Source organism: Salvia splendens, chromosome 14, assembly GCF_004379255.2.
Source record: "Salvia splendens isolate huo1 chromosome 14, SspV2, whole genome shotgun sequence".
Lineage (NCBI taxonomy): Eukaryota > Viridiplantae > Streptophyta > Magnoliopsida > Lamiales > Lamiaceae > Salvia > Salvia splendens.
Genome location: NC_056045.1, coordinates 29592444 through 29865753, shown reverse-complemented (window position 1 = coordinate 29865753; position 273310 = coordinate 29592444). Strand labels below are relative to the sequence as shown.

Here is a 273310-nt window from a genome sequence, read left to right as displayed (position 1 = left end):
AGAGGTACATTCCAAAAATAATGAATCTGTTGTTCCATTTAAATCGAATATATATGTATATATATATATATATATATATATGACAAAAAAAAGGGAACAGTAGATTGTAGAACCTGCTAATCTTAATAGGTATTTTTCAGTTAATTCTATAAATATTTTTTAGTCATGATTGCTGAATAAACATTTCACAAAGTCAAACATGTTTTATATTAGCCTATAAATCTGTAGACAATAATTATTATAATTAGTCAACTATACAATCTTATCATTTAATTCATTGACGTTAGAATTAAATTAAAGGTTTTTTTCAAATACTATTATGGTTTATAGTAGTAGTAACTTTAATTAACAACAAACACATTATATGCGACAGTTTATAACTTAAATTCATAAGAATGATCATTTTTATTTATGAGAACTATGACTTTTATTTTTGGATCTCTACTAATCACCATGTCATCAGCTAGGTGATCACAAAAGTTCAACCAAACCTCTACTGTAGTCTATCATTTTACTTTTAAAATCTTTTTTCAATTCTCTAATTTCACATATTTTATTAAAAATTGTAATATTTTAAATTTATAATCAATAATTAAAATTTCAGAAATTATAATAAAAAATAGAAACATTACATATAGAATAGGCTGCATACAAATATATGAGCTCACAAAAAACAAAAAAACTAACCCCTTTGGTTTCTCGATTTCATGCTCCACTTTATCTAACTCAATAGTCATGTTTAACAAATCAACATAATATTTTAAAAATTAACTTATATAACTCTTTCTTGGAGAAAAAAAAGCTCTCATTTTCTTCTTTATGTATTTTTGTTAATATTTGTTAAAAAAGTGAGTTTGACATAATTAAAGATAGTAGTATAAGAAAAATGCTACTACTACATATACTCAAATACCCCTTACCCTTTATAAATATTACAATTGATTCATTGTCTAGATAAGTGACAGCTTTGCTTTGATATTTCCTAAAGGCTAAAACTATTAAAATCCATAATTTGAAGCAAGCTGGATTTGACTCCTTTAATTACCAAACGTGTCTAAAGCTATTTGGAGGCTACACAATTTGACAAATATTTAGAGGAAGATTGCATCATTGCAAAACTTTAGCATATATTAAGCCAGCAATCAACCTCACTATTTGTTTTTTTATTTATTTTATGTGAATAAAGATTACATCATTACAAACTTGAATAACTTCAATTACGTGTTTGAGTAATTACTCAAATCTAAGGTGTTGTCATTAACCTAGTAATTGATTGTGACATAGTATATAGTAATTATTAATATTCAATTGTCATACATGATTAAGAGATGTCCCATCAAGCTTGTCTTCAACCACTTTGGCAAATTTTTGACTAATTAAGCATTAGCTAGTAATATGAAAACAAATTAATTTCCCTTTTAGCGCGTTAGTTCCGATTAGAACTATTATGAAATTCTTGCTCCCATTGGACCATTTGTATCTATATGCATCAGGATCCTTATTCATGAATCTCTCGTCGGTTCGAGAAATCAACTTGGAAAATGAAAAGATTTGTACGTGTTATACGTTTCGTCACCACTTTGTGGAAAATCATTAGGTATGAATATGTTAGATACTTGTGACTCGATTGGTGAAATAGTATCTCTCCCCTCAAAAGTGTCTCTTGCCTGCCCATGGATTCAGCAGCAGTTCGAAAGGTTGCCCTATTCGGGAATCTCCGGATCTATGCTTATTTTCAACTCCCCGAAGCATTTCGTCGATCTCCCTCCGTCCCACAAAGATTGTCTCATTTTTCCATTTCCGTCAGTCCCACAAAATTTGTCCTACTTCATTTTTTGTCATTTTTTGTAGTGGACCTCATATTCCACTAACTCATTCCTACTCACATTTTATTATAAAACTAATATATAAAAGTAGGGCGCACATTCCACTAACTTTTTCAACTCATTTTTCATTACATTTCTTAAAATCTGTGGCCGGTCAAAGTGAGACAATCTTTGTGAGACGGATAGAGTATTTTTAAGGTGCATTCTTAGTTGCTTGAATAATTATTTTTTAAAATCAACAGATAATAATGTTAAAATAATATCGATGACACTAAAAAAACAAAAAAAATGATCGTGAAACCACCAAAACCACATGAAGAATAACAAGTAGGTGCATCCAGTACCATAATATCGTACCATTGTCTGACTTTAAGCAAATCCTTGCAAACTTGTTCCTATAAAAAGTACTATTATACTTCTAATTTTATCCTAATCATTGTTTCGAACATTTAATCCATTATATAAGTGAAGCCACCCTAATAAATCTCTCTACATTTTTTTCATATTTTCTTCTTATAGTTTAATACTATTACATTCAAAATATTGTTCCAAGAAATTTTCTTGGTCGACTTCTGACTCCAGCCACTTGCTGGATTGAATTTTTTTCTTGAAAATAATTTTAAAAGATAATAGTGAATGGGTTTACAATAGTAATATATTATAAAATATCGTATCCAATAACAAAGTGACATAATTATTAATGCATGGTGTTTAGTAGCAATCCACAAGATTCCAAAGTTCACTTTTACTATTATCTGATTGGAAAGTTCAAAGTTTTGCCGACTTCTTTTTTTCTTATTTTTATTTTATAGTAATTCATGACACAGCCTTTGTACCTTTGATCAAGAATTATCCATTCACCAACCAAACAAATATTATATACAGAATTAGCAAATTGATTGTCGATGGAAATAATTTACTCCTCAATAATATTTGGTGAATATGAACAATTTTTGCATAGAAAACTATATTTCCTCACTTGTACATTTTTAATAGTGCAGATATATTGGTGTTTATTTTATATTTGTATTATTCCGAAGATCAATAATTTCATATACTAAAATACACTTATCCAATTTGTGCCACGTAAGATTGTCCGTACAACACATTGAATTTAATCCGAAGAAAAACAGGAAGGATCAAGAAATCATTTTCTATTATGTAATAAATTAATTATACAATAATTGAGTTGATTTGTGTTTGTGTATGACGGCTTTTTCAATTGAAAGCTTTCCTTTCATTTTTGTAATAAATTAAATCAAATTCCTACTTTTGAGTAAAGTAAAGTATGAGTATTGTAATAAATTGATCAAGTTTTACTACATGTGCCTCTGCAAGCATGCGTGTGTTTATTTTATATTTGTTTCAACATAACTAATTTAATTTAGGTTATCTACTTATACTTATCTAGGGCCTTTGTCCTAGCGGCAAGGAGCTTAGACATTATTGTATGAGGTGCCGAGTTCGAGAATGTGGTGTCATAGGAGTTTATTAAAAAAACATCAGTTGTAATTTCCTCCTTTCTATGGTATAAGAGTTTATTAAAAAATAATAGGTTATCTACTTATACCTACACACAAATAAATTAGAAATGTGGTGAAAAGATGCACGGAATTCAGAGAATAATTCTCTGAATTCCGACCAAACTCTTATGTAGTCCAGAATTCTCTGCTAATTGTCCCCAAAAAAAAATTGGACACACAAATGTTCTATACATATTAGGTATAAGTAACATTCCCTTGCACAAAATGCAAAGCAACAAAGCCTCTAAGTTGTCTACTATTCAATGTATTCGTGGACGAATTTATACTAAACAAGTTACATATACTATATGTTTTAAGTTTGGGATGGAAAAGGAAAAAAAGTTCATTCAATTCATTTCTATATATTAAACACGCACATACTCATAACTTCTTATAAATACTACTCCATAAAACAAAACATAAGTCGATGTCATTTAGTCGTGACAATTATGGCTGCCACAAACACAAATCAAAATGATTTCATATTGACTTATATAAATTACCTTATTATCTAAAGTTTTTCACATTGTAGTAATCACTCGAGCATTTCACATGGTACTAAATTGATTGAATTGATGTTGTAACTACATGTCTTTCAAGAAATTAGAGGAAGGTTTTTTTTTATAATGGCAATAAAACTTAGTGTAAATATTCATGTTCTATCCAATAATTTTACTATTTAATTTTTTTATTTTGGCTCAAAATGTTCAGCCAAAGTATTTCCAAACCAAATTGTTCTTAAAGTGTTCCATCACCCCTTTCAAGCTCTAGGGATAATTTCATTTGGAAATTTCTTAATGAGTCATTATAAGTTTAAAATGAAAAATTAGGTACTTTATCATAACCCTTTAGCTCATTGCTATATGTTTATTCTTTACTCTTTATGCCCAAAGAGAAATGACTCAAACACTAATAAAATAGAGAGAGTATTATTTTCAATTATTATAAATAAGTGGAATTTACCCTCATTTTGAGTCCACACAGTAATTACAAGTTGAGAGGAAGTCAAATGTGAATTTCCCTTCCAGATGTGTGAGTACAGTGAATGAATCTCCAGTTCCAAAAAATCCATCTAAAAACGTGCTTCATTCCCTTTTTAAAACTAACAATTTTCACTACCTTCCAAAATCCCCTCCGGTATATAATCCCTACAATTCTCCACCTCCAATTTCCCACAAACCCAAAAAACAAACTCCACCGTAGAAAAAACAAAACTCACCAAATTCAATCTAAAACTAAAACCCCCTCGAAATTCGCCTCAGATTTGCATGAATCTCCACCAAAACATCATCATGTACGGCAGCATCGACGGGATGAGCTGCGGCGCGGCGGCGTGGAGCAGGCAGGAGGACAAGGTCTTCGAGCAGGCGCTGGTGGAGTTCCCGGAGGGATTCGGCGATCGGTGGCGCGCGATCGCCGAGCATCTGCCGGGAAAGTCGCCGGAGGAGGTGGAGGCGCATTACGAGGCGCTGCTGTACGACATCGCCGAGATTGACTCGGGGAGGGTTGAGCTGCCGAGCTACTCGGACGAGTCGATTGGGTGGGAGAGCGACCGCTCGAGGTCGGGGACGCCCGGCCAGATCTCGTTCGGCGCGCCGGGGAATCGGAGCCGGCAGTTGGATGTGGAGAGGAAGAAAGGCACGCCGTGGACTGAAGATGAACACAGGTTTTTTTTTAAACTTTATTTGAGAATATGTGTTTTTTTTTCTTCATTTTTTGGTTCAATTTGAGACGTGTGTTTGTGGAGGGAAAGGAATTCGGTTTGATTTTTGCTAATTTTGATGTGATTTTTGTCGAATTTTGTTTGTGCTGTGTTTCTGCAGTTTTGGAGTTTGGGAGATTGAATGTTGGATTATTTTAGTATTAAAAGCCAAAAAAAAATCCATTTTTGTTTGTGTTGTGTTTTTCTTCAGTTTTGAAGCTAGGGAATTGGGATAAATGTTGCAAGATTCTAGTATAAAATGTTATGGTTAGAAGTTTTATTCAGTTAATTAATTGATTGTTGTTTATAAGGGGATTTTTAAATTTAAAATTTTGAGATTTCTGATTCTATTACTCCATAATATAGCTTTTGCAAAACTGATAATGTTTAGTCTTCAAATTTTCTATTGGTTTTGTTAGTTACATTATAATCTAGGGAGATGTTAGAAATGAACCTCTGGTTTTGTTTGTGAGGGTGATAAAATGGTTCACTGAAATCAAATCTTGGGAGGTTCAAGGGTCGTGTTCGCGTGTGTGCATATTTAGAAATCGATGGAGTTTATGCTTGTGGGAAAAAACTCCTACATATTGAATGAATTAGATAGTGTTGGGTAAAATTTCAATCTTTATGGTTATTAATGTTTTAATAAGTGTTTCTTAGATACATAACTTGGGTGCTCACTATATACTAGAAACTAAGTACTATTTCACATTCATTGTCGTTGCGTTTTATGATGAATTTGCTATCACTGATTGAGTTCGGGTATTTGGCATCAACATTTCTTGAATGGGAGTGAAAATTTGCGTGTTGATGCATTTGGTATCAACATTTTGTTGATTGTAAGTGGTCTCTTATACATTTACATCTTTGTGCAGGTTGTTTTTAATTGGACTTGATCGGTATGGAAAAGGCGACTGGAGAAGCATATCAAGGAACGTAGTGGTCACGAGAACTCCAACCCAAGTAGCGAGCCATGCCCAAAAGTATTTTCTCCGTCACACCTCAGGCAAGAAGGAAAGGAAAAGGTCGAGCATTCACGATATAACTACCGCCATGGACAGTTTAACTGTTCCTCCTCCCGCGCCCACGAGTCTGCCTAGTCGAGGAGGGTACCAAGCCTTTAACTTCTCCATGCCAAGGTGAAGAACTAGAAAGGTATATAATATAGTATTTGTGTAATATATATGATAGCTTCATTTAGGACTAACAGAAAATTTGTAAAGTTAGTTTTGTATGATTGTATGTTAAAAAAAAGAGATAGTCAATAGAAATTGTGACTGGAGAGTTTAGTAGGTTTTAGAACTCACAAGTCTCATATATTTAGTTGTAAAGAGATTACATAGTTGAAAAGATTGGTGATGCTTATTTGTTTTTTTTTAATTCATGTTTTATTATCATTTCCTTGCAGTGCTCATTAACATGTTTAAAATGAGAATAGTGTTGGTAGTTTGAAATGAATGAAAGTTATTTTGACTTTTTATATAGTTGCTTTGGAAGTTTTGATACATTATTACAAAATAGTTTCAAAGTCATTAAAAAGTTTATAGTTGTATGTGTAATATTAACTACCAAGATTTTAAGTAAATATTTTTTATCTAATGAAACTGATTAAAGTATTTTAAAACTTATCAAGATATCTAGAAAAAAAAAAGTCAAGTTTTACTTGCATAAACAATCAAAAGTTTTAAATTTACTTGTGCAAAGCTCTTTACATCGACGATGAAGGAAAATATTCATAATTAGTAATTCAAATAACTAAATATTCATTTTGTTCCATAAAAATAGTTATATTTTTATTTTTAATAATTTTTTTTTTCTAATGAGACGTATCACATTTTTCACTAACGTATTCCAATAAATTTTCTCTTAATCTCTCATGTTTTACCTATTATGCATTAAAACTCATATTATACCAAATATTTCTATTTTTTATGGGACTGGGTGAATATTAACTAAACCAAAATATTAATTTCAGTTGAATCTTAAGATTTAATCGAATTTTTCTTTAGTGAAATTTCAAATTTTCAATTTCGGTTCATTTTTAAAACAAAAAAATCCATATCTATTTCAATTTCATATATAATTAATTTATTTAAGTATCTAAACAATCTATTTCTAGAATTATTGGAAGTACTCAGATATTTAGGATTTTATAGACCTACTTTACTCAGCATACTTAATATATTTAGGACAGAAGCAAGAACCAACTCATATGGTACCACATATATCCATCACAAATTCACAATTTAGCATTGCAATAAACAACTTGATCACATTTTCCAGTACACAAACAAATAATATTGAATAAGATTGAAAAAATCCACACCACTTTTCAAATCTGCAATTCCTTAAATTTTTTTCCTATGGAAGAGCAAGCCAAGAATCTCCACATAGTGATGTTTCCATTGCTAGGCAATTGGCCATCTTAAGCCATATTTCGAGCTAGCGAAATACTTAGCTCGAAAAGGCCACAAAATCTCAGTCATCTCGACCCCAATCAACGTTCAGAAAACAGCCAAAGTGCCTCGAAATCTCTCCCACCTCATCGACCCCGTCGCCATTCCCCTGCCCCCGGTCGACCACCTCCCTCCCGACGCAGAGTCCTCCATGGATGTGCTCCCTTCCTCCTCGGGCTTGGCTTACCGCCTCCATGAAATTACTAGGAACATTGGAAAAGGTGCAATTTTTCATTTTCTTTACATTGACATGGAAAATCTTAATCTTTTATGTTCAGATGTTAATCTGAAGTAAACTATCATGCTTTAATACACTCCATCTGTCCACAACCAATATTCATGTTTTTCCATTTTCAATCCTCCACAAAAAATAGTCACTTCTTTTTCACTAACCATATTTTTTCTATATATCTCTCGTACTTTACTAATTTTACATTTAGATTTCGGTGAACAAGAATATTTTTCTTCGGGACAGATCCCGATGGGAACAAATATGACTCGGGAACGAATAACACGATATGGTTCAGCCTGGTGCTGATCTTGTTCCCAGTCATGAATGATCAGGGGATTAACTTTAGGCTCCTCAAGGCAAAGAAAGTGGGTATCGACGTATTGTATTACCAAGAAACGAGGTGGATGGAGCGTTCACAAGCGACGTGGTAGCAGAGACGGTGAGGGTGGCATTGGTGGGGCAAGAGGGCAGATCAGTGAGAGAGAATGCAAGAAAGATGAAGGAATTGTTTGGGAGTGAGAGCAGAAGTAACTCTTATGTTGACACTCTACTTCATCACATGATTCAGACAAATGGGATCTGAGAAAATGGCTATTATAAATAAATGGGATATCAAAAAATTGAATCTTGGAATCGTTTCGATTCCAAGATCAATTTTGACATAAACCATTCAAAACCATATGTTTCCAACTATGCAATATTTCTCAGTTTTTCACTCTGCTATCTAACTATCTAGTTCCAGATGTGTACGAAAGAAAGATCAAGCACAACGAATCGTGTCAAGAAGGAACACGGAGCTTAAAGAAACACAAACGTGGATTCACAAGCACGTAGACTAAACAAACTCCGTAGCATACAAGTGCAACCAGCTCGAGAACGAGCACAATGGATCATGTTAAGAAGGAAAACAATCATGAAAAACAAAGCTTAAAGAAACACGGTCGTGGATTCACAAGCACGTAGACGAAAGTAGCATACAAGAGCAGCGAGCTCGAGATTTTCACAGGCTACCTTAACTACACACAAACTTCAACCACCCTAAGACAGAAAGATGCACACATACAGCAAGTTACATTTATTCTCTCAACAAGCTCAAAAACGCACAAGCTCACGAGCCATCCAACCGGCTTCACATCTTGTGAGGACCTTCCTCGGCCTTCTAGCAAACGAAAAGGTGAAAAAAACGAAGAAAACCCCCCAATTAGTTCCAGATTTGTTCAAGAACATAACCAACAAGTTCTTCATCTATACACAAATGATCAAGAAAGCAACTTGAATCAACTAACCATACAACTCTATGATCAAATTGCCCTAGCTTCCATACACACAACATAGATTTTGCAGTTAGGAAATTGCAAAAGATGAATGTAAACCATAATCTTCTACTTATACACATAATCAATGCCAATTTTTCATAAAGACGCCATTTTTGAGGTAATAAGGTGCAAATTGACAATCAAACTACAATCTCACTTGAACAGAGCAAATCATAACCCCAAAATTTCATGTTTTTTGGTCATCAAATTATCAATAAAGAAGAAAAAATAAATAAAAAATTTACCCTTTCAGACTTGTTCTTGTCAGCTCTCTCTTGCTCCCATTTCTTCTTCCTCAGCTTCTCCAGCTTTTCCCTCTCCATTTTCTTCATTTACAAAATAAAAAACATTTGAATACATTTCTTTTTTGTGAAGGTGTTTGGAAATATTAGATTATGATTAAATAAGAAGAAAGAAGAAAACCTGAATATAAACGGTCTCTACAGCTCTTTCTTCTTCACTTAACACACGCCCTTTGCTTTCGCTGAAATAACGAAGGCTAGACCGACCGCTGCTTTTCATTAAACGACACAGTTTACTACACGAAACGACTGATCTCTGCGCCATAAACCTCAATTCTTTCCTCAACTATGTGTTGTGTATGTCTAGTTGGAAAGGAACCTTCATGAAAATGAATTGTTTATTACTCCCACTTTGGATAACTATCACTTCTTATTAAGAAATTGACATATTTTGGATACTTATCACTTTTTATTTACAAAATTGACATATTTATTATAGAGGGAACCTCTTTTTTAGTCTACGAACTTTACCAAAGTATCATTTTAGGTCCGTGAACTTTGAAAATATCATTTAAAGTCCACCAACTATGAGTTAATATCATTTGAAGTACTTTTTACTATTTCCAAATTTTCTTGGACGAAAATACCCTCAATACCTTAAAAGGTGTATATTTTTAATAAATTTATCATATACTCATATTTTTTTATAAATATCTTCACAATATATTTTTGATAAATTTTCTAAATATAATTTGACCTTCAATATTATCATTTAATTTTGTGACATTCAAGAAAAGATCTTTATTCAATTTTTTATTATTAAAGAAAAGTTCTTTATTCAATTTTAAAAAAAATTAATATAAAAAATTGAAGAAGCAATTTTACTTGCATGTCACAAAATTAAGTGATAATATTTTAGGTTAAATTATATTTATAAAATTTGTCCAAAATATATTGTAAAGATATTTATAAAAAAATATATGTATATGATAAATTTATTAAAAATATATACACTTTAAGGTATTGAGGGTATTTTCGTCTAAAAAACTTGGAAATAGTAAAAAGTACTTCAAATGATATTAATTTATAGTTGGTGGACCTTAAATGATATTTTCAAAGTTTACGAATCTAAAATGATGCTTTGGTAAAGTTCGTGGACCTAAAAAGATGTTCTCTCATGTATTCTATTATGGCTAATGTATTCATATCCAAAATTTATTTTCGTTCAGGCATATTAGATAGTACTCCCTCCGTCCCCCATAATTTGGGACACTTTGACCGGGCACGGGTTTTAAGAAATATAATGAAAAGTGAGTTGAAAAAGTTAGTGATATGTGGGTCCTACTTTTATATATTAGTTTTATAATTAAATGTGAGTAGGAATGGGTTAGTGGAATGTGGGGTCCACTACCAAAAATGGTAAAAGTGAAATGGGTCAAATTATGTGGGACGACCTAAAATGGAAAACTGGGTCAAATTATGTGGGACGGTGGGAGTACTATTTTTTTTCATTTTTTTGGTTTCAAACTTCGGTTTGAACGAGAATGGTATGTCATATTAATGTGACCTGGATGGTTCATGTATCTTGACATGGCAACGTGAAACTAAAAAGATGTCTGATCAGAGTAAAACTGTCAATTCGACTTGTAATCAAATTGTCAGATTTTGGATTTTTAACGGCCTTTTACATGCTTAAAACAAGGTTAGTTTATCAATTCTTCTATTGATACGATTTCGATTTCAATATTTTCGAGTTGAAAATTGCTTTTCACCGTTGATTTTGAAATTAGGGCGATTTTGATGTCACTCCCTTGGAATCGTAAATGATATTCCCAAACCAAACTAACGATTCTTGAATGGGTTGCATTCCACAAGGGCGATCACCATTCCAACCTCAAATAGTCAAATTCTTGAAGGCAGCTCTGAATTGGCATCGAGAATCGAGCAATGGCGGAAATAACTTTCCGATCCGTGCTTCTCCTATCAGCAGTCTTTCGCGTGGTTTTGATTTTCTACGGCGAGTGGCAAGATGCTCACATGGCGGTTAGATACACTGACATTGACTACTTAGTTTTCTCCGATGCCGCGGCGTTAATGGTTTCTGGAAAATCGCCGTATGATAGATCGACGTATCGGTATTCGCCATTGCTGGCTTTTTTTCTGATGCCTAATTCGTTTCTGCATCAGTCGTGGGGAAAATTTTTGTTTTCTGCATCAGGTGTGTTTGTATTTATGCTTCAAAGAAGCTTTTTAATTAGATTGAGCCTTAATTTTGATTGTGTTGTTGATGATTTGGTATGATCTCTATTTAAATCTGGTTGTACTTGAATTAGGATTTGGTGAATTTACTTCATTTAGATGTGGTTTTTGAATAATGTTTAGTTGAACTAGATGAACTCATGCTACCAAATTTGGGAGACTAAACTAATTTCTGGATAGAAAAAGCAAACAAAGAGTTGGTTTGTTACTGAAATTATGACATCTGAAAAATTCAGCTGAATTGATATTGTTGAACATATTTTGACATCTGGAAAATGCAGCTGAATTGACTGTGTTAAGTTATGAATTGCTTGCTATGGAATCCTCGATGATGGCAATGAACAATCATAACTATATTGAATTGACAGATCTACTTGTGGGGTTGCTTATCCACAGAATTCTGAAGCTAAGAGGAGTTCCTGAGAAACTATCTACCTACTCGGCAATGGTGTGGCTTTTCAACCCGTTCACCTTCACAATTGGAACACGTGGGAACTGTGAGCCCATCGTTTGCTCCATGATTCTGTGGATTTTGATATGTCTGATGAAAGGTACAAATTCTATACTTAGCTGTGAATCTGTGATTGCTTTCTTGTTAGTGTGTAAACTTATGTTTCTTAGTCTCCATATCATTTAAGTCTACCTGCAATAACATTAAATAACATAAATGGAGGCTGTGTGCTAAATCCAAAGCTTTGCTAATTGTTCCATTCACAGGTATCTTGCCTTTCTTGGCTAAACTGAAATGACAAGGCACTTGAAAATGATTATACTTAAGTAGATTAGTTTTGTTTCAAATATAGTGACGAGGGCACTAGGACGAAATAGGTGAGCACATACCTACTTACAGTCGTAGAGGAACTTATTATATATGAGAATGTAAACATTCAAATATTCTTTTAGGTGAACTGTTCATCAATGGAAGTTCATCATCTTGAGGAGTAGTTAACTTGCTGTAAACAATATCGTGTCGTGTGACAGTGATGAAATACCATAGTTATTAGAAATCAAACGAGAACTTCCAACATATGCATGAAAACTTCATTTTGTTAGATATTTATTGTTTGTTATTGATGTAATTTGGGTTAAGATCTAGTGATGTAATTTGTGTGCTTTATATGTGGACTACAGACAATCTCATACAGGCTGCATTCTGGTATGGCCTCGTTGTTCACTTGAGAATATATCCCATAATTTACGCACTTCCGATCATCATACTTCTTGATCCACTGTACTTTCAACACGGTAAAAAGCCTGCCCTCGGGCAGTGGAGTTTTAGAAACTCAGAGTCGTCCCTTGACTCAACCAACGCAGAAATAACTGGTTTTTGGAACTTTTTCAGAAACCTAATAACATGGAGACGGGTCGTGTTTGGGATTCTGTCTGGAACTACTTTCCTAATCTTTACAGGACTGAGTTTCTATTTATATGGATGGGATTTCTTGCACGAGGCACTGCTATACCATCTCACACGCACAGACCCTCGCCACAACTTCTCGATTTATTTCTACCACATATACCTCCACTACGAACACGAGCTTTCAATCCTTGAAAAACTCATCTCCTTTCTTCCACAGTTCATAGTCCAGCTGATTCTAATCCTTCGCTTCGCCCCGGACTTGCCATTCTGTTTGTTTCTTCAGACAGTGGCTTTTGTAGCATTTAACAAGGTTAGTGGCAATGTAATATCACTTCCCCAGCAATGTACATTTATCATTGTCTAATTCTCGTCTTTCGTTACAGGTCATAACAGCGCAGTACTTCGTGTGGTTCTTCTGTCTACTACCTCTAATACTCCCGTGGACCAATATGAGGCTCAAATGGAGAGGTCTGGCTTGCGTATCTGTGTGGATTGGAGCGCAGACGCATTGGCTGATGTGGGGCTACTTGCTCGAATTTCGAGGTAAGAACGTCTTCCTTCAGCTATGGATGGCAAGTCTACTCTTCTTGGCAGCCAATACCTTTGTTATGATCAATGTTATTCGTAGCCATGTATTCTGCCCTCTGTTCAAACCATCTTCAAGCAAATCAGTGAAAGATGATTAGTAGGATTTTCTTGTATCTCTTGTGGAACTTTTGTTGCAACAATGGTTAGATCTTATATCTTATTTGTGTATTTGTTTGTTTGTTTTTCATTTTTTCTTACTTTTCCTCATCACAAATTAGATTCATGACTGTCTTGATTAAATGTTTTTGGAGCACTTTATAGTATTTCTTTTTGTATGCAAAAAAAAATTGTATTTTCTTTGGTAGGAATTGGAAGAATCCATAAATCACGGTTCGTAAAACTACCGAATTCACGGGAAATAAAAATAGCAGTGAGCAAAATATCGGAGATTCGAATAACTGGATCGAAGCAAACTGAAATTTTGGATTATTCAAATTTTCGGATATTTCAGTTTTCATTGGAATTCATTTCTGTAGAAATTCGATATCTCGGATCAGTTCAAATAAAGCAAATATCCAATTCTAAATCTGTATGCTCATGTCTAAATAAAAGCCTATACCATTATAGTTGGAGGGATTCATGTGGATCAACTAATAAAAACACTGAGATTCTACCAGCCAGTAATGCAAATCATGTTTGCCCGAGGAAATAATATCGGATGCCTGAAGAATTCAAGAACATAATCACCGGCTCAAAGGTTCGATAAAGAAGACATCTACTCTTCACCAAGTTCAGAAAATGGAGTCGAATACCAAAAGCAACCCACCGATGTTTAGTTTGCAATCTTCAAGTCAGTCGACCAAGTTCCTTGAACACTAGGATGCTTAGTAACGTGTCTCGTCTTCAGCTTCAGCACTTTCCTTCCTTGAGAATTTCTAAGCCTGCTTGCACACTGGAGCACATCCTCCTGAGTCATATTCTTCACACAGACAACGCGCTCATTCTTGTTCTCTGCATAAATACCACATTTTGTGTTTCTGGTTAAACTCGGATAATTCATTCACATAGCAGAAGAGGGAAACATGCGATGTTTATGCCTCGGTTTATGAATTTGAGGAAAGCGCTGTTCTCTTTCATTAGGCACACCACAGATCACAAGCTATAAAAATCCGCGACATAAAGTGAAAAGAGAAAATGTGGTACCCATATTACAGAGAACCTTGGTGTATGATTTTACTATTGTCATAATAAGAAATGCAAAGCAAAGAGAAGACGCTCGAGCAGATAACCATCAGACACAATTCAAGAATCAGACTAATTTCAGGTTTTCGTAGCTTTGTAGACATGATAAAGATCAACATGACGCGCAAAAACAAGGGTAAAGAGAGTGGTCTTACTATAGAATCCTTTCAAAAGTGGATGGTAGCCACGATTTAGCTCAGTGACCACCTCAAGCTGAGGATTCTTCTCTATAAAAGCTGGCAGCTCAGACTCCATAAACGCCCTAAATCAGATACAGAAACGGTCAATATGAAGCTGTTTTTCCTTCCCATTTCGACTCCAAACCCAACCACTATATATGACAATGAGAAGATAACTCTTCCATAACATCTACGCATCCTTTAACAAAACATAATGAAGTATGTATGCTCTTTAACCATCAATGTATCCATGACATTTCTCCGTTTCTAATCACAAGTTTTAAACAAAAATGTAAGATTATAACAAAGAATCCCATTGCTCTGTCGAACTCATATACATATGGAGATGGTCAGTTACTCGAGTAAATTGAAAAACCGATAGACCTCTCACTACAAATGGCCATTTCCTATCATATAATCCGACATTGTAACCTATGGTTGCCGGTTCACTCACTGTCACGTTACGATAAAGTTCGATCAGCAGCAACCTCATCAAACAACTCACAATACTAAAAAGTGATTAAGCATAAATAAGAGCTACTGTGTTTTAATTAATACTATCAATTGTAAATGAAAATTACCAAATCCCTAAACAGCTATGCCCATCTATTTCACAGATTATCATCATCATATAACCTTGTTGGATTTGGGGGTTTTTTCATCGGAATTCAATTAAATAAGAAAATCATACCAAATGCATTCAAATAAAATCCCTAATCCTAATTGTTTCTCAAGAACTGCAGAAAATCACTACAACATCTAAAATTAAACCAAAATCCCAGTAAATTGAAGTTTAAGGTCGGGAAAAATAGAAAAAAAAATATCGCGAATAGAGTCACCTGATGCCTCTGCTGCTGCCGCCCCAATCGCAGAAACTGACAACGAGCTTTTTCAGCTGCCACACACCTCTCAAAGACATTTTCGTGAAGATGAATCGATCTGTTTAGAGCTGTGGATTGAAACGCGAAAAAAATGCAAGTGTGGTTTCAAGAAAAAGCTAACTACTGAGTGAGCACAAAATAGGGTTTGAATTGAACAAACATTTGTAGCGATAAAACAAATTAAATTAGCATATGTTTCAAAAATATTAATCCTTATTTTTAAAAATTGTTTCTAACATAATAGTATATATGTAATATTTTTTAAAAACTGAGAATTTTATAAATTTGGCAATTTTCAGTTACTATTTCGAATGTTTATGTTTCATTCACATTTAATTATAAAAATTGGATTTTCACAAACAATTCAATGTACCACTTTGATTAGTATTTGATGAAAATCCGACCTCAATTCGGAATGTCCACCCCAAATGTAAAAAAAAAACTACAAAACATAAAAATTGAGTGTGGAAAAAAAGTCTCTTTATTTTTATAGGTAAATGAACATAAATTTAAAGGCCGCGTCATGAATGATCCAAATTCGAGACATTAGGCACGTTAACATCTCTACCACTTGGCCAACTTATACACATGAAAAAAATCTCGTGTGCTTTCTAGATCGTGACTCGTGCGCACAAAAAAAAAGTCACCCTGTTTAACACTTAATCACCTTAATTAAAATTTAACCATCATAATTAATTTACTAGTTCATGAATTTAGCGCTAATTTATGGCAGTGCCATAATCCATAGTAAAATTGGCTCGGCTTAACGCACCCAAATTAGAATTGGACAGAGCTCGTCTAGTTAATGTTACCGTAAGTTGAATAAGAATCAAATCAAATTTCATACATTTACACTTTATAGACTCAACTTTGATTTTAGTTCAAGCCTAAAATTTGGAAAATATTCCAATTATATTAGTAAAGCAAGTTTTTTATTTGTTTTAAATTATTTCATCTCACCACCTACATGAATATAGTGAACTGAGATGGCTTAGACAAATTCCTTAGCACAAATTCACATAATAATATTTTTGATAGCATATACCAAATACAATTAAATCACCAAAATAATTGTTAGAAATTAGTAATTATTACAAAGGGCCCTGAATTGCATGAACAGATATAACGGAGAGAGAAAGTGGGAAGTTAAGTGTCTTATCATTATATTTACACATTGCCTCTTTATTGCATCTAACAACAAAAGGTAGATACAAGCATTCAACTTGCAACCAACTATACATCACTACCTCACATGGTATTGATCTCACATTTTATTATTGGGTTACTTACCAATAAAATCTCATAAAATAAGTCAGTTCTTATTTGTAGTAGTATTTCATTTTTCAAATGACAGATATTGGGAAAATTGAGAGGAATTTATTTGGCTTTATTTTAATTTTTTTAAGACTATAAAAGGTGTTATTTAGTCGTCCACGCAGTCACATTAATACATCTATGCGCCAATTCTCATACATATCACCAAAATTTTGCATGTGTGCTTTAGTTCAACACCTCATTGGCCTGAAAAAAAAAACTATTGGCAATTGCAATTTTTTGAAGCTGCGTGATTAGTCATTCAAATTTTGAAAAGTGCATATATAACTTGATCAGAATTTAATAAACTCTATGATTTTACGGACATTATTATATAGACAAACATGCCCTATATTCACTAGTTTTCATTAGTTATATACAATAATATATTCATCAAAAATTTTGTGACGAAGAATACAACAAATAATTACATAATAAAAGTAAAAGTGACAATAAATATATAGGAGGTACTAGCATTTCAACTCGAGAAATTCGAATTATGGATAAAAGAAAAGGAAATAAATTTATTGAAGGGTGCTGAAGCTCCCCCGTCACTCATCAGTGGAATCTTCCCAACCGCACGTTGGAAGTTAGAAAAAGACAAATCAAGATTCTAGAGGAAAGGTCAAATAAAGAATATATTCACAAAGTTAGTTGAATTAATATAGTACTATATAAACGTTTCCATTAGTGAGAATAGCAAAATCCTCTAAAATAATTTATATGCTACTCCTATATATCTAAGACGTGGATGGGGTTAATTATCATCAAACGTTTTGTGGAAGGTTGCGGTTCACTTTTATTTTTCGTCTGCCATCCATTATCGGTGATGAATACTGCACATCTCCCTTCTAACCTTGACGATGACATTATTGACTTTCCAATCTCACTAAGGGTTGGAAAATTCTATTAAATTCAATCTTTTAGACGTTATTATCAAACCTTTTGGGGTTGCGGTTCATATTTATTCGTTTTCCGCCATCCACTATCAGCGACAGCCATTGCACCGCCCCTACCTTACAACGTAGAAGACAGCCTTATGGCTATACATGACAACCATGGGAAACCATAAATAGAATGGCCTACTACTTCCTAGACTATGTCCTTTTCCCCCTTGTCCCACCTATCTCTCACATTTTATCCACCCCCACCCCTATTAATACCCCAACTTCTTACAAATAAAAACCACTAAATTAATTATCCAACATATATAACTCCCACAAATAGAGACGTGACACTAAAAAACACCATGTCAAAGAAAATGAAAATCATCCCTTCCATTTTCAAGAGCAACCAACCATGGCAATGGCCCTCCCCATGCCACCACCCCAAAACCCTCTCCTTCCGCCTCCCCGACGACGCCTCCGAGCCCTCGGCCGCCAGGCTGTCGGAGCGGCTGTTCTTCGAGCCAGAGGAGACGAGCTCCATCGTCAGACGACGACAGGCTTCGTCCCCGTTCAAGGACAGCGTGGCGATGGCGCTCGAGTCGGATGACCCGTACGTCGATTTTAAGAGGTCGATGGAGGAGATGTTGGAGAGCCGGGGATTGTTCGAGGATTGGGATTGTTTGGAGGAGCTGTTGTCGTGGTATTTGAGGATGAATCGGAAGATGAACCATGGGTTTATTGTTGGTGCGTTTGTGGATTTGTTAGTGGCTTTTTCAGCAAAGACGAAGACGCAGACGTGTCCAGTACTGTCAGATTAGAAAAGTACTGTGTATTCGTCTGTGTCTGCGTCTTTCTCTTCTCTCTCTCCTCACGGCCAGTTGTAGTGGTAGGTGAGGAGAGAAAGAGGTCTTGTATTACATGCATGGTTTCGTGTGTGGTCGATTGATCAATGCCTTTTTGTATAGTGTATTTTGAATTAATTATCTCTTTTTTCTTTCTCTCTCCTATGTAAAGATAATGAAATGGCAATTAATTTTGGATGTTTTAAGGTGTGGTTAATTATATTTTTGTATTTGTTTGAGTAGTTTATTAGGTGATTGTAACGCCCGTTCTTTTTATGGAAGATGACGCACGTAAATCGAGGAATCATGGAATCGAAGAAGCAACATGGGAATCAGAAGATAAGATGAGAGAGAAGTTTCCAGAACTGTTTGAGTAATCTAACAAATTTCGAGACGAAATTTTGTTAAGGTGGAAGGAATGTAATATCCGAAAATTTTGAAAATTTATTCTTTTAATTAAGGATGAATTTTTATGTGAATTCTTGTTTATTATTATGGGTTGGAAAATCTTATTTGATTATATTATTGTTGTTGTGGGTATGTTTTTATTTACCTAAGCAACATGTAATTAAATAATTAATTAAGCTATGAATTAAAACCTAATTAGCAAATTAAACCTCTCTCTCCCTTTTTCCCTCTCCTTTTTTTCGAAACCCCTCCCCCATCACCCCCACGATTTTCTCACCCCCACTCCTCACAACCGGTCCATTTAGAAAAAAAAAGCTATCTTCTCTCTCTCAATCTCTCCCCCACCGTCGCTCTTTTCTCTCTCTCTCGAAGTTGCTCTCTCGCCGGTAAGCTTCTCTCCTTTCTCCCTCTCGGTTCTCATTTGTTTCCATTCACTCCCTCTCATCGAATCGTGGATGATTCAAGGGTTACGCACTCTCGTTGTGAATCAGAGTCGGAAGAGGAAGTAAGGCGTTTGAATTACGTTTGAACTATCCAAGAAAGGTAACCAAACCCTAACCCTTGTTTAATTTCGAAAACTCATGCATTTAGGACGTTTTGAATGTCTTAGATGCTGATTAGGCTTCGTGATTATGTGTTTGTGTTGAATATGTTTTCGGTGGTAACTGACAGTGGGTTCCGACCCCTTTTTGACTGAGTAAACGATCTCCTTTTGGTACGAATTTTTTAACTGGAAATCCTTTGATGAGTCTTCTGTATTGTGGTAAAGTTTTAGCCCCAACGGAAGTCGGATGATTTTTAAATGATTTTTATAAAATCGTTGCGCAGTGCTGCCAGTTTTCAAATGAAATTATATATGTGATGAAGTGATAGGATATGCAAAGATGTATGTTATGATGTGATTTATGTGATTGGAAAATATGTTGATATATGTGCTATGTAAATTTTAAAAGGTGAAACATCGCAAGTGAATCGTGATCGCAAGGGAAAGAAAGTGTTTTCGGATTAAGCACTTGAGGTGGGCTTTCTAACTAAGTATTTTGTGGGCTTTCGAACTAAATACTTTTAAGAGCTTTAGTTTTAATATATTGATTCGAGCATCATTTTATGTGATAAAATTCCTTTTAATTGAGATTGCAAGTATTATTAATTTTATTCGTTGATGATGTGATTTATGTGCTTAAAGTGAAAGTGATGTTATGTGATATACGTGTTGATTTAGCGAGTGCTTTGTGATTTGCTCGACTTGTTGATGTGATGTGAGATGATGCTCGACCTTGACAGAGAAAAATGATTTTATGTTTCAAATATGTTTTTGAGGAAAATAAAGTTTGCAAAGGGAATATCATGCCATGTGTTTGTTTTGAGAAATGCCTATCTGTTTGTTTAGCAAGGGAGTTGTCCCTACTAGACCTATTGAAATCGAATTCGGGTCTGACTAGGGAGTGAGTCCCTACTCAGGCTAGTGTACACCAATGGGGATCGTGAGCCGTCTTTTGGGTCGGCCGGTCTAGTGATCGAGTTTGCGGCCACAAATCTCGTTTCACAGTATGTTGTTGATGTTGACGAGGTTGATGTTGATGAGATTGATGTTGATGAGATTGATGTTGATGAGATTGATGTTGATGTTGATGTTGATGATCATTTAGTGGGGAGTGAGTCCCTACTATGAGTTTAATCGAATTCGGGTCTTAGCAAGGGTGCGTCCCTACTCGGACTAGTGTACACGATGAGGACCGTGAGTCATCGAATGGGTTGGCCGGTTTTCGTGCTCGTGGAAAGTGGCCCCTTACACGGCACCCTAAAGAACAGATATGGCAGTTTCTTAAATAATCAAGGAGAAATGGTTGGTTTGAAATGATGAGGAAAAAGGATTTGAGGATGAGTTGAAAGTTTGTGTTTGAAATATTTTTAGTGTCTCGGGCCTTTTCAAGTTAAAACCCCGAGGTCACTCAATGGTGGCATGATATACACAACTGTTATAAAAATTGTTTTGGCATTTGTTCACTGAGTGCATCAAGTACTCAGCCCTGCATGTATTTTCCCTATGTGCAGGTTGAGCGGTGACGAGCGCGGTGGGTGTGGAGCATAAAAGTGAAGAATGTCTACCAAATGTCAAGAATATGTTGTGTCTTCATACATAGCATTATTCTACTCTCGAAATGCTTCCGCTAAATATTGTTTCTTTTGAGTTGTTGATTGTTGAGATACTCTGATTTTATTCGAACTATTCCCATTTGTTTCGAGCTATGGTTGAGTTGTGTTGATTTCCCCTTTCTTCCCCGCTTCCTTAATCCTCCCCTAGTCGCGATCAACCGTGTTTTCTATCCTTAGAAAATGCGGGCGTGACAAAGTGGTATCAGAGCAATTTTTCTTTCCGCTCTGGACCCGAGAGTCTTTTTCAGTCTTAGTCTAGATTCGATTCGCTAGACTAAAATAAGGTTAAATTTGGAAGGCTCAACATCCCGCTTCGCCACGCTCAACCAAGAAAGAGGTAATATATTTTTATGTGAAAATTTCTATGAGATAGTTTTGGAGAAAGGAAACGAGAAAATTTTTGAGAAAGAAAGAGGAGAAAATTTTTATAAGAAGGAGGAAGTAGGATCTTTCTTGAGGGATTGATTTCGGGTTGGGAATAGTGTTTGCTGATGTTTGAGAAAAGAACGAGTTTTGATGAGGGACGATGGATTGTTTGTTTTTCTTTCATGAAAGATGAAAGTTGATGTTCAAGTATGTTTTGAGTTAAAACTTGTACGTCAAAGTTGAAAGTGAGATGTTGAAATTTTTTTGAGAAAAGTGTGAGTTTTGAAGAAAATGTTTTGATTTGAAAGTAGATGTGAAATGTGAAAGCGTTCTGTTTTGGGAAGTGAAATGTTGTGTATTGTACTTGTTACTTGAAGTATGAATGACTGGATATGTGATATTTGTTGATCTATGAGGTGGTGAAATGTGTTGTGAACGTAGAGTGCCTAAGACTAAGCTAGATGAAACGTGCGCGAACCATAGTTGTAAGTTGACAATTTATCCATCGTTTTCCCGAGCGATGAAAACCAACGAGAATCTGAAAGTGTGGGGTAAATCCCTAATGTGTCAAGGCACGACGAGGGAAGGAGAGCGAGAATGCGAATGTTTGCCGGTGGACCATGGAACTTTTCCTATTTCTTGGAATGGCGTGAAACGTTGGAGCAAGCTTGATGTGTGAACTATTTCCTACGTTTTCCCGGAACGACAAGAACAAAAAAAGAATACGAGGAATATTTCAAAAAGATGAGGATAGAGAAAACGAAATGAAGCTTCAAACACGAAAAAGGCGCGAGACAAGAAGAACTGATGCTAAGTGATGTAGCTATGCAATGACGAGAGATCGTAATCACAATTTAAATCAGTATAGTCTATCTTGCCTAATTTTGCTAAAAGTGGCGACACGATGAGACGGCCTTTATAGCAGGCGGAGAAGCACACAAATGATTAAAATGTTTTGAGAGTATGGTTGTTATACTATGCACGAATATTATGAAGATATGGCTTTCGACTAACTACGATTATTTTGTTGTAATGACATGATGAATATCAACTTGGAATCCGCAGTTTCGTAGAACGATGTTACCATGTTCGGCCTCAGAAAGACGAGCAAGGGAGTGTGACCTTCGTAGCTAGAAAGAATGATTTTAAATCAACAGTACTTACTTGGATTCTAAGTTCTTTTCGATACGTATTGAATAACCGTGAGCCCTTGCTTATTTAAACACCTTGGTTGACTCATGTTTTGCAAGTAGTGCCAATTATTTCTTTTCCTATATCGAGTCATAACTCCCTTTTATTTCTTGAAAATTGGTGCTTACCTTGGTATCTTTGGACATCTTGATTAGTAGTCCTCTTTGATTCATCTCTCGTGGGGAAAATGCTTTGACCTTATGAGCCTCCGTCATTGAACTTCATTCCTAAAGTTGTCTACAGTTATGACCTTCAGTATGATTACATCTCCCACACATGTTTTTCAAAGAATGAAATATTCCTCTTGGAACTTTTGTACACCTTTTTATTTCGTAACTATGTATGTGGCAAGTTCTTTCTTGTAGAAGTGAAATAGTTTTTAACTCAGTTTCACTACATATATTGTCTCATGCAATGATTTCCCTTGCTTGCAACACCAAGTTAAGACTATCGTGTTCTCTTTTTCCTTAACTTGTTTGATCTAGCTGGTTTTCCTAAAAAGTTCACTTCACGTCGGTTGCAAACCTGTGAATCCATTGATGTGATTTCATTATTCAATAGCATGATGTCGTCGAACCATGATCAGTGCTACTTCATGACATTTTTCTATGCTCCTAAATCCTCCCACGATTGATCATCTCATGTCATGACATGTTTGAACCGTCATTCATTGATGCCGGAATTTTGCTAATTTGATTGACAATTGAAATATCTTATTTGGCAGCCTACTATGGAATTTGAGACTTAATTCAGTTCATCATGTTCTCAAGACCTATGTCATATTCTTTCGAGCTCTCATCAGAAGTAAAGTCTCAAGGTTTATGAGTTTACCTGAAATCTTAATTCTCATAATGAACACCAAATTTTTTGTAAATTGGTGATGAGATCTAAAAGAGTCGAGCTAGAAAGGTTGTTCTTGTTTTCTTGATTAATTCTGCAGCCTTTCTGAATAATACACTTCCTCCAGTGTTGTTATAAATTTTTAAATCAGTTCATATCCAAGTAAGACTGCTTGATCAATTTCCAAGTTCTTGATACTAGACTTGGAGGAAAGGGTGAGGTTGAGCTTTTCGAATGCACACAGGGGAATAGGTTTCTATAATCAGACATGCGTAAAAGTGATACACCAACTAGAGGCATCGATATAACCAAGAACACGAGGTGTTAATTTTTTCAGCAATGGTTATTAATTTTAAAGAGTTACGAGGAAGCTGTTTGGAAATTGGATTACAAGTTCATGAAGAAATTTTTTTTTTTTTTTTTTTTTTTTAGAATGATGTAAGCAAATTTCGGGACGAAATTTCTGTTAAGGTGGGTAGAATGTAACGCCCGTTCTTTTTATGGAAGATGACGCACGTAAATCGAGGAATCATGGAATCGAAGAAGCAACATGAGAATCAGAAGATAAGATGAGAGAGAAGTTTCCAGAACTGTTTGAGTAATCTAACAAATTTCGAGACGAAATTTTGTTAAGGTGGAAGGAATGTAATATCCGAAAATTTTAAAAATTTATTCTTTTAATTAAGGATGAATTTTTATGTGAATTCTTGTTTATTATTATGGGTTGGAAAATCTTATTTGATTATATTATTGTTGTTGTGGGTATGTTTTTATTTACCTAAGCAACATGTAATTAAATAATTAATTAAGCTATGAATTAAAAACCTAATTAGCAAATTAAACCTCTCTCTCCTTTTTTCCCTCTCCTTTTTTTCGAAACCCCTCCCCCATCACCCCCACGATTTTCTCACCCCCACTCCTCACAACCGGTCCATTTAGAAAAAAAAAGCTATCTTCTCTCTCTCAATCTCTCCCCCACCGTCGCTCTTTTCTCTCTCTCTCGAAGTTGCTCTGTCGCCGGTAAGCTTCTCTCCTTTCTCCCTCTCGGTTCTCATTTGTTTCCATTCACTCCCTCTCATCGAATCGTGGATGATTCAAGGGTTACGCACTCTCGTTGTGAATCGGAGTCGGAAGAGGAAGTAAGGCGTTTGAATTACGTTTGAACTATCCAAGAAAGGTAACCAAACCCTAACCCTTGTTTAATTTCGAAAACTCATGCATTTAGGACGTTTTGAATGTCTTAGATGCTGATTAGGCTTCGTGATTATGTGTTTGTGTTGAATATGTTTTCGGTGGTAACTGACAGTGGGTTCCGACCCCTTTTTGACTGAGTAAACGATCTCCTTTTGGTACGAATTTTTTAACTGGAAATCCTTTGATGAGTCTTCTGTATTGTGGTAAAGTTTTAGCCCCAACGGAAGTCGGATGATTTTTAAATGATTTTTATAAAATCATTGCGCAGTGCTGCCAGTTTTCAAATGAAATTATATATGTGATGAAGTGATAGGATATGCAAAGATGTATGTTATGATGTGATTTATGTGATTGGAAAATATGTTGATATATGTGCTATGTAAATTTTTAAAGGTGAAACATCGCAAGTGAATCGTGATCGCAAGGGAAAGAAAGTGTTTTCGGATTAAGCACTTGAGGTGGGCTTTCTAACTAAGTATTTTGTGGGCTTTCGAACTAAATACTTTTAAGAGCTTTAGTTTTAATATATTGATTCGAGCATCATTTTATGTGACAAAATTCCTTTTAATTGAGATTGCAAGTATTATTAATTTTATTCGTTGATGATGTGATTTATGTGCTTAAAGTGAAAGTGATGTTATGTGATATACGTGTTGATTTAGCGAGTGCTTTGTGATTTGCTCGACTTGTTGATGTGATGTGAGATGATGCTCGACCTTGACAGAGAAAAATGATTTTATGTTTCAAATATGTTTTTGAGGAAAATAAAGTTTGCAAAGGGAATATCATGCCATGTGTTTGTTTTGAGAAATGCCTATCTGTTTGTTTAGCAAGGGAGTTGTCCCTACTAGACCTATTGAAATCGAATTCGGGTCTGACTAGGGAGTGAGTCCCTACTCAGGCTAGTGTACACCAATGGGGATCGTGAGCCGTCTTTTGGGTCGGCCGGTCTAGTGATCGAGTTTGCGGCCACAAATCTCGTTTCACAGTATGTTGTTGATGTTGACGAGGTTGATGTTGATGAGATTGATGTTGATGAGATTGATGTTGATGTTGATGTTGATGATCATTTAGTGGGGAGTGAGTCCCTACTATGAGTTTAATCGAATTCGGGTCTTAGCAAGGGTGCGTCCCTACTCGGACTAGTGTACACGATGAGGACCGTGAGTCATCGAATGGGTTGGCCGGTTTTCGTGCTCGTGGAAAGTGGCCCCTTACACGGCACCCTAAAGAACAGATATGGCAGTTTCTTAAATAATCAAGGAGAAATGGTTGGTTTGAAATGATGAGGAAAAAGGATTTGAGGATGAGTTGAAAGTTTGTGTTTGAAATATTTTTAGTGTCTCGGGCCTTTTCAAGTTAAAACCCCGAGGTCACTCAATGGTGGCATGATATACACAACTGTTATAAAAATTGTTTTGGCATTTGTTCACTGAGTGCATCAAGTACTCAGCCCTGCATGTATTTTCCCTATGTGCAGGTTGAGCGGTGACGAGCGCGGTGGGTGTTGAGCATAAAAGTGAAGAATGTCTACCAAATGTCAAGAATATGTTGTGTCTTCATACATAGCATTATTCTACTCTCGAAATGCTTCCGCTAAATATTGTTTCTTTTGAGTTGTTGATTGTTGAGATACTCTGATTTTATTCGAACTATTCCCATTTGTTTCGAGCTATGGTTGAGTTGTGTTGATTTCCCCTTTCTTCCCCGCTTCCTTAATCCTCCCCTAGTCGCGATCAACCGTGTTTTCTATCCTTAGAAAATGCGGGCGTGACAGTGATGTTATTGATTTCTTGTTGTTATAGTATATTCTTCGACGACTACTAATAGTCTTAGTAATAGACGACATAGTTTCAATGCAAAATAGGTTAACTAGGAGAGAGATAACTTGAAAAAATTACTTGTCTTAAGTATATTCTTCGTCGACTAGTAATAATCGACGATTTGCTATTGTTTTTAGGGTTGGACGCTCGTCATAAATATATGGCTCTCAGCATTTTTTTTAATTACATATAGAAAACTTACATGACTTGTTAGGAAACTGATTTATTTGAAGTGTAGTATTTCATGGGGTGTTATAGATTAGTAAAGTGTCTTTGGAAAAAACAAATGGATGGCTCATTCTATGATTTTCATATATTTTTATTCGTTATAGTATATTACTACTAACATTGATAAGATAAAGAAAAAAGCAATATTGATATCTTTGTCCTCTTTGTGTATGGACAAAATTATGCAGTGTCACAAATCAAGGGATAAAGTGATATTCAAAAGCGCTTTGGTTTTGGGGAAATTATTTTAGTGATTTTTGTAACATAATCAAGACATCCATTTTAACACAAATGCACATGCAAATAATTCAAATAACCAGAAATAATAATAAATTAAACCCAACAACCTTGCAAGAATCACGTCTTTATTAACATAATAAAAAAAAAGTTGCTTTATTTGAGTTTTTTTTTAAGTCTATGTGTACATAATTTAAAACTCTCTTTAATTAATTTGATTTTTTAGTGAACAATAATTACCCATGATAGACCTTACTAAAGAAACTTAGATTGACCAAATAAATTAAGGTAGGTATCATTTTTATGGTTTAGGGAAAAAGATAACTAAAGTGTCTAGTTTAGGTTGTATTGATGTTTTGTTTGGTTTTAATAAGAAAAAATTGCGAAAAGCGTATTAAAGAAAGAAAAGCCCATACCTTTCCCCTTTAAAGCAAAAAAATGACCTGTTTCTAAGGATGGAATTTTGTCATTTTCTTCTTAGCTTGCTTGTGGACCTATAATATATAGGAGAATGATCAAATAGTTTTTCATATACTAACATTTTTATTTATGAAAAGAGGACTCCTAGTTTTTCAAATGAATTGATTCCTAATTTTTACACTTTTGTATATGATTCATATGCCATGTATAAATATACTATAATTCATTAATCTGTTAGCTATGGACTTGTTTTTCCGATGCAAGAAACATAGTCGCTTAAGCTAGGAATTGGTGAGGTAGAATGTCCAATTCAAACACAAAAATAAAGATAACAACAACTACACAACCATCAAATAATAAATGCAAGCACGAAACAAAAGAAACATCCAACCAAAGACACTTAAAAATGAGAAATTCAACCCTAATATGAAACACTTTGAGCTGACTCCAAAAATGTGTGTGAATTTGAAAGTTTTAGTTTAATTATAAATCTCAGTGGTGAAGTTTGACATTTCTGATCACTCAATCAAACGGTTATTGGAATCAATCAGCAAAAATCATATCCACAAATACTAAAAGAAGCAAAAAAAAAGATAACTAATTAACTTTGACACATGTCTATCATCCAAGCCAAAGAAAACTCCTCAAATTGTTACAAATAAATTAATAACTACCAAATCCAAGGAGTGTGGTCGAATGGCATGTGACTCGTCCATCCGTAATCAAATGATCAGTGGATCGATCCCTGTCTTTGGGTATGAAGCAGCTTTAAATCCTTGGGCCATCTGTCCCACCCTTTGAGGTGACTACAAATCAGCGCAGGGAATAATCAATGGGCCCGCCGGTAGATACACTTGATATTTACCAAAAAAAATTAATAACTACCAAAATCACCCAACTTAAAAATTCCAAAGCAAACTCCTCAAATTGTTACAAATAAATTAATAACTACCAAAACCACCCAACCTAAAAATTCCAATTGTTAGACACAACTTGAATATTCTAATTGTTATAATAAAATTGTGCACCATACAATTTGTAATGTATTGCGTCACATTTGTTGTCTTTCCCTTCTTAGTGCTATTGTGAATTAAGGAATTAGGAATATGTCGTTGGATATGGCAGATGCTAGGTTAGGTGGTCCAAATACTTAGGTATTTCATTAATGCATATAGACATATTATTTTGGTATGTTGGGGAACTTGTTACACAAATTAGTTATTTGCTGCCCATTTTTTATGATTTTGCGACACAAATAGTAGTTTCCTATTCACCATTTGCTACTATAATTTGTATATTCAACTTATTAGTAAAATAGAAAGCATATTACCAACGAAGGTAACCTTTAATTATTAAATTTTCATAAAAGTACAAATCTATGTACAATAAGGCGATTTATTTATCTGTTTTAAATTAATACCTAACAATGTATTTAATTAAAAAATTACAAATTTATGTAAACTGAAACAGATTTATTTATTTATATTAAATTGTTACCTAAGTATTAATCAAAAGAATAACATTGAAAAGATTATTGCTTCCATATTGGGTTTTAATTTCTAAAGGCCCAATATATGGTTCGGTCCAATCCATACAATATAAAATTTACAAAACCCTAAACCTAATCTCACCTCACTCTTACTCCCCTCAGGCAGAATCTCCCTCGCTCTAGCGATCTCAATCAAAATCAATCGGTCATGGGTAATTCATCTCGGTCGTTTTCTCTTCGTGCTTGAATTACATGAATTTTGGTATGTTTTTGTATTGAATTGAGTGAATTTTGCAGGTAAGGTCCACGGTTCTCTTGCTCGCGCCGGAAAGGTGAGGGGGCAGACGCCCAAGGTGGCCAAGCAGGACAAGAAGAAGAAGCCCCGCGGCCGCGCTCACAAGCGGATGCAATACAACCGCCGTTTTGTGACAGCCGGTAACTCTATTTTCCCCTTTAGTTTTTTTTTATATTTTCTTTTATTTTTTGCGGTTTAATTTGCGTGTAATGTAAGATACTATACGATTGTTGTTCATGCCAAAAGTTCATATTTGACTGATTAATTTTATTTTACGATTTGGAATTTTTGTTTTCTGATAGAATTAGGTCTTTTGTATTTGAATTGATACGGAATTTGAATTAATAGGGTAGCTGATTTTTGTTTCATGAACTTGTGATTATGTTATCAAAATCTGCATCATTGTTAGTGTGTGGTGTGAAATTAATTTAATGTGAATTGAGCTGCTTCTGTTTAGCTTAAGATATGATGTTTAACTCTAATGTGAATTGAACACCTTCTTAACATGTTGTTTATGGTTTAATTTGATGTGAATTGAGAAGCTTCTGTTTTTGCGTTAGAGACATGTTGTTTATTGTTTAATATAATTTGAATTGAGCTGATTCTGTTTTAGCTTTAGAGATATGTTGTTTGTGGTTTAATTTAATGTCAATTGAGCTGCTTATGTTTAGCTTCAGAGATCTATTGTTTATGGTGTATGCTATTGTTCTACTTCTTGCAGTAGTTGGCTTTGGAAAGAAGAGGGGGCCAAATTCATCTGAGAAGTAAAGTTGTGCAGTCAAGTAGTTTATATTGGTGACGAAATATGGAGCCTCGTTTACTTTTTTTATAGACAATCAAGTTTGTAACCGTGTTAAATTGTTTGATTATGTTGCAATAGACTCCTTTGGCTTGTTTCTTGGTTTTGAATCATGGGCTCTAAACTTTGAGTATAATCTTTTTGTTTACTTTTGAGTTGTTAGTAGTGAAAATTTGAAGTTGTTACTGGTGAGCAAGTTTGGAACCGTGGTTGATTGGTTTGCTTGTGTTGCTGTGCTGCAATTGACTTCATTAAGCTTTATCCCACCCATTTTTTTCTTGGTTTTGAATCCTGGGATCTAAATGTTGAGTCGTATCTTTTTCATTACTTTTGAGATGTGAGCAATGAAATTTTCAAGTTTTTGTATTGTACATTCCCCTTAAGAATGTCTTGAATGTGCTGTGGTGATGCTCTTAAACTGTGTTAGTTTTAGCACTTTCCCATCACTTGGCTTATATTGCTGTGAATTTTGCCCAATTCTTTTTTTTCATCAATTGAATTTGTGACTGTATGAGTATGATTGTAGTTAGTTAGTTAATTCTGTTTTGATAGTCAGTTTTGGTTGTTTAGTAAGTTAGAAATAGGTTCACACATTTGCAGATATTTGAAAGAATTGGTTCAATCTCTGTTTCTTCTGCAAGCCAAAGTGTTTGTTATAAAATATTTTGGTCTGATATTGTCTTTTTATTTAAAAGATTTGGGCTTATACTTAATCTTGTGATAATGTTGGTATATGATAGTCTCTTTTCATCTTCTCATGATTATAACAAAATAATCTTGGGTAATCTTATTGTCAATGTAATACCTTACTCCATAAATCTTGGATAATTTAAGTGTTTGGTTTGCAAGATTGTATCCCGGGATAAAATTTGTAATGTGTTTGGTTCATGAGATTCAATCCTATAATTTAATTCCATATGGATAATTATGAGATAATTAGTTATAGCTAACTCATTATAATTAAAATAATCTCGTAACTCAAGCCAAAATGTTTCCGAAAACAAATTCGAAGAACGCATAAATACTTTGAATGTTAGGCCATCCACAACGCTGTTCCTATACCGTTCCTATATCGTTCCTTAAACCACTATTTGAGGGCCCCACTGTACTTTTTTACTCCATTCCTTAACTAAGGAACGGAACCTGCAACCTTCCGTTCCTTAACCGTTCCTTAAATTACTATTCATTCAATTTCATTTTTTTTATTTCCAACCCAATTCAATTTAAATAAACACACTTTATTAAAAAACAAACACACTTTATTAAAAAACACACAACATTAAAAAAAAATTAAACTTTTAGAAAAATAAAAAGCACACAATTAAAATCCTAAAAAATAAATTCGAATTTATAGAGAGGAATAGATGTGTGTTTGTGATTGAAATGAGTATGAAATAGAATTATTTATAGAGTAAATAAATAAAAAAAATAAAAAAAAATACAAAACGGATATAAAAAAACGGTCACATTACCGTTGCAAATTTAATTTTTTTTATTAAATTCGAATTTTTTTTAAAAAAATTGAATTATTGCGTCACCGGGACGAAGCCCACTCGCGGGGTAGCGAGTGGGCTTCACGCGTCGAATGGGAGGCCGCCACGTCGTCTCGGCGCGTGGCGGAACGTTTCGTTCCTCATTCCTCCGGAACGGAACGCGGCACGGCATAGGAACGGCATGGGCACGGAATGGCGACGGAACGAACCCCGCAACGCGTGCCGCCGCGGAACCGTTCCGCTGGAACGGCATAGGCACCGCAACGGTACAACTTTGCGGGTGCCCTTAGCCCGTCGTGCATCATCCAATCTGATGTTTTCCCCTTCTGAATGTATTAGTACGAAAGTTTTCTTTTGATTGGATATGACGTGGATAAAGATAGAGGAAGAGAAAATTTTGAAGATTTTACCAAAATCTATTATCGCATAGCACATCTGTAGATATAATCAGATTTATTAAGTGTAAATGGTTGAGCAAAAGCCCATATTATTATAATCTAATATAGAAAAATTATTGTCTCAAAATCATAAATTCAAATTGAGACTTCAGAGTTGAAACCAAGGGAGTATTAATTAGGTTTCTTATGATAGGATTAGGAGTATTTCAATAATCAGTATACTTGAATGGAGTATTAAGATTAAGAGCATCCGCAGCGGTGGCGAAAGACGCCACCGCCGTCCGCGCCGTTGGCAAGGCGCAGGACCGCCGCCGCTGCAGCCGCGCCGCTGGCACGGCGCTGCTCGATGTATCGAGCACGTCCGTGCCAGCGGACGCACACGTGGCGCGCTCCCATTCGTCAACGGCATAGCCGTTGTGTTTAAACTTTTTTTTAATTTTTTTTTTAAAATCGGTATTTAATTATAAATAATGCTAAAAAAAAAAATATTTTCCAAATCCCAAAAATATGGCCGTTTTTTTCCCGTTTTTTCTGAATTTTTTTGATTTTTTTGATTTTTTTTCCCCCAAAATCATCTATAAATACACACATTCATCATCCATTTATCACATCAAATCATCTCTCATTCATCTCTCATTCATAATTCTCATACAAACTATCAACACATTCATCACCCACAACGACTTGAATGTGCTATATTCGTCACCACTCTTCAATGATGTGATGAATGGTGTAGCACCGGCGATCGACTTCACCATCAACGGAAATATATACCGCATGGGTTACTATCTCGCCGATGGTATCTACCCAAGGTGGTCGACGTTCGTGAAGACGCTCCACAACCCGCACGACCCGAGACGGGTTCTTTTTGCGCAGCGTCAAGAGTCAGCGCGGAAAGATGTCGAAAGAGCCTTCGGGGTCCTTCAAGCTCGATTCAACATTGTGAAGGCCCCGGCTCGGCTGTGGTACGTGAATAATATCGCCGACATCATGTTCACGTGTATTATATTACACAACATGATTATAGCCGACGAAGGGCCGAGGGCGGCTAGCTTCTACGACGAGGACGAAGCCGGAAGCTCAACAGCGAGGTCTCCCCTACGCCGAGGCGAGCATACGACGGTTGGCCAGAGGATCGAGACAAGACACACAATGCGCGATACTCGAATCCACAATCAACTACAAGAAGACCTAATCAACCACATGTGGGCGAAATTCGGCAACGAGTAGTGTCATTTTTAATTTTTAGGATTTTAATTATGTAATTTTTAATTTTTAGGATTTTAATTATGTAATTTTTAATTTTTAGGATTTTAATTATGCAATGTTTAATTTTATTTGTTATTTGTAATATTTATTGTGGGTTTTAAATGAATTTTAATATTATGGAAATGTTTTTGTGTAATTGAATTTTATATTAATTGTGCTCGTCCTTGCGGAAGAGCACGGTTGTGGGTGTTGTGCTCTTGCCAGAGAGCAGGCATGAATAGTACCGCCCGGGCCCACAACCGTGCCGCTGGCAAGAGCACGGTTGTGGATGCTCTAAGATCCAAGTCTAAGTGTACTTTGACCACGTGCAACTCCTAAATAGAAAGAATAAAATAAAATAAAATAAAATGGAAAATATAATCAAAATATACTAAAGTTTACGTATTTAATAATTACCAGACCCAGATTTGGAATTTTCTCTCCTTTAAAAAAATAGATATTCTAATTAAATACACGAGCCCAGATTTTCTATTTTCTTTCTTTTTAATTTTTCCCCTTTCCCTCTTTCTCTCTCTACACCAAATTAAAACCCTAATTATTCGCCTACACCCCTCTCTTTTTTGGCGAACTTTTTTTGAAATCAAAATGGCGACGGCGCAACAAGGCGGAGCCACCACCACCGCAGCTCCTTCCTATGGCGGAGGAGGAGGAGCTGGGGGAAAGTTCCGAAAGAAGCCGTTCCGCAAACCGACGACGCCTTACGAGCGCCCTCCCATCGCCCTCCGCGGCAACGGCGGAAGCAGCAGCAGCTGGTTGACGAAGCTGGTGGTGGATCCCGCCTCCAAGCTCATTTCCTATGGCGCGCGCCGCTTCTTTGATTCTGTTTTCCGCAAACGACGCCTTCCTGCGCCGCCTCCTCCTCCTCCCCAGATATCAGGTTACTTCTTTTCGTTTGCTTTGATGTTTTGGTCTTAGCTGCGAATCTTCAAATTCGTGATTCGTTCAAATTATTCGATTTTGTGCCTGAATTATTCTTTTGGTGGTGTTGGTTTTATGCAAGTTTTTATTTTTCTACGAGTTTCTTTTGATTTTCAGTTTCTTTTCTTGGAAATTGTTAATTATGTGAGATCTTAGCTACGAGTTTAGCTGCCATTATGTGTGCCAAGATTCAGTAATTGCCTGATTTATTTGAATTATTGTATTCAATGAAAAGGTGAGTGCTTTTGGGCTGGGACAACTCCGTAAGTCTAGATGCGCCTCACCTAGTTTGAAGTCTTACTGATGTATTTGCTGATTTAAACAGAGTCAAACCATGTATTGAGTGGTGCACGTCCAGACGCAGTTCTAAGTGTAAGTCTTAAGATCTATGGGCTCCTCTGTTTTTACATCTTTGTTGTTTCATTTCCCGTTATGTATTCTTCATGTCCCATATAGGTCGAATCTGTTGATTGGAGTTTTGAATTGGTAGAGTGTCCGTATTCTTATTGGTGTAATTAGTAACCGATTGAAGATGAAAATAGGAAAAGTCACTTTCCAGGTTCTTCATTGAGTAGTAATGAACAATGTCTAATTCAATGTTCTTGATGGGTGGCACTAGTAGAGAAGTAGAACCGCCAATTGCTTATCCTTATTTTTTTTTAAAAATGATGGCCATCGTGTTTTTTTTTTCTTTTCACAGTTGTCAAATTAGGTAAGATTGATTTTTATCTTCTTTAATGGTTCGAGAATCAATATGGTTTACAGGAGCCTGTAGGTGGTGAACACCGCCAGCCAATAAGTTCTAACGGGACTGGGATCTCTGACCTTGAGCAATTGCTGAAACAAAACACTTTCTCCAGGTGAGGTTTTATCCAAATTTTTTTACCTTGTTGTCGTGATTTTTCTCTTTCCTGCCCTCTCCCATCTGTTGTTAACTAGCAAAACTGTTACAGGTCTGAAATTGACCATTTGACGGAACTGTTGCATTCAAGAGGTGGAGAAGTGTCTGTTGGGGGTGATGGAAAAAGAAATGAAGAGATGGTGTCAGATTTTGAAAGGCATCGAAAAATTGAAAATGGTATGAATGCAAAAGGAAATGAGGAGGATAGATCCCTCAGAGTTGATTCAAAGGTAACTGATATTGCGTTGCGTTTCTTTATCATGTGCTGTGGTTTGTCAGTCACTCTTTGTTACCATTTTCATAATTCATGCACAACACAGTCATTTGGCATAGCTGATAGATATAATTTCAGGTTCTTGGGGATGGTATTGCTTCTCCTTCTGAACTTGCGAAAGCTTACATGGGCAGCAAACCTTCAAACTTATCACAATCGGTGCTAGGTAACCATAGTCAAGTTACCCTTAGGGATGATACCAAGATGCTTAGTAACATGAGAACAAAACCTGTCAGCATGTCACTGACAACGAGGTCTCCAGTCAGCTTTGGTTCACCTGGTAATGGTCATTTTTCAAACCCGAGATCTCTAGGTAGATCTGCTATTTACAACATGGCTCGCACTCCGTACTTAAAGGTAACTTCTACCATTTTAACTTCGTTAGCTTTTTTATATACTTCATATTATTGGGCTTATTTTTTTGGATTTGGTCATTTTCAGAGTAATGGTATCAATCATAACGGCCATTCTGGATTCCTGGTGCCCTCAACATCTCTTATGGTTTCGGAAAATGGTGAAAAATCTGAGCCCAAGTCAATGGTATATTTGGATCTGAAAAAGTTTTCTTGTAATTTCGGTCAGCAGTTTTGATTGTTCTCATTTTGATGCAACATTTTTTTGTTTCAGACGTTAAAGCGTAGGAGTTTTGTCTTAGATGATGAAATTGGACCTGGTGGTTCAATTCGAAGAATCCGACAGAAATCTAATCAAATAGCACATGGAATTCATTCTGATAGAATCGGAAGTAAATCTGATGCTAGACTAGTATCTTCAAAGCAGAAGCTTCCGTTGATTGATGATCAAGAGCACGCCCAGAAAATTATCGAGGGAAATACTTATACTGATTTTAGCAACCCAAGCACTAGTTATGCCATAGTTCCTTCCAAGTCCAACGGTGCAGATGTAGCTCTTGGAAGATTAAAGCCCAAATCATCATATTCCAATTTGGTTGCTGTGCCTCTGAAGTCAAAATTTATGTTGACGCCAAGTATGCTTCATGGACAAGCTCTTAGGAGCATGGAGGATGCCACTTCTTCAGAGTTGCTGCTGAATGCCCAAGACAGTTACAAATTTGATAGCGGTGCTGGTTTATTGGAAACTCATGATTCTACACCTCAAGATCAAGGAAAAACTGATGAAAATGGGCCAGTAGAAACTTCTTCCCCTTCTGACACTTACAACACCGTAAATAACAGTGACTCTGCAGTATCCTTTGAAGCTTCTTTGGCTAGAGGTCAAAATTCAGATTATGTAGAAAATGGTTTGTCTCAACCTCAAAACAAGGCAGCTTTTAGAATGAGTGCTCTGGAGGTGAGGAGATTGAACTTTTATGTTGTTTTCAGGTCTCTATTTGGTATTCTTCCAGTTCTTGTTAGTATTCGTTTAAGAGGTGTATGATTAAATTTGCTTAATTTTGTTATGTCCTTCAAGGCTTGAAGTGCATATCTTTCTTGTTTAAGTTCCATGGCTGCTGGAATGCAGTTTTCTATCTTTTGCTCTTTTTTATTGAACTTTCAATTCTTATTGATGTCATTTCTAGGATGATGTGGATTTTGATGATGACGTACCCAGTATTGGAGGATCACTGGAGGCCAATCTCACAGATAGCAAGTTCTCACCTCCTGAAGAACCCAAATTGTTTGAAACAACTATCCAGCCAGAACTGAAATCGCATTCGGACCTTATATTGAGTAAAACAAACGAAGCTAGCAGTGCTGTTGCTAGTGCTGCTCCATCGGGAGAACAAAATAATGGCTTCACAAACCCTGCTTCAGAAAATATTTCTGCTGCTACCCAGTTCTCTACCCATCCATCAGTTGCTGCTCTAACTGAATCTAAGGAGATGAATAATCCACCATATCTTTTTAGTTTTAGTTCTAAAGTCGCAGATAAGTTCCCTTCCTTGGCGCCGGAATCAAGCACCAGTAAACCAGAAAGCTCTAGCAGGTTAGTTCTATTCTATACATGCAGCTTGAAAATGGTATTGTACTGTTTGAGGGATATGGTTATGTTCTTCCTCTTGTTGAAGATATTTTCCTGCTACACCTCAAATTTGATTCACATATCTGGAGAACTCAAAACTATCCTTTGCTCTTTATTAGTTTATGGAGTCAATTGTTGCAAAAAAAGCTTCTGTACCTCGTTTAATATATTTAAAGTTTTTACAAAAAAGAAATTAAGCTTATATATTTAGTGTTTATTACCAGAGTGGTTTCCCTTTTTGTCAAGTTCCTAATCTAAATTCTGTTTACTACATGTGCAGCTTGTTGAATGTTTTTGCTACAGCTAGCTCTCCGGTGACATTTTCGGAGCCAGGCAAAGGTGGATACCTGAAATCTCTTGCTGCTGAAGATGCAAACGGAAAATCTGATACTGTTTCCTCTCCTGCATCTGATGGGCCGCTTGTTGCAGGCACTCCTGCAGTGTCATTGACTGCCACATCCAACAACAATACAAATCCCATCTCCACTGCTGTTCCTGCTATTTTTACCTCTTCTGTGAGTGTTTTGGACTCTGTCCCATCTGGCACAGGCAGCATTCCCTCAGCCACCTTTGGGAAAATCACTTTTGGAGCATCTGAAACTCCTAAAGTTTCAGGGGAAACTGCAATCAAATTCGGTGTCTCTCCTGATCCATCTAGTAATGTATCAGCAGCGTCAACTACCATCGCTCCAAGTTCTGGAAGCTCATTTAGCTCTCTGACCAATTTTGGATTGTTTGGGGCACCAAGTTCTGGAAATATGGCTACGGGACTCAGTTCATCAACCAGTAATCCATCTGCAAATAATTCAGTGGGTTCCCTATTCGGTGGTGCCTGTAAATCTTTTGCACCTGCTATTGGAACGATTTCTCAGGGGACATCTACTCAGTTGAATTCATTTGCATCAAATACGAGTAGCAGTACTTCTTTTGCTCCTTCCTTGTCCAGTGCTCCAGTTTCCAGTCAGGTCGTGCCCTTTGGTTTTAATCCTTCAGCTTCCTCATCTGATACTGGTGTAGTTGCCCCTAGCAGCGGATCTGCATCTAGTTTATTTGGTGTGAATCCTACTGCTGTTTCAAATGGCAGCGCCGGTGGCTCTAGCAGTTTTACTACTTCAAGTTTATTCAGTTTTGGTGCTAGTTCTTCCTCTTCTACAATCAATGAAGTTGGATCGACTGGTGGTGCCACTGCTCCAGTTTTTGGTGCTGGTTTGAGCTCATCAGCCCCTGCTTCAGTAACCACCGGTTCCTTTAGCAACGCCCCTTCTTCGACCAGTGTAGTTGGATCAATTGGTGGTCCTGCTGCTCCAGTCTTCAGTTTTGGTGCGAGTTCTTCAGGTCCTGCGCCAGCAACCACCAACCCTTTCGGCAGTTCCTCTTCTTTTACTGGTGGTGCAACTGCTCCAGCGTCTAACACTGCTAGCAATGCGGTTGGATCAATTGGTGGTGCGGCTCCATCCCCTTTCAGTTTTGGGTTGAGCAATCCCTCATCTGCCCCAGCGTCTAACGCTGCTAGCCCATTCAGCAACGGTGCCTCTGGACTTTTTAGCTTTGGTGCAAGTTCTTCATCCTCATCCTCATCAATCACCACCTCTGTTAGCTCCAACAGCGCTCCTTCTAATCCCTTCGGTTCCAGTGTGCAAGCTCCTTCGTCTCCCCTCTTCGGTTCGTCTCCAGCTACTGGGTTTTCCTTTGGTGCACAGCCCACACCCTCCGCTCCAATCAATGCTGCATCTTCTCTCTTCGGTTCGTCAACAGCTCAACCATCGAGCTCCCCTTTCTCATTTTCCTCCGCCCCTGCTTCAGTCTTTTCTTCACCAGCACCATCTCTCAGCCAGCCGGTATTTGGCAACCCGGCCCCCAGTTTTGGAGCCTCCTCGCCAGGGAACAATTTTCAGATGAACGGAGAAGACAGTATGGCCGAAGATCCAGTGCAATCAACCGCACCGTCTCTTCATGCATTCGGCCAAGCCTCCCCTGCTCCTTCAGGCTTCATGTTCGGATCAGCAGCTCCATCTCAACCGAACAATCTCTTTGCGTTTGGCGGTCAGCAAAATCAAGCCCCTCCAAACCCTTCTATGTTTCAGGCATCAAATAGTCTGGATTTCAACGCCGGTGGCAGCTTCTCGTTGGGCAGCGGTGGAGTCGACAAGTCGGGTCGAAAGTTTGTGAAAGTCAATAGAAACAAAAACAGGAGGAAGTGAAGCTTGGGATATCCATCCATCAGCTCTTCGATATCGGTCGCCGCGGAAAGGTCTGCGGATTTACTATGTCTTCTTCATCTTCCTTATATGGAAATTTTGAGAGGAACAAACTTTGTAGAATGTATTGATATTGTTAGAAAGGAGAGGTGTGTGTAATTGAACTTGAAGTTGTGTTGAAGAATAAGTCATGTAATTCAATCTCACATTGTATAAGCATTGCCTACTGTTTTACAAATTCATTGTTTGTCATTATCTTTTTTGTACAGTGTTGTTGGGTTATCTTATGTTCCAAACTAGTTTTAAATGCTAAATGTCAAACACATTATTATAAAATAACGTAGAGTTCATTACAATTTTATTTATATTCATTATACGAAATTTAGAAATTTAAAAATTAGAGTGAATTACGCAAATGGTCTCTGAATTATGCGTTTCGTACGCAAATGGTCCATGAACTAAAGTGTAATCGTACTTTTTGACTATTCATCACAATTTTGCACAAAAAATGTTTTTTTAATAAACTTCCGGTGAATCAAGAGCGACGGATCAATGCACCTCCGGTGAAACATGTGCCCGCACTCCGGCATCAGCAGCACCTCCTCTCTCTCTTTATACTCCCCAAGGCACAAGGCACATATTATTGGACTGCTAAAATAATTATTGGACTGCTAAATAATTAGATTATGGCTAATAATCAATAAAATGTTTCCATTAAAAAATTGGAGAAGATATGTCAAAAAGAGTAAATTATACATTTAAATATCATTATTTATCAAAAACAGATTAAATAAATTACTACTTTTTTACTGAATATCTTGTACATGTTGTCGGATTTCAAGTGAAATATTACTAGTTTTCGATATTTGGGTTCCACTTTTTTTTTAATGTGATTTGATTTGAAAAAACCAAATATAACAATAAACCAAATCAGTTTTTATACACTCCATAATTATATTGAAATGTGGTTCCACGCACTTCTTTAATTATATTTTATTACAGTATCAATTTTACTTTCATTTGGTAATAGCAATTATATTTTTGTCCTAATGTTAACAAATATGCTTAGTATCTTTATTTTTTACATTTTAATTACCTTTCCAATTAAATTAATGTATTAAATTTTCTTGAAAAGACCTTAGAGTTTCTGTTAATACTTCTAGCTAATGTTGAACAAGAACCACAATCCCTAGAAGATCGTGGGATAGTTGATAATAATTCAGATATGATATCGAATTATGAAACCTATTTATAGTTTTAATGTGAATATTTTGTATCGTACTCGTAAGAGCCAACTATCGCGTTTAACATAAGATATATATATTTAATTTATAATGTATTTTTTATCAAAGAATATATATTTAAATATTATTATATATTTATTATCTGGCTCGACCCCACGATTTTTGATTCTTGGATCCGCCATTGCTCATAATACTATGTCAACACAAATTATTTAACAAGATTGATATACATCAGACTATATATTTTAAATGATGTCAAAATTTTCTCATAGCTCAAATATTGGCTCTAAATCAAAATGTTTCTTTTACTAATTCAACATCAATTCTCTTACACCAAAAAATTACTTACATACAATTGTTTCAACTAACAAACAATCAGAAAAAACCCAAAAAATTACAAACCTTTATTGATTGGCAGGCTGTTCTACCACCGCCGCCACCGCCGGCACGTCGTTTTCCGGCAAATAGGACACCTGGGATGAATCATGAGCCACGGATCAATGCTGCTCCGGTGAAACACGTGTCCGCACTCCGGCATCAGCCTCACCTCCTCGCTCTCTTTATATTCCCCGAGGCACACGGCGCAGCCGCTGGGCCCGAGCCGGGCGTAGGTGTAGAGCGGGATTGCGGAGATGGCGGCGGCGTCGAGGCCGTTGCGGTGGATGACAACGTGGACGGAATCGGCCCCGCCGCCGGGAAAGTAGCGGCTGCGGACGGAGGAGGAGAAGGGGGAGGAGTTGGGGCGTGATTTCTTGCACTTGTAGGAGAAGTAGGTGATGACGGCGATGGAGAGCCCCACGCCGTACCCGAAGCCGCCGAGGGCGGTGCCGACGATCGGGCTGTCGGAATCGTCGCGGTAATCGGTGAAAGTGGTGGTGGTGGTGGTAGTAGTGTTATTCATTTTTTTTAAAACTCGGGGATTATGGAGTTCTTGTTCTCTCTCATATGTGTGTGTGTTTTAATTTGAAGAAGAATTATGAGAAAATAAAAAAGCCCTCCTCAATTAGGTCCATTCTCCACTAGTCAACTTTATGATATACATATAGGTTTGGTTTTGGTTTCATACTAGTTAATTAGTTATTACCTTTTGGAGTCATCTCGACCTTATGGAAATAATGAGGGTTTTCCAAACCAACATTTACTTGGAAACTCAAATCGGAGGAGACGACGATAAAGCGTAACTTAGTTGTACCACGTTTTATGTGTGATCATATGTTTGAATTATCTCGAATTAAATAGAATTCTCTTTAAAATTGCACTGTAAAAAAATGTAAAGGAAAAAAATAAATGTGAAATTGATCCTCATCTTTAGATATTAAGTCGTCTTTGACTTTACTACTAATTGCGTTATTAATTTGGTATGTCTACGTTATATTGAAATTTTAGATATTAATAAGGAGTTGGGGTCAACTATCTTGGTATTCTTATACCATTGGTTGATTTTGTGTTTGATAAGTCTAGTGGCGGTTAATTAAAAAAAGTTGCTAACAATTTTATGAAAAAATCGACATCTTATTAATGACCTCATCTTATGATGATAGTTCCTACTTCCCTTTTAGTTTTCACATATATACATAAAATATTTAATATTATTCAAAAAATATATTCCCTCAATTTAGTCTATTAGTATTATTTTTAGGGACATCTTAACTTATATGACTCATTTATTCTTTTCTTAAAATTAATTATGATTCTTTTTTCTCCTTTATTATCTCTTCATGAAGAGCGAAATATATTTTTTAACAGCTGATATTTATATGTAATATTCTATTTTGCGCTTATTTATAACTTCATAGTAGTATATTAGTATATTTTTTTGTATTAAATGATGTCTAAACTTTCTTATTATTCAAATATTGGCTCTATGAACAAAATACCTTTTTTTTTACAAATTCAACTACTTTTACCAAAAAAAACTTACATACCACTGTTTCAATTCATCAAACAATTAGAAAAAAACAAAAAAAAACACTAATACTCTTCATGTCCTCTAATTTTTCTTATATCTAGAATCAGTCTAATTATAAGGGACAATCAAAAATAGTAAAACTCGCTCTCCTTATATTCCACGAGGCACACGGCGCAGCCGTGGGGCCCAAGCCGGGCGTAGGTGTAGACCGGGATGGCGGAGATGGCCGTGGCGTCGAGGACGTTGACGACGTGGAGAGATGCGGCAGCGGCATGATCGGAGAAGGAGGAGCGGCGGCGGACGGCGGAGGAGGGGGAATTGGGCTTAGATGATCTCTTGCACTTGGTGATGTCAAGTCGGTGATGACGGCGAAGATGACAAGGACGCCGATGAAGAGCGCCATGAAATACCCGAAACCGCCGAGGCCACAGTCATTACTCATTTGTAGGGTTTTTTTTTTAACTTGGAGATTGTGGAGTTCTTTTTTCTCTCCACTTTATGATCATATATAATATATAGACTTGGTTTTGGTTTTTTGTTAGTTAGTCTAGTCCTATTACCTTTAGGAGTCAATTTGAAATTAGGTAAATAATTAGTTCTATTCCAAATCAAGATTTACTTGGTAACTAACCCATCCTTACCTAATCACCACGAAACTTAATTGTAAAACGCTTTGAATCATCACGAAATTAATAGAAAATTCCATTCTAAAAATAATGCAACCAAGAAATAGATTCTCCTATAGTGCTATGTCCATCAAATAAAGAACTACTTTGTTATTTTAGGGTGTCCATAATTTATGAAATAATTTACTTTATTTCCGTTTTAGTATGTAGAATCTAGATTCCACTACTTTCTATACTTACAATATATTTTAAAATAATATTAAAAATAAGTCTCACATTCTACTCACTTTCTCTATTTACTTATTTTCTCAAAATCAAATTATTTCTTAAAATCCATGCTGAGTCAAAAAAGAGTCTTTAAATAATGGACTGATGTGGTACTATTTAATTCCTATAAATCCATCAAATCATCGACATTTTGTTTTAGTTAAAAAGTTCCATCATCAAATCATATTACAAGAGAATTTGTCTTCTTAAATTCTGACATTTTTAAATTATAGACCCCACATTTTTCTATATTGTCTCGACTCTATATAAATAAAATATGCTCATATTTGTGAACTAGTTCTCTGTTCTTATACATTACCAAATATACATCAAATTATAGCTAGATTTTATGTTTTGGCAATTATCAAGTGTATCCATAAGCAGACCTAGTGACTATTCCACACACTAAGTTGTAGGTATAGATGGGGCAACTAGTTCAATTATAGATTTTATTTGTATTAAATGGTATCCAAACTTTCTCATTGCTCAGATATCGGCTCTAATGCGTATGCACAAAATATTTCTACTACTAATTCAACATATTATTTAAAAGAAAATACTTACATACGACTGTTTTCATTCATCAAACAACTATAAAAAACAAAACTAAAAAAATATACACCATTATTGATTAGCGACTGTTGCAGGCTGTTCTACCGCCGCCAACCGGGGGCGGCCGCGGCGTATTCCGGCATATAGGGCACGTGGGATGAATCATGAGCCACAGATCAATGCAGCTCCGGTGAAACACGTGCTCTCTTTTCATATAATATATTCAATAGGAATTAATCTCATATTAATTCCTATCACGGTGTCCACGATCGGGCTGTCGAAGTCATCCCCGTAGTTGGTGGCGATGGCGGCGGTGTTGCTCATTTGTTTGAGAATAGGGTTGTTTTTCACTTGGAGATTATGGAGTTTTTATTTGCGTTTTGGTGAGAGAAAGGATTGAAAGAAAAGGCCCTCCTTAAGAAATCTCCACTAGTCAACTTTATGATATAGGTATATTAGAGACTTGGTTTTGGTTTCATATAGTAGTTAATTACTCCTACTTGCCTTTTGGAGTCAACTCGATCTTAGGGAGATAAAATGAGGGGTTTTTTTCAAAATCATGATTTAGTTGGAAACTCACCCATCCTTAACTAAAAACGTGAGAGGATGACGATGAAGTGTAACTTAATTGTAAGATATTTCTCATACATTTAAAAGATTAGGTGTTCGAGTCATCAAAGTATAAACATAAAATCATTATTGACCTCTTTAAAAGTACACTAGAAAAGAAAAATTCAAAAGGTGGTAAGCTTGATCCTCATGGAGGTGTCATTGACTTTTAACCATCCACAAATTAATTGTCAGTGAAAACTCTCTTATGAAAGGCCCATCTTATTGATAATGAAGAATGGTGTTTTTACTAAATGAAATTTAATATAATATGTCAAATATTTAAAAAGGAATAGAGATTGCGTTGTTTGGGCATGTCGACAATATATGATACACATTGAAATTGTAGATATTTCTAAGAGATCGACTATCTTGGTATTCTTATCCCATTGGCTGATCTTGTAGTTTTATAGATCTAGTGGAGGTTTATTGCCACAAGTTGACAATTACGACAGTCAACTAGCCACTACAAGTTTTGTCAGAATGTTACAATTCTAGGAAAAAATAGGCATCATATTAATGAACCTTTTTTTTATTTAATTAATTATTTTTAGTGCAACTGTTTGCAGTTTTAATCACCCAAACAACAAGGTTAGTAAAATATTAACCCAATTACTATGTCAAACAACATTCGTCCTCTTGCAAGTTTCATTTGCTTTGGTCAGGAATTTTAATAAATTTATTGTATTCAATAAATTTTAATACATTTATTGAATACAATAAGCATAATCTCATTTGCTTTCAACACACATTTTAATAATTTGTTGAGCGTTTATTCTATGTGCCAACAAAGCTAATAAATTCCTTACAAGTAGGAGGAAAAACTGAGAATCTAGTAGAGAATGACAACTACTAAAAATTGCATTATTTCTTCTCAGAAACCAAGACTTAAATTAAATTCATTACGAAATGAATGCTAGACATGTGAGGTAATATGTGGATTAGTGGCAAAACAGCAGAGACTTTTGATTATCTCACTAGAAAAAGCCAATAATATCATGATGTTATCAATGAGTCAAAGCTCACAAATAGAGTTAAGACTATATAAGAGAATTCACTAAGCAATGAAATGAAATAGACTTAAAATTGCAATACCACTTTGTCGTAAACAGATAATTCCTAATACACATCAATAAACCGAAAAATATAGTATGGTCTTTTCTAACTTGCGGAAAAAAACAAGCCATCCCCGAAAGGGAAAGTGATGGCAACACCGAGCCATCACTGCTGGGCGCACTGCACTCTCTGAGCGCCTCCCGGCATGTCATCGTCTTCATCATATGCCTCTTGGGCCTGCTGGTGCTGCTTTCTGCGCATCTCCTCTTCCATATTTATGTCATGCAGGGTAGTCTCCTCGCATTCGTCTATTTCCATATCCGTCAGCTTAGTTGTAGGCCTTGGGGGAAGTACAGCCTCCAGGGATTTGCTTTGCTCCGGGCTCAACATATCAGGGAATTCCACGGTGAACTGAATATACAGTTTTCCTTTCATGAATGACCTCTGGTACATTGGCATCCCTTCATCGTTGATCGCTTTGGATTGGTCTGAGTCACAGAAACATGAAGGTTAAATTAAGGTACGACTGAGGTCGGACTAAGTCCAAATTGCAAATTCTATACGATATCCTAGCTTACCAGGTTTGATAACTTCCCCAGGTTCGGATTTTATGAGGAGCTGGCGGCCATCCAAGTGAGTCAATATAAACTGGAAGCCACATAGTGCTTCGGTTAGTGTCAATGTATGTCCAACAAAAAGATCATCACCCTTCCTCTTGAACTTAGGATGCTCCTTTTGTTGAAGTACGAAGACTATATCTCCAGTGACAGTATCAGGCTGCAAAAATACAAGCCATCAGTTAGAAACAACACAAATTTAAGATATTACTTCAGCAAATACCAACTAAAAAGGACTCTTAGTTACCGCTTCATCGGCTTCGCCTGGAAACGTGATTTTCTGTCCGTGCTGCATACCCTTCTCAACCACAACTTCCAAAACCTTCTTTTCTTGCATAACCTTCTCACCCTTGCAGTGAGGGCAGCGATCCTTGTCGCTAATGGTTTCACCAGTACCCTTGCACTCATTGCAAGGATGCTGCATCTGTTGAATCATAGAAGGGCCAAGGTGTCTGATAGACACTTTCATCCCAGATCCTTGACAACCAGAACATTTCAATGAAGCTCCAGATTTGGACCCCTTCCTGCAGCCCCAGCAAACACATAATAGTTCAGTAACGGCAACTTGACAATTACAATAAAGACTCAGGACATCATATGACACAATAAAACACACCCCTTGCATTTGGGGCAGAGCACATTGCGGGACAAAGACAGCTTCTTTGATGTTCCATTATACAAGTCATCCAGAGAAACTTTGAGAGGATGAATAACATCCTCTCCCCTTCTTTGCCTCCTACCTCTGCTACTTCCACCGCCTGTCAATGACAAAAAAAATTAATAAAAAATATACTCCTTTTTGCATAATCAAGCCAATTCAAGCCATGGCAAAACAAATGCATAATTGCATACCTCCAAATGGATTGCCACCGCCAAAAAAGGACTCAAATATGTCAAAGGGGTTGTGGCCTCCACCACCACCGCCTCCCATTCCTTCCTTGAGAGCATCCTCACCATACTGATCATAGATCTCACGCTTCTCCGGATCACTCAGTACTTCATATGCTTGGGCAATCTCTTTAAACTATAACAACAGAAAGATAACTTCTTATATTGCATCCAAACAAATTCAATATTTCAATGCCGGTCAAAGCTAGAAAAAGCATTAGGAGGAGCAGCTCAACACAAAATCAGCAATTTTAGATACCATAATTGGCCTTAAGAAACAATTGAAATTTACTACTACTAGAGCATTGTGTATTCCAATTTGATTGACATAACATCATGTACAAAATGGTACTAGAAATAATTTTAATCGGTCCTCAATTTATCAAGATCTTTCAATATGGCGAGCTTTAATTGGAGAAAGGGAAATCGGGAGGGAAAAAAAGCAACCTATAAATAGTGCACAAAGAAGAAAGAACCAATGTTCCCTTAAAAAGAATCAGTGAATTTAGGGCTGGGAATCGGTTCGGTTCGGTTCTAACCGAACCGAAAAGTCGGTTAACCGACTCCCCAATTTTCCGAAAACGAAGAACCGGAACCGGAACCGAGAAGGAATCGGTTCGGTTAGGAACCGATTTTACACAGTTCGGTTTGGTTAGGAACCGATAGGAACCGCCGCAGGCTGCTGGGGAGGGAAGGAGTCGCCGGCCAGTGGGGAGGAGTCGCCGGCCACTGGGAAGAAGGAGCCGCCGCTGGTGCTGGGAGGGAGTCACCGCCGCTGCTGGGAAGGAGTGCTGGTGCTGGAGAAGCCGCTGCTGGGAAGGAGTCACCGGCCGGTGGTCGCCGGCCGCTGGGAAGAAGGAGAGTGAGAGTGTGGCGCGGCGGGTGTGGGAGGGGCGGTGTGGACTGTGGCGTGTGGAAGGGAAGCTCAGAGAGTGGGACTGTGGGAGAAAGGGTTTGTGTAATTGTTTTATCAAGTTTGGGCTTCATGTAACTTGGGCTCAAAATTAAAATTAGTCTTTGGGCAGTTTTAAATAATTAAATTAAATCAGCTAAGCCCAATCGGTTCTTTACGGTTATAACCGATTGGTTCTCGGTTTTTTCGGTTATCGGTTCAGTTTCGGTTCCCGTGTGAAGGTCACAATTGGTTCTCGGTTATCGGTTAACCGGGAACCGATTTTTTCGGTTCGGTTAACCGTTATCGGTTAACCGACTAACCGATGACCGAATTCCCAGCCCTAAGTGAATTAATTTTTTTGAATGATTATGTCTACCAACATCATTCCAAATATTCACTCAAATAATTTAAACAGCTCAATTGAGCTGATTAGGGTGCAAAGTATCACTATTCCTATAAAAAGAGGCAGCAAATTAAACTTCTTAAATGATTATCTCAACCAAAATTATTTCAAATAACAACTCAAATAACGCAAATAGCTCAATTGAGCTAATTATGCAATCCAACAAGACTCATCCAGGCATACATAAAATAAAACTAATATCTTCACACATTCAACATTGCAAATAAATATTCACCGATCTAGAACTCCACCAATCAAAAATTAAACACATACAAAACCAAATTAACTCCACAAGAAAGTACCTTCTCCGGATCTCCACCTTTATCGGGATGATTCTTGATCGCGGATTTGCGATACGCCTTCTTCAGATCGTCCTGTGAAGCATTCTTCGGCACTCCCAATGCCTCATAGTATTTGGTATTATCGCTTTTCTTCGGCGCTCTCCCGAACATCTCTGCTGCTCTGTAAATCCTTCAAAATCAATTGAAATCGAATCGAACAAACAAGCACAGTAAATCGGCTTGTAAATTGATAAATCGGTATCGATCTATAGATGCACGTGTGAATTAGCACATATATATAAGAGCTTACAGCTGAGTATCGGAGCGGCGGTGGTGCGTCGAAGGTGGAGCAAAGGAGAAAGAGAGAGAGATTAGGTCAGTGTAGATCTGCGGTTTTAACTGAGGAGGGGATGAGGTTTTGGACGGTTGAGATTAATAAGATTATAGAACATTCTAGATTTTTTTCTCATGACACGCGTCTAATTTCTTTCCTATTTTCGTTTAAACTTTAAATTTATCTGATTCAATTCTGTTATTTGACTTTTTAATATTATAAAATATTTTTCCAAATTTAATTGCGATTAATGCTTGATGTAATACTTTATTTAAAAATATCTAAAAGATATTGGAATTATCCTGATTTCTATAGAAAAACAAAAAAATTGTTTTATTTCACTGCAAAATAAAGTACTAATATTTAATGCTTTAACTAACACATCTCAAATTGTAAAATTTTAGGCAAATTGCCTGAAAAATATTGAAATTTGAACAAATTCTGATATTTCTCGTAACTTTAAAAAAATTTACAAAAATTATGAAATATTGGTTTGTTCTCAATCATCTCACTACAATATTTTTTTCTTGAAATTCTATAAGAGATGGAAGTCAATTAATCATGTGTCCAAATCCTCCTGCATGCTCTGGAGCAATGTTTGAAGCAAACTCTTCTCCACGGGGTCCACCGCCGCCAGCCATTCAGCCATCGTCTTGACCATCTGATTGCGCGTTTGTTGACGCTCGAAGAATTTGAGATCCGCTGTGGATTGGCCAAGGGGCGATGCCGACTGGACCTCCTGTGAACCCCCGGCCTCCCGTTAAGCCCGCTTGTGCCCAACCGGGCGAGTTCGGCGAGCGAACGAACGAGGGGTCGGGACCTCCTGGGCCGTCTCGGGGAGGTCGTGGGAACCACCGCTGCTGCCGCTGTAATCACCTGTATAGTTCAGTCGTTGCTTCTTCGGCCAGCCAGCGTCGACACCTACTCGGAACTTCTCGGAGTCGTTCAACACAAGATAGCAGTTCCAGTAGGCGAAGTCCTTATACAACCCGGGCTGGGGGAAGGCTTTCTCCGCTATCCTCCTGCAGTCTTCCTCCGTTTGGCCACTGCTCTGCATGTGGAGGGCGTTGGCGTACAAGCCAGTAACTATAGTACTAATAAAGAATGAAATTTTATACGCCACTGCTATTAGAATCAACAACCAAGATTGGTTACTACTATGGCAATATGAAGTTATGAAAATGTTTAAACGTTAAAAAGAAAGAATATAAGTAGAATAATGGTTAAAATTATTCCTAAACATAAAGCCAAAATACGAAGTTTTTCCAAAACATTTACTTTTTAAAAATCGGCACCATAACAAACAAATCATTGTTGTTAATATCTGACGGTAAACGGTGAATTAGCGATTTTTTTACTGGATTATGCTTAATATGAGATTATTAGTCACCTAAATATTTTCTAATTAATTTGCTAAATAAATTGTCTTCTAATTTTCAATTTTAATAAAATACTACTCTCTCCGTTCCATCGTAGTATAGTCATCTCTCCGTTACCACATATTACGCCCGACTCCATACAATGATGAAATAAGACAAAAGTAAAGTGGCTAGCCGTAAGGCTATCCACAATGGCGCCTAGCGCACCGCCTAGCCGAGCGCCGGCGCTAGGCGGTCGCTAGGCGAACCATTGCAGCTTCCGAAAACAGCCGAGCGGTTTTTCGAAATTAAAAATCGCCTAGCGCTAGGCGGTCGACGAGCGCTGGGCGATCCGCTCGGCACCATTGCAGCGTCGGGATCGCCCAGCGGTTTTTTTGTTTTTTTTTTTAAATTTTCGAGACACTATATATACGCGATTTGCACTTCATTTTCATTCGCACCACTTGTATTAACGAGTACTCTCTCTATCTTAATTTCTATACAAGATCAACACCGAGAAATAGATCTAAACAACGAGCCTAGTTCAGGGACGAGTGGTTCTCAAACTCCCCCAATCCCCGTTGGAGGCGGATGGAATCAGATGCCCGGGTACTACAACATGTACCCGTGGCAGCAGATGCTACCCGGGATGCCGACCGGAGGGAGTCCGCCGGGGGGGTTCCCGGCGATGCCGGGTTGGGGACCCAATATGCAGATGATGTCGGGGTGGGCACCCAATATGCAGATGATGCCCGGGGGAGGTTCGGCGACGCAGGGGACGCCGGGGGGAGTACTTGCGACGCAGGGGACGCCGGGGGGAGTACCGGCGACGCAGGTGACGCGGGGAAACGTCTATCGCCCCAGTTTTGATTTCAGCACTGCTTCGTCGCACACATCGACCCCAACGGATGCGCAGTTCACGCCGAGCGGTTTTGATGAATTTTCGTTGGCGGATTTGGGGTTTGATAGTCTCGGAGTTCCGGAAACTCCCGTTCAAACGGGGGGAGCAGTGCAGGGTAGTGGCGCCCCAAAGAAGAAGGGCAAGGGAAAGAAGGTCGGGGAGTCGTCGCAGCCGGGTGGGGATGACCCCACGGCACGGAGAAGGTGGACGGACGAGGAGAACGTTGCCCTGTCAAGGGCGTGAATGAGTGTTTGCGACGATCCTCTTGTTTCTAATAACCAGAGGATCGTCAACATGTGGGGCAAGGTAGCAGCAGCCTACCAGCGATTTTGCCCGGAGGGGAGGCCACACAACGGGGAGGATTGCCGGAAGGCGTGGAACCGAATCAGGGTTGCCGTCTCCCGATTTTCGGGTTTGTACGCCAACGCCCTCCGCATGCAGAGTAGTGGCCAAACTGAGGACGACTGCAGGAGGATAGCGGAGAAAGCCTTCCCCCAGCCCGGGTTGTATAAGGACTTCACCTACTGGAACTGCTATCTTGTGCTGAACGACTCTGAGAAATTCCGAGTAGGTGTCGATGCTGGCTGGCCGAAACGGCAACGACTGAACTATACCGGGGATTTCAGCGGCAGCAGCGGTGGTTCCCACGACCTCCCCGAGACGGACCAGGTGCTCCCCAACCCTCGTTCGTTCGACCGCCGACCTCGCCCCGTTAGGCAAAAGCGGGCGCAACGGGCGGCGAGGGGGGTCGCCGGGGGTTCCCAGGAGGTCCAGTCGGCATCCCTCTTTGACCGCCAGTCTACAGAGGATCTCAAGTACTTCGCGCGTCAACAAACGCGCTAGATGATGGTGAAGACGTTAGCCGAATGGCGAGCGGCAACGGACCCCCAGGAGAAGAGATTTCTCTTCACATTGCTCGAGAGCATGAATGACGATCTGCGTGGAGGCGGCAGCGGCGGTGGCAGCGGAGGCGGCGGTGACAGTGGCGACGGAGGCGGCGGAGGCGGTGGCGACGGAGACGGCGGTGACGGTGGCGACGGCGACGGCGGTGACGGTGGCGACGGCGACGGCGGTGACGGTGGCGACGGTGACGACGGAATCGAGGGAGCCACCGAGTGATTTTTTTTAAGTAATGTACTTTTTTTAATGTAATTTTTATTATTAATGTACTTTTTTAAAATTTTAGTACTTTTTTAAATTTATTGTACTTTTTTAATTTATTGTACTTTTTTTAAAATTAAAATAGTATTATTAATGTTTCTCGTATATGTCTCGTAAATTAAATTCCGTATATTGTGTTATTAGTGATGTGGCTATTGATGTGGCTGGGCTATTTATGATATAGCTAGACTATGGCTGAGCTATTTCTGATGTGGCAGGAGGATTTTTAGTATTGATAATGTGGCAGGAGGAGTTTGTGGCTGGGCTACGGCTGAACTATTGCTGGGCTATCGCCACTGTGGATACCCTAAGAGATCACATAGTCGTGGAAGCGATTGGGCCGACGGTTTGATGCCGTGCCGCTTTCTAGTTAAAGCCTCGAGTCGTGCTTGGTTTCAGGAAGTGCTCAGCGGGCATCACGTATGTGTATACTATCACCACAAAAATTATGCACGAAACTCTTTGTTGAGAGTTTAGACTGTATAAAACCAAATTAAACGACTATAATATGAATTTTACGGGATTCAGTATATTTTAATTCCTTATAAAATATCAACAATAAATTATTTTTTAATATGTGACCATAGTAATCCAACCCTCGACTTATTTAATCCAATGATTAAACTCTAATCTTTTGCTTAAATATTTAAAACCCAAAAAGCAGAAAATTAGAAGGGAATTGTGCTACACTCAAAAAACTCTAAAACTCTTCACGTTCAAAGTGGATCTGCGATTAATCAAAGAGTAATTGCCTTTGCCTCGATTTCATCAGTAGTGTTTCTCACTCTCAACAATCTCCAAAATCTAGGTATCAAAGTATGATCGATTCTCCAGTTATCGTCGCCGCTACGGAGAAAAGGTGCTGAATTCGATCCCACGTTGTGAGTTTCCGCATTCTTACAATCATTTAATGCACAATTCCAATCTATTTCTTTCGAGTTTGTGTAAATTGTTGTTGCATATGCGATCTGTTTTTTCACTGCTGTTGAATGTTGAGTTCAGGCGAGAGAAGAAGTGATTATTATGGCGAATTCACACTCGGATTTGAGGGTGAACCGCGTCAAGGTTTTGAGGATGGTGCTAGTGTTAGTAGGATTGTTGATGATTTGTTATATGGAGATGCATTCGAGAAAGTATTCAGCTGCATTGGCTATTTCGTGCTCGCCTTGCTCTTGTGATTGTGTTTCCGACACCACCCTCGCGTCTACGCCGATTGGTGAGTTTGTGTTCACTCTCTACTCGCAGTGAGTGTGTGTGTGTGGAATTAGTTTGTGTTGCATCTTTATTTTATGCTTGCTGGATGATTTTTGTTTTGTTTCCATCACTTTAGTTATTTTTGTTGTTGTTATAATACCTTTAGTGTAAATTTAATGTTGCTTTTTTAAAATGTTATCGAAGTTTATTTGTTGATTTTAACGGTGTAAAGTATAGTTAGATCAACATTGTTACAGAGGCATAGAGTAAATGGAAACAGAACAGTTTTTTAGCTTCCTGTTTGTTGAAAAGATTTAATAGTAACTTATTGTTGATTTAGAGAAAAATTAATTTGGAGTGTTAACACTATTGCTTGATCTGGGATACTTTTATTTGGTTATAAGGTAGTAGTACCTAGTAATTATTCTATATGACTAATTGACTATGACTGCTTGAATTGGAGTTTTGTTATGGCATAACACGAGTTGGTCACCAGTTACATCAATTTAATGGTTAGGGGTGAAACAACTAGCTACTCAATTTAGCCAGGCAAGTAGGAAAGATAAGCCCTTTTTGTGCAAACGTTTGAAGATGAATTTAATGTATTTTAGAAAACTATTTTGCAGTGAAGGCAGTGAATGCATAGGCTTCAAAGTTCTAATGCATGGATATGGTGATGTTAGGTGTTTCCTTCTTTGTTAGTATAAAACTTTACAAGAAATAAGTACTGCCTTTTTCACCAAAGTTGTGACTTCAATCCCTTTCTCTGAACTCCAGAAAAGGTCTAGTTTCTTAAAGAATAAACATTATTCTGCTGCACTCCTTTGTCTATTTTCGCCATTTTTTGTCTGTTCTCCTTGAATGGATTATCATTCACATGCTGATACCATAGACTTGTAATATGCTTGCTGAAGGTTCAGAGCACTGCATTTCTTTTACTGTAAATGTACTTGACTTTCTGTTTTGTCAGATTCTTATGCATTTATCTTATCTTTGTTTTTCACATTTTGAATCTTCCGTCATAACCTATATATCCCACTCTTCGTGAAATAAGATGTTTCTTCGGACCATATTATTGTTGGCTCATGTTGGTAATTTACCTCCTTTCTGTCATTTTGCAGATCTCTTCAATACCTCATTTGCAGGTCAGTTTAGCTTTTCATTGTACATAATAATGTTCAGTTATAGCTCTCTCTCTCTCTTCCCCATTTCTTCATCAAAGTTCTATAATATAAATAAGTAGTAAGTATACAATTTGATATGAATGTCTTATTCACTGTAACTCTATAAGAGCCATATAACATAGAAATCTCTATTCGAAATCCGGTGTGCTCCTTTCCATGCTCAATCTTTGTTTTCTTTAATCGACAACGAGATTATGTCCAGAATTCAGAAAACAATTACACATTTACTTCCTGTCTTGAAAGGACGCTGTTAATGTTCTCGTTCAATCAGTATTTCTCCACGGATGTTAAATACTGAAATCTTCCCACCATGCTTGCAGACTGTGGTAAAGATGATCCTGAAACAAGGGATGAAATGAAGAAGGATATGGTCGACCTACTAACCGAGGAAATCAGCTTACACGCAAATGTGACCGGTAATAGCTTGCAACGCACAAATGTGCTGATTATGAGCGCCAAGAGAGCGTCTTCGCACTTCCAGAAAGAAGCAGCTAAATGCATCGCAGGGGTGGAGACGTGCGAGGCTGCAAGGGAAATAGCCAGAGCAGAATTGATCGACGAGCGCAAGCTTACGGCTTTGTGGATGAGTCGAGCGCTGGGCTATGGCTGGAATGATGGTGACGTGAATAACATGAACGAAATTTTGTAAAAATAAAGGTTCAGTTATTTTACTTCATTTTTTTCTAGCATAGCCATTTTTGCAGGATAGTCTTGTATAGTTATTGTTAATATTTTTCTACTTTTATAAATTGATGCTTTGCTTTCTTTAGGTTTATACAAAAATCTATTCTTACATTAGAGTATATGTGTTGAAAATTGCAGAGTATTTACATAGTTGAGATGTTTTAAGATAAATCAAAAACTGAGAGGAGCAAAAACAAAAAATGACATTTACTCTTTTGATCGTTGTCTCTGAAATTAAAAAAGTTTTTACCATTCCATTGTCGAAACCAGAAATGTAGCACATAAACTTGCTCCATCCTAACAAAAGAGTCTCACTATGACAAAGCACATATTGTAAAGAATGTGTATTGAGTTGAATAATTATATGAATGAAAAAAGTTGTTGAAATGAAATTCTCAATTTTATATACTCTTTCCGTCCCAAGATAGCTGAGGCGTTTCTGAAAAATGCTTTAACTCTACTACGAAACACATACAAAATCAGAAAGCAAATGATAGACAAATTTCAATATTGAGAATCTGCAGAATAATAGTTCAACTTTATTCTATCTAGTAAACAACTTAAAAATATTCAACAGGAGAGACATATCCATTATCCACACTCAATGAGAAGAACTGCAACAATGGCTTTTTTCTTCAGGAAAGGCATGATGAAATTAATGCTCAATTATGAAGTAGCATAGCCACCAAAACCCAACAGTCATACCAAATATATGCTATCTAAAACAGCAAAACCTGCAGCAACCCCACCTTCGTTTGAAGACGACACCTTCGTTCGCATCAGGTAACCAGAATGGTTATTCATGATCACCTTCTCCTTGTTCCTGTGGATTGCATTCTTGGTATAAAATCACCATATTTTGTATAAAAAGGGGATAATAGTCGATTAAATAGTGAAGTCTGGTCAAATTAGTCAGTCAAATACGCTTTGAAAATGAAATGTTAAATAACAAAGCTTCAATTTTTCGTTATTGTCTCATTTGTGTGCAAAATGACGTTTTTTATGATTCTCAAAATGACCTCGCTTCATTAAAGTAACTAATTTTTCCCTTCTTTTCCCTCTTTTCTTTGTTTCTTTTCTTATTTTAATAAAACAACATTGTTTTAAGCATCGCTAAAAGACGTCATTTTGTACACGAATGAGACAACAAAGAAAAACTAAAACTTTGTGATTCAATATTCTGTTTTCAAACTTTGTGTGATTGACCAGAATTTGACCAAACTGTGTGATTTATAATAATCCTAAAAAAGAACATAAAACCATGATTTTTTTTATTACTATTAGCATTTCATATATTGATTCGTGTTTTCGAGCTATCTTAGCACCTATTTTATGCAGTTATCCCTTAGAACTTACATTATTGTACTTTGCTTCAAACTTCAGATAATGGTTAATTGCATTATGAAATGATAATGAAAAAAATCATTGCCAATGATTTACCTTAAATATGTGCCGTATACCCCGAGTTCTGATAGAACTTGCTCTTTATGAGAGATGCCTTCACGCATTAGAATCGCAGGCGAAGTAGCTGGGAAAATCCTCTGCATAAGAATGTAGGCCGCATCTTCTTCTGTGCCTTTCTTCTGCATTTCTTGCAGTGCTACCCTTACATCGTCTCCATAAATATTGTTTCCTGTGCAGAAAGGTCGCACGGGTTCAATGATGACAGAGAACTTGGCAGCATAATTGTAGCAATTTCAGATATCATACCTCCTCCTTCTCTCTGTGGCTTCATGACATATAGTCCTGGCCTCTCGATTGCATCCTTGACAATGCTCGAATCTTCCAAATTCCATAATCCGGCAAAGCACTTTCGTACTTTGGCTATGTCGTCCTTGTTATCAAGAAATCTGTTTGTGAAATCAAGAAAACGGAAAAAACTATAAGAGACAGTTTGATAAATTAAACTTTGGTATGAGTAGCAAATATTAACCTTTCGAGCTGATTGGGTTTCGCCAGCTCTTGTTGAATTTTCTTGGTGCCGGCTAAGTGATATGCGATTGAAGGGCATTTGATTGCACACGACTGCTCGATCAAAAGCCTAGCACTCCATTCCTATATGAAAATGGATAAGCATTAAGAGCGAGAGAGATAGAGAGGCGATGTTGCTCGTATAGTTCTCAGATGCGTCTAGAAAGATCACATAACGTGAACCATAGAAGAAGTGCGCTACGATGTGACAACTGAACAAGAAGTTAATGAAATAAGAATCGAGTTACCGATTCTGAAGGATAATCAGTAGGTGCATATCCAGCTCGAAAGTAAGACACTGCAACTACTTCACCATCTCTGCAATTGTAAATGTTTTAAAACGTTAAAAACGATGCTAGCAAGTAGCGTAGTAATGCAACTCAGTTCCTCGAGATGCTTACACAACAAGAGTTCCGTCTGCCAGAAGCTCCCCTTGTCCATCGATCTCTGCTAAGGTTTTCCTAATACTTCTAACTTGATATGTGCGTTCAAGTTAAGAAATATCAAAACACCCAAGAAATATAGTGATAGTAAATGTACAAACGATCTATCAACAATATCATCAAAGTTATACATGTCGAAATTTGAAAAAGTAGCCAAGAGAGGATATTTTTCCATCAAGAGCGTAAAAAGCCAATGTTGATCGTACATGTTCCGTTCTTCAGGTTGAACCACGATCATAACCACAGCCCTGTGTAGAAATTACTTCTTCAGTAACTTTTAAAAAGTCTTGAAAGCACAACATCTTTTGAAAACCAACCTGGGGTTGTTATATTCAGACCAGGCTTTCTGTAATGCTTCCGCGAACTGATTAGCAGAAGCGTTTTCGGGAATCCTCTCTGGATCCAAAGCAAGGTGTTGCTTGAATTGATGAAGCAAGCTCCTGAAAGTTCAACTATCCCTCCTTATAGATGCTTATTTTAAAGATGCGGCTTTTCACAAAGAATGCTTAGATACAAAGTGCAAATGCATCTGCTTTTCCAGCAGCCAAATGTCGAAAAACAGTTCTATTTGGTCAATCTAAGCTGACATATAATACGACACACAAAAAACTAGAAAATGTATTCCGTACATTTCTCCTTTCTGTCAGTGCATTTAACTATAACTCTCGAGCAATTCGAAACATCCATACATATAATTTATTGGCGAATCCATGGAAATAATAATGTAAACTGATGGTAAAGGACATAACAATAGTATATACTAAAATAACCTGTGAAGATCACTAACGAGACAGCTCAACCCCGCAAATGAAGAAGAAATTGTATTCAGCTCGATTTGGAGAAGTAGATTAGTGTGTTCATCCACCATATAGTCAGAACGATGTAGTCCTAAGCGTATATCCTAGTTTACAAGTACATACTATGTCAGTATCCTCACCAGAAGAGTCCGTTGGATTTAGAAAGAGAAGACTGTCAATAAAAGTAAATGCTTTCGTTTTTAAGAAAGATGTTGATTTGGAAGAGAAAAAGACAACAGTCAGAAACAACTACGGAATGAAGAAAATGCATCTCAAAGAAGTACCTCTTTCTTGTTCATATCCAACATCTTGGCATGAATATCTAGAAGCCTGGATGTAAAAGCATCCACCTTTTTTGTCCTGCAGTAAAAAAACGTGGAACAAAATTAGTATAGCATACAATTTTATACTCCGTTCTTTCCAAACTTACGACTAAAGCCTCCTTTCTGAAAACCCTTCACAAAATGAACAGTTCCAAAAACTATAGTCTGAAAGCAACACTGACTTCTAACATTATCTCGTATACATAGCGAAAATCCAACATCTTAAGTTCACCAATAGCCATATGTTGGGAAACAAGAAGTTGTAAACATGGGAGATAAATGATTAGTACTATAAGCATAAGATAATGCTCGGGGATCATATCCATCGATCTGTCAGCTAAGCAAACCACAGGTGTATAAAATTATGTACGATAAAGAAATCTTCGTGCTAGAGGCTGATTCCGACATTTAGATACGTGACAACATGAATGCACGGGCGAGAATAAACACAACCCATCTAACCTGGCAAGTGATTCCTGTAAGAAGTTCGAGTCTAAGCTGACACGGTCAACTAGTTCGTTGAATATGGGAGCTACTTCACAAGCTTGTTTATAATGACTTTCTTGAAATGGCATTGGCAACAGGGAGATAGGTGCGTGCACTAGACCCACACCCGGAACAGTTCCCGATTCCTGCAAATTCAAAGAAATCAAGAATCGGAACGCAGACAATCGAACAATACAACCTAAATCACCACTCAACACATTCAGTGTGACAGATTACTGTCGAAATGAAGTTAAATACCAAGAATCAGTTAAATTTCAACATGGAAAGGGGGAAATGGATGATCTCAATGTGCCCATTAACAAACTCTTCAATCCCTACAATGAAATGGATAAACTAATAAAAACAAAAACACACTCATCTTTCCAGCTAATCAAACAAGTAAAGAAACCATCTTATTCTACCAATTCAATCAACACCATCAAAGAAATCAAGAACAATACAACCTAATTCACCACTCCACACATTCAATTTGACAGATTACTCGAAATGAAGTTAAATATCAAGAACCAATTCAATTCAATCCGGAAAAGGGGAAATGGATGATCTCAATGTGCCCATTAACAAACTCTCCAATCCCTACAATGAAATGAATAAACTAACAACAAAATAAAGAAACCGTCTTATTCCACCAATTCAATCAACATCATCAAATCAAGTTGAAAATCGACACCCACAAAGTAAGATCAAATTTTGGGATGTTCAATCGAAACAAACCTGCGAAGCCCTGTCTCCAACAAGCAGCCCACGGAGAGAGCTCCAAACCAGAGCATCATACGCGATTTTCTTCAGCAGATTGGAGTCTAAACCGTGAGGATCAAACACGGGGTTTGGGGGTTTGGCTTCGGATTTCAATGGCGGGAGCGGCGAAGAAGCACTCTGGGCCATGGGAATTATGCTGGGATTAGAGTGGCGAGCTCGAGGATTTGTTTGGTTTTGTTGGAAGCTGCGATTTGAGAAGCAGATGTTTTCCTCCGCTCCAAAAATGTGGAGCTGCTTTAGCATATCTGTGGAAATGGAAGCGGCGGCGTTGGTGAATTTGATGTCAATTTCTCATTGAGTGGTGACGACCACTGTGGACCAATGCTGTTGTGTTGGAATCAAAATTGAGTTCTGTGAAAAAAAGTTAATGACAGCTTTCGCATACGTTTTTCGTTCCCAAAATTTTAATACTCCATTGATTAAAGGTTGATTCGATTTTGGGCTTCAAATGCAAAATCAGAATTTTCGATTATAAATAATCATGTTGATTTCGAATCGATTTTCGATTTATTGAAGATGTTGATGTTGACCAATTTTGATTTTTTTAGAGCATCCGCAATGGGCGGACGATGGCACGCCCGATGGCGCGCATCGTCCGCGCCATCCATCGTCCGCACCCATTGCGGGTGCGTGCCATAGGGCGCGGACGATAGTCGCACCCTATACTTCGGTCGCAGAGGATAGCGCGGACGATGGCCATCGTCCGCCCCATTGTGGAGGTCGCGGATGATCGACGCGGACGATGGCACGCGGTTTTGATTTTCTATTTAAATCAAAAGCAGGAGGCGGCGCGGAAGGATGTCGAGCGGGCATTTGGGGTGCTCCAATCACGGTGGGCAATTGTGAAAGGGCCGGCTCGTTTCTGGTACAAGGAAGTCATCGCCGATGTCATATATGTGTGCATAATCATGCACAACATGATAGTCGAGAGTGAAGGCGGAAGCATCACCGACTGGAATGAAGACGACCGTGCATCTAGCTCTTCCGACACATCGACCGACACACCCGATAGAGGGTTACCGTTAGGCTTCGAAGAGGTTCTATCTAGACAGACCTCAATGCGCAACCAACAGGAGTATGCGCAGCTCATGAGCGACATGATTGAAGAAGTGTGGGCTCGTAACCGCCGTCGCTGAGTTTGCGTTTTTTTTAATTCGCATTGTAATGTATTAATTTTTATTAAATGAAATGAAGTTTTTGAAATTCGTATTTTAATGTATTATTTTTTTTTAATTCGTATGAATTTTGTAAATATTAAAAAAATGATGACGTGGCGCGCCTTAGGGCGCCCCACTGCAGGTGGGGAGGTAGGAGGATAAAACTGTTGACGTGGCGCGCCATAGGGCGCGCCTTGGGGCGCCACATTGCTAAAGCCCTTAGGGCTTCATAAAAAGTTCATGTATGTAAATTACTGAAATCAAAGATGGGAATGTTGTGGCGTTGTCTACAAAGTTGAGGCGGTGTGTTGCCGTCTATATACATATATTAAAGACGAGTTTTGGCCATATTTTGAATATTCATCAATTTTGGATTAAATTTGTAATATTTAAGAGTTTTGGGTAATGGATTTTTAATATTTTGGGAATAATATTGACTTTATTACTCAATGGTAATTGTTTGAAACGTTCAATATTTTGCATCTAATTTAAATCCATGACTTATAAATCATGTAACGGATTCCATGGCCACAATTGACGTAACCGCTAATGGTGTGGGAAAATAATTAAATTTGCCTTAATTTGTAGACAAACATTAATATAAATCATCATTGATGCACAAATCGTGAATCTTGAACTTTCAGTTATAAACTGAATTAACTCTTCCAATTAACTTACAAAATTTAATTTATTTTGATAACTAACTGTAATAATGATTAACTATTATACAAAATTATTTGGTATATTTTTGTAAGGGATATTGTAATCACGATTTTATTTATATAGAATGGTGCTAAAAGAGTGAATGAATCAATATCATTTTTATTTAATTACTAATACTAATTTATTTTTAATTTCCTCATAATTGATTTGTTTGTAGCACTATTTAATATTAGCGCCGTTACAAATTGAGAAGTAATGGATACAATTCAAATCAATTGCTATAAATATATGTCATTTGCAAGCTTGCAACACATTCACTACCTTCTCCTATTGCGTTACTGAATTTTTATTTTATGCACTTTTTTTATGATTATTATTATATTACTAATATTTGTTGTTTGTGATTTTACCGAAGAAAGAAATTTGAAATCATGGAAATAGAATCCACCTCCATCAGTTATCTATAAGTCATCAATCAGTTGAAATCATGAAAGCATTCACCTGGCAGAATTTGGTTTTGAAATAGATGAGTATTTTGTGAAATTTTATAATCATGAACTCTTACGGATTGTGACTTTTACAGTGCAAACGCAAAGTTGTGTTTGCTCTTTGCATTGTTAACGAAAGCAAATATTTCTCATAATTGCAATACAAAGTCTATAGTTGATTTTTGTTTGAAGTTCATACCTACAAATGGGGACAAAAGTGTCTTGATGGAAAATGGTGTCGATACAGGACGATGAAAGTGTTGGAGACGATCATCGGAGAAGATGAAGGTTATTGGAGATAGATGGGGGCTGGTGGGCGGCGGGCAAAGCTTCATGAGTTGTATTTTTATTTGTGATATATAAACTTTATATAATTATATCTTTTATTATTTCATTTACTTAACGGGTTGATACTAGTTGTTGATAATAGACGACTATAAAAGAAAAAAGCAAAGTATGCGATGAAGGTTGAGTTGCGGCATCGTGGAGTCGGTGATAGTTCAATAGTTCACCCAGGAGGCCCGGATTCGATTCCCGGCCACGGAATCTTTTTATTTTATTTTATTTTTATTTTGAGATGTTATATGCTAACAAATTCTATTTTCCTTTAGGATATTCAGCGAGCACCTGGAGGCCATAGCAGAACTTGCACAGCTCCTAGAGTTCTCCTTGGACTTTTATCGAACAGTTTCTGTGCGTAATCTGGAATTTCTGCGGCTTAATTCTTTCAACTTCCGGTCAAACAGTTGGAATTCGCTAGAGATTCTGCAGTCTGCACCAACACAGTCTGGACTTTTATCAAACACTTGTCGGTTGAGGGAATACGACAGCTGCGTGATAATGACGGCTGGGGAGGAAGAGCTCAGTAATTGCAAAAATAATACTCCTACAAAAGTTAGTTAAATTCTAGTTCAATTAGAAAAATCATGAATTTAATATTGTTTGAAATTGTTAAAGCCAAAATTTGGCTTAATATCTATTTCAAAATCTTCATATTCACAATATCCCTTAGTTTACGTCAATGAAAATATTTTGGCGTGGGATAATTGCAACTAATGTTAGACCTGTTTGCTTACTAAAGTTTCGAACTTACAAAAATTTAACCAAAATTCATAGATTTTTTTTGGTAATTTGACATGCTATAAAATTCAACTTATAATTTTTGCTTCGAATTAGATATGAGATCATTAGACAATATAATCTTACACGAAACACTTCTTTTGACTTTATATGAAAACATAAATAAGCAATGTGTAAGTAGATTAAATGAGCGAACTCCGAAAATAGTATTGAACCTCGTAAACCCAACTCAATCCGACCCAATTCAGATCAATATACGAAGAACATAACTTTTGGCACAGTAACTGTACAAATTTTGAATAAATTATATTCAAATTTCATTTTAACTCAAGGAATTTTAGAGTTTAGACACAGAAGGATCACAACTTATATCAAAATGAATAAATTATAAATATGCGATTTAAATTTTATAAAACGCGTATACTATTTTGGAGTTATATTATTTAATATGTTTAATTTGTGTTGTACTGTCGTCTCGAATTTATGTTTTATTTGTACATTTCAAAATTAAAAAAAAAAAAACTAGAGAGGTGAAATTGCTCCATCTGTTTTAATGAAAATTAGTATTTTTTATCTTTGAAATTATGGATAAAATTTACAGAGATGGTTTTACATAAAACTCTCATGATTTTTATAATCGGTAGATAGTTGTATTGCTTGAGAAACAAAGTTTGATAAAAGTAACACTTATATAGTTTTACTCTCTTCGATCGTCTCATTAGAACATGCCTAAATTTCGAGACATGAATATTAAGAAGTGAAAAGTTTATAATAAAATAAGAAAGCGAGTTACAAAATAATTATACTATGTTTATTTTGTATAAACGTTTCTAGAAGTTGATGCATATTAATCACAATTACATAGTAATGAAACTAAAGGCTGATATTAATCTAATCTTGTGAGGTTTGCATAATTTGATTTCGTTAATTAAGTACTATGGTAGTAGAAGTGAGTGCAATAACTAGTCAATGTGATCCAATCATCTTCAATTTGTCATAATTAAATCTACTATAATTTAAATATTCCACCTAATTATTCAGCTCACACACCACTTTTACTAGACCTAGTAATGTAGTCTTGTCTATAAGTTAACCAGTACTATAATTTTTAATTATAGGATGATAATTACAAGCAATAACATAGCTTAAGGGTTTATGATTATGTATCGTGCGAATAATATAAAGCTAGCTACTAATTAATTAAATACAAATTAAAAGGAGCACAGTCACCCACGGGAATTATATATATTAAAGACCTATATATAGTAATAAATATGATAATCGTAATCTTAATTATTAAACATTACTACTCCACGATTCATATGTTTGTTTAATAAAGATGAATAAAAGTTTACTTTCCATTATTAGCCCGTGATATTATTCATAGACTTGGTGAGAAATATTGATAATTATTTTCTTATATTTTTAATCCGGTGAAGCATTTTAGCTAAACGAATAAAGCCCGATTTTGACAGCACGTAAGAAAAGCAACGAGCATAAAGCTGACGTTGTCTGGCAATCTCATATGTTTCAGATAACCACAAATAGCAAGAAACAGAAAATTCGCGATGAGTACAAGAAAACGAAAGCAAAGGAGTAACACACACCACGTCATTATATGTCTTCATCATCTATCAGATAACCACAAATAGCAAGAAAACACCCTGTCATTATATGTCTTCATCATCTATCAGATAACCACAAATAGCAAGAAAGGGAAAAATCGCAATGATGTCGAAGATGGAGGTTGAAACCATACTTCAACTAATCCAAACGTGTATGAAAGTTGGAATAGTAGATAGTTCCCACATCTCACATTATATAAAGATTTAAAAAATTTCCACCAAAATATTTTGAAAATCTTAATAAATTCCTCTCTCAAAACTTCAATTAAATCAACAATAAATTCAGAAAATAATTCAAAAATAATCAATTTTCACCTAATCAGAGATGAGTACAATTGATTCCAAAAGAATTACCACAACAGATAAATTATGAAATAAAAAAATAAATTGCAACATAATTACCAACCACCTCATGAAAACGAAGATTTTATTGCTACTTGTATTTGAACATGGTAACAATTAATTCAAGGTTGCTCCATTCTTATGAAATCATAAGTTATAACCTGCCAAGCACAACTGTCCAATTAAATGCACTAAAACTACCACTTGTTTTTTCTATTTTATTTAATATTTTATTATTTCCACTTTGATAACCAATCCTCTATTTATATACTCCCCAATCCCCCCTTTTTATCATTCAACCAATCCATTAAAAACAATTTTGAGCATTTTCTTGAGTGCTCAAAGCCAATGGCTAGTGCCCTTCTCGTCGCCCTCCTCTCGGCCGCACTCCTCGCCTCGACGGCGACGACGCGCGTTGAGGCCCGGGCCTTCTTCGTGTTCGGAGACTCGCTCGTGGACGTCGGCAACAACAACTACCTCGCCACGACAGCCCGCGCCGATGCCCCGCCCTACGGCATCGACTACCCCGGCCGCCGCGCCACCGGCCGGTTCTCCAACGGCTTCAACATCCCCGATCTCATCAGTTGAGTCTCGAACCCCTCTCGTGCTATGTTTCGTCAGTTCTTCAGACCCTGTCCGTGAACTGACGAAATAAGGGTCTGATGAACTGACGAAATAAAGTACAAGATTAGACCACGTGACATTATTAATTTTTTTTACTAAATTGTATTTTTGAAATGACGAAATAAAGTACAAGATTAGACCACGTGACATTATTAATTTTTTTTACTAAATTGTATTTTTGAAATGACGAAATAAAGTACGAGATTAGGCCACGTGACATGACTAATTAATTTTAAAATATTTAGGTCAGAGCATTGGTCAAAGTGAATCACCTCTACCCTACTTGAGTCCAGCAATGAGTGGGTCAAATTTGCTAATTGGAGCAAATTTTGCTTCTGCTGGAGTTGGAATTCTCAATGACACTGGAGTTCAGTTTGTAAGTATACATTTAATTAATTTTGTCAATTTATATTTATGCTTGTATTTTTAGATTAATTTGAATTACTAATTTTGCTATTATATGCATTCATGGGTTCGAGAAGTGCATCTCATTTTGGAATGCTATATATAGAAATGATTTAAATACAATCACATTATTGAAGCGTCACAGACGCATTAAGTGTTTAGTAGGTATGAAAACGTGTCACAAAATTTAAAACCAGACAGATGTATTTATGATGAAAATAAATGGTGTACATATTTAATAGCACTAGAATTACTATTTTGAGCATCCAAACAATTGAAAAAATTGAACATAAATGATTTAATATTCTGTTTTCAAATATGGAATTGAGATAATGATTTGAAAGTTTTGTAATTTAAATATCTATTATCTTTTTATTGATTATTAATCTATAGAAATTCGTATGCAAATTACACAGGTGAATATAATCAGAATTGGACAACAACTACAATATTTTCAGCATTATCAGTCAAGAGTGAGTCAAATAATTGGACCAGCTGAGGCTCAGAGACTCGTAAATCAAGCTTTGGTCCTAATTACTTTGGGAGGAAATGATTTTGTTAACAACTATTATTTGGTACCATTTTCCGCCCGGTCGCGTCAATATACTCTTCAGAACTACGTTCCCTTCATCATCTCGGAGTATCGCAAGGTTCTTAGGGTAAGTTCCCGACTTTATGAGTATTCGTCGTTCATGCATATTTAGGTTCTCGCTAGATCAGTCTTTATTGTTGTTGGCAAATGAACAAACAAATATCTCAAATCGGTATAATAAGATAATCTTAAATTTAGTAGTGAAAATGAAAACCCTAATTTTGCTTGCATGACCATTTTCATGTTAAGCCCCTTTTGAAATAATTGTTGTACATGTCATGTTTTGATAAAAATGGAACTGGTGTGACATGATAAAACATAATACTATTAGCTGTCGAGAAAAGTGCATTTAATTAAAATGTAGATATAAAAGTGAAATAATATTATATAGTTAATTAATAGGCTAAAGATAAGTCCTTGTCATGGTACAAAATGTTGGTGGTTGTCTTTACTAGCATTGAATAAGGGAATAAATGTAAACTATCTACTTTCTAATAATTAAGTTCATATAATAATTTGAATATTTAGATTTCTTCAGTCACCAACATAGATCACTTAATCAACAAAATTAACTTTACATAATCTTAATGGTCAATTCTAGTCAATTAATGATATTTCATCCCATCCAACGCCTTCTAAATCGAGTCTGATTTAGGGTTTCGGGACATCGCGATCCAACGCTTTCTAAATCGAGTCTGATTTAGGGTCTCGCGACATCCCAAAACAAAGCCTTCTAAATCGAGTCTAATTTAGCGTTTAGTGACTTCACATTCTAACGCCTCCTAAGTCGAGTCTAATAAATTAAATTGACTACGCAGAGACTCCACGACCTAGGCGCCAGTAAGGTCCTAGTGACCGGGACCGGCCCACTCGGGTGCGTCCCGGCTGAACTAGCCCAGCACAGCCGGAACGGCGAGTGCTCGGCCGAACTCCAACGCGCCGCCGGCCTCTTCAACCCTCAGCTCACCCAAATGCTCCTCTCCCTTAACTCAGAGCTCGGTGGCGACATCTTCATCGCCGCCAACACACAGCTCACACACTACGACTTCATCAACAACCCCCAAGCATTCGGTATTTATATATATATATATATATAGAGTAGTGATCAATATATATATATATATATATATATATATATATATATATATATATATATATATATATATATCCTACCTCTCATGCACACGAACACATGACACGAACACGTACTAATTACTCGTTTTCCCGGCTAGGGTTTGTGACATCGAAGGTCGCGTGCTGCGGACAAGGACGGTACAATGGGGTAGGTCTTTGCACACCGCTCTCCAACCTGTGCCCAAACAGAGATGTCTATGCATTTTGGGACCCATTCCATCCCTCTGAGAGAGCAAACAGAATCATTGTGCAACAAATCTTGACTGGTGACTTGAACTACATGAATCCCATGAATCTCAGCACTATCTTAGCCATGGATTCTCTGACATGATCTCATCAAATGTTTTAGTTTGCAATTGGCTTTTCTTTTCTTCTTTTTTTTTTGCCTCGTGTTTCAATTTGTTTTTGCTCTATTTGAACCTAGCTTGTCTTTTCTATGCAAAAGTAATTGTTAAGAGAACATTTGTTTTTCTATTTTTTGTTTAGGTTTTGGTGAGGAATTTAGTGAATTGTGATATTATCCTGTGGTGATATTTAGTGACATGTTTGAAGTTCATCACATGCTTCATTACTCCTCGATATTTATTTCCCTGTCTATATCAATAGCAAAGTGTTAAATGCATGATCAAAGATGTAGACAGTTACCACACATCACATTTTATAAAGATTAAAATAAATCCACTTAAATGTATCGAAAGATGTTAATAAATTTTTATCTTAAAAGGTAAATCATGAGTTGTACAATAAATTCAAATAACCATTTTCACAATAAATAAAACAAATAATAAATTGCAACTTAATTACCAACTGTCCAATTGAATGCAATAGAACTACTACTTGTTTTTTTATATTTCCACTCTGATAAACAGTCCTCAATTTATATTCACAATTTCTCCCTTTTTTTATTATATACTATAATTATACTACCGTAAGACAAACTCATAAAGAATGAACAATATTGTAGAAAGGCATTTTATTTAAAAGAAATATCCAGAGCCAAAATCGGCAAGCAGTACACAAACAGTTTATGATGGAAATAGCAACAAAAACAACGTACATAAAAACGGAAAATATTCGATCCAAAACTACCATAGAAGAAAAGCAACTGGCGAATACCAAAAAACATGAGCAAACGAGCAGCATAAATCAACGTCTCTCGATGAATTCTTACCCTTCATCCATACTCTAGTATCGCTCAAATTATTCAATAGAAGCATACTCGTATCTTAAAGTATAAAAGGAATCAAAGCCTTCACATCTTTAGGAAAATCCTCAAATTTGGATTGATACCATCTTCTAGTGGCATAGCTCCAACCCATCAAATAACAGGTTGTGCCCAAACCAACACAAACCGAAAAAACAGTTTGTGAAATGCAAGAAATCCCCCAAAATCCAATGATTTCGAATAAGTAGTGAGGGCATATCACTAGAGAGAAGAGGCCTCCTTGTGGGATTTTGTATTGTTTTTCACCTTTATTTCTCAATTTTGATAGAAGAATATGGTGGTAGAAATTACCACCAATTCCCACTAAAAATAATGTGACTCCAATGTATTTGAGATCAATAGGTGGCTCTTCGAGTTGTAGCATTAGTTGTTGAGTGTAGATCATGGTTGCCGAGGAGAGGAAGTAGCTCGTGGAGATGGCAAACATGGCTTCGATTTCCATCATCCCACTCATTTTGTGAACGAATAGAACCTATCGAAAGAATTGAAAATAGTTCTTTTTTAAATTATGTGTTAAACATGGATCTAGACTTTATTGTAGAGAGTTTAAATATGGAAAGACATTATATATTGAATGTAAATAAGAATAAAAAGTAACTGGTTATAGTAGTAGCATAATTATTTTTTGGGACTGCAAGAAAGTATTTTCATATTAATGTATATTTATGTGGTACGTTGGTATAAATTCGAGATTATTAATTTACACAACCTACATGAAATATACCTAATTATTTAACATATGCTATAGTGGAGGCATGAAATAAAAATACATGAAATGCCTAATTATTAAACATATAGTGGTGGCAGGAATTGAAAATTGAAGCCTGTCTAATTGTTAGGAACTAGAACTTCCTATCTCAAATATTATTGTATTAATTACACAACCTACATGAAATCCGTAATTATAATATACCAGATATTTATACAATAGGAACGATATAAGTCGAATTAAAATACTTTTAAAATCGTGTCTACATGGCAAATCCAAGGAAATATTTGACACTCAACCAATGGCATAAAGATGAACATGCATAAATTCTAATTGGACCGATTTTATATAAATCATTGTTTTTATTAATTATATTAATCCTGTATTAAATTGCCATAAATTAGGAGTATGGTTTAAAAGGTTCTGATTCGAAAGATTTACTATAAACAGATAAAGTGACAACATAAATTTCCAGATGTTTAATTTAAAATTATTGCAGAAGGGTAAATATACAATATGTTAATCAATTAAATTGAATTGATAATGCTATACGTTTATCATTCCAAAATAATTATAAAAATAAACCTTGTTTAAATTAATATCTATATGTTAATAAAAACATTCTACAGGACATTATTCTCAAATCAAATTGGAAATAATTTCTGAATTCATCATAAATATTTCAAATTAAATGCTTCATAATTACTAGTGTAGTATACTAGAGTGAGTGAAAAATATAATCAAATAATAAGATTAGTTAGATTTTATTCTCAATTTATTTATTACCTAATGTAACAATGCATATGAATAAGCAAAAAAAAGAGAGAGAGAGAAAAGTAATTACCTCAAGGAGTCGCTTGAAGAAATGGAGGGTGATAGCCGCGCGGAGCAGCGCAAACCGCAGATCTCCGATGGGGAAGACGAGTAGAGAGAAAATTCCGGCCAAAAACGCCGGCGTGTAGGCTCCGATCATCCCTAATTTCCCGGAAACTTTAGTCTTCTCCTTCGTCGCGTCGTCCACGCGCAGCAGCTTCGAGTACTGCATATTCTTCCCCTTCACCTCCATCCACCCCCCGTTGATCATAGCCAGCAAACAGATCGCCGATATCGCGGTTATCGCCGCGCTCGCCGGCGGCGGGTTGAGGAAATTAAGCAGCATTGAGAAGACCTGTTTAAGGTGTAAGGAAGGGAATTTGAAGAGAATGTTTAATTTTTTGGCTGAGGAGGGAAGTATTTATAGAGAAAAAGAGAGAGGGAAATATCATAATGCAACCTTTAAATTTCTATTCATTTATTAAAAAAAATAGAAACAATATTGAAATCAATAAATGACAAAAGCAAAATGATCAATCTGAAACTCTTACATAAGAAAAGTAATGGATGAACAAATCAACATATACTCGTTATCTTAAAATATAAAAGGAATCAAAGCCTTCACATCTTTAGGAAAATCCTCAAATTTGGATTGATACCATCTTCTAGTGGCATGACTCCTACCCATCAAATAAAAGGTTGTGCTCAAACCAACACAAACCGAAAAAACTGTCTGTGAAATGCAAGAAATTCCCCAAAATCCAATGATTTCGAAAAAATAGTGGGGGCATATCACTAAAGAGAAGAGGCCACCTTGTGGAATTTTGTACTGTTTTTCACCTTTGTTTCTCAATTTTGATAGAAGAAAATGGTGGTAGAAATTCCCACCAATTCCAACTAAAAATAATGCCGCTCCTATGTATTTGAGATCGACAGAAGGCTCTTGGAGTTGTAGCATAAGTTGTTGATTGTAGATCATGGTTGCCGAGGTGAGGAAGTAGCTCGTGGAGATGGCGAACATGGCTTCGGTTTCCATCATTGCACTGAATTTGTGAACGAATAGAACCTATCGAAGAATTGAAAATAGTTCTTTGAGCAAGATTGTAGATTTCAAGAGTTTCCGAAATTGAAAAGGATAATGATGTGCAGACGTATGTGCGATGGCAGAAGCCAGGCCAACTTAATTAGCATAGTAATTAATTAGTGCTAATTAGTGTTAACTAGGATATAATCTTGATTAGAGTTTATTTATGTGGTTGGTAGGTATAGCTATAAATTCAAACGTTATATACTTATATCCTCTATTATTATGAACATTTATGCACTAGAAATCAAGAATTCATCTTTGTATTATCTCCAAAACACACATTCCAAAAATTTGTCTTTTGTCATTTATTTTTGTAATACTCCAAAGTACATATACTGTATTAGCTGTTTCCAAAGTTTATTTTAGGCGGTTTTGAGCCCGTGATGTGCAATAAATTTTTACATTATGATTTTTAATTTTCATGTCGACATAAAATATTTCAATAGTCATGTCTTTATATAGGATAGAGCAAATGAATCTTGAATTTGTGATGCCACTTGCTATAATACTATAGCCTCAATTTACTAGTATTACTTTGACTTAGTAATGAGTTTAAGAGAGTATATGTAATAAGCACAATAAGGATACGAGTGGGAAAAAAAATATTACTAATGAGAGTATCATTTTTATACATTAATTCAGTGATAATAAAATTTAAGTCACAAATTTTAATCAAATTTCGATGAATCTCTTAAAGTTTAAAAACGAAACATAAAATCACAAAATTACAAAATTTCCTAATCCTTAATCCATATATAAAAAGTGGTCTTTTGGAGTATCATTTTGAACATCACAAGATCTCATTTTGTACACAATAAGACAGTTGAGAAAAATTAAATTTTGTGATCTAATATATCATTTCCAAACATTGTGGGATCAATCAAATTTTATTTAAATGATTATTATATTATGATTTTATAATATAATAAACTAGTGAAATATAGAGCATATATACAAAACAAAATGTTAAATCTAGAATCTTAAGCAATCAAATTGCAAAATTGTAGCAATTGTGACAATATATAAAAAGAGGATTTATTTTGTACCTCAACGAGTCGTTTGAAGAAATGCGTGGTGATAGCACCACGCAGCAGCGTGAACCGCAGATCTCCGAGAGGGAAGGCGACGAGAGAGAAAACTCCGGCCAAAAACGCCGGCGTGTAGACTGCGATCATCCCTACTTTTCCAGAAACTCTAGGCTTCTCCTTCGCCTTGATGTCGTCCGCGCGCAGCAGCTTCGAGTACTGCATATTCTTCCCCTTCACCTCCATCCACCCCGCGTTGCACATCGACAGCACATTGATCACCGACATCGCCATTATCACCACGCTCACCGGCGGCGGGTACAGGAACTTCAGCAGCACTGACACGAACATCGCGACGGCGAATTTGGAGAGAGTGATGGATAATGTTTGATCTATTTGGCTGAGGAGGGATGTTTATGATGAGAGAGGAAGAGGTATATGTGGGCAAAGCAAAGCCATTCGATTACTACCTACACATTCAAATACTACCTACATTTTTGTCGAATTTTTTATTTTATTTTTGGAATTATGAAAATGATGTGGTGACATTTTTAGATATGAACGTGGTGCAACTTTTCTAGTGTTTTGCTTAAAAAAAATAGTCATTTAGATTGAAAGCTATAGATAACTAGATTCCGTTTTAATAAAATCGATTAATATACTCGTCTCTGAATAACTAAAACACAAATTTAAAGAGATTAATTCAGTTGATAACAAACAACTCAAAATTGTGCCCCATGGCTTCAAAATCACTTACCATAAAGGAAAACAATGCAGAAATCAAGTAAAGCCAACAACTGTAAGACCAAGTGCAGTTTCCACCCCTGATTTCTGGCACGACCGAACCTATCAAAAAACGACGGTGTCAGATGCAAAGCCCGCAATCAAAATTCGACAAAATTATCGAGAAACTTGGTGAGAAACCATCAGGGTACATAAATATCAAATCATATGTGAGTTTGGAAAAGACTGGAGATGGATAGCAAGGGGGTACCTGCTGGGAGAGATTGCTTCAGCTTCTCAGAGTCGAATGCGCAAAGATACTTGGAGCAACGAACATCCTTGCTCCCATTTATTTACACAGATCATGCGTCCTTCCTTCTAGCAGCGACAAGGAAGTCCTTGATTTTATGGATTTGCTTATGCTGGAAATCACAAACAAGAATCTGTAACAATGTAAACGAGTAATGATCAAAACATGAATCTATTTATGTGACATTGGCATAAATTTTGGCTCTCAAATCTCTACCATCAAAAAATCACAATCAAGAGTGTGTCTAGCTAGCTCTCTTTCCCTGAACCACGAGCTCAAGCCAAACGCACTGTTGAGCAATCCGTACAGCCTACTCGTGCGATTTTCAACGTTGCTCAACAATTTCCTTTAACTCTTTAAGGCTAAAACAAGGAGCCTTCTGAATTCCCCTCTCTCTCATCATCTCCTTAACCCTAGCAACATCTTCCCACTTCCCTGCTGCTGCATAAACATTAACCAGAATATTGTAACCGGAGAAGCTATATGGATCTTGCTCAATCAAGTCTTTCGCTGTCTGCTCTCCCATCGCCACATCCCCTTCAAAACGACACGAGCCAAACAGCCCTGCCCACATTGAGGATTCTTGAGACATCCCCTCATCAATCGGAATGTTCTTCAAAACACTCACTGCCTCCTCCGTTAGACCTAGATTGGCCATCAGATTAGCCATGCACCAGTAGTGACCAAAATTAGGTTTGATGCCGAAATCATCGATCATCTGGGAAAAGTAATTTCTCCCGTTTTCCAACAACCCAAGGCGCGCACAAGCGCATAAAACTCCAATGAAGGTAAGTTCATCTGCAGCTAACCTATCGTTTCCCCTAATTTCAACGAGCATTTCTGCAAATAGACTAAGTCCCTCGACTGGATTGCCGTGAATGCAGTGCCCTAAAATTATTGCATTCCAAGAAACAGAATTCTTCCTCGGCATCCTCTCAAAAACCAGTCGAGCCGAATCGACCTTACCACATTTGCTATACATATCAATTATAGCTGTATCTATAATCAAACTCAAACTTGAAAAGGACCTAATGAGAAATCCATGAACAGATCTCCCTTCCTTCAATCTATTAGACCTCCCACAAGCAGTGATCACTTGCACCATGGTAGTGTCATTACTCCCAAACGATTGCCCCATCATTTCTCTGAACAATTTCAACGAATTCCCCGGACTCCGAAGCTTCAAATACCCGGTAATCACAACGTTCCACGAAACCACATTTCTCTCGGGCATTTCATCGAACAGCTTATGCGCTAATCCCATTTCACCAGCCTTCGCAAAACCATCAATCACAGTGTTCCACGAAACCAAATCTCTAACAACCATTTCGACAAACAGTTTGTGCGCGACATCCATAACCCCACACCAAGCATAGAAATGAATCAACGAATTCTGCACCGGTAAAACACTGTCAAAACCCAATTTTACAATGTGCCCATGGCACATTCTCCCCGAACTCAAACACCCCGATTTCGCGCAGGCACTGATCAACGGCGGAAACGTGAATCCATTGGGGTAGAATCCACCGCCTCTCAGCATCTTCACATAGAAGACCACAGCTTCTTCATAACAGCTGCTGCTGGAATACTGTTTTATAACGGTGTTGACACAGAACGCATCGGGAGATTCAGCGTGCTTGAAAATCAACAGCGTGTAGCACAAATCGTTGATCAAATTCGATGAGAGCTTCAGGAGGCGGCCGGTGAAGGAGAGGTCGCGGAAGAGGCCGGATGTTATCAAGTGGGATTGGATTTGGAAGAGATGGATTGAGGTCTTGCAGCATTGGAGCAAATGGAGAGCTCTGCTTGTGACGGAATGAGAAGCGTTGGTTTCTGAAGAATGAGGGGAGAGAGATGAAGAGGAGAATGATTTGAAGGGGTGAGAGTGGAGGAGGAGAAGGTTTCTGAAACTGAGGAGTCTTGCCATTCATTGAAATGTTTGGATTGAGATGGAGCTGCGTCTACTTCGTTATTGAAACGGCGGAAATTATCATCGAAACATGGAGAATTGACGATGCGATACGCCAATTGATGCTGAAGGAGAAGTTGGTGAAGGAGAAATAGAGAATTTTGTTGAAGATGGAGGCGCCATGGTTATGGAGGTTTCTTCCCAATTTAGTAATGGGCCGATTTTAATTGGGCTAAATATGATCAAATATTAGATAATAGATTATGGAGAGCTGCAAATGGGCCGAGAACTTTTTTTGTGATTGGATTTTAATATTATGATGAGCAAAATATCTAAACTCACTAGTTACTACTTCTATTATTGTTTTACGGAATGAACAAAATAATCAAATATTGTCGTCATTAATTCATAAAAAATAAAATATTTTTATCAATCTTAATTATCAACCAGGGTCATCTTCCAATGTTTATAACACCATAATCCAAAACTAAGACTAAATCTACACCCTTGGATTTGAAATGAGTGGATGAGATTAAAGCTCACATATTTATTAAATAGTAGACAGAATATCAACAAAAGGGTAATATCATCATTATGTTATCATATGATAATTTTTGTGGGTGTTTTTTTATATCAACATAGAGTATTACAAATATCAACAATATGACATGAGAATATCAATATAAATACATGAAAATATCAACACAGTTTTATTGATATTTTATCTACATTATATTGAGATTTTGCAAACACTATATTGAGAATTTTTTTTGCATTTGTTGATAAAATCTGCTTATCAACATGTACGAAAATTGAAATATAATTTATCAAATTTCATCATCCGAACATCGTCGGAGCATATGCAATTGAGATCTCGTTAGAATCCTTATAAAATTATCTTTAATTTGATATATATTTTACGAAAAATAATTTAAATCGAAAGAGGTACGCAAATTTAAAGTTTTGAGATGATTTTGATGAGAGAGAATTGATATTAATACTCTTTAAGTTTATTTAATAATTATTTTAATTTAAAATATAATTGCCATTATTTCAACCACTATATTTCCTAATCTAATGACTAAGATTTGATCTTAATTTGTGGTTATTAATTAGTTACCAATTGATCACTCCCCTTGTCAACCATATCTATATCTATAAAAGGGAAAAGCTAGAAGACGTAGTTTCAACGTTAAGAGGAGGGACTGAGGATGTGACGGTAAGGTAGGGCGAGATAAGTAATATTCCCTCCGTTCTCTCGTAGTTGAGACGAAACTTTTCGGTACGGAGCTTAAGAAATAGATGTTGAGTGTGTTAAATAAATAGCTAAAAAATAAGCGAGAGGAAAAAAAGAATAAAGTAAAAAGTGAATAAAGTAGAGAGAATAAAGTAAGAAAGAGAAAAATGTTAGTACTATATATAGAAATGGCTCAACTATAAGAAAACTTTCTGAAATGAAAAAATGACTCAACTATAAGTGAACGTAGGGAATACTAGAAATTATTTATAATACTATTATTTTTATTTAAATATTTAAATTTATACTAGTATTTTATAAAGCAAAATGTACTATATGTTCATGTGTAATAACTTCTTTTTATAGTAGAGGTTCAGTCATGTTCAATCAGCATTTCGTGTTGCTTTATTTCAAAAAAAATTATTTAATTTTATCAATAGAAGGGGCTATTTAGTTGCCATTTGCAACTTTAATAAGGGATGGGGGATGCAAAATGCCGTGGCAGGGATGCCGTGGTGATCCAAATTAGAAAGTCCAAACCATTCATTTATGAAATGAAAAAAACTAATACAAGTATAGAAATTAATAGAAGGTATGAATCACCACGACATCCTTAGGTGTGGTATTTTGCTTAATAGAAGGTATGGATCACCACAACATCTTTTGATGTGGTATTTTGCAAGGCAGGGGATCCCAACCTGATTAATATGATTAAGGATGGATTAATTATTTTTTAAGGTTGTGAGTCTTGTGACAACGGAGAACTCGCTGAAGTATAAAGGGTGACAAGTGGAAGATGGCATACAATAATTAATAAGATGTTTTTTATACAACGTTATTGATCGAAGTTCAAATCACTACGAGATAAACGGTAAATTAACGTACTACTATTAATTATCTTTAGATTAATGAAAATACGAGGAAGAAAAGGTGATAAGTGATGGTTGAGGGGTCAACTTCTCAATATGATACTCCAAAGTCCAAAGTATATCCTAAATAATATTCCCTCAACCGTATCACGTGGGGCATGCCTTTTCTTTTCCACAAGGTGCAATGAAAAATCAAGCCAAGCGGGCTCGATCTCGGGCTCAACACCCTATTGTCCATGTACTTGACCGTCAGGATGACTGACACTTTCCGCATGACGTCTCCCCAATATCAAGTCCATCTTGACTGAATTAAGTATATGACAAGACAAATTGGTATTCCGCCTCTAGGTAGCTTGAGTGCACCACCACCGTCTTCGAGGGATGATTCGTCGGCGGAGTAGTTCTACTCAATTTCTATAAAATTGTATTTTAAATTATGTAATTTTTATTTTTTAGGATTTTAATTATGCGTGTGTTTTTTTAAATTTTAAGTTGTAATTTTATTTTATTTAATTAAGTGTGTTTTTATTAAGTGAATTTGTTGGAAATAAAAATAAAAAATAAAATTGAATGAATAGTTAAGGAATGAGATGGTTAAGAGATTGAGGGTTGCAGGTGCGGTCTCTTAGTTAAGAGATGGGATGAAAAGTATAGTAGGGTCATGAATAGTGAAGAGATGAGACGGTTAAGATGCGGATAAAAGACAATGTTGCGGATGGCCTAAGCATCATGCTTAACGTGGTGGAGGAATCTGTTGGAAGACTGAAAATAAAATAATGTCAAAGATGTTAGCCAAATTAAAGTAGCAGGCATTAATCAATCAATAAGTAATTAAATAACTGAATTATGAAGAAGCTTCTATATGTCCTTATCTTATCAAAATAGCCAGGCTGCTTATCAAGTTAGGCACTTTATTTTGTCAACATACAGAGTAATGAATTTGTGCATTAAATGTCACGTCTTACTCACATTTTTTTTCTCCGTTTAACACCTAATTTGACCGTAAATCATATAGTATAATTTTTAAAATTACAACGGTATTAACAATTTGTGCATTAATTATTGATTAAGCTATAATTTTTGCATTGATTTTTGAGTAATCCCTTGTGTTTTCGAAGACATTATTTCTTCTATCAACTGTTAATGTCCTACATTATTATTTTGTCATATCGGTTTAAAGTAAATACTAAATAAAAATGAGAATCACATACATATTTTTTAAATTTATGATAAGTCAAAATTGGCATTTAACTCGAGATAATATCAAAGCAGGACATTTAATTCCAAATAGATCTAATATTTCTTTTCAAATGCCGAGTAATTTATCAATTCCAAATATTTCGTTCAATTTATACACAAAAACATCGGTAGTCTCAAGATTAAAATCACTAAAAAATAAGAAATTTTGGTCTCGAGGCAATAGAGTATCGAACAAAGTTTCTCCTTTATTCCATCAAACCTCAGATTACAAAAAAAAACAATACAAAGGCATGGAAAATAGAAGACACTCAACACCTAAATCAGATCAGATGCATACATTATTCATTATTTGCCATAACCATTCTCAAATATCTCACCACTAGAGGAAATAATATGATCCAAAACCACCACTCATCCAAAACAAAGAGATGAGCTGCCATTTATTTGCCTCTGATGAAAAAGGGTGAGAGATTCATCTTCTACGCCGCATAACATACCGTAGAACTTAGATTTTATCATTCCTCTGCCTCTCAGTGAACTTTCCGACCACCGCCGCCGGGCAGGCTTCCGCCGCCTCTATGTACAGCTCCGGTGATCGCGTTTATCCATTGGGTGCAGCAGCAGCTGAAGTGAATTAGGTCAATTCCGCCATAGATGACATCTCTCCTCCGTTTATGATCCACGGATGCCCTAAAATTAGCAATCAAAATGAAAATTAAACTCAAAATTGACATAAAATTGAACAGATCTATAATGTAGAGAGATAATACTCACTGAGGACTTGCTCAGCGGAGAGCCTTCTAGAAGGATCTCGACAGATCATCTTCCTCAACAGATCCTTGGCCTCCGGCGACACGGAACGGAAAATCTTCGACGGAAACCTTAAATTCCCCCTAAGCACCGCTTCAAACGTCTCCGCCGCGCCATCGCCGTAAAACGGCGGCACGCCGGCCAACATTATGTACAAAATCACGCCGGCGCTCCACACATCCACCTTCTCATCGTAATCCCTCCCCATCAGCACCTCCGGCGCGACGTAATACGGCGTTCCAACCACGCCGCTCATCTCGGAGACGTCGAACAGCTCCGCCGATCCGAAATCGGCGAGTTTCAGCCGGCCTCTAGAATCGAACAGGATGTTGTCCGGCTTGATATCCCTGTGCGCGACCCCCATCCGGTGGCAGAACGCGATCGCCGCCATCAATTGAAGCAGAATCGCGGCGGCGTCGGCCTCGGAGAGGCGATCGCCGGACGAGATGCGGTCGAATAGATCGCCGCCGTCGCAGAGATCGGTGACTAGGTGGATGTGGTCGTCGTCCTCGTAGACGTCGTGGAGGCGGAGGATGCTAGGGCACGCGGAGAGGAGGTGGAGAATCTTCGGCTCCGCGTCGAGGCAGCGGCGGTCAGCGTCGTCGGTGAGTGAGTGCTTGTAGATCGACTTGCAGGCGAAGGAATCGGAGGAGGCGGTGGAGAAACAGCGGTAAACGACGCCGAATCGGCCGCGGCCGAGCTCTTCGCAGAGTTGGTAGTGTTGTTTGAGGCTCTCGCACATGATATTTTTGGCAGTTAGATTAGTGTTTTGGGGAATAAGAGAGGTTTGGGGTGTATTATTATAGTGGGAGGAATCAGAGGAAGCAGAGAGTATCTTTGTTTAGAAAAAAGGAATATTCCAATCTGAATATTTACTGCATATACTCCACATTATATTCGCTAATAATATTTGGATAATAAGAATATAAATAGTAGTGTGTTGGAATATTATTGAAGTACATAAACATAATAGAGTAATAAAAAATAAACTTACATTTAAATACTATTTTAAATTATTTAAGTTTTCACTTAAATAGCATTTCACATAATAGACACAGTAATACTACTACTATTACATACTTTTATGTTAATATAATAATGATTAGATTGTAAATCTATATAATTAATAGTATCTTATTTATATTTATTTGCTATAATTCAAAATATCTATAATATGTTTAGAAAATACATTACTTAGTTAGTCAATATTTATACTGCTTTTTTCTTCACTAAATTTAGTCTAAAAATGTTTTTTATTAGTACTCCTACTAATTTACTACTCCCGACTCCGAGAAATTTCCTAGTGAGGAAAAGTCTATACACTTGTCAATTTTGTTTTTGTTTCTGTTTCGTTCTAAATCACACCAATATTTGATATCCCAACACATAAAAATTATAAATAAAACATGTCTTATCATCAAATTTTTTAATAAAATAATGGTTGTGGTAATATACTAATATTGGTTACTCGAACCTTGAGAAAAAAACGTCTTACAGACTATTTCGGTAAACATATATTTCAACGTGGAAATAAAATTGAACTTTAGAATTTCAAATTGGAGATATAAAATTGATATCTTAAACTGGAATGCGGTAGGGATAGGGTGACATGTCTGACATTAGTATTAAGTGACAACTTGACAAAAACGTAGCATGCAGTCTGCGATACATAGACAAGTAATTTGGTATATGGTTCCAAACAATCTGCGATATGAAATCAGAGCATTATAGTAATACCATAACTAAAATGACAATTTAGCCAAATAATCTGTTATACTCCATGGGCAAGCAACTCGGCATATAGTTCCAAGTGCGATACAAAATTAGAGATAATCAAGCAATCTGCGATACATAAGTAAGCAAGTCTGTCATGTGGCAGGCTAAGATTGGTGGTATGTTGTCATTTTAATACAATCCGTATACGCAATGTCGAATCTAGACAGGGTTGAGGGTTGTTCACAAACTCCACGCCGGTAGTGTGTGAGATCTCTTAGAGCATCTCCAATGCCGGCGTCAAAATCGCGACGCCGTTTTTTCACCGACGCCAGTTCTGACGCCGAACCATTGTAACCGGCGTCGGCGAAATCGGCGTCAAAATCGGCGTGGCCATGCCGATTTGCGCGATGACGCCGGTTCCGACGCCGATCCTCACGGCGCCATTGTAGGACCCCTATTCGGCGTCAAACCGGCGTCAGATTTAAAAAAAAAAAATCGAAAACACTATATATACGTGCTTTGAACGTCATTTTCATTCGCACCACTTGTTTTAACGAGTACTCTCTCTACCTTACTTTCTGTTCAAGATCAATAACGAGCAGTGGAGAACAACTACGAAGGTACTCCAGTGACTCCCGGGGGATGGTCTCAGACTCCCCCGCCTCCCGGGGTAGGGTCTCAGACGCCCCCGACTCCCGGGGTAGGGTCCCATACTTCCCCGGCTCCTGGGGGAGGTGGTTGGCCTCCGATGACCGGATACTACAACATGTACCCGTGGCAGCAGATGATGCCGGGGTGGGCACCCGGGATGCAGCCACCAGCGCAGGGGACGCACGGGGGGGACAACGCCTATCGGCCGACTTTTGATTATTCCACCGGTTCTTCGCACACATCGACCCTAACGGATGCACAGTATACGGAGACCTTCTCCTTAGCGGACTTGGGTTTTGATATTAACGAGGTTCCGGATACTCTCATTCAAAGCCAGGGAGTAGGGCGGGGTAAGAAGAAGGGCAAGACCAAGAAGGTCGGCGAGTCGTCGCAGCCGGAGGCCGAAATCCGGGGCCGGAGGAAGTGGACGGACGCGGAGAACGTTGCGGTTGCCAAGGCGTGGGTGAGTGTCTGCGACGATCCTCTCGTTTCGAACAACCAGAGGATCGTCAACTTGTGGGCCAAGATAGCCGCAGCCTACATGGCATTTTGCCCTGAAGAGAGACCATGCACCGGGGAGGAGGTCCGGAAGTGCTGGGACCGAATCAGGTCTGGCGTCTCTCGATTTTCGGGTTTGTACGCCAACGCCCTCCGCATGCAGACCAGTGGCCAAACAGAGGAAGACTGCAGGAGGATTGCGGAGAGAGCCTACCCCGATCCGCCGAAGAAGTACTATGAGTTCACCTACTGGAACTGCTACGTTGTGCTCAACGAGTCGGAGAAATTCCGGGCAGGCGTCGACGCTGGCTGGCCGAAGAGGCAGAAACTGAACTATACCGGAGATTATAGCGGCAGCAGCGGTTGTTCGACAGACCTCCCCGAGACGGCCCAGGAGGTCCCGACTCCTCGTTCGTTCGGTCGCCGACCTCGCCCGGTTGGCCAAAGGCGGGCGCAACAGGTTGCGAGGGGGGCCACCCCGAGTTCACAGGGGGTCCATTCGACATCCCCCCTCGGCGGGTCTACCGAGGAGCTCAAATTCTTCGCGCGCCAACAAACGCGCGCTCAAATGGTGAAGACCTTAGCCGACTTCCAAGCGGCGGTGGACCCCAAGATGAAGGATTTTCTTCGTGTATTGCTCCAGAGCCAGCGTGAAGAATTGGAGGCGATGAGGAGGGACACCGGCGGGAATAGCCGCGGCGTAGGTGGCGACGGAGGCGGCGGCAACGACGGTGAAGAAGCGTTGGGCGACGACGGAGACGAGGACGACGGCGATGAGTGATTTTGTTTTACTTTTTAAATTATGTACTTTTTAATTTTTATATTTTTTAAAATTATTGTACTTTTTTTAAAAATTAATGTACTTTTTAAGTTTTAATATTATTATTCGAATTTTCCGTATTTGTCTCGTAAATTAAATTCCGTATGTTGATACGAGTGTAAATTAAATTATATAATTGTTATTAGTGATGTGGATAGGTAGTGTGAAGGCTATGTGAGGGCTATTTGATATCCAGTTGATGTGGCAGGAGAATTGTAGTGCTGATGATGTGGCAGTGTGAAGGCTATGTGATGTGAAGGCTATGTGAGGGCTATTTGACGTCCAGTCTTACTGGAGATGCTCTTCTTCATCATCTTCGCTCTCGTTAACATTACTTAAATTCGGCAATTGGATCGATAGCCGACTATATGATAGAACAGTTTTGTCATTATCCACAAATACAGAATGAATTTGTCATCAATAATAAATTGTAAAACTCTCTTCAGAAAAGAGATGCGCACCACGGCACCAAAATATTACTTTAATTTAACATGCATGATTGATGTCGTAAACCATTAATTATTTAGGTTGGATCTAGGTTCATGTTATCTTATAGTTTTGGATTATAAAATTGTATAATTGTACTTAATTACATAAAAACGATAAAAAGTGACATGTGGTTGAGTAGTACTACTTAAATAGACAAAGAAAAAAATCGAGGGTGTGATTGGCGTGTGAATTAGCGTATGCAACTACTCATAAATGATAGTGACAAAATTGTTTTTGTATTTCTAATTTGTTTGGAATTTTTATAGCTAATTTTAATAAAATTTTAATGTTACCACATAAATTAATATAAGAGTTATTTTTCACTTAAATATAAATATGAGGGTTGAGTTGTTAAATAAATAGGCATTTTGATTATAACTTTATAATAATTGTCATTTAAATCTATCTCATAACTTTACTATAATTGGATATTTTATACAAAGTTATGGTCTATTTCCAAGGATTTGAACAACCAAAAGTAAACTAAAATCAAGGGGCAATAAACACGTTTATTTTAGGGATGCAGGATGCTATTTGTTGAATGTCAATGCATAACTAACTAACTAACTATGATCAAATTTTGATGTATTATTGATAAAAGAATTTCATTAACATGCATTATGAGTGTCGGTAATTTTATCTAGCCAATTCCAATGAAAGTACCTTTTCTAGATAAAGGCTGAGGAAGTTGGGGATTGATAATACATTATTGAAAATTATATTATTTGACCATAATCATTATACAATATGCAATTCAATTATTGGCCTTAAAATAATTAATTTTCTCAACGGTCAATGTATATTAATCCATATGTCATCGATTTAAGCTCAAATACATAAGATATTATAATTAATTTACACAATATAATATATTCCAATTTCCAAAATTCTTTCTAATAAAACAGAGTAATAATTTGATGCCATTTCAATGTTGTTGAATTATCCAACTAATCTTCTGAGAATCAAAAGCATGACATTTAATTTATTTATTAAATAATTTTAATCACCGCTTAATTTTGATTAATCAATCCATTAACAATTAGATTCGCCTCCTTAAAAATGAAGGAAAAAAGAAAAACAAAAGTATGATAACGGGCCGAAATATTTGAACATCAACATGGACCTAAAATCGGCCCATTTAAATAGTATTTGTAAATTGTAATGTTAAGTGATCCTACCCTATCTCGTTATGACTATGTATCTCAAAATTGAATTGAATTCAAAAATTTAAATATGCATTGACAAATGTTCAAGATATTGTTTGCAAATGACTATTTCAAACTTTGTATGGTAGTGTAGTGATATATATATATATATATATATATATATATATATATATATATATATATATATATGCAAAGAGAGTAGAGAGAAATGCTATGTTACATGTTTAAAGTTGCAAAGATAGTAAACATCGTTTTAATGGTCTCAGTCGTAATAAATATTATTTGTTAAATTTATACATATAATTTAATTCAAATATGTTAAAGAAATAAATTTTGATAAAATGAGCTTTGATTTTTATATAACTTGTAAATAAATAACATTAGTAATAATCTATAAGACATTAGAATAGATAAAATAAAACTAATACTACCATTAAATATGATATGCTTTACACCTCAGAATGTAACAATATTCGTGAATGAGTCGTATACTATTTATACATTGGCATAATTGTTCCATTTTTATGTCCTACAATGTAATTTAATAGTGTAATACTATATTCATACAATTTCTTTGTATAAAATGAGTAAATATATTTAAGAACATAAATTATCATGGAGCTACATTGAATTTTATTTTTTTCCCCCAATAACTTATTGTGAACTAGTAATAAGTTATAAGCACACCCACGCCTTACATAAAAAAGTGGAAAAATGAAAAATACAACCTCACAATTTGCCATTAAGAATTACTACTAATCAATAAATAAATAAAGTTACAAACTTATCTTAATTCACTTTAATTGGATTCAAGTATATCCCCTAAAAAAACTAAATATAAATTCGCGTAATAAGAAATTAGCAGAGCATCAAAACCTGCCCTCTTATTAATATTAAAAAATAATTATCTCCCTCTGCGTGTCTCTCACTCTAACAGTGCCATTTCGGAGGAGAGATGATGGCTCAAAGCTTTCCGCAGAACTCAGAAGCAGCGGATATGGCTCAGCTACAAGCTACCATGCAAGCTGTTGAACTCGCCTGCAGTTCTATTCAGGTTGTTCAATCTATTAATCGACTTAAAAAACCCTTACCTATTGTATTCATTAGCTAGCCGAGCCTTCTATTGATTATCGCGTGATTGGATAGGTAACCGGAGCAAGCAGAATCAGTAGCTATACATGTGAAATTGTATTAGGAAGATTTACATTTAGTCTGCGTTTTGTATTATGCGATTGCCTGTTTATGTTGCCAGATTACTAGTATATGATGAAAAATGCTGATGCATAGATGTTAGGAAAATCGGGAGGAGTTATGCTACCACAGGTTGAATTGAGTAGCTTGAGTCAGTTGAGTGGTACTCGTGCTAGGAGATTAAATAGATCCAGCTGCTTTTTCTCTAAGAATCAAATGGAGATGTGGTAGTGTGTGGTATAGCTAGTTTGGTTGAATTTAATGTTCTTTGTGTTTGGATTGCTACTCACTATAGCTACCGGTTCAAGTTATGGCATATGCTTAAATTTTACGCGTTTATCGTAGTTTAAGTTTCGTAATCTGTTTCTGTGAGTTGGTTCCACGGAAGACGTCCTGATGGTTATTACATTATTCCATAAACATATGATATGTCCAACTAAGCCACTATCAGGTTTGTGATAGTCTAACCATTCAGTCTGAGTACATATTCTTGGCTGGCATCAATCCAAGGGTAAGCTTATCTCGCTGCCCTGTCATATTTCTATAGTCACGAGAAGATATCTTAACCCCATCTTTGCAAGATGTCCTATTTTATAAGCTTATTCTTATAGGTGTCGTCAAGACTATGCAATCAAATTGAATGGTAGTTGCAGTTTGGTATTTGTAAGATTAAAGATTAAAGATTAAAGATTAAAGATTAAAGATTAAAGATTAAATAAACTTATAATCTCATAGAATCATTATCGGGATTTTAAATGAATAAGAGATGTGATTCGAAACACAAAAAAGTCACTATACACTAATGTGCTTACTTTACATGAACGAATACTTTAATTTTCTTTTCATTTGTTTTAAGATTTTGAAATCTTGAAACCTTGTTTTTATTATTTGTTTGTTTTTACTTGTTGGGGTACATGGGCATACGGCAATGATTTGGGAAAAACTTAACAGATGCATGCCAATCCAGCTGCTGCTGAAGCAACTCTATTATCACTAAGCCAATCTCCTCGTCCATACCGGACATGCCAATTTATTCTAGGTATGTTTAAGCAGCTCTGTACATTCTACAACTCGCATCCATATTTTCTGTCAACCAAATTTTATTGAACACTAAGTATTTTATTTGTAATGACAAAGAATTATACTACAATAAATTTATCTGTAGCTAATACGATTCTGCATAATTTTGTAGTCTGAAACCGCTGTTACTAACACTTGTAACTTACTCAAACAGATTCCGATTTATAGGAGGAACATATGTGTAGCTGAACTTGTTTTTCTCTTTTATCTATGATTGAAATAATCTAATAAGAGGAACTACTGTTAACCATTGATATTCTCCCAAGGAATTAATTTTGGAAGTGCGTACCATTCAGCTGTTAATGTACTGTAAAGTTGGGCCTTATCCAGTGACAGCAGCATAATAAACATGTGCCAGAAGGAATCATATTTATCTTACTCATTTATTTGATAATTGTTGATCATATCAGTTTTCGTTTGACTCTTCTGGCTGTTGGATGTAGTTTCCATGTAAAAGAATGTTGCTACAGAATTAGTGAATTACACATGTGGTGTGTTTTGGCTCTCGAAAATATTAATATAAGTTCCCTCTTTCAGAGGTGTTCATTTATGATACTCAAGAGTACCTTTATTGGCCATAAAATAAGGAAACATCGCTCTTGCTGAATGTAGTTTGACCTTTCAGAGAACTCTCAGCTGCCCCTTGCAAGGTTTCAGGCCGCAGGAGCAATTAGGGATGCAGGAATACGGGAATGGGGATTCCTTGAGACAGATGACAGAAGAGGATTAATTAGGTAACTCCAGAAAATTGCATTTTATGTCCTTGCATGTGTACTATCACGGTGTTAGACAATATGTAGTATTTTTCTAAGGATGTTCAATTAGTTAAACAAATAAAATTAGTTTTATATAGGATGAGTTTCTATTAGTCATGAGAATAGAATGTTAGGGTGTCCCGATATTATGTACAGTTTGTTTTTTTCTTAATTAGTACCTATTGATTCTTTTGTGGTGTTGCTTTGCCATCTTGTTGCTTTGCAGTAAATCATTGACTGACCGTAAGTTCTCCATTTAGTAGTCATTTTGCCGTACTGATCTTCTTCAACTTGATCAATTGCGTATGTCGGCTAAATAGCCTTGCTTAATTTGAATGCTTGCCCATTTAGTAGCAGTCATGCAGGAAGTGCTAATATGATAAATTATTCTACTTACATGATTACTTCTTATGCAGGTTATTTCATTGTAATTCTTCACTAACCATTAATTTTATGCAGTTTCTGCTTACGCTTTATAATGAAGCATGCCAATCTACCAGAGGGTTATGTCATAGCGAAGGTTGCATCAGTGGCTGCACAGTTGTTGAAAAGGGGCTGGTAAGTTTCTGGCCATCCTAAATCCTAAACCCTAAAAGGGGATGGCATATTCCTCCATGTTAATACCTATTAAGATACCCTTGTATACCACTGAAAAATCCCCTATAATCTATTCTCTTTGTTATTTTCTCATTAAAAGGGCTTTTTGTTGCTTTAACCAGGCTTGATTTTACAGCTTTGGAAAAGGAGGCATTCTTCCTTGAGGTAATGACGGCCCTTATATTGTTTTTTAATCCTTCCACGTACTTTTGGAGTGGTAAGATGTTTATTGGTCTGTCTGCGATGTGATTATTAGTTTCTGTGGATCAATTAACTTCTCTGCCTTACATGCACTCTTCATGTACTTCTCTGGGTCACTTATTTAGTTTTGGAGCTTAAAGTCCAAAGGGGCAGCTTCTTTCGATAGACTGGTCATTCACTTCTTCTTACCTGCAATATGCTGCAGGTGAAACAAGCTGTTGATGGAACCCATGGCTTGGCTGTGCAATATTCTGGAATCAGTTTTCTGGAATCATTGGTACTCATCTAGTCAATTACAGCCAGTAAAGCTAGCCATTTGTTTTTATTTGTAAAATGTTTTTATCTTAAAAATATCATTTATACTACATAAATGGTATTTTCCAACAGGTGTCAGAGTTTTCACCCTCTACATCTACTGCTATGGGCCTTCCTAGAGAATTTCATGAGCAGTGCCTAATGTCGTTAGAGCATGACTACCTGAAGGTTTGTGATTATATGGAACCATGCAAATACGTTTTTTTAGGATCTTTCTTTTCTTTTCCTTATGGCCTCACCGGTAATTCCAAATAGATGGCTCGACTCCTGATTTATGTTCAGAAGTAATTGTATTTCACCTTTCATAGGTATTCTACAGTTGGGTACAACATGCTGCTTTCAACGTGTCAAATAGAATTATTGAAGCTGACTCTGAAGTTCCTGAAGTTAAAGTCTGTTCATCAGCACTACGTTTGATGCTTCAAATCCTAAATTGGGACTTCCGAGGCAAGAATGCTATTGACAGCTCAAAAAGGGGGATGGATTTGTTCCAGAGCGTGATGAAGCAAGAAAATTCTAGAAGAACTGAATGCATTTTAGTCCAGGTCAGTTATAACCTCAATTAAATGAGCTGAGCCTGATAGAGATGGGTTGTTGGAAATTTTGTAATTTGACTAAATCATTATGGGGCTTTTGTTTAGATTATTTGCTATATTGGACACATTGATAGTTGTTCTCTAGAGAAAAGTCCTGTGGGCAACTTATTTATGGAACTTGTTATTAGCAAATTTAAAATATAATGTTAAAGACTACAAAAACATAAAGAAAAGGGTCATTCGTTCACACTCAAGAGTTTACTGTAATGAAGCGTGATGAAGCAAGAAAATTCTAGAAGAACTGAATGCATTTTAGTCCAGGTCAGTTATAACCACAATTAAATGAGCTGAGCCTGATAGAGATGGGTTGTTGGAAATTTTGTAATTTGACTAAATCATTATGGGGCTTTTGTTTAGATTATTTGCTATATTGGACACATTGATAGTTGTTCTCTAGAGAAAAGTCCCGTGGGCAACTTATTTATGGAACTTGTTATTAGCAAATTTAAAATATAATGTTAAAGACTACAAAAACATAAAGAAAAGGGTCATTCGTTCACACTCAAGAGTTTACTGTAATGAAGTATAAGTACAATTAGATACTTTTGGAATCAAGAGAAGCTCCAGGAGAACATTTATAAGTTCAACCAAGAAGTTGTCCTCTCATTTTTCGTGCCTTAGGTAGGCTGTAAGTAACTTTGACTCTATCAGGGCTTGGTGCTGACTGATTTGCTAGCACCAGAAAACTCACCTTTGACTGATTTTGAATGTTTGTGGTTTCTCTCCATTGGTCACGATTCATCACTTTCATGTTCAGTTTGATATATTTGGTAAAATGTGTTCATTAATTGCCCAAGTACCATTGTTTCCACAGAATACCTGTCTGCATGTTGGAATATAAATTATCATGGTGAACTTATGCTATTTATTTTATACTTATTTCCCCCTTTTGATGCTTGAAGCCTGGTCCTGCCTGGCGTGACCTGTTGATTTCAAGTGGTCATGTTGGATGGCTTTCAAACTTCTATACTGCTCTGAGGCAAAAGTTCTCCAGCGAAGGTTTCTGGATTGACTGCCCTCTTGCAGTTTCTGCTCGAAAACTTCTGGTGCAGTTTTTCTCCCTCACAGGAGCAATCTTTCCATCTGGTATTATTCCCTTTTCTCGAAAAAAACATTTGTTGAAAGCACTACTGTTTGGAGATTAGAATCCACACAATTACACCGTAAGCATAATCTAATAATAGCATATAAATGGGCATGCAACGTCCATGCAATTTCATAGTAAACAAACTTCACAGACTGTTTATTTACCCCCCCCCCCCCCCCTATTTGGGAAATCCACATGGCTAATTTGATTTCCAAACTTCCCCCATGAGGGGCTCCAATGAATCTCAACATCCTCAAAAAAATTCTGATTATTTTTCTCTGACCAACAAAGAGCAAGAACAGTGCCTTAAAAAAATTATCCCTCAGTTAATGTAACAGCCACCTATTTTAGAACATAAACTTCTCTATATGAGTTTGGGACGGCTCAATAAGTGCCATACTTCTCCAACACTCTTTTGCATGAAGAGCATATGAAAAAATGTATCTAATCTTAAGTTGCACATTTACAAAACCCACACTAGTTGGAGAGACTTGAAATAAGAATGTCTTCATTGAATAAAACCAGAAGCTGGTGGTTTCCGTAACAATATTAGGCTAAGAAGTGAATCTTGTTGGTATTTGTGGCTCTCCTGGTAGTTTGATGGATATGCATTCTGAACCATATTGAGGAAGGAAAGATCTAGTTAATCACATGCAGGAAACCTCTAAATTATCACTCTTTTCCCACCGTTAACTCTTGCACTCGCACCCACTAAGTTATCAATCAGGACACACCAACTATCTTTCATTCTCAAACTCTCTAAGGACATCAGTTGTAACTGAAGCCTTACTTGCCTTTTCTGTACATGATTTTATTTTAGGTTTCTATTATGCTTTTTCATAAAGTTTTCTTACAATGTCTTACCTGTTTGTGAATGATTATTCAAGTTTAGTGTTTTCACTACTTAAATACTTATATTTATTATTATTTAGACAGCGGAAACACACAAAAACAGCACCTTCTGCAACTATTGGCCGGGATTGTACAGTGGATGGAACCTCCAGATGCAGTTACACAGGCAATAAAATTGGGAAAAAGTGATAGGTATATATTTCATGACTGTGGCTCACTTGTTGCATATCATGTTATTCTTCATATTGCTTATCTAATGTTTTCAGTGAGCTGCTGGATGGTTGCCGTGCACTTTTGTCGATAGCAACTGTGACTACCCCACTCATATTTGATGAGCTACTGAAATCTTTGAGGTAGGTTAAATACTAGTAGTTGATATATCATACCTGAGTTTTTTCTCTGGGAAAATAGTTATCTTTGCTTAAATACTTTGCCTGTTCTCTGACCATACCGACATACATGACATAAAAAGAGTGAATGTCAATCTGAACACCATGATCTATTCCTCAAAAGTACTTGTGATGTTCTTTAACAAGTATTTTAATAAATAAATGCCCCCCCCCTCAAAGTTAGAAACAAAATACTATTTCTAGACCGCCTGAAGATGAATGAGTTAATTTTCTAGACTGTATTAGTTTGCTTGTGTTCTTTATACTGTAGTGAGGTTTTATGGAATGTGCAGGCCTTATGGAACTCTCACTCTATTATCTGCCCTGATGCGTGAAGTCTACAAAGACCTAACGGAAAATCAAACAGATGATGAAACATGGAGCTGGGTAGCACGTGATATTTTACTAGATACTTGGACGACCCTTCTCCAGGTACCTGTCATTGCTGCCTTTGCTTGTATTCCTCTTATACCTTATACATGCATATATGCTTACGTTTCAGTGTTCTATTGCGTATATACCTTTGTTGTGAGCATGGCTTAGTAGAAAATTCTTATCTACTCTACTTATTAGACAATAAAACTGCATTTTCTCGCAATAATTATCTAGGAAAGCTGATTTTTTAGTTCCTAATAAATGAATATATCTAAGTTCATATACACTCTCTGCAAATCTTGTTTGGTGCCCTCCTAGTAGAAAGATAAGTATCTCATTCATTTATGATGGAAAAGTGGAACGTTATTCTTTGTGTTTTGAATCTGCCCAAAATGTTTTATTTTACCGTAGATATCAATCAGGGGACAGCTTTGGATGATCATACTAGTTACTGCATTATGCTTTTCTGGTATGGTGATCACTGAATTCAATACACTTATGGGTTCAATGTAAGAATACTTGCACTCTTTATTGTTGCTGAACTGATGTAGGATGGGTCAATATTTTCACTATCACAATGGATTCACCAAACTTCACCCATATTAATAGTAGACTTAGCTTGCTGAATTGTCAATAAATTTGTCCACTTCATAATTTTCCAATATTTTCTGTTCGGGCCCCAGAGTACTCAGTTTCCATTCTGGTACGATACTCCGCTTTAAGTTTGGACCCAGGCTTTTGGCAACTTGTTTGCCACTCCTAACAGCTTATCGAAGTATCTGATGACTTTGTAGATATATTTGAGCAGTATATATAGCAAGTGGGTAGTGAACTGAACATGTATTTCTTTTTCCTCTTTGATTAAATCACTGCAGCTATTGGAGGTTAGTGGACAAAATAATATGCTTCCATCTGAAGGCATTAGCGCTGCAGCTAATCTTTTTGAATTGATTGTGGAATCTGAATTAAAGGGTATTTTCATTCGTCATGCTCTTTACCATAGTATCTTTGACATTGGCTGCATGTGTTGCTAATATTTGGACCTTTTCATCTTATATATATAGCTGCTTCTGCATCAGCCTTCAGTGATGATGACGATGCACCTAATTATGCTCAGGCTTCAATCGCTGGTAAGTGGTAAATTGCTAACTAGCTGATTTTTTGTCCACGTTGAGGTCATAGTAGTTGCCACTTTAGTCATCTCTAGAATTACTGTGATTTCTTTTCTGGTTTGTGCTTAAGTGTTTTCTCTTTGTAGCTATGGATGAAAGATTGAGCTCCTATGCTCTTATTGCTAGAGCAGCTCTGGGGTCCACAATCCCTTTTCTCACCAAATGTTTCTCTGAGCGTATTATGATGCTTCATCAGGTACTCTATTTTAATTCCTATACTTACGCATATCCTAATGAAGAATATTTTGCCGCCCCAATCATCCTGCATTAACACAAAAAGCTTCAAACTGTTATTCTTACCAAATCATTTGGACTAAGCAATGTTCTATAAAAGATTGTATAATTTGTTGATATTCACGAATTGTCTTAGATTTCCTTCTATTGCTTGTGTATTTACCAAAACTGATGTATCTATTGTTGAGTTATGATTTGAGTGGTTATTACCCGTGCAAATTAGCGAAGCTTTATGTATTCATCTCCCGGCACACCCCCCCTGTGGCCCCTGTTATCCTTTGTCACAGCTGTCTAGAGAAAAAAGAGAAGGAAAGAAATATCCTCTTGACAAAAAAGATCTTCTGTTATTTCTAAACTAAGCCTTGATGCTTTGTGTTGTTGGTTTGAGGATTTTACTCTGGATTTTCCTATCATTTTATGAACTTTTAACCTGATGACCTAGCTAGCCTTACTATGCTACTTGACTATGAGTTCTATCTCTCTGTATAATTTTTAATTCATAAAAGTTGGCTGTTTTGAGATCCATGAAGTTTTTGCGTTTTATGTTTTTCTCTGTGTAGTGCATTGATAATAAGTTCTTTTATCTGCTTTTGTGCTTGTGTTTCATCATTCACGCTAAATGTAGGGCAGAGGCATAAGGGATCCAACTGAAACTTTGGAAGAACTTTATTCTCTCTTACTCATTTTTGGGCATGTTTTGGCGGATGAAGGACAGGGTGAAACTCCTTTGGTAATGAATTTTCGTTTCTTCCTCACACTTCTCTTTTGCAGTTATGTTTTTATATTTCAGTTGATCTATTTATTTATAATGTAAGTTGAGCTGTTGATGCTGCCTCACTAGACATCAACAAAAATAGGACGACTCTTGAGTTTAAGTGTTGTTTCTTGTCAATTGTATCACTAATTCACTCCCCAAAACTTGTATTTTGTACTTATTTCTTATTGTTGTTTGTTATTAATTTGCATCTGAATTGGTTCTTTTAACCATTTCCTAGAAGGATAGTTGGACTGTTTCTTAAAGTGCAGTGAGTTTCAACTGTTGAAGGACCCCCTACGTACAGATGTGTGGTGTAAAAAATTAGGAGGATAATTATGTTCTCTGTTTAAGTATACTTTCAAGTCATTATAAAGTGGTTGAAGTTCCATCTCCGATAAAAGGGGTAAATGGAATATTTGTTGTAGGGGTCAAGCAAAGAAAGAAGCTAGGATACGATTTTTCCATGACTTTGCATATCTTCTGTGCAACGCTTTCTGGTTTCTTTTCCTGAGATTGCCAATTTCTTTGTGTAAGGTCTAAGGTGTTTTCTGAAAATCTTGTCATATTCCTTGGACCTATTAATTTCTCAAACTGTATTGTTAAGTGTTGACTGTTAAACCTGTATGGTTGCTGGGGTTTCAAAGAATGACAGAATTGCTAAGTGTTGACTGTTTGATTTGTTGTGAAATTGTCAGGTACCAAAGGAGATAGAAAGTCATTATACTAACATAATGGAGGTGGATAAACATCCAGTTGTAGCACTTTGTAGGTAGGTTTTCTAATTGTATTTGTTAGATGAGATGAATTTATTAGGCTGGAGTTTGTCAAATCAGTTGAATTTTATGTTTACTGTTAAGTCATACACTAATACGATTATGATGTTCTGAATATGTTGAACATCCAATTTTTTGCATATGGTGTTCTTGTCGGTCCAAACACTGTTGTATGGAGATGGGAATTGCATTCTTTTGTGTGTCTATTTCAGTCAAAGCATAAATGTGTCTTTAGGATAGGCCGAAGGATACATGACTTGGTCAGGGACCAGGAATTACATCACTGATCACTGTAGAAGGTTTCTTTCTTTAAAAGGATTTACATAAGCAGTTAGGATAGTTCTCTGAAGCACTTCTTTTTTATGAATTTCATGCAGCACAATTATAGCGTTTGCTGAGCAAAGTTTAGATCCAGAACTGAGAGCATCCTTTTTTAGTCCTCGTCTCATGGAGGTACTTCAATTCTTCTTCAGACCAATTTCAATGCCAACTTGCTGCGTTTTTGTTTAATTGTTCAAAAGAAAGAATTTATCTTCAACCTTTTTATTTCGGGATGGAATCAATCTTGTTCTGTTGATCAAGTAATTTTGAGTCTATTGCTCATCATGCATCATATCTAAACTTACATGGGGCATACTGTTCCTTAAATAGGGGTGATTAATGTTATTCAAGCGTATTGCTGGTATCTTGAAAATTGTATTCCTTTAAGGAGGTATGATATAGGTTTAGGACTTGCTTGTACAGTTTCAATACAATAAGATTTCAAAATCTTCGTAGTGTCTTCGATATTTCTCTTCTTGGAACTATTGTGCCATAGAGCTTTCCCACTTTTGATAATGAAACTATTTTGCTTCACAACCTGCAAGTGCAATTTGATTTGAGCTGAGACAGACATAGAGAGGGGTTGAGAGAAATCCCATTATATTGTATTCTTCATGTTGGTTATTGACACTATTATCTTAATATTGCAGGCAGTTGTGTGGTTCCTTGCGCGATGGATGTCAACGTACCTCCTGATACCTGATGCATCTGCAGAAAAACACTCCAAAAATGCATTGATTAGTTTCTATGGAGAAACTAATCATGGGAAAGTTGTGCTAGATATTATCATTCGCATCTCTTCGAGCACATTTGTGTCTTATCCCGGGGAGAAGGACTTGCAGGTATATATCTGTATCTTGTTTTTGATTTTGGAGTTATTAGGCTATTAGCAATTAGTAGTTTTCACATGTCATTTTTCAGGTGTATAAATTCTTATATGCCCTTAGCCTTTTTATCTGTTTTGCCCCCTTATCTCAATGGTTTATTTACTTAGATAGCTAAATTTGGACTGTATTATGCCAGGGTGATCTACTTTTGCATTGTCTGACATGGTGTGCAGCACCTTTTTTATGCAAAATATGATGGCTGAAGGGATTATAACTTCTTTCCTTTTTCTCCAATGGCAGGCACTCACATGTTACCAGTTGCTTCATTCACTTGTAAAGCGAAGGAATATTATCAATCATCTTGTCACCTTGGTCAGTAACATATCTGTGCACATGTACAATTGTCTATCAGTTACCCTTTTTCTCGTTTAACATTTTTTCTCCTGCTCTTATTTGAAGATAGTTATATACCCTATGAGTTTAGGCCTATTCTGAGGGGCTTTATCTGTGACCTTGCAATGTATTTTACTTTTTGTACTTGGTGTGAAATTGAGGGAGGTGTGTGATTTGGATAAGACTCCTGTGATTATTGTATTTTCGCCTATACCCTCGTACATCCTTTTTGTCTTTTTTTGTAGTGTAGAATTTATAAGATGTTCACTAGTTTGCTTGGATGAGGCAGTGTTTTGTAAAGGGATCCTGGACCTTCAATCGCTCTTCTGACTTGATGCGGAGGCTGGTTTTTGGCTAGATTCATTCCCCTAAAAGGCAAAAGCACAATGTTTCTGCTAAATGACTATGTATTTATATCTGCTGAGTGTTGACATCTTCCAATAGCATTGACTTATTTCACTGCAGATTACAAATTAGATTCTAATTTTGCCCATTTTGTTATGTAACACAGATTTTTGAATAAATTCATGCAGGATTCTTGGCGTGATTTAGTAAATGCTTTCTGTAATGAACGAGCTCTGTTGTCATTAAATGCTACTCACCAGGTCTGTGTATTCTAATTTCAATATATCCTTTTCTCAGGATCTCTAGATTTAGGGGAAAACAAGTTTATCCTAACTGATGTACAATTTGCTACTATTAAATAGCAAACTAAGAGTCCATGTATTGATAAAGTCGGGTACTAGAGTAAAATTAATAGATGCCCAGCTAATACCATCTTTTGCTAGATAAGTTACTGCGTCTTTCACTTGCTCTTTGTAATGCTATAGTTCCTTCAACTCTTCAGCATCACTCTGTCACAAGCACCCTGTTTTCATTTTGAATAAAGCTTATAATATATTTGTTTTATTTCAGCGGTCCCTTGCTCAGACACTTGCCCTTTCAGCTTTAGGTATTAAAAATTCTGAGGCATCAAATGAGTGAGTACTTTCTTTCAGGAGCTTCTCTGTGTCTAGCTATCAACACTTATCACAATTTTAAGTATTCTACTCTTTATTGAAATGGTGTGTAGGTTCATAAGAAGTCTTACAAACCATATGACAGCTTACCTGGTGGAACTGTCAAGCAAGCATGATCTCAAAAGCATTGCTCTGCAGCCTGATATCATTTTGTTGGTAAGACTTTGTCAGTATGCAATCTTATGCTAGTAGCAATTACCAAACATGACATACAATTTCTTCATGACACCCCGTAGGTTAGTTGCTTGTTTGAGCGACTTCGGGGAGTTGCCAGGGTTTCAGAACCTCGTATACAGAAGGCAATTTATGAAATGGGATTCTCTGTTATGAATCCCGTTCTGATATTTCTTCAAGCATACAAAGATGAGGTAAAGTTAGATACACCTCTAGAACATTTTTGAGACTTGCTTCAGTAGAAAAGGTAGTTTTTGATGCAAATTGAGAGGAAAATGGAATAACACTTGCTACTACCCGTCCTACTTTGTCAGTCTTCTTTTCTTTCCTTTCTGTTTCTTGGGTGAATAGTATGTGGCTTCAATTGTCTATTTCTTTTGTTTATATAACATGTTCTGGAAGTATCTCCATTCAGGTCCAATATGATTGTTTTAGTGCCTGTGGAATATTTACTGTTGAACCTTATTCTACATTTTAGATATTTTTTATCTTGAATTGTTTAATTTTGGCCTGGACAAGTTAATTTATTCTTGTACTTTTTGCTTATCTAGTTTGTAGTTGTCTACCAATTACTCAAATTTGCCACTGATTGGGTGGAAAGCCAAATTATCTACTTAGAGGCTAAAGAAACTGCTGCTATGGTTGACTTCTGTATGCATTTGCTTCAGCTATACTCATCTCATAACATTGGCAAGGTAAACAGTTCTGCCCCTAGTTCAGTTTGATTATGTATAGTTCGGACTGTAGCAACATGAACTGGCAAGATTTGATTTAGTTTACATGATGGTTATGATATATGTTAAGTTGGATTCTGTTGTTTTTATGTTTGCATGAACCTCTATAAGTTTTTATGCAAACAGAGAGCTGCCTATTTATGCAGTATGCACACACTCTCACGATACAGATGATTGGTTTTTAGAAATATCAGTAAATAGCATGACCCAACTTTTTCTATATTTTATGTCTCAAACAATTGGCTATCTCGCAGTGTCTAGTGGATTTTCTAAAAGCGCACTCCACATGAGCTGCAGTATGAAAATCACAACTCATGGTTACAAAATTGACCCATATAATTTGACTGCTTCCTCAGATATCGGTTGGCCTTTCAAACAGCTTACGCAATGAAGCAGATGTGGAGAAATATAAGGATTTGAGGGCGCTTTTACAACTTCTCTCAAATCTATGCTCAAAAGATATGGTAACTCCTTTAACCGTTATCCAAGTCAAGAGATTACTTTCTTCACTTTCCCCATGCAAACTCCCTTTTACTACGGCATCTAAACTGTCTGCTCTACACGTTATCATCCATTATTATGAAGAAATATATAATCATCAGTGGCATTGCTCTTGGAAACTATGTGCTTCCCTCAGGAAATTCATATTGACCAAATTGTTGTCCTTCATTTGTAAAATTTATTGTGAATATTTTTAGAGAATAATTAATTGGGCGCTTAACTTACATGTGTGCTCGAGTAAATCCCGTGAGAAGAACCCGTATCATATGACCATCAAGGAAAGGATGTTTTCACTTCGTCAGTTTTATACTTTTAGGTCAAGTTCACTTTTTTAGATAAGGGTGATTGTTAGAAATGTCCCTAAGCCACCATTATAAAGTTTTTTTCCTTGTGTATTGTGATCTCTTTTTCAATCTTTTCATTCATATTTTAAGGGGTACCATTTCTATGCTTGCACGTAGCGCTAATTAACATAATGACTTCACGGACTTGGTACTGTTGGATACCGCTGATACAAAGTATGAGTTTTTCATCAACTGCTGAGATTTAATAACTTTGATTATTATAGGTAGTAATTGGATTGGGTATTAAATTGTTGATACTACCGAACTAGAGTGAGAGTCTGCATGTCTGTAGTATTGTGCCGCCTTTGTTGGTTGCTGTGCAGTCTGATATAAATATGCTTTTGCAGGTTGACTTTGCATCCGAACCCATTGAGACTTATGGTACGAATATTTCTCAGGTATATCCGTACAATATCTTCTGAGATGAAATAGGTGGCTCTTGAATTGGGTTCGTATAAACAGATTTCTATGTTGGTTCTGATTGCTTTCTATCATAGGTCGTATATACGGGTCTACACATAGTAACTCCTCTGATAACTCCGGACCAGCTTAAATTTCCTAAACTTTGCCACAGTGTAAGTCTCTTCTCTTGTTAGGCGAGAGGCATGCTAGCGTTTAGGCAGAAACTAATGCAGTCTTCTTGCTATTTGACAGTATTTTTCTCTGCTATCACATATGCTGGAGGTATATCCTGAAATAATCGTGCAGCTTAACGTAGATGCCTTCAGTCACATACTTGGAACTCTTGATTTCGGTCTTCATCATCAGGTAGACTGCATGATGGCTCTACACTAGTCACTAGCCAATCTAAGTACAATTTACCGTGGGTTTACGACATTCTCCTTTTCGTCTGATACATCCTCTGGTTATTTTCCTTCTTGTCAGGATATGGAAGTGGTGGATCTGTGTCTAAGATCTATAAAAGCACTTGCATCCCACCATTACAAGGACAGAGTTGCTGGTAAAATTGGTCTCGGATCACACGCTTCCAGTTACAAGGACCCTGAGGGAAATATTCGTGAAGGGATTCTCAGCCAGTTCCTTCGCTCACTGCTGAAACTTCTTCTTTTCGACGATTACAGGTTGGATGCCAATAAAAATCTAAACCGCCTGAAGTCTGGAATGTCTGAAGGCCGTATTAACATGTATCTTGCTTTGTGTCACAGCGTTGATCTCGTGGGCCCAGCAGCTGATGCACTCCTACCATTGATACTCTGTGAACAGAGTACTTATCAGGTAGCTTGTGATGTCACGTTTCCTTAGTTTTGGGATTTCGAATACGTTTCAAATGGATATGCTCTCTCATATCAAAACAAAAAGTAGTCACTCTCTTGTTTCCTTTACATGCTGCTGAGTTCTTTGAGACAAATATGGCTTGCAGAGTTTAGCGAACGAGTTGATAGAAAGGCAGAGGATTCCAACATTCAGATCCCGGTTAACGAATGCCATCCAGGCACTCACAACTTCCAATAATCTCTCCACAACACTTGATCGACTAAACCACCAGAAGTTCAGAAAAAATCTGCACAGTTTTCTCATAGAAGTTCGTGGATTCCTTCGCACAGTTTAGGACTTGCAGGCAGCAACCATACATGGAGATCGAGTATTTTCCAATGCGTGACCGTGCCAACCATTTCTCCAGTTGTTTCATTGCTGGAAGCTCCGTCTCAGTAAAACCTGCCTCTGAACTTGTTTGTGATGCGGACATGCTGGTGCAAGTGTGCAAAAATCGGCTTCTAAAGGTTTTTCGCTCCGTATGCCATGCTTTGGAAGAGCATCATCATTTTTGCTTAGAGGTTAGCCGAACGTTCCATCTCTTCGCCCTCTTCTTCTTGAAGCCGTTTTTGAAGCATCGGCTGTGTGATAATTTGTTACACTATATTGTTTTGCCATTTTTTTGTCATAACTAGTTTTTTGAAAGATGATCGATAATGTTTGTCATTTATCCCGTGGCTGTGATGACTCGAACCCCCTACCTATTGGTTGGTGTGAAAACGTCTTACCAACTATATTGCTCCGGAAAGTATAGATTTGAAAGGGACTGATGTGATGTCTGGATTATATGGTTTTTCAACATGGGATTTGATGAATGGTTTATCGTTATTCTAATTTATTCAATAAAATATGATGCTCTAAGGCAAGATTAGTGCATCTGCTAATGCACAGTTAGTCTTTATCTCTTCGACTCACTATTTTAAACTACTAATTTAATTACAACAAGTGGGTGTATGTGATCGAGCCCATCGTTATACAACCTTTAAATCTTGTCTATTGGTTTTAAAAACCAAAAATATAAAACTAAACAAACCCAAACTCCTTTTTATGAAATATTGGATCAACAAGCTTTTATTTACTTTTTTGAAATTGGATATTATATCTAAATTCGTAAAAGTTGAGCTCTTTTTAGTTTCAACTTTCAACTTCCATTTTGTGAAAAATGAGTTTAAGTCTTTTCTTTTGTTTAACTAGATCCTTACTAAGAATCACTTTTTTATTGACAAAACTAGAAAGTCAAACATACCTTTAAATATACAAACACCTCATTCTCTCCAAATGAATGTAATACTCCATTCCTTTTTGGGTTTTCTATTATAATTGGGCTATTTTATTTTTTGGCAAAAAACAATAAATTTTCCTTTCTTAATTTATTTTCTTTTTTACTTTATTCTCCTTTAATTTATCTACTTAATTCTCTTTACACTTAATAAATCTAATTAAACAAATCTATAAATGAAAATACATGAATCCTATAATATTTTCAGAAAATACCAATTAATGATAATGTATAGAATCTTCAAAATGAAAATAATATTCAAAAGTGTGCATGTGCATTGCCATTGGATATACTACGGATAAAAAAGATAATCTAATGTGTGTCCCACCACATTGTGCAGGCAGTTAAAAATAATGTTTAATCACTATAATTAATATATAAAAATCAATTCAATTAATACATAATCAGCACGATTAATACCATTAGCAATATTTAATCAATGCACAAAATATATGCACGCGTGTCGAAGGATGAAGCGTGTAAAAATAAAATAATAACAAAACATGTAAAAGGATATAGCCAATATTATGATTTTTATCACATTCAAATTATCAAATTAATGGGGTATCTTTCGAAAAAAGGATATCAAACTAATATTCTTCTCAAATTCCAATGCCAATAAAACTATCAAATATAACTATATAAGTATCACTCCAATCTCCTAAGCAATATTTATCAAATATATACATTACATAACTATTACTAATATTCTAGGTAACCACTATTTTGATAGTTCGATATTAATTTGTCTCGAAATTATTCGATATTGAATCAATATGAAATTATTCGAGAATACTGAGATTTATCTATTTGATTAAATAATATTCGTAAGAATAAATATTATCAAATTTATCAAATCATCGAGATGGGAGAGAGAAGGTATTTAATGGTCCACTCTCAAAAGTCATAGAAAAGCCCAACCCATCAACAAGAATAGTGAAGCGTGACGCTATAAAAAAGCAAAATACATAGGGAGTAATAAATAAATTATTTCAAATTATTATCAAAATTTCTTCAAACTTGTGTCCATGGCTTTTCCAATCCTTTGTCGAACCGAATAATAATCTTCTAACTAGAATCCCTAATCTAATTGACAGTATTTATACATCACATTTCGATTTTCCCCCTAAAGAAGCTCAACAATTAAACCAACGATCAACGGTATTCAAAAATAAATAAAGGTCAGTTTCTGGATTTGAGCATTTGTATTTGCTAAATATCAAAAGCAGCATCTTTACTGTTTCAAGTGATACCAAACTTTTAGGTTTAGTGTATGATTATCTGGAAAAATAAATTGGCAATAAATTCCAACTGTAGAGAAAGGGGTTTTCCAAATTAGGTTAGTTAATTATGAAAATTTCCCAAATTTATGTTGCTTGACTTCCTTAAAGAAATTCATGGGCTGCCCATGGTTTTGAGGTTGCTTGTTTTCTGGGATTATAGGTCTTTTCCTTGTGATCTCTCATTACAATTCCAGTATTTACACAAGAAAAGTTGTAAAATTGGGATAAAATAAAATTGGGAAATTATTTGAATCAGGGCTGTTTAAGTAAGTGAGATGTGTTGATGGTGTTTGGTTTGTTTGTTTAGCTGGGACCATATATATGAATGTTGGTTGAATTAGGGTTTGGTCTGTATTTGGTGACTCCTTTTCACTGTTAGTTTTTTTGTTCTTCTTTTGGGCTCTATTTACTGTGCCTTTTTATGTTGTGAATTAAACAATGTTTTTCATGAATGAGGTTGTTTTTTCATTAGTGGTGTTTTTTAATGGAAAATCTGGTGCAGGGACTGATCCTGGGCTCTGCAACAGCTCCATACGCATGCTAACCATTGAATCAGAATATGTAAGTTGAGAAGAATCTTTTTTCCATGATGGATCTTATGTTTCTTCTTGTTTTTAGTTAGATCTTTTGATTTTTTATGATTAAATATCTCTAAAGAACTTGGAGATTTGGGTAAGGTTTCTGATTGAATTCATAAGTTTTACTTCATGGTGTTAATTTGTTTGCCTGATTGGAATGATGTTTTTTTCGTGTGCCATTGAATTGGTTATCTAACGAATGCTTGTAATCTACTACTTTCTCGGAAAAGAAATTGTAATTGAGCCTAAGCGACAAAAAATCGTATCTGGATAAACCTATTCCTTCGTGTTACAATTGGGGAAAAGTAATAAATTAGAAAATAATAAAGATACCAAGATTATGGCATATCAGAACTGTAGATATGGTTGCCAGTTGAAATACTCGCACTCTTTGTCGACTAAATACTGGTGTTATAGTTCACTAAGAGTTTAAATACTGAACTTTAAATATATTTATCCCAATGTTAGTAAATTACTGTAAAAAATATGTTTAGTGTCTGGGTTGATTGCAACATGGATAGTAGTTATTTGGCCTATACGGCCTCTTGAACATATCCGTAGTGGGTGGCATTTTTTCGTGATTTAAGGTGAAAAGGCAGACCTAATTAATTGCTTTCCAATAATGAAACTGCTGGTGTTATGCTGATCTGGTTCTAATTTTTCCGTGATATTCCATGATTTTATTCTGTCATTAACTATACCTAAAGGCATTTATAACTTTGTAGCCTATTTTGATTCATTAAAAGCGCGTATGGTGTTTGCCAAATTTATCCTTTTGAACTAGTATGTTCTGAACCCCACCTACAATATTGTTCCCTTTAGGAAACTTCTGTTATTGATTGATTCGCAAATAAATGTTTCCGTGTTACTGTATGTAGCAGCTAACATCGTTTAAGTTTTTAGTAATATTTCTGTATTCATGTCCACCACGTGCTTCTAATTTTTTCACACTGATGTTATGGCTAAAAACTGTAATTCAGACTTTCTAATTTTATATCCCGTTTTGGATAATTTTATTGGTATTTGCTTGTTTTCTGTAATTCTGTATAATTATTAAGTGAAGAGGACACATCAAACTTCTTAAAAGCAAACTTTTCCTCTTATATATTAATGTTATTTTTTTTTGTTTCAGCCGTAATTATTGGACCTCGTCTTAAAGAAGATAACATGGACAGCTCATTAATTCCGCCTGGTTTTGAGGCATTTGCCTCTCTCTATCTGGCCAAGATGGAGGGTGATCAAGCCAGTAATTATGCAAGTTCTGCCAACCCTTCTATGGCAGAAAATATCCAGTTAGGAATACATTGTAACAATGCAAACACCAGCACGTCTATATCATTGATAAAGCAGAATCAGCTTGATAGCAGTTCAAGTGATCAAATTGAATTAGAACAGGTTGGTCAAGTTTAGTTCACTATAAATTCTACAACTCTTTCAGGTTCCTCTCAGTCTTAGGTCCCTATTGGTGCAACTTCAGGAAAACTTTTCCAGGAATTGGTTGCCAAAAGGGGTTCTTCGAGGGTGTGAAGCATGCGAGAACTGCCAAAAGGTCAGCCTTTCGACACTGATCTCTTCTGCGTTTTTCTAGAACTGCAGAAACACTATCACTAGAAAACACAATTTTATTTGTGTTTTCCTAGTTGTGAAGTACTGGGCTTATTTGGGGTCTCCAACTATTATAACTGCATGCTTACCTTAGACTTCCATTACAGGTTATTGCAAAATGGCGTCCAGAAGAAGCTCGAAGGCCTGATATTGAGGATGCTCCTGTATTTCATCCGTCTGAAGAGGTTCTTATTAGCCCGTACCACTCTGTTTTCTTATATTTTGTTATGCCATAAGCATCTGATCTGCTTTTTAATTTTGAAAGCACTCATGTTATTTTAATTTACCAAATATCTAGGAGTTTGAGGATCCCATAAAATACATTGCAAGTATACGCTCTAAGGCAGAGATGTATGGGATCTGTCGCATAGTACCACCACCAACATGGAACCCTCCTTGCCCTCTGAAGGAAAAGAACATATGGGAAAGGTCTAAATTCGCGACACGAATCCAGCAGTTAGACAAACTTCAGAATCGGGAATCGATGATGAAGAAGTTTCTAGTCAAACATGACAAGAGTAAAAAGAGAAAATGCCTGAGAAGAGGAGCCGATCATGCAAATGGTATTAAGGATACTAAAACTTCAGACAACGCTTTGCAATTTGGATTTGAGCCTGGTCCAGATTTTACTCTGGATGAGTTTCAGAAGTATGATGATGATTTTAAGGCTCAGTACTTCTGGAAAAATAATAATAGTTCAAGTTTAGGAGATAGCAGTTCTACACCTGACGAGCCATGGCACCCTACAGTACAAGAAATTGAGGGAGAATATTGGCGGATGGTAGAGAGACCAACAGAAGAAATTGAGGTATTCCCCAGTGCTTGTCTTGTATGGTGCTTTTCCAAATAATTATCACATTGGCTTACCTATTTGCTTCTAGTAATAATAAATTCCATTCTCTTAAAGGTGCTTTACGGGGCTGACCTGGAAACTGGAGCTTTTGGCAGTGGGTTTCCTAAACATTCCCATCAAGTTGCTTCTGCTTCAGACACGAAGTACATTAATTCAGGATGGAACTTGAATAACTTCCCAAGACTTCCTGGTTCTGTTCTAGCATTTGAAAGCAATGAAATATCTGGTGTTGTGGTTCCTTGGTTGTATATAGGAATGTGTTTTTCTTCATTTTGCTGGGTAAGTAAAAACATTCTTGTCATATGCATTCATTTTAACACAATCTTTACCTGATTTCCTGTTTTTAGTTTTTACTGTTTCTCTCCTTCTGTAGTAGGAGTAAATGATTTTTCATTATTCATTTATTCTTCACGTGGCAACAGCATGTAGAGGACCATCACATGTACTCCTTCAATTACATGCATTGGGGAGCTCCGAAAATGTGGTATGGAGTTCCAGGATCAGATGCTATGAAACTGGAGGCAGCTATGAGAAAACATTTACCGGACCTCTTCGTAGAACAGCCTGACTTGCTTCATAAGCTGGCAAGCTTCAATTCCTTACTTTCTTTTGTTACTATTTACTTCAGTAACATATATCACTGGTGTACTTATATCACTGGTGTTTATTTTGAACAATATGCAGGTTACCCAACTATCACCTTCAATCCTAAGGTCTGAAGGTGTGCCTGTTTATCGGTGCGTGCAGAATCCAGGAGAATATATACTGACCTTCCCTCGAGCATATCATGCTGGATTCAACTGTGGTTTTAACTGTGCTGAGGCAGTTAATATCGCACCTGTTGACTGGTTGCCGCATGGACATAAAGCTATTGAGCTGTACCGCGAGCAAGGCAGACGAACTTCCATTTCACATGATAAACTATTGCTCGGTGCAGCTAGAGAAGCTGTAAAAGAAAATTGGCAACATAATTTTTTGAAGCAGCACAAGTCAAATAATTTGAGATGGAACGAAGCTTGCGGAAAGGATGGCTTCTTATCAAAAGCACTCAAGGTATCCATTACCTCTTTAGTTGTAGTTTGTTCTTAGAATTGAGGAATTAGTATGTAGGATTTAAGGCGTTGCAATAAATAATGAGGCAGGAGAAAACAGATATATTTTCGCCTTTATAATTCAAATATCATTCTAATGTGTAATTATATTGTGTTTAGACTCGTGTTGACATGGAGCATAAATGGAGGGAACTCCTTAGCAAATCCTCAAAGGCACTGAAGATGGAGAGCTCCTTTGATGCTAATTGTGAGAGGGAATGCAGTGTCTGCCTCTTCGATCTACACCTATCTGCTGCAGGTTGCCACCAGTGTTCACCGGATAAATATGCATGCTTGACTCATGCCAAACAGTTGTGTTCGTGCTCATGGAGTGCTAAGTTTTTCCTTTTTCGTCATGACATCATGGATTTGAATCTGTTAGTTGAAGCTTTGGAGGGGAAACTAAGTGCAGTATATCGATGGGCAAGGCTTGATATGGGCCTCGCTCTCACCTCTCATGTTGCAGAAAGCAAGCAAGTTGCATCTCAAGAGTCAGCTGAAGAAGTGATAAATTCAGCACCGAGTGCAATTTCTTCAGAGGAGCAGAAAAGGAAAGCGCCTAGAGGCTCTTCTAGTTCAGCGAAGTATGTGGGCAGCATTGGCTCGTCTAAGAATGTGGAACCGCCTAGTTCAGCACCGAGTGCAATTTCTTCAGAGGAGCAGAAAAGGAAAGCGCCTAGAGACTCTTCTAGTTCCGCGAAGTATGTGGGCAGCATTGGCTCGTCTAAGAATGTGGAACCGCCTAGTTCAGCACCGAGTGCAATTTCTTCAGAGGAGCAGAAAAGGAAAGCGCCTAGAGGCTCTTCTAGTTCAGCGAAGTATGTGGCCAGCATTGGCTCGTCTAAGAATGTGGAACTGCCTAGTTCAGCACCGAGTGCAATTTCTTCAGAGGAGCATAAAAGGAAAGCGCCTAGAGGCTCTTCTAGTTCAGCGAAGTATGTGGCCAGCATTGGCTTGTCTAAGAATGTGGAACCGCCTAGTTCAGCACCGAGTGCAATTTCTTCAGAGGAGCAGAAAAGGAAAGCGCCTAGAGCCTCTTCTAGTTCAGCGAAGTATATGGACAGCATTGGATCGTCTAAGAATGTGGAACTGCCTTTTGTAGTATTGGCTTTACCATGTGTGAAGAAAGCAACCCGTTTTAAAATTAAATCAACTACATCTAAAAGTTCGTGCAAAAAAGATAACTCTTTACAGCCCCCTCCTGGATTTGAAGTGCAGTCATGTCAGGCTGTTCGACCCAATAATCCCTCGAGAGTGTCCCCAGGAGCTTCGGATAAATATGAGGAGAAGCAGCCATCACTTATGGGACACAAGGATGTCATACTACTGAGTGATGATGAAGAAGACGGACCACCCTGTAAAAAGACGTGTGTTGTAAGGGGGACTGTTCAAAAGGATACAATAGGTACTCACAAGCCAAATTTTTCCGATAGCATGACAAAGTTAGATAGTTGCATTGATAAACCAGCCTCCACAGCCACTGTTACTCTTCCTTCTGATGTATGCATTCCTAGTTCAACGCGTGTTAAAGTTGAGGAGGTTACTGAGTCTGAAAGTTCTGTAGGAAGCAACCCTCCGACCAGTTCTTGCGTTAACATTTCACTGATGGATACTGATTTCAACAAAATTGTGGGGAGGAACAAAGAGACGAATGGTTCTGAAGAGGCAAACCATAATCCCCAACAAATTGATGATGAGAAAGTTAAAGAGTTGAGATCTGTAGATAACATGCTTACTGTATCAAACCCATCGAGCCATCAACATAACATGGAAGGGCCCTCTCGCCAGAATGGCCCTCGTATTGCAAAAGTTATCAGGAGAGTCAGTTGCAATGTCGAGCCTTTGGACTTTGGAGCTGCTCATGGTGGAAAGTTGTGGTGTGATAGTAAATCGATTTACCCAAAAGGTACGTTTGAATCGACCATGTATCCTTATGCAGTTCTTTGTTATATTACAAAATATAATTGGCTTTTTTTTTCCGAACACAGGATTTAGGAGTCGAGTGAGGTACATAGATGTTACTGATCCGACCAATATGTGCTATTACGTCTCTGAAATCCTAGATGCTGGGAAGGATCGACCTTTATTTATGGTACGTATAGTATCCACTATCCAATAAATGCCAAAACCTTCTTCGCATCTTATAATCCTTGCAAAATCATGAAATAATTACTCATTATCTTACCAATATTGTTCAATCATCTGCTCCACATTATATAATCCTTCGCAGCAGCACAAAACGTCTTTTGTGTTACGTGTTCTGTTTCTTCTTTTGTTTATCTGTTAGCTGATAAAGTTAAATTTTCAGGTGTCGTTGGAGAACGATCCTAGTGAAGTATTTATCCATGTCTCAGCTGGTAAATGCTGGGAACTGGTTCAGGAGCGAGTAAATCATGCGATTGCCAAGCAATATAAGCTCGGAAAGGGGAAGCTTCCACCTCTGCAGCCTCCTGGGAGTGTCGATGGCATGCAAATGTTTGGCTTTTCGTCGCCAGCAATCATTCAGGCATGTTCTTCCCATTGGCTTCGAATTTATTACTTGAAAACTATGATTTGATAATGTTTTTCATATATAGGAACATAGTAGTTTATTTTTGGGGCAAATTGCTGAAAATCATGAAGTTTGGTAGAAAATGTTTACTAATATGGCCATTTTTGGGTTCTCTTTACAGGCCATCCAGGCCATGGACCGCGATCGAGTTTGCCAAGAATACTGGCACTCGCAATCACTGATGCAGATTCCTTCACAGCACAGAGACCAATAGACAGCCTCATGGGCGCGCCCTCGGCCCACGGGGCCGTTGAGAGAACACCCAACGGCCTCGTACAGAAAGCAAACGCCGAGGAGCTTAGTGCACTCAACAGTTGCTTGCACAGTAGCAACTTGACTGAACTTAGCAGGATTCTTAGTGAAAAAGATTAAAAAGCACACAAGATAGAAGAAAAAGAAAACTTTCCAGCCATATATTTTTGTAAATGTGGGGCTGCATTTTTTGGTTACTTACATTATGAGTAGACTGCATTCTTTTTTGACATTGGAAAGTTTTGGACATGTTATAATTAAATAGTTTCTCAAAGTTATATGCAAAATAATGGGTTAGTTGTGCCTACAAATAGAAAAATGGTAAACATTAAACTACTATAAATTATTAAGTATAAATATTGATTATGGAGTATCTACTACCACCAAATCTGCATCGTGATTTAGTTGGATTCTTTACTACTTAATTTGCAGCCAGATTTGAGAATGAAAAATGCCAAATATATTTTCCTTCGACTCAAAGTGAATATATTATTTAAAGTTTTGAGGTTTTTTGGTTCTTTAGCATATGAGAATATCGATATTTCAGTCTTGGCTCTCAAATTATATTGTTTCACATGATTTGACTGAAGCAAACATATTATTTATGACTTCAAAATATCAAAATTGCCCAAAAAAATCATGATGTTTTGTCAAATTTTGGTATGTCAATCAGCTAAAAATATCAAAAAGTTTGAACTGATGTTCAATTATCACATAATGAAAAATCTAGTAGCTTATGTATAATATATTGTTCATGTTTTCAACCAAAATATATAGTTTTCTTTATTAATAGACAATATTGTTTAATTCTTCGACAATGACATCCGCATAAAAAATTTTGATTGTCATATCCGATGCAATTTCATAAAGATAATTGAGAACAAATTCAAATATGATGCTTTTTTTGACTGATTTTTAAAATTATGGAACATATCCAATTTGCCTTTTTTTAAATAGATTTATAAATCAATATGATTTTTGCTTATTGGTTTTCTACCTATGATAATATTATCGTTTAAATTAAGAGTGAGATAGGCAAAAAAATAACTTCCTTAAAATATTACCTATTAATTTAGTATCAAATATATTATATTTATATACTCTGTCCCACTAAATACTATTGTACTATAAAACATTCATTTTTTAGTACAAGATTTTATGTATTATTGTTTAAGAGTTAAGTGGAGGAAAACAAAAACAAATATAGAGATAGTGTTGTTTTTATTATAGTAATAGTAATGTGTCGTTTTTAGTAGAACAATTTCAAAAGAAAAATATTTCAAATTAATAAATTCAGAATAAATAAATTGTACCACATCCTAATTTTGTAACTATCCCTTTCTTTAAAAATATTACTACTTCCAATTCAATATATTCAAAGTCAACCACAATCATACCAATTATTTATAGTACTACTGCATATAGGAAGGTTGAATTCATTACTAATAATTTTGTTACCATATATATTTTCCATTATAAAAAAGTGAGCATACTTTTAAAATTAATATAGAGGTTGAACTCAATATATTCAAAGTCAAATATTTATTCATAAAAAATCAAATTCACAATATGACGAATCTTTTTCTAAATCATCTTTATCCCAAATTTGATAAAAATAAATCTATTTTAATAAGAATATCTCAGAAAATAATGAATTTATTATATCCACACTATTCACTCTCTCCCACACGCACTGGCGCACACAATATTTGCACACACTTTTCCTCTTGCTAAGGGTTTGCAATCTCTCTCTGTAAATTCCTCTCTTAGATCTCTGAATCAATCCCTTTCTAGGGTTTGCTTTCCGGCGCTGCACAGCTACCGATTTTGAATCAATTTTGCGGTTGTTTTGTTGCTGATTTTGAATTGGTTGATAAGATCCGCGAGCGAGGGAAATTCGGGCTCCTTTTTCTTGCTGGTTTTCGGTTCTGCCTCCTGTTTGATGGTTGAAGAAACGCGGAAGGATCTGAGGGTTGAGAGCTGTATTGTGATTTCTGAGGATTTTATTTAGAAGAAATAGAGATGGATTTGGATTTCAATGGCGATGTCACGAGCCTCGATGCTGAACTGCTGCAGCTTCAGGAGGTGTCTCCGTTGGCTATTAAAGCCAACCCGTATGTTGCCGAGAAGCTGTTTGATCAGTGGCTTTCGCTTCCGGAAACCAATTCCTTGGTAATTTACTTTTTTTCTTTTCGTTTAGTTTTTTTTTCGGGAGGATGAAGGATGATCTCCCAGTTTATGCGTAGTTTGGCGGGTTAGGTTTTGTGAAAGGGATATTGTTGATTCCACATGCAAATTTTAATTTCTGAGTCGTTGGTTATGGTGGGATTGTAGGAAGGAAGAGATAAAGTTGTGGGCTTTAGTTTGTTGTTGATGAACCATTGATACTTTTATGCGTATAAACATTTAAGTAAATATTTGAATGAAACTACTGAATCACTCTACTAGAACATGTTACAAGCAGATATTTATAGAGACCTTCTCTATCACTGAGGCTGGTCAATGAAAAGCTGGTTGTTTAATATGGTAAGAGCCCATTTGGAAATGAAATTGGCTAGAGGTATTTATTTGTGCTGCACTGCTCATGGTTAAAGAACTGAACTTAACTCTTGACTACTAGCATTACTACGATCATTCTATTCTATCAGATGCAGGTGACAGTTATTGGTTAATCTTTTGGCCATTGCTTTTGTAATGTTATGGCTTTTCTGTTTTGGTTTGAGTATCAATTGAAAGTTAACGTGATGGCACATGCTCTTCTTTATTGGCACATTCAGTCGTCTGATAAGTGATAATTAGTAATAATAATAATAGACTAATAGTGGAGTCAACGAATCATTAATAACTTATCCGTAACTGTAAGATGTATTCATTTTTAGGACACTAGAGAATTGTAAGTGAAATTCCATATTTTTCGGCTGCCATGATTACTCACTTCATAAAGTTTTTGTATGTGAGGGAAAGTTTTAGCATTGTCTGTTTGTACTCTATGAAGTTGTATTCTTGCACAATTTTTCCACCCCTAGTGATTGAGAGTTGTCAGTGTCACACTATTAATTAAGTACAACTGGAATTGAACGTTGCGGAAATTCTTCATTTAGATTGATTTGGAAGCAATAAATTTGGGATGAATGCTGTAATATGTCTTTTCTGACCATCGTAATGTGCTAGTGAAGGTTGAAACAATTTAGCTGATAACCTTTTCCCTCAAAATTGCCCAGAAAATTTTAGATCGAAGTGACTCTAGCCTCGTTATAGTTGAGAAGTAATAAGATTTTAACATATATCCTCTTATCAAATTCAGGTAAAATCGCTGCTCAATAATGCCAAGGGAGGTGGCCCCTTAAATGCTGCTGGAGCAGGTAGCACAAATACTGCAGCTAGCAATACGGCGCCTTCAATGTTTCCTGCAGGTAGTACGCCGCCACTTTCACCAAGGAGTTCTTCAGGTTCTCCCCGAATCATGAAACACAGGGCAGGCCCTTCTAATTTACCCTCTCCCTTGAAATTAGTGAATGAACCCATGAAAGAGCTTATACCTCAGGTTGAATTAATTGTTGCGTTAATCGTTTTCCAAGTTTTTGTCTTAGAATCCTGTTGCTCCTCTTTCTTTGCAGTGAACGGGTATAGTTCACTTAATAAAATTTGCGATTTTGCAGTTCTATTTCCAAAATGGGCGCCCACCACCTAATGAACTGAAAGAGCGATGCTTGTTTAGAATTAACCAATTTTTTTATGGTCACGTGGATGGACTGCAGATGCATGGTGAGTTGCTAGATATGCATGTGATGTAGTCTTAGAATGTTCAATGGTTCATTACCTGCTAATGAGTTGTACATTCAATGGATTCTCAGAATTTAAACCAGTAACGAAGGAAATTTGCAAGCTCCCGTCTTTCTTTTCTGCTGTACTGTTTAGAAAGATCGACACTGAGGGAACTGGAATTGTGACCAGGTATTGTAATGAAATATTTCCCCCTCTGTCTGTCTTTCTGCGCCATCCAGAAATGACTATTTAGTTGTTCAAATATTTTTAATACTCCCTCCGTGCCAACTAAGTTGGATCACTTCTTTTGGACACAGAGATTAAGAAATTGTATTGAATATGTTAAATGATAATAAAATAAAATAGGAGAGAGGAAAAAAATTACGAGAGATAAGAGAGAGTAAAGTAGGTGATGGAATAAAGGAAGGGTGATTAGATGATTTGTTTTTTGTCAAAAGAGGAAATGACTCAACTTTGTTGGGACGTCCAAGGAATTCCAGTTGGGATGGAGGGAGTAGTAGTTTTTGTCATACCACTTGTTACACTTGTTCATCATCGAATTTCTTAGATATTTCATGGGTCTGATTTTCTTGTTTAGTTGATGTATGTTACTGACTTCAGCTTATTTTTCCAAACAGGGATGCGTTTGTCGATTATTGGATTAATAAAAACATGTTGTCTAAGGATCTAGCAACACAGTTATACACAATCTTGAAGCAGCCAGAGCACAGATACTTGGTCCAGGTTGAACAAATTTCTTAGTATTATAATACATTAAATTGAGTTATCTAGTTATTAATAGGTTCTTCCTATGTTTGCAATGTTATGACCTTGAAATAGGATGACTTTAAACCTGTTCTACGAGAACTTTTGACCGCTCATCCTGGGTTGGAATTCCTACAGAGTACACCTGAATTTCAAGAAAGATATGGTATGTCGATCTCGTATCTCGTATTTGCACTTATTTATTGTTACTAATTATATTGGTTAAACATTTCTCTGGTTAAAAGTTCACTGGTATAGTTGTTATCTTTCTAAAAGAAGTTTATATTTTTGCTAGATCATTGGATATAATCCCTCATCTGCCTTTTGCTCGTTTGTTTGATCTATTTTACTAGTATGATCATGAAAGTCTAGATAGCAATAACACTAAGTCTTGGTAGACCTATATGGACAAATAATTATGTTGTAATTATAATTAAAAGCTTATGCTTGGCCATTCTGCTACAATTAAAAGCCTAAGCTTAAATTGCTGACTTTGTATGATCTGCTAATTTTTGGACTGAGATTAACAGTCCTATTATCTATCTACAGCTGAAACTGTAATATACAGAATATTTTACTATGTGAATAGAGCGGGTAATAGTCGTCTTACACTGAAGGAGCTGAGACGCTCAAACTTGATTGCTGCAATGCAGCATGCAGATGACGAAGAGGATATTAACAAAGTCTTGAGGTAATTAAAGAGAATCTGATTTTTGTCTTATTTTTATTGTTTATATGTTTGTTAATGATGATCTTCTTGTTCTTAGAAAAGTGAATAAAAAGTAAGTTATGGATCTGCAAGGTTCCCATTAGGTTGTAGATATATTTCCAATGTCATTATATATCATTTCTCACAACAAATTATCAAGCTGCAATCTTAGACTAGGAGCACTGTGATTGCTTTAGGATTCACTGTTTTGCATTTTGGTAGTATGTTAGCTACCATATTTTATTATCTCATTTCTTCAGGTACTTCTCCTATGAGCATTTCTATGTCATATACTGCAAGTTCTGGGAGCTGGATTCAGATCATGATTTTTTGATTGACAAAGAAAACCTCATCAGATATGGTAACCATGCACTTACCTACAGGATTGTTGATAGAATATTTTCTCAGGTTTGTTGTTTCCTCATTCTTCTTGCTATTAATGGATAAGTTGGGTTGTCTGCATTATTGATCCATTTCTTATGATGTCTTGAACCACTTTCTAAGAATTGTTACTTTAATTTGCAAGGTTCCGAGAAAGTTCACCAGTAAGGTTGAAGGAAAGATGGGATATGAAGATTTCGTCTACTTCATATTGTCAGAGGAGGATAAATCATCAGAACCTAGTCTTGAGTATTGGTATGTAAGATCTAAGCTGTCAATAAAAAGCATGGCAGCATGATCATCAAATCTTGAATGTCTGAGGGGTAGTCAGGAAAGTTGAGCCTGAATCCTTCGAGTTCTTTATACATGTAGGTTTATAGGTTGTAAGTATGAGTGCTACTGAACCCTTTCAGGAAGCCACTCATTGAAGATTTTGCTTCTTTCATAGTATCTAATTGGTGGATTGTGGAATAAGTGATGATTGTTTTTTCATGCACGGAGCAAAGAACTCTCATAGTGAATCCTTAATGTCTCAATATCAATGACTTGAGGCTTTAGAGCAAACCTGGCTTTCAACTTTTCTTGTGAAAGGTTTTTAATGTTAATTACTTATGATTAATGATTTCTGTAATCAAGCTCAGACTATCTAACACACTCGCATTTGTGTTAGTTCTCTTTTTGCTCAGGCTACTTGATGGTTGATTTCTTATTCTTTTATATGCAAATCAAATAATGCAGTCCTTTTCAGGTTCAAGTGCATAGATTTGGATGGTAATGGCATTATAACGAGGAATGAAATGCAATTCTTTTATGAGGAGCAGTTGCATAGAATGGAATGCATGGCCCAAGAGCCTGTACTTTTTGAAGATATACTATGTCAAATTGTTGACATGGTTCATCCAGAGGTGACCCTTTAGTTGATTGTGCATAACTTTTTTTCTTACAAATCTCAATTGTGCTTTGTGTCTAAAAGTCCTTGCATTTACTTTAATAACTCTTCTTTATTTTGAAATAAAATTTTCTGCTCAAAAGTCCTTCAATGCTTAAAGTTCCACCTTTACGTAATTCATTTATGATGGATATTGAAGACTAAAAGTTCCAGTGTCATATTCAAAACATTTAATATTTATGTTTTTAAGCTTTATTTGCCAGAATTAAAAACAGTTCTGATGAAATTTAAAGACCGTTGTGGGATGTAATGTCTAGAGACCTGGATTTTAAAAAAGGTCTAAAGATGATTAAGTGAACTGAACAAGCTGGGATATTGTGATTATGAAGTTCATTTGTAATGTATCCATACCAAAAGTATCTGCCTTAACTGCGCAAATTGTAATATACTTGTACCATTGTGAAATCTGATTACATTGAAATTATGATATGCAGGAAGAGAGCTATTTTACGTTGCGGGATATAAAAGGCAGCAGACTTTCTGGCAGTGTTTTCAATATCCTGTTTAACCTTAATAAGTTCATGGCTTTCGAGACTCGTGATCCATTTCTAATTCGCCAGGTATAATGCAACCTTTTTAATCGCTATTTATATCATTCTGCATTAAAATATGCTCCAAGAAAGCTCCTCAACTACAAAATCTGGACAGGAGCGTGAGAACCCTAATTTGACGGAGTGGGATCGCTTTGCTCACCGAGAATACATTAGGCTCTCGATGGAGGAAGATGCAGAAGATGCCTCTAATGGAAGTGGAGATGTTTGGGATGAACCGCTCGAGGCTCCTTTTTGAATTCTGTTTGGTAAGATTCTTGTTAATATTACTAAAGATATTTTTTATCAGTTAAGTCCATTCAAATACGTAGTTGTGTCTTGCCAGATTGTTATTCTGGCGACTGAAATATATTTGTAACCTGGGTAGTGGAACTGCAGAAGTCTTGTTTCATGTGTACCTTTACCACCTTTGAAGTAACGTAATTACAAAATCTATATGAATTTATTCTCTGTGGAAATATTACGACAAATAATTTGAGATGAACCATTTTTAGGTCACTCTTACCTCCATTCTTGCTCTTTTGGCCTGTGACGTCGCTAGTGCATCATCATGAATTCATGATTCCTATTTCTTAAATCGGACTGACTGACGTTGTGGATGTTGTGGGTTTTAATCAAATGGTTGATAGTGTGTGGGTGTAGTAAGGGTCTCACTTTAAATGTCTGATAAGTTGTGTGGGCCCTGCAATAGGTTTGCATTCTTCACATCATTTCTGTTGTTCCTACGCATTAATGCTTGTGCCGGCTTTGCATATTTTCAGGAGTCTACTCTGAATTCCTTATATATAGCTGGCTACGGAGCATTACAAGCTGTAGAAAGGGATTCTCACTCGCAACGCTCTGCTAGTATGTTTTTGAAGACTCGTTTTAGAAATTTTGATGAGTTAGAAACGTTGCCATGGTGCACCGGGGGAAAGGTTGCACATTTGTTGATTTGATACTAACAAGCAAATAGATTATGTTAGTTCACAGCCTTTTTAGCACTTGGTTCTTTTGTCAGGTTGTAAGAAATATAGTACTTTTATTAATTATTTCATTTGGAGGCAGTATCAAATTGCTTCTTCTTTTTGCTTGTTTCTCTTTCTTGATTTCCTAAACTCTCTAGTTGTTGTTTTCCCCTTTTCTTGAATATTTAGTTCTCTTTGTGTAAACAGCAGTTGGATGTAAAGATACAATTCTCCATTTCCAACCATATGTCAGAATTTTGATGATGTTTTCTCATAGTTTCGATACCAATGCTTGTCGACTATGATGTTGAATTATGGCCATGTATAGTTCATGAGGTTACTTTTGAGATCAAAATTACAAATTAAACCTATTTACACAAATTTAGCAAAATTTATGTTTTGATACCAATGCTTGTCGAATTACGCCTATGCTTATGGTCTTGTGTTGAAAATACGAGATGAAACACCATTTTATAAGGATTTTTGATCAAATACCTATATATATATATATATATATATCAAAGTGTTAAATTCATGCACCAAAAAGGAAAGATGGTTTAATTAATGCTTTAGACTTGTAAAGGGAAACTGTTTTACTTGCGTGGTTTAAGAGTTGGGTCTCTTTTGCAACGATAATATCATATGTGATGTCGTCTCGATTAAGTATTGAAATGTATCTATCCAATCGAACAACATTCATAAGACTCAATCTTATCTAATTCTTTCATTCGAATACCACCCAGTTAGCTTTACATAGGCTTGTCTTGTACAAGTAAAAGACTTCTATTCTTATAGTAAAATAGATTAGTTGGTCATGCTGCAAATATTTTTAATAATTATAAATGTATATAATACCACAATATTAATACTAACATGGTTTAGTGTTGAAAACAGGGGACTTTTTTTTATATAAATAGAATGGATGAAAGATATTATGCTGTTATCCAAGTTTCTTTATAATATGTGTAATTATTTGGTTTTTTGTGTTGTAGTAGGAATTTTGTACTAGTAATTTATTACTCCATAGTATTTATTAAACTGAATTTAATAATACATCCACGGGTCGGGTCCGGATCTCAAACATTAACCCGAATCCGGACCCGGATTTCTTCAAACCCTAAACCCTTCTTTTTTCTTTCTATAACTCCGCTTCAAATCAGTTCTTCACTCAGCTGCTTCGACAACCCTTCACACAACAGCGGCCACCGCCACGACCGGGGAATCTCATTGAATTCACCGTAAGCTCATTCAATCTCATTATTCAATTCTCAGTATATTCGTAGTTTAATTTTGCATCCGTGTGATTTCTGATCTGATTTGAAAATTGGTTTATGTTTCAAAATCTATGCATTTGATTCTCTTTCCAGACATTTGTATATCTTCATGAAGGTTATAATTCGCAAAGTCACCTCAACCGTATTTTATAATTAAGCTACATTTCGTTATGCCTTTTCCTTTAAGATCTGTTCATGTTTTGAAATTTTTACTGTAAACGTTGACGTCAATTGTTGATTCCAAATATCTATTTCGTGTTTGGATCTGGAGCTTTGTTGAGTTACAATCCACCAATTATATCGAACGAGTGTTTTTTCTTCTACAAATCAACAAACTGTTAGTGGAAATAGTAATTCTGGAAGAAGTAATCAACTCGATTTTGATGTTGTGTAGGATGGCTGAGAAGGTAGGACAAATTGTTCCTGAGTCTGTCTTGAAGAAACAGAAGAGAGAAGAGGAATGGGCCTTGGTCAAGAAGCAGGAGGTTGCAGCTCTCAAGGAAAAGAAGGCTGCAAACAGGAAGCTAATTTATAACAGAGCCAAGGACTATGCGAAGGAATATGCCGCACAGGTTATTTTTGGATCTTAAATCTTTGGCTTTTCTATCTGTATTTGCTTCTGTGTCTCATTGCTGAATTTGAGCAACTTGTGTTGTTTATAATGCTGTAGGAAAGGGAGCTCATTCAGTTGAAGCGCGAGGCAAGGTTGAAAGGAGGGTTCTATGTGAACCCCGAGGCTAAGTTGCTTTTCATCATTCGCATCCGTGGGTATGTAATTGTGTTATATGGAATGATGTAATTTGTTTTGTGTGATTGGTATTGTGTAACTAACATTTCTTTATGCCTTGAACACTCAGTATTAATGCAATGCATCCTACCACAAAGAAGATCCTGCAGCTGCTGCGTCTTCGTCAGGTTAGCCTTTGAAATCAGATCTCTTTGAATATATTGTCTCCACAGCATGATAAAAGTGCAAATGCGCGTGATGATTCTAAAAATGAGCTGGTTTATACGTCTTCCTCTTGTGTAATGTGGGAATGAACTTTTGGTTTCAGATTTTTAACGGAGTATTCCTAAAAGTGAACAAAGCAACAGTGAATATGCTCCACAGGGTTGAGCCATATGTTACTTTCGGGTATGCTTCTGAATATTTGGACAGTTCGAAGAACTATCTTACTTGGTATGCATATAAAAAATTAGAATGCCCCTTCTTTCAGGTACCCAAACTTAAAGAGTGTTAGAGAATTGATTTACAAGAGGGGATTTGGCAAGGTCAACAAGCAGCGCATTGCTTTGACTGACAACTCGATTATTGAGCAGGTTACTTCATCTTCATTTCTGTCGAGGCAGACTTCTACTTAGCACTGTTCTTTGAGCATTTTCACTGATGATTGGCTTATGTTCTAGACACTTGGCAAACATGGCATCATCTGCATCGAAGATTTGATCCATGAGATCCTGACTGTTGGGCCTCACTTCAAGGAGGCTAACAACTTCCTCTGGCCGTTCCAACTGTCGGCACCCTTGGGTGGACTCGAGAGAAAGAGGAACCACTATGTTGAAGGCGGAGATACTGGTAACCGTGAAGACTACATCAATGAACTCATTAGAAGGATGAACTAGAATTTTTTGTAAGCTTTGAGATTTTCGGAGTTTTGGGGTTATTTTATGCTTGTTCCGTTTTGTTCTGATTGTTTTACTGACATTTGTTCCAAAAACTTGCATCATACAACCTATTTGTTGCTAATTTTGCATTTCTGCCTTCGATCATTACAATGTTTCTCAATAAGATTAAGCTTGAATATTTGGTAGGAATCTTGTCTAGTTAAATGTAGTGCTATCAATTATGGATTGTCGAAGATGAACTTTTATCAAAGTCTTGCGTTTTTTAATAGTTTAATTCGACCAGTCTTTAAAAATCATGGTATGGTCAGATTTTTGTTTGTCTTACTACCTAAATTAGTTGTAAAAACAATGAAATTTAAATTTCTATGAATTTTCACAATCATATGTGAATGTTGCAATACATTAAATGATGTTCGTTATTCATATAGAAACCGGTGTCATTTTTATAAAAAAACATAAACAATATGAACCAAAAAGAAAAAAAAATCTATTTTAGGGGACATAGAGAATAGTAGTATATTACTAGGTGATCACATCTCTTCAACCCTCTTCAACTTACTAATAATGGGTCATCTTCTATTGCTTATAGCATCATAATCCAAAATTAAAACCAAATCTTCATCATTAGATTTCAAAATGAGTGGATAAGATTAAATCTTACGAATTTCAATAAATAGTAGACAAAACATCAACAAAAGGGTAATATTGTCATTATATTATCATATCATAATTTTCATTTTTTTATATCAATATAGTGTATTACAAATATTAACACAATGACATGAGTATTTCAACACAAGTATACGAAAATATCAACACGGTTTTATTGAGATTTTACATGCGTTATGTTGAGGATTTTACATGCATTATATTGAGATTTTTTGATGTATTTGTTGAAAAAAATTTGTTTATCAACATATACGAAAACTAAAATAATAATCATGAAATTCCATTATCCGAACGTCGTCGGAACATATGCAATTGAGATCTTGTCAGAATCCTTATAAAATTACTTTTAAATTGATATATTTTTTGCGAAAAATTAATTTAAATCGAGTGAGTTATGTAAATTTAAAGTTTTGGAATAATTTTAATAAGATAGAATTGACATTAATACCCTTTACTTTTATTTAATAATTATTTAAATTTAAAATATAATGTAGTTGGCATTAGCAATTGATCATTTTATTTAATAATTATTTAAATTTAAAATATAATGTAGTTGGCATTAGCAATTGATCAGGTCCCTATAATTGCAAATAAACCCAAATTTCCCAATTTTTCCGGACTAATTATAAATCAATTCTAATTTTCTTTTATGCTTTTCATTGCAGCGTCTTTAATCTGATGTATAGAAATGGAAGAAAGCATCAACTACCAATTTTCAATGAAAAATACAGTAACAGCATGTTTCTCAACATTATACATTCTAATAATGAAATGATGCAAATGAAATTATTTTATGCACAAGAACACTCGATCCACAAAAGAATAAATTTCAATTTTGAATGATTTGCAATTTAAAAACACTCTGATCTCATTCTATTCACAACTCACATCGTGTCTTGAGACCTATCATCATGTATGATACCCGAGCTCCGGTGCCCGTCCCTTGGGTCCGACCGGCCTGAGCTCATCCCGTCTCATTGGAAGCGACCCAGAGCGGCTCCTACCAAAATCTGTCCTTGTTGACGCTCAAATAACCCGACATCACTTTCCCACCGGTGTTCCTCATGCCGTCTATGAGGAAGCACCACGTCGAGCCCAATGCTCCAATGAAGAAGTCGGCCTCCGTGGCCATCAAGAAATTCACGAGAGGATAATTGGTGCTCGTCTCCCTGCCAAGGCTCGCCTCATAGGTCGCCATCGTGATGTTCCCTGCTTGTCGTGTCACGTTCGTGTAGTGAAACCTCCAGCCCTCGTATGATTTTGATCTGTCAACGACATCCTAGAAACGCAAACGCTTCAACACTTAGCAATATACACAACGGACGTAGTGAAAGACGCGCCAAACGAATGGAGAGATAAATAACCTGCATTTCAGTAGAAAGCCACACACGATTCAGATGTGGGAAGCGCCTCCGAACCTTCTCTGCTAGCTTCATGTAATCGTCGAATCCTACCACCTTCATTTCACACGCCTTATCGCCCATCCTCACGTGCATGCTTAACAAGGGACGGGGAAGCCATGGTTTGTGATTCGACCATACGAATCTTTCTATATCAAGCTTGCTCTCTTGTTCGGCCTGCAGGAATGGAAATAAACGCGTAAAATTTAATTTCTTTCCATATCACATCAGTGAAACTTGAACTGAAAATGACTAACCTCGAAAAGATTTTTTGAGGAAGATGCAAGAACCATTTTCGCAGCTTCCCATCCGAATGCAGTGTGTCGAGCAATGTTCATCAAGTTGCACGTATACTCGGACTGAAACCTCATGAGGTAGTGAATTGCCTAGCAAACCGATTTCGTTAAGCATTGAACTAAGAAACACATGCTCTTGAGTTGAGGCCGTGATAGTTTACCTGAGCTCGCCACCATCTACGATCCATTTTACGATGATGAAGTAACAAGCTCCCGTTTATTTCTGTCGTTGGCTGCATAATACTCCATGGATTTCCCCATGCCCTGAAGCATAATATTTTAGTTAGAGTTGCAAATTTCGAGACAGTCGAATGCTAAATTCAATACCTAGGTACATGTCCTGCCCATATTTCTTTGGAAGTATAGTTTTCTTTCACTGTTATAATACCCTTTCCCCATGCTGCTTTGTCGTCCTTAAGTTCAAAGGCTCGTTTCCTGCATTCCGGGGACGTCTCTGGGATGAAATAACACGACCATCTAGAGCGTGACGAACCTACATAAAAGCAAGTCGAATACTATAACGGAATTTCATAACTTAAGCACCATTTGAAGTGTTTACAACTAGATACAGAGCAACTAGAAGCTTTCGACAGACTCACGACATATAAGAATTTCAACACAGAGACGATTTTTCTACGGATGATAGTATACTCATGAAACCTCGCAAACAAAAAATTAGAGCGTCCAAGAATCATGCAAGGCCGATGATAACTAGGAAGCATGACTTCAACTTGTTAACTATCGACCAATAATGTGATAATTTAGTATCATGAGTCGAAATTACTACCTCTACAACGATATGAAATATGTACCTTTACAACCAGCATGATCAGCTCTATTGTAGTAGTCTGTGACTAACACCCTCTTTTCATTGATTGCAATAGCAAGTAGACCGCACATTCCTGCAAGTTGCGCTCCAATGCCAAATCCCGGCAATCTCTCCCAATCCGCTACTAGAAACTTCACACTAGGATCGTTGCAGTCCACGGGATGTTGATGAAGCCACAAGTCCCTCTGCACTTTCCTCGTGAGAGGGTAGTTTTCCTCGTCTGATCCCATGATCTGACAAAATCCATCTGTCATGAGGATTAAGACGAAACATTCTACAGCAGTATATCATTGTAACACGTAACTAAGTGCACAAATTTATGCAAATACCATAAAATGCATTCAACGTCGAAGCTAACAGGCAACATAGTTCATACCCAGGGTGGATAAGCTCCTTGAGATATTACATGATCCCTGTATTGCTTAAGCTGCTCTTCAACGGGCAACAACGGAAGGTAGTCCAACAGCCCTTTCCAAACTGTCCATGGTGGGAAGCTCCCATTCGGAAGGCGTGCATCAAGACGATGATTCATTTCGCCACTCAACTTGCAATCCTGCAAATGAGGGGCTCTCGGAACATGTAATCTGTTCAATCTTATCTGGCCAGTCGATTCACCAAGTAGGTCGCTCCATGCTTTATATAGTAACGAAACATTCTCCTCTGTCCTTTCATACACGACTTTTTCAGTCTCATTGATAAAGGTCCTGCAGTCTCCACCTACATCATCAGGGAAATTGAGAGAGATACTCATTTGGCACAAGCTTGCAAATAGACACAAGAACAACGAATAACAGCAAGCTTTCATTGCAGAATTCCAAAACTCAGGTCGGATTTTCTTGATTGAAGAATTCAAGTTAATGATTATAAAATGTTTCCAAGCCAACTAAATGCAGGGATTACTAATGCGTAAGGGGAGAGTTGATCATAACACAAAACTGCATTTAGCTCTTAACTTTCTTGATTGTATTAATCAATGCATCGACATAAACAAGACTCAAACCACACAGCTATTGGTTTGTGGATTCTGTGGCACTGTTCTACACTTTATTCTGGACTTACACATATAATACTTATGCACATTGAATTCCAAGATTTTAAGTCCTTCTTTAGTAACAGTCCTTATGTCCGAAAAGGAAGTACGAGTGAGGCGATATTCAAGCAAGAAATTAGCTGCTTGGATACATATTATGGTTTGTGTATCTTGGAAGCTTTATGATCAAAGTAAGGTCTTTGCTTTTTGCCTAGGAATGAAGGGGAAAAGGTAAGTTGCTTGTGGAGAAAGGCTATAAAGAAAGGAAAAGTGTGGTTATTGATCATTTGATCTCCATGTTTACTCCAAAACCCAAAACTAATAATTCTCTCTCTATTTGCTTCTGGAGAAAGACTATAAATAAAGGAAAAGTGAGGTTATTGATCATTTGATACCATGTTTACTCCAAAACCAAAAAGTTCTCTCTCTCTCTCTCTCTCTCTCTCTCTCACACACACACACACACACACACACACACACAATATTGCCAAGGAATGAAGGGGAAAAAGGAGGTAAGTTGGCTTCTGGAGAAAGGCTATCAAGAAAGAAAAAGTGAGGATTTTGATCATCCTATTACCATGTTTGCTCAAAACTAAAAACTTATAGTAAGATTCTCTCTCTCTCTCTCTCTCTCATGGCTGTATTGCCAAGGAATGAAGGGAAAATGAGGAATGTTGCTTCTGGAGAAAGGCTATCAAGAAAAGAAAAGTAAGGTTATTGATCATTCCATCACCTTGTTTACTCCAAAACCAAAAACTAACAGTATAATATTCTCTCTCTCTCAAGTGCGGTTATTGATCATCTCATCACCATGTTTACACCAAAACCAAAAACTAAAAAGTATATTCTCTCTCTCTTTTCATGGCTCCAAACCAGTGCCCTTATCTGTAAGAACAAAAATGCCAAGAAAAAGATGAAAATACAACATACACTCTCTATAAAGAACTCTTGCCAAAATCATAAAGCAAGAAAAGAATCTTAAAAAGTCAATCAATCAACTCTCTCTCTCTGATGGCCTAAACCAGTGTGGCATTATGAATGAACTGCAAACACTAAAGCCCAGTATCATGCAACAGCAAATATGTGCAAAAAAGGAAACAAGGATCTTGAAAAATTAACATAATCACAATTACCGATTGATGATGATGTAGAAGAATTGGGAGCAGAAATCCCAGGAGAGAAGAGAGAGATGGAAACACCACCAAAAGAGGAGGCAGAAAATGAGGTAAGGGCAGCTAGAAACACAGAGGTGATGCAAACACCACACAGAAATCCCACCACACAAATTTGGCATGGAAATGAACTCCCCATTTGGAAAGCTCTTTGTGAAACCACTCTCTCCAGAGACTTATGATTCAACCCCTCCATTTTTCAAAATTCAAGAAAAATGAGAATTGTGCTTCCAACCAAACAACTCCCAACTGCAAAATCACATGAACTTTGATTCACATTTGCACTTTCCCTCCCATTTTATGCCCTCAACCAGAATTACCACCAACATTTATGATTGCAGAAAAAGTGCCTGAAAAAGTAGACCAAAATGTTCATAATTCAACACTCACACACTATTTAAACACACACAAACAGAGCTTTACAGAAATCAAGATAAGAATCCATGCACAGAAAAGCTATAGACATTATAAATTTTACAAAAGCAAGTAATTTCGGTTTAGAAATTTTGGCAAAAAAATTCAGCTGTTTCCACAGAGTAAAGCTCACAAACAGAGCAAATGGGGAGAAGGCAAGATGGTGACTTTAATCCAAAATTAAATAAAATTCAGCAAAATGGTTGAAAAAGAAAGGGGAGAAGTGAAGTGACAAATGCGCAAAGAAACCATGCAAAGTGACACGGGGGCTAATCTACTCCCATTTCTTTATTTTATTCGAAAAAGAATTAAAATAAATACAGCTCAATCATGACAAAAGCTGAAAAACTTATCTAGAAATGAATGAACTGCGGCACACAAGATTAGATTTTTATTCAAGAAATGATGGATAAAAATAAACGCAGTACAAGTTGGAGCAAGAAAAGAAAACCCCACCCCCACAAAATTAAAATATGAGAGAGGAAGGAACAAAAATGAGACATGGACAAATCACAATCCCCTGAATATTCAGTTTCAAAGTTGCAGACTTTGCAGTGGAACAGTGGTGAATTTTTGTTCTTTTCTTTTTGGGAACTGTTTTCCTTTTCTTGAAACAAAAACACACCTACTGTGTGTCTACTATGTGTGGTTGGGTTGTTGTTTACTCTACTTTTATCATAAGTCAATTTGTATATTTCTTGTCATCTATCTTACTTTTGCATTCTTTGATATAGTAATTAGTATAGTATAATTAATTGATCTTCTTCATTTGTAAAAGTAGAGAAAAAGTTTTTTAATTCGATGGCTTGTTAGTTACACTAAGGGCATCATTAACCCCGTCCCGGATTTGGGCCCCAAGTCTCCTCCACATCATCATTCCCCTAAATTTGAGTCCCGGGCAACAACTGCTCTAACCCTGCACGCCTCAACCCGGGCCGCAACTAATAAATGACACTATTCACAACTTCAACTTATTTTACTCGTAAAATAGAATACGCTGAGCAATTATAACACGAGAAATTCATTTTTAATACAAAATAATAAATTATAAACTAAAAAATATAAAAAAAATTAGAATATTAAAAAAAGTGCAAAAAAATTAAAAAAAAATTTTAAAAAGTGCAAAAAAACTCTCCATCTTCTTCCTCTTTCTCCTTCTTCTTCCTCTCCCCCTCCCTCTTCTTCCTCTTCCAAATGCATAAAAATTCAGAAATTGGTGAACAGTAGCGGCCCGAACCCCCTCCAACCGGAAGCTCCATTGCCCGCCAGGCCGGACCCCGGAACCGGCCTGGGCCGGAACTTCCTCCCGTCCGACGCGCGTCTCGGGCCGGGACTCGCGATTTGCGGCCCGGCCTGTTGCGTTAATGGTGCTCTAATGACTACAACTGAGTTGTTTTAATCACTGATGATAATAATAATTAATGATTTAAGTTAACAGAGCAGAAGTTAATGGGAGATTAAAGCATGTTTGCGTATTTAACAGGCATTAAATTGAATTGCATGTGCCACTATGGAATTTTATTTCGAAATTTAATGAGTTTTATAATTGTACTATGTATATGATTATTTATTAGAGCATCCGCAATAGAACGGATGTCCCGGCGGATATCCCAAAAAACATCCGGCCACGTCATAAGGACATCTCATTTCACAATAGCGTACATCCCAATAATAAAAAAAATTTAAAAATTCGGACGTCCGCGGAAACCGACAGACGACCTTTCGTCCGCAAGGGACGTCCGTGTCCGTCAATGACGACGCAATAGCGGACTTTCGGAACGGACGTCGCGCACGCCAGTCAGACGTCTGTCCCGACGTCCGCTATTGCGGATGCTATTAGTGGAACCCTTCATGTGGATTTTATTTTACTTATAAATAAAAGATACACGTAATCAAGAATTTAACTAATGTGGAACTTGACTCAAAATGATTGGATACCGATATTTTGATTAAATTTTGTTATCAAATAATTTAGATTAAATTAATCATATAACTTAGAAACTTTCCGAGACATGAGGGGCACATGCACTTAAATATATCATAGAAAAAACAATACTAATATATTTTCGAGAAAAATGAATATAAAGGCGAAGAAAAAAACTCAAATCTCAACATTTGATTCGTAAGCAATGTAATATGAAACGGGAGTATCAAAAGCATGGAATATGAAATGGAAAATGGAAACCACATTCGACTAGCATTTTCCACCAACTACCTCCTCCGTCCGTGAATAGGAATCCCGCTTTTTCATTTTAGTTCGTCTGCGAATAGGAGTTCCGGTTCGCTTTTACCATAAATGGTAATAGCATCCACAATGGATGCCCTAGTAGTTGTCACATAAACATTTCTTAGTCCGACCCTTCTTTCTGCAATGGTTTCGCCCTAGTGTTCGCCTTATCAATTAAACTCAATTTACATTTAATTTTTAATATTATTAATTTTTGTTTTTATTTTTAATTACAAAAATACCAAAATATATTATATTCTACAAAACATAATCTTTCACTAATTCACGGATCTGTCTTTTAGTATGGATCATTGTGAAATTTTAGTTTTTTATTTTTATTTTTAAAATGATTTTTTAATTAATAATTGATTTTTTATAATAAAAAATTGTTTTTTTAGTTAAATATTTTTTTATCGTCTTCGGGCGTCGTCGTCCGACGCTTTGCAATGGGCGCCCGATCGGTGCCCGACTCAGACGACCGAACATTCAGTTGTCTCACTCGTCCGCTCGATCGGTCATCCGCCTGCAACGAGTGGACGATCGGGCATCCATTGCGGATGCTCTAATAGGGTCTCACCTTCCACTAACTCATTTCACTCACATTTCATTTAAAACTAATTTATACAAGTGAGACCCCTATTCAACTAACTTTTTTCCACTCACTTTTTAAATATTTCTTAAAACCCGTGCCGCCAAGAAATTAGACTCCTAATAGCGGATAGAGGGAGTCAGTGGCGGATCCAAAAATTTCTCATTCGGGGGTACGATAAATTATTACAACTTTTCAAAGCTTCAAAATCTAACCAATTCTTTTTATTTTTTTCAATTTTTTTCCCAATCAAAATTTATGATTTTATTTGTTATTAAAAAAATGTACAGAAGAGAATTGGAAAGATATATAATATGACCAAGTGATATACATGGAATTAAAATATATTAGTATATTTATAAAAACTTAAAATGATGAACATATGAAAAAAATTTCTTTGAAGGATTTGAAAAACAGAAAGAATAAATATATGTGCTAATTGTGTAGGTTTCAAATGTATTAAAATATTTTTAAAAAGCTAAAATGATGCAATTATAAAAAAAATGCTTTAAAAGATTTGAAAAACAGAAAAAATAAATATATATGTGAATTGTGTAGGTTTCAACTTTCAAATGCATTAATATTTAAAAAAATGCATAAGATTTAATAAAACACAAAAATAAAGATATCAGCATTAGATGGGTTTCTATTTTAGAATGGCGAGCGGCGTTTGAGGGGATTCAAACTTGGCTCTTTGCTGTGTAAGGAGAGGAAAATACCGCTAGGCAAGTCTGCGAGTTATTGCTAGTTATATCTAATAATGTTATAATGACAAGTTTTGGGGTACAGTGGTACCCCTTGTTCCCACGTGGCTCCGCCGCCACTGGAGGGAGTACATTTCTTAGAATCCGAAGCCGAGTCAACTTATGTCTATCAGTCGTGAATCAAGAAAATATTGTTTTAGAATTATTACGTTAAGAATGTATGATCATTATATAACATAATTAGTATGAACAAATTGGAAACTAAATTATTGTAGTATGCATGCTCCCTAGTTCTTTGTTTTGATTATGATACGAGTTATAATCATGATAAAAATATAATTAGCTACTTGAAATAACACAAAGAAATCTCACAAATTCTGATAAAATATAGTTTACTAAATAAAATGCATACCTGATCATCTTAGCCTCATTCACTTTTAATTAAATGTGAACATTTAAATAAATTAAATATTAAAAAAAATGCTTCAAATTGAACTATTGTGCAATTTGCAATAGTAAGTGTGTCTTTAAACGATTTAATTACAGTATAAATTTCAGCAACTGTCTATAGTTTTGTTTTTTGAAGAGATAGGAGTATTAAATATCATTCCAACCCCAATCCCTAACGGTCACATTTTACAAACTTATTGCTTAAATATAAAAGCCTCTCAATCCCATCTGCACAAACCATTTCTCACCAAAAAGTTAGAACATACTCCAAAAAATTCAAGAAAAGTTTTTGGGTATTCAAATTGAAACATGGGATGTTTTCCTGCTTGTTTTGGCCATGTAAGAAGTGATCTCGCCACTAAAAAGGTAAGTCCAAACCTCGTGTTTGTATGTTTTTTGTGTGTGTAGAAATGAATTGTGTTAGCTAGCAATATATTAATTATATAAATGTGTGATTTTGTTGTTTGGTTTTAGTGTTTGTCACAGGATGAATCTGTCAAATTCTTACCAGAAAAGACAGAATCAATGAAAGTGGAGGAGACTGTTGATCCCATCAAACTTGCTTCACAGTTATCTGAGTAAGCTTATATATACCACTTTCTTTGTGTATTTTTGGGAAATTTATCAACAACCATCAATTATGCTTATACACATATTGGTTGTTTAATCAGAGATATTAGCAAGGAAAAAGAAGAAGAAGAAACAGTTTGCAATCACTCAAATGTCAAGAAAATTAGTAAAAGCAGCAGCAAAAGTGATAGTACTAGTTTGGTGGAATGTGGAAATGGCAAAGTTGAAATGGAGAGAGGGAATGAGAGAGAAGATCAAGAAACCAGTAGTCATGTTGTTCAAGAAGAGTCTTGCTGCAGCTCTCTCTTCACTCTATCCATAGATTCTAGGAAGCATTTTTTAGCTGCAGAAATGGGAGAAAAAGAGGTTAGCAGCCTACTCAAGACTGAAGATCCCATGATTAAGCAATGTTTCTTTGACAAGTCGAAGTCGGGGAGTGATAGTCCGTGCAGAGGGAAAGGCGATGAGAAGGCGGTCGAGATGAGCCTCTCGAGCTGGTTAGCTGAGAAGTCACCACAGAACTCACCGGAGAGTGAGAACAACTATGGAGACAGGCTGAGAGTGATTGCAGAAATCAGCAAGTTGAATGGGGTGGTTCCATCGACAACAACATCGTGTTGCAGTGGTGGTGATGATCAGCTGGGTGTCGGGACGGTGGGTCGGTATTGGCAGCAGAGGGGCGCCGTTGGTGAGGCGGAGGACGGAGAAGTTTCGAGTTCTGGGAAGTGTTGAGGCTTCTTAGCTTGTATTTGATCTCAGATGAATTGATGTCAGTTATATATAGGAACCATTTGTTGTACTGATTCAAGATGAATTAAGTTTATAATTTACTCATGTCCATTTTTTTCGATTCCAATATAAAAGTAGCAACAAAATGGAACTACAAACTATTTCCAATGCACAACAAATAAATGGAGTTTCTGCCCATATTCTTACTTTTATTGAACAAGAATGTAAAATTGATTAAATTTAATCTACAAAAGCTAAGCAAATGGCATTATACATATCTTCGGTTGGAGAGAATAGTTTAGGAGGAAAGATTTCAGCACAATCTTCCTGTAAATGCTGCAGCCGTGAAGATGAGAACCGATATCAGCGTTCATTGTAGGTCCGATATGACCGGGCAGTGGCCACGAAGGCTCGACTTGTAGAACTGTAATTGTTAAATAGCTGCAGCTAAGTGTCCAATTGGTGAAGGAAAAGCATATCTATTATACATCATGAAATAGCCTCCTAATTTGATCAACTGACGCGGGCATCAATGTGACCGGGCAGCGTTTGTACTGCACGAAGAATATTAACAACGTTAAAAGAACTCAACATCCATTGAGCATCCTGAATGGAGTCATCACAAAGCTTGATCAGTTTCTCACCACTGAATTCAGCTATCCTCACACAAAAAAGGGATTGCGGGTACGAACATGTTTCCAAATAATAGTGAGTACGTTGTAAGAGAAGAGATCCTGACCTGATTGGTATATTTGAATACACAGGTATAGCAAAACACGAATCCTGAAACAGCCATTACTGATGGGTTTGCACGCTTCTGCAAACATAACGGGCATAGTGTCCTATCTGGAGGTAGTGGAATCCCCTCTTTCGCAACCTGTTTAGAAGAAATATTTTGGAAAAGGAGCAAACTATGAATTTCCACACAGAAAGGACATTTAGACCGACTCTGCAGGATGTTAAGAGGCAAAAATAAAGAGAGAAGTAAATGCAATTATCTTTCAAGGTGAGCAATGACCTTTGGAGGCGGTGGTGGAGGAGGAGGAGGATATACGGTTGGGGCTGACATTCTTTCTTCAGCTGACTGGTACCACCATTCCATCATCTGAGCAATCACATATTAGTACACTAAGCAAGAGTAAATCACAGAGAAAATACAAATCCAAAGAATGAATAAATAAAACCTCTAAAAGACATAAAACGGGTACTTCTTAGAGTAGTTGCCAGAAATCTGAAGACAGTAAAAGTCATCCCGGACACACTGAAACTCTATAAGATCCACAACTATATAGGTCCGGTCCCTCATGGAACCATTTTTTACTATAAAAAAATTACGTTATGCTAACACATTGAAGACTAGGTATATTCATATCAGCTTCAAATAACAGCAAATAGCAACTTTGATGCAATGGTACACAACGGCTTTGAGTAGTTAGTTTAGGAAGTGCATATGGCAATACTTACTTTGAAGAAAAATACAGCTGCAATCAAACCAGTCTGGGCATAGTCAAGAACTGCATATGCACAGGTGAGTAAACCACCTTGTAGTGCCTGAAATGAAATTCAGAAAATTGACCAGTAAGTATATTATCAAAACTCTAACAAACTGTTTTGGTATTCAAATTTTGAACAATAAAGCAAAATCTACAGGCACACCTTTAGCCAAGGGGAGCCTCGTAATCTCTCTCGTTCACGACTTCTTATTTTTGAAATTCTGGAAGATGTATCCATCTATCTTGACATCAGAAAAAAGACAAGCTCAAGATAACATAAGAAGTGAATGCACATAACAAGAAGGATGCTTGCTAAATCCAAAATACTGTTATTAATGATATTAGACAGTTGATGGGAAATAAATTCAACTAATTTATTGGTACGTAAGCCTACAACATTAGTGAGGAACACATCACTGTAAAAAATAAGAACTTTAGAACTAAACTACAAATGCAAATATCATGAAATTGAAACAACAGGCATGCTTCCTGTCCTAAATGAAGCATTAGACCTCTGTTAGTAACAACATCTAGTAGTACATATTCCAGGCATGACATATTCCAAACATCAAAATATACACCTAAGAAGCACTTGTGAGTTTTATTTACTACTGACCCAAACTGGATTTTCTGATGTATTAAGTTTATAATTAAATAAAAGATGTACATGAGAAAAATCAAGATATGCATAAAAAGAAATCATTTGAGACTCAAGAAAACTTCAGCACGGAAAACTTACCACCTCTTGACCAGTTGCTCGACAAACATGAATGCCAAGTGCATGTAACCCCAGAGAGTAGAACCCAGTGGCATCCAACAAGTACAATAGCTGATAGGCAAAAGATAATCCTGCATATCAGAACCAGAAGAATGATGAAATAAACTCAGGTTAAATAATGAAAGACAAATCATAATCCTACATCACTCCAACTGATAATATCATTATCAATTACATGAGTAGTTCTGACAAAGGAAAAGTATAGGCAACAACCAACAGATCCGAGCTTTTCTAGTCAACCTCAAATATGATCAATCAAAGAAACTACAAATAATTCAAACGGTGAGGGAAAAAAACGTACGGACCTTCATTTCCAGCATGCAGCCAAGGGTAGCAAGCACCAACAATCTTCCTTACCCTCTTGATGCATCGATGTCTAGCTGATGCTTCAATATTTGAGCCATCCCTTGACCCAAAGGAATCATTGTCTCTACTAACAAAGTCACCATCAAACCTTTCATCGCTATCTCCCCAAAGACTTGCCTGCAGATTAGCTTCTCTTTCCCTGTTGTAGGTTGATTGGAGTTTTGACTTCAAATACGGTAAAACAACCTGCCAAAAGCAGAAGCATCATTGATCATGAATCAAAATACTAATGAAGAAGAAAACTGAAAGGAATGCTAACTCTGCAACAGGTAAAAATACAATGTAGCAGATAAATCTCAAAATAAGTATAAACAAGTCCTCAATTTACGTGACACCTAATTAAGATTCTTACCAGAAATACAACTGAAAGCACTTTTTGACGTTTACGCAAGCCCGTGTGACGGACCTCATCAGCGGAATTTGTAAGCAAGTTGCTCTTTTTCAATTTAATCTTAGCACCCCTTCGCCGTAAGCCATATAATGATTCTGAAAAGGAAGCATCTGAAGAATAGATTGGAAGAAATCAGCATATGGTAACCGTGCACCAATCAGTACGCAAGTTGGAATTGAACAGTCCCCGTGACTCCCCCTTAGTAGCAGAATCCAATAGAGTAATGTTCACAGAATATTAAAAACCAAATTTGTGAAGTGCAGTTACTGAGTCGAGTTTCACCTGTAGTGCGCAAACTGTGAGTTTCAAGGACTAGCATAAGCAGGGCAAAAAACTCGTCTTCATAATCCAAGATTTTATGAATGAAGGGTCTTCTCAGAGCAAATACCTGCAGGTAAGAGACGAAATTTCACCTCAAATCCGCCCCACCGATTATATAACCAGAAAATTATCATCATCATGAGCTAGAAGACTCAAGAAATGAAGTCTCTAAGATTGAATTCATCAAGTAAATACACAAGGCAGCAATAACAGATTATATCTTATAGGTTTTACAACGTAACATCCACTTTTTTTCATCCAACCACAATAAATAAGCAGATAATATCCAAGATAATTCCTTTTGTATTTTTTTGTCGTCAAATTCGACAGATAACGCATAGTTAATCAAACAGAATTAAGTTGATTAATTATAAAGCTTAGGCTCCTACTCTATCAATCATCGAAATTTAAGAAATTCCAGCATCTCGAGATAATTCCGCCGCGTCGTAAGTAAGCAAACATCATTGAATTACAGTTTGTCAACGAAAATCGAAATTGCAGCTAGAGGAATAGGGAATTGAGAAGGCAAAGGTGCAGGAAGTGAGAAGAAGATACGTACGCCAAGCGAGTAAGTGAGGGCGGCGCGTACACTTGACGGCAGCTGCTGGGCGGCTGACATTTCGAAAAATGTCGGCCGCGTACCTTGGCCTCCCACCTGAAACAACATCTCCTCTCTCTCTCTCTCCACTCTTCCTCCTCTTCTTCGCTGCTTTTGATGAGAATCATGAGATTGGCGATTTGCTCCTCACAAAGAGTATAGATTTTCAATTGAGTCCAAAAGTTTCTGATAAATTCCTAAAGACCCCTCAATTATTCGGGTTTTGCGAATGTCTATCTTTGGTCAATTTTATCAGGTTAATGAACGCTTAATGATTTATCAAATATTCTAAATTATGAACTTTATTAAATTATCTCTACTTTTATTTATATTAATTGTGTTTTAATTGGTTTCAATCTATCAATTTTATCTCACTCCTTGTCTCAATTCTATTGCCAATACATGGAGAATTCAATAGTATAAAAATTGATAAATAGTTCAAAGATTGAAAACATAATTGGAAAATTAAAAACAAATAATTGTTAAATATTATGGATCGTCTAATGAATCAAGATCCATCCAATAATTGTTGGGTCGAAGTTATAAATTGATATTTGATAGTAGTATATTTATGATTTTATTGATAAGTAATTTTCCACATACAAGCCAAGAGCCAAAAAAGGAGAGGTATTTCCTTCTTATTTTGAGATTTTTTTTCATTCACATAATATTTAGTTTGGATTCATCTCTTAAGCACAACTCACACTATCTAAACCTATTCATCTCATAATATTAGCATGACTAATGCACAAGAATGACAAACATAAATAGAGAAATAAACTTTCGAGAATGGAAATATTTATGCAAAGAAAAACAGATCCCCAAAAAAAACAGGAGACAGAGAGAGAGAGAAGAAGTCAAATCTAATTCAATCGATTTAAATGTAGCTTTGACAAAATATATTGTCTAAGATTGCTGCAATGCAATCACACAAAAACTTATAACTATGCAGTGTAAAGAAGTTGTCTATAAACAATGGCTTGAGATGATGAGCTTTGGATAATCACAAGAATAAACAGATCAGGAAACTGTATTGAAACGAAGATGACCCTTACGGTCACTGCCAATCAACGTGCATCGGTCCAGCAGAATTCAGGGGTTGGCTCCGGAGTCGCAAGGAGGTCGAAAGGTTTCCCGACACTATCTTTCAAAATGGAGATTTGGCCTTCTTTCATTAGTATGTCTTCGTCAAGGGCCTCGATTCTCTTTCTCAACGCGTTGACCTCGGAATTCAGCAGCATGTTACTCTCAGCATGCCGCTTTACCTCCTCCCACAACATATCTCTCTCTTCGGACACCTTTGGTAATATCCCCCTCAGTATGGCCAACTCCTTTTTGCAGTCTTGCAGATCCTCGTGGAGCTGACTGACGGTCTCGTCCTTTTTTATCATCTGGCATGCAAGGAAGATAAACAATATCAACAGAATATTATGGAATTATTGTATGGTACAAAGAACATGTGCATTGTTTTGAATGTTTTGAAAACAAAGACATGTAGAGGAAACTTTGTGCTTCTGTGGTAGAAGTAATTAGGTGGTTTCGTCCACATTGTATCACGCGTATGTATGACAATAATCATCAGTTGATTTGGTGCTACTTTATCAATGAAGTACGAAGCTTTGTGTCATGAAACCAGACATTTTCCAGTATGAGAGGAGAATAACATGAAAAATTGTGTTCTAGACCTCCAGAGCATATTTAGTTTCTCGATTTTCATGGTGGAAATCTGACATCTATTATCATTAGGCTAAAGGTGGTCATATAGAGCTTTTTAATTAGATGCAAAAAAATTTGGGCACATGATGATCAAATATGGGTTCGGTGTGGATAGCTGGTGTGGAATTATTGGCCAAGGAGAAAATATACACAAACTTTGAGAGATTAATGTTCATACGAAAGAGCACCATGACATGAAAGTAGTAAACAGATGCAAATAAACAAATATACTGTGGTAGGGGGTATGATTCACATAAATGCAGTACAATTTTTTGCAAAATGCGCCCTTATGCTTAAGAAAATGTAATGCCAGTTGACTCATGGAATTAAATGAATGCCACTTGACTCATCTCTGCATACAACGAATATCTTTCATGTTCGGTTCACAAAGAAGAAGGAATTAGTGTTCAAATATACCTGAAGTTCAACCTCCTTCATCTTGTGGTTTACACAAGAGAAGTTATCCACTGCATTTTGGACCTCACTTTTGAGAACATCATTGCCTCTAATAGCAGAAGCAAGCTCGGCTTGCAACTGCTCCACATCAAGCTCCCTAGAATAAAGACTCTCGCGCAGCAAACTGGTCAACAGGGTCTCTGATTTCAACTCTGATCTGATTATGTCCTGGAACGGAAACCAAATAATGTTGCGTAAAGTGCGTTGGGTCGATATAAAAAGGAGAAATGGCATTTGAAATGTAGAGTAAAGAAAATATCTACCTCTGTTGTCTGTGATTCAACTCTCAAGACAGGTGTTTGATTATCAGTACCAACTGGTTCAGACTTCTCATGCATCAAAGTGGACTTCTCTTGAAGGACATAAGACATGGTCTTCGTACTGGTTGCTAAGTTCTCAGCTGCCCGCTCTAGACCTTGGAGCTTCACTTGATATTCAACAAGAACTTGGCCATCTAAACATGTGGCAGAACCTGGCCCTTTGTTCAATGGGAAGCCACCATTGGTTTTAACATATTCAATAAACTTCCTGCCATGTTGGCTGGTCTCAGTAAGCAGTGGGAGTATTTGACTTTGCAAGCAGCAAATGCGATTATGTAGCTCTCGGTCCAACTTAAAAGTTGAAAATCCACCTTCCTTCCCGATATTTTTCAAACGATTGAGCAGATCAATGTTCTCTCTCCTAAGTGAATCAACATCAGCTCTATATGATTCCACCTCCTTCCTAAGTGCGTGTTCCACTCCTGTCAGCCTAACATGTTCGATTTGCAGCTTTGCAATTCCAAAGTCAAAATTATCCTTAGAAATTTTCTTACTAAGTTCCTCACATAGACTTCGTAGTCCCTCAATTGTCCTCTCTTGATCGTTACAGGTTCTTTGGAGCCTACTGACAGCTTGGTGCATATCCTTACACTCACAGACCTTCTCCTCATACTTCCTTCGAATGCAATCACCTTCTTCTTCTGCTGCCCTAGTTTTGTCTTGCAGCTCAGATATTGTTTTCTGTAAATAAAGGTTCTCCTCTCTAGCTTCTTTAAGTTGAGTAGATAATTCAACAAGTTGTTTGTCTATGTTTGTAGATTTGCTTCTAGTTTCCATTTCCCTTTCACTAGAGGTTGAGGCTTCTCTTTGGAGGGAAACATTCTGCTCTGCTAGTTCCCGCACCCTTTCCCGAAGCCTATGTTCTTCTGACTGTAATTTCTCGAGCTTGAGTGACCACTCTGCTGATCTTCTGTCTAATTCCTTTTCAAGAGCTACCTGTATCTCATTTTTTTCCTTCACCAATCTGCGGGACTGTGCTTCTAGGTCTGCCCTTCCAAGCTTAAGTTTTTCTCTAAACAAGGCCCTCTCAGCAATCCTATCCTCAAAGACTGCTGAAACCTCTCCAGCCAAATTTACCTTTTCCTCTGCTAGGCTTTTAATTGCCTGGATCAATGTTGGCACGCCAAGTCCTTTTAACTGAAAAAAGTTGCCCTTTTGAAGCTCTTCTGAGAGAGTTAGAGCACGGTCCTCAACTTCCTTGAATTTTTTAAATAGTTCAACATCATTGTCTGTTACAGCATCAAGATTTTCTCCAGCCATGTCTTTATCACCAGAAAAAGAGTCCTTTTCCAAGTATTCAGAACTTTCATCATGGCGAGACCCATCACAAATCTCATCATGCCAATCCATTGCAAAATTCTTTGGAGAATCTTCATCGGGATATGCATTGGCATATCGATTCGAGCTCCTTCCATAGACATCTTCAATGGTGATTGGATTCTCAGAGTCAAATTCTGTTGACCTCATCTTAGGCTGAAACTTAGACTGGGAAAGTCTCTCAACCACATGTTTGGCTAGTTTTCGTGGTGATTCATTGCAGTATCCATTATTACACCCATCTTTTGAGGGAAGCGGAACTTGTGATGTCTTGGATTCTCTGAAAGATCGAGACTTAGGTTTTTGCTTCCTAGCATCATTTGCAACAGGTGCAAAAATATTTGGCGGCTTCTTTACCACATTTCCATTTTCAAATTGGTTTCTCGTGGAGAAATTGCTTTTGGTTTCAAACCTTTCCATCTGTTCTCCATCAATGTAACGATCCAAAACCTTACTAGAGCAATTAGAGGAGATATCTGACAGATCAGAGTGAGATCCAGAAGCAGTGCAGCCATACTGCTCCATGCTCTTTGCATTCCGAACCATAGATGTATCTACAAAATTTGCCCTGGTTTGCCTCTCTGGAGTAAGAGTACGATATCTGAAAAGGCAAGAGAATTGCAACTCAGAGAGAAATCATGTTAATGAAGAAAATAACATGAATAGATCAAAAGTATACAAGATATGCGGCACCAAATCCACAAGGAACAGACAGAACCTACCTGGATGAATGGTGTCCTGGTTGCTTGTTTGGATAATAACCAGAACTATGTGGAGAACCAGTTTGCTCACTGTAGTTCCTCAGCCCTTTTCCAGTGTCATGAAGAGACCCGGATGAAAATGAGAGGCTTCTTCTTAGAGAGGGTGTGCTACCAAATACCTGATCTTCCACGGCATTCTTGTTTTTAACCGACTTATCAGCTTTTTCTGTTGGTTTCTCCCAGTAAACTTGCTTATCTGTTGACGGTTGGGAGACATTATTTGATGATTGTGATTTGAAAAAGAATAGCTTCTTCATCTCTCTGAACTTTTAACTCCAACAATTGCTACTTATCATTGAATGTGGCCATAAACCTGTACGTGAATCAACCAATGGGAAAAGAAAAAGAAAAAAAAAGTAGATATTTGTATTAGTGAGCTTGCAATGGTTAGGAAGCAAATAAGAACAAAGTAGTTTATGAAGAGCATGTAGGGAAGATTTCATAACAGTTCAATTTCATTAATCTTTTAAGCATGTCTGTTCAATGATACATAGTTAAAACAGATGTACTCATTACGATCCAAGCAAATAGACCATGGACTCAAAAAAATGGATTGTGATCAAGTTAAATGTGATGAGTGCGAATGCAAAAACAGATAAAGATAGCATGGACATAAAGTTAACGTATCAGCAAAAGAAAGATTGCAGCATATAACATAAAGTGAAAACAAAAAACAAAAGCAGTACTGATAAGCATATAAGATAGGAAGCCCTAACTTAACCCAAAACCATGGTCAAAGGTAAAGGGTTGACTCCCTATTATATGCTATTCCACACTTTCGTGTGAAACCGATGTGGGATCGTATCAATCCATCCCTCTTTTAAACCGGACGTCCACGGACGGCACACGCCACGGGCCCACCATCCGCTTTACGGCCCTTTTTCCTTTCGGGCCCACGTTTTTTTTCGGTGGCACCCTTGGTCACACCTACGGGTAGCCCCTTTCCGTAGGACATCCGGATCCACGTTCACCGCACCAATTGATAAGCATATAAGATAGGAAGCCCTAACTTAACCCAAAACCATGGTCAAAGGTAAAGGGTTGACTCCCTATTATATGCTATTCCACACTTTCGTGTGAAACCGATGTGGGATCGTATCAATCCATCCCTCTTTTAAACCGGACGTCCACGGACGGCACACACCACGGGCCCACCATCCGCTTTACGGCCCTTTTTCCTTTCGGGCCCACGTTTTTTTCGGTGGCACCCCTTGGTCACACCTACGGGTAGCCCCTTTCCGTAGGACATCCGGATCCACGTTCACCGCACCAAATTGATAAGCATATAAGATAGGAAGCCCTAACTTAACCCAAAACCATGGTCAAAGGTAAAGGGTTGACTCCCTATTATATGCTATTCCACACTTTCGTGTGAAACCGATGTGGGATCGTATCAAGTACTCTTTTGAACATCATTTTGAACTGTATAGTATGTAAAAGAGCTCAAGCAGCAATATTAGAGGAATTGAAACGTCTACAACTATCGTTTTGAAATACCAATATGGATACATGTGTTAATAGTATTAAACATGTATAACAGAAAGAAAAGGAATGCATAAAATATTATCCCAGCTTAAAAGAAAGAGGTTTTAAAACGGCATACATATTCTTGAATAAACAACCCTTGGATCCAGAACATCTGAAGTCCCTACAACAGAGTAATTTACTAACTACTACACTTCACAAAATTGTACTTGACTATTAATTTAAAGTATATAGAATAGACTATTTTAGATTTCAGCAAAGATGAGTAATGATTCCAGACACCACCTTCACCGTTAGCATATATCATGAGGCATGCAATAAACAAAAGCACTAATCAATGTGTTTCTGATCCATTATTACAAAAAAGTATTCATGTGAGTCAGTATGACTCTTCTATGACCAACCTACCCTCACATCCATCAACAATTACAAAACAAGATCATCCAATATTCAGAATCAAATAGATATCAGTTTCAACAAATTCAAAAAATTCTGCATACGGAAAAAACAGCAAATCAACAAAGAATAGCAACTAAAATTTCTCAAATTCTTTTTCCGGTCAAAATAAATAAAAGCAGAAAAGGGTGGAATAAAGAAGAAGAGGAAGATACTTTCTGTTTCTTCACAGAGGATTCAGAGCTATTCAACAAATCAATCATCAACTTCCCCAAATACACTCGACTTAATTTAAAATGGAGAAAATTCACATAAATCACATTACTCTCGCTCGTCATGCGCCATAACTCCTCATGCAATAAATCAGCCGTTAGATAGAAACTTTTCAATTTCAATTTGTTTTCAATATTCAAAAACTTGAAAACACAAAAGAATTTAACATTTTACAGAAATTCAAGCAGTCATTTGGAAGATTATGAACAGGCTGTACTTACCAAATACAACTATCCACGAAATCTGCACGGAATTGATAAAATGAGATTGATACAGCAAAATGTATATATGTTCGTGAAGATTGACCGTATCACAGTGCAATCAATTCGGGAGAGAGAGAGAGAGAGGGGTTTTGATTTAGTAGCGAAATTGAAGAAAGCGGCCGTTGAAAATACAGCTTCACTACTGATAGTGTAAATTGATAATGATTTGATTTGATTGAGATTTAATGGAAAGAGAAGGGTAATATAGTCAACCGCCGAAAGTTTAAATTTTGATGTGGCGCGTCTTGCGGAGCGTCTATTTAAGTGGGGCATTGACGCATTGTAAGCATAGGGCACCCGCAACGCGAAGTCTCGAACTCGTTATGTCACATTTCGCAATGTGATTTGACGGCCGCGAATCATAATGTGTGATGTGATCCTCGTTCTTATTTTAAAATTTGATTAGCTTGGAACACGGTGGATAAATGACGGCACTAATGCTTAATAAGTTGGATAAATTAAAAGTTCAAGAGAAACTTATTAAAAATAAAACTATTCAAAATTGGGCACTATAATTTGTTAACATGAGCTGCATCATCGTGGATTAGTGTTTTGGTAGGCAAGCCTACAATCACAAGTCATTTCGTCCCTTATCCCACCCCTTATGGATATGTTTGACTGATAAACTAATAATTTCGATTGAAGTTACAATTTTACTAAACAGGAACATTTTTTAATTTAGCAATAAGACTAAATTGAATATGATTTTTTGGACTATGAGTCAAGACTTGTTGGACGATGCCATAAATTTTGGATAAATAACAAATCGACATGATACACATTCATTAGAGTTGTCCAAATTGGTATGTTTTGCACCCAAATTAATGGGCCAGGAAAAGAAAAGCATTGTAAGATTTAATTTTAAGTATGTTAATTAATTAAAAAATCTGTGTGGTGTACTTGCCATGAAAACATTGTATGCATGCACCCTACTCCAAAATAATACAATATGCATTGTACCCAAAGGCTTATTAAGATTGAAGTACTATAATTCTATAAACATAAAACTATTACAAACATAAATATAAATAAAGACTAAAGTCCCAAAATGGTCCTTAACATATTGCATTTTTTTGATTTTGGTCCAAAACATTATCTTTTGAATTATTCGGTCCCTCACATTTGAAATCGGATCACATTTGGTCCATTTTGGACGGTTCCGTCAATTTTTTGACGGTTTTAATTACCGAGTCACAAATCCGTCACTAATCCGTCACTAATTAATTTATTTGTTCACATCACGTGTATCCAAAATGACATTATAACCAGGACCCCAAATTTGCAGACATTCCAACACTTCCAACAACATACAAGGCCAAACAAATATTACTTGTAAATCCACAATCCATACATAAAGAATTCCCCCGTAACTAAGTCACAACCTAAAACTCCAGCAGCTCTCCCCCACAAAAATCTAAATTTCACAATCGAACCGAACCCTATAATTCCTGGCCACCGACACAAGCAATTTATCCAAAATGGGGCAAAACACAAGAAAACATCTAGTAAACGATGTACCCAAAATCGGAGCGACATGGATTCCGAGAGGTTCTGAGAAGGCGCATAACCAAGGCTAATCTGCTTAGCGACGTTGATTTGAGCAGTTTCCGGGTCAACGCAATTCTGACCCGGATCGGAAATGCTTATTGCCAGCGCCAATTGCATCTGAAACTCCTCCTCGAAGAAACTGATATTTCTATTGCTCGAATTGCCACCCGAAGACGACGACCCCGTCGAGAGGCACCTCGGAAGACGGAGATGTGGAGGTCAATTGCTGAGACGGCGCCGTTTGAGATGAGGGAACCAGCTCAGACAGCCTCACTTGGTTGTGGTGATCGCCGATGTGAAGCTTCCGGAAAAAGTGTTTCACTTTGGACATTTTCGTCGCCTCTCATCGATCGGAGAAAAAAATCTGATAATTTACAGTAATACACAGTAGAAGCCAATAGATTGCGATGTCGAATTCACTCTAATTGATCGACTTTTTGATTAGGGTTTGAGATTGAGAACGGGGAATTTGATTTCGGGGTGCTAAAATGCGCGGCGGTGGGTAGATAATAAGGTGAGAAGAGCTTTAAACTGCACACATGGTGTTAGAAGTCATCGTCAGCTAACAAATAGCCGGTTGGTGACGGATTTGTGACGGATTTGTTTCTCCCAGTTAGTGGCGGATTAGTGACGGATTTGTGACCCGGTAATTAACACCGTCAAAAATTTGACGGAACCGTCCAAAATGGACCAAATGTGATCCGATTTCAAATGTGAGGGACCGAATAATTCAAAAGATAATGTTTTGGACCAAAATAAAAAAAAACGCAATATGTTAAGGACCATTTTGGGACTTTAGTCATAAATAGATGAAAATTTGAGCTTATATTATTCCGAGCCCATAATCACTCTAATCAACAGAGGCCCACTACTAAATGCATCGACCCAATTACTCACACCATGCGGGTCGGGTTGTGATATTATCTTCCATTTCTTTTCTTTTTTTCAGCTTAGAAGGAACGAAAGAGGAAAAGCTTCAAGGCATGGAGAAGGAAGAGATTCAAGGCGTCGTAGAGAGCAATTCGCCCTCAAACTTGCTTAAAAATGCTAAATCTAATCTCATTACTGCTACTACCGATGACAGTTTGAAGGAAATCTTTCGCCAAATCAAAGCCTCCAGAAGCCCCGTAAGCTAATTCTCCCTCTTTGTTTCGTATACGTATCGTCTTTGTTGAATGAGAGGTGATTGACTCTCGAACTGATTTCTTCTTCGGAAAAATCTGATTTGCAGACGGTTATCAACTACGGCGCGTCATGGTATGTCCAATTTTTCGATTATTTAGCTCTCTGTTCAAGTATAGAAGCATTCTGTTAGCCCATGTTGTTCGATGAAATGCTTGAAAGATGAAAAAGTAGTTTAGGTGGTTGATAAAATGTTTGAGAGATGAATTTTATAAAGAGTTCGGAGAAATGCTTGGAGATGAAAACTGACTTGAAAGTGTTTGAAGAAATGCTTGGAGATGAAACTGAGTAAAAATTGTGCGAAGAAATGCTTGAAAGATGAATTTACTTTAAAACTGTTTGATGAAATGCTTTAAAGGCATTGATTGGTTGTTTTCAATTTGTCAGGTGCCGTGTTTGCAGTCAGATCCTCCCTGCATTTTGCGAATTGAGCGGCAAGTTTTCGAAGCTATCCTTTGTTTATGCTGATATCGACGAATGCCCAGAGACGACGCAGCACATACGGTACACGCCCACGTTCCATTTCTACAGAGACGGTGAAAGGGTTGACGAGATGTTTGGGGCCGGAGAAGAGCGTCTGCACGATCGCCTCTGGCTGCACTCGTGAGAAAAGACGGGCAGTTTCCGACGCGAAGACGAACGTGACGCTAAATTATTGTGTTATATGAACACGACACTGAATTATCGTGTTATGATCGTGTCGAATTGATAGAGTTGGACACTAAGCTTTAACCCATAATTTTGTGTTTATCTCTGTCAAAAATTGTCAGCTATAATTTACGTGATTAATGGAAAATCTTTCCTCTATAAGTTTATTTTTTTCTACAATATTTGTGTTCCGAATCCTACTCGAACGGGCTTGCGGATTAAGGTCGAAAGTCTCCCAGAGAGTGTAAGGTCGAAAGAGTCTCCCAGAGAGTGTAAGGTCGAAAGAGTCTCCCAAAGAGTGTAAGGTCGAAAGAGTCAAGGTCGAAAGTCTCTCAGAGAGTGTAAGGTCGAAAGAGTCTCCCAGAGAGTGGTGGGATTTGAACCCGTGACCTCAAGGTCACCACAGCTCCACACTATCAACTGCGCTACATCATGTTGCTTTTGACCCTATTTGAATAGAAATAGACACATCATCTCATTTATTTTGAAATGAGATGATGCTTGGACATCAAATGTAGTCTTTACGAATGGCATATATGTTGTCGATATTCAAAAGTTGAATTTGATCTCACAAGCTTTTCATATCAGATGATGTTCACAAGTCTAATGCTTAAATGTTAGTTGTGGACTTATATTCGATCTGAATGACACGTTACTTTTAGCCATCAATGCTTACAAGTCAATTTTAATGTCACAAGCTCAAAAGTTTGATGCTTAGATTAAGCTCAATTATGACAGGATGACACCTCATTTTCGACATACGATGCTCAATTACTCACAAATTCGCATGTTTCGATAAATTGATAAATGCCCATAAGTTCAATGCTAAAGTTTCTTATGTGGCCTTTCCATATTGACACCTTGCTTCTAGTGATCTCGATTTTTGATATTTCAATCTTAGATAAGATGATTATATTAGAGTTAATTAATTGAGTCCAATTAATTTGAAAAAATTGCGTTTGACACAAATTTAATTATTTTATGGAAGTTTAGTAGTAATAACCAAATATTTGCAGTTGAAGGGATAGATCGATCCACTCACTACGAGAAGAAGAGAAAAAAAAAATTAAACAAAAAAAAAATTGGGAAAAATGTCGTCGTCGTCGCCGATGGAGGTGGATTCGCAGCTCTCAAACGGCAGCTCCGTCGTCGCCACCGCGCCCGCCGCGCCGCCGCCGTCTAAATCCGGTAAGCTAGCTGAGTCTCTCAAACTGGAGCATCAGTTACTCCGCGTGCCTTTCGAAAACTACAAAAAGACGATCCGCTCCAACCACCGCGCCGTCGAGAAAGATGTGTCCGCCGTCATCTCCGGAGTCTCTACCGTCGCCGACTCCGAACTGTCGCGAGAGGAAGCTGTTGATCAACTCAGCTCTCTCGTCTCCCGATTGCAGGGCCTCAAAAGAAAAGTATGTTCATCTGAATTTTATGCGTGTTGATTTTTACAATAAAATCCTAAAGGATTTGTTATAATTTGTTTGCGTTTGGGGAAATTGTGGATTGATATATAGATTAGAAATAACTGTTGGTTGTTGACACGGAGAAAGTATAAAATAGTTATAATTGATGAAGCAAATTGAATTTCGTTAGTGAAAAACTAGGTTTAGATTTTGGTTTCTTGATTTGATTGATCAAATGACAAGCGCAAGAGAAGGTTAATTTTGATTTTGAGTTTCCTTTTGTTATGTGTTTTCATTGTACTGTTTCGTTTGATCATCTGCTTGAAATTGCCATTCTATAGGTTAGTAATACATCCATCAGGAATAAAATCATTAGGTTTCTGTCATCGTAGTTAGGATACTTGGTGAAACTAGATTAGTATTGGCAATAAGCCGTTTACACAAGTTACTGGTTGATGTGACAGTCGGAAGATGGAAGTCGAACAGAGCACCTACAAGCACAAAAATGCCGGGCTCGTCTGGAACATCTAGAATCTGCAGAACTGGAAAATATGTCAGAGTGGAATAACACCCGGCTGAAGAGGATACTTGTTGATTACATGCTGCGGATGTCGTATTATGACACAGCTGTTAAGCTTGCAGAGAGCAGCAACATTCAGGTGATTTTCATCATCGCGCATTATCTCTAAAGTGGTTGACGTATGCTATTGTTTCTCCAAACTGGCAAAGAAGCATCTAAATGTGAAATAATAAAATAGAAATCTCAGCATATTGTGAAGATTTTGGCCCATTTACTTGTTTAGATAGGGAAAGTAGAGCAGGCTGTTTGTGAGTTTTGTCCTGTTATTTGTCATCGACTCCTTGTGCTACTCTTTCATGTTGTTTCTCCAATTGAAATGGAAGGATGCCATTCAGATGGTGTTTTTTTCTGTCTCCACAGGAGCTTGTTGATATAGATGTGTTTCTTGAAGCTAAAAAGGTTATCGATGCTCTTCAAAAGAAGAAGGTTGGTCCTGCTCTAGCCTGGTGTTCTGACAACAAGTCTAGGCTAAAGAAGTCAAAGGTAACTTATGTTCTACCTGTCTTCTCCACGTTCTTTCTTTTCTTATAGCAAAAAAAAAGGTCTTAGTTGGAATGGATGTATTATTTGTCCAAATACCTGTCAAAATTGAACATGCTATCATGATAGCTTGGATTAAAAGTTCTGGTATTTAGAATATGTCAGTACACCGAAGCCTGTTTCTCGACATTAGTCCTAAAAAATTGGAATGCGACATGCCATTTATGGTTGTACAACTGCATAACTTACTCAATTGTTTTACAATCACATGTACAAACTGTTATTTTTATTTTGTCGAAATATCATATATAAACCGCATTATTTTTCCTGTTATACAATGATGTGATGGAAGCTGGCTAGGTCGAGTCCTGCCTTATAAACTTAAGAGTTTGTGATACAATAAACTGTAAGATGAGAAATTACAGAGGTCACCAGAGTTCCTATGCTGTCAAACCTCCAAATATAGTCATCCGGATATAGGGGAAACAATTGAAACGATCTTGGAATCAACTAATGAGTATTCTACAGTAGCAGAATCCTGTTACCAAGATTCCGGATATAATTTCATTTCAAATTCTATGATGAACCTCCATTTGAATGATTCTGCAAGTGGTCATAAGATAGTCTTCAACCTTCCTGCACTTGGTAATCTATGACTATTTTGAACACACTTCTGTTGCAGAGCAAATTTGAGTTCCAGTTAAGACTGCAAGAATTCATTGAGTTGGTTAGAGATGATGAAAATATGAAAGCTATAACCTATGCTCGAAAGCACCTAGCACCTTGGGGAGCTACACATATGAAAGAATTGCAGCGTGTTATGGCAACCCTTGCTTTCAGGAGTAACACTGACTGTCAGTCCTACAAGGTCGGACTAGTTTTGGTTATCGAATTGATTATCTCCAACTTACTGAACTAGGCCTTGACCTGCATTGCTGTCTTGCAGGTCTTGTTCGAAGAAAAGCAGTGGGATATTTTGGCTGACCAGTTTAAGCAAGAATTCTGTAAATTGTATGGCATGACTCTTCAGCCTCTGTTGAATATATATCTACAAGCTGGTTTATCTGCATTGAAGACCCCGTATCCTTACTTTGCAATCATCTGCGTGCTTGCCATATATTCTTGTTTGAATATGCGAAAATTTCTGAATGATGTTTCTAACTATCGAAACTAAAAGTTTAGATAAGTAACTCCTATGTGTGCCTTGCTTTTGGCCTTGACTCGGCTTAGATTCTGTTACGAAGATGATTGCACAAAGGAGGATCCTCTATCTCAGGAGGCATTCCGCAAATTAGCACAGCCACTTCCATATTCAAAGCAGCACCACTCAAAACTTGTCTGTTACATAACTAAAGAGCTCATGGATACTGAGAACCCACCTCTTGTCTTGCCGAATGGCTACGTTTACAGCACCAAGGTCTGCTGCCAGTTTCAGTGTGTCTGCCTGTTCGTAAACTTGAATAAACATTCTAATCTCTGACTTATATCATACAGGCTCTTGAGGAGATGGCAAAGCAAAACAACGGGGAAATCACTTGTCCTAGGACTGGTCTTGTTTGCGACTACACTGAAGTGTTGAAAGCATACATCTCATAGAAATAAAGTCCAGCTCTTATTGTTCATGGTTTCATCTCTGTATATGACAGATCTGTTTCTATTCTGAAATTCTGTTTGAACACATGTACATATGCAGAACCTTTGCAATAAAGTACTTCTTGTTTCTTGGGGAATTGGCTAAAGAAAGATAAGAGTAGGCATTTGAGTTTTTTTATTTATTTATTTTATTTTAAATATTGTTATTATTTGAAGGAAGCATTTGAGTTTGTTACTACTATTTTGTTATTTGATAGTTTTGGGGTCCATCCATGGAAGCTTGTCTTTGCCCTCGTTTCTTGTTCGTTTGGCTTTCCGTGCTCCTGCGTGACCGTGCAAGTATGGTGGATACTACTACCATGAATGCCAATTGGGCCAGGCAGTCCTATCGGGTTATCGGACTATTGTGTGCGTGGAGGGTTATAAATTTCCACCCGGACCTTCCGATTTTATGGTCCGTTTGGATCAACTCATCGATTTTGGATTCAACTATCATCCATAGTATTCACTCACTTCATTTTGAGCCTACCATATTGGTCTTAGTCTTGGTCTTTTTCTTTATTGACTTGTCCAGGTCAATTCATGAATTTTAGGTTGAATCGACATCTCTAGATCCCACATCCGATGCGATAAACTGTGCTTACGACCCATCACTTTGCCTCTATGGTGTAATGCATTTGTCCTAGGGCTGGGGAAAAATATCGGAAAAATGATATATCGCTCGTATCGTATTGAAAAATATCGAAAAATTATCGGATTTTCGATATATCGTAATTTTCGATACGAAACGACACCGTATCGTAAGTTTTCGATACGATAACGATATGAATTTCCTTATATCGCGATAAATCATTTTATATCGAATATACGATATATATCGAATATACGATATATATATCGATATTTTCGATATATTGTTTTATATCGAATATTCGAATATATCGTATATTCGATATATCGATATATCGAATTTCGGTACGATATATCGAAATATCGATACGATAACGATATTGATATTATCCATATCGAAAGTTCGATATATCGAAACTTTTGATACGATAACGATATAAAATTCTTTCATATCGATATTTTCGATACGATATACGATACAACGTTTTCGATACGATATCTCGTATCGACCCACCCCTAATTTGTCCTATGTTTGAGCAATGAGAAAAATGTTGTACTGATAAACCACATCCAACTTTTTCTAGGTGGGATACACGCATTACTATGTCAAGTGTCTACTAATGAAAACACACGCTCCTTCTCTATTGGAATCAATTATGAATGAATAAACATTGCATAAAATTGTCTAGATGGGTTTAAATACCGATTTAAGCATTCAATCCTTTTGCTTTTTTTCTTTACATAAAATAGCAATTGTTCCAATCTAAGTCATTACAAAAAAATAGTGTAGATGGATTTAAATACCCAACACGCAATCAAAATGGGACTCAAATTCATACTAGTAAATCAATCGCTTACCAACTTAAGTCATATTTATAAGTTTGTTTGAGTATTTTCATGACAAAAATATATATTTTCCAAAATATTAACTTTAACTAGTTACATTTGAAAATCAAGAATTCGTTCTATGTCGTTGTTTTAATAGTATGGCTAATTCATTTATCTATCTTTGATATTGCTCTTTCATTCAAAATTAAAACCTATACCAAAAATAGAATACTTTATTGCTGATTTGATTCGATTATGGTACAACATGTGCATCAACAAGCAAAATTTAAAATTTGATTACTATATAATTTTGATATTACTAATTATTTATCACATCTTGCCTACTCCTTTTATTAGGGAACCGATTTTGATGATAGATTAGAGTTTTTTTTTTCTTCGTTAATTTTATTCTTAATTACTGAAAAAAGAAAATTATTGAAAGCAGTCAATATTCAACATGAGACTGATTAAAAATCACTAAACCGTCGTCTTCTTCTTCCCTCCGCGAGTCCTCAAACCCCTCAACCGATTCTCCGCAGGCAACCCACATTGCACCCCCACCCACCCACCCCACAACCCCACCCTACCCCTGCCGGCTTGATTTTCTCGCAATCGCAGATTTGCAGATCAATTGTTGCTCGACATAATCTTGATTCGCTAATTTCCCATTCGTTAATCATAACTCTGATTCACCAAGTCAACAAATTATCAAATTCCATTCGCGCCCATATACTTTTTTTCTACCTCTTTCAAAAAAAAAGTTATTCTCGTTGGTCCGTTCGATCTTCGTGTTTCAGCTCGAAGAGAAAGGCGTGTTCTTTATTGCGGTGTCGGCTGGAAAAGCAATTGAGCTTTTGAGGTTCGTGTTTGGATATTAGGGTTTTTTGTATTATATGCGTTTCGTTTTGGGGGGAAAATTATGAGGGCGTGTTTGATGATGTTTATTTACCTTTTGTGTTTAGGATTTTGAATGTGGCGATGATGAACCAAGGAGAAAACGCAGAAGCTGCTGCCCCTGTTGAGGTAATTACTCTTCGCCTAATGCATATTTCAACCAATTTAAGAGATTATACTCCTGAATGGATTATAAGATTTGCTTTTTTTTGGGGTTCATTGGAATGATTGATTTGTGTACCTTTCAATGGTCAGGCGAATCAAACGACTGAGCAGCCGCAAGCTCAGACATCTGATTTTCCTCCTAACGGTGCTCTGGCATCATGGACCACACAAGGGGAGGGTCATAACTTGAGGGAGAATGGAACTGTGTCTAGTTCTGGCTACAATCATGATCAGCTGCCGGATACGTCTGTGGGGAATGTTCAAGATGGTGTGAATGCGGCATCTACTGTCTCGGTGTCAAGTTCAGGGTCTACAAATGTGGCACAAGGGTATAATGGTTATGCTGCCTATCCGAATACTGACCCCTATGGATATAACAGCACGGGTTATGCAGCTTACTACAATCAGTATCAGCAACAGCCTGGTCAGTATCAGCAGCAACCCAATCAATATCCGCAGCAACCCAATCAGCCCAATCAATATCTGCAGCAACCCAACCAACCGAATCAGTTTCCGCAGCAACCCAACCAACCGAATCAGTATCAGCAGCAACCCAATCAGTATCAGCAGCAACCCAATCAACCTAATCAGTATCAGCAGCAGCCCGATCAGTATCAACAGCAATCGAGTCAGTATCAACCGCAAACCAATCAGTATCAGCAGCAGCCTAATCAGTCTTATCCCCATCATGTAGGAGCATACCAAAACACAGGTGCTCCTTATCAGCCTATTCCTTCATTTCAAAATACAGGGTCTTATGCTGGACCTGCAAGTTACTCAAGCACTTATTACAATCCTGGTGATTATCAGACGTCTGGAAGTTACACAAGTGCCACATATGGTACACAGACCAACTTGTGGCAGGGAGGGCAATATGCGCCATATAGTTCTCATCAGTATCCGAGCTATAGTCAGGACTCCAATTCAGCCTATAGTTCTTCCGTTGCAAATGCCCAATATCAGCAGCAGTATAAACAGTGGCAGGATTATTACAATCAAACTCAAACGGAGGTCAGCTGTGCTCCTGGGACAGAGAATATACCGGTCTCTGTTGCATCTAGTGTTACTAGTTCTGCTCCTGCTGGAAACATTGAATATACAACTTCAAACAACCAGATACCTGCAGCTTACACCCCTTCATGGAAACCAGAATCTACTTCATCTGAATTAGCTCCTGTGCAGGTTTGGTTGTCTCAATTGCTTGTTATTATCTTGTCAGAAAAAAGCATTAAAGGTTAAAGAACTCAAAATGCATTGACATCATTATCAATTATCTTCTTTATCTAAATTAATTGATATATGTTGCGCATTTAAGTTTATAATTAAAAACATAATGCAAGTATCTTCGTCAAAAAGATTGAGGCCTGTTAAGCTGCAGCATCTCCCGCGATGTAGGAGGCCCACTTTGCACAACTATACACCACTGTTTGATATTAATGCGACCTTTTAATGCTATAAGGTCGCGTAGTATTCATGACCAGGGCATGGATAGAAAATAAGTGCAGTTGACTTCTTCTTTGTATATTTATGTAGGTAACAGTTTGCTATTTGAATGATATCTAAAGGATTTTATGCATTAGGAACTGTGAATGAAGTTATAGGTGTAAGCAATAATCAGCGTGCTATTGCTAAGTAGGCTCTTTTTTATTATTTCATTCATGTAATAGACGGGGCATGTTTCCATTTTCCATCAATTGGTAAGTAGTTCTTCTTCCCTCGTAACTGAAGATGTGAAATTATGCAAAACAATTATTAGTTTGCTGTTTTCCCATTGAGTACATTTATTACATGTTGCTAAGCCTTTCCAAAATACCTTCCAATTAGAGTAGGTGTCAGAATCTGAGCTCATATTGTGGTTTTGTTGTCAGCCCGTGGCAGTTAGTGAAAGTACACCTGATGGTTACTGGAAACATGGGACTCCTGCTTTTCAGAATGGCCCATCAAACATTTTACAGCCACATGCTCAAAAGCCACCAGAAGTAATCTCTGCATATGAAAATTTCCAAAATCAACAGAACTCTACATATGCCCAAGCGTCTACATCACTATATCCAGCTCCTTATCATGTTTCTCAGAGTCATCACACATCCTTTCAAACTCTCCCTCCACCTCCAGAGCCTTTAGATTCACGGAAGACAGGCAAAATGCAAATTCCAACCAATCCAAGAATTGCTCCAAACCTTTCCACGATTGTATCAAAGCCCAACAAAGATAACCTAACAACTACTACAAGTGTAAAACCAGCCTATATCAATGTTGCAATGCAGCAGCCCAATGAAAAGGTTGTGTCACAAGAGGAAGCTGATCCCACACTCAAGGTCAGCACTATTTACTATGTTTCATATCTTAATCTTGTTCGGTTGTCTTCACTTTCAGTTACCATAGCCCTTTTATTTATTTATCACATTCAGAAATCAAACTTTACGTGCCATAAAAAGTGTTTAGAGTTTATTGGATGAAAAAAAAGTGGAAATTTAACCCTCTTACTTTCAAGTAACATTGTGTTTATGGTGGCAATGGACTAATTTGGAAGAATGTGAGTCAAAAAGTTGGCTAATGTGGAGGCCCTAAAGGAAATATTTGAAACATTTTGGCTGAAATGAGTGAAATTTTATTACTTACAGAATGTTATTGTTTAAGATATAAGGATCATTATTCATTCAAACTTAGGTGGGATCGAACTTTTCATAATCAGGTCTGTTGGCATTGGTTACATTGTGAATTTGTGGTAATAACCAATCTGTTGTTAATTTAATTGAATGAGTTTGAGAGCCCAATCTTGTTAACTGGAGTTTGAACTCAGATTGGTCTCTGCACATGGAAATATGTTCTTTCCTTGAATGTATTATGCTTCTTGCCTTGATCTAATTTTATTTGATTTAAGTAATTTATGATGCATATGCTTAGCTAATAATTTACTTTTATTCGCTTCAGTTCATGGCTGTCCTGAGGGGCATGCCATTTTATCTATCTCAAAGTTAAGTTATGATTCACATTATAAACGAGCAATGAGAAATTGAGAATCTGCCTTTGTTTCTTTGGCAATGGTTGTGTTTTAATTAATTTCGTAACCTGTCAACCATCTATACTGAATAAATCCACATTGAATTCTGCATGTATATTATGCCATCATATTTGTAATTAATTGAATAAAGAATGCTTGCTAGATCAATTTGTACTGTATTTATTATGTTTCCTTTTGCAGCCTGCTGTGTTTCCGAAGTCATTACGTGGTTATGTTGAGAGGGCTTTAGCCCGTTGCGTGAATGATAAGCAAAAGGCAGCTTGCCAAGCTGTCATGAAGGAGGTATGCTGATTTACTGATTATGACTAGATCTTACTTTGCAACAATTAAATGTAGCTGGACAAAATATCCTTTTGAATGATGCAAACACCACAAATAAAATATCTAGGCTGACTTATTCTCACAAATCACTTATCTTGTGTTAACGTTTAAATTGATGCATGTTTTCTTTAGAATTGCAGATCATGATATATTTGCTTTTCTCAAAAATAACATTGATATTATTAACCACTTGCCCAGAACTTTTCTTTGGTGTGGGATGCCCTGGAAATTGATACATGGTATAGGGTGCTCTGTTCCAATGCATTAATTTGAAGTTACAATAAAAAGAAGATAATTACATCAACCACTTACTTTTTATTTGGTGGCTTTTGGCCCATTCATGTGATTCGTAATGTTCCTATGAAATATTTTCAGTCATGTTACTTGTACAATTAGATCATTTTCTACTTTTTTTCTCACTTCAGCATGGTGTAAGAAATTTGACTTTGTATTCTTTCCCCTACTCATCACTTTCTCTTAGATGTATTTTGACGCGGAAGTCTTTTTAGTAGGTATATTGAGTGTTTAAAGCAAGACATTTTATTTTATTCAAAGTATTAGGAAAATAGAACTGTCTTCATGACAAGGGATTTCAGTTCGGGCTTTTTCATAATTTAGGATTTGCCATAGTTCGTAGAAAATAAATATGATACTTAGTACGTAACCTAATGATGTTTGGTCTGATTGTTTAATGTTTTTGCTTCGCAATCTGATGACAAAGTTTTAAGCTCATTTGTCCCCCACTCCCAATCTTTTCAAACAGTTCCTCTTTTTCTATGGGTTCTACTTTCATTTTCTTATCTTTTATGAGTTTAGCAAATGAAAGTAGATTGAGATTGTGCCTGGTGCTTCATAAATTACCTTTAATGTGAGTTGTGACTGGATGATTGTAATAGTTAAATTTCTACCTGAAGCCTGAGGAAATTTAGTTCAGTATTCTAATGTTCATGAATCTGGGATACTGATTATGATTTGATTTATCATGTTTGGAACAGTTCTCGCTCAGCTCTGGTTATATTTGGTAGTTGCCTTCAATTGCTTAAATATATCATGTTTTATTAGAACACTATGTGTTCATCCTTCAGTGCTGATAATTTGCTATCATTTTTCATCTAGGTTATAACAAAAGCAACAGCTGAAGGTACACTTTACACAAGAGATTGGGACATTGAGCCTCTTTTCCCCATCCCAAATACCGATGCAATTGACAAGTAGTATATTCTTTTCATCCCATGCAACAAAAAATAATTGCTGTGAGATTGAGTAACATCTTCTCTCTCTCTCTCTCTCAATACGTTTCTGCAGTGATACTGAGTTTCCAGCACTGACTTCTGCAACACAAAGAAAGAGTCCCACTCGGCGTGCCAAAAGTAGATGGGAGCCCATTCAAGAGGAAAAGGTGGCTGATAAAACTTCTAATATGTCTTTCGGAACCCCAAAATATGGTGTTTGGAACAACAAGCAGGTACTCGTGAGAAATTAGCCGAAAATCATCTTTTGTTTCATTGCTCAAATTGCAGGTGCTGCTGGATTGCATATCACATTGATAATTTTTACCCATACCTTTGCCAGGGTGCAACTTCTTAGAATTTCTAGCTTATAAATGTTAATTAAGTTATTGAAAAATATTACTTGATTTATTATGCAATGGCTAGAAGGGGTGTATGTAATTTCTAGTGGATATGTGTGGGTGAGATTAAGAGGAGTGATATAAATGCCAGCTTTATTTAATACTCCACTACTTCTTTATAAATAATCTATAGGCTCGTGTGCCCAAAATCATGAGTGCTATATCTTAAACTGATTCTTTTTATATCTGAGTGACCAACCGTGTTCATATGCACGTTGCAGTTTTCAGGTGGAAAAATAGAGAATAAGGTGGGTTTGGGCACAAAATTTTCTTTTACAGATCAGAAAATTTTCAGTAGGAATGCTGCTAGACCTATAAAGAGACAGCGTCTTGGTGAGGAAATAAACACAGCTGATGGCGGCGATACTTCTAGTGATAGCGATAAGGAACAGAGTCTGACGAAGTACTACTCTGCTGCTATTACGCTTGCTGACACACCAGAGGAAAAGAGAAAACGTGAAAACCGTTCGAAACGTTTTGACAGAGGACATGGAACCCGGGCAGAAAAAGTGAAGTTAAGAACAAAAGATCATGGTGCTGGTAATTTGCATGCTAGGCGGGCTAGTGCTTTGATTCTTAGCAAAACTTTTGATGAAAGTGGGAGTGAGGCTGTTGAAGATATTGATTGGGATGCCCTTACTGTTAAGGGAACCTGTCAGGAGATTGAGAAACGCTACCTACGCCTTACTTCTGCACCTGATCCAGCAACGGTAAGCTTCTCAGCTTCTTTTTTTTTGTTTGAAAAAGAAATCAGTGTGATTATAGTCATGGAAGTTTATGTTCTGTGATTAATGCTAATTTCAGGTGAGGCCTGAAGAGGTGTTACTAAAAGCTTTAGAAATGGTTCAAAGTTCCCAAAAGAATTACCTCTATAGATGTGATCAGTTAAAATCAATCCGGCAAGATCTTACCGTACAACATATACGTAATGAGCTTACAGTAAAGGTATTTACATTTTTTCTGCTCTTATCTCATCATTCATTACGTGCTGCTCGTTCCCATAGTTGTTGATTTAATGTGTTCTTGTACTGATAACCCCACTGAGTAGTTTATGGTCATTGTTTCCAATGAGAAAACTGTGTGTGATAATATGAGCTTCTATTTCTTGGTTTACACTGTCAGCTAATATCATGTCTGACATCATTTTAGGTTTATGAAACTCATGCTCGGATGGCCATAGAAGCTGGGGACTTGCCAGAGTACAATCAGGTTAGTCCTTTCAGCTTTATGATTTCTTGCATACCCGGCTTTTCATGCTGATTTTCGTTATTTTGTTTGGTTGTATTAGTTAGTCATCTTATACGCGATGACCTGTTTTGCATGTCAAGTGCCGATCACAATTCATTAATATTGTAAACCATGTTTATAACCTTTTACAGCTCTGCCTTTTTGCATGTGCAGTGCCAATCACAATTGAAAACTCTTTATGCAGAAGGGATTTCGGGATGCCATATGGAATTCACAGCATACAATTTATTATGCGTTATATTACACTCCAATAATAACAGAGATCTTGTGTCAGCAATGTCAAGGTTTGCTACCATGCTTGGCTTTATATTATCTATTTGTTGCCAATCCACAAACCAAGAATGAAGCAAATAAATGAAAAAGACTATAAACTATTCTCAAGTGTCATTAGCAGAAACATTGAATAGTCTTGTTTATAGTTGATTATCTTGTCTCCCCTGCCCGTGGCTCACCCAACGATATATTTATTCCCACAGAATCCATATATTGGCCCGTTTTCCTTACGTAGTTGAAGTTTAGTAGCTGCTGAAATGCTTCTTTTAGTTCCAAGGATATAGATTGGCTATAGCTTGTATACATAAACTGTATCTGCTATTTCATGGTAGATGTGGATTTATGGTATTCCTTTTTGCTATTGTTTTCTTTTGACAGATTACCACATGATGCCAAAAAGGATATAGCAGTAAAACATGCTCTCGCAGTTCGCAGTGCTGTCACATCAGGGAATTACGTGATGTTTTTCAAACTCTACAAGACGGCACCAAATCTTAGCACCCTCCTTATGGGTTAGTTATTGATGGAATTATACGAGTTATTATAATTATGAAACAACCAGTCCTTTGAATTGCCCGCTGTTAACTTAATATATCTGACTACATTTGTCAATGCAGATCTATATGTTGAAAAAATGCGATATGCTGCTGTGAAGTGCATATCTCGTTCATACCGTCCTACGGTCCCTGTGTCGTATATTTCCCAGATTCTAGGCTTCTCAAGTGCAACATCTACAAGTGAAGTAGGCGATGAGAAAGAAGTCGAAGGCGTGGAGGAGTGCATGGAATGGCTCAAAGCTCATGGCGCTTGCCTTACTTCAGACAGCTCTGAGGAAACATTACTCGACACGAAGGTAATTCCTCACCCCTTTCGTGGGCAGATATGCTCATTAATCTGTTGTTTGGCTGGATTCAGACGATTCATTCGTTCTTTTTTGGCCATCTGCTCAGCATTTTCTTTAATTTTTTTGGGGGTGTCTTCTTGGTTAATGTTTCTTTGCTTGTGTAGACTTCCGTGTCGAGTCTCTACATGCCAGAGCCTGAAGATGCCGTCTCTCATGGTGATGCAAACCTCGCGGTTAATGATTTTTTCACTCGGAGTTCAGCATAGGACCTCGTTCGGAGAGCCAGACGTGACCTAGTAACTGATAGGAGTGTTGGATCATGGGATGACAGGCTCCGGGAACGACTGCCTCAGCCACGTGCTCAGATCGAACAACTATGCCGGGTAAGATGACGCCACGAGAGACTGCAACGGTATGATTCAGGAACTCACCTTTGATGGAGAAGGATTGTGTAAGCCAATTGACATGGATTGATATTGAAGTAGAAATCATCATTCTTTTGATTACAACTTGAGATATAAAAAAAGTAGCTAAAGCTACGTTGTTGTATCGTTAACTGTATGTTCATCACACCTAATTTCTTGTATTTTGAGTATTGCCACAAAATGTTTTACTATGATGAAACTATTGTTTCTATGATGAAACTATTGTTTCAGGATTTTTAATATTTCAATATATGAATGTGTATGGCTTCATTTCATATTACAATGTAGTATATATGATTACAACTATGAAATGGTAAAATGGCTTTTTAACTGCAGTTTGATAGGATAGATAATTTATCTATCTTGCAATAATATAATGAAAAATGACTTAAAACGTGTATTTTTATTATTTATTTATCTTCTTTACCAAATGTTTGAATCCGAAAATTATAATTACATGATCAAAAGTGACTTCAGCATGTTGTGTCTCATTCATTTACGTGGTACCCTAACACTCAAATTATCGTGGGAAATTCTGAAAGTTGTTACATACTGTGTGAATTAATATACTCTCCACAATTATAAGCAAAACCCATCTTAAAACCCTTATAATATTTTTGGTTTGATAGGTTCTTATAATTAATAATTTATGTTTTAATAGATCCTCAAATACGTTTATATAAATGGATTTCATTAGGTTGTCAGAGGACGAGAGAGTTAAAAATAATAAAGGAAACATTAAATTTTTATAAGATTCTCTACCTAAAATTTATCTATATGTTGAAGATTTACATAGAGGAGTATTGATATGTTGCGTACCTAGTATGAGAGTGTAATTTAGGCAATAATTCCGTGTCATTCATTTTATAATACGTGTGGTACAAAAAGATTTTTCCGAAAATAAATTAAATTCTAGTGACAAACAAAATAATCAAATCCTAACAATATGTGGAAATAATAGCTAAACAAAATAAATTGAACTAGCAAAAGATATCAGGGGAATTAAGAGCTACTTGTTGAAAACGAAGAGTTTGGCAGCATGTCTATGGTGGCGTCCAGCTCCGGCGATAGTGATAGGAAAGGGTCAGTTTATCATTTTCTCTACTTCGATTAATCTTGTAATTAATTGTTTATTGAATTATTTCTCAACTTCGATCAATCTTGCAATTAATTGTTTATTGAATTAATGTTTGCCCGCTTTGAATCAATGTCTACAATATGCAATCGATTAAGTGTTTGTTTGGTAGCCTAAATAAAACCAAGATATGAGTTATATGGATATTATTTGACTGTTTGGTAGATAAAATAAGGCCATGTTAGACCATCAAAGTCCATCTCAGCCCGCTGACGCCCGGAGCGAATTAGTTCAAAAGGATGGATTATTTAACATGCCAAAAAATGAAATAGCATATCATTATCTTAAAGTCCATCTTAATTATTTATCTTGTCTGCATAATAGTTGTGTGAGATTGCTGTTGCTGTTTGTGATCAGCCTTGGTTCCGTGTCATTATATATAATCTTAACTTAATAATTTATTAGATCAAGTTTAATTCAATTTCGAATTTAATGGTGATGTATTTCATTTGACTTATATGTAGGAAATAGCTTGCTAATGAAGCTGATGTAATGGAGGAAGAAGGTTTTGAGCCGTACATTATTTTTAGGAAGGTCAATTTAGCCTGCAACCCGTGAGCTGGCCCGAATAGCCCACTAAATTTATAGGGTTATGATTGAAAATTCCCAGCCCGATTAGCTCGCACCCGATTAACCCGCAACCCGTTACGGTCAGACCCGAAAACCCGATGGGCTGGCCCGGAAACCCGATAGAATTTATATTGTTCTATTTGTTTGACTCTAATTCGACACCTCATTGATTATTTTATAATATAGATTACTGAAAAAATAAATTTCCATTTTATATATTAAATATATAAATTATATATTAAGTTTTTATTAATATAATAATAGATAAATGAATTAGAAACTTCAAATTCACTAAAACATATATTTAAATTTCTAAACATGCTTTAAAATTTCTTGATGTTTATGTTTTATTTTGCATAAATCTCAAATATTAGTATTTGATCATGTTTATGTTTGAGTTTACGCATATATCTCAAATTTATCATAATTAAATATTTTACATTTTATAAATATAACTAATTTTCACAATTATTTATTGGATTGATGGCATGTTAATTTTATCTGTAGCAACCCGATTAACCCGATGGGCTAGCCCGAAACCCGAGCTTTTAGGGTTAGGGTTGAACTTTTATAACCCGATTAGCCCGCACCCGATTGACCCTCAACCCAAATAGGGTTGGCCCGAAACCCGATGGGCTGGCCCGATTGACATCCCTAATTGTTTTTGTTCAAGGTGAGCTGATGTTCGATGAGGAAGAGGTCGAAGCACTTGGTTTGGCAATATCGGAAGATTTTGTCATACGATCCTCATTCGACAACCGGAGTTATGTTGGTAAATTGTGTTTGATCAGTTTGAAATATAGAGATGGCGACACGTTCTTGTTCCAACTAGTTGGAGCTCTACGCGAAGCTCTTCTGGATCCCATGCTGAGAGGCAAAACCATATGCTTCGCAAGGAAGGTGATGGTGTGATTTGCGAGTAGTAATGTCATTTTAGCAGTGGAACCTCATTTTGTTACTATAACTTTTCTTTAATTTGGTTTGGATGGTTTTTTTATTATGATGTTTTAACCTTTATTTACTTTAATTATAATTATAATAAATATTTTCAAGTGTATATTGTTGTAAATTGATAATGACAAAGTGCATCTTATATAATTGATTGATGATAACAAAATTTCAAGATGTTTTTAGTGAAGAAGAATGTGACATTCTAGGTCTCTCTAGGAGTATTATGTTTGGTAAGAAAAATTAGGTTTGAAGTACTCTGATTAGACCCAATCTACAGGTTTGTGACCAAAAAAAAGTTTCGGGCAAAGTCAGCTCAATGGTCAGTTTGGACCAAAAATATTGGGCCGAGGGCTTGAGCCCACACGAAACTTATAAAATGGTAATCTTAAACCAAAATAAAGCTTCACACTCTATGTTCAAGCCAATAAATACTATATTTACAAATATATAAGAGAAATTTTTCATTAAAAAAAATTAGGTCAAATTTTGGTTTATCCTGCAATTATGGAAATCAATCAGAAAAATTATGAAATTTGGATTATTCTTAATTATCCCAGAAAAATCATCATTGATGAATTAAACAATATTGTCTAGCTATAAAGAAAATGGCATCATCATTTGGTTGATAAATGTGAGCAATATATTACATGCAGACAACAAAAAATTTTCACCATGGAAGGGTTGAGAATAAATTCAAATTGCAAGATTGTTATGGCAAAATTGTGTAACATACCATAATTTAATCAAACTTCATAACTTTGTTTTCCATTTGCCCAGTGAATTATATGTCACCTTAAAGACAAGCACATATACTTACCACTACATCACAACAACAACAACTACATTAGTAATCTTTGTTAATAACCATATAAACGAAGACTCTTTAAATTCTTTGGCCTCCTAAATTTTGTGTTGACAAATAAATTGGGACTTAATCATATACTGTCAAAAGGTAAATACCAGAACAATTAGCAAATCACTTCCCCATGAATCTAATGCACATTCTCATTTTAAAGCAATCCCCTAAATACTAGTTATAATCCTCAAAAGAATCCAACACAAGTTACAGTTTTAAACCCAAGTGACAACCAAATAAAATAACATCCATGGTTCATTTATTGAAAATCAAACCATACCAAGAATTCACCGGAAAGGTTCTTGAATTTGTTGAGAAAATTCCTACCTTCATTAACATGTGTAACACTGTAGCATCAAATTCAAAGCCTCAAAGAGTTCTCCTGCAAATGAAAAGTGGATTACCTCACTTTTATTCACTTATAAAGAACAATATCTTTTGCTTAATTAATTACAGACTACAGCTAAAATAGTAGCCCTATGAACTCACATGCTCCTTGACGTTGGCGCTCGCCTAAATAGTTTCCTCATGATCTTATGTATCTTCGTCTTCACTCTCCTCCTCATCCGTATATTCATCTTCATGTCCTCATCCGCACCCTCACGACACTATATCCTCAACATAAATGCCAATTTTTTAAGTATAAACTTGAAAAAATTATCCTCAACATTAATGTCAACTTTTTAGTAGAAAATGATAATCGTTCCACAACACAAAGCTACTAACTCTCTTAAATTGCTCCACATTATTCACATACTTCCTTTTATCCATTGCCAATACTATTTGCGGTAGACTAGACAACACATGTTTTAATACAATATTGGTAAAGTAAAAAAGAAAAAAAATGTCGTTGAAGTGTTGTTAGCTGTAATTGAATAAATATGCGAGATAGAATATGTGGCTATAGTCATGTTGCCAAAAATGAAATGGTTCAGACAAAATGAATAAACATGACTATTAGTTGTGGATGGCGGAGTATATAATACCTTCGTCAGCTCTCCTAAATTGGCGATTTCTTCATGAACATTCGCTTCCTCCATATCCGAATGACTGGACTCGGATTGATCATATCCATGCCTGAAAATTGATACATAAATAATTGGAAGTTTTTTCAACCTAAAACACTTACTATTACTTATATATTGAGACTAAGATATGATATGATCTGCAGTTGGGAGGACTAACCTTTCAAATATGATAGTTGTCGGTTTCTCATCAAAAGAAGAAGAGGTAGTAACACGAAGCACACCATGAGGACCTGGTTGTAATTGGGTGGCCCAAGTCATAGCTAAAGGATTGCAGTCCTCTAATTCAATCTCTTTGGTACAGTGTTCAAAACGATTAGATATGGGGATTTCAGTAAGTTTGTAGCAATGTTTCAGGCTTAGGTTTGTAGGCATTCCGTAAGGGTATGTTTGTATCATTTTCACCAAATCACTCTCTTCAATTAGAATATAACTAAGACACATTGTCATATTACAATGTGAACCCTGGAAGGCGTAGGATCGCAATTTGAGAGCTTGAAGATATGGCAGAGAACCAATGACATCCATGTATTTCCATGGAAAACCCATACCACTCAAATGTAACTTTTTCAAATTACATGGCAACTTCAATGCCCCATCAATCATCGGGAAAACATGACCTTTCTTGATGACTGGATTTGTGATACTGAGTTTTAGAGTCTCTAAGCTTTCAAGTGTTGAAATGTAATCAAGGCAACTCAAAAGATTGTTATGATCCTCATAAGGTGTGAGCTCAATCTGTATTCCTAACTTCTTTATCTTAGGAATTCTTTGGGAGAGTTTGAAGATTGTACAAATACTAGCATTCACCCCTACCAGAGTTGTGAGCTTTTCCAATGAAACAACATGAGATGGAGCTGCAAGGCTTTTTCCCAATATCTCGATATGCTCTAACTCTTTCATGTCCCATATTTCCATTGGTACAAATGATGGCGCTCCACGACGTCTAATTTTCATATGTGGATGGATAATCAAGGCTCGAAGGTTAAAAAGTTTAGATATGGTTGAAGGGACTTCTCCATTGCAAGTTAGAGCAAGGTACTTTAGTTGGATTAGGGTTAGGATTTCTATTGGGAAAATATAGAAACGTTGTCTAAGAGCATCTATAACCCTTAACAACTTGAAACTGACATCTATTGGGATTGGATATTGGTGGCAAGGACCATAGAAAAGGAGAAATCGTGCAAACGATGCACAGTTCAATCTCACTGAGTCACGAAAGTCTTTGATGCCAAATAACATGTTATTTTCGATACATAAGCCACGCTGACCGTTTAGAACTTGTTCTTCGGCATCAGTTAACTTATTTAAGACATGATAAAACTTGTTCTTACTAGCTTCTTCTCTACACACGTGCCGCCATGAAGAATGAAGCCAAAAAGTTTTAAACTCGTAAACGTCAAACTCATGACAATTTTTATCAACACTCTTTAAGATGCGTAAAACAATGCTGTAGTCATACGCCAGCTCTTTCAGATATGTACATCCCGATTTATACCCAGAAAGCAATCCCTCAGCCATGAGCATAATGATGATCTTAGAAGGGGGTGTTTTGTAATCTCGAGGGAAAACTCCCATAAACAGAAAAATCAATTTAAGATTTTGAGGTAAGTAGTCGTAACTTGGGAAAAGTACCTTTGATATTTCATTACATGCATCCCATAAGACTGAATTTCTCCTTTCTGCCACATCATTCCAGTAGACCGGGTCTCTGCTATGCTCGGATATTGAAATGATGCCAGCAACTGTGACGATCATGAGAGGGAGACCTTCACAATGCTTGGCGATTTTGGCGGCAACTTTTTCAAGTTGAGGAGGGCAAATCTGATCACCAAACACCTTCTCACATAGTAGTTCCATGCTTTCTTCTTCATTCAAAAACCGCACCTCATCCCCACGAAGATAGTGACTGTCCATCAATTTTGGATGTCGGCCGGTAGACAAGACATAAATACATCCATTTTGGATGTCATTAAAGAAATCGTAAATTCTATCCCTTGCATCCGTCTCCCATACATCATCCAGCACAATGAGGCAATTCTTGCCATGCAATCTTTCTTTCAAACTGTTGTCAATTTCTTCGTCTCCTAGAGTGATTCCAGTTCCGCACAGTTGAGCAAGAATGCCTTGTAAGATTTGATCGAACGGCTGAGGTACCCGGCCTACAGTGACCCAGGCGCGACACTCAAACTTGCTATGAATTTGTGGATCTTGATAGATTTGCGTAGCAAGAGTTGTCTTCCCAACTCCTGCCGTTCCAAATAGATGTTGGAAATGAATCCGGTTGGAATCTCCCACAAGTTTGGTTTTGAGCAGTTGGAATTGGTCGGATAATCCAATCATCTTTGAATTGGTTCCAGGGAAACCAATTGACGAGGAAATAAGTTCATCTTGAGGCATATTCTCCACTTCATAAATGTAGGCCTTCTCCATATCCTGGAGCTTCTGGCTAAATGAATGAACTTCGTTTTGAAGAGTCTGCAGATCAACGGAGACCATCTCCGGAAGAGTTTCGAGTTGAGAAGGAATCTGTTGAGTGAGAAGGGTCTCCAAAGAATCTTCGAATTTCCAGATTATATCTTTGATTCTTCCATCCAAAGCATTCACCCTCTTCCTGCTCCGGCTTGGGCTCGTCTGGTCCAATCTTTCCAGAATTTCTTGCCATGGCTCCAACTCGTTGGTCACGCCTTGTATGATTTGTTGAGAGCGACCAACAAGGCTAAAACGAGAACATTGGAGAATATTGTTGATTGTATTCCTAAGAGAAAGAACAGCACCATAAGCCGTCATTTCTCCGGTCGGAATATTGGTGGTGGTGGAAAGAATATATGAGACTGATCAACTTGCCAATTTCAGTGGAGAGCTTAAATTATCTGTATGAATATGAATATGAATATGAATATGAATATGATAAAACAGAAAGAATGGAGAATGTGGCTGTGGTAGAGTATGTTCTATCCTAAAACCTTATCTAATACAGTAATAAAATCCTCCAATACTGCTGACACGTGGCATATGATTATTTTATTACCTGCATCACCATTTGGCATTTTCCTATGGAATTTAGGTTGGGCCGATATGCTTAGAGCATCCAGGTAAGGGGACACTTCCAGCCAATTTTTTTTTTTCACGGCCACTTCGTATTTATCGGAATCCATAAAAAAATGTCTGTAGCATAGTGGACACTTTTTTAGCCGCTTTCACTTTAATTTTTTATTTTTATATTTTAATTCAATTATAATTAAAATTATCATACTACACATAATTAGAAAAAACGGCTATAATTAAATATATTAAAATTGAACACTAAATTTTCGTCAATTCCGCCGCCCGAGGCGCATCCTCCTCGTCGGCTTCCCTCTGCACCTCTTGAATCAGAAAATTCCACACGTTATTCCACAAATCGTCCATTTTTAATACCAATGGAATCCACAAATTTTAATGAGAGAAAATATGAATAAAGAGTTGGAATGGTGTGAAAATAATGAGGGAAATGAGGTGTATTTATAGGTAAATTAAATAAATTTTTTAAAAAAATGAAAAAAAAAATTGTCCGCCCCGCTCACCGCCGCACTATAGGCCGGCGCGTCCTCGACGCCTAGTCGTCGATCGCCCTTCCGCACCAAAAAAAGCGTCCGCACCGGGGCGGACACTTCTCCCGCTATACTATAGTTAGCCGCGGCGGCGGTTCAGGGCCGGCCGGCGCGCCGCCCCTATAGTGGATGCTCTTACAGTTATCTTAATCTAACCGCCCTAATGGTAGACGATTAAAAATTGTTAGTTGAGCTCCGCTGCTTTCATAATTTTCTTGATATCAGAAAAATTGAACATAATACTATGACATTATTATTACCTTACGTTGGAGAAGATGCATCAAAAGAATCTAGCTTCCTGCCACATCAATGCTTTATAAGACACGGCGTTTCACCATAGTATATCCAAGCGGCACTCTTGCAAGGCTGCAAAGAACGAAGTCCCTCTTTGTTAAAACGGCAATATAAAGCATATTTTGAGCCATTATAATGTTCCTTGAGAAATCAGTTTCCCCATCGATTTCCCGAGAGAATTTCCAATCAACCGCATACACCCTAAAATAATTCACACATGAAGCATAAAATGTGAGTGCTCAACTAATACCTTCCCATGCTTGACCATATAAGATGGAAGAGAACCTACCCCGTGATAATCTACTTTGTCTCCGTATTTTGTAAGAGACCATATTTGCATAACGAGTGCAGCGACATCTGCATGTTTTTGGCAGCACTTCACTTCATTTGGAGCTCTTGATCACTCTCCTTGTGTCCACACTGAGCTCGAATTGTCATCCGAGCACAACGAACCAGTGCAAGTCTGTTGGCGCCAATAACACAATATTCAGCACTGCCGAGCTCAGTAAGCAAATTGCTGCAAGAATTACATAAAACAAGTAAACATATTGAAAGCACAGCTGTCTGAGCTAGATTAGAAGATAAGATGAAACTGACATTTGCAGTACGAAAACCACACGTAGCAGTAACGTTACTACACAATAGAATCAGTCATGCTACTATTTAGCGTCCTCGTGCGCTAAAGGTATTTCATCCGTTATTATTCCCCTATTTTTCATTTCAACGAATAGATGCTGAGCTCTGTCAACATTTCGAAGCTTTTGGCACTCACGGAGCAGGACCCGGTAGAATACCAAATCATGGCAGATCTTCTTCTGATTCATTTCATTTATAAGCATGTCAGCTATATCCGTGCGTCTAATCTTGAGAAAGCCGTCAATTAGACATGTGTATGTAACAACAGAAGGTGAGGCACCCTCCCTCACCATCTCCTGGAACAGATTCCATGCCTTCGTCATATCTCCATTCCGACAAAATGCAGCTATCATTGAGGTATACACATAGTTATCGAGAACTATGCCCTCAGAGTTCATTTCTCTGAATAACTTATATGCATCTCCCACTCTTCCTGCAGAGCCTAACACATTAATCAGAATGGTTAATGTGATCACATCAGGACAAATCCCAACCTTCAACATTCTTGTATACAACACTAAGGCCTTCCCCGGGCTCGCCTGCTTAGCAAGGCCATCAATGAGGATGCTATAAATTACATCGTTAGGGGGTTGATTGGATTTAAGCATTACAGGAATGACCTGTAATGCCTTCCTCAACTTGTGCTCTTCGCACAGCCTGTTGACAACTGCAGAATAGGTAAACACATTAGGAGAAACGCCCAGGTTTGTCATTTTATAAATCAATTGCAGGGCTTCCTCAACCTGCCCTTTACTGCAGTATCCGTGTACAATATGATTGAACAAGTAAGGATGGGGCAAGAAACCAGCTTCTACCATGATATCAAGAAAGTTCAAGGCCTTATTGCAGGAACCGATTTTACATAATCCTAGGATCATACTCTCATAACTGACATAATCAGGAGCCAAATTATTATCCAGCATATCCTCTATAAGTCTATTTGCAGATTCCATCTCACCCTGCTCAGAAAATCCAGCAATCAAAATGTTGTAAGCACGAGTGTCATATTCACATCCAGATGCCCCTATCTTCTTGAACAAAAACAGTGCAATCTCCATGAATCCATTCCTTGAAAGTCCTTTTAAAACCGAGCTATAGGTGACAATGGACGGTTTGATGTTACATCTCTCCATTTCCTCGAGCAAGCTAAGACCTCTCTCTACGTTTCCGTATCTGCAGAAACCCTCGATCAGGATACTATAGCTATATACATTTCCCGCAATTCCAGAACTCTTCATTTCACGAAAAACCTGCATAGCCTTATCTAGTTCGCCTATCTTCACAAATCCATGAATAACTATAGTATAGCAGTAACAGTCACATGGACGAACGTTACATTTCAACCCTCGGATATAGCTCCAAGCAACCTCCAGAGCACCAACTCTGCACAGCCCAAGGATGAACGTACCATATGTTACAATGGAAGGACTAATACCAACTATCTCCATTTCCTTCATAATGCTACTCGCTTCTTCAATGTCTACTCCATCCGTTCCACGAGGCATTCTGCAGTAAAAACTCATCACAACTTCATAGGTGTGTACATCAGGAAATGGTCCACAACTCTTCATTTCCCTGAACAGCATCCTCACAGATTCCCTCTCATTGGCTTCCCCCAAGTGTTTCAGCAATAAATTGCACGATCGGATGCTAGGCTGAATGCCAAGCTTCCTAGCCTGTGCAACCGCAGCCAGCGCATTCTCAAACAACAGATTCAAAGCAAAGAACTTCACGAGCACATGTACAATGAAATTCAACCCTTCTTCATCGCTACAACAACACAATAAAGCATGCGACACACAAAACAAATTGAGCTCAGCCTTTTGACAGTAATACACAATCTTCCTAAGCAATGCATAAACCTCCATTTCCATCTCAGTACGCGCATATATATGCATCAACATATTAAAAGCTAAGAACGATTGATCAAAACCATACTTCTCCACTGTCGCAGTAAAGCAAACATATCTCGCAATCCTCACATTCAAAGTCTTGAGAACTCTAACAACAGCGAAAAACAGAGCATTGCTTCGACACTCACCAGATTTTACCGCTAAAACATTAATTTCACTCTCTGAGCTGCTGGAATAATCACAGTCTTCCACAGCAGAGACGCGGCTGTACAAATTGCGGAAGATGTTGCTATCGTTTACAGCTGTGCAACTTCTACGGAATCTCAATGTACCGGAAACTCCAAACTTCAGAAACAATGGGGAATTTCTGACGAAAAAGCAGCCACCCATAAAAATAAAAATTAAAAGTAATAATCCAATATCTACGCCTACTGACCAGCAGTGAGTCTTCGAATGCCTCCGGTAAAGTGTCTGTGGTGGCGGAGGCCGCCATCCACGGCGGCGAATGGTGCTATGAAGTGAAAATAATTTGCAGAGAATTAGAAAGATGGAAGTGTTGGAAACTGATGCACAATAGAGGAAACAACATTTGATGGGCTAACAAAAATGGGCCGAATACTAAGAAGCATGAAAATGGGCCAATTTATATAATGAAGACGGGCTTGAATTGGGCCAAGACAAGGCATGAAGTGGGCCGGGCCAAACTGAAAAAAAACAACGGAGTTTTTGGAAGCAGGTCGATTGAGAACTTTAACTTTTGGGGATTTCACGTTCATTTCCAGATTGAACCGATTCAGGATTTTCTAGTCCCGCCGCCGCCGTGGTGTCAATGCCGCCGTCCCCTGCTGCCATTTCAGTTTCTACCGCTACCTTTTTAGACAGTAAGCTCTGATTTTGGTGATGTGACTGATACATGTGTGATGGTAGTGTTGGAATGTTCGATCAATTGATTGTTATAGGCAAATTAAGATGCAGTTTTGTTTATCTTCATCACACAGGAAGAGAAACGTATTGATCGTGTAGCTGATTTTGTTAAGAAACTGGTATGCTAAACTAGTGCATACGAATTTAATTTCTGTTGCTCTTTTAATTTTGAATTTGCTCTATTTATGTGTTTTGGTTGAATTCAAGGGCTTGATTTTTTACTTAGGTCGCCATTTTGCTCCTCTTTTACCGTTTTTATTCAACACAATTCTAATGAGTTTGTTATGACAGATTGAAGTCGGAAACAATGTCGTTCATGAAAGGAGATTTGTTGTCAAAAACTCGTAAACTTGTTAAAGGGTTTGCTAAAACGGAGCCTGTTTGGCTTAGGTCCATGGAAAAGTAAGTTTTCTCTTATGGTGTGTTTGTTTGTTCTCTTTGCATTTGGTTGAAAATTTTCAAAAATGTGATACATTTTGCCTTACTATTTTGTGGCTTTAGGGCTCCGCCTGCTACGTTTCCTCATGCACAGAACAAGCTTAGGCAAATAACCCTCCCCGAGGATACTTACGTGAACAAGTTCTACCAGAAGCATCCGGATTCGAAATTTGAAGATCCAATCAAGTAAATGGTTTAGTTGATTCTTGTTGCTATGCAGTATTAAGTGTTAGATTTTGTGTATTTGGGTTGGTTAATTGTCTTGCTGTGAGATTGATTTAGACTAAGAAATATTCTTGTGGCTTTGCTAGTGCAGCTTAGTAATTTAACCAGTTTGTGGGTTATGGTGAATTAAGTTAGGTTGATATTTCATTTTGCTGTTTATTAGGTTGATTTTTATGTGAACTTGCACCCGTGTGGTTCGTTTACAGGTGTAGATTTGTGTACAGACTAGTCAATGAATTAGCTAAGTGAGACGTCTTAGATTTTGAGTTTTGTTAGCCAACTAGAAAGATGGTCATTGAGATAGTTCCAGTTATATGTAAGTGAATTGGAATTTGTGTATGGATGAGAAAAAAATTTAATATTTGAGAGAGGAAACAGTTTTATGTAAGCAATGAGGGGTTTATTAGCTTGCTGGGTTTTGATCTTTCTTATCTTCAAAAACTGTTAGCTAGGTGCATTGAGATTTTGCTCTTAGATGCCATATGAATAACAGCCTTGCTCCTATAATGCCGTCGCTGCATAACACTTATTCAGCTTGCTACGTTTTATCTTTCTTAATGCTGCTTTTAAATTGTTTCATCAGATCTCCCCCCTCCAATGTCCTACGATATAAGTCTTATTTAGGGGGAAAATTCTTGAAAAGACTTTGAAAAATGTATAGAAATTGTAAACAAATCACCTTTCTTGTTCCAACCTAGGATATTAAGTTTACCCTTGTGTGGTTATTGATTATCCACATTCATTTTATTTCAACAGGGTTTCTAGCTTTGATCCTCCTGCAGCTCGTGAATTTGCTTGGAGAGTGCTCGAGTTGAAGGAGCAGGGAGTTGATGAGATCGATGCCATGGCTGTTGCTGATGTACGTAAATTGCTCCCCTCTCAAAATACTAGCCTAAATTATGATGTCTCATTTTATGTGGCAATTGAAAAATTATTGTTTACTGTTGTGTTAGACCGAGTATCGGGCTGAAAGAAAAGCCAGAAAGCAGGCCTACGCTCGGCTGAAGCAAATCTCAAAGCTTCAGGGAAAGAGACTGCCTCCAAACCCCTGCCCAAGTGCTGTCAAGGAGATTCAAGCAGAAGAAAGAAAGCTTATCAAGGACCGGTTCTTCAACCCCCAGTCGCGCAAAATTGTGGAACGACTTAAAGAGGAGAGAGATGCAATGTTGATGGACAGAAGGTGAGCCTTTTCTGGGTTATGATGTTGCTACACCATTCCAATGCTAGCAGTAAGCAGTTATCATCAGTAAATTCCTGTTTTAGTTCATCCCTTCGCCTCGTCTCGAAGGCCCAGAATTTCTTCAAAGTTCACTACTATGAAGATCATGCTACCATTATTGAAAAAGTGGATTATTTTGCTTCCATTTGCTATAAAAATTTGTTTTGGGTTTTCCTTGGATCTGTTGCCTAGTAACTAAGATTTTATTTTGTTTGTATTATTTCCCACTTATTTACTGCTGAGTTTATGGGGATTTATGATCTAAGAATTACCCCTACTATTATAATCAATCGTTAGAGAAGATGATGACACACAACTAAGCGTTGGAGACGAACACCCTTAAATAGACAACGGCCCATATGTCAAAGGATCATCCATGAGAGAACATTGATGAACAACTAACCGTTATTCATGGTGGCGAACACCCTTAATTAGACAACGAAACATACTATGTCGAAGGATCATTTAGAAGTACATTTTGTGCTACAGCCCTTCCTATCTGATAGAAAAGGATCCCATTATCCTGAACCGATCTTACCTGGGATCGCAAATACCAAGCTTGTCTATGAAGAGCGGATCATCCACAGTGGTGCGGATGTCACGGTCGACATTTCGACGGACTTCCTAAAAACACCTCCTGCCACGTCATAAGGACCTCCCACTGCACTGCCACGTCATAAGGACATTCCACTGCACAATGGCGGATATCCCCAAGGACATCCCGGCGGACATTCACAAAAAAAATAAAAAAATCGGGACATCCGTCGGGACGTCCGTCTTGGCACCGCAATGGCGGACGTCACGACGGACGTCTCGGAAAGCTGCGTCCGCCCCTCCCTAGCCTAATAGCGGACGTCCCGCACGGATATGCGGTGTCAGCAGCCGACGTCCGACGGAACATCCTCCATCATGGATGCTCTTAGTATCAACCAATCTAAACTTTTTGGTCTCCTAAGGTTTTTGTTTCTATTCAATTTTCTACCAAATTCACACAAACATGATAATATTTTTATTTATATTTTAATAGGAAGTGTCTTGGATTATTGTGAGAGACTACTAAAGGAAGAAAATAGATAAAAAAAAAAGTGAAATTGGTTGATTAAAATACAAGTTATGTTGGTGGAATTAGACGTGAAATAGAAACCTAACTACGTAATTAAAGTATAGTTAGATAATCAGCTGCCTAACTAAGCTAAACACGAAAACCATTTAAAAGTGTATATTTTATTAGCATATGGTAGTACTCCTAATATATTCACAGCTTCACCATCTGCTATGTCCCATGGTGTCCAGTAATATTTATTATAAAATACTAAGCATTTATCATTTTATTTGTATTATTATATAATCCATCATGATTACCAATATTTATAATAAATAAATTTAATTTTTGAATGTATATCATATTTTTGGAATAATCCATCACAATAATCATTTAATAAATTATTCCAAAACTATGGTACTCCGAGTGATGATTTCAATATTTATTACTGTGTTACCGTAAAATATTTTTAAATAAAGGCATATATGTTAACTACTAGTAGTACTGTAGTCAAGTCTCATTGTTTTACATCATGAATTACATATATATGTTGCCCCAAATTTGGTTAAATTATTTTTTTTAAACAAAATTAATGCTGTCACATAATTCAGAATTGGACTGTCGACATATTTTGGTATGTATGATCTCATTTTATTATTTATTTTTAATCGAAATGAGAGAATGATGTAACCTTAATTGTTGATTGTTATTTGACTTTGAAATCTGTTTTGTTCGAATAGAAATAGCAACAGCCAATCTAATTTTTGATAAATGGATATGCATAACATACGTAGTGGAAATAAAATACAACATGATACATGAAATAGGAGAATCCTAATTTTTCTATACAAAAAAATGCTCAGAATTGTTCGAGCAAAAAGATATTGTGTTGAAATATGGACAATGGAACCTGAAAGCAAGTGAATTAGTCCATAGCAGGAGATTAAAGTTTAATGCTTTTGTCTACATGTATTTGTTTACTTCTTATATATTAATATAAAAAAATTCTTATATATTAATATAAAAAAATTGCTATATAGTGAGATCTCTAGTTTGACATCGCCTTTAAACATAAATATACATCGTATCGAACTGATTAAATAAGTTGTGTGTTCATTCATTTATATCAGTGATTACTTCTGTTATTATTTCGAACACATCAATGCAGAAGCAGTTCATGAAATAAGCAACAAAAAACAAACGAAAGACAACATATGTGTATCAACCTAGGTAAATAATTCATGTGATTATTCATTTATATTCGTGATTACTTATGTGATTATTTCCTATCATGCTATCTTTAAAACAAATATGCCACACGCATCTTTTCGCTTTCCGCCAATCTCGTTCGCTATAGAAAAGTAAGTTGGGAACTCCACAAGCTAGTAGTATTATTTGTTCAACAAACATGCTATTTAGGGGATAATTTCTTGATCCTTTAGAGGATTGACAGTTTCAAATGTGATTCTTTAGACAAAGCACTCCACGTTTTGAAAGTTAAGAAATTGACATGAGCCAATGTATGGATCATCCATTCAACAGACAACATCCATGAATCAAATTCACACGTTAATTTCTTTGACAAACCGAACACTTTGATTCCTACAAGTTTAGAGGGATGGTGACATTAGCCATATTGCAATAATTGAGTTGAAGCTTGCATTTCAAGCTTTACCAATATAAAAACATTTGATATATATGATGAAAACTTGGATTTGTTTAAATTTCTTCTTCTGAGAAATTATATATATATTTATATATATAATCCATGTGGAATTCCTAATATAGAAAATTATGAATTATACTTGCATATGAAAAAAAGTCTGCTAGTAAGTGTGTTACACTGAAGAGTGGAGACTAGTCCTTGTCATGCTTACATCTATTTATATAATTATGGTAGAATAATAAATAATTAAAAGTATACATATGCTTGGGACAGGGAGAAAATATAGTGTATCCAAATAATTTAATTAGGTTGTAATAGCTCACTTTATATTCAAAGAGTTCAATACATATTTTTATTACATGCAGTGAAGTGACTGTTACACCATATCAAAAAATCACGTGTTATAATTAATCAAACTATTGGTGAATTATCCAGATACTATTATTTTGAAGAATAAATTTGAGCTTCTCCATATTCTCTATTAGTTAGTTATTTTATCTTGAAAATATAGAATTATTAACAAGATATAAATTATACTCTACTTTTTAATATTGCATGAATGGTTAGATGTCATAAATTTGATATTTGCTGGATGAATTTAATGATCTCACCATCACTATTGATTCTTCTGTTACACTCATCGTTTTGATTGATAGGTCATAAGAGTATATAAAATCATTAAATTCATCCATCAAATATCAAAATCTAGCACAAACATTGAACTTGACAGCGGTAGTCATAAATGTATAAATGTTGGTTAAATTTAGTCAAACAGACAATAAATTTTATATGCAGCATATTATCAACCAGACTAAGATAAGTTTTTGGGCCAAATAGTTGTGACCCATTATTGTTCCACAAATTGTTGTTTCATTATATTGGATAAATAATTGAATTCATCTTAATATTTTTAAAATTTTAACTTATCAATTTTATCCAAAATCATTAGTAATTGTATCAATTATATTTCAAGTTTTTCAACTCATCAATTTTATCGAAACCTTTCAATTTGTGCCGGTTTAATCATTTTCAGGTAAATATTTTTAAAAAGTAAACGTAAAATACCTATATTATCGTACTCCCTCCGTCCCACATTACTTGAGGCATTTCTTTTCGGCACGGGATTTAAGAAAAGTTGTGTTTAGTGAGTTAAATAAAGTAGATGAGAGAATAAAGTAAAAGAAAGAAGAGAGAGTAAAGTAAAATAAAGAATAAAATATGTGAGATTATATGTTTTGTTTTTAGTCAAAAAAGGAAATAATTCAAGTAACTTGGGACAACCCAAAAAGGAATATGACTCAAGTAACCTGGGAAATAATTCAAGTAACTTGAGACAACCTAAAAATGAATATGACTCAAGTAACCTGGGACGGAGGGAGTATACAACTTATTTTTAAAAGAAAATTTATGTAGCTCATCTTGCACCTTCATTAATCATGTCACAATTCTACCATTTGAATGAAATTTTGATACACACTAAAAATATTGAGATACATTTGATAAATTGTAAAACTGAATTATATTGATAGTACAATTATTAGAAGCTATAGTATAAATCTTCACGGATTAGATAAAATTAATAAAACCACTAAATGTCATTATATACATATTACTTATTTCGTATGGCAAACATGAACTAACTAAAAATGATATTCATAGATAATTCGATACAACGTAAAATACATGGCATATCATTTATACGTATCTCAATACATGTGTGAACTCTTATTTACTACCTTAGAAATTAGAATCATCACAAATTTATCTTGTTCTTTTTTCTTCAACTCTCAAGCTAACACTAATGAATAAATCCACAAATACAAAAAAACAAAAAAAACAAAATACAAATTCAAATCTGGCCCCTTTCAAATCAAACACATTTTCAATTTTCCCGCTAAATCCTCAAATCATCTCCTCCACCTCCACCGCCGCCCTCCGCCTCCGGCGATCACCACCACCACCGCCATCGCCACCATCACCTCCTCTTGTTCTTGCTCCCGATCAGCAGCGACAAGAAGAAGAGCGATCTGAAGAAGAACCCCCACGCCACCGTCACCAGCAGGCAGCTCCACTTCCCGAGATCCTCCACGCTTTGCTGCCTCAGTATGTCCGATCCCGTCGTGACGCACGTCCCGGAGCCGATCCTCACCCCTAGCGTCCCGCTCATGCTGTCCAGCAGCTTCACCTTCATCTCCTCCGGCACCGCCGCCAGCGGCGTCCCGTCGAAGATCTGCGCCCCCCTCACAAAGCACTTCGCCGCGTCGGCAAACTCATTCTGCAGCACCGCCTCGTACGGATACTTCACCAGCGAAATGTAGTGGAACCAGATCCAATACACCGGAATCCGATCCCGATTGATGAAGAATCCGCTGAAGAGAAGGAAATACGCCAGAATCGCCACCACAATCACGTACCCTAGCATCACGTGCGGCACCACGCCGGAGAGAAACGTCACGAACGAGCTCCCCGCCCAAAACGAAGCCAAAATTATCAAAAAATAGAAAACGAAATCGCCGTCGAGCCCCACCGCCCAAAATGTGATCACGGCGAAGGCGAGAGACAAAAACACCAGCGGCGGAATCGACACGAGCGAGTGCGATAGCACGTACGACGATCGCCGGTAAGCGTTGTACGCGGTCTCTCTCATGAATATGTAGCGCTCTTGCAGAAAAACCGGCAGCGCGTCGGCGCAAGTGTAGAACGTTGTCGACATCGCGAAGGCGAAGAACCCTAGGCGCTCCTGGACGCCTTTCGGGGAGTTGTCGAGACGCCAGAACATGGTGGCGAGGATGAATCCGGTCACCACCACCGCGGCGAGGCGGACGCCGAAGAGCTCCGGCATCCGCCGCGAGTTCATGAAGGATCGCTTTGACAGAACGGCTAATTCGATCCACATAGGGTTCGCGAACGTCGGCACCATTGCGGATCCGGCGGTGGCGGTGGCGCCGGAGACTAGCTTTCCTCGAGAAATGCTAGCGCTAATTGCTTCCTTCAGCGATAAATTCGGTGAATTTTGGATCGATTGATGATGATGTTGTTGATCGATGTTTTGCCATGATTTGTTGAATTCAACGAGGCTTTTCGTTCCGCCGTCGGATCCTTCTAATTCTCTGATGAAATCGAGAGCGAATTCAGTCCGATTTTCGTTTTCCGGAATCGATTGGCCGAAATCGGAGAAGAAAACAGGCAGATTCTCCGGCGAGCCGTTGAAAACGGTTTTCCCGCGCGAAAGGAAGATCATTCGATCGAGCAATCCCATGATCCTCGAGCTAGGTTGATGAATCGACATGATCACGATGCTTCCGCTCCTCGCGATCCGCTGCAGAACCTTCACCACCATGAACGCGCTCGTCGAATCGAGGCCAGACGTCGGCTCGTCGAGAAAAAGGACGATCGGGTCGTGGATGATATCGGTTCCGATCGACACGCGCCGCCTCTCCCCGCCGGAGACGCCACGGTGGCCCTCGTCCCCGATGACGGTCCTCGCGGCGCTCCGGAGCCCGAGCTGGTCGATCAGCGCCTCGACGCGGAGCTTCTTCTTCGACTTGGAGAGCGTCCGCGGCAGCCGGAACTCTGCCGCGAACGTTAGGGTTTCCTCCACGGTGAGCATCGGGAACAATAAATCGTCTTGCATCACGTAAGCCGAGATGACTTTCGCCATTTTCGACTCGAGCACCTCGCCGTTGAGCGTGACCGAGCCGCGCAAGCTCCCCTTCGCCATCCGGCTCGCCAGCGCGTCGATCAAAGTGGACTTTCCGGAACCCGACGCGCCCATGACCGCCATGATTTCTCCATCACGCGCCTCGCCGGAGATGTCATCGAGTACAACTTTGGTATCTGCGGCGGCGCGTGGGGATTTCACGCTGTACGTGAGGTGGCTGAAGGTGAGGACGAAGGGGATCGTCTGTGGCTCATCGGTGGTCATCTCGAGCACGTGGTGCACCGGGGTCTCATCGCCGGCGGCTTCCTTCCGCGCATCACCGACGCATTGCAGGAGCTGGCCGAGAGTGGTTGAGGCGCGTGTGGCGGCGCGCGGGAATGTGTCAATTTCCATCTCAGCTTCTCTTCTGTTGTAGAAGGGGAGAGTGTCGTGGATTGGAGAGAGAGATACGACTCTTGACATTGTTGGCGGCGCATGCACTGTGTGTTGTGTGTGTGAAAAAACGGCGGCGGTGATTGCTTGATTGGTGGAGGAGGAAATGCCGGTGGTTAGAAGTAGTTGAAGAGAGGGAGGGGTTTAGTGTGGTGATGTAATAGAGGAGGAGAATGTAACTAAATCAAATCGAAAACGGAAAGAAGGTAGAAATGAGGAAATGTGGTTTGTCTAAGAAAGTAAAAGTGGTGGCCAACCTTATAACTGACATTGGTAGATATTTGGTCTTTGCTACAAGTAAAGTGGTACTTATAAATACTCTATTACTCGCTCTATTTTAATAATTTCATAATATTTTAATTTTAATTTTCTACTTTCTGAAAATATAAGAGAAATAGAGAAAGAAAATTTGATATAAAGTTACTGAAAAAGTAAAGTAAAAATATCATTTGAGACACTCAAACCATGAGAAAATGAAGTAAAAATATCATTTGAGACACTTAAACTATGAGAAAATGTCATACCCAACACTAGCTAGAGGGATAGAGAAAATATCATATCAAGTACCTAGATATCCCATTTTTATTAAAATCCAAAAATGCTCTCAATGTATTAGGTTTTTGGTGCAAATTTGTGATGAATAGTGAAAAAGTACCACGAATTTGACTACACTTTAGTTCATAAACTACCCATGATATTTGTAAAATTCAAAGACTATAAACGTACAAAATGCCAAGTTTATGAATCATTTGCATAATTCACTCTAATTAATAAAGATACTATCTATATGTAATATTACAGTCGGTGTTTAACTAGATTCGAACATGTGAGGGTATGTCATATGGGGCGTCTACATTTAATTATAGATATTTTCTATTTATATATTAGAGCAGTAGCAATTCTTCGCGATCGGCCACCCATCGCCCCTCATCGTCCTCTATTGTGGAGAAGGGGCCGATCTCCCAAGCCATGTAGCTCCGCCTCGAAGCCGATCAATCGCCCCTGGCCGAAGATTCATAAGCCCTCATCGGCCCTGAGATGGGCTTCCATTGCGGGGCTTGAAGTAGGCGCCATTATCTTTTTTTTTTTAATTTATTCATTTTTTATCCTATATATATACCTCATTCCCCACCTTGATTCACATTATATCTTTTTATTTCACATCAAAATAATGATGATGTGGAAATAAGATGAGCTCTGAAATAAACTCTGGAATGAGCTGCCATTGCAGGGAGATGGGCTGCTGACGTGGCTAGAGAAAATAAAGATAGGCTCTGAGATGGGCTCCGGATTTAAGGTCACCACTGTGAATGCTCTTAATATCAAAAATATCTTTATTATATCACTCGATTCAATCCAATTAAGTTAAGAAAAAATCAGTTATAAATTGACTTGAGTCTTTACAAATTGTTGGGGTGTAAGTGTTGTGTTGTGTTTTATTTTCCGTGCATAAAATAAAAGAAATGATGATACAAAACATCCAATCACTCTTTATTTCATTACCTACTTAAATCTCTCTTTATATTTCTAATTTATTTCTTTCTCCTACTTTTCAATACAAATTATTAATCTCCGTGCCTAAAAGTTTTGATTCAACTTAATTGGGATGGAAAGATTATAGTATTATATTTAATGGAACGAAGGGAGTGTATCATTTGCAGAGTAAAAGTATATCTAAAGTATTTTGCTAACGAAATTGATAACATGTAGGTGTAATTATCTCAAGTGACAATTTTTCTAGCTAGGTTAACATTAAAAAATTAAGGGGGTTGTATAACAATTACTAGTACTCGATTAGGGTTAACACTTAAAAATTGATTATACATATATGAGATCTGATTACCTAAAACCGCCTAATCTATTCTCCACACGTTTGGTCTTAGGTTTTTAAATTGTGACGCGTGGGGGGCTATGATTGAATGATGGTTACATTCTTTATGACTATCTTATAAGTTGAAATATATAATAATGTAAAGAAGTTAAAGCATTAATTGAAATTTTTAATTTTAATTTTTTATATTATTAAAATTTCTATAAATATTTTTTATGTTCAGCCACATTATAGCTGCCATAATTTTACTGTTTTGTATTAAGAGGCTTTGGTAAGATTATATGGTAATACGATGACTAATATTGTTTGGATTGGCAACATTAATTTTCATATACTTTGCCCATGCAGACAATTGAATGCGTTACACGATATCATAAATCTTAGTGTGAAACACGAACAACATCATAAATATCATTTAATTATGTAGTATTATTTATATCATTTATATGCGTAAGCCAAGATGTTTGATGGGACTATTACCAAAATTCAAAATTATATTCCAATGAAAACTTTATTAGGAAGTAGATATAACAAACATATTGGGAGACCAATGTGTTTCTAGAACCAATTTAACCAAAGCTTTTAGGTTTGAATTAAATTGACTCTATAATTCTAACTCTAAAACATTGATTTGATTTTCGGAAGTACTACCTATGTCCCGCATTAAGAGTCATATTTATTTTTCTGCACTCGTTTTATAAAAATGATATAATAAGTAGTTTAAATGGAAAATTCTATATTATTCTCTCATTTACTTTACTATTTATCCACTTTAACTACTTATAAAACGAGTGCAGAAAAGTAAATGTGCTCCTAATGCGGGACGGAGGTAGTATGATTTTACACGTTCTGGACACAGCATAATAACAATACTAAGCAAATAATTTGGCAGACAAATCATAGTATGTACATCAATGCAAAAGTAATGCATAATATAAAAAATATATAAATATCGTTGTGATGTCTACTCGATAACTGGATATAATCGAAACCTATTAACTGTAAATAGTGAAAATACATTCTAATCACCGGCGAAATAAGTTCATGGGCGGCAATTAGGCATTGCTAGCTCTATTTACTCTGCCCACCTCAAATTCTTTTTCAATAATTTTTTATGAACTCACAAAATTGGACAATACTTTTTCAAATTTTTTTTATGAATTATTAGAAATTGGCACTCACCCTTAAAAGGTCTTATAAAGGAGAGGGTTATCCATACTTTTATAGGTGAGCTATGATCGCTGCCAAGTCGATGTGGTACAAGATATTAAGAATTTTAACACGCCCTCTCACGTGTGGGCCGGAATGACACATCGGACTTCCATCACGTGGGTAGGCAAGAGAAGAGATAAAGAAATAAAATGCATCATCGACTTGGGGCTGCTCTGATACCATATTAGAAATGAGTCACTCACCCCTTAAAAGGCCTTATAAGAGGGGTTATCCATACTTTTATAGGTAAGCTAGGATTGTTACCAAGTTGATGTGGGACAAGATATTAAGAATTTTAATATGAATTTAAAAAAAATTGGATGATAGAGTACTCCTATTGAATGTGACTTGTAATCACCACACACATTACTAAATGAATTTAGTAATATCATAAGTTGAATAGAAGTATTTATTACGGCACCCACAATGGGGCGCTCAATGGCGGCCATCGTCCTCGGGCGCGAACGATGCCTCCATTGTGGGTGCCCGTCATTGTCCGCGCCCTACGCCCAAGCTCGATGCATCGTCCGCGGAAGAAGCGCGGACGATGGCCTATCGCCCGCGCCATCGGGCGCCCCATTGTGGTCTCGGCGGACGATGGGCGCGGACGATGGCCTATCGTCCGCGCCATCGGGCGCCCCATTGTGGGCTCGACGAACGATGGGCGCGGACGATGGCACACTTTTTTTTATTTTTTGTATAAATACCCCCTACCCCACCTTCATTTGTAACATTTCATTTCACGATTCCACTCTCGAAACTCACATTTACTACGAAATGGATTCAAGTCCTAATAGTCCGATGTTTGGTGAGCCGCGTTGGCAGGGTACAGAACCAGACAAATATCGGCCGTTCGACGCCAACACGCAGTACGATCCCAAATTCAGTACGGAATCGTACGGTTTGGATGACATGGAGCCGTCTCTAAACCTACCCGTCGCCCCCTCCCGCCGCCACCGACGCCACCCCATCCGCCGCCGCCGTCGCTTCTGCCCCCGCCAAAAAGAAGCGGAACCGGCAGCGCGCGTACAAGTTGCCACCTCCTTAGAGGTAGATAACGCATCAATTTATGGGCTTTCGTGATCGGTCAAACTCTTTTACATTGCTTTAAATCTATTTATTCATAATGTGTAAAATGGAATTTAATTGTCGCACAAATGTCTTCGTGTGCGGTGTTGTACTATTTATGATTGTATAATTTTTTTGGCACTACTATCATTAGGGATGTCAATGTAACCCGAACCCGCGGGCCGGCCCGAATAACCCGATAAAAATACAGGGTTAGGGTTGTAATTTCGCAGCCCGAATTTAAAATCGGGCCATTCGGGCTGACCCGTTCGGGTTACGGGTCGGTCCGTCGGGTTGAAGGCTTCTGCACAGCGAGCAGTTTTTGTAACGGTCATAACTTTCTCTACAAAGCTCCGATTGAGGCGTGCAATATATCCACGCGAAGCTCTTTCGAAGACGAAGAGAATGATATGTATTAGAGGTTTATCAGACTTCAAAATCGCGAGAAACATTGACTCAAACAAGCTGGTGCACATCCACATATTTTGTGTACATTTTCTAATCAATTTTCTATCATTTCTCAACAAACATGTAAACATACCGAAATATAGAAATATAATCAAAATCATCCAAGACAACCCTCTAAAATCATGCAAAATCCAAATACGCCAACCCACTATATAAGATCACGAAAAAAATCACCATGTGGTTCATGGATTCATAAATACTCGTATATAAAAGCTTTCTTTTAGTATATTTCCAATATAATAGTGCAAAGTGTTTTGACGCCGCTTCGTCATTGAATTATGCGTACTTTGATGATTCTTAAAATAAAGATAAATTATTATTTGACTTATTTACTGCTGGAATAAATTAAATTTGACCAATCATAATTCAAGAAAACTTAGAGTTACTCCAGTTAGCTAGCATCTTGATAATTCACTCTTTAACAATTCAAAATATTTTTGTTACATCTACGATGCACCTCTCACGTTATGAAAATTTTGTTTAATTTTCTACAAATTGATTTATGTTTGAATTTTGAAACAAAGTGTTGATTTATGTTTTAAATACATAAACATAAACATACTATTGATAGATATTTTGTAAATAATTATGTAATGAATAAGTTATTTAAATTTAAATAACTTAATCTTTTTTAAAAATATTAAAGAAAATAAAAAATATGTATTTCATTGTTGAATGATTAATTAAAAATATGTATATAAATAAAGAAAATTTAAAATACGTATTATTTTTTTAAAATATTAAAAGAATTAAAAATATGCATTGGCCCGAATAACCCGGTGGGTTAGCCCAAAACCCGAAGGGTTAGGGTTAGGGTCGAACTTTTATAACCCGAAAAAATCATAACCCGAATAGCCCGTACCCGAATGGCCCGACAACCCGAACGGGTTGGCCCGATTGACATCCCTAACTATCATGGATAGTTATTTAGACATGTTAAATTAGAAAATACTATTATTTTTAGAGAATATTTAATTGTCTCAATTTCTTAACGTAATGAACAAAGACTGGATTAACTCATGTTCATCTGCAACTACTCTTTATAAGTATCCACGTATAATATGATTCCAAAATCAAAATGAATTATCGTATTTTTGATATGTTTATTTTTCCTTAATAATATTTTAGATCGATTGTGTAATGAAATTAAGTTTAAATTCTATAGGTATATATTTATGTGGTGTTCGATTTCCTAGATAAAATAATATAAAGATATAATCTAGGATTGAGTTGTGAGATTATTTTAGTTATAAGAGTTGTCTATGACTAATTATCTCAATATTATCCATCTTGGATAGAGTTATCCCATGAATCAAACACACTACATATTTAATCTCGGGATACAATTTTGCAAACCGAACACCTACTTAATGAACTTATAGTGATTTGAGTGAACTATTTTTACAAGGTGATAGATGTATGTTAGCTTATCATGTCTTCATAGTATTATCATAAGCCCATCCTTATGAGGTCGGGGCATGAATCCTTTTTTTCTTTCTCAACCTCTTCCTCAACTATTGACGGACATACTAAGTAAGCCGAAGCCCTTGCAACATTTTTTTTCTTTGTATAGTGTTGTCATTTTTGTGTATTTTCCACAAATTGTTGTGTGTAAAACACTATCATCGTAATGAAATATTGATTAATTTTGTCTCGAACTTACGAAGTCAAAATTTAATACTATGTATAGCTCGTACCAAACAAATTTTTGTATCCGCCCATATCCTATGCCATAGGCTTTACTTAACAAGATCTGAAATTTTGATAGATCTTCACCATGTTCTAACATTCAAATCTAAGTTTGAAATCCCCACACAAACTCCTATGTTCTTCACATGCCAATCTTCATACCTAATTTTGCAGTGATATCATGTGGTGTTACTATGTTGAGAAAATGACTAATGGTTTTTAATATTGGGGAAAATGTTTTGATGCTATTGCTTTAATATTAGAGCATGAATGACAACAATGTTTGGGTGAGCATGTTATAACATTTACTCCCTCCGTCCCACAAAGATTGTCTCATTTTTCCATTTCTGTCAGTCCCACAAAATTTGTCTCATTTCACTTTTTGTCATTTTTGATAGTGAACCCCATATTCCACTAACTCATTTCTACTCACATTTTATTATAAAACTAATATATAAAAGTAGGACCCACGTACTAACTTTTTCAACTCAATTTTCATTACATTTCTTAAAATCCATGTCCGGTCAGAGTGAGACAATCTTTGTGGGACTGAGGGAGAAATATTTATAAAATCGAATATGAAGCATCAAAGGATGGGATAATATTTTCGAAGTAATAACTTATGAGTGGAAATTACACAACACATAATGTGATTTTTTAAAAAGATAGTGATGAAAGAGAAATGAATTTTTCTAATAAAATTTAATTGTTTTTTTCATGATAAATTTTTAATAATAAAAAAAGACATAGAGAATCTAATTGGATCTTGACGGGTTGGGCCTCCATAGAGCTTTCAGCAATCGGTTTAAGGTCCACTTTCTATCTAATTCTTTTTCTTTAAGTTGGTGGGCTTTTTCTCTCCAAAATTTGTCACTACTATCATATTTGATCCACCAAATCACCCATAAGAGTTATCTATTCCTAAATAAATAAAAAGAGTCAGGCTATTTGGTTCCAAAATTTAATCAAGATTTAAGATGACCCCTCACATAAAATATTGTAAGTTGAACTATCCATAAAAATTAAAACAAGAAATTAGAGCATATGTTTTATGTACAATATTTAAGAACATGCATTATGTGTGAATATATAATAAAAACATACACCAATTGTAATTAATATGTAATTTGTAAAGTAAGAAAGAAGGAAAAAATAGTTGAAATTGCGTAGTGGATGTTGAGCCCATAAATAACAAAGTAAAAGAGAAGAAGAAAAAAGATTGTCATAAATGGATATAAACTATTTCTATGGGACGAGCAAAAACGTGAAATATGACATATTTCCATGGGACGGAGGAAGTATAACGATGGTCGATGAGTCATGAGAGTAATACAACTCGTGGAATCATATACACCGAAGAAGGGTCATTATTGACATAGTCATCGCTATGCATATACGATACTCTAAATAGTTAGAATGAAAATACCTCACTGTAGAATTGACGGCAACTCCAAAATTCGAATTTAGTGGAGGCTGTGGAACCACAGTGGAGTCGTCTGACTCTGAGTCAGCTTGAATCCATCGTTATTGTTTTGGAGGTGCTTTTCTCTAATTTTGTGTGGGAGCTTCATCTATTATGTTCTAGAATTCTTTTATCAATTCAATATGTTTGAATACTTTGTTAACAAATATGAACATGCTAAGTATTGAGAATCATGTATACTCGCATTTTTTTCATAAATATGAACATGCTATTGCTAAGTATTGGGAATCATATATACTCACATTTTTGTTTCACAAATGCGAAAATGTAAAGTGTTGAGAATCATACAAACAACTTTTATTCCAGCAAAGATTAGTAGTCTTTCTAGAAAGAAATATGGATATTTTGACCTTTTTTCATCGACTTTTTATGACTATTATGACTATTATGATCATTTATCAAATACTCCCTCTTACTGAAGCTTAATATCATTTGTCTTATTAAAAATAAAATGTCATTTAAAAATGGAAATTATCCTTTTTTCTCTTATCTCCCACTTTATTCTTATGTCATACTTAACAAACTAACACATAAAATCTCGTTCAAAAAAATAAAAAATAAATATTTTATATTTAATGAAACAGAGGGAGTTTGACATTTGCATTATTTTTTTCTCTAAATTTAATGCAGTACTTGATAGGTAAGAAAATCTCAATATCAAGTTTTAGTACTGTTAAATATTAGCAAAGTAAAAGAAAAATATTGAATCAAATAATTGCACTTTGAAGTATTATTAGTAAAAAAATATGAGATTCAGTTATAAAAATAGAATGCAACTATGGACAGAGAAATCTATATAGTTTCCCATTATTTTTAAATATAACAATTGTTTGGCTTTCAACGTCGATGAAAATAATCGAACCAAATCCGACTTCATAGTTTAGTTATGGTTCCACACATCTCAAACCACGAATCAAGGTTAACCGACAACATTTCAAAAACCTAAATAAAAAATAATGAAATACAAGAAAAAATGCAAAAAATCGAAACCGTCTTCCAACTAGCCCGATCGGTCACCTTCCGCAGAACCGGAACCAGACCGGAACCATGAACGGCAAGCCGACTCACTACACCTTTACTAATTCCCTCAAATTATAAAGGAAAATAACAAATAATTAAATAATCCAAAAAAAGACGTTAAAAATTATAATAAACTGAATAATGCGTGTGTATGTACAGCTGGATCTTCAATTCATTTCCGCTTTCCCAACTCCCCCTTTTTAGTTCAGCTCAGACCTCCGACGACCGCTGTTTTGACACTTTTTTTTTACGTTCTCTACTTTTTTAGAGAGAGAAACAGAAAGAGTAGAGAGAGAGAGACGGCAAATTCAATTCAACTCTCCTCCCAAAAACCTCTCTCCTCGTTATCGCAGCCGTCGCTACCACCAATCGCCATAATCCGCCCCTCGCCAGCCAACTCAGCAGCTCCGCCCGCCTTCTCTGACTCATTTCCGCTTCAATTTTCACCTCCAGCTCTGAAAGGTGAGAAACACGCACCAATCAGCATCCAGCCGATTCCGATCTACTTCCGCGGAGCTGGAATAGAACGACTTCCTATGCTGTGACCTCGACCTAGGGTTTTGATTTTTGTTTCCGTTGTGGTGGAGCGGTTGTTCACTTTTGAGTGATCGAGCGAGGGAGAGATGATGATATCCAGGGGTTTGTTCGGGTGGTCCCCGCCGCACATACAGCCGCTGACGCCGGTGTCGGAGGTGTCGGAGCCGCCGGAGTCGCCCTCGCCGTACGCGGATATGGGGACGGGTGAGGCGGAGCCGGTGGAGATGGAGGAGGAGATGGACGCCGAGAACGAGGAGATGGAGCCGCCGCCGGCTGCGGTGCCGTTCTCCCAGCTATTCGCCTGCGCTGACCAGCTCGACTGGGCGCTCATGTTCGTTGGATCTCTCGCGGCTGCTGCGCACGGGACTGCGCTCGTTGTCTACTTGCATTATTTTGCTAAGATTATACAGTTGCTTCGGTATGATGGGTATAGCGATGACCTTTTCGACAGGTTCACTGAGGTAATTTCTCGCTCTTATTATAAGAATTGCGAGATCTCTTGCGCACTGAACTTACAAAGTAACTGCACTGAACCTATTAAGTAATTTTATTGAACCTAAAAGTAATTGCATTGAACCTGAATGGTTGAGATATTAACAAAACCAAAAGACTGGATAAGTTGGGATTTGGTTATCATTGTGTTAAGTTTTAACCTCAGCTGGAAAACTTTGGCACGAGCTAGAAGGTTGTTTATGGAAATCATAACAACGAGTAGTGTGTATGTTGACAAATTATTTTACAGTGAGTAAATTTCTGCTGAGACTTACAATTTATTTACTCGATAAAAGTCCGCTTAACCGTAATATCTCAGTAGATGTATATGATTGTGATAACCTTGTTCATTGCACTCACAGATGGATGGTACATAATACTTTTTCTTGTGAGGAGGCTGTTGTTTACAACTGACATTTGCTTTAAACATTTTCAGCTTTCTTTAAGCATTGTATATATTGCTGTTGGAGTTTTTGTTGCAGCCTGGATTGGTAAGTAGGTGTTGATATCTGCATTTCATAATGTTCTAGTATTTACTTACTTTGGTATGCTAATTTCTTTAGCATTTTCAATTGATCTTCAGAGGTGTCGTGCTGGATTCTTACTGGGGAACGTCAGACTGCTGTGATAAGGTCAAAATATGTTCAAGTTCTACTTAATCAGGACATGAGCTTTTTTGACACCTATGGAAACAATGGAGACATTGTGAGCCAAGTACTTAGTGATGTACTGCTCATTCAATCTGCTCTCAGTGAAAAAGTATGTTTTGCATCTTTTTTATTTTTTCCTCTTTATTGTAGTTTTAGACTGTGTTTACTGGTAAAAGAAATATTCTGTTCTGATATAGACTTGCACCTAATGTAACAGGTGGGGAACTATATTCATAATATGGCTACTTTCTTTAGTGGTCTTATTATTGGATTTGTCAACTGCTGGCAGATTGCCCTTATTACTTTAGCTACTGGACCACTAATAGTTGCTGCAGGAGGGATTTCAAATATCTTTTTGCATAGACTTGCTGAAAATATCCAAGATGCTTATGCTGAGGCGGCAAGCATTGCAGAGCAGGTTTGATTCTTGATCTCCAATCTGCTTTGCTACTGGGACTTGTAGCAATAAGCTCGTCAAATTGTGTTTTTAACTCAACCTGTCATTCAGTATTGGTTTATAAATAGGATTAAGTGATTTCCTAAAAGAAGTTCTGGCCCACTGTGCTTACATGTCAGTTTTAGTCATTGCATTATATACTTTTTGGTTCTAGTTAGTATCCTGCAGTTAGGGAGTCCATTTAGCACCTGTTTGTATTGGATCAGGTAACATATTCACCTGACAGTGCGTTATGATTGTAGAAGATCATAAAATGCTCCTCATTCCCTTCTAAAGTTCTAAAGTGAGAAGATTTGTATCCATTGAAGTTGATTTCATCTATCGTTTCAGTTAGTTACTTCAGGAGGGACAAAAAGTTATTTGCAATAAGATCTAATATTGTTCTTGCATTCTATATGCTGGCTTTGCATAGTTGGTTTGAAATGCTTCCTCCCCCTTAACTCCCTCCTTATATTTAACAGGCAGTCTCATACATCAGAACCTTGTACTCATTTACCAATGAAACCTTGGCAAAATATTCATATGCAACTTCACTTCAAGCTACACTCAGATATGGAATATTGATAAGTCTTGTTCAAGGGCTTGGACTTGGTTTCACATATGGACTTGCAATCTGTTCTTGTGCGTTGCAACTTTGGGTGGGGAGGTCCCTTGTCACTCATAGAAGAGCCCATGGGGGAGAAATTGTGACTGCTCTATTTTCTGTTATATTAAGTGGCCTGTAAGTGACTTCATCACTTCTAATTCTTTTCCATCTCTAGTGTATGATTCAACTTTACTTATAAATGGACGTATGTTTAACAGTGGACTGAATCAAGCAGCTACAAACTTTTATTCTTTCGAACAAGGCAGAATTGCTGCCTACAGACTGTTTGAGATGATAACTCGGTCATCCTCCACTGTTAATCATGATGGGCTAACTCTTCCTTCTGTTCAAGGGAACATAGAGTTTCGAAATGTATATTTTAGCTATTTGTCCCGCCCTGAAATCCCGATTTTGAGTGGGTTTTATCTCACTGTGCCTGCTAAAAAGGCTGTGGCACTTGTTGGCAGAAACGGCTCTGGAAAAAGCAGTATCATACCACTTATGGAGCGGTTTTATGACCCTACCTTAGGTATTGTAGCCTCATTAGTTTCACACTTGTTGTGGATTATCTCTTTCACAAGTTATACCAACTCTTTTTTTCTTATTGCAGGAGAAGTTCTTTTGGATGGTGAAAATATAAAGAACCTGAAGCTGGAATGGCTAAGAAGCCAAATTGGTTTAGTTACCCAGGAACCTGCTTTACTGAGTTTGAGTATCAAAGATAACATTGCTTATGGAAGAAATGCTTCTATGGACCAAATTGAGGAAGCTGCTAAAATAGCTCATGCGCATACATTTATTAGCTCTCTCGAAAAAGGATATGATACTCAGGTATTCACCTACACGTCTTTAAATCAGTTTTTCCAGTCCCAGTTCCTGATTTCTGTGAACGAAATTCTGTTTTTGCAGGTTGGTAGGGCCTCTCTGATGATGTCAGAGGAGCAAAAGATTAAACTTTCTGTTGCTAGGGCTGTGCTGTCAAATCCATCAATTCTGCTCCTGGATGAAGTCACTGGTGGACTTGATTTTGAGGCTGAAAGATCTGTTCAGGAAGCTCTGGATGTCCTCATGTTGGGCAGATCAACTATTATAATAGCTAGACGGCTAAGTCTTATTAAAAATGCTGATTATATTGCTGTAATGGAGGAAGGTCAACTCGTTGAAATGGGTACACATGAAGAACTAATGAACTTGGATGGCCTTTATGCAGAACTGCTCAAATGTGAGGAAGCTACTAAGCTTCCACGGAGGTAAAGTTAACAAGCTAACAATTTTTCTTTGTAACAAGATGAGTCGATGAGCCATATATGATCTGTTTACAAATTAACAAAGTACACCATGGTATTTATAGAACCATATAAACTCTTTCCGAGTCAGTGATGATGTGCTTCACTAACAAACTACAGTACTGACGCCATTGGTATCTGTAATACATATTCAGGATGCCAATGAGAACCTACAAGGAAACCTCAACTTTTCAGGTTGAGAAAGATTCTTCTGCAAGTCGCATCTTTCAAGAACCATCGTCCCCTAGAATGGCCAAGTCTCCATCTCTCCAGAGAGTTGCTGGAGGTCATATGGTTCGACCTGCCGATGTTAGCTATAGCTCTCAAGAATCTCCACGAGTTCTTAGTCCACCCCCAGAAGAAATGATGGAAAATGGTGTTTCCATGGAAGTGATAGATAGAGAACCAACAATAGAGAGGCAGGATAGTTTTGAGATGAGACTACCAGAATTACCCAAGATTGATGTTCATACCGGTCAGCGTCAAAAGAGTGCTTCTGATCCCGAATCTCCTGTTTCTCCGCTTTTGACATCTGACCCAACAAATGAACGTTCCCATTCCCAAACCTTTAGTCGACCACTCAGTGAATTTGATGATCTTCCTATGACAATGAAAGAAACTAAGGGTACATCACAAGAAGAACCATCCCTCTGGAGGCTAGTAGAACTTAGCCTTGCAGAATGGCTTTACGCTGTTCTCGGAAGCACTGGTGCTGCAATCTTTGGTTCTTTTAATCCCATCCTTGCTTATGTTATTGCACTTATAGTAACAGCTTATTACAGAAAAGATGGACATAGACATCATGCACAGGAAGATATTAACAGATGGTGCTTAATCATAACTGGCATGGGAATTGTGACAGTGATTGCTAATTTTTTGCAGCACTTCTACTTTGGTATAATGGGAGAAAAAATGACTGAGCGTGTTCGAAGAATGATGTTTTCAGGTATGTGATATCTAACTTGGAATTTGTTATGCAACTATTTTTGTTTCTATTCTGTTCTGATCGGAAAAAGTTTGTAAAATCTTAAGCACGCCATGTCTTTGTATTTATAAGACACCTGTTCTGATTGCCTTCTTCAACAGCAATGCTTCGAAATGAAGTTGGATGGTTTGATGAGGAGGAAAATAGTGCTGATAACCTCTCAATGCGATTGGCTAATGATGCTACTTTTGTAAGAGCTGCTTTTAGCAATCGGCTTTCAATATTCATACAAGATAGTGCAGCTGTTATAGTTGCTGTCCTCATTGGGATGTTTCTGCAGTGGCGGCTGGCACTAGTGGCCTTGGCTACTTTGCCCATTCTCATGGTTTCTGCCAGAGCACAGGTATGAACAGCTTTATAATTTTTCTGTAATATGGATTTCTGCCTGTCTATCTCGACAAGGAAATTCGAGCTTATCCTGTATAGATATAGGCTATTGCAATTATATGCACTGCATTTGCAGAAAGCATGTGCAGTCACCATCCATCACATTACCGATAATCCACCCATGCTCAATCTCAAATTTATTTAAAGATGCTACTTCTTTTTTTTTGCCCGGGGGGTGGGGTGTGGAATACACTGAAAAAGATATGGTGCCATTCAGATGTCTGTTGAACTTATATATTGGCATCAAGCAATTCTAAAATATTGCATGTACAGTGGACGTAATGCCTAGGAACACCAACCGGACTGTACCTCTTGAATATTGGATGTTTCAGCCCCCAGCTAAATAGCAGTAAACCATTCATTTTTAGGATTTATACAATATTCCTTTCTTAGGTCTTTTCAGTACAATATTAGCAGTAAATCTTATATTCAATGTACAGGAAAAAGTAGGAGAAAAATATGTAGTGCCCACCAAGATGCCCACACTTTTGAACAGTGGCATGAAACCTTGGGTTCATTTACTCTTTGAGCTTAGTAAATTAGCATAATAACCTGCATGGTAACTGATTTTCTCTAGATTCGTAGAGGATGAAAGTCACATCTGATATGACCATGGGTTCATTCATTGACACCATCATAGTAATAATCATCATAATGGTGGTCTAAGACATTTATAAGTAGCATAATCTCATACACCAAATTTACCCCAAGACTGAACTGAGTTTCAATTTTAATCTTACAGAAACTATGGCTTGCTGGATTTTCGAAGGGTATCCAGGAGATGCATAGGAAGGCATCTTTGGTATTGGAGGATGCTGTTCGTAATATCTATACTGTCGTAGCATTTTGTGCTGGTGACAAGGTGATGGAACTCTACAGAGTACAACTTCAAAAGATATTCAAGAAAAGCTTTTTCCAAGGCATGGCTATTGGTTTTGCATTTGGCTTTTCTCAGTTTCTTTTGTTTGCCTGCAATGCCCTCCTTCTTTGGTACACTGCAATTTGTGTGAAAAGGCAGTACATGTCTCTGGGGACAGCGCTAAAAGAGTATATGGTGTTCTCTTTTGCAACATTTGCGCTAGTTGAACCTTTTGGTTTGGCCCCGTATATTCTTAAAAGGAGAAAGTCCTTGATATCTGTCTTTGAGATAATTGACCGAACTCCTAAGATTGAACCTGATGATAATGCTGCCCTAAAGCCTGCAAATGTTTATGGAAGCATTGAGTTGAAAAATGTTGACTTTTCGTATCCGACTCGGCCAGAAATCTTGGTTCTAAGCAATTTCAGTCTCAGAGTTAATGGTGGACAAACTGTAGCAGTGGTTGGAGTTTCGGGGTCAGGAAAAAGCACCATTATATCTTTGATAGAAAGGTTTTATGATCCGGTTGCTGGTCAGATATTACTAGATGGCCGAGATTTGAAATCTTACAATCTGAGATGGTTGAGGAACCACTTAGGTCTTGTCCAGCAGGAGCCCATCATATTCTCAACAACCATCAGAGAGAATATCATATATGCGAGGCATAATGCAAGCGAAGCGGAAATGAAGGAGGCTGCAAGGATAGCAAATGCTCATCATTTTATAAGCAGCTTGCCTCATGGATACGACACCCATGTAGGTATGAGGGGCGTGGATTTGACTCCTGGACAGAAGCAGAGGATTGCAATCGCTAGAGTTATTCTGAAGAATGCACCTATTTTGTTGTTGGATGAAGCTAGCTCATCAATAGAATCTGAGTCGAGCAGGGTAGTACAAGAAGCCCTTGACACTCTTATCATGGGGAACAAAACAACCGTTCTTATTGCACATCGAGCAGCCATGATGAGACATGTTGACAATATAGTTGTACTAAATGGTGGACGAATAGTGGAAGAAGGGACTCACGATACCTTGATGGCAAAGAACAGTTTATACGTGCGATTGATGCAACCCCACTTTGGTAAAGGAATGCGCCAACACAGGCTTATTTAGACGAGCACCACAACATTTTCTGATGGCTGACTTGTAATTTTGGTCCCATTACCACTATGCCAACTTTGGCTGATTACGAATCTGCAAGCTTGTAGATTCTATGAACACACCAAGATAGCCAAGTATCGAAAATGTTGATGGTCTTTCTGGAGCAATGGCAAACTAGCTCCTGCTGACATGTCCTATGTAGCCACTGCAACAGCTCGACGGGTTCTATTCATCCTATAGTATTTTGCAAGATTAGTTGTGTATTCTTTCGGAGGCGGGCAGAATTATCTTAACCATATTCTCAGAGGTAAATTGATTTGTTAGTTAACGAGTGGGACGAGCTAAGCTGGCGAGTGTGTTAGTATTCGGTTTCTTGTTTTTTCTTTCATTGTGTTTTCTGGGTGAGGTTAATCAGCTTTAGTTTTGTATCATATGCCCTGCCTCTATCTATTGATACTTCTTCATTTTGGTGTACATGTTATGTGATATTGGTCTACTTTAGCAAGGCATTCTTTGTAACCTATTTGTACAGAAGAGGTTAGATTTTTCATTTATTTTTTTGAATTTTTTTGTCTGCCTTATTCAATGGTTATTGTGAGTTGAGTTTTTATGGATCTCAGTTGTTTTGCTTTAGTTGTTTGTTTTTAGGTTGTTCTCTTTTTACTTTGTTGCATATATGTTCTCTTTTAACACTTGGTCAAATACATGCTATCCAAACTGCAGAATTCGGATTTTGGGTTCAGTTCGAATTAGTTTTTCTAAGCCAGAAATATGAAAATTCGAATTATATTTCAAGATTTTTATACTAGTACTATATATTCCCTCTATCCACTACCAAAAATGGAAGAAGATGAATTTTTATCGACGAACTAAAATGAAAACAATAGGACTAGAGATTGTCGACAGAGGAAGCAGTATAATAATTAAAAAAATATTATGATTTTTTGTTAAATCTTGCGCATATTTCATTTATTTGGATCGGATATTTCAGTTTGGCTTATATTTAGTCTTTAAAATTTGAATTTTGAGAGATCGAAATAGGAAAATTTTGATCCTAAACTCGAAAGCTTACCTTTGCATCCTAGAGTTTATCCTTGTGTTGCCCAAGGGGAAAGATAAAAGCTTGTTCCTATTTGGATATCGTAAGAAAACAAGAATGATATGCAAGTGCAACAAAAGAAAGCTATATATACTGAAAAAATGTATCTTGAGTAGTTTATTTGGTATACAAGATAACATGTTGATTTAATGAATTTCACCATATTATACACAGACTAATAGTAATACAACTCTTGAAATTCTAATCATAGAGCGCTTTAGATATCCATCACTTTGAAAGAGTCAGCCACCACTTTCAGCATGTTTCTGTACTTCCTCCATCGTCTCTGGTTTGCCCCAACTATCAATGTGTAGTATCTTCCTGCACGAATCCACAAAATCGAGATTGATGAATCTTTGTAACAGTAGTCTCCGGTGCTTATGTGGAGTTCATCTGGTTTGGGACATTGTAATAACAAGTTGAAGACGGAGTAGAGGTAAACTGTCATACCATTTCCAATGGCGATGGTTGCAAAAGCTGCTCTTGAAAAATTTGGGGACGTTAGTACATATTCGAACGTCCAGTAGTTTCTACCATCGATGGTTTTCTGCACTCAGAAGATGGAATTGAATCAAATGAATATCAGCATATTAAGGGGAAAGGTGGTACCTCTTGCATGTCCAATATATCTGCAATTTGATTTGGTGCTGAGTATACGTCATTCGTGAGATGGAAAATGACCTTGTAGCAACAAAGTGATGTTATGCTAGAATTATTTCATTCAGTCTTCCCAAATGAAAGCAAAGAGCATGAAGATGATGGTATTCACCTCGTCCATTGGTCCTAGTTCGCGGATGTCAGTCTTGGTCGTTGGAAGGAAGCTCAATCTCACGTTTTGCAGTTGTAGTGATTTGTCTTTGAACGCTGAATCATGGCCTACGAAGTCGAAGTCCTGTGGTAGAAATTATAGAGAGAAGAAAGTTAGAAACTTCCTGCTAGTGCTAGCGCCCAGCAGTTTAACTCGGTTTGTAGAACTTACTCTCCAATCTGAGGGATAGTAATACGAATATCCGTCAACTTTGTCAACATATATATTGTACTTTTCTGGTATCTCTGCATCACCAAACACAGGGATCAAGCTCAGAGACTGGTACAAATAGAAGAATGCAGTGCAAAGAAAGCAATAGAAACATAACATTCATTTTGCTGAAGTTGGAGTTGAAAAACACATACAGAAACATCACATTTGGTAATATGATAACAAATTATTAGAAAATGATTGATGGAATGCACACTGTGAATTCTTGACAGAATATAAGCATTGGGGTATTTTGTATTTGGCATAAAACTGCGAGGTTTGGAAATACCTTCTGCTAGAAGGGGGCTTGGTCGGAGAGTGTTCATTGTGAGGGCTCCCATGCCAAGTACAACCGCTCTCCTTTTGCAATTTCCAGAAGCAGCACACTGAGCTGATAGAGAAGTAAAGAAGCAATTATTTTTGCCATTTTATTGCTCTCCGAAGATATTTTGATTTGCGATACAACAACCAGATTACATCCGACTACAAAAGCGCTAAGATAATAGCAGGATGGATGAAAGGATAACAGCAATGACAACAGTATAAGTAGTGGTGTTGATAACAACTATGTCCATGAATAATGGGTCACAATGTGTGGCCATTATAATGTATGTATATATATGTGATGATTCTACATTCACAGGCACAGACGCAAACATAGACTCATGCATACGGTTGACACAAATTGTAGTAAACAAAGTTCAGATATTTCTTTGCTGAAAACTAAGGGGCATTTGGTTTGAGCTCTCTATCTTTACTCAAATCCACTAGAGAGCTCGAGGCGAAAAGCATTTTCCTCACTTAACCTAGACATACCCGAATTGTGGCTGTTGAAGAGAAAGTAATCCAAAAGACCAGGAACATAAATCTTAAGTTTCACACCTGTTAAAAACTGCTTTTGTCTGTAATAAATTCTTTCTTTTTAAACTTGATTAAAAGTATCAAAAAGAAGTTGAGCAGATTAGACTGAAAGTACTGAAACAATGCTGTGTTTTGAGGAGCCACTGATGATGAATCAGCAGACTTGATTACAACACAATTCAAGATTACAGGATTAAATGAAACTAATTAAGCTCAATCATTCCACAATCACAATTCACAGCACTTGATTCAAAATTCCAGACCTGATCAAACCAGTTACCACCAATCACAGCACACACGAGAATAATGCCTTCGCTAAATTACGAAACCAAAAGTTTCTCCAAATCCCTAATTCATTTAGTTGAAACGAGCAATCATACAAATTGATCCAAAAATTTAATCCACATTCCACAAACAACCATAAAAAACAAAATCAAACCCCATCGATTTCATACTTTCTTCATCGAATGACGCGATCTTCGAGCACTTCGTGGTTGAAACTGCGGCACAATCGGCTGGGCTAATCCAACCGCGCACTCCTGACTACATATTGAAATATCTCAAACACGAAATACAAATTCACGAAATGATAAGATCTAAACGTGTGGAGACTCGAGCTTACGCTGTATGTGAATGGCTTAGAGACGAAATTGAGAGAGAGTGATGAAACTGCCATTGTTAGAAGAGAAGCAGCTGAGCTTGGAGTTTCTCTCTCTATCCTGTTATGGATAGTCCATGCACATTTCTACTGGTCAGGAAGTATACAGTTTATGCAGATTATTTTTCTTTTATATTTTCCCTCATTTTTTTATTAATGTATTTATTTTTGTTTTGTTAATATTTTTAACAAAAACAATCGTAATTAGAATAATTGAATTGAACTAAAATTATAAATTACGTTCAGATTTTCGGGACTATCGGATTTCTTTTTCTTCAAAATATATGCTTTTGATAAATTCTCATTTGGATTTTCTTGTCGAATATTTTATTATTTTCCCAAAATTCATACGTTTGGTTTGAAACTCATGTGATTTATTCTGATTATATTTTTATATTTCCCTCAAATTTATTAGTACTCCCTTTTATATTTATTTTGGTTTTGTTTAGAGTTGAACATTTTTTTTTGCAATTCGAACAATTGAACTTAACCAAAATAATAGTAGTAGTATTAAATTCCCTTTGGATTTTCGAGTTGAATCGAATTTTTTTTCAGATCAAAATTATAAAATTTGGTTCGGAACACATTTTTATTAGTAATTTTTACTCCATTTTGGTTTCAACCCGAGGTGAATATAAATATTCGTGATTCGAATAATTAAAATTGAACAAAATATAAAATTCTATTTGGAGTCGAATCTTTTTTCATCAAAATTCTGACTTTTGAGATTTAAAAAGTGTCAGATTTAAGGTTTTTTTTTTAAATTTAAATTTATTTTGGCAATAATTACTAAAAAAAGAAACTCGAAATTTCAGATCAATTCTCCCCAAATTATTCTTCTCTCTGGTTTCTACACTTTGCTCCTGGCGAGCTGTATCTTCACTGTATCAAAATCCCTGCTCTCTCTCTCTGCCTTCTTTGAAATCGGAATGCTTCAATCATAGGGATATATACAGACCAGCAGCAGCGCACGTATTGCCCCTTTTCGTACGCGAGTTTCAGTCTTTCCAGAGCCCCCACGATCTCCCGGATGCAATTGGGCGCCACCTCCATGTCCCGCCTAAGATCTTCCTCCATCAAGAAGCCTCCCGAGCCCCTCCGCCGCGCCGTCGCCGATTGCTTGTCCGCAGCCGCTCCCTCGCAGCTCGAAGCGTCCAGGACTCTGCGGGTTTGGATCCTCACCATTTTCTCTTGCTCAATTTCGTTTACTGCTGCCTCTTTTTTTCTAATTGAGCCTCTCTCGCGGACATTGCTGTGCTGTATTTCAAATTACTATGTGGTATGTTTTGTGATGTTCATTTGTGGAGTAGATGTAGCGGGTGAATCGAGCTGGGGAGTGGTTTATTGATGTTGTTATTGAGCTATGGAGGTGTGGTTTGCAGAATGCTAGTGATCGTGAGATTGAGATTCGAATTTTAGCTCGCCTCAGGGTTTTGACTAGTTTACTATTAGTCCTTCAGATTCAGAGGAATATGAAAATGCAAAAAAAAAAGATGTTGAGAGCTTATTATTCTGGAAAATGGCACCAGCATGTCGTACAAATTGATGAAAACTTTAAGGAAGTAATTTTTACTTTGATGGAGTTATGCCATTGCAAATGATGATAGTCCTGAATGCCATGTCAAGAAGTCTTAATTTTCCATTCAACATTGTTTCTCGTACATAATCATATTTGTTAAGAATAAAGTTTAGAAGTGCTTTCCTTTGGATTAAAATGTGGTACTTCAACCTTGTGAATGATTTCCGAGGGGTGTGTGATAGAGAAATGGGCTATGATATGATATGATATGTTTATTACATGGCAGGATTACTTGGCAGCACAGGCCACAATTGACTTGGCATATGGCATGATCCTAGAACACACTCTTGCAGAGCGGGAACGCAGGTACGCTTTTGCCGTTGTTTGAAAATTTGTTCAGCTAGTATTTTATCTTGTAAGGATATAAAAAGGTCAGTTATACCACATACTATGCTCTGTCACCCTATCGAAGGTGTTTTTCTTGATTATCTATCTTTGAGGAAATTTTATGATTTGTACTCCCTCCTTCCCATAAAAATAAAGACTCTTTCCATTTTGGTCCGTCCCATAAAATAGTCCCTTCTATTTTTGATAACTTCTTTCTATCTAGTGAGGTGGTCCCCATTATCCACTAACAAACTCCAATAACTTTTTCTTTCTATCTCTATCCTACTTTACCAATTATGCATTAAAACCTATGCTGTCCCAAATGTCTCTATTTTTATGGGAAGGGAGTATTTTGCAATTATTTCTTTACCTTTTGTGCTTCGAAATGATTCTTTTCCTTTTACTGTTAGTGTTGTTATAAGAATTACACCTCTTACTCTCTCTATGCTTTAAACAGTCCTGCTGTGGTTGGAAGGTGTGTGGCACTTTTGAAGCGATTTCTTTTAAGGTGATCACATCTTATCTTGTCATTGGATATTGTCTTTCTATTAGAAGCATCCGTGAGATTTGAGTGCATGTGACCTTGACTTGTGCCAGAATGTTTCATTTTCACAATGGATAAATGTGTTATCAAAATAATTGCCTGATGGTTCACTCAACACTATGAAGTACTACGTTGTTACACTAGTTCAGACTTGGAGTTAAACTTGTTGTATTTCAGACCTATTAATATGAATAATTGATAAAAACATCTTTAGTAACCAGTTTTCTTTTATCTTGGTTGAATGGTTCGTGCACTTTCCAATAATAACCACGTGGAGATCCAATTCATTATCAATCCAACTAGATAGATATCCTTCAACACAACATAGAAATCAATTCTCTATTGTCTATACAGCCACACATTTTCATTCGCTACTTTAAAAATGAAAGAAGAGGTTTATGGAGAAAGGGCTAGAAGAGTTAGCTGAAGCTCTTAGTACATCAAAATTTCAAACCATATTTTCATCAGATTATTGATCCTGTAAGACTGTAAGAAGAGGCCCCTATGCTATTAGGGGTTTAGCTTTCACCACTAACAACTAGAGAACAATATTTTCTACAATATTTTTTGTACTGGATATTTTATTAACGTGGGTGATGTTGGAGGCTCTTCATTTATTGAATGTAAATTTCTTCCCCTGTCAATCACTGGTTTATTCTTTTCTTTCTCCTCGAAAACTAAACAAACTTTTAAATGCTTTAAACAATCATCTCTATTTTCAATTATGACGTATTAATTGGATACCGTGGTGCAGAGGGTGAAAAAACAAATTTATACCTTCAGGCCACGCAAGTAGGACTAAAAAGTATGTGAATCTGTGCCGCCTAAGAATCTCATACGCAAGGCCTTTTATGCATTGCAGATATAAACCCAGTGAGGATACCTTACTACAGATTGATCGGTTTTGTACTAGTATAATTGGCGAGTGTGATATGAGCCCACATCGGAAACTGTTGCCATGGTCACGTTCATTAAGTCAACAATCATTAAATCCCGGACCATCTACAAATGTGAATCCATTGCCTGTTTCAAGCTTTGCATCTGGAGCACTTGTGAAATCCTTAAACTATGTTCGCTCTTTAGTTGCACAATATATCCCAAAACGTTCGTTCCAACCAGCTGCCTTTGCGGGAGCTGCACCTGCGTCAAGGCAATCACTGCCAACTCTGTCATCCTTATTGAGTAAATCATTCAACTCTCAACTCAGTCCTGCAAATGCCAAGGAGTCTTTGGAGAGCAAGGATGCATCTATTGCATCTGTTTCTGACTCCCCAATAGCTGAAGAAGTTGATGAAATTGAAAATGATGACTTTATGGCGATTGATGTTTTCAGATGGCGCTGGTCAGGAGACCAACAGCCATCATATCTTTTGCCAAAGAGGTCTTCTTCTTCTGTTCAAGTTACTGTTATACACTAATATTGTATACCTCTTTTTATGTCTTAATGCTGAAGGTACTCACTTACAGTGATCAAATATCGAATCTGCAAGACATCCGCACTCATAATTTCCTAGAAGTGGGTGCAGCAGCTCTTCTTGTCGGGGACATGGAAGCAAAAATGAAGGGTGAAGCATGGAAAATATTTGGGAGTGCTGAGATGCCTTTTCTGGATCAACTATTGCAGCCCTCACTGCTGACTACTCTGACCAATTCGAATTCAGCTTTTGCTCATTTGAGAGCAATAACAGCACTGAAACGCTCCAAACAGGGGACTGATGAAATTTGGCACGCATTTCTTAATCCTATAATTTGAATCATTGAATGCGGTCTTGATGTTTAATTTCTTGCTACTGATGTTTCATATCAATACATGATGCTCCCTTTCTTATTCATGAAATCTGCATGACTTCCCATATTAAAATAATTGGTGGATCATCTCATACCCAATTCCTGATTTGTTTTGAATTATGAGTCTTACATAAGTTAATTTTCAGCTTCTAATGCTCAACAGCTTTGCAAATCATAAACAAAATGACCTATTGATTAAGTTTATGCTTTTATATAATTTGTCCTATGCATACACAATCGATACTATATATTGGAGGCTTGATTAATGTTATTGGATATTACACAAGGAAAACAGTTCTTAAAAAGGCATGTTTACATTAGTTTATTTTTGTATGGCTAGATATTACATGTTCCTAGAGGAACCAGGTATTGAAACTGCACGTTGTTTATTATGAAGTATGAAAGAGAAATGTTATATGAAGTGTAAGTTGCAATCTGCTGACTCTTAGTAAACTCCGTCTTTAATGAGGTTCTGCTCGTTAAGGTTACAAATTAGTACACGTAGACAATAGCTATTAGAAGACTTGAAACTCTATCTTTCTTTCTTTCTTTTTTGGGATGGGGGGAGATAGGTTTTCTTTTATGTTTTTGTATATCTTTTTAGCAAGAATAATATGCTATATAATTGCATGTTTACCTGTTCCCTAGTTGAATTAAAGTTTATTTTAGGTGTTATCAATCTGTGGACATTCTTTTGTGCTTGTTGGTTTATGAGATAAAATACTATCTGAGCATAACTGAGAATGACATATATTAATTTATATATAAATGTCTTTATTTTCAGGGAAGATTCTCCTATGAGCACCTTTCGCCCCCGCGCAAGACCACTATTTCAATACCGCCATTACAGGTAAAAGCTCACTTGCATACTGAAACATACTTTATTGTTGCATGATTATCTCCTTAAGTCTATGGTTAAAATTTATTTGTGCATGGAAATATACATTGTATGCATCACGTGTCTCGTCATGTTTGAGTTGGTCACTTTAAATTTTCTATTACCTGTTTATCTCAACCTCAACCTCAACCTCTTGGTTTTTGCCAGTGAACAACAACCCTTGCGATTAAATCCTGTGGAGGTATGTGAGGTTATTGCTGCTGTTTGTTCTGAGACTTCTAATGTCAAATCCAATCAGTTAACTGTGTCATCAAAACTGAGACATAGTGGAAGGCCATCGATGGATGCAGCTGTCAGTGTTCTTGTCAAACTTGTAATTGACATGTAGGTTCTACTGCTCGTGCTTATGTGTTATGACACTGCGATTTGCATAGAGGAGCAGTCTCCTTCTCTCATTCTATATGCAAGCCTAAGAACGAGGATTAAATTAAGGCATTATTCATGACTGGGTTAATAAGATATCAAGCACAAGAAGATAACTTTATATGTGATTGCTTTTTTCTCAATTATTTGAAGCATTTTATTCGATCAACTAATCTTTATGCGTGCACGTGTGTGTGTATGTGTGTCTGTGTCAGTTACTGATTCTTTTCTAGTGGCAGAGCAATTTTACTGATTCTAGAATAAAGATCATTTTAATACTATATAGTATTATGTTGTCAATAGGTATGGGATTACACTATTAACTACAACACAGCTGTCTGATTTTTGCAATTCACTACCAATTATCTGAGTACAGTTGACTAAATTAGCTTTGTTAAAGTGTTTTTAGGGAGTGGACGGTAATAAAACAGCTGACAGTACTTTTTAACTAGCAGCTCAACTGATTTCACTCCTGACATTTTTTTTCCAGGTATGTTTTAGATTCTGAGACAGCTGCACCTCTTGCTCTATCCTTGCTAGAGGTATTGCTTATTTTTCCACATGATAATACGTTGACCATATAAGGAATCTAATGTTTTCTTAATACATTATAGGACATGCTAAATTCTCCCCGAGTGATGTCAAAAACTCGGGCTTTTGATTTGATTATTAACCTTGGAGTGCATGCACATTTATTGGAGCCTCCAGCACTTGATGGATCCACAATGATTGATGAACAGTACTCCCAGGAAGCATGCTTTGACAATGGAACTCAAGATTCAAATAATGGGACAAAAACTGACTTTTTCAGGAAAACAGGAAATTCATTAGCTATTGAGAAGTTTGAATGTTGGATTTTGGGCATTCTCTTTGAGGTTATGCTTCATCTTGTACAGGTATACCTTTTTTTGATAAAAAGATCTGTAATGGTTCATTATTTCTTTTAATCTTCTTTTTGTCTTTTGGGTTGCTGATTCTTTGTATTTACTGCATGATCTTATTGGATTTACCTTTAGGGAATGGCTTCTTGTTACTGTTAAGTCTATCCCTGTCAATTATGTAGGGAAGTTCTAACAAGTAGAGTTTTATATGGAAGGTTGCTTTTCGAAATTCGGACCAATATATGACTAGTGCACTGGAAGTCACTATACTTAGAGATTATAAATAGAACATAATCAGTTAACTTTGAAATACTTGAGAAGATCAAATTGGTGTATGATGTAGCTGAAGTATCAATAATGTTTGCTTCTGAATACATAAGTTGTTTGAAATGCTTGCTGGTTCTATAGAATTAGCTGCATCTTAAATATGTATGTAAAATGAAGCAAAAGCAGCATCTTCACTAGTCTTGTTTATCAAGAATTGGAATTGATATGGTGGTTAAGATAAATCCTTTATATCTTTAATCTTGAAATGCAACATTATGATCTTCCAATGCAATTTAGTGCCTCACTTCTTGATTATAATGGAACCAAAGCATCAATTGGCCTTTAGAGTCTGCTTGTATGTCCTATGTGTAAAGAGTGAGGTCTAGGGTTCAATCCTCACAGTGAACGTGCCCATTTCCCAACTAAAGCAAACAGGCCTCTGGAGATGACATTTATCATTCCAAAAGACATCTTATTTGGCCAGATTTAAGTATTAAATTCTAATTCAGCACATTTATCCTTAGCAGTGGCCTCTTAAGACTCTTGATTGTAGCCTGCATGTCCTATAGCCTGTTCCTCCCGTTTCCATCTTTAAGAATGAGCAATCAAATCACCTTTTTTTGCCTCTACTTCCAACCTACCACTTCAGAATTAGATCAAATAATTAAAGGCTTTATTTGGACACAGTTTAGGGTGTGAAAAGTAATTATATGAAGATCCTTATGAGGTCAGAACTTGTATATCTTGAACAATGCACATTTTATCATCTGAACAAGGCCCGGTAAACAGATCTTACTGAAAGTTAAAGAGAAAATGTCGCGAACTGAAGAAAATCTAAGAACTGCCCTTCAGGTGTCATAGCCAAAGTTGGATGAACAAGCAAGCATATTGTTTGTATTACTAAGAACCATACGTCTTGCTAGGTCCAACCATTCACTTTTTTTTTTTACTTTTCTGTGGTTTGATCATGTTGACCCTTTGATTTTCCTTTTTCAGACCACAAGTGATCCTATTAGATCATATATCGCGATTCTTATTAACTTTTCCTACTTGATACATGCACTTCACAGATAGAAGAGGAAGAAGAGGCTGTCTGGGCTTCTTCCTTGAGCTGTTTACTGTACTTTGTTTGTGATAGAGGCAAGATTCGGCGAAGCAGATTAAAAGGCCTTGACATTAGAGTGAGTATTTCATTGACCCAGCTTTCTTGTAATCTACTGATTCCTGAGCATGTCTTGATGCGAATCAACTGACCTTAATTATGGATGGTGGTTGTCTGGAGAACATGATCTTCCTGAAACATTATTAGTAGGTATTGCTGAGGACAACACTTAATTTAGGACTCACAAACATGTGTCCTGGAGCAATCTCTATAAACTCAGTAAAAAGAAAAGCAGAAAACTGGCAAACAAGAACAAGGAAGTGGGTCCTTGTATCTTCTTGGTCTGAGATCTACCAAAATACTCCCTCCGTCTTATTAGAAATGAAGCATTTGCTTTTTGGCACGGGATTTTATGTAGTGTTGTTTTGTGAGTTAATGAGGAGAGAATAAATGAAGAGAGATGAAAAAGTAGAGATGATGTTGGTTCCATTTTAGAACACATTTCATTTTTAATGGGACAGAGGGAGTATTACTATGGATTTTGTCTGAGAAATCAAAGAACTGCTATATCGTGAATTACATCAATTATCTTGATCCAAGTACTTTTGGCTTGTAACGTGAGTAAAATTGATGGTTGAGATGGATATGATAAGAGGAAGAATGACAACGTCAGAATAACGAACTTAACATAGCCAATTTCTTTTACTGAAATCTACCTTAATTTGTTTACTTGTCATTTCTTAAAGATCTCTAAGATATACTTAGATGAATGATGAATGATGAATGATATGCTTAAAAAGAAAAAGAAAAAGAAAATAAAAAGGACTTTGTATATTTGTTGGTGTGTTATGCGTGGCTGAAACCTCCTAACAGATTATAGCTCTAGAAGTGTTCTTAAAGATATACTTCATTAACTTTCCAGAAATTGGAAGCCCTTTGTTCCACATGTTTTTCCTACCTCAAACAGTTTCCTGCTTTTGTTGATTACAGGTCATTGAAGTACTGATGAAGATCAGTAGAAAAAACACTTGGGCAGAAATAGTCCATTCCAAGCTTATCTGCATGATGACAAACCTTTTTTATCAAATGCCTGAGGAACCTGATAAAAATGTTCCAGCTAGTCCTTTGTTTCTTGTTAACCAAGTTGATCTGATTGGTGGAATTGACTTTATTTTCGGGGAGGTATGATATTATTAGTTCCTATAAGCCAGATTTTATCCATAAGGGTGATATATACCAAGATATTTAGGTACTATGAAGATCTTCATCTTTAACTAGCTGCATATTATGTATGAGACTATTATCTATTTCTGTAATGCTATGTGTTACATGTGTGACCATAGTCCCTCAATCCAAGCACCACTAAATCGCTTCCATATTACCTACATCTGAGTTCTTATCAGTTGTTTCATATTGGAAAACAAAACAATTTTTTTGGATGAATTTACAAGGATGTATTGTTGAATTTGCATATTCATTTGGCCAATGCAGTTAGTGCTGTCAACCTCAAGAGAAGAGAGGAGAAATCTATATCTTGTGATTTTTGACTATGTTCTGCATAAAATAAATGAGAGTTGTATGGCTGTTGGTGTTTCTGAGTATAGTGATGATGAAGTTCGACCTATTGCTACCTTGCTAGTGCTTGCTGATGCACCTGAAGCACTGCATAGTTCTGTCAAGTTGGGAGTTGAAGGCATTGTAGAACTGTTGAGGAGATCGATCTCTGCTTCATTGTCCACATATCCTAATAATGAACGGCTTTTGATGGTATATTTCACTTTGACTTTTACATTGTCGTACAGTGTATTGTTATAATTTATACAACTCTATATGTTAAAAAGTATCTGAATAATGTAGGTATGAGTTTCTCATTATCTATATTTCTAGTTGAGCTTTTGATAAGTTTGGTAAATTCTTTCTAGAGGATCTTTATATATGCATCTCCCAATTATGAGGTGGAGCTACATGGGATAACCAAATGTAATGGATTTTGTTATGGTTTGGAAGCAACATTTTGATTGTTACATGGAAATGATAGTATAAGCTCCCCAGTGGATTTATTGCTTTCAAGGTTTATCCAAATGAGTGGCTCAGTTATCCATGTCCTTTGCTATGTCGAATTCACCTTTTTGGCAATTACGCCTCTTATATTTTTGGCATTCAAAGCTAAATTGTACTCATTTCCTTTCTGTATTCCATTGTTTGAGATAACTTTACAATGTGGTGACATGTGTCAGAGGATGCCTAGAGGAGTAGAGGTAGAATTTATGGATAACTTAATTAATTGTGCATTAAATTTATTTCCTATTGCAGTTATTGGAGAAGATTGTTGAGAAATTTGATGCCCGCATAGGATCATTTACTCGTGTAGACAAAGAGTTCATCCAAATGATTACTATCACAAAATCGTTAAAATCTATTGAAAGCATTGATGGAGTTCCTGGGAATACTGCTATGAGTGCAAAGCTTTGCTGGACCACTTTACATTCTCTTCTTCACTCTGAACGTGAATGTTATCGTCAGAATGGGTATCTGTGGTTGGGGGACTTGCTGATTGCAGAAGTTAACAGGGAAGGAGATCTGAGTCTCTCAAGTGTAAAAAACTTGGAGCAGAAAATTTTGCTTGCTGGAGCTAATGATTATTCAGCATCATTAGATATTCCATTACCTATTTGGCTTATGTGTGGACTTCTCAAGTCAAAAAATAACCATATCAGATGGGGCTTTCTGTTTGTTTTGGAGAGGCTGCTGATCCAGTGTAAATTTTTACTGGATGAAAAGGAAGTCCAGCAGGCAATGCGTAGTCAAACTCTGGACCGTAGACATGACAAGAGTCGTCTCCAAAAAGCAAATGCGGTGATAGATATCATGAGCTGTGGCTTATCGCTGATGGCTCAGGAAAACGAAACTGATCGAATGAATATTTTAAAGGTACTCACGACTACTCTGCTTTGTTTAAACATCTATCTCTAGTATGTAGGGCACAGAATCTCCATATTCGTTGAATTTAAGGAGATGCTGGTGGGATTTCTTACATGTTGCTTGTTGATGACCATTGCCCAAAGAAATTCTCTTTCTTCATTTTGAATTAGTGGTTTTAGGCATTGCTGTATGTATGATTGTGCCCTTTACTCATGTTACAGCACAACTGTCGCTGCATACACTGCCTGCCTGCCTGTCCATTCTTACGTTTGAAAAGGGAACATTGGCCAAATGAATTTCTCTTCCTGATACATTAGAGTCTCGTAGAGAATAGTTAGCTATACAATTGTTTGTGCTACTTATTTTGTAATGCTATTGCTCATATTTTTCTTGGACATGCATGTACAGATGTGTGATATTCTGTTGTCTCAACTATGCTTGAAAGTCACACATACGACTGCAACAAAGTTTGGAGATACAATGCACCGGCAAGATTCCATGAATTTAGAAAGAATGAAAAAGTCAGATGGGGCAGAACGACCCTCCATAGCAGAGAACATTGATTACAGTGATTTTACGAGCAGTCCTAGCACTAAAGTTGGAAAAAATATGCAGATTCCAATTCGCGATACTGCATCCATGGCAGCCCTGCTTCTTCGTGGACAAGCCATTGTACCCATGCAGTTGATTGCTCGTGTTCCTGCTGCATTATTTTATTGGCCTTTGATCCAACTTGCTGGTGCCGCGACAGATAATATTGCATTAGGTGTCTCTGTAGGTAGCAAAGGGAGAGGAAATCTCCCTGGTGGCACATCAGACATAAGGGCTACACTTCTGCTGCTTTTGATTGGTAAATGCACAGCAGATCCTGCTGCTTTCAAAGATGTTGGTGGAGAAGAATTCTTCTGGTAAACCATCAGCTTCTACTCACTGTTTATTGAGTTTATTTTGAATTAATTTTTCATATTTGTATGCATTTTTTCCAGGGAATTGTTGGATGATACAGATGCAAGAGTGGCATACTACTCTTCAACTTTTCTTTTGAAGGCAAGTACAGGGTGTCTTTCACTGATTTTGAACAATAAAATTCGAAGATATTAAACTAATTTAATTTAAACTTATATACATCACAGAGAATGATGACCGAGGAGCCAGAGAGTTACCAGCGTAAACTTCAGAGTCTTGTTTCAAAGGCTCAACAGGTGCGTTCTTGTATAAAGTTTCATATTTGTGGAAAGTTATTGCTTCTTTTCGAAGTCTTATGTTTGTTTATGCAGTAAAAAAAATCTTGTTTGATAATTATTCACTGTGACCACCCAATAAAGTTTGGTCACTGTCAAAGAATGTCTGTTGCAAGTAAGTCGCAACAAAGCACACTGTCAAAGTTAGACTGTAGTGCTTCTTTTATGAGAATGTAAAACTTTACGCTACATCTTAGTTACCCTTTGTGATAACCCAAATTAGGTCCATAGTAGAATATATTATCACACCACAGAGGTAGTAGGTTGGACACTTTTGTTCCCAGTGTTTTCATTCGGGTTGTTTTATATGCTTTTGTAACTCTTTTATGTAAATGTTCCTTTTATCGTCCTGATTTGGTGTTTGAGATACTTTACACTTGTATTTACAGAGCAACAATGAAAAGCTATTGGAAAATCCGTACCTCCAGATGCGTGGCTTGCTTCAGCTATCAAATGAGTAGCCATATATTTCACCTTCAGCTACTGGATGAAAACCTATTATTCCGTTTTACTGGCCTGATAAGGAATTCACTTCAATTCTCCCAATTCTCATTTTCTAGCTGCGGGGCGAATTCACGGTTAAGCTGTGAAATAGCTAATGCCTATTTTATATCGGTTCAAACAAATTGGACGTTGCGCTCTAGTTCTTCTATTTTATACCGGTTCAGAGGCAATGCTTTCTGAAATCACCCTTCGGAAGAATACTTTCACCGTGTGTAAGCTTGAAGAGCTCTTTTAAATACTGGTTGAGACTGCATCTAGGCCCTTACTCTGAGTTGCTGGTAAAGCCCACAGACGAAATAAAGCCTTTTTTTTATGGCTGATAATTCTGAAATGGCTACATATTTTATTTAGCCAGGCTAAAGCTTCCTTCTGTTTGCTGAAATTTTGCAAAGTTATGGTGCTTCCGCCATCTCCAGGTACTTACATCAATCTCCCGTTTTCAACATACTTCAATCATCTATAGCACTACGTATGAACGAACGCTCCTCTACTTTCTAAATCACATTCTTTATAGTTTCCTAACAGCCAGTACATAAATGTCATATTCGGATTGCAGATTGGACATTATGTTGAATTTGTGACAGTCTTTTGGGGGTTTATTTTTCATCATCACCAATGTCTCTAAACTGGAGAACTTGTTTGTTGCCAATCACTTGTCCGGATGCCTCAGTTTCCGAAGGATCGATGTCTTGATATGGACAAGTAGATGGTATACAGCGTCGTCACTCGGGTTGGAGCACCATTTTGTACAATGTACATACATGTATGTAGCTAGGTTGATGTTTCGGTGTGCTTTTTATGGTGCTCAATTTTTGGTGAGAAATTGTAGTTTCCAATTTTTGTTCCTACATTTATTGATTAGGTTCAGGTAGAGAGTTGAAGAGTGTGCTACACGAATTTTGTATACTTCACATTCTCTAACATGTATCTAGCTTTAGTTTCTAACATGTAATTATTTTTCTGTTTCTGTCAAATGTGGGGTAATTACACCATATATACAAAATGTTTCACTAGTGTTTCAAATTAGTACAAAAAATATTAAGTTAGCATAAATCACTAGTACAAAAAATATTAAGTTAGCATAAATCATATAAAAAGTTTGATTAATGTTTCAAATTAAACATTCCATCCAAAATAACTAACACTGTTAAATATTATCTAGAATAACAAAGTCAGAATTACTAATTTACTATTGACCCAAAATAAAGACGTTAAATATTACTTCCTCTGTTCCTTGTTAATAGAGACATTTCTTTTTGGCACGGAGTTTAATAATAATGTGTTAAATGAATAGTGAAAAAGTAAGAGAGAAGAAAGTAAGAGAGATGAAGAGAGAATAAAGTAAAAGGGAAAATTACTTTTTGCCAAAAATAGAAATGACTCAATTAATTTAGAACTTTCCTAAATAGAAAAATGACTCTATTAACATGGAACGGAGGGAGTATCTAGAATAACAAAGTCAGAATTACTAATTTACTATTGACTCAAAATAAAGACCCAAAATAAAGTAGATATAAATTTTGGAGGATTCTTGAAGTTAGTAATAGTACTAGTATTTTAATTGCAGCAAGATCTGCCCCTCCGTTGCCAACTGCGCTACGCCCCAGTGGACGTACTAGTATTTTAATTTTTTTCATGCCTTAGGTCCTACATACTTTAATGCAGATACGAATAACTTTTTTAAAGATAAAATTCGTTCTAATTTGACACCGATATTTCATTACAAAATGGATTTGAATTCACAAAAATTTAAAAAGTAAAAAGATAAATTGGCATATTTCCGATGCCAACAATCCAAAATTAGTTAAAAAAAAACTTTAAATTACTGTTTAATTTTAACTGCATCTTTGTGTTAAATCGTCATTCCATCCGTCAAAGTGCAAAAAAAGTCCAAATCAGGATTCAAAATATTTTATGAAATATATTGAAAATTATAGACATAAAAAAATACATTAAAATGTTTTTCAACTTATTAATTTTTTACTCAAATAACATTACAGCAAAAATAATTTAAAGAAATACCACTGACATAAAAATCAGTATTTTTGCCCCCTATAAATAGGCTCTTTGTAATCTTCCATCTCCCACGCTTCACTCTCATATTCGCTTCTCGATTCTTCTCTCTGCTAAGATTTCACCATCGCCTTCTATCCATGGCTGTTGAGATCTGCGTGAAGGCCGCCACTGGCGCTCCAGACATTCTCGGAGACTGTAATTTCTCCAATTTCATCTAATCTTCACTTCACGCAACAAACACACACAGTTATCGTGTGTTATTTCAAAAAATGAGCTTTTTATCTGATGATGAGCTGCTTCGCCATTTTAGGCCCATTTTGCCAGAGGGTTACGATGACTTTGGAGGAGAAGCGAGTCGGGTACAAGCAGCACTTGATCAACTTGGCCGCCAAGCCCCAGTGGTAATTAGCTCAAAGCGCAGCTGAATTTAGGGATTTTGGTAAAGGCTTAACTAGTTTTCTCGATGTCTTGTTGTTAGGTTTCTGGAAGTGAACCCGGAAGGGAAGGTGCCGCTCATAAGGTTTGGTGATGGCAAGTGGATTGCTGATTCTGATGTAATCGTTGGTATTTTGGAGGAGAAGTACCCGAATCCCTCTCTCGCTGCTCCTCCTGAAGTCTCCTCAGTGTATAAATTTTCCCCTCTTTTTCCATTTCATTCTTATGTTCGTATGTGTATGAGTTATCATCGAGCTGATTTGATGGAGTAAAATATAAAATTGGCTGCTGATCGAATGGAAATGTGATGTTTGGATCTAATTTTGTGGTTGAATATTGTTTTGAGTTGTGCTTCTAGGCTTTGGTGTAACTCAACTTTTCTTCCCTTGAGAATATGCTTTGTGAATCACTTTAAAACAGTGTGTGTGTGTGTGTGTGTGTGTAAAATAGATTTATGGTTCTGCAAATGACCTTTTCTGAAGCGTCAAAACAGTGTGTATGTGTGTGTTGCATCTGCGATTGTTCACTTTGAAGCTTCTAGGTCAAAAACATTTCTCATTTCCGTTTCATTCTCATGTTTATATGCATATGAGTTATCATTGAGCAGATTTCATGGATATAAATATACAATTGGCTGCTGATGGAATGGAAAAATATGATATTTGGATCTAATTTTCTAGTGGAATCTTGTTTTTTTTGAGTTGTTCTTGTATGCAATGTCTAGGCTTTGAATCTTTGATGTGACTCATAACTTTTTTTTCCCTTGAGAATAGGCTTTGTGAATCAATTCAAATCAGTGCATGTTTTTGTGTGTCATTTTGAAGCTTCTATGCTACATGAGATATATATTTAGGCTTCTGCAAATTGACCTTTTTTCCCTCATATTTTTGTAGGGGCTCCAAGATATTTCCTACCTTTGTCAAATTCCTGTTAAGCAAGGATGCCAGTGATGGAACAGAACAAGCTCTGCTTGATGAACTGAAGGCGCTGGATGAGCACCTGAAAACTAAGGTGGTAAATTAATTAACGTGTTAAGGATTCAATAGTTTAGGATAGAATTATAAGTATGAGATGGTAAATATAACTGGAATTGCTCATCTTTGCTACTCAGGGACCGTATGTCAATGGAGCAGACATTTGTGCTGTTGATATGAGTTTGGCACCTAAGCTTTACCATCTTGATGTGGCACTTGGCCATTTCAAGGGTTGGACTATTCCCCAAAGCTTGACTCATGTGCATAAGTACAAGGAGGTATTTTTCGTTGTTATTACTAAATCTTTTTTTTTCGTCTTTTGTTTTCTGATAACTTGTGTTTCTTTCTTCATAACGAACTACTTTGGTTCCAAGTTCCAACCACAATTATATAAATTCTTTACTTCAGATATAATTTCAAAGTATTGCTCGAATGTAATCACTTGGTCTCATATGAGTCATACATCTTTTTTAAAAGTAGACCAACTTAGACTGCTATCTGCATATACTCCAAGCATGATTGGTTGCATCCTAAGAGCCTTTTAAATAAAATTATTCTTCAAAGTAGTTTCTATCTTGAAAATGGTTTCTCAGATGGGCACCTTCCGGTTAAATTTAGACTCTAATCGCCTTGCTACTTCACTTCTTTTTTCTGCTCAAACTCCCTTGTTAAGGTAAATGTGTCTTGTTTCAAGATTGTACTTATACTTCACTCCAAATTGTCACTAATTGTTATACTGTGGAAGTTCTCTAAAACATTTAGTGTCACTTCAAATATGTGCTGACATCTAATTATTACACGAGCCTTGGTATATTGCACGTACCAAGTATTGCTGGTGTATGAAAACCATAATCTGCTAATGTGTCCCTCCCCCTCTCTCTCCACGACAGTTGCTCTATTCTCGAGAGTCTTTCAAGAAAACACAGGCTGCAAAAGAACATGTCATTGCAGGCTGGGCGACAAAACTTAACGCATGAGCATGTCTCTGAATCTACCTACATCACAGAATCTGTTGCTATTGCTCCATTGAACACTTGGTTGTAGAAATTATGCAGTATACTTGAATCTTTCTTTCGAATAATAATGCTAGATTATGTTGTTAGAGACGATGACGTATATGGATCTGTTGAGGGCTTTGCTTATCATGTATGCACTATGATGTTTGTGGTTGAAATAACTCTGTTTATCATTCATATTTTCCAGTTTAAGTTTTGCTGCTAAGAGCTATCTATTGTTATGATGTCTATTCAAAATTCAAATCATAGCTATTGATAAATTCCCATCTTTTCCAGCTTGCATATTCTTATGCAAAATACTATTATACTCCCTCTCCCCTAAACTATAGTCTATTTTTGACATTTCGATACGTGCTATCTGGGAGGAGACGCTCGCAATGTGTCTCCTCGGTATCTCGTCTCGGCAAGACGAGTCTCCCCCTTTTCTTTCTCGCCTGCTGTGGATGGCCTAAGTTACAATTATGTCTTGAATAGTGCAAATTTTGGTTATGAACACATAAATTGAGCATACAAATTATGACTACTACTTATGTATGAACAGAAAACCCTCAACTTAGACTACCCTAAATCAATCTTTTGATAAGATAATTAATCTCTTTTTGTATGATCAGAAAACCTCAACTTAGACTAACCTAATTCATTTTTTTTAAATAATTCAGATTCTCTTTTGCGTACACAACTCTAATAAGTTAGTGGTTATAGCCCAATAAAAAATTACTACATAAGCTTAAGCATTTTTAATAATTTTATTTTTTTTGAAAATAATTATTTATAACTAGAAAAGCAAAGTCAGAACTATATTAACCCAAAATATAGTAGATTTAGTGTTTTGGAGAATTCTAGAAGTTTAGTATTGGTCACGCCTAATTTGGGCACTACATACTTTATATAATTCCGATACGAATAACCTTTTTAGGATAAAATTTGTTCTAATTAAACACTTTAAGTATTCAGTGGCGGAGCCAAGAATTTAATCCTGGGCCCCAAAATACTGTTAAATTTTTTTGAGTTGTTCAGTGAGAGATGCGCGCCAGAGATGAATAATGAGATAAATAATTAGAGGATGATTAGAAACTAGAGATACAAAATCAATTTCGACATCGAATTAAAAAATATATTTTTTATAACAAAGAGTATAGTTATATTTGATTTTGCTGATGTTATATGTATATGGCATATTTACAAATTTACTAGAAAAAATAAACAGAGGAGACATACAGTACTAGTAGAAAATTACTAGAAAAATTAACAAAGGAAATAGTATAAAAAAAATATTGGAACATGACTGAATACAATAAAAAAAATCTAAGATATTACACAGTAAAATGTTACAAATGAAGGTGGAAAGGGGATTTGAACTCGTCACCAATGGTTCCAAAGTCTACTATTTTAACCCACTGGGCTAACAGTTCATATGTTTAATACTGCGTTTATATATAATATATAGGCAAAATTGAAATGGGTGAGGGGCCCAAGGGCCCTCCTGGCCCCTAGCTCCGCCACTGGAAGTATTCATTAAGAGCATCCACAATAGGAATAGCCCAGCAATAGTCTAGCCACAAACTCCTCCTGCCACATCATCAATACTAAAAATCCTCCTGCCACATCATAAATAGTCCAGCCATAGCCTAGCCACATCATAAATAGCCCAGCCACATCACTAGCCACATCACTAATAACACAATATACGGAATTTAATTTACGAGACATATACGGGAAACATTAATAATACTATTTAGACGTCCCCCCGCGTCACCTGCGTCGCCGGCACGCCCCCCGGCGTCCCCTGCGTCGCCGAACCTCCCCCCGGGTATCATCTGCATATTGGGTACCCACCCCGGCATCATCTGCATATTGGGTGCCCAACCCCGCATCGCCGGGAACCCCCCCCCCCCCCCCGGCGGACTCCCTCCGGTCGGCATCCCGGGTAGCATCTGCTGCCACGGGTACATGTTGTAGTACCCGGGCATCTGATTCCATCCGCCTCCAACGGGGATTGGGGGAGTTTCAGAACCGCTCGTCCCTGAACTAGGCTCGTTGTTCAGATCCATTTTCTCGGTGTTGATCTTGTACAGAAATTAAGATAGAAAGAGTACTCGTTAATACAAGTGGTGCGAATGAAAATGAAGTGCAAATCGCGTATATATAGTGTTTCGAAAATTAAAAATAAAAAATAAAAAATCCGCTGGGCTATGCGCTGGGCGATCCGGGCGCTGCAATGGAGCCGAGCGGATCGCCCAGCACATAGCCCAGCGGTTTTTGACCGCCGAGCGCTAGGCGAAATTGATATCCGGAAAACCGCTTGGCGGTTTTCGGATCCTCCAATGGTTCGCCTAGCGACCGCCTAGCGCCAGCGCTCGGCTAGGTCGTGCGCTAGGGCGCCATTGTGGATAGGGATGGCAACGGGTGGAAATCCATCGGGTTTACCCTCTTCGGACCCTGATCCTTTAGAAAAAATTTCCACCAGTTGGATAACCCAACAACTGTCATGGGTGGAGTTTTTCACCCAGATCCAGACCCACCGGGTAAAATATACCCGTCGGGTACCCATACCCTCTAACGCTGCAACAACAGTAAAAAAATATTTAGAGGAGGAAAAAGGATCACCGGCCGTTGTCGCTGGTGGATCCGGGGAGCAACGCCATGCCGAAGTCCTAGGTCCTACATCTCTCGTCGTCGCCTCGTCGGTGTCGGACGATAGGAGACCGAGAGAGCGAGCTGAGGGAGAGTGAGGAGGCTGGAATTGGGACTGGAACGCATGGGGCTAGGGTTTGGAGAGGATTTTATATAATGTAAAGTTGGGCTATGTTGGGCTGGGCCTAAAGCAAAATGGCCTATCAGTGTATTTTGGACCGGGTCTCCACGGGTGACGGGTTCGGGTTGTGCTGAACCGGATACTGACCCGGCCCACCCGATGGGTGAGACTTTTCACCCATTAGTAGATCCATGGATACAAGTTTTCACCCAAATCCTCCTCCTAATAGGAGAAAAATCCGTCGGGTCGCGGGTAATGGGCATCCGTTGCCATCCCTAATTGTGGATGCTCTAAATAGATTTGTATTATAAAATTTTGAAAAAATTCAACATAAATTAGTAAATTTCCGATCCCAAGAATCCAATAAGAGCCGACATCAACTTCCGGCAAGACGAATCAATTTTTCTTAAACAAATTTTGTTCATCATGAAATTAAAAAATTTTAAGTTGGACGAGAAAAAAAGATTATACTTAAAATTTTTTAATTCTCTCTTTTATTTTATTCACACTTTAATTAATTTACTAAATATTTATTTTTTAATTTTTTATGTCTAAAAGAAATTATACTTAGTAATAGAACAAATAGAACAGTTTTTTTGATTGTCGCATTTAAATTGAGTCATCAGCACACTTAATAATTTTTAATTTATTATCTTTGTCACTTTACTTTCTTCAACATACATAGTAAGTATTCCGTATCTTTTTACTTTAGAGATACCGATTCATAAAATTACGAACTTTGACCCAATTTTAGTCTTTTATACGAACAAAATGATACTATATAAAATATCATAACCTTTATAATTCGTTTTTTTAATGACGGATCAATCACCATACCGACTAAGTTACATGCCTTTTTATCCTATTTAGCATAGTTAAATTAATATGAACTTTTTATCCTACATTCAACAAACTTAGAAATAAAACATAAAATATAAATTTTATTACTCCATATTTTAGGCCATTTTTAAAATTCATGAAAATTTGATTAAAATTCATAATTTTAAAGATAAGTATTATTTTACCTTTTTTTTAGTAAATGCCAAAATTGGTCCTGATCATATACCAATTTTACGATTTTGGTCATAAACTTTATCTTTTGAATTTTTGCATCATGAACATTTCAAATCGGGTCACGATTGGTCTTGGACTAATTGTTCCATTAGTTTTTAATGATCAACTGGTCTAATCCCGATTTTGACCAAATCAGACTGTTAATTATGATTTTTTACTCCCTAATTATTTTCTTAATTCTTTTAAAATGTGGGCTACCCAATCAATTAAAATACATATTTTAATAAATAAGTTTTCCTCCTCCACCTCCACCGCAGTTCCTGAACTCCACAATGATCGACGCCATAGTTCCGACGACGATCGCAAACAACAACAACACCGCGTCCACATCGAACGACAATCCGAACAATTTCCAGCTCTACTAACACCACGGCATTAACACTCCACAAATGAATTTCTCGAATTTGAGCGGCTTCCTCAGCCGCGACGGCGGCGCATCCGCCTCCTTCGCCGCCGCGCAACACGACGATCTGAGCATGTGGAAAAGCGGCGAGACGGTGAGGAATAACGATCCGATTCAACAAAATCTGCCGGAATTCAACAACAACAATATCGGAACGCAGAATTACAATTTGAATGTTGCAGAAAAAGGAATGGAGAATGCTGCTTCGTCCACTGCTGAAGGTACAGTTGCTTCATGGATTTGTCCTTCCGATTAAATGAATATTAGCAAAATAATTACTCTCATCTTTTAATAATTGAATATTTATTAAAATAATTAAGAAAATAATTAAGGTGTAAAAAAATCATAATTAACGTCTAATTTGGTCAAAACCGGGATTAGACCCGTTGATCGTTAAAAACTAACGGAATAGTTAATCCAGGATCAATTGTGATTCGATTTGAAAAGTTCAGGATGCAAAAATTCAAAAGATAAAGTTTAGACCAAAATCGTAAAATAAGCATATGTTCAATACTAGGCTTTACTCTTTTTTTTGTCACCTTACTTTTTTACACTTTTTTTCTCACCTTACTTTTTTACTTTATTTCTTTGTATCAGGAGAAATGCATGAGATGAGATGCGTAGCCATTATATTATTTCACTTTTATTTAGGCAGAGGAATCTTCATCACTCTCTCTCACTCTGCAACTCACTCCATTCTCGATTCTTCTCTCTCTCTGCTACAGATTTACACAAACATCTGCTACCAATGGCTGTTGAGATCTGCGTCAAGGCTGCCGCTGGCGCCCCCGGCATTCTCGGAGACTGTAATTTCACCGATTTTCTCTACATTCTTCATTTCACGCAGCAAACACACACACACGTGTTCTTGTAAAGTGAGATTTTTTCGTAATGAACTGCTTTGCCATTTTAGGCCCATTTTGCCAGAGGGTTTTGCTGACCTTGAAAGAGAAGGGAATTGAGTACAAGCAGCACTTGATCAGCTTTGACGCCAAGCCCCAGTGGTAATTTGCTCAAAACGCAGCTTAATTTAGGGTTTCTGTCTAGGCTTAACTAGTTTTTCCCGATGGTGTGTTGTAAGGTTTCTGGAAGTGAATCCAGAAGGGAAGGTGCCGGTTATCAAGTTTGGTGATGGAGAGTGGATTTCTGATTCTGATGTAATCGTTGGTAAATTGGAGGAGAAATACCCAAATCCGTCTCTCTCTGCTCCTCCTGAAGTCTCCTCAGTGTATGCATTTCCCCCCTTTTTCAATTTCATGCTAATGCTCGTATGTTTATGAGTTATCATCTAGCATTTTTCATGGAATATACTGTAAAATTGGCTATTGATGGAATGGAAATATGATGCATGGATCTAATTTGTAGCTGGATCGTGTTCTTAGCTGTTCTTCTAGGCTATGATGTAATGTAGTAACTAAACTTTTCTTTCCATGAGAATAGGCTTTTTGAATCAGTTCAAAACAGTGTGTGTGTGTGTGTGTGCATCCATTCGCAAATGTTCATTTTGAAGCTTCTCTGTCAATCTGAGAAATAGATTTATGCTACTAAAAATTGGCCATTTTTGAAGCTTCAAAACAGTGTGTGCACTTTTGTGTGTGAATGTCCATTTTGAAGCTTCTAGGTCCAAAAATTTCCCCTTTCCATTTCATTCTCATGTTCATATGTATCTGAGTTATCATTGAGCAAATTTCGTGGATGTAAATTTACAATTGGCTGCTCATGGAATATAAGAGTATGATGTTTGCATATAATTTTGTGGTTGAATCTTGTTTTTTGAGTTGTGCTTGGATGCAATGTCTAGGCTTTGAATTTTATATTGACTCAACTTCTCTTCCCTTGAGAATAGTCTTTGTGTGTGAGTGTGTGAATGTTCATTTTGAGCTTCTATGCTACATGAGAAATGGATTTAGGCTTCTGCAAATTGACCTTTTTTCCCTTTATGTATTTGTAGGGGCTCCAAGATATTTCCTACCTTTGTCAAATTCCTGTTGAGCAAGGATGCCAGTGATGGAACAGAACAAGCTCTGCTTGATGAACTGAAGGCGCTGGATGAGCACCTGAAAACTAAGGTGGTAAATTAGTTAACGTGTTAAGGATTCAATAGTTTAGGATGGAATTATAAGTATGAGATGGTAAATATAACTGGAATTGCTCGTCTTTGCTACTCAGGGACCGTATGTCAATGGAGGCGACATTTGTGCTGTTGATTTGAGTTTGGCACCGAAGCTTTACCATCTTGATGTGGCACTTGGCCATTTCAAGGGTTGGACTATTCCCCAAAGCTTGACTCATGTGCATAAATACAAGGAGGTATTTTTCTTATGTTATTTACTATATCTGTTATTTTTGGTTTCGTCTTCTTTTGTGCTATCTGGATTGATGTTCAAAACGTGTTCTTGTCTGGCAACTTATATTGGTTCTCAAGATATTGCTTCAAGTTATAATACAGTGCAAAATCATTAATTCATGGAGCTTATGTGGTCTGTGAAATTGGTATGAAACGTATGATACACCAACTGAAACTCGTCTTGCTATTTCACTTATACTCCTTTGGTAAGGTAAATGTGTCTCATTTTAAGATTGAACTTATTCTTCACCTCAGCATTGCCCTTTAAATTGTCAATAATTGTTTTTCTGTGGAAGTTCTTGAAACATTTTGTGTCACTTCAAACGTGTGCTGACGCCTACTTGCTACACGAGCCTCAATATGTTGCATACACCAAGTATTGGTGGGTACTCTTCAAAGTCGTGCTGAAATGTAATGATCAAGAATTCTTAGTCAATGCACATAAAACCATATCTAATGTGTCCCTCTCCATCCCCACGACAGCTGCTGTATTCTCAGGAGTCTTTCAAGAAAACACAGGCTGCAAAGGAACATGTCATTGCAGGCTGGGCGCCAAAAGTTAACGCATAAGCATGTCTCTAATCCACCTACATTGTAGAATCTGCTGGTATTGCTCCTCTGACTACTTTTTGTAGGAATTAAGCAGTTATCTTAGAATGCTCCTTGCAAATAATAATGTCTATGTTGTTAGAAACGACGACGAACGTGTATGGATGTTGTGGATCTGCTCATCATGATGTGTGGTGGAAATAAGACTGTGTTTTATCATTGATCTTTTCCAGTTTCATTTTCTGCTAGAAAGAGCTGTCTATTGCTATGATCCTCTTTTCCAGGTTGCAAATATGGCGAAGCTATCAATTTTCCTAATGAAAATAAACATATTTATAATACAGAAATATTACAGGACGAGTGCATCGCCGGCTCGCCGCAGTTCAAATTCCATTTTTTTCAAAATATAATTAATTTATTGAATGTGTTTTGACTTTCACGATTGAAAGTAGATTTTACATCTCAAACTTTATTGATTAAATACTTGAAGTATAGGTTTCCACTTTCCACTGCAATGAAGTTATATTTTTATTATAGAATTAATTACCCATATATTGAAACACTTAATTGCAGATTTGCGTGTGTGATGTCTCTTTTTAATTTTGGTGTTAGTTGTCACCTACCTCTTCAATTGCGACCAATGTTTTAAAAACCGGACCGGTGAACGAACCGGCGTAGCTACTTGTTTACGGTTCAACTGGTCCAACCGGAATACTGTAGCAACACACATAATATATATTTAATGACGTATATATTATAAAAATAATTAAAACCATGTCAATAATAAACAAAAATAATATTATAATGCATAAATTTGGCGTATTCATAACATGCAATGCCAATAGTCCTACAATATACGAAGAAAACTCACTCCTATATAATAACATTAAGTGAATGATAAAATAAAATTGTAAAAAAATTATTACTAATATTTAGTGAATAATAAATATAATTAAATCTACTACTAGTATACATTAATTATTAAAATGAATTGATTTATAACAATTATATTATTAAACACGAATAAATTGGGTTTATAATAATAATTTAAGTACCTAAAACTTTACTAAAAAAAGATGTAAGAAGATTTTGTTTTCTAGTTATGAGCATATTTTTTATAAATAAAAATTGTTATCTAAACGTAAGCCAGGTTTCAATTTAAAAAGAATAAAGAGTAAAAACACATCTTAACTAAATGAGAGCAAAATTAGCATGTGTATAGGAATATTATGTCTCCCACATCGAAGAGTAAAGACTGATTCATAGCTTGGAAGTAATTATAAAATGAGGACCTTAATTAAATATAAATCATGCACAATTGCTCGATTTCGGGTGTTCACAATTTACTTAACTCCAATTCTACCAATATTATCATTGACATTTTTTAATCAATAATTAACTTCTTTTAATCAATTTAAATTTACACTAAAGAGGGATATTTATTTCACTTGTAACACATTTACACATTCAAATAATTTATTTAATAATCCATTTTATAACAGGGAGTAAGACATTTTCCAATGCGTGTGAATATGAAAGTGTGTCCAATAATTTATTAATAATAGAAGCTGGCACAGAATCGTGTGTGTCACATCTAAGTGAATATGGACGCAATAACGTCCCGGTACATTCGATCATTATTTCTATTTATTTATCAAACATCAAATAGATTTATACTCCTTTAGTCACACCATATACCTTTTCAGGGATGTAACCAAATACATCTAAAAATAAAACTCTACATCCGATATAGGCTATATCCATTTCTGAAAAAAAAGATTTCATGCCAAAGGTAATCTACGGTCACTATTCTTAATAAATCCCCTACTACTATACAATAGTACAACTTAAAAATATGATAAATAAGACTAATAAAACGAATGTGACAAACTCAATCCAATTGAACGTGAGATATTTATGAATTGCAAGAAACAATTTACTTTTTCTCTTCACACTAAAGTCTCATTTGCTTCCATAACCGGTTCTACTGAATTAGTCGAATGTGTAAATTATAAGTAAAATATGAGTCTTATTCATAAAAAATAAAATGAAACTATTAGCAAGGGACATTATAAAGCGGCAAAATAGAACTTCTAGTAGAAAACAAAGAGTACTTATTCCATTCATACTAGGAGTCCTACTAGTTGATAACACAAATTTTAACGTAAAATTGGTAAAAATCGATGAAAGAGAAAAGAAATAGCCGATATATACAAAAAGACTAATTTTTGTAGATGGGTCAAATTTTTTTTAAAAAAAAACAAAATTATTGATTGCGGGTGAATAAGGTATACCATTTCAGTATACATGGTTAGCTCCCTATGGTCAAATAATCAAATTCTAGCAAAAAAATAAAAAAAATAACTCCCAAAACGTGAAAAATAGAACAATTTAATTTATTTTGTGAAGAAACCTCTTGACATTTCCATTTCAAGGAGTATTAGTTATAGTTTCATCTATTATAAATACTTTTTCCTTCCTAAAAAATCAATAATAAATTTCAATTTATTTCATAACAATGAAATGTCGACTAATCACACAAATAAACAATATTCCTTCTCCAAAAGAAAAGTATTTATAGCATTTCGTCGTCTTCTAACTTGAGCAATTTTGATACAAATACCAAAATACGTAAACTATTGGTCAGCTTTGTTTTGCGCCAATCTCTACCGAATTTCCCTTTTACACACTTTTAAACCCCCACGTGTTTCCCACGCACGCGCCACCGTATCCTCCTCCGCCGCCGCCATGGAGAGGCTGAGCCACTCCTCCCCCAGCGCCGGCGACCTCTCCTCCATCGCCAGCCGCCCCGTCAAAATCATCCAGCTGCAGCATCCTACCTCCACCTCCTCTGCCGCCGCCGCCGCGCCGCCGCCGTCGTCGTATTTCTGGAAATGGAGAGACAGGATGAAGCGGATGACCTGGACGGACTGGATTGAGACGTTCCTCCCGTGCTACCGCTGGATTAGCAGATACAGGTGGCGCGAGTATCTCCAGCCCGACCTCATGGCCGGCGTCACCGTCGGCGTCATGCTCGTTCCTCAGGTGCGGGATGATGATCGATTGATGATTTATAGCTGTAATTTTGATTAATTTGTTGTGATTCTTGTGGATATTGATTGTGCGGTTGGTTGATTTTGATGTGCGGAAACCAGTCCATGTCGTATGCGAAGCTAGCTGGCCTTCACCCTATATATGGACTTTGTAAGTTAATTGACTTGATTTTGAGCTTTACTGTCACTGTTTATTTGCTTATTGTTAGTTCGATTGCTGTTATACTCTTATATAGTCAAGTTCAGGTGTCGATTGCTGTTAACACACCAGGTGTTGATGATGTCATTGCGATTTAAGATTTGGTGATGCAATTGGACATAATTAGTTTTCTAGTTGATGATATTTGCAAGTTATTGATGGTTTTACTTTGTTGGTAGCTTCAATTGTATTAACTTGTTCAATGATCTTTATTCGTCTACTTTTTGTGTTGTTCAGACTCTGGTTTCGTGCCTATATTTGTGTATGCTATTTTCGGGTCATCTCGTCAGCTTGCTATTGGTCCTGTTGCGTTGACGTCCCTCCTGGTGTCTAATGTGTTGGGGAGCATAGTAAACCCGGAAGAGCCATTGTACACAGAGCTTGCGATACTGTTGGCACTTATGGTCGGAATCTTTGAATGCATCATGGGGCTATTAAGGTTCAGATATCTGAATTCTTTCTTCTTTGGTTTGTTTCTGAAATTTGTACATCATTTAGTGGGAACTATCTGTGCCAAATCAGTTTCTTTCCCTTAGCCTGTGTTTCTCACATGAATATATGCTCACTTGCTTATCCAGTTTTGTTGTATGCACATTTAATAAAATTTAATACAGTATATTTAAATATACATAGGATTTGTTTGAGTATCACATAAATAAGCTAATTCAAGGATTAAGTAGGCAACAATGCAGCCAAGCAAATAGGTTTTCAGCTGTCACCATTCAGCAAGTTAATACCTTACTTATGTGTTACCTTTTGCAAGTAATTTGTTGAATAACTTGACACAAATTGAGCAGCCACCGAAATTGCTATAACATTGATCAAATCTATGCTCCATTACCTGGAATATCTCTTTCCATTGCTATTTCATTTCTGTTTGTGCACTTTTCAATACAAAAATGTTTTGATACTGATTAATTTTTTATCCAGGCTCGGATGGCTTCTTCGTTTCATCAGCCACTCTGTGATTTCTGGTTTTACTACAGCCTCAGCCATTATAATTGCGCTGTCTCAGGCAAAAGATTTCTTGGGATATAGTGTTGTCCGAAGCAGCGAGATTATTCCACTGGTGAAGAGCATTATTGCTGGAGCAGATCAGGTAAATTTGTGCTTAGAATTCTCATGGATTAGCCCATGTTTTATGTTTAGTGTTATGATTTAGTGGATGGTGCTGGGTGGTGGGGTGTGGCCCCTATAAGACTTTATAATAAGTACTAGAACCTGCTCTTATGTGCTTTCTAAAAATTCTTCCGTGATGAGAAGAAAGAAAAGAAATTGTACCCTCTTTCTTTTATTTCTTTTCATCAAGGTTCATCTATAGCCTCTGTTAAACTCTTTCCTTATTCCAGTTCAAAAGTATGTACCTTGACTTCTGATTATGCTTCATGTTTGTTATACGCTGGTGGTCTACTACAACCATAATTTAATTATCAATTTCTTGTTTTTCCATTTCTCTGTAGTTTCTATGGCAACCTTTTCTCATGGGCTCCATTACATTGGCAGTTCTTTTGATCATGAAACACTTGGTATGAATCTGTTTTTTTAATCAGGTATCAACTTTTCAGTTTTTACCTATTTAAACTAACTTTGTTGTGTTGACAGGGAAAAACTAGGAAATCGTTGCGTTTCTTACGAGCTTCTGGTCCCCTTACAGCTGTTGTTCTGGGAACCGTTTTTGTTCATGTATTTCATCCACCTTCAATATCTTTGGTGAGGACCACTTAAATAAACAAGTGGCCTAGATGTTGGGCCATACAAAATAATCCGATGTTCCTTTACCTTATTAAAGTATAACTTCTACGAATTTTAGCTCGGGTGAAGCATAGTTAACTGTATTGTTTTTTGGCTCTGCCATCCTAGGTAGGAGAAATACCACAGGGCCTACCGGAATTTTCGATCCCAAAGAAATTTGAGTATGCTAAATCTTTGATTTCTACAACAGTTCTCATTACTGGCGTGGCTATTTTGGTAAGAGAAATTTCAATCATAACTATCTTGCCACTATATTTTTCTTTGGACCTTGCACTCTCTCGTGTTTTTCGCAAGTACAGACTCTTTCAGAAATATGATATTGAATATACTGATTTCAATGTATAGGAATCTGTGGGAATTGCTAAAGCACTTGCAGCAAAGAATGGTTATGAATTGGATTCCAATCAAGAGGTCTGTTTCCATTGGCCCTAACCTTACTTTTCTTCTAATGAATTACAGTATCAGATTTCTTAAAGGACAAAGGGGAATGAGTAGTAATTTGTTAACTTTCTCTGTAAACTCTGTATTGGGTCTTAAGATAATACAGATTGCGTGAACCACGTTAAACATATTGTTAATTTGTGGAGAGTGGCCATCTTTAACTGCAAAAGGAGTTTAATGAATTACATTTCATGCGTTGTTATGTAACCATTTTTGATATGTTTACTGTTTTTCTTTCACAGTTATTTGGTCTTGGTGTTGCAAACATTGTTGGTTCTTTCTTTTCAATTTACCCTACAACTGGTGAGTTTCGGACTTTCTGTTATCTGAACAATAAATTTTTCTCTTATTAACAATCAGATAATTCTTGTACTCAAAATAAATGTCACAATTGGTGTAACTTCCTGAAATTTCTTTTTCTCAATTTTATGTGGTGCAGGATCATTTTCCAGATCAGCTGTGAATCATGAAAGTGGAGCCAAAACTGGCTTATCTGGGGTAGTTATGGGAATTATTATGGGATGTGCGCTTCAATTCATGACTCCATTGTTTGAATACATACCACAGGTTAATTTGAAGACATTGTTCTTCAATTCATACTAGTTTTTCTTTAAACCTCCATTGGCACTCGTTTCTACACTTCGTTTCCATGACATAAAAATCATTACAGGCATTAAACTCTCTTGATATAACAGGGTGCTTAAATCACATAAAAAATATTTAGTTTGGAACATCTAAGATATCTATAGAGCTGATATTTGACTTTCCGCTTATTAATTTCTGTTGCGAATAATTCTCTACTCTCCATTTTGTGTCTCTTTGCAGTGTGGTCTAGCCGCCATTGTTATTTCTGCTGTTATTGGACTGGTAAGTTGTGCTTTAGAATTTCAATATGTTAAATAAGATGTGTGGAAGGTTTTGAATTTTGTGAACCTCTTTCTTCGAGAAGCACAGTCGATGTAAGCACATGTTCTAGTTTTTTAAGCTTGGTGCTCAATCTATAGTTTTACCCTCTGCCATTTCAGGTGGATTATGATGAAGCTACTTTCTTATGGCGGGTGGATAAAAGAGACTTTATCCTGTGGACCATTACTTTCATCTTCACCTTGTTCCTTGGCATAGAGATTGGCGTCCTTCTTGGTGTAAGGATAGATCATATTGATGATGTTTTAGGAAAATTTGAATTAAGCCTATCTTAATATATACAGTGCTATTCTTTTCTCATTGCTTCACTTTATTGGTGCTCAGGTTGGTGTTTCACTTGCTTTTGTCATCCATGAATCAGCTAATCCACATATTGGTAAGTCTTTATCTAATCCTAAGCTCAGCTGATTCACTATAAGTTGTCGATGACGTTGAAGTAGTTCACCTTTTCCATATTTCCAGTTTACTCTCTGTAAACTTTGGTTTGATCATGTTAATTGGTGCAATTCATTGAGAGCCAAACGTGATTTTTTTTTTGCAGCTGTCTTGGGCCGTTTACCTGGCACAACTGTATACAGAAACACAGAGCAGTATCCCGAAGCTTATACATACAACGGAATTGTAATTGTTCGTGTTGATGCTCCAATCTATTTTGCCAATATAAGCTACATCAAAGACAGGTGACGCAATTCTGTCTCAAACAGCTTTATCATGTCTGTGCTCTATTATAACCATGCTGTCCTACTTTCTTTCTCTAGGCTCCGGGAGTATGAGATTGTAGTCGATGGACCTATTAGGCGAGGCCCAGAAGTACCAGGCATCCATTATGTCATTCTTGAGATGGCTCGTGAGTCATTCTCAAACTTCTTTCTCGCTTAGACTTGATTGTGAAGCTGAAAACAAATCATGCATCTGAGATCCTGACATTTGCTATTGGTCTTTTATTTCAGCTGTCACTTACATAGACTCGAGTGCTGTTCAAGCTCTAAAAGACTTGTACTACGAATACAGATCGCGTAACATCCGGGTAAGCAAGTTAGCATATATCATGACCGTTGATATCCATTCGTATACCAAATCCTTTATCCGGTGTTTTTCAGATAGCCATTTCCAATCCAAACCGAGACGTTCTGCTGACACTGACAAAAGCTGAGGTGGTCGATCTGATAGGCCGAGAATGGTTCTTCGTCCGTGTGCACGATGCAGTCCAAGTCTGTCTACAGAAGGTGCAAAGCTTGACCAATTCTTCCACAAGTCAGTCCCCGTTGCTGGAAAAGAAATCAAGCCTCTTCAACCGGCTACTGAAGCAGAGCTCGGAAGAAGCAGCTCTGTCTCAGCTGGAGTCTGGAACGAGGGAGAGTGCCTCGTCGAGAGACTACATCAGTCATCTGGAGCCGCTGCTGTCAAAGAAGACATGAGAACAACAGTGATGGTGGATCATGTGGTTAATGTAAGTAAAATTGTGTGTCCAATTTTTTGCATATAGAGATATTGGTTTCGATGTGTTATTTTTTTCAACCTATTTTTACTGTAATATAATTATTCGAAAAGAGATGTGCAAATCCTATTAGAGATAATTGTCATCCAAATAACAAAATTTAGTTAAACTATGACCAATTTCATAAGATTTGGAAATATTATATAAGAGGGGTGTGATCCGTTGCTAACTTTTTTCCGTTGCTAACTTTTTTTAAATTCTTAACTCGCTAATTCATCAACGTAGTGTATTAAAAATGTTTATACGATGATAATGAAATTTCAACATAAACTTAAATTGATATTTTAATACATTGTGTTGACATTAATATTTAAATATCAACACGGTTTATTAAATTGTCAACACAAATATGTGTTGATATTTTAATGTGATCATGTTTATATTTTTAACACACTACGTTGATGAGTTAGCCAGTTAAGAAAAGCTAGCATTATAACGCATCCCTTATATAAGATCACATTCTTTTTTTAATTTTTCACAATAGAAAAAAAAGAAGAAATGATATTCAATAGAAATAGGTGTCCTTAACTGTAACGAGGATCTAATTTTGGCAGTGTCCTTAACTGTAACGAGGATGTATATTTCACTTTCTTTTTCTCTTCTCTCATACTTTATTCACTTTTTATTATAATACCCAATTTTTCTAATTATCTTTTTAACTTTACTAAATTTTATTAAAATTTGTAAAATCCACAAATGGAACTATATTTTGTGGGTCGAAAAAGTAATTAAATGCCTCAGTGTCCTCAGACAACTAGATGATTTAATAAGATAAGGTTTTCCAATAAGAAATCTCCACCACAACCTCATTCTCCACCACCATTGGTGAGATCAAATACCTAACCCCTTGTTTGATATGCAAAACTAAAGCTCTCTACTCCACTTTGCACCACTCCATCACCATTCACCACCACCAATTTCCATATCAAAGAAATGACGGCTTATGGTGCTATTTCTTCTCTTACTGAAACAATGAGCAACATTCTCCGTTGTTCTCGTTTTAGCCTTGATGTTCGCTCTCAACAAATCATACAAGTCGTGATCATCGAGTTGCAGCCTTGGCGCCAAATTCTGGAAAGATTGGATAAGACGAAGCCAAGGCTGAGCAGGAAGAAGGTGAATGCTTTGGATGGCATAATCAAAGAGGCAATTTGGAAATTCGAAGACTCATTAGAATCCCTTCTCACTCAACAGATTCCTTCTCAACTCGAAACTCTTCCAGAGATTGTCTCCACTGATCTGCAGAGTCTGCAAAGTGACGTTGATTCCTTGATCCAGAAGCTCAAGGAAATGGAGAAGGAGTACATCTATGAAGTGGAGAATATGCCTCAAGACGAACCTATTTCCTCATCATTTGGTTTCCCTGGGACCAATTCTAAGATGATTGGATTATCCGACCAATTCCAACAACTCAAAACCGATATTCTGAGAGATCACTTCGACTTTGGTTTCCGCTGGCTAGTTGGAACGGCCGGAGTTGGGAAGACAACTCTTGCTATGCAAATCTATCAAGATCCAGAAATTCATAGCAAGTTCGAATGTCGCGCGTGGGTGACCGTTGGCCGAGTACCTCAACCGACCGTACAAATTATGCGAGGCATTGTTTCTCAACTGTGTGGAATTACTCAAGGAGAGGTTAAAATAGATTACAGGTTGGAAAAAAGATTGCCTGACAAGCATTGCCTCATTGTGCTGGATGATGTTTGGGAAGAAGAAGATGCATGGGGTAGGATGAAATTTACCTTTCCTTACATCCGAAATCGATGTATTCAAGTCTTGCTTACTGGCCGACATCGGAAATTGATGAATGATTATATTTTTACTGATGGATTTGAGGTGCGGCTTTTGAATGAAGAAGAAAGCATGGAGCTACTGTGTGATAAGGTGTTTGGCGATGAGATTTGCCCTCCTCACCTTCACAAAGCTGCTGTCAAAATCGCCAAGCATTGCGAAGGTCTCCCCCTCTTGATCGTTACTGTTGCTCACATCATTTCAATATCCGAGCATAACAGAGACCCGGTCTACTGGAATGGCGTGGCAGAAAGGCGAAATTCAGTCTTCGAGGATGCATATGATGAAATATCCAAGGTACTTTTCCCAAGCTACGACTACTTGCCTCAAAATCTTAAAATGATTTTTCTGTTTTTGGGAGTTTTCCCTCGGGATTCCGACACCCCCACTTCCAAGATCATCACTATGCTCATGGCTGAGGGGCTGCTTTCATCGTATAAATCGGGATGTAAATGTCTGAAAGAGCTAAATTACGGCTACAGCCTTGTTTCACGCATGTTGAGGACCGTTGATAAAAGTTTTCTTGTTGAGTTTCAAGTTAGAGAGTTTAAAACTTGCTGGCTTCATTCTTCATGGCGGCACGTTTGTAGAGAAGAAGCTAGTAAGAACAAGTTTTATCACGTCTTAAATAAGTTAGCCGATGCAGAAGAAGAAGTTCTAAAAGGTCAGCGCGGCTTGTGTCTCGAAAACAACATTTTATTTGGCATCAAAGACTTTCGTGACTCGGTGTGGTTGAACTGTGCTTCCTTTGCGCGTTCTCTCCTTTGCTATGGTCCTTACCACCAATATCCAATTCCTATAGATGTCGGTTTCATGTTGCTAAGGGAAATAGATGCCCTTACACAACGTTTCTATACTTTCCCAATAGAAATTCTGACCTTAGTCCAACTAAAGTACCTTGCTCTAACTTGCAATGGAGAAGTCCCTTCAACCATTTCTAAACTTTTCAACCTTCGAGTCTTGATTATCCATCCGCATATGAAAATTAGACGTCGTGGAGCTCCTTCATATGTACCAATACAGGTGTGGGACATGCAAGAATTAGAGCATATCGAGATGTTAGGAAAAAGCCTTGTAGCTCCATCTCATGTTGTTTCTTTGAAAAAGCTCTCAACACTTGTCGGTGCGAATGCTAGTATTTGTACTATCTTCAAACTCTCCCAAAGGATTCCTAACATAAAGAAATTAGGAATACAGATTGAGCTGACGCCTTACGAGGATCATAACGATCTTTTGAGTTGCTTTGATTGCATTTCAACACTAGAAAGCTTAGAGACTCTAAAACTCAGTATCACAAATCCAGTCATCAAGAAAGGCCATGTTTTCCCGGTGATTGATGGGGCATTGAAGTTGCCATGTCATTTGAAAAAGTTACATTTGAGTGGTATGGGTTTTCCATGGAAATACATGAATGACATTGCTTCTCTGCCAAATCTTGAAGCTCTCAAATTGCGATCCTACGCCTTTCAGGGTTCACATTGGAATGTAAAAAATGATTGTTTTCGACGTCTTAAGTTTCTTCTTATTGAAGAAAGTGATTTGGTGCAATGGAAATCAAGACGCAGAAGCTTCTGCAAGCTTGCAGTCTTAAGCATGAAACATTGCTACAAACTTGAAAATATCCGCATACCTTCTTTTTTTAATCCCCATGACCTAAATGAGATTGAATTAGAGGATTGCAATCCTTTAGTTTTGATTTGGGCCACCCAATTACAACCATGTTTCAGTTGTACGCTTAGTGTTACTTCCTCTTCTTCTTTTGATGAGAAACCGACAACTATCAAATTTAAAAGGTTAGTCCAACTGCAAATCAAATCATGTCATAGTCTTAATATATAATAATACGTGTTTTAGGTTGATATAACTTCCATATATATATGTATCCATTTTCAGGCATGGAACTTATGATGAATATAAAGATGATCATGAGGAGGATGACGAAGAGAATGAAGACGAATATACGTATGATCAAGAGTATACAAAGGCGAGCGATCATGAGGATACAGAGGCAAGCGCAAACGTCAAGGAGCATGTGAGTTAACACATTTTTTTGAGAAGTCTCACTCTAGATGACACATTTCTTAAAATAGAAACATCACTCTCTATACTTTTTTCTCTCTTGCTTTATTCTCTTTAACTCACAAAACAACAATACATAGAATCTCGTGTCAAATAAGAAGTGCTCCACTTAGTGTGGGACGGATGGAGTATTAGTTAAGTAGAAGATATGATTCTTTGAAGTTGAAAGTGATATAATCCACTTTTGATTTGCAGGAGAGATCTTTGAGGCTTTGAATTTGCTGCTACAGAAGTGATGCACGTGTTATTCGAAGGATGGTTTATCTCGATAAATATAAGAACTTTGTAGTGATTTCTTGGTATTTTGGTTTGATTCCAAATAAATGAATCATGATTGTTGTATTACTATTATTTAGGGTTGTCACTTAAATTTAAGAATCGTACCTTGAGTGGATTATGTATTGATTCAATGTTGTTTTGGGTTGGATTTAATTGAAAACATTACCTGGGCAGTTAAAGAAATAGTACTATAAAGTGTTTGTGGATAAAGGAATAAATATGCTCTGTTATGTGTGCTCTGTGATATAGGGAATTATTTTAAAATGAGACTGTGCATTGAACGGATGGGGAATTATTTAGACAATGTTACCTTTTAAGTGTATATGATTAAGTCCCAATTAATTTCTTAACATATGGGGTAACTAAGAAATTGATAGGGTTTACCTATCATAGAGATTATTTGAGTGAATTTGTAGAGAGAAAAAGAGAATAATTCTAGTTAAAATGTTAGGAGCATTTTACACTAGATTGAGAAAATGAGATTAATAATTTAATTCTTCATTTTTTATGTGTATACATATAATATGTGTGATATAAAAAGATTTCCTATAAACTAGGAAAGTCAATCAAATCATAACTGCTAAAAAAACTATATCAAATCATAATAACTAAATAATAGGAGTAAAACATAAATAAGCTAAATAATTATATGGAGAGATTATCAGCCCCTTCCCAAATAATGTACTAAAAGCTAAAAAAAATACACATACATATAATATGTGTATACATATAATATGTGTGATATAAAAAGATTTCCTATAAACTAGGAAAGTCAATCAAATCATAACTGCTAAAAAAACTAAATCAAATCATAATAACTAAATAATAGGAGTAAAACATAAATAAGCTAAATAATTATATGGAGAGATTATCAGCCCCTTCCCAAATAATGTAAAAGTTATTTGAATTCTGTTTTGTGCTTGAAGATATTATTTTTGTGCATTCTAGATTTATGATGGAACAAGGTGCTTTGTGCATGGGATGTGATAGATCTATCCCATCGACTTGGCTTTATTGCCAACTAACCATCTGTGCTCACAGTGTTTGAATTATGTTTTGTGCTTGAAGAACATATCATTCTATCTATAATTAAGGATATTATATTATTTTTGTCTATTCTAGATTTCCATTAGAAAAAAAAAGAAAGATGCTGATATTCTTATTTTATTTATTTATCTTTTTTATTTTTTTTCTCTCATATTTTATTCTCTATATTATCTAAATGCAAGCAACTGATCTTTCTATATCATAATTGTGCTGTTTCTACGTCTATATCATGATTGTGCAGAAAATCCATCAACACTTAACATTGAGCGCAAGAGAAAGGGTGATATATATATCAAGGCTATGTGCCTGTATAATATAAGCGTTCTTCTGATTTTACACATTAATATACCACTGTATCAACTATCAAGTGCTTCTAGCTCATTCTAGATAGCTCATTCCCTACACACTACAACATTCACACTACAACATTCACATTCACATTCACTTATACTCTGTCCACTTTCTTTAATCTTGCACACGCTGCCATGGCGTAGTACCAATTTATAGCTAGAAAAACTAACCTAGAAAATTCTAGCTAATCAATTTTATCTATTATAATAATACAAAACATCTAATCTATTGAAGAAGTCCTGGAGAGACGTGGCAGCACAACCTGCTGTCAACAAGAACTAATTGGTTTTCTGTTATGGATTAGGTTCTTAATCTATGTTTAGTTATTTGTTCTAGATCCTTCTTGTAGATGCTATATATATCCTGTAATGTGTAGACATCTACTTTGATTTATGAAAACAGTCTCAAGCCTATATTCTATTTTGAGCTACAATATTCTCAATCTTTATTCACTCTTTTCATTGGCTTTCCACATTCTTCTTTAAGTGATGCTTACATAAGGAGCTCACATAAGGTACGTAGCATATCATTTCTCTTGAAATGTATTCTATGGAATTCAAATTCAAATGTATTTGAACGTAGAGATTGTGAAGCATTCTTAAAAGTTTAATAGACACTCAAGCCCTCGGCTCAATGTTTTGGGCCAAGCCCATCAAGCTAATTTGGGCAAAAACTCTTTTGGGCCGAAGACTAAATGACAAATCACACTGTTTTTAACCTAATCTTATCAGAATCTCAATCTTCTGCATAAGTCAATATCGTGAGTCGTGACATTGATTTTTTGTCATCTTATCTATAGTATACATCGTTGGTCATCTCTTTTTGATTATAAAACGTCTAAATAAAAATAATTCTCTACCCTATATTTCTAATTTTCTACAACGAATCAACATCACAACATTATTAATTAGATAAATAACTCAAATATTAACTAGACTTGTACACAAAATGACTGAGTTGAACTTGAAGAGAAGCATTTAATTAGCTATGCTTCGCCATCATCTTATTACGGCCATCCAAATACAAACAATCCTCAACCAAAACCCTCAACGACAAAATCAAGAAGCACAGCTCGAAAACACACAATCCTTGATCCGAACGAAGCTAAGACACTCGTCGTTGATCCAACCGTACTTCTCAGCAAAGGGGTTGGCGAGGCTCTTCGGTGGGTATCGATCGATGCAATCTTCCCACACATTCGGATCGTCCAAGTCTCTGAGAACTTCCCACAAACAATTGTTGCACTTGAAGCCAGCTCCGAAGCTGATCATCATGATCCGGTCGCCCTTCTTCAGCCGCTTCTTCGCCTCCATGTACCCGAGCACGTACCACAGCCCACCGGCCGAGGTATTGCCGAAGCGGTGTAGCGCCATTCGGGCCGGCTCAAGGTCGTACTCGCTGAGCCCAAGGCTCTTCCCGACTCCATCGATCACAGCCCTTAATGTCAATGTTTCATGTTGTTAGTTTAATTACCTATTGACTAATTTTCCCTAAAAGAGAAAGGATGAAAGAAAAAATAAAAAAGGGGAGAGGTAACAGACGTAACACATACCAGAGCTAGTCAATTATCAATATGATTAATTGAACATGTTGCTATATATATATATATTTAGCTAAACCTATGAATTAATAATTCCAAAACTTAAATTATCATCACATTTCACTAGCTACTACATTATATTGTACTACAATGTAGGTCACTAGTATCCCAACAACTATATATGTTACTATTAGGAAATTAAACGTGTTCATTAATTTTTACGAACACATTTGTTTACAAAAAATATGCAACATTTTCTGTATCGCAAAATGTATGCAAAAAATATTCATGTTTTTATCTTGATCAAGAGAAAAGTAGAAAGAGAAAGCAATGATGCATCATGTACAAAAAATTGAAAGACACTAATTTTCGTAAACAGGTCATACAAAGTGAGATCTCTATATTCTGTTTATGACATACGCCTGATAAATTTTAACTACATTCCTCTTTTTTACTATTTTAATTAAAACTTGTAGTTTAGGCATATCATGCCTCATAACTTTACCTATTTTACTAGTTCCGTATCATTCAAAGCGAAACATTTCTTTGTCAGCAAAAAATGCTTTACAATATTGTTTAGTGTGTAAAGTGGGTATGTTGAACAATTTTCCATTTTTGAAATACATTAGTATTTGAAATTATTTGAAAGAGACGTCTAGGGAAAAAAAATGGATCACTTGAGTAAAATGGACGAAGAAATAATTACCAATAAAAAATACTAACTTAAAGTTTATAGTACCAATTTACCAACCTGCCACCAGGGTGAATGCAGAAATGATCAACACCGGACTTGAGATTAAGGCCGCCGGCGCTGCCGAGGGTTTCCATAAGCTGCTTCTTCTTCTTCTTACCCGACCGGAGATAAACAAAAAAGAACCGGATAATCTCCCATGGCGGCAGGATTTTCGGCAACAGAACTTTGAGATTGATAACAAACACCTTTGCAGCTGCGGTGGTAAGCTTCTTTGTCAGACGAAAACCGGGGTGGCCATCGTCATCTTCGACCTGTATGCAGCAGTTGTGCGCTTCGTCGTTGGCTCCAAAGTGCGTTCTTACCAAATGGTTGAGTTTGAAGATGGCTCGATCTCGGAATTTTGACCGGTTTGTCAGAAGCATGGAGCAGCCACCGGATCGGAATAGGCAGTTTGAGAGCATCATCGATTTGTCCACACCTCGATACCTGTCGATTCAAGACTTTGTTATGTCTAATTCACTTTTACTACTTTTAATACGAAAATATTACTAGCTCATTTTATTTATATTTTATTGTTAAATTAATATTACTGGTATAAAAGTGAGACTCATTTCATTCACAAATATTTGTATAGTTCTCTTAAAACTCGTGCGGAAACGCACTAAATAATGTGGCTTCTCTATGCACATGACTTGAACTAGGGTTCCTAATTGCAACTACGTACAATAACTGATCAAAATAAAATAAATCCAGGACCAGGTTCTTGTATAAATTAGTCAAATAGTACTCGTGAAAAATATGATATCAGAACAAACCATGAAAAGAATGAGATTAAGTAGTTTAGGGAAATTTGAACTTTTTTTTCGAAATAAATGTATGTACTATACACAAATTACTACATACATGTGTTTATAGATTAATGTTTAGTAAAAATATTGAATACTTGAAACCAACCTATTATATATACTCCTACTAAATTGTTTATAAAAAAGTAACACTGCTATACTACTAAAATATAAAAACAAATTAAAACTTGTAGGGTAACCCTATCTATACTACGTGACACATAAAAAGTCACATAAATAGAGTAATAATCCAGTTTAATTTAGTCAAAGAGTTAAAATACCATGAAATTTGCAAAGAAAAAAAGCACTAAATATATTCATCATCTACTCTTTTTAATAGATCAAGCTTTAAGATGAAAATGTCACATCTAAATTGTGCATGAATTGTACTAGTCCCTATGTCCCAAGAAAGTTGAGTGACTTTTTTTTCGTACTCATTTTGAAAAAATCCTAATAAATAGTTACAGTGAGTATATAGTAAAGTAAAAATGAGAATACTGTAGATAAGACACATTTTGAAAAAAATCCTAATAAATAGTTACAGTGAGTATGTAGTAAAGTAAAAATGAGAATACTGTAGATAATAGTCTTATCTATATTATTCTTGTTTTTACTTTACGTGCAAAAAAGAAGTGACTCAACAGCGAAGTCTAGGATTCAAAAATCGAGACGATGTTCGTACCAATTAGGGCCGAGAGACTCGGTGCTGACGACGACAGCGAGCGCATTCCCATAAACCTTAAACAGGTGGCGAACGAGGTCGACCGCGACGAGACTGGCGCTGCAGCCCATGCCAGAGAGGTTAAACGCCTTGACATCAGGCCGCATTTTATACCGGTTGATGATTCTCGAAGACAGCGAGGGCGAGGGGGAGAGCAAGGAGACATTCACGACGAGGATGTCGATCTCCTGAGGCGAGACCCGGGATTTGGCGAAGAGGCTGTCTAGGGTTTGATAGAAGATGTGGTCGAGTTCTTGGAGGGAGTCGGGGAGGGAGGGGTCGGCTTCTCTTCCGGCGACGACGCTGGGAGGGCTGTAGGTCTCCTCGCCGAGGCCGGAGCTGACGATGGTCTTGAGGAGGAATTTGTACTGCTCCCACCCGAGGTTCGGGTTGCGGAGGACGACCTTGCACGAGGCCGAGGTGTCGAGCTTGAGGGCTTCGGAGGGTTTGTAGCACTCGTAGTTGAGGATGTAGCAGGTGGAGTGGGGTTTTCTCTTGAGGAGGAAGGTGAGGAAGGGGAGGAGGGAGAGGAGGAGGAAGAGGAGAAGGGATGTGAGGGTTTCCATGATGAGAGGGAGAGGAAGGAGAGAGATGGGGGTTTGATTAGATTTAGAAGTATGGTTTATTTATAGGATATCTATCACGCTGATAGTCTTGGTAGTGGACGATATAGGTTTAATAAAATATTATCAAAGTAGGAAAGAGAAAAAATAGTTAAAGTATTGGTGTAGTAGTTAATTTGAGGTTTGGTGGAATAATAATTTAAATGATCAATGGTACAATACTTTATTTTAATTTCCATGTTGAGGAACAGAGAGAATGGGAGAGAGGGTGATAAATGGGGGTTGATTTAGACTAGTAGTGTGGTTTATTAACTATTTATAGTTGATTTGGAGTTTGATGGAATAATATCATTAAATGTTTAATGGTTTAATATTTGGTTTTGATTTCCATATTGAGAGAGGAAGGAGAAGGGTGGTATATGGGGGGAAGGAGTTGATTTAGTAGAGTGCTTTATTTATAGCTTGGAGTTTGATGCAATTATTGAATGTTAGATGATCTTATTTAATCGCATGTAAATACACAAACTTTTTTTAATTTTGTTTTTTTATCAATATTGTTCTATTGGCCAGCAAATAAATTTTTTTCAAAATTAACCCGACCATACATGGCGCACTGAATTTAATGGCATTTGAGGTTCGTATGTGAGCTGACAATATATGTAACAATTGGATAAAAACGACGCCATATTGAATTGAATGGTAAAACATGGCTTGAGTTTCTTTTCTTTCAAGTTGCTTTCTTCTCATGTCGATGCAACGTACAGTATTTATCCAAATGACACAGATTTCCAGCTCACGTAAGAAATGCCACGTCATTAAATCATAACATCCAAGTAGGACTAATTGTGGCCGGAATTTAAATCTGTCCAAATTTCAAAAAATAAATATTTGTTATTTTTGGCAAAAAAAATAGTTTTGGTTAAAAACCGAAAAGTGTAAACTTTGTGTATTTATAAACAATTAAACCTAATAATAATACTATTAATAAATTACTAATTTGAAGAAAAATATTAAGTTTACTATTTGATTTAAGGCATAAAATGAGGCTGATTTGATTTAATAATAGTGTGCAGTTTGATAAAAGGGATAACTAGTCATTTATGCAAGTATAATTGAATGGTGAATGGTCCAATTGTACTTAATTTCAACTTTGTAGTACTAATTGTGTACGAGTGATATTAGTTGGCGAGGGAGCCCCTTGATTTAGTGACATTTGAGTTGTCAAATCTTAATTAATACTTGCTTCCTAAGTTGTAATTAACGAGTAAACCAATTAGAGAAGTTGCTGGTATTTGGTTTGTCTATGGATGGTATTAATGCAACAATAAGTCATTTTCCTTTTTCCATTTTAAACGTGGAGAAAAAGGGAGGGAATTTTTTTTTCTGAATCACAAAAATCAATTCATGTGGTACAAGAATGTGGTGTCAGGATCATATATGTGTGCATTTTATTGCACACAATGATAATCAATTACGAACAAAAATTAATACAGTGCACCTAATTTTGAAGACGGACACACAAGCGGCGCCTTGAGCTCCTCGACCACAAGTGAAAACACATATCGAGGTGCGCCCATGACATTCAAGGTTACCAACAACGTCATTCGTTGATAGGCTAACGCGGCCCACACCCAACTCCTACAAGATTTAATAGAAGAAATATGGGCTTGCTTAGACCCCTCTTTAAATGATTAGTATTTTTTATATCACTTTTACGATATATCTATTTCTTTATGATTTTTTTCAGTTATGTAATTATTAAAGTTTTAATGAAATTTTTATAATTTGACTATTTACATATGAACTTAATTAGGATTTATAAATATGCACCAATTGCAAATTATATGTTACCCATGAAAAATGTCTAGTGAACTGATGAGATAAGATAGGATTGAGGCCAAGAATAGTGCAAGCGAAGTGATGAGATAGTGCGTTGGTTTGTGGATGCGTGCGTGCTTTTATCATCCGCCGACCCTAGTATCTCGACTTATTTGTCATACATTATGCTTTCTTGCAACCAACACAGAAACAACCTAAACAACTCACAAATGTGAATGCATCAACGGTATTACGATAGCTTAAAGAAGAGCTTCCACCACTGAGTATAAAAACTTATCTTGTAGAGTCATCACTGTCGTTGGCTCTTCAGGCGTCGTCGTCTTCCCTTTCAGCCTGCACCACTGCCTTCCTCTTGCTTCCTCTGGTGCTGGAATACTTGGCAAATGCAGCCTTTAGGGCAGATCTTACATTGATTTCTTCTTCTTTCTTGTGCTCTTTGCTCGTCTCTTGATTCTCCTTAACTTCATCGTTTCTTTCGCTTCCAGAGGCGGGCCCACCTTCGTTATTGATAGGATTTTCAGCAACGGGTGCAGGGTTGGGAACTGCACGCTTGAATGGCTCATGGAAAGTATCATGCAAGCGTCTAACCTATTGTAAAAAGACTGCGTAATCGATAGACATATCCAGAAAACATCGACAAAATGTAAATTAAATGAAAAACAGCATCGTCATAATTTTTGGGCATATTTCAGAAACCCCAACAGGCACTTTGGATGCATGAAAACATAAGACTACCTTTCTTTCTCCAATGCCGGGGCAACGAGCAAGATCTTCCATTGATGCGTCCATGATATTTGAGAGAGACTAAATCGGTAGAATGTGAAGTCAGTGAAAAAGACCAAAACTATCAACCAGTAATAGCTGCTGCAAAATAAAAACACAGATCCTTACCCCAAAAGTAGATCCAAGGGTAACGACGTCTGTCTTGTTAACATGCCGCACTGATGTGAGTGCATGGTTTAACTATGTACAGAACGGGACATAGGTGAGTGGCTTCCCAACTAAAAGCAAATAAGCAATCAACTAATAAAATGAGACATACTCTTGAAATGTAGTCCATATCCATTTGTCCCTGAATAAGATCCGCAGGTTTATTTTCGTAAACTTTAATCGTCTCCAGGTACCGACCACACTCTTCCAAGCTAAATTATGAGAAAATGTAAGAAACCAGTCAGGTATATAAGAAATATTAAAAAAAAACAGGCAGCAGAGAATTATTGGTTTTCAAGTTTCAACAACCAAGTTATTCATATAACTACGAAAAGTAAAATTTGACGTGCTGATAATAATTTCCATAAAATATGATTCGCGAACTTTGCAGAACACAAAAATAGGAAGCTATGCAAAAAAAAGATACCTCCAAGCACATAAAAGAGTGCAGTCGTGGAGTAGTGCTGTTTTCGTGACTTCGAGCAGGGGCTTAGCAACATCTTCCTGTTACCAAAAGGAGAAATCAGCAATCCCATACAAAAATTTCGTTCCAAACTTGTATATGAGATAATATGAAAGACTTACCACATCAACGTGGCATAACACAACGCGAAGCTTGAAATTCTTCTGCAGTTCCCTTATCCGGAAATATAAATAATCTGGATGTAGAAGATGGTAGCGGAGACTGAACAAGACGAGAGTAAATCCTGATTACAAAAGAGGATCGCTATACAGACTGAATAGATAATGGAAAGATTTGCTTGATTCTAACAAAACACAATAAGGACTAAGGAGTCATCTTTGTTACAAGTTATTCTACGAGACACATTGCTTCCTTGTAACTTCTCAACAACATTTTAAAGCATAAAACATACTCACTCCCTCCCTCCCTCTGTTAGAATTTTGTCAAATTTTCCACAGGCAACAAGTGGAAAGTGCTTAAACATCAAAAGACTTTCTTACCATATATAATTGAGTTAAAAAAAAAGAGACATAATCACGTATACTTTAAGCATCTATATCACCCCTCATTGATATAACGATAGTATAACAAAATGCATTTTATTTTTTCAATGTGTTAAGGATATTATATCTTGCTTCTGGATATATCAATCTATAAGCTTACTTCCATTCAACTTTTGTTCTTTGGAAGCCAATAAGTACTTGTGAACCAAGATTTGGCCACATCACCGTGGCCAAATTAGGTTCATAGTTCTCATTGTTGCATAGATGCTGTTGTTCAATTGTTAAAGGTCATTTCTTGAGATTTAAGGTAGATAGCAAAGGTGCATTTCAACATGATGGTATCAGTGGCTGTGCCGAAACACATGTTTCTATCATCATAACAGTGGCCACATCAGAATAAGAGTGCTGTCAAACCATGACTTAGCAAATGTACTTAATTCCCAATTTACAAACGAGCTGCAGTAGTTGGAACTTAGATGAACTATATTACCTCAAATATAGTGCACATGAACTTTGGCCCAACAAGTAATCGCAAACAACATCAGCGAAAACCCATCGAACATTCCTTATATGTTTTAGTAAAGGGTTTCCCTTCTGCATTACAAAAGAAATACAAGTCACCAACTTTTATGTCAAATAGAAGTTCAAAAATGCATTATATCAAAATGTGGTGGCTAATCTTCACATTTTAACTGGCTAAAGGTCACTTTCAAAGAAAGAGAAAGAAAAATGGAGTTGCTCACCCAAGCATATATAAATGCAGGTTAATAATAGGACCAAGTAATACCAAAAAACTCCCCAGGGTATGTTTAGTCATTCTGAGTTCACAATCCACATAACTAATTAAACATCAACAATGAGTTTGGCATATGTATTGAAACATCATTAATGATTAACCATATTCATCCGCGTGCACAAAAAAAGTAATTCACCTGTCTGTGGCTAACGATGATGGCATTCCGATTTGCACCAGCTGATGAAACTGAAGTGGATGGAGCTTGAGATTGAATGGTTTTTCTAGAAGATGACAAAAATAGATCTTGATGTAACCAACAACCTACATGAACCACTCTAAACCAAAAAGAAAAAGAAAAAAAGAAAGCATTTTCATAATTGAGAGAGAGAGACCTTTGATTGGATACTTGAGAGGATGAGGGGGCATCTACGGAGGGCTGAGCCACTGGCGCAGATGGCGGGGTGGTGTAAAATTCAGTGCTTTTTATAAAGTTAAAAGCTTGCGAAAACGAGGGCGAAGGCTTGAATAAAGATTGCGACTTGGGTTGGGAACTTTCAACCACTTCTTCATAAGAAGGTATTTCCACAACAAATGATGCACTCTTCTGTTTCTGATTGTCATCCTGCTTCCCAGGATCATCTCTGTTTTCCATCTTCACAACTCACTCCTAATTCAGCCTTCGAAATCCCTCCCTTCTATTCCACTCGCATAATCGGAGAGCTCACCAGCTCTCTCTCTCTACTTCCTTCATTAATTTAAATTGAAGCTAACATTACGATTTCCCCAACTCTCTGAACTATTAATTCTGTGAATGAACCGCAAGAAAGCATATGTTACGCAGAACAACCAAATCAATTTCAGTAAATTTTCTAAACGATTCAATTTCAGTAAACATCCAGCCTTGACTACAGAAATTTATGTCTAACGGTAACCGATTTGACGGATAATTGTGAAATATCTTCGCATAGAAGAAGTTTTAGAGAACGGAGTACATTCATGAATTAGAGTAAATTAAGAACTTGTTTCCAGAAATTCGTAGCATATAATTGGACCTAATTCAGATGAAGAGGGTATAGTACCTCCGATGGAAGAGCACGGGGAATGGAGGAAGAACAGCCGGATCGAATGGTAAGGATGACGGTGGTGGAGCTTACCGATGTTCCAGACGGCGGAGGAGAAACGCGGCAAAGGAGAAAATTGGGAGAAACAATGAATATTAAATGTAAAAATCTCTAGTTAAATGAGATATATTTTCGATGGGTTTTCGCTAATGTTGCAATTAGGATGTCGAGTCATAAAAAAATTTATGAAGTTTGAAATCTCAGTTAGAGAATTTATTAAATAGAGTCATAACTTGATATAATTATTTGTTTACAATTAGGATGTTGATTCAACTATTGAAGAGATGAAGAAAGAGGAATCATTTTTCCGAGAACATTCACAATGGACTTCCCAAAAAAACCTTCTGCCACGTCATAAGGACATCTCACTGCACTGTCATGTCATAGGGACATCCCACTACACAATGATGGACATCCCAATGACATCTCGACGGCCATCCACAAAAAAAAAATCGGGACGTCCGGCACGCCGGTCCGACGTCCGCCGGGACACCCGCCATTATGGATACTCTGAGTCAAACCTAGACTTGTTTGATTGTACCATCCATAGTATATTGCTTTTGATTACCTCAAAAAATTTCAATTTATGTGGGTGGTGCAAGAAGGGATACACTTTTTTGTTTGAGCACAATTCACAATAGTTTTAAGTAATAGTACTTAATTTTTAGATACAAATTTGGTGTTAACTTATGCCATTATGTCTATGTGTACTCTTCAATCAAAGTCCAAAGAGGATGTTTACCCGTACCACTCGAAGTTTAGGGCGTGCCATCGGGCCTCCACCGCGGACGATGGCACGCATTTTCCTTAAAAAATGCATTTGACAGGAGTCGAACCCGGGTCTATTGCTTGGAAGACAATAATCCTAACCGTTGGACTACAAACGCTAGTTGAGATATCTTGAAAACTAAATTGTTTTATACATTTATTAAGATGATAATGTTATAAAAATGATAATTTATGATTAAAAAGTAGAATTCGGTAAAACGAGAATTGCTTCTTCGAGTTATTAAGATGATTATGTTGTGTGCTTGAAATGAAGATTTTATTTAATCGTTGTGTTTTTTAATTGGATTATATATTTGAAAACATTTAAATTAATTAACTAAAAAATAGTAAAATTTATAGGGCGCCCCACTGCAGGTGGAAGGGTAGGAGGATAAAAAAGATGACATGGCGGTGCATAGGGCTCGCCTAAGGGCGCCCCATTGCTAATGCTCTTATAGCATTTCCAACGAGGACTAAGACATGTAATGCTTTCATATTATCTGTTATAGCATTTCCAGTGAGGACCAACGAGCCGGATAACTCATTAGACAGCATGTACAACATTTGTAAATTTTCAAGATGATGAATCTCTCGTCCGGCAGAATTATAAGGTCACAATTATGTTTTCATGTCCCAACTATGTAAAACAAAAGTTAATTGATTACACTTCCAGCGTGTTCACAACTAAAATCTAGAGTACTAGATTTGGTAAAAACCACTTAAATCAAAATTATATGCATGTATATTCCAAACTAACATCATTCTTTGATCTAAACTTAGTGGCCCGGGCCGGCTTAACTCAGCCCATGCTAGATTGGCTCAAATTAGGTCAAACCCATATTATAAGTGAACTAGGTAAAAAAAAGGTTTTTCATGTATTTTTATTCAAGTTATTTGCATGTTGTTTAATTGTAGTTTATATATATAATCATTAATTAATATTGAAAGTACATAAAATACTGTAATAGTAATATTTTAAATAAATATACATGCCACTAAATTTGTTGAGTCCAAAACTTATCCTCTCAAGTTGTGAGCATTGATCCAAACTCAGTCGTATATGTCACTCCAATTTATTACTTCCAAGATCAAGTACTTTGAGTCATTGAAGACTATTGTAGCCGCAAATGTGTCTTGGAAGCGAACCCGACAAGCTATTATCGTATAGATGAATTGATTTGACTACCGCCATATTGAAGATTGTTGAAGCAATAGAACATTAAGATAGTTTATACGTAGATTAAGAGAAACAAGAGAATCAAGATTTTCGATTTTGGGTGCAATGCTGCCTCTGACTCCCATCTTTGAGAGGTTTAATTGAGTCACTCTAGTGCCATGGGAATCACAAGTGACACCAATCCATGAGCAAACTGAGGCTTGAGTGCTTCAATTTTGCTTTATAGTATCTGAGGTGATGAGGGCTTTGAAAGCAAGAAGAGAAGATTCATCTCTTTTATGCTAGAAGTGGTTAGACAAGAAAAGAATATGATAGAAGATAGGAAAAATGGGGAAAGCCATGCTATCCATGTTCAATTATTGTGTGAGCAAACAAGAAGACCATATTTATTGACATCTAGAAAGGATGGTGGTGAGGATGTATTATTATTTAATTGGAAGTGGCAACACTAGGTTCTTTACAAGTCTTCAAGTCAATTTTGGAGTGCATGAATTAGGGAATCTTCATTATTGCAAAATAAATGAAGATGCAAAATAACAAAGTTCTAACACTAGATCACGAGCTAGTGAGTGTGTATGGCGAAGAGGTGAAGTACTTGTGTTTCATATATGCAAAGAACCTCGTTGTGAATAACAATGATATCTCTTCTTCCAAAGCTACACCCTTTTTGGTCATTTATTTATAGGATAAGGGTGAACATTTAGATCTCATATTGGATTTTTGGCCGATTAGATTCGTTTTGAAAATTCAAAATTAATCTGATCCAATCCGAATTGTTCGAAAATCCAAAATACAATTATGAAAATCGATCCAGTTTGAAAATTTTGAAATTGCATAAAAATAATAAAAATCTAAAAATTAAAACTTTGAAAATCCAATAATAAAATTGGAAAACACTTTATAGTAGTCGAGTCATTTCTTTTTTGAGTTATGATTAGGTAGTTGTGTCATTTTCATTTTGGCAAACACTTTATTCAATCACTTTTTTTTAATTGCCAGGGGTATCCACCAGCGGATTCAGTAACTAGTCCAGGCACCTCAATGAGTGAGATACTATTTCTCTCTTGTCCTCTATTATTTGCACTTTAACCTTTAGACATCAATTTCTTAAATCGTGTATCCAAAAAACATGATTCAACTATATTGTGACGAAATGAATACCAAATACCTTTAAAATTGTTTGTTTTTTTGTGAGAACACCAAATACCAAATACCAAATACCGATATCATTGTAATATTATATTTTTGGTGAGAATTTAACAAATTTTTTGATACTGAATATTTTTCTCACCATTAATTTATTGATGGATTGACAAAAATAACAAAATGAGAAATTTATCAGTGAATGGAGGGAGCAACTCTCACACGCTAAAAACATTTATGCTTTTGTTTGAATGTTAATACAATTCGGTGTAAGGGTATCCACAATAGGGGCGGCGCGGCGGCCGCCCCGGAGTCGCCTAAGCCGCGGCTATCCATAGTGGAGGACACGGGCGGCGCGGCCAGGACAGATGGTAGGGGACGGAAAGGCCTTCGCCGACTACTCGGAGAGGACGCGGTGGAAGTGGCTTAACCGCAGCGGTGCCCGCGGCTGCTTATTGCACGGCAAAGGCCGCCGCGGCTTAGCCAGTTTTTATTTTATTTATTTTTTATTTTTTAGCCGCCGCGGCAAAGTCGGGTGCCACCTTCGGCGCTCGTGTCTCATCCTCCGGCGTCTTCATGATACGACCCAACGTTGTTACCGTATCAGACATCTTGATCGATTAACATAGAAACCCTAGCAGCAGAATTGAAGACCCTAGTTCGAAAACCAGGCTCTGATACTAGTTTCTTGTGACAGAATATAGCAATTGTGTAATCGAGATAAACAGAAACGTAAAGAATACTCATATTTACGTGGTTCGCCAATTGGCTACATCCACGGGCAAGAACGGATAACAAATTTTATTCAGATTGTTTCAAATTATGGCTACAGATTTCAGATTGGATCTCAGATCACAGAATTATATGCTCTACTCCCATATAAATAGGTACACATGAAATCCTATCCTAATTCGGAAACATAATCTTATTCCAATTAGGAAACATGATATGAACAGATTCAAGACATACTAACGATGGTTTATTTATGTGGAAAATGTATGTAAATCTTTGATTTCTACAACAGTCCTCATTACTGGCGTCGCTATTTGGCATGAGAAATGTATAGGAGTCTGTGGGAATTGCTAAAGCACTTGCAGCAAAGAATGGTTATGAATTGGATTCCAATCAAGAGGTCTGTTTCCATTGGCCCTAGCCTTACTTTGCTGCTAATGAAATTTCCAATTTCATGCTCATTTTGCTTTGGACTTCCGTTGGCACTTTTCCTTGACTTAAAAAGCTTTACTGGCATTACAGGGTGCTTAAATCACATAAATAGAATATGTAGTTTGGAGCATTTTAGATATCTACGGAGCTGATATTTGACTTTCAGCATATTATATTATGTTGCTAATAATTCTGCACTTTCCATTTTGTGTCTTTGCAGTGTGGTCTAGTCGCCATTGTCATATCTGCTGTTATTGGACTGGTGAGTTGTGCTTTGGAAACGTAGACAAGTCCTATTCTGTTCTCAGATGTATTTGGTTAACTTTGTATCTCAAAAGGTGTATTTTAACCATGATTAGTGATAATGAAATCATTCTCATTTTCGGAGTATTGTTAGAGCATCCGCAACGGTGGCGCTGTAACCCGCGTCCGTCCGCGCCGCAGGCACGGACGTGTCTCGCCGCCGCTGGCACAGCGCTGCAGCGCTGTGCCAGCGAGCAGGTGACGTGGCGGCACGCGATTGGGCAACGGCATAACCGTTGCCTTTGAATATTTTTTTATTTAAAATTCATTATTTAATTATAAATAATGATAAAAAAATAAAAAAAAATTTATTTTCCAAATCCCAAAAATATTGCCGTTTTTTTGCCCATTTTCTGAATATTTTTGGAATTTTTTTTATTTTTTCCTCCCAAAATCATCTATAAATACACACATTCATCGTCCATTCAACACATCAAATCATCTCTCATTCATCTCTCTTACAAACTATCAATACATTCATCCCTCACTCAAAACCTCAAATGAATTTCACTCATCTCATGGCGGAAGCGGAGCGCGAAGAACAAGAATACAACGAACAACATCGTGCCGCTTACGAAGCATATGTCGCGGCGAATTTTGTAATATTAGCCAATACTTATGTAATTTTTAATTTTTAGGAGTTTAATTATGTAATTTTTAATTTTTAGGATTTTAATTATGTCGTTTTTATTTTATTTGTCATTTGTAATATTATTTATGTTTTTTTTAATGAATTTTAGTATTATGAAAATGTTTTTGTTTAATTGAATTTTAAATTAATTGTGCTCGTCCTTGCGGAAGAGCACAGCTATGGGTGTTGTGCTCTTGCCAGAGAGCAGACAGAAAAAGTGGGGCGGGCCCACAACCGTGCCGCTGGCAAGAGCACGGTTGTAGATGCTCTTATGCACATCCGTTCCAATCAGGCATAAATATGATCATTGATGGTTGAGGTCTGTCTAAACGTTGATACTTTATCATCATCCTTTCTCTCTGTCTTGTTTTTTAGGAAAAAATTTAACTGCAATAAAACTCTTTCTTCATCTGCTATGCTTGGTAGTTTTCATCTTTATTTTTTTCCCTATTTTCTTAATTTTCTTAATTATACTCCATCCGTCCATAAAAAATAGGCTAATTTTACCATTTTGGGTTGTCCACCAAAATTAGATTAAGTTTAACAAAGGAAAGTTTTCAACAAATAATAATTCTACACTTCATTTATAATATGTACTCCACATTTCACTAATACTCATTCGACTATCTTTTCTCTCATTCTATCTTATTTTACCAATTATACATTAAAACTCGTGTCATTCATAACCTTGTCTAATTTTAGTGGACGGAGGGAGTAAATGCTAGCTCTTCGATGTTAAAATTAGCAATACTATCTGTGCTTATGAATACTCAATTGACATTTTGTATAATGCTTACTGCTCCTAAGTTTTTTCATAATTTGATTCAGAAATTCAGCAAAGTCGACTGCCATTAATAGTTTCAAGGCCATCCCCAAGTTTTCAAACTTTTTACCTATATTCTACGTTCATCAAACGTGCATTTACAGTTGTCTGTCAATTTTTGCAGTTGTATTTGCTTCGGATTAAGCCTATCTTAATATTTACAGTGCTATTTTTTTCTCTCATTGCTTCACTTTATTGGTGCTCAGATTGGTGTTTCACTTGCTTTCGTCATCCATAAATCAGCTATCTGAGGGTAAAATAAAATCTAGGTGTTCTGTGTAGTAAAAAATAATTTAGGGCTATTTGGCCATAGGCGAATTTTTACGAATTTATTTCTCCGATTTTATAAATTTCGTATCAAAATTTGTACTACTATTATTTTAGAAAATTTTATTTTTAAGGATAGGTGAGGATGTAACTCAGTAACATGGAAATATTAGTGGATTGATAATATCGTCTTAATTGTCAGTCCAATTTGGCCAACCAAAAACAGTGATGTGTGCATTTATTGATCATAATTCTACCTCACATTTCTTGTTCACATTTAATGAAATGCAAAGCAATCCTTGTTAACATTTAATACTACTAATGAAAGCACTATTCACCAATTATATTATCACACGCGTTATTTCAGTAGTGGGGTGAATTATCAATAACGTGTGATAATTGTGCACATACAAAAAGTCAATAAGAATTAAATTGTGCACATGCTAGAGCACATACAAAAAGTGTAGAAAAGAAAACAAATAAACTAGCAACACTTGCGTTTCATGTATTGAATTGTGCGTATTGGACACAACTTGGTGTGCCGTGTTTTTGTTCCCGTCACTAGGAGTAGGTGTGAATTGAGTTGATACGGTATCGTTTAAGGCATAGCAGAGGATCTAACCCCCTCACTAGAATAATACTTCCTTCTTCATCAGTTCATCCTAATACTAATACTACTTCATTCTCCGTCACCACTCAACCACCAACTTTCATATAAAAAAATGACGGCTTTTGGTGCTACGCAATCTCTTATGAATACAATAGAAGATATTCTCCGTTGCTCGCGTTATAGCCTTGTTGGTCACTCTCAACAAATCATACAAGTCGTGCACAACGAGTTGCAGCCTTGGCACGAAATTCTGAAAAGACTGGACAACACGAGCTCAAGCCGGAGCAGGAAGAAGGTGAATGCTTTGGATGGGAAAATAAAAGAGGCAGTATGGAAATTCGAAGACTTGTTGGAATCCTTTCTCATACAACAGATTCCTTCTCAACTCGAAACTCTTCCGGAGATAGTCTCCATTGATCTCCAGAGTCTGCAACACGATGTTCATTCATTGTTCGAAACGCTCAAGGATATGGAGAAGGACTACATATATGAAGTAGAGACTATGCCTCAAGACGAACCCATTTCCTCATCAATAGGTTTCCATGGACCCAACTCAAAGATGATTGGATTATCCGACCAATTCCAACGACTCAAATACGATCTTATCAGAGAAAATGGTGACCGGATTCTTTTCCACTGTATAATTGGAACGGCAGGAGTTGGGAAGACAACTCTTGCTAGGCAAATTTATCAAGATCCCGAAATTCATAGCAAGTTTGAGTGTCAAGCGTGGGTGACCGTAGGCCGAGTACCTCAGCCGTTGAGTCAAATTTTCCAAGGCATTCTTGCTCAACTGTGTGGAATTGGAATCACTCAAGGAGACGAAGAAATAGACTACATTTTGAAAGAAAGATTGGATGGCAAGAATTGCCTCATTGTGTTGGATGATATCTGGGACAATGGTGTATGGAGTAGCATGCCTTTCTTTAAACACATCCAGAATGGATGTATTCGTGTCTTAGTTACCAGCCGACGTCGAAAATTGATGGATGCTAGTATTAGTCGGAGGGATGAGGTGCGGTTTCTCAATGAAGAAGAAAGCATGGAACTACTATGTGAGAAGGTGTTTGGTGATGAGATTTGCCCTCCTCAACTTCACAAAGCTGCTGTCAAAATTGCCAAGCATTGTGAAGGTCTCCCTCTCTTGATTGTCACTGTTGCTGCCATCATTGCAATATCCAACCATAAAAGAGACCTGGTCTACTGGAATGACATGGCAAAAGGGAGAAATTCAGTCTTCAGGGATGCATATAATGAAATATCAAAGGTACTTTTCCCAAGTTACAACTACTTACCTCAAGAGCTTAAAATGATTTTTTTGTTTATGGGAGTTTTCCCTCGAGATTGCCACACTCCCCCTTCCAAGATCACCATCATGCTCATGGCGGAGGGGTTGCTTCCCAGGTATGGTTGGGGAAATTTATATCTGAATGAGCTAGCTCACGGCTACAGCCTTGCTTTACACACTGTGAAGAGCGCTGAAAAAACTTTTACCGAGCATCTAGTTACTGGGTTTAAAACTTGTTGGCTTCATTCTTCATGGCGGCACGTGTGTAGAAAAGAAGCTAGTAAGAACAAGTTTTATCATGTCTTAAAAAAGTTAACTGATGCCGAAGAAGAAGTTTTAAAAGGTCAGCGCGGCTTATGTGTAGAAAATAACATCTTATTTGGCATTAAAGACTTTCATGACTCGGTGAGATTGAACTGTGCATCTTTTGCACGTTCTCTCCTTTGTTATGGAGATTACCACCAATATCCAATACATATAGATGCCGGTTTCATGTTGCTAAGGGAAATAGATGCTCTTACACAACGTTTCTATACTTTCCCAATAGAAATTCTAACCCTAGTCCAACTAAAGTACCTTGCTCTAACTTGCAATGGAGAAGTCCCAGCAACCATATCTAAACTTTTCAACCTTCAAGTCTTGATTATCCATCCACATATGAAAATTAGACGTTGTGGAGCTCCATCTTATGTACCAATACAGGTGTGGGACATGCAAAAGTTAAAGCATATCGAGATATTGGGAAAAATCCTTGTAGCTCCATCTCATGATGTTTCATTGAAAAAGCTCTCAACTCTTGTGGGGGTGAATGCTAGTATTTGTACTATCTTTGAACTATCCCAAAGAATTCCTAACATAAAGAAATTAGGAATACAGATTGAGCTCACCCCTTATGAGGATCATAGCGATCTTTTGAGTTGCTTTGGTTGCATTTCAACACTTAAAAGGTTAGAGACTCTCAAACTCAGTATCACAAATCCAGTCATCAAGAAAAGTCATGATTTCCCGATGACTGATGGGGCATTGAAGTTGCCATGTAATTTGAAAAAGTTACATTTGAGTGGTATGGGTTTTCCATGGAAATACATGGATGACATTGCTTCTTTGCCAAATCTTAAAGCTCTCAAATTGCGATCCTACGCGTTTCAGGGTTCACACTGGAATACAAAGGAGTGTTGTTTTCCGAGTCTTAAGTTTCTTCTAATTGAAGAAAGTGATTTGGTACAGTGGAAATCAAGATACGGAAGCTTTCCCACGCTTATAAACCTAATCATGAAATATTGCTACAAACTTGCTGATATCCGCATACCTTCTACTTTTAACCACCATCACCTAGAGGTTGAATTAGAGGACTGCAATCCTCTAGCTATGACTTGGGCCAGACAACTAAAACCAAGTTATTGGTTTAATGTTACTGTTACTATCACTTCTTCTTTTGATAAGAAACCGACAACTATCACATATGAAAGGTTAGTCCTCCAACTGCAAATCGAATTATGTCTTAGTCTTAATATATACATATGAAACTAAGTGTTTCAGGTTTATATAACTTCCAATTATTTATGTATCCATTTACAGGTGTGGAAGTCGATCTATGTCCAATAATGAGGCTACGGATGAAGAGAATGCTGAGATATATTCGCCCCATTATGGGATTACAGAGGGCGGTTATCAAGGAGAGGATGACGAAGGTATTATATACTCCTCCGCCCACAACCAATAGTCATGTTTTTTTCATTTTGGTCTGCCCACAAAAATTAAACCATTTCGTTTTTGGTATCTGACTCTTTTATTTTAGACACGAGCTATACCCGCAAGTGTACGAGGCTAATGTAGTAAATAGCAAGTAAAGAGTATCGTATCCACATAGATTATAGTACCAAGACCTAAGTACTACGACTCAATCTTGATCACTATCTAGACCACCAAAAGATGATGAGTTCAATGAGAAAATAAGAAATATAAATAAAGACAAAAGAACGAAAACACTATCAAATGAAAGTAGCCTATGGATTAGATGACGATAACTCTATGTCAATTTGTGGTCTAACAATCTACAAGCTATGCCAACTATCACTTAGATAAAATCATGCCTTCTCACGAAGTACATGATCCGTAGGTTGCAAACTAGGCTCAAAGTCTCCTTATAATGTAAGCATACAACTCCTTAAAGCACGTTCGATTTATATCTTCACTCATAACCTTAATTCTCTCGAATGATATTGATTAAGGTGTTGCCCACTCTTAATTCACACAATTGCTATTCAACTCTCGTATATTATAACAATGTAAAGATGCATTCAAACGAATAGCTAATCCAATGAATGTAAAAGCAGGAGGATGGACAAAATAACTAGATGAGCCAAGCATAACATTCATACATCAATTAACCTATTTGATTCATATGCCTTTATGTGTCTCAAGCGTTGTTAGGTAGGTCACTTTATTAGATTAAGCCCTCTCCCGAGGTGAAAAATCCGTAGATTAGATGTTGATATCGAAGTCCCCTTCAAACACCTAACATTTTACTCCCTAAAGACCTTAAAGAACAATGACCTCACACAAAACGTCAACTTCCCCGAGTTCTGTTGATTTAGATGTTAATCTTTCCTATTTCGAACTAAGGTATTCATCTCCCGAATATTGTAGCTAAGTCTAGGGGTGGCAAATCGGGCGTGTCGGGTCATTATCGTGTCGACACGATAACGACACGAACACGATAACAACAAACACGAACACGACCCGTTAAGAAAACCTCAAACACGAACACGAACACGACACGAAATCCTCAGACACGAACACGACACGAACACGACACGAACCCATTAATGACACGAACCAATTATGGTCAACACGACACGATAACAACACGTACACGAGATGACACGATAACAGCACGACCTGATAACGGTTAAACTTATTAAAAATGAAAATAATAAGAATTAATAATATTAAAATATTATTTGTTAACGGATAACACGAACATGACACGAACACGACACGAACACGTATTGTTAACGGATAACACGAACCCGACACGAACACGACACGAAATTTTCGTGTCCTTAACGGATCGACCCGATAAGGACACGAACCCAATAAGCTCTGACCCAAACCCATTATTTTCGTGCCGATTCGTGTCGTGTTATCGTGTCGTGTCAAAAATTGCCAGCCCTAGCTAAGTCTAATTCATTCATAAAATTATCAATCAAACGAATGTAAAAGTGCAAGGAGGATTAAAACCACGACATTAGCTAGGCCTATACAATCAAATATTAATTAAACATAGAGATTAACGTATACAAATCCATAGAATTCCATGAAAAACTTAGTTATTCATAATGCTAACAAGAGTGATAAAACAATTATAAGAAAACATGATAAACTAAAGTAGAATACACCCTTGAGCATTAGAATTGTGATTAGGGGTTCCGTCTCCACCTTATGGATGATTTGAGAGCTTCCTTCTTCATCTTCTAATAATGAGGTTTTATGTGCCAAAAAGCGCGACGGGGACCGCTGGGACACGTCAGTGGACCGCTGAACCCAACGGGTCACTGGGCGCGTTCTGACCTCCGTACGAAGCCAGCAGGTTGGTGGGTTCGCTAGGTGTTTGATAGGGTTTAGCTATCGGAGGAATTATTTGAGTGAATTTGTAGAGAGAAAAAGAGAACAACCCTAGTTGAGGTTAGGTTCTAGGGGCGTTTTCACGCCAGAAGAGAGAATGAGATTAATAATTTAATTCTTCATTCTGCTTAATAATATTGAAAGACTAAACTAGGAAAGTAAATCAAAGCAAATCAAATCCTAACTACTAGACAAAGTAAATAAAATCATACTAACTAAATAAAACTTAAACATAAATAAACTAAATAAATATACGGAGAGAATATCAGCTCCCTTCCGGAATAAAATAGAATATCAGGTCCCTATCAACTCCCCCACCATTGAAAACCACCTTGCCCTCAAGGTGGAAGTCAGAAAAATAATCTTCCATCTCCTTGTTGCTATCTTGATCTTTGTCTGCAATTAAATTGTATCGTTTGGGACCACAACGAGTGATGCAGAAACCGTCTTTGGACATGAGATCTCTTCCGCGACTTCAGTGACATAACCAATGATGACAATATTGATTTTTGGGCTATGGGATTTGGTTTCCACCAAACCCAATGGCTCGTCCAGCTTTTGGGGCAATTCGTCATCAATTTTTACCATCTCTTCGACGATAGGGTCAGACTTGACATTTGTTGTCGGCCCATCATCGTTTTTTGCAACAGGCTCGATGATAGAATCAGATGTGGCCTCCTTTTTAGCCATGGCCTCTTTTTTTGCTAAATATTCAACTGCATCCATAATTTTGTTGAAGAGTTTATTCGTCTCTGCGAAGTAAATGGCATCCTCGTCAAAGTTATGATAAACAGCATTCAGAAATTCTTGCCATGAGCAATTTGATTCGAGCGTCGATACTCGTGGAGCCATGCAGATACTGGATGGTCAAAAAATAACCTCACAAAAAACAGACGGTCAACATCAGAAAACAAGTGATAATCAAAATATTCCTGAATTTCCAAAATCCACCTCACGGGGTTAACACCAGAAAATCGAGAGTCTGGAGGAGAGTTTGACAGCATGACGGACATGGTGGTAGAAATCAATAGGAGGATGAGAACCTAATGAAAGCACCAATTTGATAGGGTTTAGCCTATCGGAGGAATTATTTGAGTGAATTTGTAGAGAGAAAAAGAGAACAACCCTAGTTGAGGTTCTAGGGGGCGTTTTCACGCAGAAGAGAGAATGAGGTTAATAATTTAATTCTTCATTCTGCTTAATAATATTGATAGACTTCACACATATTTATATTTATAATATGTGTGATACAAAAAGATCTCCTATGGAAAGTAAATCAAAGCAAATCAAATTCTAACTGTTAGGGAAAGTAAATAAAATTATAATAACTAAATAATACTGAAACATAAATAAACTAAATAAATATACGGAGAGAATATCAGCTCCCTTCCGGAATAAAATAGAATACCAGTTCCCTATCAGTGTTACGAACTTGAATCCTTCGAGTGGATTCTAACTCCAACGAAATAACTAAAGTACGGAAATTTAAGAAGACTTGATAAACTAAATGAAATGGAAATATGCTTTTCTATTCTTCATTGTTGAAATGCCTCAAAGGCTTACAAGTATTTATAGAAGATGATAACACATGCATGGGAGCACTATGCAACTAACAAAGAGGGGAAGGATGGAGAAGTATGCCACTAACTGAAGATGGGAAACGTGCACTACTATACCACTAATCCACTAACTATGATGGAAACTAAATAACTGTAGTGTAACACTAGGTATGCGAATTTGGCGACACGTTTGCTGCTACTCTGTGCAGTCTTCATAAAATGGTCATAACTTCCTCTACCGGACTCCGATTGAGGCATTCGAGGTACCCACACGAAGCTATTTCGAAGATGAAGAGAATGGTGGTCTTGAAAGATCATTTAGAGATAATCTTGATAGGTTGATTACTGTTTATATTCTGACTTCCTCCCTTTGTCCACTTTGTCTCGAGTGATATTGTCTTTTTGGCTCGTTTTCACCTGTTTTCTTATACATTCCCAACAACTCATCAAATCCCTCAATTGATATAGAATTGGTTGCAAACTAATAAATCAAGCTATATAACCAATAATGAACACATCAAACAACCAATCAAACTGGCAAAAATACGAGTTTATCAATAACATGACTCTAACCACATTTCCTGTCTCACATATTTATTCAATTTTAGCTAACAATACTTTAACTACATTTTTTTTTTCTTTTTTACGTTACTGATATTGTATTAAAACATGTATTTTCCACTGTACCACAAATTGTATTGGCAATAAACAAAAGGAAGTTTCTAGTAAAAAAATGACATTTAAGAGAGTTAGTAGCTTTGTGTAATGACATTATCTTTTAAGTTTCTACTAAAAATTGACATTAATGTTGAGGATATAGGCAATGGCGCAGCTGAGGAAGTTGACAAAGATACATATATTCATAAGCATACAAGGATGATCACCAACGTCAAACAGCATGTGAGTTCATATGGCCATTTAGTACTATTAGTTACAAAAGATATGATTCTTAGTAATAGTAGAAAGGGAGTTTGGAGGAGCAATTACGAGAGTTAGTAGTTATATGTAAAGATTATCTTTTAAATTTTTACTGAAAAAATGGTGTTAATATTGAGGATATAGGCAAGGACGCAGATGACGAAAATGACGACGGGTGTACAGATGATCACGAGGAATATGAGGAGGAGAGTGAAGACGAATATACTTAAGATCATGAGGAAACAAAGGCGAGCGCTAAAGTAAAGGAGCATGTGAGTTCATAGGGCTACTTTTTTACTTGTAGTAATTAAGCAAAAGATATGATTCTTTATAAGTAAAAATAAGTTACGTAATCCACTTTTGATTTGCAGGAGAACTCTTTGAGGCTTTGAATTTGCTGGTACAGAGTGACACACATTCTAATAAAGGTATGAATTTTCTCAACATATTCAAGAACTTTTCCAGTGATTTCTTGGTATTTTGGTTTGATTTTCAATAAATGAATCATGGATGTTATTTTATTTGGTTGTCACTTGAACTTAACACTTTAACTTGTGTTGGATTCTTTTGAGGATTATAACTTGAGTGGATTGTGTATGGGTTGGATTTGATTGAATACATTACTTGGGAATTTAAATAAATTTGAGGTTAGACTATTAGCAAAGAGAAAAAAAAGTGTTTGTTGATATGTGAATATATGTATGCTTTGTCTGTGTTCTCTGTGATACAGGGGATTTTTTTAAATGAGAATGTGTATTGAATTCATGAGGAATTATTTAATGGTTTTGGTATTTGCCTTTTAACAGTATATGAATATAATTAAGTCCCAATTAATTTTTCAATACATAATTTAGGAGGCCAGATTGAAAATAGGTGGTTATTACAGAAGATTACCAATGTATTTGAATTGATTCGACTACCGTCAGATTGAAGATTGTTGAAGCAATAGAACATTAAGATAGTTTATACGTAGATTAAGAGAAACAAGATTTCCGATTTCGGGTGCAATGCTGCCTCTGACTCCCATCTTTGAGAGGTTTAATTGAGTCACTCTAGTGCCATGGGAATCACAAGTGACACCAATCCATGAGCAAACTGAGGCTTGATCGAGTGCTTCAATTTTGCTTTATAGTATCTGAGGTGATGAGGGCTTTGAAAGCAAGAAGAGAAGATTCATCTCTTTTATGCTAGAAGTGGTTAGACAAGAAAAGAATATGATAGAAGGTAGGAAAAATGGGGAAAGGCTATCCATGTTCAGTTATTGTGTGAGCAAACAAGAAGACCATATTTATTGACATCTAGAAAGGATGGTGGTGAGGATGTATTATTATATAGTATTTAATTGGAAGTGGCAACACTAGGTTCTTTACAAGTCTTCAAGTCAATTTTGGAGTGCATGAATTAGGGAATCTTCATTATTGCAAAATAAATGAAGATGCAAAATAACAAAGTTCTAACACTAGATCACGAGCTAGTGAGTGTGTATGGCGAAGAGGTGAAGTACTTGTGTTTCATATATGCAAAGAACCTCGTTGTGAATAACAATGATATCTCTTCTTCCAAAGCTACACCCTTTTTGGTCATTTATTTATAGGATAAGGGTGAACATTTAGATCTCATATTGGATTTTTGGCCGATTAGATTCGTTTTGAAAATTCAAAATTAATCTGATCCAATCCGAATTGTTCGAAAATCCAAAATACAATTATGAAAATCGATCCAATTTGAAAATTTTGAAATTGCATAAAAATAATAAAAATCCGAAAATTAAAACTTTGAAAATCCAATAATAAAATTCGAAAACACTTTATAGTAGTTGGGTCATTTTTTTTTTGGGTTATGCCTAGATAGTTGAGTCATTTTCATTTTGGCAAACACTTTATTCAATCACTTTTTTTTATTTGCCAGGGGTATCAACCAGCGGATTCAGTGACTAGTCCCCCGCTGATTTGTAGGCACCTCAATGAGTGAGACATTGTTTCTCTCCTGTACTCTATTATTTGCACTTTAACCTTTAGACATCAATTTCTTAAATCGTGTATCCAAAAAACATGATTCAACTATATTGTGACGAAAGGAATACCAAATACCTTTAAAATTGTTTGTTTTTTTGTGAGAGCACCAAATACCAAATACCTATCATTGTAATACTATATTTTTGGTGAGAATTTAACAATTTTTTGGATATTGAATATTTTTCTCACCATTAATTTATTGATGGATTGGCAAAAATAACAAAATGAGAAATTTATAAGTGAATGGAGGGAGCAACTCTCACACGCTAAAAACATTTATGATGTCCAGAGCCTTTGTCCTAGCGGCAAGGAGCTTAGACATTATTGCATGAGGTGCCGAGTTCAAGCCCTCATGATATCAGTTGTAATTTCCTCCTATCTATAGTATAGGAGTTTATTTGTAATTTCCTCCCTTATATAGGAGTTAATTTTAAAAAAAAACATGTATGCTTTTGTTCGGATGTTAATGCAATTCGGTGTAAGGGTATCCACAATAGGGGCGGCACGCCGGCCGCCCCGGAGTCGCCTAAGCCGCGGCTATCCATAGTGGAGGACACGGGCGGCGCGGCCAGGACAGATGGTAGGGGGCGGAAAGGCCTTCGCCGACTACTCGGCGAGGACGCGTCGAAAGTGGCTTAGCCGCAGCGGTGCCCGCGGCTGCTTATTGCACGGCAAAGGCCGCCGCGGCTTAGCCAGTTTTTATTTTATTTATTTTGTATTAATTTCAAAATTTGAATAAATTTTATTATAAATACCCCTCTCATTTTCATTTTCACTCCACACATCTTCACACCGAGTAGACGGTGGCAGTGTTTTTATTTATTTTTTTAAATGTTCGTTGTATAATTTTCCCGTATTCATAATACAAAGAATATTTGGTCCCAATACTTTTTTCTTTTTTTTATTATTATCTCGTTTTCTAATTATTTACGGTTTAATAATTTTAATCTTTATTGAATTAAAATATACAAAAAATAAAATAAAGTGAAATGTGGCTAAAAAATGTATACAATTGCCATGAAAACATTTTTTTATGGCTATGGACAAATCAGAAATGACCCATGACAAAAAAAAGTGGTTTATCCATGGAAGTGTCTTCACTATCGTGGATACTCTATATCTCGTCGTTGCTGGGTTTGGAATAAAACAGAGTAAACAGTGATCTGGTTTAGTAAGTAAATAATCAAATAATTATTCATTTATAAAAATGAAGAAATCTCTCTCTCTCTCTCTGCGTCGGCTTCCCAACATTTTCCTTTATTCTGTCGTTTAGCTCTCCACTTTTTCCACCTTTCTTCCTCATCACCCACTTTCCTCTTCCAATTTGCACCTTCACTCAAATTTCATCCCAAAAATCCTCAGCTTCTCGGTCATCTCTGGCTTGACTTACAGCGATCATGTCTTCCCACGTCAAAGAAAGTATGCTGCTACTCTTTTACTTTTGCTTTTCCCCATATCCCGTGGTTATTTCTCTGCATCTTCTTCCAAACTAGTCTCCCTTTGCAACTTGCATCGAGATTTGGAATTCAATCTCGTGCAAAGCTCAATTTTATCAAAATATGTTTTTTAATCACCGATTAGAATATATCGGTAATTACTAATTTGTTTGACTTCAAGCTTGTACATTTGGTTGAAAAATTAGGTTTTTTGTTACCAGGTGTGTGGAAAGGCATAATTGATTTAATATTGCTGTGTATAATTGTGGGGGATTAAAGAATTTATGTTTGTGTGTGTTTGTGTGATGGGGGTTTAATTTTCTGAATTAGGGGGAATATGATGAAGATGTAACTAATATGCATAGTTCTGGTTGTTTGATTACTAATTTTGTTTGAAGAAGATGTGATATGAATGGAAGGGGTTGGAATTTGGAAAGGAAATCAATTTTCAGTAAATTGGTGAGCTGAATACTGAGATGTGGAATATTTTGTGATTTTTTTGTAATTTCTTCGAAAATATAGAGATGGTAGTCTAATAAATAAATTGGTTCTTGCAGCTGCTGATGGGGATATAGAGAAAGTGTTGGTGAGCCCCAAGAAGAGCCACAATCCGTTGGCGGACATATCACCCGCGCCATCACCATCTTCATCTACTGCCCCGGCTCTAGTTCTATCGAATTCAGGGAAGCGGATCGACCAGGCTGGGAGGAAGAAGTACGTGAAACAGGTGACTGGGCGCCACAATGATACGGAGCTGCATTTGGCTGCTCAGAGGGCTGATCTCGCAGCTGTGAGGCAGATACTCGAAGATATTAATTCTCAAATGGTGGGGACTTTGAGTGGTGCGGAATTTGACCAGGAGGTTGCGGAGATCAGGGCTTCACTCGTGAGCGAGGGTAATGAGTTGGGAGAGACTGCGTTGTTTACTGCTGCGGAGAAAGGGCATCTGGATGTGGTTAAGGAGCTGATCAAATATGCCAACAAGGAAACACTCGCGAAGAAGAATAGGTCTTTGTTTGATCCTCTGCATATAGCTGCGAGTCAAGGGCATCATGGTGAATATCTAATCTCGGATCGATTTTATAATCTCTATTTGATCTGTTTCCATTATTGTTCTCGATATTTCATATATCTCATAACGAATTAAACAGATTTTTTCATGTTTCCATATATACTACTGTTGTGTCTGAAACTGAATTTGGTTTAATTTTGTAGCAATTGTGCAAGTGCTATTGGATCATGACCCGAGTTTGAGTAAAACTATTGGCCCGTCAAATGCAACTCCTCTTATAACTGCCGCTACTAGAGGTCATAGCGCAGTAGTAGATGAGCTCCTGTCGAAGGACTGCAGCTTGCTAGAAATTGCTAGATCAAATGGGAAGAACGCGTTGCACTTGGCTGCTAGACAAGGGCATGCGGACATTGTCAAGGCGTTGCTCGACAAAGATCCACAGTTAGCTAGGAGGACGGACAAGAAGGGGCAGACAGCACTGCATATGGCCGTTAAAGGGGTTAACTCGGAAGTTGTTAAACATCTCTTAGATGCTGATGCAGCTATAGTAATGCTCCCAGACAAGTTTGGTAACACTGCTTTGCACATAGCTACGAGGAAAAAGCGAGCAAAGGTAAAAACAATTGTGTCTTCTTCACCTTTGCACAATATATTATGCTGACAAATTCGAAAAGAATTAAGATTTGATGATATTTTGTTCCTTGCAGATTGTTAGTCTGTTACTACGCCTGCCCGACACCAATGTGAATGCACTGAACCGAGACGGCAAGACATCTCTTGACATTGCGGAAGAACTTCCGCTATCAGAAGAGTCATCTGAGATTAAGGAGTGCCTTTGTCGTTATGGTGCTGTTAGAGCTAATGAATTGAATCAGCCTCGAGACGAGCTGCGGAATACCGTGACTCAAATCAAGAATGACGTCCACATCCAGCTCGAGCAAACAAAGAGGACGAACAAGAATGTCCACGGCATCGCCAAAGAGCTGAGGAAGCTCCACCGAGAAGGCATCAACAACGCCACCAACTCGGTGACCATCGTTGCCGTCCTCTTCGCAACCGTCGCCTTCGCGGCCATCTTCACCGTGCCTGGTGGAGATGACAATCATGGAATGGCCGTGGTAGTCGGAAGCATCTCCTTCAAAATATTCTTCATCTTCAACGCAATTGCCCTCTTCACATCCCTAGCTGTAGTCGTGGTTCAGATCACGTTGGTTAGAGGCGAGACGAAGGCTGAGAGACGCGTGGTAGAGGTCATCAACAAACTGATGTGGCTGGCCTCCGTCTGCACTTCCGTGGCATTCATAGCCTCCTCTTACATTGTGGTCGGGCGTAAGCATCAGTGGGCTGCAATACTGGTCACAGTTGTCGGAGGAGTCATAATGGCCGGGGTTCTCGGGACCATGACCTACTATGTGGTGAGGTCGAAGAGGATAAGGTCGATGAGGAAGAGAGAGAAACACGCCCGGAGCGGCTCGAACTCATGGCATCACTCTGAGTTTTCTAATTCTGACATCGACAGGATTTATGCACTCTGAGGTATCAAATTGTCTTGCAGAAATGGAGATATTACATTTACTACACAAGAATCACTTCAAACGACGAAACTGGAGGTGTTGCGACTGGAGCAATCGCCTCTAGACGAACGTCTTGTGACTTCCCACTACATCTCTGCATATCCCTTAATTTCTGGACATGAGGTATGTTAACCTTTCTTAGCTGCTGATGGTGCTATATATGTAGTTCCCCGTCAAAGGGCTTCGTAGAGGCTAAAACACGTCGTGGGAGCTCATTTTCGTTGTCGATATAGCATGAATGGGTCAGGAATTTCTAAGACAGCTACGCCATACTGGAATTGCTATCTCGCATTTCTGAAACTGATTAGATATGTAAATTCTGTTGCTGTTTTGTAAGCCAAATGAATTCTGGCTAAATGTATTAAAATTGCCTTTTCAACAAAGGCCAGATTGTAAATTTGTGCCTTTTCCCCTTTTTTCTTTTCTCTTTTTTTGGCGATGGTGACATAAATGATAGCTCTGTTAACTGTATTACAAAATTAACTTTGCACATTTGCCACACATAATGTGAAAACACATCCCCAAAGATATTGACAAAGTAAATCTCAAATCTAATTCTTGATTAAGTGCAAATCCACAAGTAAAAGTTTAGTAGTCCACATATGTTCTCACATGGTCTATCCAGTCAATAACAATATAAGGAATATAATGTATTTATATTTTTATGCAATTATGAGCAATATGTCCGAACCATTATAATTTTTTCCTTCAAAACCACCCCACCCCCAAAACCCAAATTTGCACCTTTTCAACTAACCTATCATCTCCACTCCTTCCCCAAGCAACTTGCTCCACAAGGATTCTCATATGGCTTGGAGATGAGTATAGGAGAGCCGACTCCCCTTGCCCTTGGAAAGCCTAAGCAACAAAGAAAATGTAAAGATTGAATGATGCAATTTACCCACTATGCAGCAACAAACCAAAAGGGGTGCAAAGAAAAGTAGATAATTACACAGTCAAAAACATTTCCCATAGAATTTCAGCAAGTCCATGTGCAACTGTGAATGGATTCTACTCGAATCTAATATAGGCCAAAAACACAAAAAGCCATTAAGAGATGATAAGGTATGGTTGTTACAAAATCGGCTTGTTTGCACAAGTCGGTGAAACAAAGGAAGCAGGAAGCAGCATTTGGTAACTTTGCTTATAGCATTTCTTGAGACCGTCTTACGCAACGACTTACTTTCTTCTTGAAATCATCCCTTCGGTCTCTCCATTCTTTCTGCAGTAATCAACCCAAAGACAAAGATATTGGTACAAAATATCAGCTGAAAGATGCCTTTAAACAGATTGTATTTCCTAGTAAAATTGACAGATAAAAGTCTTGACCACTTTGACTGGTTTTCTATCAGATACTTCACTTCCAACCAGAACATCAATTAACAAAGTCAAAATTGGCGTGTGTGTGAGGAGCGAGAGAATAGTAAATAAATAACAACTAAGAAAAATGAGTAAAAAACTAGTGTTGTCTGCACTTACAGCAGCTTCGACATTAGCAGGAGATTCGTCATTAGGGCTTGAAAGCATTGATATGATGCTAAGAACTATACTCTCCACCTGAAAAATAAAAAAATTGGGATAACCTTATTATTTAACAGGAAGTCAGGAACACGTGAAGAGGTAATATTTCATAGCAACTGTGATTTATGATAGACACCAGAATGCATACAAGAGAAAGCATTAGAAACTTGCACACTTGCAGGTGAGATATACACTATACTTCTCTTCATTATTTTATGCAGTTGAAAACTACTTTAAAAATCAATTTACAGAGCAATCCATTATGTTCAAAAGATAAGAACTTTTACCTAAAAAAATAAACCTTAAAGTATCAGACCAGAAAGCTATAGAAATTCAGTTACCGAACCTTAGAAACCAAAATCACTCGGTATCAAATAAAGGTGAATGGTTTTTCACAAATCACAACACAACACAACAAACAAAGCAGGTAAATTTTAGGACATGAGATTTAAACCAGAATTACTACTTATATGACATAAGTATGACAAAGCAAAGCTAATTGGTGACCATACCGTGTGGACAGGTGACCATCGCTCACTAGCAAGCTCATAGCCGTTTGGATCATCACCAGGGGGATGAAGAATCGAAATGCAAACCTTTCCATCAGCATATACTGCACCTCAAATTATTACAACTGAACCTACCAAACTAGGTTAAGCATCATGATTGATCAAGAGTACAAACCATTGGGATGCCACACTTCTGAGGTAAATCTTACTGTTGGAGGACTGTTTGGGTAATCTGATGGGAAACTCATTATAGCATTGAAGAAACCTCCTTCACTGCACCATGATTTTCAAACCATAAGAGTCAAACTCAAACTGAATAATTTCTCCAATGCCAGGTGTTGTAAACATTCAATGCAACACAAACCAATATATAACATTCTGCACATACATATACTTGCAATCTTAAGAATTAATCTCTTTCATTCATCATTCATTCATCACACAGTTCAAAAGCCTATCAAAAAACCAAAGCATACAATCATAAAATTCTTTCAAGCATTATATGCAAAACAGAGCCTTTTTCATAAATCAATAATCAAATTCACAAATATATGAATCCAAACAACGTATTACAATCGAATTAACCCTAATCCTAATTACTGAAACACTAAATACTCACTACAAAGTATCCGGAGGCCCAATAACTGTAACACTCCAGTCAAACAGATTGGTCTCATCCAACAATCCGGCCGAAAATCCATCCACGGGGTGTTTGCACAGATCTGCGCGTGAAAACCATAGATCATTAAACCCAAGATTTAACACAAACCCCAAAAAAGATAAAAACCCATTCGCCGACAGAAAATCGTTAAAACAATCAAATTATCATCAGAAAATCACCTTTGAGCTGCTTCTGAAGGAGAAGACTTGCTTGAGAGGGTGAAGCCATCGAAAAATATATAATTTAGGGGAAAAAAATTGAAAATGGAAGGGCAGAAGCTGGGGAATTGGAGGAGAATGAGCTGCAGAAAATTTATAAATACGTTTTTTATGTAGGGGGATATATATAGAGAAAAGGCAGCCTTTTTAATGTTAGTACTTATTAATCGGCCCTTTTTCCCTTTTTTTATCGCGTATGTATCAATCGGGTTGGCTAATTAGTAATTGGTTTAATATTTTGCCTTTCTACAAATAATAAATATATTTTTCTTTTTTTCTAAAATAAACCTATTAAATTTCCTTTTACCGCATTTTTTTCT

At 36.9% G+C, this 273310-nt stretch overlaps 40 protein-coding genes and 1 pseudogene across 63 annotated transcripts; 23 read left to right on the top strand and 18 right to left on the bottom strand.

Moving 5' to 3' along the window:
• The first annotated feature begins 4437 nt into the window (after positions 1 to 4437).
• LOC121763744 (transcription factor SRM1-like) lies at positions 4438 to 6431 on the top strand. The gene is made up of 2 exons (XM_042159820.1): positions 4438 to 5015; positions 5927 to 6431. The coding sequence occupies exons 1-2, from the start codon at positions 4618 to 4620 to the stop codon at positions 6192 to 6194; spliced, it is 666 nt and encodes a 221-aa protein (XP_042015754.1). The 5' UTR covers positions 4438 to 4617; the 3' UTR covers positions 6195 to 6431.
• Positions 6432 to 8537: 2106 nt separating this feature from the next.
• Positions 8538 to 9708, bottom strand: LOC121763745 (uncharacterized protein At2g27730, mitochondrial-like). Of its 2 annotated transcripts, none has more exons than XM_042159821.1 (3): positions 9479 to 9708; positions 9301 to 9381; positions 8538 to 8898 (listed from the first exon to the last, which is right to left on the bottom strand). In XM_042159821.1, exons 1-3 carry the CDS (start codon positions 9620 to 9622, stop codon positions 8869 to 8871), a joined length of 255 nt encoding a protein of 84 aa, XP_042015755.1. In that variant the 5' UTR covers positions 9623 to 9708; the 3' UTR covers positions 8538 to 8868. The 2 variants fall into 2 exon arrangements, with proteins under 2 accessions (XP_042015755.1, XP_042015756.1); XM_042159822.1 differs by having other exon boundaries at positions 8538 to 8895.
• Positions 9709 to 10864: 1156 nt separating this feature from the next.
• LOC121763461 (GPI mannosyltransferase 1-like) lies at positions 10865 to 13691 on the top strand. Of its 2 annotated transcripts, none has more exons than XM_042159481.1 (5): positions 10865 to 10999; positions 11088 to 11515; positions 11925 to 12107; positions 12688 to 13226; positions 13300 to 13691. In XM_042159481.1, exons 2-5 carry the CDS (start codon positions 11245 to 11247, stop codon positions 13600 to 13602), a joined length of 1296 nt encoding a protein of 431 aa, XP_042015415.1. In that variant the 5' UTR covers positions 10865 to 10999; positions 11088 to 11244; the 3' UTR covers positions 13603 to 13691. The 2 variants fall into 2 exon arrangements, with proteins under 2 accessions (XP_042015415.1, XP_042015416.1); XM_042159482.1 differs by having other exon boundaries at positions 10872 to 10999; positions 11173 to 11515.
• Positions 13692 to 13939: 248 nt separating this feature from the next.
• On the bottom strand, positions 13940 to 15905 carry LOC121763462 (54S ribosomal protein L51, mitochondrial-like). The gene is made up of 3 exons (XM_042159483.1): positions 15705 to 15905; positions 14842 to 14948; positions 13940 to 14455 (listed from the first exon to the last, which is right to left on the bottom strand). The coding sequence occupies exons 1-3, from the start codon at positions 15782 to 15784 to the stop codon at positions 14277 to 14279; spliced, it is 366 nt and encodes a 121-aa protein (XP_042015417.1). The 5' UTR covers positions 15785 to 15905; the 3' UTR covers positions 13940 to 14276.
• Positions 15906 to 18309: 2404 nt separating this feature from the next.
• Positions 18310 to 18765, top strand: LOC121764504 (transcription repressor OFP15-like). The gene has a single exon (XM_042160516.1). The coding sequence runs from the start codon at positions 18310 to 18312 to the stop codon at positions 18763 to 18765; it is 456 nt and encodes a 151-aa protein (XP_042016450.1).
• Positions 18766 to 33881: 15116 nt separating this feature from the next.
• Positions 33882 to 39925, top strand: LOC121765127 (nuclear pore complex protein NUP1-like). Its single transcript, XM_042161162.1, has 9 exons — positions 33882 to 34273; positions 34640 to 34686; positions 35080 to 35174; positions 35268 to 35445; positions 35568 to 35846; positions 35931 to 36029; positions 36117 to 36800; positions 37030 to 37436; positions 37753 to 39925. Exons 1-9 carry the CDS (start codon positions 33982 to 33984, stop codon positions 39671 to 39673), a joined length of 4002 nt encoding a protein of 1333 aa, XP_042017096.1. The 5' UTR covers positions 33882 to 33981; the 3' UTR covers positions 39674 to 39925.
• Positions 39926 to 41338: 1413 nt separating this feature from the next.
• LOC121764503 (RING-H2 finger protein ATL70-like) lies at positions 41339 to 43265 on the bottom strand. The gene is made up of 2 exons (XM_042160515.1): positions 43033 to 43265; positions 41339 to 41753 (listed from the first exon to the last, which is right to left on the bottom strand). Exons 1-2 carry the CDS (start codon positions 43263 to 43265, stop codon positions 41339 to 41341), a joined length of 648 nt encoding a protein of 215 aa, XP_042016449.1.
• Positions 43266 to 45935: 2670 nt separating this feature from the next.
• On the bottom strand, positions 45936 to 49440 carry LOC121766133 (dnaJ protein homolog). 2 transcript variants are annotated; one of them, XM_042162479.1, is made up of 7 exons: positions 49328 to 49440; positions 49039 to 49207; positions 47403 to 47574; positions 47167 to 47308; positions 46798 to 47074; positions 46512 to 46710; positions 45936 to 46421 (listed from the first exon to the last, which is right to left on the bottom strand). In XM_042162479.1, the coding sequence occupies exons 2-7, from the start codon at positions 49186 to 49188 to the stop codon at positions 46099 to 46101; spliced, it is 1263 nt and encodes a 420-aa protein (XP_042018413.1). In that variant the 5' UTR covers positions 49189 to 49207; positions 49328 to 49440; the 3' UTR covers positions 45936 to 46098. The 2 variants fall into 2 exon arrangements, with proteins under 2 accessions (XP_042018413.1, XP_042018412.1); XM_042162478.1 differs by having other exon boundaries at positions 49039 to 49198; positions 49328 to 49427.
• A 4013-nt stretch (positions 49441 to 53453) lies between these two features.
• LOC121763937 lies at positions 53454 to 55913 on the top strand. 2 transcript variants are annotated; one of them, XM_042160029.1, is made up of 4 exons: positions 53454 to 53630; positions 53774 to 53987; positions 55087 to 55110; positions 55470 to 55913. In XM_042160029.1, the coding sequence occupies exons 2-4, from the start codon at positions 53795 to 53797 to the stop codon at positions 55796 to 55798; spliced, it is 546 nt and encodes a 181-aa protein (XP_042015963.1). In that variant the 5' UTR covers positions 53454 to 53630; positions 53774 to 53794; the 3' UTR covers positions 55799 to 55913. The 2 variants fall into 2 exon arrangements, with proteins under 2 accessions (XP_042015963.1, XP_042015962.1); XM_042160028.1 differs by having other exon boundaries at positions 53454 to 53652.
• A 411-nt stretch (positions 55914 to 56324) lies between these two features.
• Positions 56325 to 61012, bottom strand: LOC121765496 (glutathione synthetase, chloroplastic-like). Its single transcript, XM_042161675.1, has 12 exons — positions 60589 to 61012; positions 59830 to 59999; positions 59329 to 59404; positions 59018 to 59148; positions 58565 to 58687; positions 58415 to 58495; positions 58206 to 58286; positions 58053 to 58122; positions 57767 to 57888; positions 57544 to 57683; positions 57274 to 57466; positions 56325 to 56656 (listed from the first exon to the last, which is right to left on the bottom strand). The coding sequence occupies exons 1-12, from the start codon at positions 60874 to 60876 to the stop codon at positions 56533 to 56535; spliced, it is 1599 nt and encodes a 532-aa protein (XP_042017609.1). The 5' UTR covers positions 60877 to 61012; the 3' UTR covers positions 56325 to 56532.
• Positions 61013 to 66275: 5263 nt separating this feature from the next.
• LOC121764985 (GDSL esterase/lipase At5g33370-like) lies at positions 66276 to 69299 on the top strand. The gene is made up of 5 exons (XM_042161015.1): positions 66276 to 66571; positions 66858 to 66988; positions 67434 to 67676; positions 68428 to 68680; positions 68842 to 69299. The coding sequence occupies exons 1-5, from the start codon at positions 66337 to 66339 to the stop codon at positions 69072 to 69074; spliced, it is 1095 nt and encodes a 364-aa protein (XP_042016949.1). The 5' UTR covers positions 66276 to 66336; the 3' UTR covers positions 69075 to 69299.
• A 402-nt stretch (positions 69300 to 69701) lies between these two features.
• LOC121765454 (very-long-chain enoyl-CoA reductase-like) lies at positions 69702 to 72464 on the bottom strand. Of its 2 annotated transcripts, none has more exons than XM_042161623.1 (3): positions 72331 to 72464; positions 71522 to 71845; positions 69702 to 70440 (listed from the first exon to the last, which is right to left on the bottom strand). In XM_042161623.1, exons 2-3 carry the CDS (start codon positions 71834 to 71836, stop codon positions 69970 to 69972), a joined length of 786 nt encoding a protein of 261 aa, XP_042017557.1. In that variant the 5' UTR covers positions 71837 to 71845; positions 72331 to 72464; the 3' UTR covers positions 69702 to 69969. The 2 variants fall into 2 exon arrangements, with proteins under 2 accessions (XP_042017557.1, XP_042017556.1); XM_042161622.1 differs by having other exon boundaries at positions 72304 to 72440.
• On the bottom strand, positions 71982 to 74339 carry LOC121765452 (very-long-chain enoyl-CoA reductase-like). The gene is made up of 2 exons (XM_042161621.1): positions 73624 to 74339; positions 71982 to 72556 (listed from the first exon to the last, which is right to left on the bottom strand). Exons 1-2 carry the CDS (start codon positions 73951 to 73953, stop codon positions 72086 to 72088), a joined length of 801 nt encoding a protein of 266 aa, XP_042017555.1. The 5' UTR covers positions 73954 to 74339; the 3' UTR covers positions 71982 to 72085.
• LOC121765451 (pentatricopeptide repeat-containing protein At3g51320-like) lies at positions 73945 to 76730 on the bottom strand. 2 transcript variants are annotated; one of them, XM_042161619.1, is made up of 4 exons: positions 74852 to 76730; positions 74597 to 74768; positions 74360 to 74448; positions 73945 to 74002 (listed from the first exon to the last, which is right to left on the bottom strand). In XM_042161619.1, exon 1 carries the CDS (start codon positions 76560 to 76562, stop codon positions 74961 to 74963), a length of 1602 nt encoding a protein of 533 aa, XP_042017553.1. In that variant the 5' UTR covers positions 76563 to 76730; the 3' UTR covers positions 73945 to 74002; positions 74360 to 74448; positions 74597 to 74768; positions 74852 to 74960. The 2 variants fall into 2 exon arrangements, with proteins under 2 accessions (XP_042017553.1, XP_042017554.1); XM_042161620.1 differs by having other exon boundaries at positions 74597 to 74747.
• Positions 76731 to 80075: 3345 nt separating this feature from the next.
• On the bottom strand, positions 80076 to 81444 carry LOC121763291 (phosphoenolpyruvate carboxylase kinase 2-like). Its single transcript, XM_042159285.1, has 2 exons — positions 80625 to 81444; positions 80076 to 80540 (listed from the first exon to the last, which is right to left on the bottom strand). The coding sequence occupies exons 1-2, from the start codon at positions 81400 to 81402 to the stop codon at positions 80485 to 80487; spliced, it is 834 nt and encodes a 277-aa protein (XP_042015219.1). The 5' UTR covers positions 81403 to 81444; the 3' UTR covers positions 80076 to 80484.
• Positions 81445 to 86894: 5450 nt separating this feature from the next.
• Positions 86895 to 102856, top strand: LOC121764921 (exportin-4-like). Of its 3 annotated transcripts, none has more exons than XM_042160952.1 (32): positions 86895 to 87054; positions 88143 to 88230; positions 88897 to 89005; positions 89486 to 89584; positions 89746 to 89788; positions 90030 to 90101; positions 90212 to 90307; positions 90448 to 90684; positions 91638 to 91821; positions 92755 to 92866; positions 92941 to 93027; positions 93357 to 93495; positions 94314 to 94410; positions 94503 to 94568; positions 94697 to 94806; positions 95470 to 95574; positions 96297 to 96370; positions 96752 to 96827; positions 97346 to 97537; positions 97823 to 97894; positions 98449 to 98520; positions 98831 to 98895; positions 98988 to 99090; positions 99171 to 99302; positions 99660 to 99803; positions 100199 to 100306; positions 101035 to 101085; positions 101185 to 101262; positions 101342 to 101455; positions 101573 to 101769; positions 101854 to 101923; positions 102069 to 102856. In XM_042160952.1, the coding sequence occupies exons 1-32, from the start codon at positions 86956 to 86958 to the stop codon at positions 102255 to 102257; spliced, it is 3480 nt and encodes a 1159-aa protein (XP_042016886.1). In that variant the 5' UTR covers positions 86895 to 86955; the 3' UTR covers positions 102258 to 102856. The 3 variants fall into 3 exon arrangements, with proteins under 3 accessions (XP_042016886.1, XP_042016888.1, XP_042016889.1); XM_042160954.1 differs by having other exon boundaries at positions 86932 to 87054; positions 88159 to 88230; XM_042160955.1 differs by having other exon boundaries at positions 86932 to 87054; positions 88159 to 88230; positions 88884 to 89005.
• A 1395-nt stretch (positions 102857 to 104251) lies between these two features.
• LOC121765455 lies at positions 104252 to 111848 on the top strand (annotated as a pseudogene).
• A 1278-nt stretch (positions 111849 to 113126) lies between these two features.
• On the top strand, positions 113127 to 119646 carry LOC121765140 (serine/threonine protein phosphatase 2A regulatory subunit B''beta-like). The gene is made up of 13 exons (XM_042161171.1): positions 113127 to 113626; positions 114759 to 114998; positions 115114 to 115219; positions 115309 to 115408; positions 115858 to 115963; positions 116060 to 116150; positions 116534 to 116675; positions 116954 to 117101; positions 117220 to 117329; positions 117823 to 117979; positions 118458 to 118583; positions 118672 to 118822; positions 119336 to 119646. Exons 1-12 carry the CDS (start codon positions 113477 to 113479, stop codon positions 118810 to 118812), a joined length of 1617 nt encoding a protein of 538 aa, XP_042017105.1. The 5' UTR covers positions 113127 to 113476; the 3' UTR covers positions 118813 to 118822; positions 119336 to 119646.
• A 955-nt stretch (positions 119647 to 120601) lies between these two features.
• On the top strand, positions 120602 to 122542 carry LOC121765141 (60S ribosomal protein L7-2-like). The gene is made up of 7 exons (XM_042161172.1): positions 120602 to 120759; positions 121190 to 121367; positions 121466 to 121563; positions 121653 to 121710; positions 121851 to 121930; positions 122013 to 122115; positions 122203 to 122542. The coding sequence occupies exons 2-7, from the start codon at positions 121191 to 121193 to the stop codon at positions 122416 to 122418; spliced, it is 732 nt and encodes a 243-aa protein (XP_042017106.1). The 5' UTR covers positions 120602 to 120759; position 121190; the 3' UTR covers positions 122419 to 122542.
• A 1231-nt stretch (positions 122543 to 123773) lies between these two features.
• LOC121765861 lies at positions 123774 to 128793 on the bottom strand. 2 transcript variants are annotated; one of them, XM_042162135.1, is made up of 9 exons: positions 128688 to 128793; positions 127779 to 128167; positions 125992 to 126332; positions 125599 to 125848; positions 125114 to 125279; positions 124948 to 125050; positions 124748 to 124876; positions 124455 to 124667; positions 123774 to 124369 (listed from the first exon to the last, which is right to left on the bottom strand). In XM_042162135.1, the coding sequence occupies exons 2-9, from the start codon at positions 128011 to 128013 to the stop codon at positions 124091 to 124093; spliced, it is 1716 nt and encodes a 571-aa protein (XP_042018069.1). In that variant the 5' UTR covers positions 128014 to 128167; positions 128688 to 128793; the 3' UTR covers positions 123774 to 124090. The 2 variants fall into 2 exon arrangements, with proteins under 2 accessions (XP_042018069.1, XP_042018068.1); XM_042162134.1 differs by lacking the exon at positions 128688 to 128793 and having other exon boundaries at positions 127779 to 128618.
• A 3650-nt stretch (positions 128794 to 132443) lies between these two features.
• LOC121764015 lies at positions 132444 to 133601 on the top strand. Its single transcript, XM_042160109.1, has 3 exons — positions 132444 to 132567; positions 132676 to 132779; positions 132873 to 133601. Exons 1-3 carry the CDS (start codon positions 132511 to 132513, stop codon positions 133501 to 133503), a joined length of 792 nt encoding a protein of 263 aa, XP_042016043.1. The 5' UTR covers positions 132444 to 132510; the 3' UTR covers positions 133504 to 133601.
• Positions 133602 to 133679: 78 nt separating this feature from the next.
• LOC121764014 (peroxisome biogenesis protein 12-like) lies at positions 133680 to 137570 on the bottom strand. Of its 3 annotated transcripts, none has more exons than XM_042160106.1 (10): positions 137409 to 137570; positions 136811 to 136916; positions 136490 to 136638; positions 136077 to 136323; positions 135733 to 135842; positions 135157 to 135231; positions 134965 to 135051; positions 134519 to 134605; positions 134240 to 134377; positions 133680 to 134106 (listed from the first exon to the last, which is right to left on the bottom strand). In XM_042160106.1, the coding sequence occupies exons 1-10, from the start codon at positions 137514 to 137516 to the stop codon at positions 134014 to 134016; spliced, it is 1200 nt and encodes a 399-aa protein (XP_042016040.1). In that variant the 5' UTR covers positions 137517 to 137570; the 3' UTR covers positions 133680 to 134013. The 3 variants fall into 3 exon arrangements, with proteins under 3 accessions (XP_042016040.1, XP_042016042.1, XP_042016041.1); XM_042160108.1 differs by having other exon boundaries at positions 133680 to 134054; positions 137409 to 137568; XM_042160107.1 differs by lacking the exon at positions 133680 to 134106 and having other exon boundaries at positions 134119 to 134377.
• A 725-nt stretch (positions 137571 to 138295) lies between these two features.
• On the bottom strand, positions 138296 to 144567 carry LOC121765129 (myosin-15-like). The gene is made up of 5 exons (XM_042161164.1): positions 144393 to 144567; positions 141979 to 142330; positions 139883 to 141857; positions 139581 to 139787; positions 138296 to 138838 (listed from the first exon to the last, which is right to left on the bottom strand). The coding sequence occupies exons 2-5, from the start codon at positions 142272 to 142274 to the stop codon at positions 138515 to 138517; spliced, it is 2802 nt and encodes a 933-aa protein (XP_042017098.1). The 5' UTR covers positions 142275 to 142330; positions 144393 to 144567; the 3' UTR covers positions 138296 to 138514.
• Positions 144568 to 146913: 2346 nt separating this feature from the next.
• On the top strand, positions 146914 to 147974 carry LOC121765131 (thioredoxin-like 3-3). The gene is made up of 3 exons (XM_042161166.1): positions 146914 to 147109; positions 147214 to 147239; positions 147552 to 147974. The coding sequence occupies exons 1-3, from the start codon at positions 146966 to 146968 to the stop codon at positions 147769 to 147771; spliced, it is 390 nt and encodes a 129-aa protein (XP_042017100.1). The 5' UTR covers positions 146914 to 146965; the 3' UTR covers positions 147772 to 147974.
• Positions 147975 to 148637: 663 nt separating this feature from the next.
• On the top strand, positions 148638 to 151999 carry LOC121765130 (protein MAEA homolog). Its single transcript, XM_042161165.1, has 7 exons — positions 148638 to 149218; positions 149674 to 149868; positions 150150 to 150272; positions 150952 to 151137; positions 151216 to 151349; positions 151500 to 151686; positions 151764 to 151999. Exons 1-7 carry the CDS (start codon positions 148904 to 148906, stop codon positions 151863 to 151865), a joined length of 1242 nt encoding a protein of 413 aa, XP_042017099.1. The 5' UTR covers positions 148638 to 148903; the 3' UTR covers positions 151866 to 151999.
• Positions 152000 to 153887: 1888 nt separating this feature from the next.
• On the top strand, positions 153888 to 162420 carry LOC121765068 (SAC3 family protein A-like). Its single transcript, XM_042161116.1, has 14 exons — positions 153888 to 154179; positions 154283 to 154343; positions 154470 to 155561; positions 156248 to 156697; positions 157585 to 157686; positions 158842 to 158936; positions 159031 to 159190; positions 159577 to 160065; positions 160160 to 160300; positions 160505 to 160564; positions 160757 to 160887; positions 161255 to 161388; positions 161494 to 161729; positions 161885 to 162420. The coding sequence occupies exons 2-14, from the start codon at positions 154299 to 154301 to the stop codon at positions 161984 to 161986; spliced, it is 3237 nt and encodes a 1078-aa protein (XP_042017050.1). The 5' UTR covers positions 153888 to 154179; positions 154283 to 154298; the 3' UTR covers positions 161987 to 162420.
• A 3338-nt stretch (positions 162421 to 165758) lies between these two features.
• On the bottom strand, positions 165759 to 173595 carry LOC121764609 (pentatricopeptide repeat-containing protein At1g63070, mitochondrial-like). Of its 7 annotated transcripts, none has more exons than XM_042160619.1 (6): positions 170859 to 171086; positions 170536 to 170770; positions 166843 to 169555; positions 166644 to 166734; positions 166147 to 166265; positions 165759 to 166039 (listed from the first exon to the last, which is right to left on the bottom strand). In XM_042160619.1, exons 3-6 carry the CDS (start codon positions 169470 to 169472, stop codon positions 166027 to 166029), a joined length of 2853 nt encoding a protein of 950 aa, XP_042016553.1. In that variant the 5' UTR covers positions 169473 to 169555; positions 170536 to 170770; positions 170859 to 171086; the 3' UTR covers positions 165759 to 166026. The 7 variants fall into 7 exon arrangements, with proteins under 7 accessions (XP_042016553.1, XP_042016555.1, XP_042016554.1 ...); XM_042160621.1 differs by having other exon boundaries at positions 170536 to 170641; XM_042160620.1 differs by lacking the exons at positions 170536 to 170770; positions 170859 to 171086 and adding an exon at positions 169714 to 169850.
• A 213-nt stretch (positions 173596 to 173808) lies between these two features.
• On the top strand, positions 173809 to 176135 carry LOC121763551. 2 transcript variants are annotated; one of them, XM_042159590.1, is made up of 6 exons: positions 173813 to 173939; positions 174057 to 174101; positions 174274 to 174384; positions 174484 to 174606; positions 175402 to 175504; positions 175599 to 176135. In XM_042159590.1, exons 3-6 carry the CDS (start codon positions 174290 to 174292, stop codon positions 175827 to 175829), a joined length of 552 nt encoding a protein of 183 aa, XP_042015524.1. In that variant the 5' UTR covers positions 173813 to 173939; positions 174057 to 174101; positions 174274 to 174289; the 3' UTR covers positions 175830 to 176135. The 2 variants fall into 2 exon arrangements, with proteins under 2 accessions (XP_042015525.1, XP_042015524.1); XM_042159591.1 differs by lacking the exon at positions 174057 to 174101 and having other exon boundaries at positions 173809 to 173939.
• Positions 176136 to 180209: 4074 nt separating this feature from the next.
• On the bottom strand, positions 180210 to 182928 carry LOC121764885 (ABC transporter G family member 1-like). Its single transcript, XM_042160913.1, has one exon. It carries the CDS (start codon positions 182693 to 182695, stop codon positions 180548 to 180550), a length of 2148 nt encoding a protein of 715 aa, XP_042016847.1. The 5' UTR covers positions 182696 to 182928; the 3' UTR covers positions 180210 to 180547.
• Positions 182929 to 191607: 8679 nt separating this feature from the next.
• LOC121764035 (ABC transporter B family member 6-like) lies at positions 191608 to 199357 on the top strand. The gene is made up of 11 exons (XM_042160129.1): positions 191608 to 192434; positions 192902 to 192956; positions 193049 to 193224; positions 193333 to 193533; positions 194034 to 194293; positions 194377 to 194687; positions 194769 to 194989; positions 195068 to 195408; positions 195600 to 196390; positions 196531 to 196772; positions 197559 to 199357. The coding sequence occupies exons 1-11, from the start codon at positions 192060 to 192062 to the stop codon at positions 198786 to 198788; spliced, it is 4203 nt and encodes a 1400-aa protein (XP_042016063.1). The 5' UTR covers positions 191608 to 192059; the 3' UTR covers positions 198789 to 199357.
• A 587-nt stretch (positions 199358 to 199944) lies between these two features.
• LOC121763609 (photosynthetic NDH subunit of lumenal location 1, chloroplastic-like) lies at positions 199945 to 202513 on the bottom strand. Of its 2 annotated transcripts, XM_042159668.1 has the most exons (8): positions 202377 to 202513; positions 202210 to 202297; positions 201183 to 201284; positions 200855 to 200928; positions 200645 to 200767; positions 200485 to 200556; positions 200326 to 200422; positions 199945 to 200196 (listed from the first exon to the last, which is right to left on the bottom strand). In XM_042159668.1, the coding sequence occupies exons 1-8, from the start codon at positions 202428 to 202430 to the stop codon at positions 200093 to 200095; spliced, it is 714 nt and encodes a 237-aa protein (XP_042015602.1). In that variant the 5' UTR covers positions 202431 to 202513; the 3' UTR covers positions 199945 to 200092. The 2 variants fall into 2 exon arrangements, with proteins under 2 accessions (XP_042015602.1, XP_042015603.1); XM_042159669.1 differs by lacking the exon at positions 200485 to 200556.
• Positions 202514 to 203222: 709 nt separating this feature from the next.
• Positions 203223 to 215780, top strand: LOC121765033. Its single transcript, XM_042161075.1, has 18 exons — positions 203223 to 203580; positions 204218 to 204297; positions 204776 to 204826; positions 205725 to 206243; positions 206330 to 206587; positions 207435 to 207500; positions 207696 to 207872; positions 208402 to 208453; positions 208526 to 208807; positions 210130 to 210240; positions 211152 to 211343; positions 211653 to 211928; positions 212475 to 213092; positions 213492 to 213991; positions 214070 to 214130; positions 214217 to 214285; positions 214714 to 215244; positions 215385 to 215780. The coding sequence occupies exons 1-17, from the start codon at positions 203443 to 203445 to the stop codon at positions 214783 to 214785; spliced, it is 3522 nt and encodes a 1173-aa protein (XP_042017009.1). The 5' UTR covers positions 203223 to 203442; the 3' UTR covers positions 214786 to 215244; positions 215385 to 215780.
• Positions 215781 to 216895: 1115 nt separating this feature from the next.
• LOC121765800 (glutathione S-transferase DHAR2-like) lies at positions 216896 to 219474 on the top strand. The gene is made up of 6 exons (XM_042162038.1): positions 216896 to 217039; positions 217155 to 217245; positions 217323 to 217469; positions 218173 to 218290; positions 218391 to 218531; positions 219144 to 219474. Exons 1-6 carry the CDS (start codon positions 216982 to 216984, stop codon positions 219228 to 219230), a joined length of 642 nt encoding a protein of 213 aa, XP_042017972.1. The 5' UTR covers positions 216896 to 216981; the 3' UTR covers positions 219231 to 219474.
• Positions 219475 to 224126: 4652 nt separating this feature from the next.
• Positions 224127 to 226616, top strand: LOC121763473 (glutathione S-transferase DHAR2-like). Its single transcript, XM_042159493.1, has 6 exons — positions 224127 to 224307; positions 224415 to 224505; positions 224583 to 224729; positions 225453 to 225570; positions 225671 to 225811; positions 226332 to 226616. The coding sequence occupies exons 1-6, from the start codon at positions 224250 to 224252 to the stop codon at positions 226416 to 226418; spliced, it is 642 nt and encodes a 213-aa protein (XP_042015427.1). The 5' UTR covers positions 224127 to 224249; the 3' UTR covers positions 226419 to 226616.
• Positions 226617 to 228997: 2381 nt separating this feature from the next.
• On the top strand, positions 228998 to 234343 carry LOC121766074 (probable sulfate transporter 4.2). Its single transcript, XM_042162409.1, has 17 exons — positions 228998 to 229442; positions 229553 to 229601; positions 229887 to 230088; positions 230580 to 230748; positions 231110 to 231175; positions 231252 to 231359; positions 231510 to 231617; positions 231747 to 231812; positions 232085 to 232145; positions 232282 to 232409; positions 232668 to 232709; positions 232868 to 232984; positions 233091 to 233142; positions 233308 to 233446; positions 233525 to 233613; positions 233717 to 233793; positions 233867 to 234343. Exons 1-17 carry the CDS (start codon positions 229146 to 229148, stop codon positions 234182 to 234184), a joined length of 2088 nt encoding a protein of 695 aa, XP_042018343.1. The 5' UTR covers positions 228998 to 229145; the 3' UTR covers positions 234185 to 234343.
• Positions 234344 to 234634: 291 nt separating this feature from the next.
• LOC121765891 (putative late blight resistance protein homolog R1A-10) lies at positions 234635 to 238573 on the top strand. The gene is made up of 3 exons (XM_042162173.1): positions 234635 to 237848; positions 237949 to 238087; positions 238330 to 238573. The coding sequence occupies exons 1-3, from the start codon at positions 235198 to 235200 to the stop codon at positions 238348 to 238350; spliced, it is 2811 nt and encodes a 936-aa protein (XP_042018107.1). The 5' UTR covers positions 234635 to 235197; the 3' UTR covers positions 238351 to 238573.
• A 2186-nt stretch (positions 238574 to 240759) lies between these two features.
• On the bottom strand, positions 240760 to 244177 carry LOC121764502 (3-ketoacyl-CoA synthase 19-like). Its single transcript, XM_042160514.1, has 3 exons — positions 243573 to 244177; positions 242103 to 242531; positions 240760 to 241248 (listed from the first exon to the last, which is right to left on the bottom strand). The coding sequence occupies exons 1-3, from the start codon at positions 244175 to 244177 to the stop codon at positions 240870 to 240872; spliced, it is 1413 nt and encodes a 470-aa protein (XP_042016448.1). The 3' UTR covers positions 240760 to 240869.
• Positions 244178 to 245997: 1820 nt separating this feature from the next.
• LOC121765548 (DNA excision repair protein ERCC-1-like) lies at positions 245998 to 249940 on the bottom strand. 3 transcript variants are annotated; one of them, XM_042161742.1, is made up of 10 exons: positions 249725 to 249940; positions 249038 to 249450; positions 248842 to 248926; positions 248400 to 248503; positions 247529 to 247628; positions 247371 to 247447; positions 247056 to 247155; positions 246905 to 246976; positions 246749 to 246817; positions 245998 to 246615 (listed from the first exon to the last, which is right to left on the bottom strand). In XM_042161742.1, exons 2-10 carry the CDS (start codon positions 249295 to 249297, stop codon positions 246418 to 246420), a joined length of 1065 nt encoding a protein of 354 aa, XP_042017676.1. In that variant the 5' UTR covers positions 249298 to 249450; positions 249725 to 249940; the 3' UTR covers positions 245998 to 246417. The 3 variants fall into 3 exon arrangements, with proteins under 3 accessions (XP_042017676.1, XP_042017674.1, XP_042017675.1); XM_042161740.1 differs by having other exon boundaries at positions 245998 to 246601; positions 249725 to 249937; XM_042161741.1 differs by having other exon boundaries at positions 245998 to 246601; positions 249038 to 249390; positions 249725 to 249937.
• A 6615-nt stretch (positions 249941 to 256555) lies between these two features.
• On the top strand, positions 256556 to 266152 carry LOC121764033 (putative late blight resistance protein homolog R1A-10). Of its 2 annotated transcripts, XM_042160127.1 has the most exons (6): positions 256556 to 259409; positions 259519 to 259631; positions 263947 to 264026; positions 264189 to 264316; positions 264416 to 264472; positions 265953 to 266152. In XM_042160127.1, exons 1-4 carry the CDS (start codon positions 256765 to 256767, stop codon positions 264306 to 264308), a joined length of 2958 nt encoding a protein of 985 aa, XP_042016061.1. In that variant the 5' UTR covers positions 256556 to 256764; the 3' UTR covers positions 264309 to 264316; positions 264416 to 264472; positions 265953 to 266152. The 2 variants fall into 2 exon arrangements, with proteins under 2 accessions (XP_042016061.1, XP_042016062.1); XM_042160128.1 differs by lacking the exons at positions 264416 to 264472; positions 265953 to 266152 and having other exon boundaries at positions 263940 to 264026.
• A 1127-nt stretch (positions 266153 to 267279) lies between these two features.
• On the top strand, positions 267280 to 270497 carry LOC121765161 (ankyrin repeat-containing protein ITN1-like). Its single transcript, XM_042161201.1, has 4 exons — positions 267280 to 267478; positions 268053 to 268550; positions 268711 to 269120; positions 269215 to 270497. Exons 1-4 carry the CDS (start codon positions 267457 to 267459, stop codon positions 270040 to 270042), a joined length of 1758 nt encoding a protein of 585 aa, XP_042017135.1. The 5' UTR covers positions 267280 to 267456; the 3' UTR covers positions 270043 to 270497.
• LOC121765162 (ubiquitin-conjugating enzyme E2 7-like) lies at positions 269971 to 273104 on the bottom strand. 2 transcript variants are annotated; one of them, XR_006042743.1, is made up of 7 exons: positions 272952 to 273104; positions 272731 to 272833; positions 272287 to 272384; positions 272115 to 272215; positions 271561 to 271638; positions 271034 to 271303; positions 269971 to 270939 (listed from the first exon to the last, which is right to left on the bottom strand). XR_006042743.1 is itself a non-coding variant. In XM_042161202.1 (6 exons), exons 1-6 carry the CDS (start codon positions 272998 to 273000, stop codon positions 271226 to 271228), a joined length of 507 nt encoding a protein of 168 aa, XP_042017136.1. In that variant the 5' UTR covers positions 273001 to 273104; the 3' UTR covers positions 271030 to 271225. The 2 variants fall into 2 exon arrangements, 1 of the variants encoding a protein (XP_042017136.1); XM_042161202.1 differs by lacking the exon at positions 269971 to 270939 and having other exon boundaries at positions 271030 to 271303.
• Positions 273105 to 273310: the final 206 nt, after the last annotated feature.

What these genes read in the sequence shown, in the direction of transcription:
- LOC121765033 (XM_042161075.1), top strand. Translation starts at nt 203,443, where the DNA reads ATGCAATTGGGCGCCACCTCCATGTCCCGCCTAAGATCTTCCTCCATC. An exon ending in TCATATCTTTTGCCAAAGAG is followed by an intron (nt 206,244 to 206,329) that starts GTCTTCTTCTTC and finishes ACTCACTTACAG; the next exon opens with TGATCAAATATCGAATCTGC. An exon ending in ATAATGAACGGCTTTTGATG is followed by an intron (nt 211,929 to 212,474) that starts GTATATTTCACT and finishes TTCCTATTGCAG; the next exon opens with TTATTGGAGAAGATTGTTGA.
- LOC121764033 (XM_042160127.1), top strand. Translation starts at nt 256,765, where the DNA reads ATGACGGCTTTTGGTGCTACGCAATCTCTTATGAATACAATAGAAGAT. An exon ending in ACAACTATCACATATGAAAG is followed by an intron (nt 259,410 to 259,518) that starts GTTAGTCCTCCA and finishes ATCCATTTACAG; the next exon opens with GTGTGGAAGTCGATCTATGT. An exon ending in TCAAGGAGAGGATGACGAAG is followed by an intron (nt 259,632 to 263,946) that starts GTATTATATACT and finishes TTGAGGATATAG; the next exon opens with GCAATGGCGCAGCTGAGGAA.
- LOC121763291 (XM_042159285.1), bottom strand. Translation starts at nt 81,402, where the DNA reads ATGTGCGAGAGCCTCAAACAACACTACCAACTCTGCGAAGAGCTCGGC. An exon ending in CTCCGCTGAGCAAGTCCTCA is followed by an intron (nt 80,541 to 80,624) that starts GTGAGTATTATC and finishes TGCTAATTTTAG; the next exon opens with GGCATCCGTGGATCATAAAC.
- LOC121764921 (XM_042160952.1), top strand. Translation starts at nt 86,956, where the DNA reads ATGATGGCTCAAAGCTTTCCGCAGAACTCAGAAGCAGCGGATATGGCT. An exon ending in CTTGGACGACCCTTCTCCAG is followed by an intron (nt 93,496 to 94,313) that starts GTACCTGTCATT and finishes AAATCACTGCAG; the next exon opens with CTATTGGAGGTTAGTGGACA. An exon ending in AGCCTGATATCATTTTGTTG is followed by an intron (nt 99,091 to 99,170) that starts GTAAGACTTTGT and finishes GACACCCCGTAG; the next exon opens with GTTAGTTGCTTGTTTGAGCG.
- LOC121765452 (XM_042161621.1), bottom strand. Translation starts at nt 73,953, where the DNA reads ATGTTCGTGTCAGTGCTGCTGAAGTTCCTGTACCCGCCGCCGGTGAGC. An exon ending in TCTTCAAACGACTCGTTGAG is followed by an intron (nt 72,557 to 73,623) that starts GTACAAAATAAA and finishes ATTCTTCGATAG; the next exon opens with GTTCTATTCGTTCACAAATT.
- LOC121763462 (XM_042159483.1), bottom strand. Translation starts at nt 15,784, where the DNA reads ATGTCTTTGAGAGGTGTGTGGCAGCTGAAAAAGCTCGTTGTCAGTTTC. An exon ending in GGCAGCAGCAGAGGCATCAG is followed by an intron (nt 14,949 to 15,704) that starts GTGACTCTATTC and finishes TATCTGATTTAG; the next exon opens with GGCGTTTATGGAGTCTGAGC. An exon ending in ACTTTTGAAAGGATTCTATA is followed by an intron (nt 14,456 to 14,841) that starts GTAAGACCACTC and finishes GTATTTATGCAG; the next exon opens with AGAACAAGAATGAGCGCGTT.
- LOC121764014 (XM_042160106.1), bottom strand. Translation starts at nt 137,516, where the DNA reads ATGTTGTTTCAGGTGGGAGGCCAAGGTACGCGGCCGACATTTTTCGAA. An exon ending in CTCCACCACCGCCTCCAAAG is followed by an intron (nt 134,378 to 134,518) that starts GTCATTGCTCAC and finishes TCTTCTAAACAG; the next exon opens with GTTGCGAAAGAGGGGATTCC. An exon ending in TATTCAAATATACCAATCAG is followed by an intron (nt 134,107 to 134,239) that starts GTCAGGATCTCT and finishes GACTCCATTCAG; the next exon opens with GATGCTCAATGGATGTTGAG.
- LOC121765068 (XM_042161116.1), top strand. Translation starts at nt 154,299, where the DNA reads ATGATGAACCAAGGAGAAAACGCAGAAGCTGCTGCCCCTGTTGAG. An exon ending in AAGCTGCTGCCCCTGTTGAG is followed by an intron (nt 154,344 to 154,469) that starts GTAATTACTCTT and finishes TTCAATGGTCAG; the next exon opens with GCGAATCAAACGACTGAGCA. An exon ending in ACTTGCCAGAGTACAATCAG is followed by an intron (nt 160,565 to 160,756) that starts GTTAGTCCTTTC and finishes TTGCATGTGCAG; the next exon opens with TGCCAATCACAATTGAAAAC.
- LOC121765129 (XM_042161164.1), bottom strand. Translation starts at nt 142,274, where the DNA reads ATGAAGAAGCTATTCTTTTTCAAATCACAATCATCAAATAATGTCTCC. An exon ending in CCAGGACACCATTCATCCAG is followed by an intron (nt 141,858 to 141,978) that starts GTAGGTTCTGTC and finishes TTGCCTTTTCAG; the next exon opens with ATATCGTACTCTTACTCCAG. An exon ending in TTGAATCACAGACAACAGAG is followed by an intron (nt 139,788 to 139,882) that starts GTAGATATTTTC and finishes TTTCCGTTCCAG; the next exon opens with GACATAATCAGATCAGAGTT.
- LOC121763609 (XM_042159668.1), bottom strand. Translation starts at nt 202,430, where the DNA reads ATGGCAGTTTCATCACTCTCTCTCAATTTCGTCTCTAAGCCATTCACA. An exon ending in ATATATTGGACATGCAAGAG is followed by an intron (nt 200,423 to 200,484) that starts GTACCACCTTTC and finishes TTCTGAGTGCAG; the next exon opens with AAAACCATCGATGGTAGAAA. An exon ending in AACCATCGCCATTGGAAATG is followed by an intron (nt 200,197 to 200,325) that starts GTATGACAGTTT and finishes GGATTCGTGCAG; the next exon opens with GAAGATACTACACATTGATA.
- LOC121765162 (XM_042161202.1), bottom strand. Translation starts at nt 273,000, where the DNA reads ATGGCTTCACCCTCTCAAGCAAGTCTTCTCCTTCAGAAGCAGCTCAAA. An exon ending in CCTTCAGAAGCAGCTCAAAG is followed by an intron (nt 272,834 to 272,951) that starts GTGATTTTCTGA and finishes TTTCACGCGCAG; the next exon opens with ATCTGTGCAAACACCCCGTG. An exon ending in GGGCCTCCGGATACTTTGTA is followed by an intron (nt 272,385 to 272,730) that starts GTGAGTATTTAG and finishes ATCATGGTGCAG; the next exon opens with TGAAGGAGGTTTCTTCAATG.
- LOC121763937 (XM_042160029.1), top strand. Translation starts at nt 53,795, where the DNA reads ATGGCGAATTCACACTCGGATTTGAGGGTGAACCGCGTCAAGGTTTTG. An exon ending in CCTCGCGTCTACGCCGATTG is followed by an intron (nt 53,988 to 55,086) that starts GTGAGTTTGTGT and finishes GTCATTTTGCAG; the next exon opens with ATCTCTTCAATACCTCATTT. An exon ending in CTTCAATACCTCATTTGCAG is followed by an intron (nt 55,111 to 55,469) that starts GTCAGTTTAGCT and finishes CCATGCTTGCAG; the next exon opens with ACTGTGGTAAAGATGATCCT.
- LOC121765496 (XM_042161675.1), bottom strand. Translation starts at nt 60,876, where the DNA reads ATGCTAAAGCAGCTCCACATTTTTGGAGCGGAGGAAAACATCTGCTTC. An exon ending in TTACAGGAATCACTTGCCAG is followed by an intron (nt 59,405 to 59,829) that starts GTTAGATGGGTT and finishes TTTTTACTGCAG; the next exon opens with GACAAAAAAGGTGGATGCTT. An exon ending in GCAGACGGAACTCTTGTTGT is followed by an intron (nt 58,123 to 58,205) that starts GTAAGCATCTCG and finishes TTACAATTGCAG; the next exon opens with AGATGGTGAAGTAGTTGCAG.
- LOC121763461 (XM_042159481.1), top strand. Translation starts at nt 11,245, where the DNA reads ATGGCGGAAATAACTTTCCGATCCGTGCTTCTCCTATCAGCAGTCTTT. An exon ending in TTTGATATGTCTGATGAAAG is followed by an intron (nt 12,108 to 12,687) that starts GTACAAATTCTA and finishes TGTGGACTACAG; the next exon opens with ACAATCTCATACAGGCTGCA. An exon ending in CTTTTGTAGCATTTAACAAG is followed by an intron (nt 13,227 to 13,299) that starts GTTAGTGGCAAT and finishes CTTTCGTTACAG; the next exon opens with GTCATAACAGCGCAGTACTT.
- LOC121765861 (XM_042162135.1), bottom strand. Translation starts at nt 128,013, where the DNA reads ATGGAGGGGTTGAATCATAAGTCTCTGGAGAGAGTGGTTTCACAAAGA. An exon ending in AAGGAGCTTATCCACCCTGG is followed by an intron (nt 125,849 to 125,991) that starts GTATGAACTATG and finishes GGATTTTGTCAG; the next exon opens with ATCATGGGATCAGACGAGGA. An exon ending in GTAGATGGTGGCGAGCTCAG is followed by an intron (nt 124,877 to 124,947) that starts GTAAACTATCAC and finishes TCGGTTTGCTAG; the next exon opens with GCAATTCACTACCTCATGAG.
- LOC121764885 (XM_042160913.1), bottom strand. Translation starts at nt 182,695, where the DNA reads ATGTCAAGAGTCGTATCTCTCTCTCCAATCCACGACACTCTCCCCTTC.
- LOC121763551 (XM_042159591.1), top strand. Translation starts at nt 174,290, where the DNA reads ATGTCGTTCATGAAAGGAGATTTGTTGTCAAAAACTCGTAAACTTGTT. An exon ending in TGGCTTAGGTCCATGGAAAA is followed by an intron (nt 174,385 to 174,483) that starts GTAAGTTTTCTC and finishes TTGTGGCTTTAG; the next exon opens with GGCTCCGCCTGCTACGTTTC. An exon ending in AAATTTGAAGATCCAATCAA is followed by an intron (nt 174,607 to 175,401) that starts GTAAATGGTTTA and finishes TTATTTCAACAG; the next exon opens with GGTTTCTAGCTTTGATCCTC.
- LOC121766133 (XM_042162479.1), bottom strand. Translation starts at nt 49,188, where the DNA reads ATGTTCGGGAGAGCGCCGAAGAAAAGCGATAATACCAAATACTATGAG. An exon ending in CGGTGGCAATCCATTTGGAG is followed by an intron (nt 47,309 to 47,402) that starts GTATGCAATTAT and finishes TGTCATTGACAG; the next exon opens with GCGGTGGAAGTAGCAGAGGT. An exon ending in TGGGGAAGTTATCAAACCTG is followed by an intron (nt 46,422 to 46,511) that starts GTAAGCTAGGAT and finishes TCTGTGACTCAG; the next exon opens with ACCAATCCAAAGCGATCAAC.
- LOC121765454 (XM_042161623.1), bottom strand. Translation starts at nt 71,836, where the DNA reads ATGCTGCTTAATTTCCTCAACCCGCCGCCGGCGAGCGCGGCGATAACC. An exon ending in TCTTCAAGCGACTCCTTGAG is followed by an intron (nt 70,441 to 71,521) that starts GTAATTACTTTT and finishes TTCTTTCGATAG; the next exon opens with GTTCTATTCGTTCACAAAAT.
- LOC121764502 (XM_042160514.1), bottom strand. Translation starts at nt 244,177, where the DNA reads ATGGAAACCCTCACATCCCTTCTCCTCTTCCTCCTCCTCTCCCTCCTC. An exon ending in GAGTCTCTCGGCCCTAATTG is followed by an intron (nt 242,532 to 243,572) that starts GTACGAACATCG and finishes TTGAATCGACAG; the next exon opens with GTATCGAGGTGTGGACAAAT. An exon ending in TGCATTCACCCTGGTGGCAG is followed by an intron (nt 241,249 to 242,102) that starts GTTGGTAAATTG and finishes ATTGACATTAAG; the next exon opens with GGCTGTGATCGATGGAGTCG.
- LOC121765800 (XM_042162038.1), top strand. Translation starts at nt 216,982, where the DNA reads ATGGCTGTTGAGATCTGCGTGAAGGCCGCCACTGGCGCTCCAGACATT. An exon ending in CCTCCTGAAGTCTCCTCAGT is followed by an intron (nt 217,470 to 218,172) that starts GTATAAATTTTC and finishes ATATTTTTGTAG; the next exon opens with GGGCTCCAAGATATTTCCTA. An exon ending in ATGAGCACCTGAAAACTAAG is followed by an intron (nt 218,291 to 218,390) that starts GTGGTAAATTAA and finishes TTTGCTACTCAG; the next exon opens with GGACCGTATGTCAATGGAGC.
- LOC121765130 (XM_042161165.1), top strand. Translation starts at nt 148,904, where the DNA reads ATGTCGTCGTCGTCGCCGATGGAGGTGGATTCGCAGCTCTCAAACGGC. An exon ending in CAGAGAGCAGCAACATTCAG is followed by an intron (nt 149,869 to 150,149) that starts GTGATTTTCATC and finishes CTGTCTCCACAG; the next exon opens with GAGCTTGTTGATATAGATGT. An exon ending in TTATCTGCATTGAAGACCCC is followed by an intron (nt 151,350 to 151,499) that starts GTATCCTTACTT and finishes GACTCGGCTTAG; the next exon opens with ATTCTGTTACGAAGATGATT.
- LOC121765548 (XM_042161740.1), bottom strand. Translation starts at nt 249,297, where the DNA reads ATGGAAAACAGAGATGATCCTGGGAAGCAGGATGACAATCAGAAACAG. An exon ending in TCTCAAGTATCCAATCAAAG is followed by an intron (nt 248,927 to 249,037) that starts GTCTCTCTCTCT and finishes GTCATCTTCTAG; the next exon opens with AAAAACCATTCAATCTCAAG. An exon ending in CCCTTGGATCTACTTTTGGG is followed by an intron (nt 246,818 to 246,904) that starts GTAAGGATCTGT and finishes CTACCGATTTAG; the next exon opens with TCTCTCTCAAATATCATGGA.
- LOC121764504 (XM_042160516.1), top strand. Translation starts at nt 18,310, where the DNA reads ATGTCAAAGAAAATGAAAATCATCCCTTCCATTTTCAAGAGCAACCAA.
- LOC121763473 (XM_042159493.1), top strand. Translation starts at nt 224,250, where the DNA reads ATGGCTGTTGAGATCTGCGTCAAGGCTGCCGCTGGCGCCCCCGGCATT. An exon ending in CCTCCTGAAGTCTCCTCAGT is followed by an intron (nt 224,730 to 225,452) that starts GTATGCATTTCC and finishes ATGTATTTGTAG; the next exon opens with GGGCTCCAAGATATTTCCTA. An exon ending in ATGTGCATAAATACAAGGAG is followed by an intron (nt 225,812 to 226,331) that starts GTATTTTTCTTA and finishes TCCCCACGACAG; the next exon opens with CTGCTGTATTCTCAGGAGTC.
- LOC121764015 (XM_042160109.1), top strand. Translation starts at nt 132,511, where the DNA reads ATGGGATGTTTTCCTGCTTGTTTTGGCCATGTAAGAAGTGATCTCGCC. An exon ending in GTGATCTCGCCACTAAAAAG is followed by an intron (nt 132,568 to 132,675) that starts GTAAGTCCAAAC and finishes GTTTGGTTTTAG; the next exon opens with TGTTTGTCACAGGATGAATC. An exon ending in CTTGCTTCACAGTTATCTGA is followed by an intron (nt 132,780 to 132,872) that starts GTAAGCTTATAT and finishes TTGTTTAATCAG; the next exon opens with AGATATTAGCAAGGAAAAAG.
- LOC121765140 (XM_042161171.1), top strand. Translation starts at nt 113,477, where the DNA reads ATGGATTTGGATTTCAATGGCGATGTCACGAGCCTCGATGCTGAACTG. An exon ending in TGAAAGAGCTTATACCTCAG is followed by an intron (nt 114,999 to 115,113) that starts GTTGAATTAATT and finishes GCGATTTTGCAG; the next exon opens with TTCTATTTCCAAAATGGGCG. An exon ending in GAACCTAGTCTTGAGTATTG is followed by an intron (nt 117,330 to 117,822) that starts GTATGTAAGATC and finishes AGTCCTTTTCAG; the next exon opens with GTTCAAGTGCATAGATTTGG.
- LOC121765161 (XM_042161201.1), top strand. Translation starts at nt 267,457, where the DNA reads ATGTCTTCCCACGTCAAAGAAA. An exon ending in TGCGAGTCAAGGGCATCATG is followed by an intron (nt 268,551 to 268,710) that starts GTGAATATCTAA and finishes TTAATTTTGTAG; the next exon opens with CAATTGTGCAAGTGCTATTG. An exon ending in CGAGGAAAAAGCGAGCAAAG is followed by an intron (nt 269,121 to 269,214) that starts GTAAAAACAATT and finishes TGTTCCTTGCAG; the next exon opens with ATTGTTAGTCTGTTACTACG.
- LOC121764503 (XM_042160515.1), bottom strand. Translation starts at nt 43,265, where the DNA reads ATGAGTAATGACTGTGGCCTCGGCGGTTTCGGGTATTTCATGGCGCTC. An exon ending in CGGCCATCTCCGCCATCCCG is followed by an intron (nt 41,754 to 43,032) that starts GTCTACACCTAC and finishes CGATTCCGACAG; the next exon opens with CCCGATCGTCGGCACCGCCC.
- LOC121765127 (XM_042161162.1), top strand. Translation starts at nt 33,982, where the DNA reads ATGGCGACGGCGCAACAAGGCGGAGCCACCACCACCGCAGCTCCTTCC. An exon ending in GTCCAGACGCAGTTCTAAGT is followed by an intron (nt 34,687 to 35,079) that starts GTAAGTCTTAAG and finishes TATGGTTTACAG; the next exon opens with GAGCCTGTAGGTGGTGAACA. An exon ending in CTCGCACTCCGTACTTAAAG is followed by an intron (nt 35,847 to 35,930) that starts GTAACTTCTACC and finishes GGTCATTTTCAG; the next exon opens with AGTAATGGTATCAATCATAA.
- LOC121763745 (XM_042159821.1), bottom strand. Translation starts at nt 9,622, where the DNA reads ATGGCGCAGAGATCAGTCGTTTCGTGTAGTAAACTGTGTCGTTTAATG. An exon ending in TAGAGACCGTTTATATTCAG is followed by an intron (nt 9,382 to 9,478) that starts GTTTTCTTCTTT and finishes TTGTAAATGAAG; the next exon opens with AAAATGGAGAGGGAAAAGCT. An exon ending in ACAAGAACAAGTCTGAAAGG is followed by an intron (nt 8,899 to 9,300) that starts GTAAATTTTTTA and finishes TTCGTTTGCTAG; the next exon opens with AAGGCCGAGGAAGGTCCTCA.
- LOC121765891 (XM_042162173.1), top strand. Translation starts at nt 235,198, where the DNA reads ATGACGGCTTATGGTGCTATTTCTTCTCTTACTGAAACAATGAGCAAC. An exon ending in ACAACTATCAAATTTAAAAG is followed by an intron (nt 237,849 to 237,948) that starts GTTAGTCCAACT and finishes ATCCATTTTCAG; the next exon opens with GCATGGAACTTATGATGAAT. An exon ending in GCGCAAACGTCAAGGAGCAT is followed by an intron (nt 238,088 to 238,329) that starts GTGAGTTAACAC and finishes TTTGATTTGCAG; the next exon opens with GAGAGATCTTTGAGGCTTTG.
- LOC121764985 (XM_042161015.1), top strand. Translation starts at nt 66,337, where the DNA reads ATGGCTAGTGCCCTTCTCGTCGCCCTCCTCTCGGCCGCACTCCTCGCC. An exon ending in CAACATCCCCGATCTCATCA is followed by an intron (nt 66,572 to 66,857) that starts GTTGAGTCTCGA and finishes TAAAATATTTAG; the next exon opens with GTCAGAGCATTGGTCAAAGT. An exon ending in AGTATCGCAAGGTTCTTAGG is followed by an intron (nt 67,677 to 68,427) that starts GTAAGTTCCCGA and finishes TTGACTACGCAG; the next exon opens with AGACTCCACGACCTAGGCGC.
- LOC121766074 (XM_042162409.1), top strand. Translation starts at nt 229,146, where the DNA reads ATGGAGAGGCTGAGCCACTCCTCCCCCAGCGCCGGCGACCTCTCCTCC. An exon ending in TTATTGCTGGAGCAGATCAG is followed by an intron (nt 230,749 to 231,109) that starts GTAAATTTGTGC and finishes ATTTCTCTGTAG; the next exon opens with TTTCTATGGCAACCTTTTCT. An exon ending in ATAAGCTACATCAAAGACAG is followed by an intron (nt 233,447 to 233,524) that starts GTGACGCAATTC and finishes TTCTTTCTCTAG; the next exon opens with GCTCCGGGAGTATGAGATTG.
- LOC121765131 (XM_042161166.1), top strand. Translation starts at nt 146,966, where the DNA reads ATGGAGAAGGAAGAGATTCAAGGCGTCGTAGAGAGCAATTCGCCCTCA. An exon ending in TCAAAGCCTCCAGAAGCCCC is followed by an intron (nt 147,110 to 147,213) that starts GTAAGCTAATTC and finishes TCTGATTTGCAG; the next exon opens with ACGGTTATCAACTACGGCGC. An exon ending in ATCAACTACGGCGCGTCATG is followed by an intron (nt 147,240 to 147,551) that starts GTATGTCCAATT and finishes TCAATTTGTCAG; the next exon opens with GTGCCGTGTTTGCAGTCAGA.
- LOC121764035 (XM_042160129.1), top strand. Translation starts at nt 192,060, where the DNA reads ATGATGATATCCAGGGGTTTGTTCGGGTGGTCCCCGCCGCACATACAG. An exon ending in CGGCAAGCATTGCAGAGCAG is followed by an intron (nt 193,534 to 194,033) that starts GTTTGATTCTTG and finishes TATATTTAACAG; the next exon opens with GCAGTCTCATACATCAGAAC. An exon ending in GCTACTAAGCTTCCACGGAG is followed by an intron (nt 195,409 to 195,599) that starts GTAAAGTTAACA and finishes ATACATATTCAG; the next exon opens with GATGCCAATGAGAACCTACA.
- LOC121765451 (XM_042161619.1), bottom strand. Translation starts at nt 76,562, where the DNA reads ATGGCAAGACTCCTCAGTTTCAGAAACCTTCTCCTCCTCCACTCTCAC.
- LOC121765141 (XM_042161172.1), top strand. Translation starts at nt 121,191, where the DNA reads ATGGCTGAGAAGGTAGGACAAATTGTTCCTGAGTCTGTCTTGAAGAAA. An exon ending in AGCTGCTGCGTCTTCGTCAG is followed by an intron (nt 121,711 to 121,850) that starts GTTAGCCTTTGA and finishes TTTTGGTTTCAG; the next exon opens with ATTTTTAACGGAGTATTCCT. An exon ending in GAGCCATATGTTACTTTCGG is followed by an intron (nt 121,931 to 122,012) that starts GTATGCTTCTGA and finishes CCCTTCTTTCAG; the next exon opens with GTACCCAAACTTAAAGAGTG.
- LOC121764609 (XM_042160619.1), bottom strand. Translation starts at nt 169,472, where the DNA reads ATGACGGCTTATGGTGCTGTTCTTTCTCTTAGGAATACAATCAACAAT. An exon ending in ACAACTATCATATTTGAAAG is followed by an intron (nt 166,735 to 166,842) that starts GTTAGTCCTCCC and finishes ATCAATTTTCAG; the next exon opens with GCATGGATATGATCAATCCG. An exon ending in ATTTAGGAGAGCTGACGAAG is followed by an intron (nt 166,266 to 166,643) that starts GTATTATATACT and finishes TTGAGGATATAG; the next exon opens with TGTCGTGAGGGTGCGGATGA.
- LOC121763744 (XM_042159820.1), top strand. Translation starts at nt 4,618, where the DNA reads ATGAATCTCCACCAAAACATCATCATGTACGGCAGCATCGACGGGATG. An exon ending in TGGACTGAAGATGAACACAG is followed by an intron (nt 5,016 to 5,926) that starts GTTTTTTTTTAA and finishes ATCTTTGTGCAG; the next exon opens with GTTGTTTTTAATTGGACTTG.